The following is a 259,255-nucleotide window of genomic DNA, read 5'->3' on the forward strand; positions in this document are numbered from 1 at the left end:
TTCATACACTCATCTCCCACTTCCAATGCAGTTAAAATTTTTTGTTAAATCAGTATTCAACATTTGCATTTTTATGCCTTTACAAATATTGTTCACTGCTGAGAGTGATAGTATATTTAATCGTGATTTTCTTCCTTTTTTAAAAATAAACTTTATTTTTAGAACAATATTAAATTTACAGAAATATTGTGAAGGTAGCACATACAGAGTTACCATATACTCTATACCTGGTTTCCCTTATTATTAACATATTAGTGTAGTACATTTGTTATAATTAATGAACCAATATGGATACATTATGAATTAACTAGAGTCCATAGTTAATTCAGATTTCCTTTGTTTTTGCCTAATGTCCTTTTTCTCTTCCAAGATTCCATCCAAGAGACCACATTACATTTAGTTGTCATGTCTCCTTCTACTCTTCTTGGTTGTAACAGTTTCTCAGAGTTTCCTTTTTTTCAATGTCTTTCCTATTTTTTTCCCCTGAGGTAGAACATGCCTTGATTTTTTTCATTTGGTTGGTGTTTTTTTTTTTTTTTAAATCTGTTGCTAATTTTTTCCATGTCTTCCTACAGTCTCTTAGTACATTTCCCACAAGATCACTCAGATCAGGTAATTTAACCATTCCAATTGCTTTCCTTAGGGCTCTCTCTACTGAGGACTTCTGTTTTCTCTGAACTGGTGCTCTCTGGGCCTGTTGTGTCTCTGGATTTGCCTTGCTCTCAACTGTGGAATTGATTTACATTTCTCCTGGGATCCATTCCCTATATCCTGGGTTTCATGCCTTCCTCCTTCTTGGTTTATTCTCTTGTGTTGGAATAGTATATTCTCCAGTAGTTTCGTAGGTTAAAAAGAAGATATGGCAGAAAGCATTGTGAAAGTAGCCCTCAGAATGTCTGCCTCTTGAGTCAGTTTGCTCCGGTCTGGACTGGTTACCTTTTTATGCCTGTTGCACAGACAATCCTGAAGATTCCCTTTGCTTCTCCCCTGGGTTGTATTTCCTGTTCTGTATACCCCACATTTTCCTCCTTCTTGATTTATTCTTTCATTTTGGTACATATACAGAGTAGGTTCCTGAAAATGATGCATAGAAACTATACTCGAGACTTAATTTTCCTTAATCCTTGATAGATAATTTAACACATTATATGTTAGAAATCATTTTCTCTAGAATTTTGAAGACATTGCTCCATTGTCTTGTACCTTCCAGTGTTGCTGTTGAGAATTCCAAAGCCATTCTGTTTTCTGATCTTTTGTATATGAATTGTCCCCTCACCGCCACCCCTTTCCAGAATATAGGATCTCTTTTATCTCCAGTGTTCTAAATCTCCTATGGATTTGCTATAGTATATATCTGTTTTCATCCTGTGTGGGTGCTTTCAATCTGCAAACATGATATTAAGTTCTGGACGTTTTCTTGAGTTATTTCACTCATGATTTCCTCCCTTCTATATTCTCTCTTCTCATTCTGGAAGACTCATTATTTGGAAATTGGATGTCCTCGACTAATGATGTTATTTTTCTTTCTTATTTTGCATCTCTTATTTTGTTCTACTCTCTGAACTTTGTTCTACTCTCTGAGTGTACTCTTATTTTCTGATTGTTCCTATTTTTAAGTAGCTTCCTGTTCTTGTTTCATAGATGCAATGTCTTCCTGTATCTCTCTGAGGATATTAGTGATAGTTTACTTTTTTAAAGTTTTTTACACCTTGTTTCTGTTTCCTCAAAATTATTTTTCTATTTTTATCTCTCTCCCATGTTAGATGCTTTCCTCAGCTATTTGTTAATCCTTGGATATCTTCTCAAGATTAGCACTGGGAACTGAAAGCTGACTGGAAGCTCTGTCAAACTAAAAAAAAAGTTTTTCCAGCTTTATTGAGGTCTAATTGACAAAAATTGTATACAATAAAGGTGAATGTGATGGTTTCATATAAATATACATTGTGAAATGATCACCACAATCAAACTAATTAGCATTTATTACCTCATATAGTTACCTTTTTTTTTCTTCTCCACATCCCCATCCCCTCTGGTAACCATGAGTTTGTTCTCTGTACCTGTGAGTCTTTTATTGTATTGTTATGTTTGTTCATTTGTTTTCTTTATTAGATTCCACATATAAATGATATCATACAGTGTTTGTCTTTCTCTGTCTTATTTCACTTAGCATAATGCCCACCAGGGTCATACATGTTGTCACAAATGTCAAGATTTCATTCTTTTTTATGGCTATTATTGCATCATATGTATGTACATGTATATGTATACATATATACACACACACATATATATATACATATATGACATCTTTATTCATTAATCTATTGATAGACACTTAGGTTGCTTCCATACCTTGACTATTGTAATAATGCTACAATGAACATAGGGATGCATGTATCTTTTCAACTTAGTGGGGTTTTAAAATTTTTTCTTCAGATATATACCCAGACGTGGGATTGCTGGGTCATATGGCAGTTCTGTTTTTCGTTTTTTAAGGAACCTCCATACTGTTCTCCATAGTGGCTGTATCAATTTACATTCCCACCAAGAGTGCAAGAGGGTTCCCTTTTCTCCACACCCTCTCCAGCATTTATTGTTTGTAGATTTTTTGATGATGGCCATTCTGACTGGTGTGAGGTGATACCTCATTGTAGTTTTGATTTGCATTTCTCTAATGATTAGTGATGTTGAGCATTCTTTCATGTGTTTGTTGGCAATCTGTGTATCTTCTTTGGAGAAGTGTCTGTTTAGGTTTTCTGCCCATTTTTGGATTGGGTTGTTTGTGTTTTTGATATTGAGCTGCATGAGCTGTTGATATATTTTGGAGATTAATCTTTTGTTAGTTGCTTCATTTGCAAATGTTTTCTCCCGTTCTGAGGGTTGTCTTTTCGTCTTGTTTATGGTTTCCTTTGCTGTGCAAAAGCTTTTAAGTTTCATTAGGTTCCATTTCTTTATTTTTGTTTTTATTTCCATTTCTCTAGGAGGTGGGTCAAAAAGGATCTTGCTGTGATTTATGTCATAGAGTGTTCTGCCTATGTTTTCCTCTAAGAGTTTTATAGTGTCTCATCTTACGTTTAGGTCTTTAATCCATTTTAAGTTTATTTTTGTGTATGGTGTTAGGGAGTGTTCTAATTTCATTCTTTTACATGTAGCTGTCCAGTTTTCCCAGCACCACTTATTGAAGAAGCTGTCTTTTCTCCATTGTATATTCTTGCCTCCTTTATCAAAGATAAGGTGACCATAGGTACGTGGGTTTATCTCTGGGCTTTCTATCTTGTTCCATTGATCTCTATTTCTGTTTTAGTGCCAGTACCATACTGTCTTGATTACTGTAGCTTTGTAGTAGAGTCTGAAGTCCGGGAGCCTGATTCCTCCAGCTCCGTTTTTCTTTCTCAAGATTGCTTTGGCTATGCAGGGTCTTTTGTGTTTCCATACAAATTGTGAAATTTTTTGTTCTAGTTGTGTGAAAAATGCCATTGATAGTTTGATAGGGATTGCACTGAATCTGTAGATTGCTGTGGGTAGTATACTCATTTTCACAATGTTGATTCTTCCAATCCAAGAACATGGTATATCTCTCCATCTGTTTGTATCATCTTTAATTTCTTTCATCAGTGTCTTATAGTTTTCTGCATACAGGTCTTTTGTCTCCTTAGGTAGGTTTATTCCTAGGTATTTTATTCTTTTTGTTGAAATGGTAAATGGGAGTGTTTCCTTAATTTCTCTTTCAGATTTTTCATCATTAGTGTATAGAAATGCAAGAGATTTCTGTGCATTAATTTTGTATCCTGCTACTTTACCAAATTCATTGATTAGCTCTAGAAGTTTTCTGGTAGCATCTTTAGGATTCTCTCTGTATAGAATCATGTCATCTGGAAACAGTGACAGCTTTACTTCTTCTTTTCTGATTTGGATTCCTTTTATTTCTTTTTCTTCTCTGATTGCTGTGGCTAACACTTCCAAAACTATGTTGAATAACAGCTGTGAGAGTGGACAACCTTGTCTTGTTCCTGATTTTAGAAGAAATGGTTTCAGTTTTTCACCATTGAGAACGATGTTGGCTGTGGGTTTGTCATATATGACCTTTATTATGTTGAGGTAAGTTCCCTCTATACCTACTTTCTGGAGGGTTTTTATCATAAATGGATGTTGAATTTTGTCAAAAGTTTTTCTGCGTCTATTGAGATGATCATATGATTTTTCTCCTTAAGTTTGTCAATATGGTTTATCACATTGATTGATTTGTGTATATGGAAGAATCCTTGCATTCCTGGGAGAAACCCCACTTGATCATGGTGTATGATCCTTTAATGTGCGGTTGGACTCTGTTTGCTAGTATTTTGTTGAGGATATCTGGATCTATGGTCATCAGTGATATTGGCCTGTAGTTTCCTTTCTTTGTGACATCTTTGGTTTTGGTATCAGGGTGATGGTGGCCTCGTAGAATGAGTTTGGGAGTGCTCCTCCCTCTGCAATATTTTGGAAGAGTTTGAGAAGGATAGGGGTTAGCTCTTCTCTAAATATTTGATAGAATTCGCCTGTGAAGCCATCTGGTCCTGGGCTTTTGTTTGTTGGAAGATTTTTACTCACAGTATCATTTTCAGTGCTTGTGATTGGTCTGTTTATATTTTCCATTTCTTCCTGGTTCAGTCTCGGAAGGTTGTGCATTTCTAAGAATCTGTCCATTTCTTCCAGGTTGTCCATTTTATTGGCATATAGTTGCTTGTAGTAATCTGTCATGATCCTTTGTATTTCTGCAGTGTCAGTGGTTACTTCTTCTTTTTCATTTCTAATTCTATTGATTTGAGTTTTCTCCCTTTTTTTCTTGATGAGTCTGGCTAATGGTTTATCAATTTTGTTTATCTTCTCAAAGAACAAACTTTTAGTTTTATTGATCTTTGCTATTGTTTCCTTCATTTCTTTTTCATTTATTTCTTATTTGATCTTTATAATTTCTTTCCTTCTGCTAACTTTGGGGGTATTTTTGTTCTTCTTTCTCTAATGGCTTTAGGTGTAAGGTTAGGTTGTTTATTTGAGATGTTTCTTGTTTCTTGAGGTAGTATTGTATTGCTATAAACTTCCCTTTTAGAACTGCTTTTGCTGCATTCCATAGGTTTTGGGTCGTCATGTTTTCATTGTAATTGTTTCTAGGTATTTTTTGATTTCCTCTTTGACTTCCTCAGTGATCTCTTGGTTATTTAGTAGTGTATTGTTTAGCCTTCATGTGTTTGTATTTTTTACGGTTTTTTTCCTGTAATTGATATCTAGTCTCATAGCATTGTGGTTGGAAAAGCTACTTGATATAGTTTCAATTTTCTTAAATTTACCAAGGCTTGATTTGTGAACCAAGATATGATCTATCCTGGAGAATGTTCCATGAGTGCTTGAGAAGAAAGTGTATTCTGTTGTTTTTGGATGGAATGTCCTATAAATATCAGTTAAGTCCATCTTGTTTAATGTATCATTTAATTCTTGTGTTTCCTTTTTTATTTTCATTTTGGATGATATGTCCATTGGTGAAAGTGGGGTGTTAAAGTCCCCTACTATGTTTGTGTTACTGTCAGTTTCCCCTTTTGTGGCTGTTAGCATTTGTCTTATGTATTGAGGTGCTCCTATGTTGAGTGCATAAATATTTACAATTGTTATATCTTCTTCTTGGATTGATCCCATGATCATTATGTAGTGTCCTTCTTTGTCTCTTGTAAGAGTCTTGATTTTATAGTCTATTTTGTCTGATATGAGAATTGCTACTCCAGATTTCTTTTGATTTCCATTTGCATGGAATATCTTTTTCCATTCCTTCACTTTCAGTCTGTATGTGTCCCTAAGTCTGAAGTGGGTCTCTTGTAGACAACATATATACGGGTCCTGTTTTTGTATCCATTCAGCCAGTCTATGTCTTTTGGTTGGAGCATTTAATCCATTTACATTCAAGGTTCTTATTGATATATATGTTCCTATTACCATTTTCTTAATTGTTTTGGGTTTGTTATTGCAGGTCTTTTCCTTCCCTTGTGTTTCCTGCCTAGAGAAGTTCCTTTAGCATTTGTTGTAAAGCTAGTTTGGTGGTGCTGAATTCTCTTAGCTTTTGCTTGTCTGTAAAGGTTTTAATTTCTCCATCACATCTGAATGAGATCCTTGCTGGGTAGAGTAATCTTGGTTGTAGGTTTTTCCCTTTCATCACTTTAATTATGTCCTACCACTCCCTTCTGACTTGCAGAGTTTCTGCTGAAAGATCAGCTGTTAACCTCATGGTGATTCCCTTGTATGTTATTTGTTGTTTTTCCCTTGCTGCTTTTAATATGTTTTCTTTATATTTAATTTTTGATAGCTTGATTAATATGTGTCTTAGCGTGTTTCTCCTTGGATTTATCCTGGATGGGACTCTCTGTGCTTCCTGGAGTTGATTGACTGTTTCCTTTCCCATATTAGGGAAGTTTTCAGCTATAATCTCTTCAAATATTTTCTCAGCCCCTTTGTTTTTCTCTTCTTCTTCTGGGACCCCTATAATTTGAATGTTGGTGTGTTTAATGTTGTCCCAGAGGTCTCTGAGACTGTCCTCAATTCTTTTCATTCTTTTTTCTTTATTCTGCTCTGCAGTAGTTATTTCCACTATTTTATCTTTCAGGTCACTTATCCGTTTTTCTGCCTCAGTTATTCTGCTATTGATTCCTTCTAGAGAATTTTTCATTTCATTTACTGTGTGTTCATCATTGTTTGTTTGCTCTTTAGTTCTTCTATGTCCTTATTAAACATTTCTTGTGTTTTCTCCATTCCATTTCCAAGATTTTGGATCATCTTTACTCTCATTACTCTGAATTCTTTTTCAGGTAGACTGCCTATTTCCTCTTCATTTGTTTGGTCTGGTGGGTTTTTACCTTACTCCTTCATCTGCTGTGTGTTTCTCTGTCTTCTCATTTTGCTTAACTTACTGTGTTTGGTGTTTCCTTTTCGCAGGCTGCAGGTTCGTAGTTTCTGTTGTTTCTGGCATCTGCCCCCAGTGGCTAAGGTTGGTTCAGTGGGTTGTGTAGGCTTCCTGGTGGAGGGGACTGGTGCCTGTGTTCTGGTGGATTAGGCTGGATCTTGTCTTTCTGGTGGGCAGAACCACATCCGGTGGCACGTTTTGGGGTGTCTGTGACCTTATTATGTTTTTAGGCAGCCTCTCTGCTAATGGGTGGGGTTGTGTTCCTGTCCTGCTCGTTGTTTGGCATAGGGTGTCCAGCACTGTAGCTTGCTGGTCGTTGAGTGGATCTGGGTCTTAGCATTGAGATGGAGATCTCTGGGAGATCTTTCGCCGTTTGATATTACCTGGAGCTGGGAGGTCCCTGGTGTACCAATATCTTGAACTCAGCTCTTCCACCTCAGAGGCACAGGCCTGACACCCGGCTGGAGCACCAAGACCCTGTCAGCCACATGGCTTTCTCTTTTTTGTTCACACAGCTCCTGGGGTTCAGCTTTGGATTTGGCCCCGCCTCTGCATGTAGGTCACCTGAGGGTGTCTGTTCTTCACTCAGACGGGATAGGATTAAAGTAGCAGGTGATTAGGGGTCTCTGGCTCACTCAGGCCATGGGGAGGGAGGGGTACAGAGTGCGGGACAAGCCTGCGGTGGCAGAGGCCAGCATGACATTGCAACAGCCTGAGGCATGCTGTGTGTTCTCCCGAGGAAGTTGTCCCTGGATCACGAGACCCTGGCAGTGGCAGGATGCACAGGCTCTCGGGAGGGGAGGTGTGGATAGTGACTTGTGCTTGCACAGAGGGTTCTTGATGGCTGCAGCAGTAGCCTTAGCGTCTCATGCACATCTCTGGTGTCCGTGCTGGTAGCCGTGGCTCCTGCCCATCTCTGGAGCTTCTTTAGGCGGTGCTCTGAATCCCCTCTTCTCGTGCACCCAGAAACAATGGTCTCTTGCCTCTTAGGCAGGTCCAGACTTTTTCCCGGACTCCCTCCTGGCTAGCTGTGGCACACTAGCCCCCTTCAGGCTGTGTTCACTCAGCCAACCCCAGTCCTCTCTCTGGGATCTGACCTCCGACGCCCGAGCCTCAGCTCCCAGCCCCCACCCGCCCTGGCGGGTGAGCAGACAAGCCTCTTGGGCTGGTGAGTGCTGGTCAGCACTGATCCTCTGTGCGGGAATCCCTCCGCTTTGCCCTCTGTACCCCTGTTGCTGCACTCTCCTCTGTGGCTCTGAAGCTTCCCCGCTGCCATCCCTGTCTCCACCAGTGAAGGGGCTTCCTAGTGTGTGGAAACTTTTCCTCCTTCACAGCTCCCTCCCAGAAGTGCGGGTCTCATCCCTAATCTTTTGTCTCTGTTATTTCTTTTTTCTTTTGCCCTACGTGGTGAGTTTCTTGCCTTTTGGGAAGTCTGAGTTCTTCTGCCGACGTTCAGTATGTGTTCTGTAGGAGTTGTTCCACATGTAGATGTATTTCTGATGTATTTGTAGGGAGGAAGGTGATCTCCATGTCTTACTCCTCTGCCATCTTCAAGGTCTCTCCCCTTTTTGTTTCTTGTTACAGTCTTTGTTTTAAAGTCTATTTTGTCTGATGTAAGTATTGCTACCCCAGTTTTCTTTTGGTTTTCATTTGCATGTAATGCCTTTTTCCATCCCCTCACTTTCAGTCTGTATGTGTCTTTAGATCTGAAATGAGTCTCTTGTAGGCAGCATATATATGGATCTTGTTTTTGTATCCATTCAGCCACTCTACATCTTTTGATTGGAGCATTTAGTCCATTTACATTTAAAATAATTATTGATAGGTATGTACTTATTGCAATTTTGTTAATTGTTTTCTGGTTGTTTTTGTAGTTTTTTTTTTTCCTTTCTTCTTCTTTGGCTCTCTTCCCTTGTGATTTGATGATTATCTTTCATGTTTTGTTTGGATTTTGTTCTCTTTTTGTGTGTGTTATCTATTATACATTTTTGGTTTGTGGTTACCAGGAGGTTTATATATAACCATGTATATAATTATCTTAAGTTGATGATCTTTTAAGTTCCAACACATTCTATCAACCCTATATCTTTACCCTCCCCCACAAATAATGCTTTTGACATCTTTTTGTGTTGTGTATACCTTAATTACTTATTATGGATATAGATGATTTTACTACTTTTGTCTTAACCTTCCTACTAGCTTTATAAGTGGTTGATCTACCTTTACTGTACTATATGTTTGCCTTTGCTAACGAGATTTTCCTTTTGTAATTTTCATATTTCTTGTTGTGTTTCTTTTCTGCTTAGAGAAGTCCCTTTATCATTTCCTGTAAAGCTGGTTTGGTGGTGCTGAACTCTTTTAGCTTTTGCCTGCCTGTAAAACTCTTTATCTCTTTTTCAAATCTGAATGTTAGCCTTGCTGTGTAGAGTATTCTTTGTTGTAAGTTTTTTCCTTTCACCACTTCAAATATATCATGCCATTCCCTTCTGGCCTGGAGAGTTTCTGCTGAAAAGTCAGGTTACAGTCTTATGGGAGTTCCCTTGTATATAACTAGTTGCTTTTCCCTTGCTGCTTCTAAGATTCTGTCTTTATCTTTAATCTTGCCATTTTAATTACAATGTGTGTTGGTGTTGTTCTGTTTGGGTTCATCTTGTTTTAGACTCTGTGTTTCTTGGACTTGGATGTCTGTTTCCTTTCCCAGGTTAGGGAATTTTTCAGCTATTATTTCTTTAAATAAATTTCTGCCCTTTTCTCTCTCTCTTCTCTTTCTGGGACCCCTATAATGTGAATGTTAGTATTCTTGATGTTTTCTAAGACGTCTCTTAAACTATCTTTATTTTTTAAAATCCTTTTTTCTTGGCTTAAAAAAAATAAATCTTGGGTGATTTCCACTACTCTGTCTTCCAGGTTACCAATCCATTCCTCTATATCATCTAACCTACTATCAGTTTCCTTCTGTTGTATTTTTTAATTTCAGTTATTATATTCTTCTGCTCTGTTTGGTTCTTCTTTATATGTTCTAATTCTTTGTTAACATTCTCAGTGTGTTCATCTATTTTTCTCCCGAGTTCATTGAACATCTTTATGATCATCACATTGAACTCTTTTTTTTTTTTTTTTTCAATTAGGGTATAGTTGCTTTACAATGTTGCTTTAGTTTCTGCTGTACAACGAAGTGAATCAGCTATGTGTATACATATATCCCCTCCCTCCCACCCCCACCCCCATCTTTATTGGATAGATTGCTTATCTCCATTTGGCTTCGTTCTTCTGGGGTTTCATCTCGTTGCTTCGTTTGGAACATATTCCTCTGTTGCCTCATTTTGTCTCATTCATTGCTTTTATTTCTATGTATTAGGTAAATTGATTACATTTTCCGATCTAGAAGAAGTGGCCTTATGTGGGAGACATCCTATGGGGCTCAGGAGCATACTCCTTTTTGGTCACTTGAGCTATATACGCTAGAGGTGCCCCCTACATGGGCTGTGTGGGCATTTCTCTTGTGGTGGGCTCACTACTAGGTGGGGCTGGCCCCCAACTTATTTGGCTATCAGATCCTGCCTCATATGGAGGCTGTCAGCCTGCTGATGGGCAGGGCTGGGTCCCAGTGGGGCTGACTGCTTAGGACTGCTGTTGACCTGCTCCTGGGTGCATAAGCCCCTGGTGCTGATAGGCTAGAGGGAGGACTCCAAAATGGTGCTTGCCAGCATCAGTCTCCTTGTGGAAGAATGAGCTCCCCAAAATGGATACTGCCAGTGTCTGTGTTCTCAGGGAGAGTATCAGTTGCCTCCTGCCTCTCAAGCAGGCCTTCCAAGATCAGCAGGTGTGTCTAACTAAGGCTCCTTTCAGATTACTGCCCCTGTACTGGGACTTGGAGTATGTGAGATTTTGCATGTGCCCTTTAAGCAGTGTCTCTGTTTCCCACAGCCCTCTGGCTCTCCTGTACACAAGCCCCATTGGCCTTCACAGCCACATGTTCTGGGGGCCTGTCTTCTCAGTGCAGGACCTCCGGGCTGGGGAGCCCAATGTGGAGTTTGAACCCCTCACTCCTTGGGGAGAACCTCTCCAGTTGTGATTATCCTTTTGTTTGTGTCATTGCCTACCCCAGGAATGTGGGTCTTGACTATACTGATCTCTACCCCTCCTACCAGGTCTTGTTGTGGTTCTTTCTTTATATCTTTAGCTGTGGAAAATCTTTTCTGCTAGTCTTCAGATCATTCCTATCAATAGTTTCTGTGTAAATAGTTGTAGTTTTGGTGTGCCTGTGGGAGGAGCTGAGCTCGGGGTCTTCCTGCTCTGCCATCTTGGCCACACCCAAGGCCTATCAAATTTGAATATCACTAAAGAGTAGTTTCATTGTGCTGTTTGTAGGGAATTTCCAATGTTGGTATTTCTAGCTTTTTTTCTCTTGGGCTTGTCAGATTTCCCGGAGAATATCTTCATGTTTTTTGCATGGAAGGTAAAGGTGTAGCTACCAGCCTCTATAAGGTTTCAGCATTCATCATTCAATATGTATATGATTATTTACCCCAGACCCCAACTATTTTTTGATAAGAGTTTCCATGCCCTCAGCTGGGCAAGTCAACTTCCGATGCAAAGACTCTCTTTTTTACTCTCTCTTGAGGAAATATCCTCTGGAATTGTGCAAAGGTGGAAGAGGGGATTAAGGGATTTTTCCCAATTCTCAGCTTTCATTCAATCTTCCTTCTTTTAGCCAACTACCTCCTATTCTAGAGGTATTTTCTGTTTCCTCTCACTGATCTTTTTGGATATTGTCCTGTGTGAATCAGGTTGATTTTCAGCTTTCCCACTGCTGGCTTTAATTTGGCTTTTTCTTGTTTGCTGAAAGTTACTTCTCATCTATCTGCTTTCTAGCTTATAAAAATCTTTTTGCTATTCTCTCTTCTCCTGCTTTTCCTATCTTTATGCGCTAAAAAAAAAAAAAAGAGAAATTCCTTGTTGCAGTTTTACTGGGGCTAGATGGAGTGAAATTATGTATGTTCAATTTGTTATCTTAACTCAGAAATCCTAACATTAGTTTTTTGGGTTTTTTTTAAGTGCAACATAATATTCATAGTGTAGGTACACCAAAATATTTTACCCATAATATGGTAGAATTTGTTTTTCTGCTCATGGTTATGTGTTAGCTAACCTCCACAATAGTCCCGATTAATTCTTGCCTCCTGAGACTCAAGCCATTGTATAGTGGCTCCCACACTAAATAGGCTAACCTTTGTAACCAGCAGGATTATTGCAGAAATGATGGAGTGTGAATTCTTAGGGTAGGTGTACTTTCTGCCCTGAGCTCTTTTGGATTTTTTTGCTTTGGAGGAAGCCTCAATGTCTCTATGGAGAGGTCCAAGTGGCCAGGAACTGAAGCTTCCTGCCAACAATCAACATTAACTTGCCAGGCATGTGAGTAAACCACTTTGTGAGTGGATCCTGCAGTCCAGTAGAGTCTTGAGATGTGGCCTTGGTGTACATCTTGTCCGCAACTTAAACTGCTCCCAGATTCCTGACCAACAGAAACTGTATAATAAGTACGTATTGCTTTAAGCAGCTAAAATTTGGGGGTAATTTGTTACTTGATAATAGATAATTCATACAGATTTTTTTTCTTTTTCTTTTTCTTTTTTTGTCCACTTGCATGCTCCTGGGAATTGCGTGTTCACACTGTGTCCATTTTTGATTGTGCCATTAAGAAAAATTATGTATTCTTTACATATAAAATATACATTAATCCTTTGTCATATGTGTTGCATTTATTTTTTCAGTTTATTGAACGTTTTTTAAACTTTACGGCCTTTGGTTTACATTAATTTTAAATCTTTATCTACTCTAATATAGTATAATCTTTCCCCTAATGTCTTTGACATTTGTTTTTTGTAATAAGACTTTGTCTGCTTTAAGGTTTTGTAGCTCTGTTTTTTCCTAGAGCTTTTTACTATATGTGGAATTCACTTTAAAAATGAATTTTACTTTTCTTTCAGATGGAGAGCCAGTTATCCATAAACTATTCATTACACCATTTATTTACACTATTTTTAACATTTATTAAAACTTTACTACTTAAATACTGATTAAAACTATTTAAACATTCAACTATTTATTGAATAGCTTATTTTTTTACCCTCACAGCTTTGAAATACCTTTGTTGTTTCATATTATGTTCCCATCTATTAAGGGATTTATTTCTGAGCTATTTGATTCCCTTCGTCATTTGTCTAATTTTGCTCCAGGATTATACTGGTTTAAATACTATGGCTTTATAGTATGTTTTAACATCCTGTAGATTAACTTATCTCCTCTTTTTTTTTTTTTTTTTTTTGTTCAAACCTGCCCTGGCTATTCATTTTTCAAACAATCTTGTCACGTTTCTTAGCTGGTTGGGCATTTGATTGTATTAACTTTATAACTTGTTTTGGTGAAAACTTACCCAAGAAAATCAAAAAAATATTGATCCTTCCCATTCAGAAACATGGTAAAACTATTTTCAGATTTTCTTTTGTGTCCTTTAATTTTTTTTTAGTTTTCTTCATATGGGTCTTGCACATTTGTTAAGTTTATCTTTAGAAATTATATAAGTTTTTAATATGTCATTAATGAAATCTTTTGGTTTTCCCTGTTATTTTCTAATTGGTTAATGTTGTTGTGTAAGCAAGCTATTGAATATGAAATCTATTGATTTGTATATGATGATTTAATATCTGGCATCTTATGAAACTCTTTTATTAGTTCTAATAAGTTTTTAGTTGATTCTGTTCTATGTAGATCAATTCATCTACAAGTAACCTTAGTTTTATACCTTCCTATCCAATATCTATACCTCTTATTTATTTTACTTGTCTTTTTGCATTGGCTAGGGCCTCCAGCAGAATGTCAAACAATACTTGTGATAAAGTTATTGACACTATCCTTATGCTTCCTTGTATGATGTTGAATAGGATATTTGCTATAGGGTTGTGGTAACCTTTATCAGGTTAAAGATGGTTCTTGTTATTTCCAGCCTGTTAAGAATTATTAGGAAGAGGTGTACTGATTTATTAATGTTGTTTCAAAATTTATTTTCATACTCATTTATTTTGGTTCTTTTCTAATCTGACAATGTTGAGAAATATGGCAACAGATTTCCTAATGTTTAACTATCTTTATATTACTGGGATAAATCTTGTTTGGTCATGGTATGTTAGTCTTATAACTGAATGTTGAATATATAATATATTCTAGATAGATTTTGGTCAAGACTTCTAATACAAGTTGGTATTTAAAGCAGTTTATCATTAAGTTTGCTGAAATATACTTCTGCCCAATACTAGGTAAATGTGGTATTTTTAGTGTAGGGATTTCATACCCAGATTCCAGCAGAATTTTGTTATTTTTCTTATGTAATTTTCTGGCCTTTATTAACAGATTCTAACTGTTCAACTTCTTACATGTGTGCTTGCTATGTATTTTTATTAATGTTCTGAGAAGATATTTAGTTCACCTGTCACAGATTGTAGAGTCATACTAAAAGATATGTAAGAACATCACAATAATACATTTGTCATGTTCTCTTACTTTAGTGCTATTCTCTTCTTTCCTTTACAGTGGTTACCCACAGAACTTGATTAGAAATTTAGCTCTTCTAATTATTAGCTAGTAATTTCATAGCTATTTATCCTTTCTGAGCTTTAATTATGCCATCTGAAATAACAAATTATAACAATTATAGCTGCACTGATAGACCCTCAAGAACACACCCACATATTGAGAGCTTGTATATATTTTCAGCAAGGCAAAATTAAATTATACTCAGCTATTAGTAGAAGACAGCAAAAAAGGAAGGAAAAAAAATGGATTCATTTGGACCACCTGTCACATCTTCTTGGACCCATACATTTCTGACTCTTAAATCCAATGGGTAAATAGGTGAGCCAAGCCAGACAAAAATATATATGGCAGGCTACTAGCAGGCTGTTGTGGAAGGATCGTATAAAAAGCATATTAAAAGCTTGATCAGCAATCTGTAGCTCAAGGATTTTATGATTACATAATCCTGGTTTACATTACACACTGAGATCTTAATAACCTGTTTCAACCAATCCTGAAATTGTCTGGGGGGTCTTCTGCCACAGGAACACTACTTCTTAGTCCTTGAAAGCCCTACTGTACATAACACTTCCTCATGGGGTTGTTATGAAGCTTAAATGAGACATGGGATGTAATAACATCTGGCATGGTACCTGCTGGTTTTGTAAAGATGAGTATTAAAATGCTTATATAAAGCTTTAACGAAAAATGTACCTGGCAATATGCCAAGAAGAGGATAAAAATTAATTTTTTTAAAGTACTTTCTCTAGAATCTACGGGTGAGGCAGATAAATACATGGCACAATACCGTGTGATAGTCACCAGAGGCTTAAGGGAACTTACAAGCCAGGCTCGGAACTGAGACAGCATGGAGCCCACAGAGCTGTTTGGTTACATCTGGAGGTGCTGGCCAGTGGAAGAAAAGAGGAAGGCTGCTCTGGTTATAGGGCACAGCCTATTCTGAGGCATGGAGTTCTGACAGGCAGACACATCCTGGAGCTGCAAATGTGTGGTGAGGAGGTGGGGTCTTCACCTGAGACTACTGTAGAGGGCTTTGCAGGGTCCAAGTTCTTAAAGCAAAGGGCCTGATTATTCCTCTTTTGCATGACTAAGGTCTCATCATAAACTTCAGAGTTTCAAGTTGAAATGCCCCCTGGCCTCAAGGGCAAACTGAAGTAGGCACAGCTGTTTACTTGCAGCCCAAGAAGCTTGCTATACAAGTCACCTTCAAGTTTCTATTCTGCCCTGTGCTCTAACCTAAGGAAGAAACTCGGAGTTTGCAAATGTAACCTGATAACCAAATTTCCTCATTGGAACACTTCATCTTTTAGGTATTTTCAGGTTATTATGTTCTGGCCTGAGGGGCAGATTCCAGCCCTCACCTTTCTTTTTTCTTTCTTTCTTCCCCCCCATCCCAACCCCGTCTTCTATTTTTCTCTTATAGTTAAAAAGCCCTATACAGGCAGGATTTTAGAACTGGAGCACCGGAATGTTTGTCTCAGTGAGCAGCCGGCTTTCGGGCTCTGTATTATATTATAGCATCATTCCCAGGTTCGACGGCTAACTCAGAAGGAGACGCTGACCCTGGAATCGAAGGGAAACAGTTAAGTCTTAGTAGAAGTAGGGCAGGGTTCGCTGCTGTTCTTGCCAGCCGAGTGTTAAGGCGAAAATTCAACCAACCAAAAGCAAAATGAAGAGGCTCCATGCTTTTCTACTCCTTGCTGTCTGGCGATCTGTCAAGGGTGGTGTCTTGCAAATTGCAAGCCCAGCGCACCCTCGAGCCTCAAGGGCAGGGAGCGTCGGGGTGCGGCCCTGTACCCGGCGCGGTGGCGCGCACACCCCTTTTCTGCAGACTCACAGGTTTCCAGGCCCCGCCTCCTCCGGGCCCAGCTGATCTCTGCCGCCCTTTGGGCCTGAAACCCAGGAGCCCAGAGCCCCACGACCTCGGCTCCCGGTCCCCGACTCCGGCCCCGCCCAGAGAGCGGCGGACGACAGGGTCCCCACGCCCTCGGCTCCCGGCCCTCGGCTCCCGCCCCGGGCCCGCTCCGCGCACTCTCTGGGTCCCGCAGGCTCCGGGAAGGAAGGTGGGGCGGCTGGGCCGGGGGCGGGGCGGCGGCCGCGGCCGTGAGCCCGCCCCCCGCTCGCTCTGCGCTGGCCGGCTGGCGCGACCATGGAGGTCTACATCCCGTCCTTTCGCTACGAGGAGAGTGACCTGGAGCGGGGATACACGGTAGGCGCCGGCCGCGGCGGGACAGGGCCCCGCGAGCCGAGCCTGCGGCTGCTGAGTCCGGAAGGTTCCTCCGGCAGCCGCCGCCCCTGCGTGGGGTTGAGGGGTGGGGTCCCTTCGCTCCCCTCCCTTTCCCTCCCCTCCCCGGGCCCACTGGGAAGGCTGCGCCCCGGCGCGGTTGTCAAGGAAACAGGAGCCCCCTCCCTGGCGCGGCGGCGGCGGCGGCGGGCGCTCGGGGTGCCCAGGTTTGGTCCCTTCCCCCTCCCCGCCCCGCTCCCGGCCTCCGGGTAGGAGCGCCGGGAGTCGTGTCCTCGGACGCGGCGCTCGCCATTCTCCCCGCCGCCAGTCCTCTGGAGCCCGGGATGGGCTGCGTTCGTTTCTGGCACAGCTGCTCCTGTGTCCAGACAGAAGTGGCTTTGCGGGCGGGTTGATGTTGGTTTCCAAGTTCCGTAGGGATTCATTCAGATGGAAAATATGCTAATTAAAAAAAATCATCATTTGTAGAATTTATTAGCCAAAGCAAACACATGTGTTGCTTTTAGATGATTCCCAAAGTTTTGTTTCTTCTAGTTCTGCAGTGCCATGAAATGGCAAAAATCGGGTACTCACTGAGCACCTGTTCCATGCCTAGGACTGTGGTCTCTGAAGAATGAGAAACATTCTTGCTTTCAAGAATCCCTTGCTTTCAAGGATCCCTGCTTTCAAGAGTGGAGGAGTGGCAGGGAGGGCAGAGACCAGGGCCTGGAACCTTTGGGTAATAAGTTTAGCAAATGAACTGTAGGTAGTTGATTTCCCAGTGAACTTAGACAGCTTCATCTAGACAGTCATTGCTAGAGGGAGAAATGCCTCAGCCTGGGATAGACCTTGGAAAATTTTATTTCCATTTAAAGAACAGGTAGGCTTTGGGGAAAATTGCACAGGGCACTCTAAAGGATTGTTATTTTATTCACTTATTCACTTGTTATTTTATTTAATTCACCCACTTGCTAAACTCCAGTTACATTAGTTTGGCAGAGAAGTATTTTAATCTCTCTCTTCTCTAAAGATTATTGGGTTTTGGTGACAATTTATTTGGAACCTTGTGTTTTCGTAGTGAGGATTAAATCACCCTCTCAAAGGAATTTTTAGAATTAAGAGTAGTGATTGAAAAAAAAAAAATCCAAGGAGTATGTGGGTTTCTAGAATTAAGTAGACTACTGGGTCCACGTATGCCAAAACAAGTTCTCAAAGTGCCTTCCCTTGGGGGAAGGGGAGGACTTCAACCAAGGAAGAGCTGAGCTCCCTGGCCGTTATTTATATAAATAAATGAATTATGAAATTGATTAAATATACTGTATCTTACTTCAGAAAAAGGGGTGGAGGAATGAACTTAAATTTGAACCTATTCAGGTCTTTTTCATTAAGCCCAAAACCTTGGTTGTCTTTCCTTCTTTCAGGTGTCTCACCTCTCCCATCAGCATCAACAGTCATGGAGGGCTTTCCATCTTTAGGGCATTCTTTTAGGACCTGGAGATAAACAGGCTGCTTGTCAGGGGCCTTGGTCTGAGTAGTCCAAGCTAAAAGTTAATTACCTCCCCAAATAAGCACTTAGGTGCATCAAAATGATTGGTTTTTTTCTATTAGAGTATCTGTGTTTTAACCCAAGTTTTCCTGTTTCTTTGTATTACTTGTGTTATGGCCAGCCATATGCCACACTCCAGGTTTTGAATTAAACTGATTTGGAAGGAGCCTTTTTCTTGGTAGACTTGGTAGGTAGAAGATTGCTTATGTGAGGAGAGTTTGTGTGCTTTTTGAAAATTTACTTAAAAAAAAAATCCTAATTTATGTAGGTTGGTAACCATTTGTTAAGATACTTCTGTGAGTGCTTTTTTTCCTTTGTGAGTTTGTGAAGCAGATACTTTCTACCCTTGGCCAGCAGTTTTGGAATTGTACAGCAGTTTATTCATTCAGCAAACATTAACCGAGTGCCTGCTATATGTCTCTATTCTGGGTGCTGGGAAGGTAGCATCGAATAATATTTCATCTTTTTAGAAAAACACAGAATTTAAAAATATCATCTCAGTTCCCTAAACAAGAAACTGGTAAAATAATGTATACTTTAGTGTAAAAAGTACCTTTTTACTTTAGTGATTGTGTTTCAAATTTAAGAAATATTAAACTGCATTCTAACAAATTCAGTGATAGGAAATTTAAAGTAGAGGATGATTTTTTCCTCCTTCTTGTCCCACGCCCTTAGGGATAACGCAGAGGGGTGCTTTCTTAGAGACTTTCCCCCCTATGCTATGAAAACATGTTTTTTTTTTCTTTTTTAGAATAAATAGCAGGATTTCACTATAACTGTCATTGTACAGCTTATGGATACCTTTCTGTGCCAATACGGATAGGTCTGTCTCCTTCTTACTGGTAGCAAAGGGATCTTCCGCAGAAGGAATGCACCATAATTTGTTTACACAGATCTCTGTTGGTGGCCATTGACATTTGCTTCTAGTTTTTGGTAACTATGCCAAATGTTGAAATAAGATATCCCTGTACGTGCTTTTTTATGCCTACTACTAGGATTTCTGTAGAACATTAACTAGAAGTGGTACTTCTGGGCCTTCTAAGTTTTTATCAGTATTGCTCAATTGTTATTCAAAAAGCTTATACGAAGTTATGCTTTATGTATGAAGTAATTTACCTTTAAAGAGTGAATGTTTGCCCTTTGAACATTTAAACATTTACTGTGGGCCTGCACTGTGTTAGGTGGGGAATTGAAAGGTGGAAGGACGTTGTTGCTGTCCTTAGGGACTCTCAGCCCATGCAGCAGGGGTCAGGTGGGGAAGGGTTAGAGCGCTCTGATGTCAGCTGGAGTCCTGAGGAGGAACAGGGCAGTTCAGCTCTGCCTAGCGTGGTGTGCTCTGGGTGGGGGAGGGGTGCTCAGGAATGCTGACATGTGAAATCTGATGAGAATTTTGCTGGGATTGTGAATTCCAAAAAGAGGAAGCGTGGGGCAAAATTTCATCTCAGGAAAAAGGCATGTTAAACTCCCAGATTCACCAAAAAACAAACCACACCAAACAAAAAAAGGGCCACTTCTAAATCATTTTAGTTTACAAAGAAGCAGGAAAGGATACTGTAACAAAATGCAGGTGAACCCTTCCCACCCTACCCCTACCCTCCATAGTGTGTTTAATATCTGTTTCCCTGCTAGGCTGTAAGCTCCTTGAGGCTAGGACAGTGTCACTCTCCACTGCTGTATCCTTGTACAGGGCTTATCACATAGTGAAAATTCACTACATGTGTGCTGAATAAATAATGAGTCTTCTAATAGGAGAAGAAAGTCAGAAGCTCAGTGATCCTGAGGCGTGAAGCAGCTCAGTGAGTTGGAGTGGGGTTGTGCAGTGATTCCTGACAGAGAGAGGTGTGTAGAGACCAGATGGCTAGACTTGAGAGCTATAAAGGGGTATGGACTTCAGCTTCAGAGAGTGGGAAGTCGCTGGAGTTTTAAGGAAGGAAGTAACATGATTAGCTTTGCATTTAGAAAGATGACCCTGGAGCATTAATCATGTAGGAGATGCAAAATGACCAGAAAGGAGAGGATGAGGGCTGAACTAAGGCAACTGGGAAAGGAAAGGGGAGGACTTAACAGGAATCTCCAGGGTCTGGTGACCAGATGTAAGGCAGCAGGGCGACTCCCGCGAATATGGGTGCCAGTGACCAAAAAAGAACTGACATGTGGGCAGTTTCATTTGGGGGCCTGCTGAGTTTTTTGTGGCAGATGAGGCTATTTCATTTTGGAGTTCAGGATACATAGAGAGGTCTGGGTGAGGGGTGTGAGGCAGGAAGAGAAAGAACAGTAGGTGCTTTATAAGAAGGAAAGTGCTAGATATGGCTCACTGGCCTTGTCAGGTGAGGATGGAGAACAGCCCATTGGACATGAAAGGAAGCAGGTTCTGGGTGCCAATATAGGCTAGTATTGATATTTTCCATTTTCAGATAACATGGTTGGTAAAAACAAAACAAAACAAAACTAGAATTACCATTCATGTAACAACATAAAAGTTTGAAGGTATTAGATTTCATTTTCCATAGTTGTAAAAATCGAGGCATTCAATTAGATAGATTTTCAAGTCCATTTTAACTGTATGTGTGTGACTGAGTGTGTTGTGTTTATACAAATACGTCTTTTTCTTGAGATCTGGACTCTTCACTGATTTACTTTATATCATGCTTTTCAATAGATAAGGCAGCTCCATATATACACGATCATAATATTGAGATATATGCAGGGATAATTATCAGTTTAATATTTTCTAGATTAAAATACACAAATAGAACAATATAATGAACCACCATTTACCCATTACTCACCTTCAATATTTTACAATACTTATTTCGTTCACCACCCTTCATTCTTCCATTAAAAAAATAATTCTGGAGTGTTTTAAAGCAAATCCAAAATAAAATTTCACCTGTAAATATTTTACTGTGAATATCTGACAGGCAAAGACTTTTTTTTTAAAATTTATTTATTTATTTATTTTTGGCTGTGTTGGGTCTTCGTTTCTGTGCGAGGGCTTTCTCTAGTCGTGGCAAGCGGGGGCCACTCTTCATCACAGCGCGCGGGCCTCTCACTATCGCGGCCTCTCTTGTTGCGGAGCACAGGCTCCAGACGCGCAGGCTCAGTAATTGTGGCTCACGGGCCCAGTTGCTCCGCGGCATGTGGGATCTTCCCAGACCAGGGCCCCGAACCCGCACCCCCTGCTTTGGCAGGCAGATTCCCAACCACTGCGCCACCAGGGAAGCCCCGCAAAGACTTTTTAAAGAAACATAACCAAAATGTAAATACTACCACAAGGTTAGCAAAACCTTAATATCATCCCAATTCTTAGTTGTTTTTAACATAGCCATAGTGCACATATTGCCTTGGAATTAACAGTGGTCTGTGGGAAATATTATTATTGCCATTTTATATTTGTGAGAATGACACTGGTACGATCAAGGGGGCCTGGCCACGTCCACTCTCTGTTTACTTTCATCCTCAGAGTAGCTTCCACCTGGTGACAAAATGGTAACATATTGCAGATTAAAAAAAAAAAAAAAATCGTATTCTACAAAATCCAGAGGAAGAGAGGGTGTTTCTTCAGAGCAAGGGCACTTTCCTTCCTTCATATCTCATTATCCCTAGTTAGTTCCTCAACCCATGCAGTTGCCAGAGGAATTCTGTGTGCTGATTGGCTGCCTTCACCATGATTCATGTAATCACTATGGCAAGGATAAGTTAACCAGATGGAGTGAAAATAGTTAGGGGGCATCCCTGGAGCTAGGAATGAGGTCAGGCCATTCCTGCCACCTAACCCTGTAGACACCGCAGTGGGAGAAGTTCAGAAGGGTAGCAAGACCACAGTGCCCACAACGATTATCTTCCAGTCACCCTTTATAAGCATCTATGATGCAGGAGGCCTTTGTGTAACAAGGACATAGCTGGCACAGTGCCTCACACGTGGTAAACTCACAGCATAGGCGAACATTAAACGTGTGTTGAGTGATTAAGTCAAGCATGTGTAAGATATGTTCCTTACCCTTGAAGACAAGAAATACAGTTTGAAAATATTCTTGAACGTTAAGAAACAGAATGCTACATTCACTTGAAAATCAAAAATTTTACAAGAGGATTGAATTTTGCAGATATGGTGCTTAGAAATTGATCTATTCTTTTAAAATAAACTTTTTTTTTTTTTTTTTTAAAGATGATTTTTTTTTTTAAAGTTGTTTTTTTTTTTAAAATTAATTTACTTATTTATATTTGGCTGTGTTGGGTCCTCCTTTCTGTGAGGGCCTTCTCCAGTTGCGGCAAGCGGGGGCCACTCTTCATCGCGGTGCGCGGACCTCTCACTATCGTGGCCTCTCTTGTTGTGGAGCACAGGCTCCAGACGCGCAGGCTCAGTAGTTGTGGCTCACGGGCCTAGTTGCTCCGCGGCATGTGGGATCTTCCCAGACCAGGGCTCGAACCCGTGTCCCCTGCATTAGCAGGCAGATTCTCAACCACTGCGCCACCAGGGAAGCCCTAAAATAAACTTTTGATTTTGAAATAATTTTAGATTTGCAGGAAGGTTGCAAAATTAGTACCGACAGTTCCATATACCCCTCACCCAGTTCTGCTGTTACCATCATCCATTACCATGGTAACATCAAAATAAGGAAACTAGCATTGGTAACTTGTTATTAACTAAGCTCCAGACTTTTTGGATTTCACCAATTTTTCCACTAACGTGCTTCTTCTGTTCCAGGATCTCATCCAGGATACCACATTGTATTTAGTTTCATCTGCTTTGATGTGATACTAAGTAGTCCAAGTTGTAGTACACTGTCTCTCAAAAATGAGACAGGCATGTTATTAGATATGAACCTGTACCGATTAAATCAAATTTTGATTATTTCAGATGCTTCCTTGGAAAGTTTTGCCATTTGGCAAAACCCTATTTATAATATTCTACCAGTTTATGACAGAAGCTGACACAGCCTCACAATGAAAAGCACAGGCTGTGGATGGACTCATGCTGTCTGCCTCAGATCTTGCCTGCAGCATTTAGCCTGAAGCCAGACTTTGGGCAAGCTGCTGAATCTTCCTGTGTCTTATTTTCCTCATCTGTAAAAGAGCATGCTAGTACAGACATATCTCAGAGATATTTCGAGTTCAGTTCCAGACCACTGCTTATTGCAATAAAGCGAGTCACACAAACTTTTTGGTTTTCCAGAGCTATAAAAGTTATGTTTACGCTATACTGTAGTCTATTAAGTGAGCAGTTGCATTATGTCTAAAAAAAAAAAATTTACATAGCTTAATTAAAAAATACCTTATTGCGAAAAGATGCTAACCTTCATCAGAGCCTTCAGTGAGTCATAACCTTTATGCTGGCGGAGGGTCTTGCCTTGACGTTGATGTCTGCTGACTGATCAGGGTGATAGTTGCCGAAGGTTGTGGTGCTGTGGCTATTTCTTAAAATAAGACAACAGTGAAGTTTGCTGCACTGATGGACTCTTCCTTTCATGAATGGTTTCTCTGCAGCTTGCAATGCTGTTTGATAGCATTTTACGCACAGAACTCTTTTCAAAATTGGAGTCAGTCCTCTCACACCCTGTTGCTGCTTTATCATCTCAGTTTATGTTATATTCTAAATCCGTTGTTGTCATTCCAACAGTCTTCACCAGTAGATTCCATCTCAAGAAACCACTTTCTTTGCTGATAAGAAGCAACTCCTCATCCATTGACGTTTCATTATGAGATTGCAGCAATTGAGTCACATCTTCAGGCTCTACTTCTAGTTCTAGTTCTCTTGCTGTTTCTAACACATCTGCAGTGAACTCCTGCATTGAAGTCTTGGACCTCTCAAAGTCATCCATGAAGGGTTGGAATCAACTTCTTCTAAACATCTGGTAATGTTGATATTTTGACCTCTTCCCATGAATCATGAATATCCTTAATGGCATGTAGAATGGTGAATCCTTTCCAGAAGGTTTTCAATTTACTTTGCCCTGATCCATCAGAGGAATCACTATCTGTGGCAGCTATAGCCTTCTGAAATGTATTTCTTAAGAAATAAGACTTGAAATTTGACACTACTCCTTAATCCATGGCACAGGCTATGGACAGATGTTGTCTTAGCAGGCATGAAAACAATATGAATCTCGTTGTACATCTTCATCAGAGCTTTTGGGTGACCAGGTGCATTGTCAATGTCTAGTCATATTTTGAAAGGAATTTTTTTTTCTGAGCAGTAGTTCTCAACAGTGGGCTTAAAATATTCAGTAAGCCATGTTGTCAACAGATGTGCTGTCATCTAGGCTTTGATATTCCATTTAGAGAGCACAGGCAGAGTAGATTTAGCATAATTCTTAAGGGCCCTAGGATTTTTGGAATGGTGAATGAGCATTGGCTTTAGCGTCAGTCACCAGCTGCATTAGCCCCTAACAGGAGGGTCAACCTGTCCTTTGAAGCTTTGAAGCCAGGCATTGACTTCTCTTCTCTAGCTATGAAAAGTCCTAGATGACATCTTCCAAGAAAAGGCTGTTGCATCAACATTGAAAATCTGTTGTGTAGTGTAGCCACCTTCATTCATTATCTTAGCTAGATCTTCTGGATAACTTGCTGCAGCTTCTACATCAGCACTTGCTGCTTCACCTTGCACTTTGATGTTGTGGAGACAGCTTCTGTCCTTAAACCTCATGAACCAACCTCTGCTAGCTTCAGACTTTTCTTCTGCAGCTTCCTCACCTCTCTCAGCCTTCACAGAATTGAAGAGAGTTAGGGACTTCTTTGAATTAGGCTTTGGCTTAAGGGAATGTTGTGGCTGGTTTGATCTTCTATCCAGACCACTAAATCTTTCTCCGTATCAGCAATAAGGCTGTTTCACTTTTTACCATTCATGTGTTCACTGCAGTAGCACTTTTAATTTCCTTCAAGAACTTGTCCATTCACAACTTGGTTAACTGTTTGGTGCAAGAGGTCTAGCTTTTAGCTTATCTTGGCTTTCAGCATGCCTTCCTCACTAAGCTTAATCATTTCTAGTTTTTGATTTAAAGTGAGAGATGTGCGACTCTTCCTTTCATTTGAACACTTAGAGGCCAGTGTAGTGTTATTAATTGGCCTAATTTCAAATATTGTTGTGTCTCAGGGAATAGGAAGGCACAAGGAGAAGGAGAGAGATGGTGAGTGGTCAGTTTGTGGAGCAGTCAGAACACACACAACATTTATCGATTAAATTTGCTGTCTTATATGGACACAGTTTCTGGTGCCCCAAAACAATTACGATAGTAACATCAAAGATCAGTAATCACAAGATCACCATAACAAACATAATAATAATGGAAAAGTTGGAAATATTGCAAGAATTACCAAAATGTTACACAGAGACATGAGGTGAACAAATGCTGTTGGAAAAATGGTGCTAATAGACTTGTTCCACGTAGGGTTGCCACAAACCTTCAATTTGTAAGAAATGTAGTATCTGCAAAGTGTAATAAAGTGAAGTGCAATAAAATGAGATCTGCCTGTAACTACCTTATAGGATGGTTTAAGGATGAAGTGAGAGAATCCTTACAAAGTGCAAGGAATGGTGTCTAGTTATGTTCGTGATTTATTCATATTATTTCAAGTAGGGACTGCCTTGAAGTTTACTTTTTTTTTTTAAGTTCTGTAATGTGAATTAATAGTGTAAACCAAAGTCTAGGATAAATATTTGTGCTATGTAAGATAAACTCTTTGCAGAGACTTTGAAGTACTACAGAAGCAACAATTACATTTAACCAACTTGTATTCTTATTACAACTTTTGTCAGTTCAATTCAGGTTTAGTTTTCTAGCCCTATTTACTACATATTTTTTTCCTTCAAAATCACAGAGACTAGTACGTTTATATAAATGATTGGGATGTATTATAGCGGGCATGGAGATACATATTTCCCACCTTCTCCGTTCTCTTCCATCCCCCACTGCATCTCTCCAAAACAAGCAAACCACTGGGCTCATACCTTGTATTCTTCTGCTAGTTTTCCAGGTACTCATTCAGGTTTTTAATGCAATTTCCTGTTATTTTGCTTTGTATTTGTCAGTTCTGTTTTAATTTTCAATTGTTGTCTTGCTCACCCTCTCTTTTAAAAGTAACCACTTATTATGGAAAATTTCAACATCTCCAGCAGTGGAGAGAATAGTGACCTCTTTACTCATCTTTTTTTTTTTTTTTAATTTTTAAAAATTTATTTATTTTATTTATTTTTGGCTGCATTGGGTCTTTGCTGATGCGCTGGCTTTCTCTAGTTGCGGCGAGCAGGGGCTACTCTTTGTTGCTGTGTGCGGGCTTCTCATTGCGGTGGCTTCTCTTGCTTCAGAGCATGGGCTCTAGGTGTGCGAACTTAGTAGCTGTGGCGAGTGGGCTCAGTAGTTGTGGCTTGCGGGCTCTAGAGCGCAGGCTCAGTAGTTGTGGCGCACGGGCTTAGTTGCTCCGAGGCATGTGGGATCTTCCTGGACCAGGGATCGAACCTGTGTCCCCTGCATTGGCAGGCGGATTCTTAACCACTGCACCACTGGGGTGGTCCTTTACTCAGCTTTAAAAATGATAAACTCATGGCCAGTTTTGTCTCCTACTCTTTTCCACTGCTCCTTGCACAGCCTCCCCAAGATTTCATTTTGAAGGAAATCTCAGACCTGTCAGTGAATATTTTCAGTTTGTATGTCTAAAAAATAAAGATTCCCCTTTTAAAATATAATCACAATATCATTATCAGATTATTTAAAAATAAGCCATAATTCATCAATATTGTAAATATCAATCCATTTTTACATTTCCTTAATTTTCCCATTCATGTTCTTTTTTTTTTTTTTTAATGCAGCTTGTTTGAATTGGGATTGAAACTAGGTCTATAGAATGTGATTGCTTAATATATCTTTTTTAATCTATAGGTTCTTTTTCTACCTCTCTCCCTTGCTTTTTTTTTAACAATTAGTTTGTTGTATAAACTGTGACATTTGTCTCATAGAGTTTCCCACATTGGATTTTGCTGATTACATCCTTGCCATTACATCCTTGTCATGTGTAATATAAAAATATTAACACATTTTTCTGTTCCTTACGTGGTAAAAAGGTAGAGGCTTGGTCATTTTCAGATTTGATTTGTGATGCTAGCAGCCCTCGAAGAACATTGCCTATTAATATTAATCAATATTAATTAATTAATTAGTATTAATTAATGTTAATTAATAAGGAATCTATTAATTCATTAGCGGTTGCTTAGCATTGATATACTAATTTTATCATTCTCTCTTCATTTATTGGCTTGAATACATGTATAAAGAAGGAACTTTGCCTCATAAATTAGTTACTCTGAAGCTTAGTTTTTATAGGAAAGGCAGGATAAATGCTTGATTCTTTCTCTTATTATTTATTTGTCAACATTATGGGTTGGTTGCCTCCAAAGATCACAAACTAAAAGTGATCATAGAGGCTTTCTTTTAAAAATTAGCATTGTTATGAATTTATGTATATTAGCATGTTTGATGTAGTTCAGTCCACTGCCTTTGTCATTCTTATATGCTTTTTGTCCCGTCTTTGGTCATTTTCAAGTTTGGCTTTTTCACGTTGGCTGCTGTGTCTTTGACACAACCTCAGTAGTCTTTGATAACTTCCTTGCTTTCTAGTATAACAAGATATTCCCAGTAAATCGTTTACCTTTATTGCCCCAGATCTGGAAAAGCCCCTTTAGCTTTTTCTCTAAAGATTCCTGGTTACCTTTAGTGGGAAATGATTTAGAGACCACGATCTGGGCATGGGGTATATACAGTCGGCTTTCTGGATCTGTGGGTTTCACACCCATTCAACCAACCTAAACTAAACCTTTTTGCAGTTCATGGAATCGGCAGATGCCGAGCACACGGATATGGAGAGCGGACTGTATTTACTGTACAGTGTCCTTTGTTGTAAAGGACTTGAGCATCCACAGAGTTTGGGGCTCCTGGAACTCATCCCCCACAGATTCCAAGGGATGACCGCATTTGTGGAGGTCTCTAGATCTTTTCTGTGGTCAAGGAAGGAATTTATTTTCTTAGTCTCTTGTGTCTTCAACTGTGTCTCCTTTCTCCCACACTGAAAATCTCAGTACAGTTGTCCCTCGTTATCTGTGGCCCATTGATTGGTTCCAGGATCCGCTCTGCATACCAAAATCCCAGGATGCTCAAGTCCCGTGATCGGCCCTCCACATCCGCGGGATCTGCATCTCTGATAACACCAACTAGCTACCTGGTCTCATTTTATTTTGTATTCTTAGGGATTTTTAAAAAATTAATTTTGTTTTGTACTTGTGTAAAGTATCTACTGCATCAGGTTTATCTGCAGAAATCTAACTTCCGTTTATGTCCTATTCACCGTTTCCTTCCTCTGCCATTAATGCCCATTAAGAAAAACAGTTATGGTTTATCCTTATATTACAAATATATATACACAAATACAAATATGCTTGTTCCTCTACTCCTTTTCTTAGATTAAACAGTAATACATTAAAACATTTTCTTCCACGTGCTTTTTTTTACATAACAGTATATCCTGGAGATGACTACACGGGCATACGCAGAGATGCTGCATTCTTTTCTATAGCTCTTCGCTCTCCATTGTTGGCTGCAGTCAATAGCCTTGTCCATATGTCTTTTTGTATTTTTGTCAGTGTATCTTTAAAATAGATTCCTAGCAGTGGGTTACGAGATCAAAAGGTAAATGCATATTTAATTTTGCCAGGCATTGTCAAATTCCCTTCCTTGAATTGTGCAATTTTGCACTCCCATAGCAGTTTATGAGAGTACTTGTTTCCTCACAAGCTTGCCAATTGAGCATGTTGTCAGGCTTTTGGATTTTTGCCAATCTGATAGGTGAATGGTGGTATCTGAATGTAGATTCCATGTAGTTTGCTGGCTAAATTCTGATGACTGGATTGGGCATATTTGAAACATTCTTGTGTCCCCTTCTAGTTGCGCCCCCCTTTTTTGAAGGGAGTGTGGTGGGTATTTTAAATATGCTACTGTCCTCTTGTTGATTTTTATTAAAAATGCAGATTACTCAGGTTTTCACTTAAAAATTTTTATTCTAAGGAAGAACCAATATGTGGGTTGAGTCTCACCATCTGCCTTTTCTTAGTTCTTTGAGTTTAGATAAATTTAGGAATTTAGAAATTGTTTTAGAAACCATGAGCTTCTCTCTCTTATACACCCTCCCCGTTCTCTTCACCTTGCCAGTGGAACTTAATCTTATTTTCAAAATTACACAAGCCCAGTAGAGCAACAATTCATTCTCGTGATTATTATGTGCCTCCTTTCTCGCAGGCATTGCACTGGTATTGTGGGTGCAGGGTAGCTGACATGAGAGCTTGTTCTGGAAGGATGAGTGGCAGTTTGCCAGTTTGAGAAAGGGAAGAAGGTCATTTCAGGTTCAAGGAAGGGCCTGGGGAAGGGTGAGAAGTCTGGGTAGTGGGTAGGTGGTGGGGTGGGACTGGAGTTTGAAGGTTGGGTTGAGTGGTTTAGTGGGACTGTAGATCCCCAGGTAAAATTCTGTCCTGGAAGCTCTACAAGTAATGAGAGTGTTTGTGTGTTTGTTTGTTTGTTTTTAAGAGGAGAGAAATATCAGAGGTACAAATGACCAAAAACATATGACAAGATAGTTAGTCTCACTAGTAATTAAGGAAGGGCAAAGTTGAAACCAAGTTTTTAAAAAATTCGATAGGCAAAGTGAAAAAGATTGATAAAAACCAGTACTGATGAAAATAGGGGTGAGGGGAGACGGTTCTTTACTGTCTGTTGCTGAGACTTTCCTACTGTTGGTGAGACTATAACTTGGAGACTCTGTTTTGGAGGTCAGTTTGACAGTATTTACTAAATAAAATATTTATATAACCCTTTGACCCAGGCTTCCCACTTTTTGGTCTGTATCCATGAATGCACAAGGATATACATGTAAAGTTATTCGTTGTAGCGTTGTTGATAATACCAAGAGAAAATGGAAACAGATCACTCATTTGTTAAATAAATATTTAACAAATATTTACTGACTACCTACTGAGTGGCAGGCAGTAATCCACCTGTTTGGGATATAGCAATGAACAAAACAGGCAAAGGTCTCTCTTCAAGGAGAGTCAGTCGACAGTTTCTATCCTCAAGAAGCTTACATTCTAATTGGATGGGTGGAGAAGGGCAGAAATAAACATGATAATTAAATTATATAGTATCTCAGATAGTGATAAGTGCTGAGTAAAATAAACAAGGGAAGGGGGATAAAGAGTGCCGGGGGGAGCATCAGAGAAGCCCTCCCTGGGAAAGTGACATTGGAACAGAGACCTGAAGGAGGTGAGGGGGTGAGTCATGAGGTTATCTAGGAAACATTGTCTAGGCAACAGGAACAGTGTGTGCAAAGGGCATGAGATAGGAATGTGCCCAGTGTGTTTTAGATGTAGGAAGGAGTCCAGTGAGGTTGGACTGGAGTCAGAGAATAGGGGGTAATAGGGGATGAGGTCGCAGGTAGTGTGATGGGGGCGGATAATGTGAGGTGGGGTGATGGTTTGGGCAGTGCATAGCCAGTAGGTCTGGGAAGGAGGGATAAGGCTTTTACTCTGAGAGAAGGGAAGCAGAGGAATGATTTGATTCACCAAGTATGTTTTGATTACTAACCACATGATCAGTGTAGTGGCACTCTTCTAGATGCTGAGGACACAGTAGCAGAGAAAACAGATGGAAATCCCCGTCCTTACATGTTAGTTACGTGAGTTAACTTTGAAAAGAATCAGTCTTATTTCAGTGTGGAAAATAAACTATAGGAGGGTCAGGTACAGGCTGGAAGCTCAGTTAGGAAGCTATTGTAGTATCCTACATAAAAGATGATGATGGCTTAGAACAGTTCTGTAGATGAAAGTGGTGGAAGATGGATGGATTCTGGACAGATTTTGATGATGGAGCCAACAGGATTCACTGATGGATTTGATATGGAGTGTGAGAAAAAATGAGGAACAGGATGACTTCAAGATATTTAGCTTGAGCAAATGGAAGAATGGTGGCACTGTTTACTGAAATGTGGATGAATTTGGGTAGAGCACATTTCGGGGGAAAGATCAGAAGTCCTATTTTTGGACCTGCTTAATTTGAAATGTTTCACCAAATATCTAGGCATCTTGTGGGTCAGTCAAATTGACATATAAAATTAACCATTCCAAGTCCACCCCTTACCAACTTGACACCCACGTGCATCTCCTTAAACCATACTTAATCTCCAAATAAAGATGACAATAAGGTCATAATTCTACCTCACATGATACAACTATCCTATATACAACTGAAAACACTCTAACCCCTTACCCAGAAGAGGAGTTAAGGTCCTTGAGTCAGGACATCCTGAAACTTAAATACTATGATGTGAAGTTAACAATACTTAAATACTCCTGTATAAAGTCAGTACATCTTATGTTACACAATAAGGAGATAAAAGAGGGAAGAAAACAAAGATATTTGCTTTCTGTATATTAATATATGTATGTACACATTTATATATGCACACAAACATATTCATAACACAGAAGGAAATACTCATGACAATTACAGGCCTCATTTCTGTAACTGGTCACAAGTTTGCAGCTGATGTTTATAACTACCTTCTTTCACTGCCCAGTCCATATTCTCCTTGCCTTCAGTAAGTACATTAGCTGCTCTTGGTTCTTTACCTAGTGAAGTGACCCAAACCTTCATTCCCAAAGGGTCTGAGATGTTAGTAGTTCTGCTTGAATTGGATTGTTATAGTTTTCTGTTGACTTTTATCACAGGGCATCGTAATATTAAGAGACATCCTAAGGGATCTCCTGTGTTGCAGATACACTCTTCCTTACCTCCATTGTGGAGTAGTGGTCCAGTTTCCCCTTGGCAATTAGGATCAGTCGCCCCAGCCGGCACAGTAACTCCCTCTGCACTTACTTAGAGACACGAGGAGATCAGAGTGGCCAGGTGATAGTCTTAAATTTTAGTTCAGTGGAATCATTGTTGTGTCCCTTGGTAGAAGCATAGAAGCATTTTTTCCCCTTTGGAACTAAGACTTCTGGGCCAGCCGAGCATAAATTCATGGGGACAGAAAGCAAGATTTTTGCCAGTGGGTCCCTAGGGGTAATAGTGAATTGTGTCACTCCCATTTCCACTTCTCTGTTCCTGGGTCTGTGAATCCTGGCTTTGGGAGAAACAGCACCTTATATTGGATGCTGATTCAGAGCATATCCACCTTCCTAGAGAACCTTGTCCCAGCCTGCAAGGTATTGCCATGTGGCTGAGACTGTAACTGAGTCTGCAAAAGGCCATTCCACCTTCTGTCAAACCAGTTGCTTCAGGATGGTGGGGAACATGGTAATACCAGTAATTCCACGATCATGGGCCCATTGCATCACTTTATTTGCTGTGAAATGAGTTATTTGAGCAGAATCAATGCTGTGCTGCGGAATGCCTTGATGGTGGATAAGGTATTCATTCCATAAGTCCATGGATGGTAGTCGTGGCAAAAGCATTGCATGTATGGAAGGCAGATCTGTATCCAGAGTAAGGGTCTGTTTCAGGAAGGACAAAATATTGTCCCTTCCATTATGGAAGTGGTCCAACGTAATCAACTTACTACCAGGAAGCTGGCTGATCACCCTGGGGAATGGCGCCGTATTAAGAGCTCAGCGTTGGTCTCTGCTGCTGGCACTCAGCAGTGGCCGTAGCCAGGTCAGCCTTGGTGAGTGGAAGGCCATGTTGCTGAGCCCGTGCATAACCTCCATCCCTGCCACCTTGACCACTTCGTTCATGAGCTCATTGATGACAGGGGTGGCTGGGGAAAGAGGCTGACTGGTATCCACAGAACAGGTCATCGTATTCACTTGATTATTAAAATCCTCCTCTGCTGAGGTCGCCCTTTGGTGAGCATTCACATGGGACACAAATATCTTCATGTTTTTTGCCCATTCGGAGAGGTCTGTCCACATACCTCTTCCTCAGATTTCCTTGTCACCGTTTTCCAATCATGTTCTTTCCAGTTCCCTGATCATCCGGCCAAATCATTGCTCACAACCTATGAATTGGTATGTGGTAGCACATCTGCCCATTTCTCCTTCCAAGCAAAGTGAGCAACCAGGTGCATTGCTCACAATTTGCCCACAGGGAGGATTTCCTTTCACCATTGTTTTCCAAGGGTGTCCCTGAAAGGGGCCCGTATTGACGGGGTGTCCACTTTCAGGTGGTGCCTGCCTATGGAACAGAACCATCTGTAGACCAGGCAGAGGTCTTTTCTTCCTCTATCACCTGATCATAGGGAATTCCCCAAGTGGCCATAGGTTAGGCTAGGAGAGAAGGTAATGTAGCAGAAGTGGGAACCATGGGCATTTGGGCCACTTCTTCAAGTAACTTACTTGTGCCTTCACAGCCTTCTTGGGCCCAATCACATACGTACCACTCCTGTTTAATGATGAAATATTGCTGTGCATGCCCAACTTTTAGCCTGGTGAGCCAAATAGCACCCAGTTCCTGATGGACAGTTCAGGTTGCATCATAACTTGGTCCTGGCTAAGTGTTCAGTCTCTACTCAAGCCCATTAGTAGGCCAAGAGCTGTTCCTCAAAAGGAGAGTAGGTATCCACAGAGGATGGCAGAGCTTTGCTCCAGAATCCTAAAGACCTGCGCTGTGATGCATCTGCAAGGTCCTGCCGGAGGCTCCAAACACCATCCCCATGTGCTACTGCCCTTCTAGCACCATTGGATCTGCTGGATCATCATGGCCCAAGTGGCAGAGCAGCTTGAACCACAGCAGGACCTATTACAGAGCCTCCTCTTGTTCTGGGGTGCACTCAAAACTAGCAGCTTTTTAGGTCACTTGGTAAAGGGACCAGAATATGTTGCATCCAAAATTCAAAGAGGCCCACCACGTTATGGAGGGCAACCTGCTTTACTTAGTCTACCGGTTTAAATATTAATCTCATCTCAAAACTCTCACAGCAACACCCAGAATAATGTTTAACCAAATATCCGGGCACCTCATGGTAAAATTAACCATCACACTTCCTCCTAAAAGTAAAATTAGACATTTCATTCATATATAAACATTGTAGTGTTTTTCTCCTTTTTGTTTTTGTTCAGATGAATATAACATGAGAAAACAAGCTTTTATATTTTATTATCTGATATTTATTTTACACTATGGTTTAGTTCTCCCCGCAGTTGGAAAGTTTTCTCTTCAAATACATACCTGTAGAAGGGTTTTGTACCTCCATTTTTAAAAAGTGATCATAGTGCAGGGAATAAAAGTTTATAGAAATGATCTGTTTTCCTTGTTTATTATTAGTGAACAATTAGATCTCACTGTCAGTAAAAATTGATGGCTGCAGCTTCCTAACTATTGAACTTGTGCTAATAAATGCAACAGTTGTTCATAATTTGGTGGTAAATGACCTTTAAATGTAGATGTTTACAGAGGCTGTCCTTGGGGAACAATTTAACTTCCAAATGACACCCATGAGTACTTGTTATCATTTAAATATGCTTCCTTTTGTCAATAGCAGAATAACAAATACTGGTTAGATTTCTAATGTTGATTCAGATACCAGGAAACCTGCTGAATAAATTAGTGTACATTTGATTTATATTGACCAAAATTTTTTACATTGCTGTGTTACAGGTCAAGGTGACATGCATTTAAATGCATTGTAGAGCAGAGGTCATGCTTGACTGACGTGAATGCTTACACTGTTTTTAATTAACTTTTAAATATTATCCTAAAATTCCTTCTCAAGTACCAATTGTTAGGTAGAGGATTGAAATTAACTTAGGACGTTAGTTGAGACCTTATTTTGAAAGTCAATAATCTTAATCTTTCCCATAAAAATTATTGGAGTAAATTACTGCTACATTTTATCTTATAATTTGTTGGGAAATCAGATCTGTTTTTTCCATCATAGACTCTGAATTCATTGTGGGTTTTCCATTGTCAGTTTTGCAGAAAAAATCTGAGATAGCACTGAAAACATTTTTCGAAGTAATGAACAAAGTCTTACCTAGTACAGGAAGTACTTTATCAAGCAAACGCATTTTTTTTAGTGCTAGGAACTTTTTCACTGATGTTGTTGTGTGTGCCTGGAGGGAGGATGGTTTTCACGGTGAAAATGTAGATTAATCTTGTCAGCCATTCATTAGTAGTCCAAAATAGTATATGTTTTAGGGAAGCTTTAATCAACACCTTACTTGCCCTTTGAGAGAATATCTTCACAGTGAATGCTGCTTCTTTTGCATATAAATATTGTTGGATAAAAAGCAGTTTGTTTTCACTGTAGAATTTTTTTCACTTATGTCCCATGTAAGAAGGTTTACATAATTCAAAAGTTTAGAACTGAAACGTGCAAAGGTTTTTATTCTTCTCAACCATGCAGATTTGTTATTAATCAAAAAATGTGCATTGGGAATTTCAGGGTAACCTTCTGAGCTTTGCTTCTCAAGGAAAGGCAGCACAAAGCTCTTCTCTTTTAAAACTTCTCATGTCAACTTCTACAGCTACCCTCTAGAGCAAACAGGATAGCAGCTCTGCCCACCTCCAATGAATGGCAGAGTCCTGGGATGTCAGGTTAGTTTCAGCCACACTGTAGCTTTCTGCCCAGGTTGCAATGCCCAGAACAGCATCAACCCCGTATGGTCCACGAGGTCAAAAAAAGTGACAGTGTTGAAAATGCCAGTGAGTGAGAAAAGGAAGTGGAGATAATAAAATTGAAAGTGGTGAGAGAATGACCCATGTTGTATGTGTGTATGAGATGAATCATTCAGTAGTAGAAACCATTCTGAAGGACTGAGGGGAGAGTCAGGTGGCATTTCCCATAAGTGGAAAGGCAATTGTGACTGACGAACGGAAAGACTTTTAGGTGTCATCACCAACCTCGGGAGAAGGCAGGGAGTCTGAGAAAAAGGCTAATCGTCGATGTGATGGTGCTGCTGGTGGATGACCCGTTGGGATGCCATCCAAATGAGGGATTGAACTTCTAGTGCAAATAATTAGCTGCTAACGCTGTGGTGCTCAGCTCTTGCTGCAGCTTGGAGTCACCTGGAGATCTTTATAAACTAGAGATGCCTGGGTCCTACCCTCAGAGCATCTAATCTAATGGTTCTGGAGTATGGGTTGAGCATTGGAACTTTTTAAAAGTCCCTGGGTGATTCTGATGAGCAGTAAAAGTTAAGAACTGCACTAAAAATATCCCCACGATGCTTGTGGAGATCATTAAGGGAGGTTACTTGCCCCAGCACATCTTAATAGGGTAAGTCAGTGGTTCTTAAGAGCTCCTTCAGGCTCCATCCCCAGAGATTCTCAGGTGATTGGAGCCCAGGCTTTGGTAGGTTGAGCTCTTCAGGTGATTTTAATTTGTAGCTAAGCCTGCAAACTAAGGAGGTGGCTTACCCTGTTTTGAAAAAGATGGCCTGTAGAGTGTATATTTAGCATGAAGGAGATATGTCAGCTTTGTTTTAAAGCTTTAAAGGACTGATTTACATTCTGATTCAGCCAAAGTGCACCTAAGACTGAGCCCTTAAAACACTCTTAAGTCTTTGGATCCATAAACAAATGAACTTAGAAAAAGCTTTCCTGATGTCAGATAGTTTGAGGAACTTCTACGGAGTGTCACTGGTAAGCTTTGGAGCCAGACAGACTTGGTACCACATTCTGGCTTGTAACTTCCCAGCGAGGCAACTTGTGCAAGTCATCACCCTCCCTCTGTTCCCTAAAGTGCTGACCTCGGTTTTCTCTCAAGGATCTCAAATTAAGTATCAGCCTCATAGCAAGAACGCTCTGACCGGGGCAGCTGTTGTTATTTCTAATCCTTCTAATTAAATTTTTGCCAATAGAGGTTAATATTTCATCATATATTTTACCTTTCTTTCATCTAGTGTTAAATTTTTTTTCCTTTGAGTAGTTTCATATTTAATTCACTGCTTTAAATAAATTATTGTTTTTTTATGCTCTTAGATTTTTATTTATTTTATTGAAGTATAGTTGATTTACAATGTTGTGTTAGTTTCAGGTGTTACAGCACAGTGATTCAGATATATGTATGTATATTCTTTTTCAGATTCTTTTCCCTTATAGATTATTACAAAATATTGAGTATATCTATTTTATATATAGTAGTGTGTATATTTTAATCACAAACTCCTAATTTATCCCCCTCCCCTTTCCCCCTTGGTAACCATGTTTGTTTTCTATGTCTGTGGATCTATTTCTGTTTTGTAAATAAGTTCATTTGTATCTTTTTAAATGAATTTTTTTTTGTTTGTTTTTGGGTTTTTTTTTAAATGAATTATTTTTAAAAAGCATTATAGCTGATTCACTTTGTTATAAAGCAGAAACTAACACACCATTGTAAAGCAGTTATACTCCAATAAAGATGTAAAAAATTATACTGCAAAAAAAACTGTAAAAAAAAAAAATTATCAAAAGACCCTTGCAGTGCTTTCAGATTAGAGAATGACATCTAAAGTGTGCTTATCACCTCATATGTAAAAACAAATGAAGAATGTTGATTATGTGGTTAAACAACCGATTGTTGACAACTGCTATTTATTTATTGATCACTGAGTGCTTAGATGAAATTCCAGCCACTGTTCTTCACTGTAGACTCCTAATAGTGTTCGCAGGTAAAACTTTGAATTGTTTTCCTCCTTTCTCCTGATATAAGAAGGTCTTTTTAGAAGAAGCCAGACAACCAAACCGAAATCTGTAAGTGTGTTAGCATATGGCTCTGGCCTGGCAGTGGGGCTGGGCCAGTCCCCACCCAGACCCATTCTTGTGTGCTTTTATCTGAGCAGAAGTAGAACTTTTGACTTCTGACTCATCAGTGTTCAGGTTTAGCCAGGTTCAGATGACGCCAGTTTGAACGAATGTCACTGTAACCTGGAGTTTTGTGTTAGAAGCTCTTTCTGCAGTCAGGGTTTGTTCCTTCAGTGAGTCGCGGTTTTAGAAAAGTTCTGTGGAGTTCATCTTTCTGTGACCTAGAGGATCCTAAATGCCTGGCTGCGGAGGCTGACAGTCTGCTTTATTGGAAGTTTAGCTCAGAGTTCACGTGATTAGGGTGAGTAAGTTCGTGTACCGGGTGCTGTGTAGGGCCCCAAGCGGGGCTGGCAGGGAGAGCCGGCACAAGTACCAGGCACAGGCCGGAGCCATGAGAGGTGGCGGTGGGTGAGGGCTGGGTGAAGGCATGGAGGTGTGGAGTGTGAGGCACAATTTCAGCAGCCCCAATATTTACTTACATTCATTTATTCAGCCAGTGGTTCTTTTTTTTTTCCTTGTGTTTGGCCACGTGGCTTGGGAGATCTTAGTTCCCAGGCCAGCGATTGAACCCAGGCCCTCAGCAGTGAAAGCACAGAGTCCTAACCACTGGACAGTCAGGGAATTAGCCAACCAATGGTTCTTTTTTTTTTTTTTTAATACATTTATTTATTTATTTATTTTTGGCTGCGTTGGGTCTTCATTGCTGCACGCGGGCTTTCTCTAGTTGCAGCGAGCGGGGGCTACTCTTCGTTGCGGTGCACGGGCTTCTCATTGCAGTGGCTTCTCTTGTTGCGGAGCACGGGCTCTAGGCACGTGGGCTTCAGTAGTTGTGGCTTGTGGGCCCTAGAGCGCAGGCTCAGTAGTTGTGGCGCACGGGCTTAGTTGCTCTGCGGCATGTGGGTCTTCCCGGATCAGGGCTCAAACCCGTGTCCCCTGCACTGGCAGGCGGATTCTTGACCACTGTGCCACCAGGGAAGTACCCAGCCAATGGTTCTTGAAGGCCTACAGTACACCAGGTGCTGTACTGGGCCCTAAGGTTGCCATCACTTTCAGCAGTTTCTTTCCAAGACCCTCAAGAAATCCCAGAACTCTCTTTCAGAAAGGTTCTTCCTGTTTGTGAACACTGTGTACACTTGAGCTATAGTTAAATCAACTAATCCTGTATTGCTCCATGGAGAGCTGAATGTATAAATACAGTTACGTTAACAAGCTTCAATATGAGCAAACTGTTAACTTCAGTTTTCTTATCTTTAAAACAGGTGAACAATAATACCTAACCATAAAGTCATTGCCAATATTAAATGGCATGAGGCATGTGAACTACCTGGCAACGGTCTGCCTCAGATTACGTTTAGTGCAAAAAGAATTACCGTTGTAATCAGGCCTCTCTCTGCCTTCACAACCTTGGCTCAGTCCTTCTCTGAAGGCCAGGTACCAGAACACAGTCTAGAAGCCTGTGTGAAAGACAGCTGGGAGCGGGGTCTCCCAACACGTTTCCTTGTTGTCTAACACGTGGAGGAAACAGGGAGCATTAAATGGGTGCGATGGTCCAAGTAGAGGGGAAAATTGATGTGCGTCCTTGGGTGCTGACAAGTGTCAGCGTGTTGTACTTGTTCTGATACTGGCCCATGCAGCATTAGAGCCAGCCTTTGTGAATCAGGCAGTTGCTTATGTTTACTTTGTAACCTTGACCTCCTTGAGAGAACTTTCTATGAGAAGGGAAGTAGCAACACTGTTGAAGAGTGGACCTTGGATGACACCCAGCCACTTCCTAACCATGTGTTTAGCAGTACCCAGTTGTTTAAATGCTTTGAGCCTTGGTTCCCATAAATAGGCATACTAGGAATGCTTTATATCCATTTGGGATTGTTTTCATCAAGTGAAATAATAGGTGTAAAGCCCTTAACATGTGGTTGGTTCTGTAGTAGTTAGTGTTGGCATTTGTTTCTAAGAATTTAAATCTTTATGTTGGATTTCTATAGAGAGTTCCCTAAGTTAGGCTTGTGTGGGATTCCTGATTTGAGTACATTGGATACTGTAAACCCCTCTCCTGTTCCTTCACTTTACCACCAAAGCAAAACAAAAACAACAAAAATAATGCCTTTCAAGTAAACATTTCATAGAAATTCCAGTATGGCAAAGGGATTTGGGGTTCATGAAGTTGAATTAGAGTTTGACCTGTGTTTATTTTATTCATGAACTATTTAGGATTTTCTCATGTCCAGTGGACACACTCTGTCAAAACCAATTAATGATAAAGTTTTACCAAATGCAAAATACAGTGCCATGAAAAAAGTTTACTTAGAACTCCAGAGAGCTTGAATATTATGACTTCATTTATTTTTTTTTATACACATCAGTGTATACATGTCAATTCCAATCTCCCAATTCATCCCACCACCACCCCCATTCCCCCACTGCTTTCCCCCCTTGGTGTCCATACGTTTGTTCTCTACATCTGTGTATGACTTCATTTTTATGGGGAAAAAGTAGATGAGTCTTATGGATTGCCCATGCAAATATGCACTTCTAAAGAAGTCTTCTTTTAATATTTTGCCATCATTTGCTTGAGGCATATGCAGTCTAGCGGTCTAGCGGGAGTGCAGCAGGGCAGAAAGTGTCTGGGCTTGAAGGTAAGCCAGACCTGGCTTCTCACCTGGACAGGTGTCCTAATGACTCAGTCTCTTCATTTGTAAGGCTGGGGGAATGCTGGCACTGAGAGTTGTGAAGATAAAAATGTAACTGAGATAACAAATGAAAAGCACATACTATGGTGTTGGACGTACACTAAAAAATAGTTGCTGTTACTATCCTGGATCTAAAAAACAGGAGGAGAATGATAGATTTCTTTATTGCAGCAGCACGTGAGAAGCACGCGTTTTACCTTTTCTCGTGTCTTCTCTACCTCTGGCCTGGGCATCCCTGCTCTCCTGCTCAGTGCCACCTGCCCAGGGGTCCGAAGTCTCTTGGAGTCGACACTGCATAGGAGGAAGCTGTTTAGCCTGCCAGGTAGATTGCATGTCGTAAGCCTTCTGTCCGGAGATTGTAATGAAGCCTGCTGTGATTCTGGTGCGGTGAGAGGTGCGGTGTGCAGAGTTATACTTGATGGGACCAAAGTGCCAGCAGCTCCAGTGACCAGGATTCCCCCTGAACCAGTTGGATCCGAAGGGCTCTGGTCTTGTTGCTGCCCAAGTGGTCGTGGTGGAGAGGCATCATGCTAGTACCTTTGGGGATGTTCCTGGGATTTGGAGGTCAGAGTTGGAAGCCATGCACCCAGTTCATTGGGGGTTGATTTAGGAACCCAAAAAGAGTTTTCCAGTATCGTTATTAAACCCTGGAGAGAAACTTGAAACAGAAACTCAGTACAAAGGATAGCCCATGGGAGAGTGAGTTTTGGTAATTGAAGGAAGTGTTTTGTAAGCTTGAATGTCCAGTAATGTGCAGAGTTAAAATACAGGAAACACTTTCATATTGAAAATGGGTACAGAACCAAAAGTTCCAGGAACTGGCTTATTAAATAATAATGGTGAAAAATGATTTAAAATCTTGTGTGTGTGTTTTAACGTTAGATATGCAAAAGCTAGACTAAGTACTTCTTTTGTTTGATTTATCCAGTTTTTGCTTCCTTTGGCTGCCCTGGGTCTATGCAGGAGCGCCTCCTGGCATGATGGAGAACTGTCGAGTTGTGATCTTTCCTTCTGAATTTCTTGTGCATGATTTTATATTTAAACCTTTATAAGCAGTTCCATCGATGTTCTTCAGGTGCTATACAGATTGTTCTTAAATGAATGTGGGTAGGCCCTGGATTCTTAAGTTGACTACAGTACTGTCATTTTCAAAGTATATGTTTATTTTCCAGTTTTTTAGATTTGGAGAGTTTTTAAAAAACAACACTTGCTTTATGTTAGTAATGTATTCATTTTCATTGGCCATTTATCATAGTGTCAGTTTATAAAAATAAAGATATATTAGTCTTTGAAAGCCCCTTAACATATTTTGAACTGATCAACTGCTTAGTTAATATATTTGTAACATTGTAAGATAGTTAACTTTCAGGGATAGTTCCATGAAGGACAGATGGAGATTATTAAAGATCACTGCCATTTAACCTCTTGTGCTCTTAGTCTTAGCATACAAAGGAAGGAAAGCATTCATCTGTTATAAAGTAGCATAATTAATCTGTATAATTTAGTAAATCTAGTCTTCGAATCCCTGCTTGTTGCCAGCTACGGGCAATTGACAACGATAATGCATGATTCCAGCCCTCAAGGAGTTTGCAGTTTAGTTCTACACAAATGACACGGCACCCGCGAAGCAATAATGAATGCTTTATGGTAATACGTAGAAAAGTAGCAAGTTGTATTGAATGGAGATTTTGAGAATGACGTCAGTGAGGAGTAAAGTACCAGGAAGACTTCCTACAAGAAATGGCTTAAGCTGTGTGCTGAAGCATAGGTAGGATCTAGATAAGCAGATGGAAAGGATAAGGCTTCTGTGAAGGAACCCCTACCCCCCAAAAGGTAAAAACATGTAAATGAACATTATGTGATGGGGGATGGGAAGAGAGCGGTGTCCAGTGTGCAGGAGGTAGTGGAAGGTGGAGGGTGCAGTATTCTGGGTACACGGGGCAGAGCCAGGTGGCAGAGGTCCCTGGGGAGGACTGCCTTTTCTCTGTTTCTCCTGGACGGTGGCAGCCACCATTGTTGAAGTGTCAGAGTTCATTCCACTTTTGACGGGGATTGGGGAGAGGAGGGCACGTTCTAGAAGGTGGGATGTCTGAGTTGCTTTGGGGGGGTGGTGGTGGAGAGGAGAGAATGCCTGTCACCAGCATCAGGTAAGGATGGGATCGGAAACTTTGAAATCTGATAACTTTGTGCAGAAGTAAACAGGGCTGCAGAGCGTATTTCTGAACAGCCAAGTGACATGAAAATGAGGACATCATGTTGATTAAACTTACCTTGATGTACAGAATGTTTCCAAAGGGGGTTGATTGGAGTCCTCTATGAGACTATTGCCGTGGACCAGGCTAGGGTAGGGGGATGGAGAAGTGACAGGATGAAGGGACAGTGCCATAGGGTGGACATGAGGGATTCCAGAACAGTGGGCTTCAGAAACTGTCTAGAATTGGTAGCTAAAAAAGGTAAATAAAAAATTGGCATTGACATATATACACTACCAAATGTAAAATAGATAACTAGTGGGAAGCAGCTGCATAGCACAGGGAGATCAGCTCGGTGCTTTGTGACCTCCTAGAGGGGTGGGATAGGGAGGGTGGGAGGGAGACGCAAGAGGGAGGGGATATGGGGATATATGTATATGTATAGCTGATTTACTTTGTTATACAGCAGCAACTAACACAACAATGTAAAGCAATGATACTCCAATAAAGATGTTAAAATAAATTAATTAATTAATTTTAAAAAAATTTAGTCCTCCACCTCTGATTGCTTCACTTGGCACTTTCTGCCCTACATGCCTGAACTGCTCCCCCCATCGCTCAGTTGCTGGAGGCCCTGGGCTTCTCATGCCTCCGAATCTCACGTTCTTCTGCCTGCAGGAAACCTATCCTGCTCTCCCACCCCCAGTTGCTTAGCTTGTGTTTTCCGTTTCTGAACCAATTCCAGTTTCACTTCCTCCTAGTAGCCAATGACAAGATTTTCACCTTTGCCCAAGAGTTTGCTTCTTATTCCTTTGACTGTGTCTTCATGTTCACTGCTCAGATGATGCTTGAGACTCAGTGTGATTCTGGACAGGAGAGGCAAGGGGAGGGGGCTGTTACCTGAAAACTGGGTTTGCCTCTTGGTGGGTGTTGAGCCAGAAGATACATCCAAACCAAGGATCGGGAGAAGGAAGGATGAATATTTGCAGCAAGTAAGGAGAACACCGGGGATCTTTCCCAAAGCAGTGTCTCCCCTAACATCAAAACTGGGGAAGTTTTAAACTAAGGGTTCATGCACATTCATGAAGGGGCTGCAGCAGAGAATTCAGCATAGAATTGGGGCAAAGGTCGACAGAGTCCAACAGACGGGTCGACAGAACTCGATACATAGGTTTTGTCCCTGTCTTCCAAGTGCCTGGTTGGTCATCAGTCCAGTTGAAGCACGTGGGTAGGCGAGGCCCACTGTGTGGTTAGGGGCCCAGCAGCTGTTCTAGAGAGAACAGAGAGGTCAGGAGGAAGAGGTGAGGAACCTTTGAGGAGCAGTTTCAGTGGGGGGGATGGAAGTTAGATTGCAGTGAATTAGGCAAGTTGGAGGGAGTGAGGAAAATGGAGTGTGGACCCTTTCAGGTGCTTTGACAGCGAAAGGAGGAAAAGAAAGCACAGCAGCAAGAAGGAAGGCAGGGTCAGGTAAAGGCTCTTTCTAAACCAGAACACTGACAGTGAGTATTTCAAGGTCAAGGGGAGAGGACAGGGGTGTGAGAGCCTGAGGATTCTGAAGGGAGAAGGAGTGTAAGTGGAAAAGAGGCTTCCTGCAAGGCTGACTGCTGTTCTTGGAGTTGCTTTTCTTGTCAGGTAACCAGCTTGTGCCAATGACTCAGCCTACAAAGTTTGGGATTAAGGGGTGAGTTTAGAGCACATCATCTAATGGAAATATAAAGCGAGCCACATATTTCTAGTAGCCATATTTAAAAAGGTAAAAAGAAACAAGTGAGGGCTTCCCTGGTGGCGCAGTGGTTGAGAGTCTGCCTGCCAATGCAGGGGACGCAGGTTCGAGCCCTGGTCTGGGAAGATCCCACATGCCGCGGAGCAACTGGGCCCATGAGCCACAATTACTGAGCCTGCGCGTTTGGAGCCTGTGCTCCGCAACAAGAGAGGCCGCGATAGTGAGAGGCCCGCGCATCGCGATGAGGAGTGGCCCCCGCTCACCGCAACTGGAGAAAGCCCTCACACAGAAATGAAGACCCAACACAGCCATAAATAAATAAATTAATTAATTAATTAAAAAAAAGAATAACCTGATGACATTTAAAAAAAAGGAAAAATTTATTAAAAAAAGAAACAGGTGAAATGAATTGTAATAATATATTTTATTTAGCCCAATAAATCCAACATATTATTTAACTTGTCATCCATATAAAATGATGAATATTTTATATTTTTTGTAGTAGCTTTTTAAAGTGGGTGTGTTTTACATGTAGAGGACGCCTCCCTTCGGACTAGCCGCATTTCAAATGCCCAATAGCGGTTTGTGGTAAGTGCTGCTATATTAGACAAGCCAGATTTGGAGAGTAGGAGGGGTCCAGTTTACAGCAAGACATGTACTGAGGCAGGAATCAAGGTATCCACTTTGGGGAGCTGAAATTTTATGTTTTAGATCCTTTAGCTACTGATGAGAATTTAATCTCACTATTCTTTGTCTCTACTGTCAACCTGAATACTCTCCAGGCTCTTGGTTTCTGCTTAGATGAGATATGTTGGGCTTGTGTTCCACCTGGCCTTAGGTAGATGGAGTTGTGGAACTAGGAAGCCGTATTCAAGGCAGCTCAAGTCACTCTTCGGGCTCAGTTCCCAGTTGCTACCACTTAGTAGCTGTGACTCACTGAGCAAGTTACTTTACTTTTCCATGCCTCAGTTTCCTGATCTCTAAAATGGGGATAGTAATGACAGTTTTTATTATATGAAATTCTATATGCGTATCATAGCGTTGTTGCAAAAATTAAGTGTGGAGGGTTGACCTATACTCAAGGCTTAACAGATTTTAAAAGGGGATGTTTAGATTACTTTATTTGAGTCAATGTTAATCATCATTATAGATTTTTTAAAAAACTTTTCTGGAGACTAGAACTTTATGAAATGTTACTTGACATTGGAGTTTAAACAAAAAATCTTGTGTTTTTCTTTGGAAAAGTATGAAAGCATAAAGCTTCACATTTACTTAATTAAAATACATGGAGCAATAATCAATCTATTATCCTTAGGAGCCACCTGAAGTTGGGTGATATGCTCTTTAAAATCTTCCACAAGTTGCTTTCTTCAATAGCAAACTTGAATTTGGAGTCTCTGGTGTTTCTGAGCAGTGCACTGACATAAGGCAGCTTGGTTCTAATTGCATTCCAAGTTGGGAAAACTTTTTCATTATGAATATCTGAATGAGAGCTGTTAGGATGGAGCTGGAGATGAGAGGAAGGGGAACAAGGGAAGTAGAAACCTTGTAAGAGCCACTGCCCATGTGCCCGTTATCTGTCAGTCAATATCCCATTTTTCAAATGAGTTTTTGCAATAACCAGATAGCGAGAGCACATCCTTAAGCGAGGATTGCAGGAACCTGCCTGCCTGCTTTGTCCAGCTCACCCTTTCTAACTGAGCTCAAAGTTGACTTTTGCCTATAAAAGTGGAAAATGGGCCTGATAAAAATGTTTAGTCTGCAGGGCCTTGTTTTATTTATCATATCAGAAAAGAACAATGTTTTGTTGTGTTGTGGTCAAAATAGAAGCCGACCTTGCTTGTTCACAAAAGCTCAAATCCTGGAGATAAGGGGGGCAAAATAATAGAGTACAATGGAAAGAGTAGAGTGTAATTATTTGTAGCTTGTCAAGTGAAGCCCTTTCAAGCCCCAAGTGATTCAAATCTGGGAACTCTGCACCATTCTGTAAACTAACCACAACCAGCATCAGAGAAATCTCCCCTGGCCCGCAGACAGCACTGAAATTGCATCAGTTTGTCATGCACTGAGCGTGCCAGCCTCACACAATATCATTTGGTTGCAAATGGGCCTGCCCCCAAAGCCCTGAAATACATTCTGTGGTATCTGACTCTTGGCCTGCGATTTGTCATGTCCCCGCTGCTATCAGCGTACAGTAATTTTAATAGATTCTGATGGCTTCCTGGTAGAAACGCGGGATGCATCTGGTTTGGGCATAGGACTCTGAAGAGATTCTTCTGGCTGTAAACAACAGGATTGCATGCAGAAAAAATTGGAGGTGCATTTTATTTCATTAAAAATTGGTTTTAGGTTACAAGCTTGTGTTTTCTGAATTATTAAAAAAAAATTCCCTGCACAGTTTAATAGCTGTAAAACATATTGCTTGTTTTTAATCTTTAAAGTAGTTAACTCTTTAGAAATGTATCGCTGGCAGCAGTGTCCAATTTTAGCAGTCCCAGCTGTAAGTGTGGAATGAGTGTAGTAAATGTAACAGTTTATTTAGCCCCTTGCTACTCAGTATGTGGTCCACGGAGAAGCAGCCCTGGTGGGAGTTTGTTAGAAATGCAGACTCTCAGGGCCCACCCCCGACCTGCAGGAGTCACTCTGCATTGTCACAAGATCCCCAGGAGATGCCCCTGCACAGGAAAGTTTGAGAAGCTGAGAAATTCAGGCTTAGAGCACAGGCTTCCGAGTCAGAGAGGGAGAGCTGTATTCAGATTCCATCTTCTGACTTAGTGTGTTTGACTTTGGGTGATTTGTGCTAGGCTTCAGATTTCTCATCTTCAGAGTGGGGCTTATATAACTACATCATATGGTTATTTTGAGGATGACATTAAGTTATGAATACGTAGAAATATAAGTATCTCTACCTATACCTCTGTATGGTGCCTGACATGGAGGGAACATACAATAAAGGAAAGATGGATAGTGGTGCCTCTGTGTGTGGACTTTGCCTTAAGAGCGTGAGAAATCTGTCTAATTGTGGAATAACTCACCTGCAAATAATTTCCACAGTAGAGGGATGATGAATGTTGTCGACGAACTGTGGCTGAACTTAAGTCTCCCTCCTCACCTCACATAATCCCCTGTCGGTTCGCCTTTGTCCCAGAGTGTCATCCTGTCATGATTTAGAGTATATGGCAGAGCCATGGACAGTGCTAGCTACCTGGAAAGGTGTATAAAATGCACCTGCCGATTCCTGGAGGCTGGGCTCAGTCCCATGTCAGCATCTGCCAGGTCCTGGTTCGAGAGCCCGCCCCTCGGCGCCTGGCCTCCTGGCCCTGACCCTGGCCCAGTGTGGAAGAGTCTCCTGCCCTCATCTGTAGGCCCTGTGTTCTGGTCCCACTGTGGGTGCTCAGGGCTCTCTGTGTTCCCAAACCCTCCTGATTGTCACAGGCGGGGGCGGGGGGCGGCACTCTTTCCTAGTATGGACCTGTGGGGAAAAAATACAAAGACAAAAAGTAACAGCCCGATATAAAACAACTTTTTTTTTTTTCTTGGAAAACACTATTTTTCCCTCCCTTCATCTCTTTCTCTTTTTTCCCCCTCCCAATCTCTCAATCTCTGTCTGTAAATGTAAAATTTTCAGCTCACTGGCTTTTAAAATTATGAATAATAACATAAAACTTTAGTTGAATCACTCAAAAGTATAATTTATTTCCATATCTGGACCAGTTAAGGCAATGGGGATGGGAAGGATACGGGAGAAATGGGAATGGGTGAGGAAGTGGGGCCGGCTGGGCACAGAGACAGAGGGGTGGAGTGTAGGAATGGATGGGGCAGAGCAAAGGACAGGGGAGCAGAGAAGGAGAGATGGAGTACAGAGCAAGGAGTGTAGAGGCAAGAGGGGGCGTCAGCTGGGCTGCCAGTGTTTGTTCAGTGTCAGTTAACTGGCTCGTCTGTGTTTCAGAAGGTAGGTGGTAACTGCCCCTCGACACAATTTCCTCGTCTTGAAACTGCCTGTAAAATCTTGCCTGTTATGTGTATGTATGTTTCCAGGGAGGTCTGCAGATTTTCACATCTGTGACCTCAAGAAAGGCTGAGAAATCACTTATTCCAAATCACAATTCCAGACTACCTTCTCGCCAAAGATGAAACCTCTCTTTAAGTTGTATTTCTGTGTATATGATTTCCTTTTTTGTTAAGCAGTCTTATTCATGTAGCATCTTTCTTTTTTTTTTTTTTTAAACTGATTTTTTTTCCATGAATTTATTTGTTTATTTATTTATTTATGGCTGCGTTGGGTCTTCGTTGCTGTGCGTGGGCTTTCTGTAGTTGCTGCGAGCAGGGGATATTCTTCGTTGCGGTGCACAAGCTTCTCATTGTGGTGGCTTCTCTTGTTGGGGAGCACGGGCTCTAGGCGCGTGGGCTTCAGTAGTTGTGGCACACGGGCTTAGTTGCTCCGCGGCATGTGGGATCTTCCCGGACTAGGGCTCGAACCCGTGTCCCCTGCATTGGCAGGCGGATTCTCAGCCACTGCGCCACCAGGGAAGTCCTCGTGTAGCATCTTTCTGTATTTGTTCATATATAGTTTGTATCTAGCTAAATCTCTTGATGTGTCTTGAAATGAACAAATGGCATATCTTCCTGAATATTGTATTTTTTTTCTTTTCAAGTTTTAAACTAATGTGATGAATTGGTTGCTTTAGAGATGGTTCACTTTTGTCCTAACTCTCTGAACTTCTATTAATGTTTGTGCATTACGTTAAAGAGTTAGTGCATCCAGTAGGCTTTCAGAACTGTCAGAAATGTATTACCCAAGATTGTCACATCACTGATTCTTATGTTAGAACTTTGCTTGGATAGACTCATAAATATTTTTGTGGTAATCTCATTGGTTGTATAGAGGAAGCAGACTTAGTGTCAGAGTGTTAATGACACTTATTTGATTTATTCAGTTGAATATGTGTGTCCATTTTAACTTATGAAATTAGAATTTGGAAGTCTCAGATGTGAAACACACTTTCTAACTTTTCCTTGGGTTCCTATAGGAATAAGTTGGTCTGATACGAATTATGGATCGTCTCTCTCTACTTATTATTGTTATATTGAATGACCCTCAGTTGTTTCTTTATCTGACAAAACATATGTCAGACAATCCATTTCTCTCAGTAAAGTCTGCACTCAATAATTATAGCCCCAACTGCACTTGACTCATCTTAAATTTTAATAACGCAGAATAAGCAAGAGAGACTGTGAAGTACGTCAGGTGAGGATTAAGAGAAAGGTTCTGACAGAAGAGTCGGCAGGTGCGATTGAACACAGACCCCTGAGCAGAGATGCTCTCCACTCTTGGTACCCCCACAGCCCTACCCCCTGCTCCTTGATACCTGTTATTCAATATCAGACCAGCTTATTAAACAGAGAGAGGGCAGGTCGTAGAGGTAATGGGGCCAGAGGGAATATATTTTAAACTTTATTTTGAAGTAATTTCAAATGTACAAAGACGTTGCAAGAATAGTACAAAGAATTCTCATTTCTTTCTAACCAGATTCATCAATTTTTAAAGCTTTACCACTTTTGCTTTATCATTCTCTTCCCTACATCCCTCTTTTTGTATATGTAATCTTTTTCTGAACCATTTGAGAGTAGGTTGTGTATATTATACCTCTTTACTGCTCATTATTTCAATCTGTGTGTCCTAAAATAGGAATATTCTCTTCACCTAACCACAGTGAAATTGTCAAATCAGGAAATTTGACATTGACCCAGGATTATTTTGTAGTCTGTATCACAAATTTGTCAGTTGTCTCAATAATATCCTTTAGAGCATTTTTTTTTTTCTCCTGGTACAGTATCCAGATAAGCATTACGTTTAGTTGTCATGTCTTTTTAGTCCCCTTTAATCTGGAACTCTCTCTCAGTCTTTCTTTGTCTTCCATGACATTGTCATTTTTATAAAAGACAGGTCAAAATAGACTGTCCTTCAATTTAGCTTTGTCTGATAGCTCCTGATGGGTAGACTCAGGTCATGGATTTGGAGCTGGAAATCTCCATTAATGTTACTATGTCCTTGTTAGGGTATCCTATCCAGAGGCACATGGTATTTGTTTGCCCCTAATTGGTGATGCTAGTTTTGAGCACTTGGTTAGGTTTTGTTGGTTTTTACTGTTGTATATTTACTATTTTTCCTTTTGTAATTAATAAGTAACATTTGGAGAGACATTTTACAATTATATAAATGTTCTCTTCCTTATCAAATGGTTCCTCCCTGATTCAGCATCCATTGATGATTCCTGCCTGAATAAGTTTTTACTGTATTGTTGGCAAAATGGAAATTTTCTAACGCCATCATTCCTTCTCTTATAAGGAAGAGGTTTCCCTTTAGAGCGGCTTTTAAAAGCATGGACTTACAGCCCTGTCTGGACCATTAAGTCCCCAATGTTATCCTTTCTTTGACTATAATTGATTATTTTTAAGGAAATGAGCCCTAGATATGCAGTAAGTTTAATCATAATCTTTTCTTATACCTATTCAAAAACAATTATTAGTTAAAACTTTCATCCCTTCAATAACTTCCTGCAAGAATTTAAAATAAAATTTAAACAATGCAGAAGGGTGTGAAATAAAAACTAAAAGCCTCTTTTCTTCCCTTTCTCTGATCTCTCCTGGGTAATAGTTTGGTATATCCCCTTCAGACAGAAGTGAAATCATAACATACTTATTATTTTGCAAATTGCTTTTCCAAATTGAGGATTTATGTATCAAATCTTTTTGACCTTATAAAACTTTACCCAACATTTTTTACCTGAGGATATTTTTTTTTCTGGTTGGAATTGTTCAGGAGTGTTAACTTTAAACTACTTATTTTATTTATTTGAATATTAACATATTCTATTTTTAAAAATACTGATTGGTAGGTAACTTTAAGAACTCTCTAAAGCAAAGTGTTAAATAAAAAAAGCAAGTTACCAAAGCGTTAAATAAAAAAAGCAAGTTAAATTAAAAAAGCAAGTTACCAAAAAGCTATGTACAGTGTGAGACTGTGGGGAAAAATACCAAATCAACTTTATTTCTGCAGGTACATATACACCAACTTGATAATCATAGTTACCTCTAGGGAAGATACTGTTTTAGAGGAGGGAAAATGTGGGAGTTTTAACTTTGTTTTGTTTGCATTTTTACAGTGACAGTATATCCATATTAAAAAAAAAATACAATCTACTTTTTAAAAGTGTAAGTTTTGCATTACCTCAAATTTTCATTTGTCTCCTCCCACACTTATTGGTATTTCAGCAATAATGCATCCTCCCAAAAAAGGCCTCTCATTATTCTGGAGAAATATTACTAGATCTTCAAGTCTTATTAAAAATTAAATTGGCTTTGGTCTGATTTATTTACATATAGACTGATTTTTTTTTCAAACTCTTGTTATTATATTCAGCTATATTATTCTTTGAATATATTTTTGGGGCTGGCCAGGAAAATTAATGTTTCTGTGAAGAAATGTGTTGTCAGTAGTAGATATTGACTTATAAGCAAACACATAAGAACAAAGTATGTGTGTAAGTTGGAGACCATCTGGTGACCAAAACGATGCTTCTGTCAGTGAAATAGGAATTGTAAGTTTAAGAATATGAGTGTTGTGAGGTCAAAGGCATACGTCTTTATAACATAGTTAGCACCTACAAACAATGGGGTAGTCCTTGTAGCAAACCTATTTCTTTTTATTTTTTTCCCCCAATGTTTAATTTTGAAAAAATATTGATAGCACAGTACAAAGAGTACTTATATTCACTCAGATTCACCAGTTGTTAACGTTTTGCCACCTTTGCTTTGTTCTTTCTCTCTGTCTCGCACACACTCACACAGAAACACACACACACTTATATTTATTTTTTTATTTTGGGTGAATCCTTTGAAAATAAGTTGCACACTTACTTTCACCCCTAAATTACAGCATTTCACTCCTTTGACCCAGTGGTTAACTGTAATAATGATCTTTGGCCTGGTTAAGCTATTAAATTGATAGTTGCAAAATGATGATGTTTCTAATTCCATCATTTCTTCCACACTTATTAACTGGAATTCTTCTGTGAAGAGGAGCTTCTCCCCTTCCTAGTTCTCCCCTCATATCTCTATAGACTCATGGATATTTTTTTTAAGTAGAAGTTTTTTCTAATGTTGTCATTATTCTTTGTAATGCCCAAATTGTGTCAAATTTGTCCCATGGGATCTCATTCAATTTGACTCTTGTGTCCTTTTGACATGACCTCATGTGTCTTTGATCACTGTTTCTTGCTTTCTGTCCAACAAGATATGAAGGTTCACTGTGGACTTTCCCAATTTGAAACTTTTCCCGTGGATACCTGCTTCTTTTTAGTGGGGAATAGCATCTAGAAACTAAGATATGGATGCTAAGTGTCCTATGGTTTATCATTGCTACCAGACCCTCTCAGTTGCTAGAACTATGAAATATATTACATATATACTTATTATATAGGCATATATATGTGTATATATCGGCATATATATGTGTATATATCTGAATATATACTATATATCATACTCATATGAGTATATACACATTTTAAATTATGACTACATTTGATGTATCTCTTTCTTCTTCATACATAAAAATTCCAGCATTTCAAGCCCCAAATTATTCTAACATGAAGACTACCAAATAAAATTTAAGACCTTTATGCAATCCTTTTTGTATTAAAATATGTCCCATTATGTTTGTGTAGTTAGAATACTATGTTCAAAATTTACCTGCATTATTTACTCTATATTGTTATGTAAAAAAATTTAATGTACAGTTAGGTTATTTTCTCTGTTTATATTCAATTTGTGGGTTTTTCTATCTTTTTTGTTTAAATTTATTAATATATAGAACAATTTATTTGGTTCGAAACTATATAAAAAGGTATTTTTGGAAAAGTCTCGCTCCCCTTGCCTTCTATGCACATGTCTATAAGTAACCAGTGTTATTCGGTTTTGGTTTATACTTCTTGTGTTTCTTTTTTGTACACACACTCTTAACCTAATATATCTCCATCTCTTATTATATCTTCATTCCTTATTTTCCCTTTCATAACAATTAACATACTATATGTAATCTTTCTTCCTTGATGTTTTTTTTCAGTCAGTATATCCTAGAAAACGCTCCGTACGAGTTCATAAGAATCCTCCTCATTTGTAATGGCTACAGGGTACTTCATTGTGTGGCTAGTCTCCTAAGGATGGGCATTTGGGTTTTCATTATTTTGCTCTTACAAATAATACTTTTGCAGCAATTTTTTAATGAGCAACTGCTATGGACACAGCATTGTCTTAGTGCTGCTTTGTGATACAGTGAAAAATAAGGTTTGTTTTCTGCCCTTGAAGTGTTATAGTCCAGTGGAGGGATGTTTTTAGAAGTGGGCTAGGAAGAGAAATGGCCCGGTATCTAGTAGTTTAATATAATCTAGATATTCTCAGTAATTTTTAGTTATCTGACTGCACATTCTCATAGAAACAACATGAGACAAATATATGGGGGCACATATTATTCTGTTGTCTAGCTTCCAAGTAAAAATAAAAGGAAACCTTTTAAGGTAAGGTAAATACTCTTCAGTAAATCAACATTAAGTAATTTTATTGAGCTACAAGTGCTAGGTTTCATGAAATCGTTTTAGTTTAGCCACACTTTCTAAAAGTAAAATATAGTTAGGGAAATTTTTCTCTTATTGGTATTATTCAGCCAAAATGGGAAGTCTCTTATTTATTTTATCTTTTTTTAAAAACTTATATCTAACTTTCATTCCTGCATAGTAAAAATACATATGGTTGCACAAACCATTCATGGTTTGGGGGGACTTGTTGCCTTAGTTTTCAGAGAATTTGTTTGACTTTAAAATACTGTTTTTAGGGGGGCTTCCCTGGTGGCACAGTGGTTGAGAGTCTGCCTGCCAATGCAGGGGACATGGGTTCAGGCCCTGGTCTGGGAAGATCCCACGTGCCGCGGAGCGACTGAGCCCGTGAGCCACAATTACTGAGCCTGCGCGTCTGGAGCCTGTGCTCCACAACAAGAGAGGCCATCATAGTGAGAGGCCCATGCACCGCGACGAAGAGTGGCCCCCGCTTGTCGCAACTGGAGACAGCCCTCGCGCAGAAATGAAGACCCAACACAGCCAAAAATAAATAAATTTATAAAAAAAAAAAAATACTGTTTTTAGAATCACGTATTTAATCCAAATTCATGGATCCAAATTCCTTTTTAGTCTCATGTGGTAATTGCATGGTATTACAGAATATTTAATGTACATGTAGACGTGTACTCTGAATGTGTTGGCATTGCTACATTCGTTGTAAATTACATGCAGTGAGTTATCCATATGTGATGATTACCATTTTGGTTGTTGGTTTGTGGTTATACCTGGACTATACATCTTGGCTCAGGGAACCTAGGAGTTTAGCACATGGACATGGTTACAGTTTTCTAGTCGACTATGAGCAGTATTTGGCCTCTCTCTTTCTGAGTTCTCCTTCCTTATTGTGTAGATTTGTCCTACCCTTGTAACTGCCCATTGCCTCTTCCCACCTTGACATTCATTCTGCCATGGTCAAACCCTAAAACCTATAGGAATTAATTTTTAGAGAGAGTTTCAAATAAATATTCCCTATATTTAAAGGACAGTTTTGTAAGTTTTGTTAATTTGTTTCAGAGATAGTTTCCATTTTATTTTAATTAGGCCAACACCCCCGCTTCCCAAACTTACGAAAAGCTTAGAGATACACAGTTTTTAACAGTTGTAGAAGAAATGGAGATCTTTTGTTTTTAAAATACTTTAAAAGAAAGTAATATGTATCTGTAATAGAAAAGTTATAAGACAGAAAAGTATAGAGGAGGAAATAAACCTAGGGGATGGGTCTAGCCATTAACTTGTTCATGATAAAGTTATTCCATTTGTATTAATTTTAGGTAAAACACATCTAATTTTAACATGATACCATCTCTAACTAATGTAATACATGATAGGCTGGTTTAAAGGTCACATAATTTACTGGTGGAGAAGAGAGTTCATTGTTGTTTGGATTTAGGCGTCAGCCCCCCTGAGATAATTCACACCCTATTGCATCCCACATCTTGGGCCAAGGGTGTAGGCACCCTGGTGTCCTGGTGCCTTGACACAGAGCCTGGGCTGTGTTCTTTGTGTTAAAGACCCTCAGCTGGGGGATCAGCTGTCACCCCTGTCAGGGGAGACCTCTGCATAGTGTGTTCCATGAGTGCCAGCAGTTACGCCCTTTCCAGGTCAGTGCTCTGCTTCACCAATTGTCCCTGCCACCTTCCCCATGTCTTTTCCAGCTAGCCAAAGAAAACCTCCTCTTCTCCTCATTTGAGCCAAGATAGGGCTGTTTTCAAAATAAATTACACTTGGAAACAAAGGCAAAGACCAAATATACAAGCAAAAAAATGCAGCAGGATAGAAATGGATGAAGTTATGAAGCAGAGTTTTTTGAAATCTTAGGATAACGAGGTAGCAGATCTTTGGCACATGCGTTGTAATTTTCCTCCTCCTTTTCCATGGCAGACATTGCTAATCGATCCCAGTGCTCTTTTCTGTTGACTCAGCCTTGGAAACCTTAGCACTACAGTGTAGCCATCCTCAGTGATCTGATTTGGTATGTGAGATGCATATCCTTTTCTTAAGATGCATTGTGTCAACAAGTTGACTTCATAGTCAGAATTTACCAGGCACATATTCGTGGCATTCTGTCTGGTTCTGCCTGACTGATGCTATTTCAGTTGCGGCTGGCAAGGGCTCGTCTGCTCTCATACTTTGGTGGCCTCCATGGCAACCAGCCACCATTCCTATCATCTCGGAAACCTCCTGTCCTGTACCAGCCCTTCCGTTTCGATTTTAAAGTTAGACCACCTGTAGTTTACCAGATTTCTCATGGATGCTCTATTCACTTGCCCATATTTTTCCTACCTGCTTCGTCTAGAGTTTATTTCTCTCCCTATGGCCAGATTCAACATTAGCACATATACAATCGGAAAAAAAAAAAGTCTTATAAGTCTTGCCTTGTTTCTGTGATAGACCACAGCTTATTTATAATAGGACACAGTTTATTTATAATAGCCCACAGCTTGTTTATAAAGCAGCTAAATCTCCCAACTACTATTTTCTTGGTTTATATAGTTTTAAAAAATTATCATGTTATGTGACTGCCCTCAACCAAACATATTGACTTTATGAGGTCTGAGGTTTAACTCCAGCCACCAAAAATAAATGCTTATGGCTTTTGGAAAATGTGAACTGAACGCTTAAGTCTCCAGAACCCCGTTGTGTGTCATTCTCACAGCACTCAGTAACTTAAAATTGAAAGCCAGAAATGGGGGCTTTCCTCTAGCTTATTTCTAACGTTAGATCAATACAGAGTTTTAGAATATCGTACTTAACTGAAGTGTCATTTAACATGAGGGGCATGAACATATGTATTTCAGAGGTCTCTGCTTATGCGTCAATTTCAGATCTTGTCTTCTTTGCCTCATCAGTAATGCCAGTAGGTGTCACTGTGTGCATTAAATGGAAATCAAAGCTGTCATTAAGCGAATTTCCAAAATTAAGTGTCATTACAGTTTTTTTCAAAAAGAGAGCGCCTAAGGGTAAGCAAGAATATTGTTACCCTTTCCTATTTTTATTAAAAATGAATTACCTTCTTAGGCTATTTTAGAAAACATGATCCCATTGTTTCTTTTCCCATCCTATCTTACTACATTCTATGAGCTCTTAGGTACATGTACAAATATTTGTTTGGGGTGCATTCACAAGAGGCAGAAGACAGTATATAACTTAACATATTAAATGGAGAAGGTGGGTCATTTTGCACTCTCCTGATGTACGTCACTCTCCTGATACAGAACTTCACTGCTGTTTGTTGGAAGGGGTAGGATTTTGTCACTCCAAATATTTAGTTGTAACAACATAAGAGTATTTTTTAAAAATCTCCTAACAAGAGGCAGTGAATAAATCTGTGTGGGTACAAGTACATACACGTTTGCACCTGAAGATTTTTTTAAACAAGTATTTTTAGATACTATCCATATTTATTAGGCTGCTTTTCAGATTTCTAAATTTTTCTGTAACAGGAAAATCTGTTCACTGATCATGTTTCTTATAATATTAGTAGGACTTAATTCTTTAAATATCTGAAACTTTCTGTGGGTTCACTCTTCTGCTGAGCCCTTCAGAAAAAGTGAAAGTATTTGACTTTTTGTCTTCTGTTGCTTTGGGGGGAAAATAAAATGCTCACCTATTCATTTACAAGACTTTGATGTTAAGATCAGCAGTATCATAGAATCTTCTCTTCAGTTTAGTAATTACAAATCGAGACTATACAAATGTTCTGGAAAGCTCTGTGTGTGTGTGTATTGTGATCTGTTGGGTGAAGTACTTATGTGATTTTTTTCTGTTCAGAAGAGAGTTGATGTTACCTTCATATAGAGTGACTTAGAGAAGATTCACAGTGAGTGTGCCTGTGTGAAACTTTAGGGCATAGATGTGCTCCTACAGAGTCAGTGTTAAATTGCCTTCAACCTTATTTTCCCTGATACACATCGTAAAAATGGAGGTATATTCTATCTGATGGCAAGGGGAAAATTGGCTGCAAGACATAATACACATGCAATTAAAATGCAGTGGGGCTTACTCAGAATCCCTTTCCATTTATAACTTTATAAATAATAATCAAAACCCAACTTCCTACAGGCAAGGTGGTGTAGTGCAGCTAGCCATGTGCCTGGGGTCAGAGGGTCAGGCTCTGGCCAGTCCATCAGCACTCCCGGTTGTGTATTTATGGGCAGAGCTCAGACCAGGGAAAGAAGAGGGCGGTGGTGGTGTGAAGGTTAACTGTGGGTTTAGCTGAATCAATAACATTTTATTTCTTAAAAGTAAAGTGAAATCAAAGTCAATATGGAAAAATGTAAACATCTGTCAAATCTTGATGATCGTGGATGTGTCTGTTTATACTGTTTTCTGCCCAGAAACTTGGGGCTAATTGGTCAGGTTGGAGGCCTGGACATTAATAATTTCAAACCATCCTGCAGATCACTAATTTACAGCCAGGTTTGAGAACCATTGGTCTACAGGGGTTTTTGTTAACAAGCAGGTGGGCCAAATGTGGTGATGATCAGGGCAGTTTCCAAATCAAGAGTCCAGGAGTTGGAGGCAAAGAACCTTGTAAGTGGTTCCCATCCTTTGGTGGATGTGTACGTGTTATTTGGTGGCTAGAGGCTTACTGTGTGTATGCATTATTGGTGGCGGCTGTCCTGGCCATTTTTGAGAACTCTTTCTTGATGTGAAAACTTTGCTCTTTGCCATTCCTGGTGGCATAACTTTCACCACCTCCTGCCAACCTCCACCATGAGATCTCTGCTTCATCTGAAAGAGCCCGGTCTTCTCTGCTCTTTCCCTGCTGTAGTCGTCAGCGTCCACCTGGAAGGGGTCATGATGACTTTGGAGCTAGTGTGGTACATCCCCTGCTGTTGGTAGGGTTCTGGCATCAGATGCTCTAAGGGGAGGGTTGGTGCTGGCTGTAGTGTCAGTAGCTTCAGTGGACTTACTTCTTCAACTATCGTGAAGTCAATGGAAATCTACTACTGCACCAGGAAAAAAGTCTTAGCATATAGTCTATTAGTTATGCTTCTGTTGAATAATATAAAATTCCTTCAACAGTTACTTGAGCTTCACTGTTTGCTGGGTGCTTCCTACAATGATGAAGGAATTCAGTGAGATCTTAATCTTCAGGACAGCATATGCACTTGTGAGGATAATTCTCATAGCAGAGGAAGGGGAAACTTTTGAAAGAATGATTAACTCACAGGTAGAAAAAAACCAAGGGCCTTAGTAGAAGCAGTTTTTAAAATGTGAAATATAAAACCTTTTAAAAATTAGGAGCAGGGAAAACGCAATTCTATGCATTAGAAAGTAATATGTTTAAATTTCGGGTCTGTAAGGCCATGTGGAAATGGGTATCGTGTGGTATCAGTGTAACTGGAAGAAGATAAAATCTTACCTGTCAAAGACCTGAGGGCCATAATTTTTTTCCTTTACTAATATAAGCATTTTTTTTTGAGTGGGAAAAAGAATCTAGATATTTTAAAAAGACAAAACATTGCTAGTATTTATTATGAGGAACTATTCCATATGACCTAAGTGTTGGAAGTCTTGAAATATAGCTTGTTTTCTTTTCATTTAGCTAGTATTTATTATTTTCCTACTTTATGCCTTGTACTGTGGGTGACAGTAAGGAGAATGTAGAAGATATATAAAATATAAAAGTTTCTTTCCTTTTGGAATATAGCCTATTTGAAGAGATTACAGTTACAACAATGAACACCAATATATGGTTAAGGGCAAGGTACAAAGAGATAATAAGTGGTCTTAAAATTTGGGGAAGATTGGCCTGGTCCAGAGGGGCTGGTATGCAGTAGATATTTGGGCATTCCAGCCTCATTTACTGCCCACGTCCTGGGCCTTGTTGCTCCTCTGATGTCTTTGTTCCCTACTGACTCCAATGGAAGGTTTACCTGGCTTCCAACTTTTTTGCCTTTGTCTCCTGTCATTGCCCCATGGACTCCACAAATTTATCTTTCAGGATCTTGACCCTCCATCCTCTCCCTTAGAGTGTCTCGCATACTTGTTCCTTTTCTGTCTGACCCTGGCCTCTGGAGGTAAACACAGTGCCCTCCTCCACTGTGGCCTATTTGGAATCACTCTGCCCTGTCTTACTTCTTACTGGGTGTCTACATCTCAATATCCTGTAGGTACCTAGGTTCAAGATGCCCCAAACTGATTTCATTATCTCCATTCTTTCTCTCTTCCAAAGACAAACAATATTTTTTTGCCCTCTGTATCTTTGAGTCTGGGTACCACCATCCACCCAGGTTTCCAATGTAAAGCATAAGGATAATCATTGTCTCTCCCTCGACTGGGCATTCAACGATTTACCAGAAGTGTCTATGGCCCCGGGTCCCTACTCCCGGTCTCCTACACCTCCCCTGTGTTCTCAGTGGTGACAGTGCCACCTCACTCTTCTAGGGGAGCCTCTCCCTCACTGTGTCCCTCCACGCCTCTTTTGAGTTTGCCTTTCTGCTGCCTCTTGGCTCTCTACAGTCCAAAGCTCAGACTTATGGGTATGAAAAGGGGTAAGAAAAGCCCCTTCCTGATCTTGTCCCAATCTGCCTCTTAACCTCCTCTCAGCAGTACCCTCTCCCCTTACCTCCCCTCCCCCAAGACTCAGCCAAGCTTCACCTCACACCAGTTTATTAATGTCGTGCAGATCTATCATATCAATTCTGGATCTCTGTCTTTGTCCTTGTTGTTCCCTAGTCCTAGGGCTGTGTCTGCCCTGTAGACAGAGAACCCAGTCAACACCCAGCTCAGACATTTGCTTCTCTGCAGATCATTGCCTAACTGCCCCAGGTAGAGTTGTTTGTACTCTCCTCTTGGCCTCTACTGTATCCTGTTTATGTTTCTTTTTTTTTTTTTTTTTTTTTTTTTTTTTTTTTTTTTTTTTAATAAATTTATTTATTCATTTTTGGCTGTGTTGGGTCTTCGTTTCTGTGCGAGGGCTTTCTCTAGTTGCGGCGAGCGGGGGCCACTCTTCATCGCGGTGCGCGGGCCTTTCACTATCGCGGCCTCTCTCGTTGCGGGGCACAGGCTCCAGACGCGCAGGCTCAGTAGTTGTGGCTCACGGGCCCAGTTGCTCCGCGGCATGTGGGATCCTCCCAGATCAGGGCCAGAACCCGTGTCCCCTGCATTGGCAGGCAGATTCTCAACCACTGCGCCACCAGGGAAGCCCCTATGTTTCTTTTATACCAGTTTTTGCACTGTGTTATAATCAGTGAGCAGGTGTGTCCCCCCACTGGTCTATGAACTCTGACCTGCAGATTATGTTTTATGCATCCACTTATGTCCCATGTGCTGGGCACCTACACGGTGTTCAGTTCATCTTTGTTGGATGAAAGAAGGGCCACATTGAATGGATTTTTAAAACCTGAGAAGTTTTTGGCTATATATTTAATGTTGGGTCTTGTTTCCTAATTATCCTTAAATCTTGGTTTACTGTAGTGTATCTGCCCCGTGCTCCTGTAATTTAAAGCACAAGTACTTTTTTTAAAATAAATTTATTTATATTTTTATTTATTTTTGGCTGCGTTGGGTCTTCGTTGCTGCGTGGGCTTTCTCTAGTTGCGGCGAGCAGGGTCTACTCTTCATTGCAGTGTGCGGGCTTCTCATTGCCGTGGCTTCTCTTGTTGTGGAGCACAGGCTTTAGGCGTGCAGGCTTCAGTAGTTGTGGCACGCGGGCTCAGCAGTTGTGGCTCTTGGGCTCTAGAGCATAGTCTCAGTAGTTGTGGTGCACGGGCTTAGTTGCTCCACGGCATGTGGGATCTTCCCGGACCAGGGCTTGAACCCGTGTCCCCTGCATTGGCAGTCGGACTCTTAACCACTGAGCCACCAGGGAAGCCCTAAAGCACAAGTACTTTGTGAGTCTGTTTGAGAAGGGTATGTTTCTACATTTTCCTACTTTTGATAACCTGCTTTGTTCCATTTGTGATGTGGTTCCATCTGGTGGACTACTGTTCTTGATTGAAATACTCCATTTACTGTACAGATGCATCTGGTTCTCTTCTTTTCCTAGTTATACAATATTTTCCAATAGCTACATTAAGAGATGTCCAAAAATAATGCATATTAAAATAAAAACCATAAATTTATGAGTATTGTGTCTGGTTGTGGCACAGTAGGGACAGGAGACCTCATTTTGGTTTTTGCAGCCCTTGTAAAGTCTTGAGTTATGTGGGTTTAGTTTAACATAGTTTTGAAACTAGAGCAAGAGAAGCTTGAGAATAACCGGTTCTTGAAGTCACCCAATGGAATGCTTAGTCTTTAAAAAAAATTATAATATCTATTTCTTAATTATTTTGAGGTCATTAAATGTCTAAATGCCTTTTTTACAAATCCAAAATTATATGCTCCTAGGTTTAAAAAAGTGTCTTATCGTTACAGCTTTGTCTATATTTTATAAACTCTTAAATTATTAGTAATTTACATAGTCATCAGTAATTTGGCTTCATGTGTTTAATCCTGTTCAACATGCTGTTTAAAATGAACTTTGTGACCAAGGAAACACAGTTACGAATGCCTAATGTTTCTTGATAATAAATCTGAGATTAGGTTTTCTTTTGATTTTGAGTTAAACTCCATGGAGTTTAACTGGAAAAAAATGCCACTGTGTTAGGTCATGGGCCGTGTGGAAGAAGACAACCTTGGTCTCTGGGCATCTGCCCACCCCTGAGCTGTCTCACCATCAGCTTCTGGGGCCCTGGTGAGGGTCTTAGCTCCAGGAGTCATTTTAAGTGAAACATAGATATTTCAGTTCAGAAAAGTTCTTCGAAGTCCTTAACTTCCTCAGTGGAAGTATATGTTAGAATATAGTGTATATTTATCACCCACATTCCAGCCGTATAGATGTGAAACAGGACTCCAGTAGGCATGTTTGATTTCAAGGGTCTTTTTGTGGGTAAGTATCCTGATTTCACTCAGAGGTTATCAGCAAGGGGTGAAGGGAGATGGGAGGCAGGAGACTGGGAGGTGGGAAGGGTGTGTGGGAGGGTTAGTTCCTGACAGTTGGGTTCATTCTGCCGGTGCACCTGAGAGGTGCCACCCCCCGTGAGAAGAAGCCTGTGATTCTATGTCTTCACTGTATTGATTAGGGGTGGCCTGTCTCAGCCAGTCATTCTAGAGGTTCAGCAAATACAGGTAATACTGGTTAACTGCATCCAGAAATCTTGATCGTAAAGCATTGCAGCTTGCCCCGGGGAACACTTATTTGAAGATCTGCCAACATTTTCCAAGCACTAGTTTAAGGTCCTTCTCACTTTCCAGCTCAGATATTACTCCTGTCTGTAAGACAAAGTTTGTAATTTTGGTTTTCATATTCACAGACATTACTTAAGAATTTAAGTTTAAATGAATTTCACCTGACCATTCACTAGCTTCCTTGGTTAAGTTCCATCCCATCAGTTATGTTCTGGTCCATTGAGTTGTGGATGTCTCGGGTTTAATCATTCAACCACAATTAAGTACCTGCTATATGTCAAGGTCTCAGTTAGGCACTAGAGACAGAGTTAGAATAACAGCTAAGAGTCAGGGGGGAAGCTATGTATATAAAAACAAATACATATAGAACAATGAACCACAAAGACATCAGGTGTATATAAAGAGCTTTAAGACCACAAAATCTGCACGTGGTGAGATGTTCCTCTGCATTCTTAGGGTGACCACAGAATTTATCATCCAAACTAACATGCTTTTGAAAGTAAAAGGGCAGTGTCGATCATTGTGCTGCAATACGGGCATTAAACCTGGGCTGTCTGGGGCTGGCGGGGTGCATGCTCGCTCTCTCCCCTTACCACCTGCACTGGCTCGCTCTGGGTTCCACCATTGCTGCCATGTCTATTTCCTGTCATCATGCACCTTACGAGATTATATGTAACGGCTGTCGTGTGCCTTATTAATTGTAAGTACAGCAGAGTGGCTCTGATTTGAGTCAGTTTTTTGCTTCCATTTAGGAAGCATTTAGTGCATGAAGCAAAAGTATTTGGAAAATAACATATGGTCTGTGGTTCACAAGCAGCAATGAGTTAGTTACAAATGCCCTGAGGCATACATTTGGTTCAGGTGATTAAAAAAGATTTTATTCTAGTGATCTCAAAATACAGAACAATGAAGCAGAAACATTTTATATGGTGCGATTTTTGAAAAGTCCAAACTTAACAGTATTTCTTGAAATACCTGACATGTTTGAAATAAAGGCACTTAATACCTTTCTGCTTTTCTGTTACATGTTTTCATTATGCAAGCCGGTGTTATAAGTAAAAAGTCAGAAGGTACGCCAGAAAAGCCCTTGTTCAGACCTACATAAATCTCCCCCCACAAGGCCTGGGTAGTGCTGGCGTTGCCTTCCGAAGGGAGAGTGATCTGTGTGCGTTCATTTCAGCCACTCCACGTCATGCTTGTAGTTGGCCTGGTGCTCTGCTGGGCCCTGAGGATGCCAGAGTGGGGGGTGGACATTTTGGGGGGAGACAAGGCCTCTGTCTTCAAGGAGCCTCAGATCTGAGGGTGAGGCCCACCATAAAGCAGGCAGCTGAGTCTGAGCAAAGTGTTACTGGAGGCCAGAGGAGAGCAGTGATCTTTGCCAGAAAGAAAGAATCAGAACCTGGGTGAGGTGGGGAAGGAGAGCTTTGCCAGCAAGGAAGCTGCAAAACTGAGTTCGAAAACCCCCTTCTTTTTCAGGTTTCATTTTTTCTTTGTTAATCTATGTACTTCTCGTTCCCCTTTATTCCATTTCTTTCTTTTCTTAAAATTTATTTATTTTATTTTTATTTTTTGGCTGCGTTGGGTCTTCGTTGCTGTGCGCAGGCTTTCTCTAGTTGTGGCGAGCGGGGTCTACTCTTCGTTGCGGTGCATGAGCTTCTCATTGCGGTGGCTTCTCTTGTTGCGGAGCATGGGCTCTAGCCATGCGGGCTTCGGTAGTTGTGGCACGAGGGCTCAGTAGTTGTGGCTCGTGGGCTCTAGAGTGCAGGCTCAGTAGCTGTGGTGCACAGGCTTAGTTGCTCCACGGCATGTGGGATCTTCCCAGACCAGGGCTCGAACCCGTGTCCCCTGCATTGGCAGGCAGATTCTTAACCACTGCACCACCAGGGAAGTCTCTCCATTTCTTTCTTTTCTTCATGAACCCTCTGCCTTGATTGTCTTCTGTCCTCCATCCTTTTATTTTATTTTTAAACTGAAGGTGCTCACAAGGAGGTGGGAAGAAAGGAGTAATAACATTTATTAACCAATATTCTTAGTATTGCGTACTATGCTATGTAGTTTACACGCATGATCTCATTTACTCCTCAGAGCAGTTCTCTAAGGTTTATATGTGGTCTGTATCTTCTTTTATAGGTGAGAGGAAAATGAGGCTTGCAGAGGTTAAATAATTTGATGGGGGCCATACAGGAGGTGGGAGGGATGGGATTCGAGCCCATCTCCTGCTCATTCAGTGTACTGTGCCTGTGATCCCTGGGTTTGGATACAGGCCACCAGTGCTACAAGGCATGATTTCAGTGGTGCCCACACCTTCAGTAATGCTGATAGATAGGGAAGAAAGTCATTCCCATTCCCTTACCTTTTCATCCTACACCATTGGCCCCACCCCCCCTAAAATTTTTCCAAAACCTTTAACTTGGCTTTACTTTGCTAATCTCTTTTTCTAAGGACTGGAGAGCAGGCTTCAGGCTCAGAAGCTTCAGCAGGAAACATGATTTTAAAACAAGTGTTTCTTTTCATACTCACCTTAAAGTTCTTTTTAACTTTTATTGAAGTAAAAAGGCTATTTAAAGAAAAATACTGAGACCAGATAGGATGCAGATGTGGACGGGTTGTGCAGGTGCTGTGGCAATGTGTAATTTGGGAGAACATGCCTGCCTCAAGGGAGGAATTAAAGACAGAAGATGAAAGCCAGACAACCCTCAGGGTAAAGTTTTAGCATTTTTTCATCTAGGAGTCAGGGAGGGCTGGTGATTCTGTTCCATTTGCTGCCTTTTCTTTTTCTTGTATGTTGGTGGCAAAATGTTTGGAGTCTACTTGGCTTAATGATCCTTCTTTCAGACATGTACTGTTTATAACTTTATAGTCATCTCTCTGCCTGCATTCAAAGAAATGCCCATTTAAATTTCTTTACCCAGTGGTATAAAAGTTGTAAACTACATAGTTATGGCTCACTAAGTGGTAATTCTATTTTTCTTTTTTTAAAGGACTGCACAATTAGATTTTAGTAAGATTGAGATTTCAGTGTCTCTTGGTATATTTGTCAGGACAGACTCACAAGCAGTTTGCAAGCGTCCATGAACAAATCAGGTTAGCAATACATTGAAACCAGTGCAGATAGATTATCCTCATCACCACGGAGACAAAACAGTCAGGAGATGAGTTTGGTGCAGTAAGCACAAGTGGCATGATATAATGAAGTTGTATTCCATTAAGCTCTTGTGTACGGGGAGCAAAATGTCATCACCTGAAGGTGGCTGCATTTCTGTGATACAACCTCATCTGTTCCGTCAACTAGTTTTGCTCTGATCAATAAGCAGTTTTCTGTGGCCTTTCACTGCTGTCAGATGTCATTGAGTGATGTAAATGCACGTCAGAAACTAGAAACTTGACAGCTCACCCAGAGTGGGAAGGGAGAGAGAAGAGGGAAATCACTGCAAAAGACATGGTTGACAGCTGACATCTCCTCGGGGTAACTGATTGGATACTGTAGCAGCCAGCACTTTCCCCATATAAACACGAAGGAAAATGATCCCAGAACGTGCAAAATACAGAACAGATGTCTTAAAATAATTTAAGGGGAAAAGTATTATTGTGAACTGTAGCATAATGATTGTGTAAATTGTTTAGGTAAAATACATCAAAAAAAATTAGTTGCTGTTCGTTTTTGACTAAGAAAACTTTAGCCAAATGAAAATATAATATTTCTAACCATTATCTCCATCGCCCACTGCCAGAACTACAGTTAGGAAAGTTTGTGTCAGTGCAGAAAGAGATGTAGCCAAAAAGACATTTATTATAACAGTATCCATGTAAGAGAATATTATGTAGTGATAAAAGGAGGGAAAGGACAGTCTATATCCTCATATGGGAAGGTGCCAGGGTCCATTGCTAAGTGAAAAAACAAGAGGTAGAACAGTGTGTGATGTGCTGCCTTTTGTGTAGAAGGGAAGGACTTAAGGCTGACACAGTTCAGACGTGAACATAGCAAGGCTGAAAGGACCTGTTCACAGCATCTGGTGCGGGACGTGGGATGCGGGGTGTGACCTAGTCAAAGTGTGTCAGAGTTTCAAGGGAGGCTTTACTGTATATGTTTTCATATCTTTAAAAAAAACCTTAAAATCATATGAATGTGTTACCTATTCAAAATGTTGAATTATAAAGAGATGTTTCTTTATTTCACATATGAAATTGTCTTAAATGTGCAAAAAGAAATATAGTAGTTACCATATTTAACAAAGGACACATATTCCAAGAGCAGTCTGATTAGACTCTTCATTACCAAAGCGACTAAAAGGCATTCAGATGTATTAAATGAGGGTCATTAAATACTAGTTCAAATGATTTTAGTAGCATTGACTAAAATTCAGGGACACTTAGGTCATGAAAATAAAAAAAACCTGTTATTTGTTGAGTGCTTACTATATGCCAGACGCCATGCAATGCACTTTATAAATGTTAACTTATTTAAATCCTCACAGAGAAGCTATTATTTCTACTTAACAGATGAAAAAGTTGATGCCCAGTGAGTTTAAATAACTGTAGACACACAGCCAGTAAAGCTGGAGTTTGAACCTGGGTTTTTGGTCTCCAGAGTTAGTAAGTCCAGGGTCTGAGTCGCAGAGTGCAGAAAGCTGAAAGCAACATGGGCATGTGTAAACGTGAGGACAGTTGCCTTAGCCTGTCCATGTCGTCGGGAGTAGAGTGCAGTGTTAAATATTGGGGATGTCCTCCATTGCCCAGATTTCCCTGTTAAGATGCCTTCTGCACCATTTCCATGTCCTTCCAGGTCCCATTTCAGTCATCATCACGTGCTTACAATTAGTTAATCTGTAGGTCTTCTCTGAGTTCCAAGGCGGAGAGACTGTGTCTTTTACGCTGCCCTGCTGTATGCCAGCTCAGAGCCTGATCCATGGAAGTACTTAATAAATACTTGCTGAGGGAATGACTTAGTTTAAGAGGCAGGCCCTGTAGTAATGACTAGATTACATTACATTGGTGTGGTTATCTTGTGCAAACTACCTAATGGAATAATCCTTTCTAGTACATGCTTTTCGCTAATGAGGAATGCAGCTTTGAGGCCAGAGTGGACTGAGGGCTTGTAGGTTCAAGGCAGAAAGATATCAGTTTATTCTATAAATAGTGAACCATCACTTTACTATTAGGAGTAACAACTGTAAAGGGAGAAGATTAGGAAGTTAAAATCACCAGAGATAAAGTTTACTTTGACAATGGGAAATGTAATTAAAAGAATCCAGTAGAACAAAGTTGCATCAGAACTTCCACCTTACCACTGTGATGTTCAGCATTTGAGGAACTCTTTGCCTTGTGTCTGGGTGTCTTGAGACTCCCCCCCTCCTAGACTCATCCCCTGGGAAACAGCCCCGGCTGCTGCTCTGTTCGTGGCCACCACATCATTACCACTCTCTTTTACTTTTGAGGTTCTTTTCCTCTTCATTTCAGGACCAAGATTATAAGAATATAGCAAGGGGTTCAAAATAGGCCCATCCCCACTGCTCCTCCAAGGCCCAGCCTGAGGGAAGACAGGTTTTGATGGGTGAGTGCGGATAGGGTAGGGGAAGGATACTAGGTGGGAAGTGGCCCTGCTGAGCATGGAGACAGAGCGGGTGGTTCCTGGCCACCTCTCCCTTTAATCAGATCAGGTGGAGAGCAGGGTGGGGGAATGCTGCTAAGGGATACATGGAAAACTCTGCTTTGGATATTATCAGTCCCTTCCCCACCCATCCCCTTTTTAAGACTGGCTTTGGGTACCTTGCCTGTCCTCAAGTACTTCCCACAGTGCATGAATAGGCTACACATACATGTGCCCTTGTCCTCTTCTCTCAGTCATGTGCTGGGTAGGAACCAGACCCTTGGTTAGTACTTCTTTCTTACACTTCAGAATTGTGTCACCAGCCGAATCGTTACATAGTTTTGACGGAACCCAGAGTTGATCATTGTAACATGGAATCCCAGTCATAAATGGAAGCACTGTTTCATGCTGATGAACAAGAGCCTAGAGCTTGTAGATCATAACCTGTCTTTACCTGCATCCCTATCTTCAGATACTGAGCATGTGGAGTTAATCTGGGGACCTCAAAGTTTTCCCCCTGCAGTATCCTTTGTAGGACAAGTGAAATAGTCCTAATTCTCTTTCAAAATTCTGTTCGCTCAGTGGTCATACCCCAGTGGTGATTCTGGTATTCCTGTATCCTTTGACTTTCTTCTCTTTTCCATTTCACCTAAGCAGGCAACTGACTTCACTCTTTTTTTTTTTTTTTTTAAACATCCTTATTGGAGTATCATTGCTTTACAATGGTGTGTTACTTTCTGCTTTATAACAAAGTGAATCAGCTATACATATACATATATCCCCATATCTCCTCCCTCTTGCATCTCCCTCCCACCCTCCCTATTCCACCCCTCTATGTGGTCACAGACCACCAAGCTGATCTCCCTGTGCTATGCGGCTGCTTCCCACTAGCTATTTTACATTTGATAGATTATATAAGTCCATGGCCACTCTCTCACTTTGTCCCAGCTTACCCTTCCCCCTCCCCGTGTCCTCAAGTCCATTCTCTATGTCTGTGTCTTTATTCCTGTCCTGCCCCTAGGTTCTTCAGAACCATTGGTTTTTTTTAAGATTCCATATATATATGTGTTAGCATACAGTATTTGTTTTTCTCTTTCTGACTTACTTCACTCTGTATGACAGACTCTAGGTCCATCCACCTCACTACAAATAACTCAATTTAGTTTATTTTTATGGCTGAGTAATATTCCATTGTATATATGTGCCACATCTTCTTTATCCATTCATCTGTTGATGAACACTTAGGTTGCTTCCATGTCCTGGCTATTGTAAATAGAGCTGCAATGAACATTGTGGTACATGACTCTTTTTGAATTATGGTTTTCTCAGGGTATATGCCCAGTAGTGGGATTCCTGGGTCGTAGGGTAGTTCTATTTTTAGTTTTTTAAGGAACCTCCATACTGTTCTCCATAGTGGCTGTATCAATTTACATTCCCACCAACAGTGCAAGAGGGTTCCCTTTTCTCCACACCCTCTCCAACATTTACTGTTTGTAGATTTTTTGATGATGGCCATTCTGACTAGTGTGAAGTGATACCTCATTGCAGTTTTGATTTGCATTTCTCTAATGACTAGTAATGCTGAGCATCCTTTCATGTGTCTGTAGGCCATCTGTGTATCTTCTTTGGAGAAATGTCTATTTAGGTCTTCTGCCCATTTGTGGATTGGGTTGTTTGTTTTTTTGATATTGAGCTGCATGAGCTGCTTGTAAATTTTGGAGATTAATCCTTTGTCAGTTCCTTCATTTGCACATATTTTCTCCCATTCTGAGGGTTGTCTTTTGGTCTTGTTTATGGTTTCCTTTGCTGTGCAAAAGCTTTTAAGTTTCATTAGGTCCCATTTGTTTATTTTTGTTTTTATTTCCATTTCTCTAGGAGGTGGGTCAAAAAGGATCTTGCTGTGATTTATGTCATAGAGTGTTCTGCCTATGCTTTCCTCTAAGAGTTTGATAGTGTCTGGTTTTACGTTTAGGTCTTTAATCCATTTTCAGTTTATTTTTGTATATGGTGTTAAGGAGTGTTCTAATTTCATTCTTTTACATGTAGCTGTCCAGTTTTCCCAGCACCACTTATTGAAGAGGCTGTCTTTTCTCCATTGCATGTTCTTGCCTCCTTAATCAAAAATAAGGTGACCATATGTGCGTGGGTTTATCTCTGGGCTTTCTATCTTGTTCCATTAATCTATATTTCTGTTTTTGTGCCACTACCATACTGTCTGATTACTGTAGCTTTGTAGTATAGTGTGAAGTCAGGGAGCCTGATTACTCCAGCTCCGTTTTACTTTCTCAAGATTGCTTTGGTTATTTGGGGTCTTTTGTCTTTCCATACAAATTGTGAAATTTTTTGTTCTAGTTCTGTGAAAAATGCCAGTGGTAGTTTGATAGGGATTGCATTGAATCTGTAGATTGCTTTGGGTAGTATAGTCATTTTCACAATGTTGATTCTTCCAATCCAAGAACATGGTATATCTCTCCATCTGTTTGTATCATCTTTAATTTCTTTCATCAGTGTTTTATAGTTTTCTGCATATAGGTCTTTTGCCTGCTTAGGTAGGTTTATTCCTAGGTATTTTATTCATTTTGTTGTAGTGGTAAATGGGAGTAGTTCCTTAATTTCTCTTTCAGATTTTTCATCATTAGTGTATAGGAATGCAAGAGATTTCTGTGCATTAATTTTGTATCCTGCTACTTTACCACATGCGTTGATTAGCTCTAGTAGTTTTCTGGTAGCATCTTTAGGATTCTCTATGTATAATATCATGTCATCTCCAAGAGTGACAGCTTTACTTCTGTTCCAATTTAGATTCCTTTTATTTCTTTTTCTTCTCTGATTCCTGTGTAACTTCCAAAACTATGTTGAATAATAGTGGTGAGAGTGGACAACCTTGTCTTGTTCCTGATCTTAGAGGCAATGGTTTCAGTTTTTCACCATTGAGAATGATGTTGGCTGTGGGTTTGTCATATATGGCCTTTATTATGTTGAGGTAAGTTCCCTCTGTGCCTACTTTCTGGAGGGTTTTCATCATAAATGGATGTTGAATTTTGTCAAAAGCTTTTTCTGCATCTATTGAGGTGATCTTACGGTTTTCCTCCTTCAGTTTGTTAATATGGTTTATCACATTGATTGATTTGCATACATTGAAGAATACTTGCATTCCTAGGAGAAACCCTACTTGATCATGGTGTTTGATCCTTTTAATGTGCTGTTGGATTCTGTTTGCTAGTATTTTTGCATCTATTTTCATCAGTGATATTGGCCTGTAGTTTTCTTTCTTTGTGACGTCTTTGTCTGGTTTTGGTATCAGGGTGATGGTGGTCTCGTACAAAGAGTTTGGGAGTGTTCTTCCTTCTGCTATATTTTGGAAGAGTGTGAGAAGGATAAGTGTTAGCTCTTCTCTAAATGTTTGATAGAATTCACCTTTGAAGCCATCGGGTCCTGGGCTTTTCTTTGTTGGAAGATTTTTAATCACAGTCTCAGTTTCAGTGCTTGTGATTGTTCTGTTCATATTTTCTATTTCTTCCTGGTTCAGTCTCGGAAGGTTGTGCTTTTCTAAGAATTTGTCCATTTCTTCCAGGTTGTCCATTTTATTGGCATAGAGTTGCCTGTAGTAATCTCTCAGGATCCTTTGTATTTCTGCAGTGTCAGTTGTTACTTCTCCTTTTTCATTTCCAGTTCTATTGATTTGAGTCTTCTCCCTTTTTTTCTTGATAAGTCTGGCTAATGGTTTATCAATTTTGTTTATCTTCTCAAAAAATCAGCTTTTAGTTTTATTGATCTTTGCTATTGTGTCCTTCATTTCTTTTTCATTTATTTCTGATCTTATCTTTATGATTTCTTTCCTTCTGCTAACTTTGGGGTTTTTTTTTCTTCTTTCTCTAATTGCTTTAGGTGTAAGGTTAGGTTGTTTATTTGAGATGTTTCTTGTTTTTTGAGATAGGATTGTATTGCTATAAACTTGCCTCTTAGAACTGCTTTTGCTGCATCCCATAGGGTTTGGGTCATTGTGTTTTCACTGTCATTTGTTTCTAGGTATTTTGTGATTTCCTCTTTGACTTCTTCAGTGATCTCTTGGTTATTTAGTAGTGTATTGTTTAGCCTCCAAGTGTTTGTATTTTTTACAATTTTTTTCCTGATATCTAGTCTCATAGTGTTTTGTTCAGAAAAGATACTTGATACGATTTCAATTTTCTTAAATTTACCAAGGTTTGATTTCTGACCCAAGATATGATCTATCCTGGAATATGTTCCATGAGCACTTGAGAAGAAAGTGTATTCTGTTGTTTTTGGATGGAATGTCCTATAAATATCAATTAAGTCTACCTTGTTTAATGTATCATTTAAACCTTGTGTTTCCTTATTTATTTTCATTTTAGATGATATGTCCATTGGTGACAGTGGGGTGTTAAAGTTCCCTTCTATGATTGTGTTACTGTTGATTTCCCCTTTTTTGGCTGTTAGCATTGGCCTTATGTATTGAGGTGCTCCTATGTTGGGTGCATAAATATTTACAATTGTTATATCTTCTTCTTGGATTGATCCCTTGATCATTATGTAGTGTCCTTCCTTGTCTCTTGTAATAGTCTTGATTTTAAAGTCTATTTTGTCTGATATGAGAATTGCTATTCCAGCTTTCTTTTGATTTCTATTTGCATGGAATATCTTTTTCCATCCCCTCACTTTCAGTCTGTATGTGTCTTTAGGTCTTAAGTGGGTCTCTTGTAGACAGCATATATATGGGTCTTCTTTTTGTATCCATTCAGCCAGTCTGTGTCTTTTGGTTGGAGCATTTAATCCATTTACATTTAAGGTAGTTATTGATATGTATGTTCCTATTACCATTTTCTTAATTGATTTGGGTTTGTTATTGTAGGCCTTTTCCTTCTCTTGTGTTTCCTGCCTAGAGAAATTCCTTTAGCATTTGTTGTAAAGCTGGTGGCAGTGCTGAATTCTCTTAGCTTTTGCTTATCTGTAAAGGTTTTAATATCTCTGTCAAATCTGAATGAGATCCTTGCTGGGTAGAGTAATCTTGGTTGTAGCTTTTCCCTTTCATCACTTTAAATATGTCCTGCCACTCCCTTCTGGTCTGCAGAGTTTCTGCTGAAAGATCAGCTGTTAACCTTATGGAGATTCCCTTGTATGTTATTTGTTGCTTTTCCCTTGCTGCTTTTAATATGTTTTCTTTGTATTTAATTTTTGATAGTTTGATTAATATGTGTCTTGGTGTGTTTCTCCTTGGATTTATCCTGTATGGGACTCTCTGTGCTTCCTGGACTTGACTGACTGTTTCCTTTCCCATATTAGGGAAGTTTTCAGCTATAATCTCTTCAAATATTTTCTCAGCCCCTTTGTTTTTCTCTTCTTCTGGGACCCCTATAATTCAAATGTTGGTGCATTTAATGTTGTCCCAGAGGTCTCTGAGACTGTCCTCAATTCTTCTTATTCTTTTTTCTTTATTCTGCTCTGTGGTAGTTATTTCCACTATTTTACCTTCCAGCTCACTTATCCGTTCTTCAGCCTCAGTTATTCTGCTATTGATTCCTTCTAGAGAATTTTTAATTTCATTTATTGTGTTTTCATCATTGTTTGTTTGCTTCTTAGTTCTTCTAGGTCCTTGTTAAACGTTTCTTGTATTTTCTCCATTCTATTTACAAGATTTTGGATCATCTTTACTATCATTACCCTGAATTCTTTTTCAGGTAGACTGCCTATTTCCTCTTTTTTTGTTCGGTTTGGTGGGTTTTTACCTTGCTCCTTCATCTGCTGTGTGTTTCTCTGTCTTCTAATTTTGCTTAACTTACTGTTTTGGGGGTTTCCTTTTCACAGGCTGCAGGTTCGTAGTTCCCATTGTTTTTGGTGTCTGCCCCCAGTGGCTAAGGTTGGTTCAGTGGGTTGTGTAGGCTTGCTGGTGGAGGGGACTGGTGCCTGTGTTCTGGTGGATGAGGCTGGATCTTGTCTTTTTGGTGGGGAGGACCACATCCAGTGGTGTGTTTTGGGGTATCTGTGACCTTTTTATGATTTTAGGCAGCCTCTGTGCTAATGGGTGGGTTTGTGTTCCTTTCTTGCCCGTTGTTTGGCATAGTGTGTCCAGCACTGTAGATTGCTGGTCGTTGAGTGGAGCTGGGTCTTAGTGTTGAGATGGAGATCTCTGGGAGAGCTTTCGCCATTTGATATTACATGGACCGGTAGGTCTCTGGTGGACCAACGTCCTGAACTCGGCTCTCCCATCTCAGAGGCACAGACCTGACACCTGGCCGGGGCACCAAACCCCTGTCTGCCACTCAGCCAGGTACATGGGGAGTTTCTTGCCTTTTGGGATGTCTGAGGTCTTCTGCCAGCGTTCAGTAGGTGTTCTCTAGGCGTTGTTCCACATGTAGATGTATTTCTAATGTATTTGTGGGGAGGAAGGTGATCTCTACTTCTTACTCCTCCACCATCTTGCAGGTCTCTGACTTCACTTTTTTTTTTTTCAATTTATTTATTTTATTTTTTTGGCTGCATTGGGTCTTCGTTGCTGCATGCAGGTTTTCTCTAGTTGTGGTGAGTGGGGGCTACTCTTCATTGCTGTGCACAGGCTTCTCATTGCAGTGGCTTCTCTTGTTGCGGGGCACGGGCTCTAGGCACTCGGGCTTCAGTAGTTGCGGCACATGGGTTCAGTAGTTGTGGCGCACGGCCTTAGTTGCTCCGCGGCATGTGAGATCTTCCTGGGCCAGGGCTCGAACCTGTGTCCCCTGCTTTGGCAGGCAGATTCTTAACCACTGTGCCACCAGCGAAGCCCTGACTTCACTCTTGATCCAGCATTGATAGAGCCCTGAGGATGCCTTGTGCTTTTGCATTCTCCTTCGGCCAGCCTTTGTAGTGTCCCCATCCCCCCACCACCTCTCCCCTCACTTGCCCCACACTCCCACCCCTACTTTTTCTTGATTGGTTTTGTTTCTTCTGGGAACACCTGCAAACTGCCTTCATTGCCCGGGAGGGGGCTCCACACATTCCAGGTGAGGTGGAGGACGACCAGCCCTCTCTTTCCCTCCTTAGATGAGTGCCCACACACCTACAGTGGTTTTCTCTGTTGTCTTAGCCGGCAGAGCAGCCTTCTCTTGGTCTTGCATGGATGAGGAAGGGAGAATAGCCTTTGATGAGAGGGTTCTTAAAAGATCCTAGTGACTTCATTTTTAAAAGGCCAACTATCCAACTTTTAAAGGCTGAGTTTTGTAATTTTTATATGACTAAGTTCATTTTTAAATTGACATATTGTAATTATAAAATGCTTAAATGAAAAGGTAAGGAACATAAAATTTTCAGTGTGAAACAGAACTTTGGAGAAGACTTAATAACTTCCTACTCAGTCTTCCCCATCCACTCCAGACTCTTTGGAATCCATAGTTTTGCAGTCAGCAGGATTCTTCTGCACATCTGATCAAGTCGGCTCCTGCTTCAATCACTGAGCAGCTCCTCATTGCTCATTTGGTAAAGGCCAGTCAATCTCTAGTGTGGCTTAAGGGGCCCGGTGTGGTCTGGCCCCTCTCTACCTAAGGACTATTCTTGATACTCCTTCCCCCCTCACTGCCCCCCACCCCTCGAGCTCCAGTCTCATAGTCTGGCTGCTCAAGTGAATCTGCTTTAGTTAAGTAACCTTCCCCCTTGGCCCTGTCCACCTCCACTCTCACCTCTCTCTGAGGTGTCAGGTCTCAGTTTCTGCACCACTTTCTCAGGGACTTAGCCCTGACTGGGATGTCCTATTTCAGGCTCTCAGTAGTCTGTCCTTTCCCACAGAGCATTTATAAGACTATGCATTGTGCTGTTAGTTCACTGTATGCCCAGTGTCTAGCACATGTTTACACGTAGTAGTGATCAGTACATTTTCACTAAATAAATAAATAAAGCAACTAAAGCCAAAGTGAGAGTAAATGACCTATCCAGGAGAGCATGGCTACCTAGTATCAGAATTAAGACAAAACCCACAGCACTTTTCACTGTGTCTGGTTTTTGTTTCTTTATTAGGAGTCTGTGTCCACACATGTGACTTGCTCATTCTGATTGCGTGAGGAAAATGTGCTCCTGACTCTGTTTCCAGGGATCTCTGCTTTTTGTTTCCAGCTCCTCTGTGGAGTTGGATCCTTCTGGTACATTTTCTGTGGCCTCTCTTAAGGTTCATCACCAGAGCCCTGCTTTGTTCTCTTGGTGTTTTAAAGCTAGAAGTTGTATGTTTACCCACTTTTCTTAATTCTTTCAAGTGACTATTTTAGATTTAGTGTTTATAATTATTTGTGCTTTTGTGTTTTAGAGGCTTTTACTCTGAGTCTCTATCTTGGTGCTTCCTTGTAAAATGCTTTTCTTTGAGTAGTAGATCTGGGGTCTTTAACATTCTGCAACTCAGATTTTATGTTAGCTACTTCTCTGGCTTAATGACACCCCTGCCCTTATTGACTCACTTTAAAGACAGGGGCTGTTTGCTTAACAGTGGCATGTAGTCTGTTTTCCCAAAATACAATCACTGACCAGAAAGTGGGTTGAATAGTAATCCTTCTTCACATAAGCTGCCTGGAAACTGTCAGTTCAGCCTTATCTGGTGGGTGATTTGGGATGTGGGCTCGTCATGCTTGCATGGCAAACTCTAAGTCATGATCCTTTTCCTCAGCTTTAGACTATACAGAAAATTTACTAGCTGGCCTTAATTTTGTTATTGAGATTGACAAAACTTCATTGTGATCCCTTTACTCACTTGCTCTGCAAGTACTTAAAGACTGCATTTGCTCCCCCTGGGTAAACATCTTTCCTTGCTCCTCAAATGCCATAGGGAAAGACCTCTGGTCCTGCCGTGGCTTCTCCATGGAAAAGACTATCTCATGTGACAGTGATGTTCTTCAAATGTAGCATCCAGAGTGATGGGTGCTTCAGTATGGACGTAGTATACAGGTTTTCAACTTAGAATTAAAGGAATAAGTGTATCGTTTGCTTGCCTGATTGTTTCTGTTCTTCATTTTTTCCCTTGACTTCAAATTTGGTTCTTAGGCCTTCAATGAAGGAGGATTTGAAGAAAGCACTGCAGTGTGGTTTTGAGTTTGCAGATGTTCCTTCAGATAATGGTGGTAGTGATGATGCTGAGTATAAATTTTAAGGCCTTGTGTAAGGACCCTGTCCAAAATCCATTAGCACAGATTTCCAGAAGTCATGAAGGTAAGTTCTTCACTTATCAACTAAATTCATATAAGGTAGAATTAGAGTTGTTGCTGTAGCTTTCTGGTAAATTGCAGGCACCATTTTGAATGGTGCTGACAAACCAAGGAACATCATTAAGAGAAATGAAGATCTTTCTGGAGAGTGAAAAAGTCACAGGGACAGGGCTCCTATGGCCTATTCACTAATTAATTTTGTGGAAAGGCTGCCCATGATCGTATTCTGGAAGGCAGACCGCTGATTAGCTATGAAACTTTTGAAAAGTCATTTACTTTTCTCATTTGCAGTCTTCTCGTGTGTAAAACAGTGATAGTAACCTGCTCCTTCTGCCTCTCATGAGTTAATAAATAATATCACAGTACTGAGATAAGTATGTTCAGTGAGCGCTACATGACTACGAAATGTTTCAGAGGCGTTTTGGTTTGGGGACAGTGGCTCCATTCAGAGTTTGTTGTTTGCCCAAGGCCAGTGTTAAGTGACCGAATAATGAATGTTCCACTGTTTGCCTATAGATAGAAAGCCAAATTATATAGTTTGGATGACTGTCAAAGAAGCTGTATCCTCCATTCACATGTGCAGCTTATTCCTTAGGACATTTCGGAAAATTAATTTGGTTTATGTCACTGGAATAGCACTTTTACATATTGCTTTATATTATTAATATTAATTATATTGTCCTTCTTTACTAAATTTTAAGCTTTGGAAGCTCTGTGTGTGTGTAATACTGAGCCTAGCAGAGATTAAGAATTTAATAAATAGTTCATAGAACTTCAGAGCTCAGAGAGCACTTAGTAGCCATCTAGTTTAACATTCTCACATATTTACAGATGTTGGGAAAAAGGAGATCCAGGAGAGTTAAGTGGTTTACCAAAGTCACAGAGTCCTGGAGAAAGATCAGAACGTAGTCTTTCTGAAATGTCCTTTCCTACTCTTTCCAGCATAGATCACTGCCTTTGAATAAAGTTTCAATGCAGGTTAAAACTTGTGTTTAAAGAGAGCATGCTTTATATACTGTTTTAAATATGTCTCTCCATATACAGATTCAAGGGTGTATATATCTAATCCATAGAAAATTTTATTTTATACTCTTAGTGCAATTACAGCTTTTTGCCACTTATTAAGACTTCAGAAGTACAAACCCGTAGCTCAGTAATTGCTTTCTTGAATCTGCCTTTAATAATTACATTTAGTAAAGCTGTATCGAAAATTAGAAAGGCAGAGACTAATGGAAAACTAGATTTTTCACTGAATTAGAAAGCAAGACAATCCATATATTGACAACACTTCAAGTTGAAACAGATCAGGAAAACTATTTTGGACTGTTTGTGCAAAGAGGCAAACCTGGGCCTGATGCGCAGTGGCACCCGCATTTTATGGAAGCAGAGAAACTCTAAGAGATTTCAGGTAAATTGGATGTTGAGAGGAGAGAGTCCAGGTCTGATTTAGATGTAAGTCATTTGAATCTTTTAAAGCCAGGAATTTCTCCTTGGTACTAACGAAGAAGTCAAAAATGAAGAATTGTGTTAACGAAGTAGGAATACCTTTGAATTAAAAAAAGCACAAAACTCAGTTGGAGGTCATATCTTGCACACAGAAGAAAACCTGAACAGGAAAGTAGTGGAGGGCTTGTTTTGACTTACTTTTGTGGGGTTTGGTGCAGTGTTTTGACTTTGTGGCCAGAAAAATTAGTCATTTTAGTTATATTTATGTCAGAAAGCATATTAAAGAGATCCCAACAGTAGATTAACTCAGGGTGGTTCAGATATTAGGAAAATAATTAAAATGAGATATAATGATGTTAACTAAAAAAGCAAAACAAAACCGGTACCTCTTCTTCACCTGTCAGATGGGCAGTGTGCTTTTTGCACAGTAACAGGAGAGGGGCCAGCTGTAGCCGGCTGATGGACTAGCTCCCCACTGGCACCAGACTGGCTACAGACTTCACACACATTGGGACCCAATGAACCCTTCTCATACTGTGGAGGCCCAAGGTTATAACAACTTTAGAAAAATGCCTTCAGAAGGACCTGATTTTATGTTCACTTTATCATGGATATCCTAGCTGAATCTTTTTAACAGTGAACTGTTGGCCACATCCATCCCTTCCTGAGAGTGAGTGCAAGTGTTTGCTCACAACCTCTGACAGTGGGATGTTGTATGTTCCCCTCCAAGGCAAGGGGACACGTCTAGAAACTAGAGAGCTCAGGTAGATAGTTCTATACAGGTTCTACTGCATTCGCTTGCAGGCTGAGGAAGAAAGAGGGGTGAGCATTTTGTAAAAGAAAAAGAAGCGGTGGGATGAGAAGACATGAGAAGTGAGCAGAGGGCATGTGGTCCAGTCTTTTTGAAAGCCACTGTCTGCCCCAGACGAACCTGGGGCTTACATTTGATACAGCCCTCTGATTTCACAGCCAGAAATTACACACAGGGACTTCTCTGGTGGTGCAGTGGTTAAGAATCTGCCTGCCAATGTAGGGTACTCCCACGGGTTCGAACCCTGGTCCGGGAAGATCCCACATGCCACAGAGCAACTAAGCCCGTGCGCCACAACTACTGAGCCTGCACTCTAGAGCCCATGAGCCACAACTACAGAGCTCTCGTGCCACAACTACTGAAGCCTGTGCGCCTAGAGCCCATGCTCCAAAACAAGAGAAGCCACCACAATGAGAGGCCCGTGCACCACAACGAAGACCCAAAGCAACTAATAAATAAATAAATTAATTAATTAAAAGAAAGAAATTATACACAGGGTAGAAGAGTAGGGGAGGGTGGGTGGGATAAAGAGCAGGGTTGTCTGCCTTGAGAACTGAATTTGCTGTTTGGTAAGAGAGAGAGAGTGTAAGACAACTAACTAAATAGAATCTGACCCTGAAGGTAATGATTTTTGAACAGTAGGGGTTAGCATGCAAGGTTAGTTGTGAATGAGTTAACATGTGTTTGCCCTGATCAGTGTGTAAAACAAAGCACAAGAATATGTGCATGTGGCACAGTCTCTGCCTTAGAGTGGATGTGGAGAGAAATATATGTGACAAAGCAATACCCAGTCATTACGATATACATAAGTAAAATAGTAAGATGTTAGAAAGCATCTGGTCAACCCCTGCATGTTATAGATGATGAACAGGCATAATGCTGAGAAGTGTTTTTTCTGTCTGTATCGCTAAGTGTCAAAGAGGGACCTGGAACCCAGGATATCTGATTCACAGCTTATTTTTCTCATTAGAGAATATTTTCACTCAAAACTTCAGAAAATGGTTTGAGATATAAATCTTCAATGCAGAAAAAAATTGGAGAAAAAAATCTTGACAAGTGAAAAGAAGAAAAAACATTATCCATCCCTTCAAAACATTTTGGTGTGTTTTTTTTTCTTCCAGCTTTTTTGGTACATACACATATCCGTACACTCTCATGATAATATATTTCCTTAAACATGAAAATGTACTCTCTCTATAGCCTGCTCTTATTTTTAAAAATTTTAACAAGATTAACCATCTCATTTCATGTTAATACATCTTCTGGGACATGATGTGCTATGATTTATTAATCATTTTTCTACTAAATATTAGGTCGTTTACATTTTTATTATTATGAAAATACTTTTTCACTTTTAAAAGTCATATTTCAATTTCAGTTTGGTGCCACTGTGTTGAACAAATAATTCATATCCACCTATGTTCACATATTAGTTAAGAAATAATTATACGTTTTTTGTTCTATGTCTATTCTTCACATGTATCTTTGCAGATTAATTTACTTTTGCAATATATCCCATGAAAAGTTGCATAATGAAATGAATATAACTCTTCTACTCTCAACTATGTTTAAATTGGATATACTATTTATCTCTGAGGGCGAAGCAGCTCTTCTGTCTGGAAACGCTTTCATGTGTCCATATTACACTGATCTTGTACATTTTAGTTTGTAAAATTTAGGATGGCCTTGGCAAAGCCGTGGTGAGGAGTAGAATGCTCAAACACTCACAGAGCAAATGTTTGGAAAAGGAATGAACGAGTGGTGGCTGGAGGTGTTAGTTCCCTATCTTGTGAACCATTTTTTTTGGTCTGGGAAAGGACTTCACCAGAGAGTTTCCTTCAAATCTGTGTGTTGTGCTCTGAAGGGGAATGCCTGGCACGAGGTTCACAGTTACACTGGCTCTGCCTGTGCAGAAACACTGTGGAGAGAAAGAAGAAAATGATCATGTCCAGTTGATGGAGGTAATTTAATTGTGAGTGTCTAGCACATTAAATCTAGAGATAAGGCTTGGAGAAGAAGCTTTATCCTTCCTGCCCTCAGGAGCAGTTTTAGAGTTTTCACACTTTGGCTGCTTTAGATTTAGCTCAGGCTCTTGGGAATGACAGGAATTAGACTTAACGCATTTTCCGATTCTCTGTAGAGACCACCTATATCACTAAGGGAAAGTGACCCATACAAACAACAGAATCTTGCAAAATGATTATATTTTTACAAGTCAACACCTTTTCTTGAATCCATTGTTCTTTCTTTAAAGGAGTCAGGCAAATTAAGTGATTATGACATATCTTGTTACTAGGAGAATCTCTTTGTTTGGGATAAAAGAAATCAATACAAGAAACTCTTGGAATGTCCTTTTTTTTCCCCTCCTCAGCAGTTCCTAATATATGGGCTAGAAATGCTGATTCTACGTGAAGAATGACAGTGATACATGCTGAGGCCTGGCCTCTTTAGATTCCAGACTTCTCTCTGAGAGTCTTTGGCATTGGTGTGTGTTATATAGATTTAGAAAAGTTGGTACTTGGTTAAACACAGAAGTTTAGTTATAAATTTTTCATTAGGTAAACTTAGTTTTTAAACAATCATGTATCAGTGCATTTTTAAAAGTAGGTTAACTTAAATGTTTTTTTAACTTAAGTATAGTTGATTTACAATGTTTTGTTAGTTTCAGGTGTACAGCACAGTGATTCAGTTATGTATATATATATATTCTTTTTAGATTCTTTTCCGTTATAGGTTAGTATAAGACATTGGATATAGTTCCTTGTGCTGTACAGTAGGTCCTTGTTGATTATTTTATATATAGTAGTGTATATATATTAATCCCAACCCCCTAATTTATTCCTCTACCCCCTTTCCCCTTTGGTAACCATAAGTTTGTTTTCTATGTCTGTGAGCCTATTTCTGTTATGTAAATAAGTTCATTTGTATCTTTCTTTTTTTTTTTTTTTGATTCCACATATAAGTGACATCATATTTGTCTCTCTTTGGCTGACTTAACTTCACTTCATATGATAATCTCTAAGTCCATCCATGTTGCTACAAATGGCATTATTTCATTCTTTTTTTATGGTTGAGTAATAGGTTAACTTAAAGTTAGGATGATAAATAAAAGCTCTTACTAAGTTAAGTTCTGTGATGCAACTTTATCATCTGCATATGCCATCTTCTCAGTGCTGCCCACTCTGACCATTCTATTTAAAATTACAGCTTTCCCCCCAGCACTCCCAGTTCCTTTTACTTGGCTCTGTTTTTCCCCTCATACCAGGTAATCACTTTCTAAAACATACCGTATAATTTACTTATTTTTAAAATATATCTATTGTTATCTGTCTCCCCTGCTAGAATGTAAATTTCATGAGGGCAGTGCTCTTTGCCACTTTACTTCACTGATAGATATCAGACACCTTGAATGGGAATTAGCACATAGTAAGTGCTCAATAAATATTTGGATAAAGCAATGTCATCATCATCATCTTTTTTTTTTTTTACAGTGTAACAGTTTTAAACCAAACATATATTGGGAGAGTAAAATACCTGATAAATGCTTTTGTTTTTTAGGAAGAGTTAAAATATGGAGTTTTGAAAGAAGGTTGAGAACTCTACAGTCTTTAAGAGCTTCCTTTCTTTGCGTAGATGGGCATTTTAAAACTGTGGATGTGTGCCCTCTAACAGCTGTTTGTAGAATAGAACCCCTTCTTTCCCCTCAGCAGGAACAACAGGGTTCCTCTTCAGGATCCTTGATTGTAGAGCCTATAAAATGGTCTGCATTTTTTTAGGGCACAGATTTTGATCCTCTCCACCTGCTCTCTGCCCATGTTTCAGGGCTGAGCAGCAGAGCTTTGAAACTGGCAGGCATATTGCAAACTGCCTGTGCCCAAGTAACCTTCCTCTGTGGGGTCCAGTGAGTACCATAAGTTCAGTATTGAGAGAACACAGGAGGATCTTGAATCTCATCTCCTTGATGCCTATAGAAAGGATCCGACTCGTCATGGATGACCAGTAATTCTCCACCACCCAAGCTTACCTTTGCACCTTTTTGGGTTAAAAAAGTAATTATCTGCCTATTTCTGTTTATCTATCTGCATATATATATTTATGTGTATATGTATGTATATCTATATAGAGGGAATACTTTAACTTTTGAATTACATGATTTTTTTGGTGAGAATATGTTTTTTAAGAAATAAGCATAGCGCATCATAGGACTTCATGGTGTGTTAGAGAAGTGAAGGCTATTAATAACCTCAAATTCCATTTAGATTTGGGAGAAACCCAGTGATATTTGGGAAGAGACTAGAATGTGTTGAGCGCCAGTCATGTGCCAGGCTGGGTGCTAAGTGCTTTATATACCTCGTCTTATTTATTTACTCTATCACCAGTCCTAAGAAATAGGTATTATCATCCCTACTTTCCATATGAGGAAATTAAGGCTCCAAGTGGATAAGCGATATCTGTAAGGAATCACAGCCGGCAAGTGCCAGATCTGGGTGTCGGGGGTGTCTGACTCTGGAGTGGCATTCTTTCCACCATATCGTGTAGCTTCTCCCAAATGGTACTAATTATTAAGACTGATAGCTTCTTTTTAATAAAAGGGCTGTATTTCAAAGCTATTTTCATAGCTCTCGGGCCCTCATGAACAGTATTCTTTTGATCAGCTGCAACAGACTTTCTACAAGAAGCCATCTTGTTCCGCACTGTCTGCCTCTGTCATGTCTAACTGACTGATTGTTCTCTCTAAGAAAAGTAACTCATCTTACCCTTTTCACTGTCAGACTGCTGAGCTGGACTAAGGTGTAGACATGTTCTTCCCAGTGTGTTGTCCTGCCCTTTGTTACTTGCTCACTTTCCTTCCTCATTTATTTCCTGTATTCACCTGCTTTGTCGCCAGGTGCTCTTCAAGGCAGTGGGGCTACGACAGTGAACAAAATAGATGAGGTTCCTGTCCTTATGGAGCTTATAACTTAGTGGGGGAACAGACAGTAAACCAACAAGCTGACCAGCCAACAAATTGTGTGTGTGTGTGTGTGTGTGTGTGTGTGTGTGTGTGTTAATGCCAGACCATGGTAAATGCAAAGAAGAAAAATAAAGCCAGGTCTGGGGGGTAGAGAAGGGTGGGGGGCTAGAGTCACTGTTTTAGATGGAGTGCCTAGATAATACCTCTCTGAGAAGGTGACCCGGAACAGCAGTTGAACAAAATGAGGGGAAAGCTTTCTAGGTAGAAAAAAAGCACTGCAAAACTTAGAGTTGGCCTTCCCAGAACAATGTTTTTAAATATAATAAAATCACATTAAACTATTTTTAACTACAAAAAAACCCAAAAAAAACAAAAACCAAGAAAACGTAGAGTTGGGTATGTGCTTGATACGTTTGATGGTCAGTAAGGAGGCTGGTGCAGATAGATCAGGGTGAGTAAGAGGGGTGTGTTAGGAGCTGAAGAAAAGAAGGGGGCTCTGAAGCTGGCTGGTATAGGGCCTTGTGGGCTGGAGCAGGGACTGGAATTTTGTTCCAGGAGTGATGGAAATCCATCGGAAGGAGTTCAGCAGGGGAGTCACATGATCTGATGCCTGAAAAGGGCCGCTGTGGCTGCTGTGAAACGCAGATTGTTACAGGACAGGAGTGGAGCAGGGAGACAAGCTGGGAGGCTGTAGAGAGAGCTCTCGGGCCCGGATGAAAGAAGGACTTCAGATTCGCAGATGACACACGTCTTGGCAAAAACACTGGCTCCTGATTTGGATGACAGCATCAATTTTCAGAAATGTTACAACATCCTTGTATGATGGGTTGAAATGGACATGATCCTATTTAACAGGTCATTTGTAAGCCTGACCTCAGTTCTCACAATCACTTGTTCCAGAACTCTTGGGAAAGACCTGAAGTTTTATTTGACCTCCAGGGCCCTGTGATCCAACAGTGAGATATGGCTTCCAGAAACATTCAGAAAAATACGGGTCGAAGATATGGAATCTTAAACTAAGGTGGAGGGAAGTCAGGGTTCCTCTAAGTCTTAGTGGTCAGGCCTCATCAGGAATGCAGGGTTCTGAGTGGGCGCTGACAGAGGTGAGTGCAGAGGCTACCACGTGTGTGCATTGCAGGCTCAACTAGCTCTGGGACGGGGAGAAAAGTACCTTCTCCCTTGTAGAGATGGATGGGTGTGGTGAGTAGGTCACACTCCTGAGGAATCATCTCTTTCCCTCTCTATCCACCAAGTCTCCCTCCCCCGTGCTGATAAAGAAACAGATGTAACAATGACTAGATGTTAATAACGATATTAATAGATAACATTCTTGTTTGAATTCTTGCTAAATGCCAGACAATATGGTAAATTATTGACACTGATAATCACATTTAATCCTGACAACAAACCTATTTGAAAGGTACCATTATAAACTTCATGTTATAGGTGGGGAAACTGAGGTTTGTAAAGCTTAAATAACTTGCCCCAAATCATGGAGTGTTAGCCGAGCCCAGAGGAGAGCAATAGAAGACACAGGATTCAAACCCAGGCAGTTTGATTCAAGAGCCAGAACTCTTAGCCGCTGTGTTATACTGCAAAGCTGCTGGGTGAAATAAAAATATTATTATTGTAATTTATGCATATTATGGGCTAAACAGGGTTTTTTATGAGTTGAAATCTATCTTTTATACTGATTCTATGAGAAAATCTGTGCTGAGTTTTAAACTACCTCAACTATGGATTTGGGAGACACAGTCCATTCACTAATTGGGAAATGGCTATATATCCCCTCAAGTCCTGGATTCTACAGTTTAGGGTGAATAGTGACAAACTGTATTTTAACTGGAAGGTGGTCAGTAGTGCAAGACCTGAAGACCAGGTCTTCTGAAGGACAGCTAGAGGAGCTAGAGAAGTGTAATTTGGAAGGGGGAGACTTTTAAGAAGTAGCAAAGGTTTCTCATGCTAGAATGGAAAACCATAAGCCCTGATAGGATCTCAAGACCTCAAACTAAACTCTTCCTAGGTGGTCAGATCCAGTCTTCTGATTTTAGATCACATTCACACTTTGATGATTCCCAAATTTATATTTCTGGCCAAGACCTCTCCCTAAGCCCCAGACGTGTTAATTCAGTCCTACTGAACATCTCCACTTAATGTCTATCTAACACGCATCTCAGACTTAACGCGGCCAGTGCAGGGCTCCTGTTTGCCCCGACAGACTGTCTTCCCAGCTCAGTTACTGGCACCACCATCCTTCTGGTTGCTCAGGCCCCAAACGTCACCATTATATTTGATTCCTTCTTTTTTTTCTTTTTTTTTTTTAAGAAACTCCACATCCAGTTATCCGCCTGTCCTGTTTCTACTTCCACTCACCTCTCCCCACCACCGCTCAGACCTTCCCTCTAACTCTTCTCCCTCCTCATCACTCTCGGCATATAAACATGTCAAGCATTTAATCTTCCACGTGCCTGGACCACCCTGCTCCCACAACCAGATATTCTCACTTCCTTCAGGTCTGTGGTAAAGGGAGGGATGGGCCTCCCAAAATGTTTACACCCTAATGCCCAGAACCTGTGAATATGTTTCCTGACATGCAAAAGGGACTTAATGGATGTGATGAAGGTTAAGGACGCTGAGATCACAGAGACAATTTAGATTATCTGGGTGGGGCCAATATAATCCCATGAGTCTTCCACTTAAAAGTGGAAGAGGAAGCAGAAAAGTAGATCACAGAAATGTGACATGAGAAAGTCTTGATCTTCTGCTGCTGGCTTTGAAGATTGAGAAAGGAGACCATGAGCTGAGGAATACAGGTGCTTTCTAGAAGCTGGAAATTTTGCCCTTAGCTGATAACCGGCAAGAAAATGGGACCACAGTCCTACAACCACAAGGAGACAGAAACTGGTTTTCTCCCAGTGAACCACCAAAAGGAACCCAGCCATGCCAATACCTTGTTATTAGCCCAGTGAGACTTGAAGTGGAGAAACCAGTCAAGTGCACTGGACTTCTGACCTATGGGACTGTGAGATAATGAATGGATGTTGTGTTTGTTACAGCAGTAATAGAAAACTAATACAAGGTCTCTGCTCAAATACACCTTTATCAGTAAGACCTTCCCTGACCAGCCCATATACTAGCCATACACACGCTCATCCAGCTCCTCTCTGTCCTTATTAACTCTGATTTATTTTTCTCCGTAGCACTTATCATCAGCTAGTGTGCATTTATTTGTGTGATTGTCTTTGTCCTCCTTCTGTTAAAATATAAGTAAGCTTTGTTAGGGATCTCTGTTTGTATTGTTCACTGTTTTATCTGCAGTGACTAGAACTGAGCCTGGCACGTCCTAGAATTAATCCTTGTTGAGCAATTGATGAAGCTAGCCTTTTGTTTCCTCTCCAGCCTCTTGCAGAGATGCTCTTCTTACAGGCTGGCTGTACTGCCCTCAGCTTCTTCCATCCTCTTACCTTCTGCTTCAGGGCCTTTGCACATGTTCTGCCTATAATGCTTGTGCCTCCTTTTTGCCTACTTTTACTGTAGATCTATTCAGAAACAGCTCCTGAGAGAAAGCTCCCCTGATCCCTGAGAGCAAATCTTGCCCTCTCTTGTACACTCACCTTTTTTTAAAGTAAGCGTTTCATATTGAGTATAGCTCAGATACCTTTTTATACTTTTCCTTTACAATAATATAAAGGCTACGACTATGAGTTTGCTCACCATTGTTTCTAGTGATAGAATTCTAGGGCTTAAGATTGTGGAGTTTGGAACCAGACTGTCTGGATTTATGAATCAACTCCTAGCTCAGCTCCTAACTCTGAAGTTACGTAACTCACTCTGACTTGGCTTCCTCACATATGGGGTGGGAATAATAACAGTACCTACGTTATAGGATCTTGTGTGGACTAAATCAGTTAATAAATGAACGTGCTTTGAGCACTGCATAGTCCATAGTAAGCACTCAAAAATGGTAGCTGCTGCTGCTGTTGTATAGAGCATAGCAGAGTGCTTGGCACATAGCAGATGCTCAATGAATATATATGGAAATACAAAAATGAATTTCATAAGAACTTGATAGTTGTATTAAAAATGAATAATTATCATTTATTAGATTTACTCCAGTGTAACTTTAGAAGGCAGAAATTTGATTAAACTTTCTCCTAATTACAAGAATGATATATGCTCTAGTGAAAACTCTAGATTATAGAGAAAATTATAATAATTTGTAATAAATTTATAATAAATTATAATAATTCTACCACTCAGACATCATTTTGACCTATTTCCTTTGTTATCTTTTATGTATATTTTATATAGGCAACAGCATAGTATGCATAAAGTATTTTATACTGCTCTTTCAATTAGTATTATATTACAAATGCTTTCTCAAAACATCCTTGTAGGTTCTTCTTGAGGATTATTGTCCCCTAAAAAACTTCCATTGGCGCACATAATACATATTTATATGAAATAGTCAAGAGGAATACATTTGTTGAAAATTAGAGAGTGTGACTGTATTTTAAATAATACGATTGTGCCACTTAGATGATCTGTTTAAGGGGAAGGTATGGAATACAGTGATGCCTGACGTTCCAGAAGGCTCTGGGATGGAGGTGGAATTTCACTTGACTGATGAAGTGAGGCTAGGAGGACTCCTTGGCAGAGGGAGACTTCTGCGTGAACAGAAGCCCTAGGGTAGTCAGTGCCTAGAGTGGGGAAAATATAGGAAGGACTTGGCTGATTGGCTCCTGCAGGAGAGCTATGGGAAATAAGATTGAATTGATGTGTTGGGGCTGGTTCTGGAGGATTTGGGAGGGAGGTGAAGAGTTGCTCCTTTTTGCAGAAGCCAAGAGCTTGTGATAAGGAGACACAGTCTATAACTAAGTAGTTTGAGAGAAGAATGATGGATTGTTTTGCTCCTCTGTATGAAAGTTATTTCAACCACAAATCCATTCCTTAAGAAGCCTGTCAGGAAGGCTGTCCTCAAATACCCATGGAAGCCCTTCTGTTCTTCCTGCTGGCATCTTTGTCGACCACTTCACAGTTAGCAATTCTTCATTCCATTTCAGAGCATCTTACAAAGCGCCAAGACATTTATTATCTGACAAACTAATACAGTAGACATCATTTTATCATTCTTATTTTATTAATGAAGATACTGTGGCTCAAAGATACTTAGAGATTTGCCCAAGTTAGTAAGTAGTACAGATAAAACTTATCTATTTTCCTTCTTTCAAAGTAGGTCATAAAATAGAATAATAAAGCTCATAAAGCATCTATCTTCCATAACGCTTGTTTAGCATAGTATGCGATTTATTGCCATAACAATTCAGGTAAGCAAAGAACTAGCAGCATTCACATTTTATAGAAAATCTAAGTCAAAGATTTTGACTAATAATGATATTGAAACTAATGAAAAACTGTGTTAACAAATCAATATGTATGACCTGATATATTTGAGTGCATTGTTTCCCTCACCCTGAATTGATTGATTGGTTTTGTGTCATAGATATGGCTGAAGAGGAAAAGAAAAATGAAGACTTTTCATAATCAAGTAATCAGTTGGGGAGCTAAAATTAGTCGGTAGTAGGGATTAGACTGAAAACCTGTAATTCTATAAATATCAATAAACTCAACAAAATATTTCCTTTATAACCAGAGAGATTTAAAACAAAAACATTTAGCAGAGGTTATGTCATTTTAGGCTATCTAAAAGTACTTCATATACGTGCAAAACATTTCAGCATAAACATGTAAAAGGAAAAATAAAATGTCTAGTACCTTCCAGAACCAGAAGTTAGTTGAAAAGTTGCTAATTTATTTTAAGCACTGTTACTCTAAGTAATATATCTGAATCTCTATTTCTTGGTGTCTTAGAAAATCTCTATGTCCCTCCAGTTAGAAATATGAATTGAATTCACTCTGCTCCTGTATTTCACTCCCCTCCACTCCATTTTCACTATGTATATGATTTTAATTTCATCATTAAAATTATAACTTTATATTTGTTACTCTGTAATTTGAACCACTTTCTTCATCCACCAATTTTTAAGCAGTGTCCTTTGACTGCCAATTATGTAAGATGAAAAGATTTGGACCCCATTTACTTCCTTTACACCCAATTCCTCCCCCATTCATCTCCTATTTTCTGCTCGTTATGCCATTATTTTTTACACTGACAAAAAACGTTTACAGTCTGTTCTGTAAAAATAATTGTCTTCTGTGTTGTATAGATTGATTTTAAAAGCTGAGTTCAATAATTAATGTTCCCAATATTATAATTATATATGTGTGTGTACAGATATTTATATTTTCACTGTGTAATCAAGTTTTTGGAACTGTAAGGAAGGAAATGTAGCCGTATAAATTACTAAACCTGTACTGCTCAGTGGAGAATGTTTCAAGCATTACTTCAAATGGACACTCTTATTCTCTAAACTGTACCAGGTCATGTTACATTTATTTTGCTTTATATTTGGAACTGTACCTTGTATACAGTTTTGTTTAGTTGGTTTTCTTGGAATTCCTAAGCACTTTTTTTTTTTTTTCTTGGCAGAGAAAGGTGAATGCTTTGATGCTGTCACTAAAACCTTTTTAATGATAATAGGTGTTAATCATACCCATTTTCTTCTTGAAAGCATTCTTCTTGGAACCCTTTGGCTTCTTAATCTAATTTGAATACTTTTTAGGTTGCATAGCTGGCATTTTAGTATTCCCCCCACACCCCCATATTGTTTGTAGATTAGGTCCACAGTTTCTTGGCTTCTTTTTTGAATTCCATTTAAAAAAAATCTTCAAAGAGAATTTCCTGAATGTGTACATAGTACATAAAATACTCTCCCTCTTGCATGTCTGAAAAGAGCACTTTCCTGGCTTCCTGGTAGAAAATTTGCCTGGATATGGAATTCTAGGTTAAAGATCATTCACCATCAACCTTTGAAGGCATGTAAAGCCAAAATTTGGAACCAGGTTTCCGATGGATTTCTGTGGATTCTTTTGTTACTCTATAAAGCAGGCTACTTCAACTACAAGCCTTTCAGTTGTAGAGGAGAGCCTCGGGGCAACCTGTGAGGAGGCCAGCTCCAAATGGCCATGAAACCACTGTGTGCTTTCTGCCGGAGTTGTCCTCAGCTTCTTAGAGTAGCAGCCACTTTATAAAGTTGTCTTTCTTTGTACTCATTTACTCCTTCCCTGGATCAGAGTCTTTGATGATAACAAAAACAATGGCTGGCCTTTTCTATTACTGTATTTTGAGTGCTTAATTTTGGTTAATCTTTCCATTGGCAGTGCTATGTCTTCAGTAATTTTTTTTCGAAAGGCTGTGTGGGTTATTTGTTTTCTGAGTTTGCCCACAACTGAGATTGACTTTTTGTTGCCTTCGCATGTGAATAATAATTTGCATGATTATAAAATAATATTCTCATAAAATTCTGCAGACATTGCTCTACTTTTCGGGGAGCGGGGAGGCATTTAGTGTAGCATAGAAAAAGTTTGGTCATCCTGATCTCTGTTCCTACTTTATTCCATCAGTATATTGGCAGTACTTTTTTTTCATTGTTGTAATTTTAAAAGATCCAGAATATTAGGTATATTATTTTCCCTGGGAGATGGTAAACCCTTTTGATCTTTCCAGCTTAGGAAACAGGTTTCTTTTGTCTTTGATGTTTGTTCTTGCTCTAATTTTGTTTTTGTTTTTATTATTTTTGTTCTTTTATCAGTGATTTTAATCATTTTGAGTCCTTTTTGGTATCATGAATTTTCTTTGCAAAGAAGAATCATATTAAAAAATGTATATGTACACACAAATTTAATCAGGCCCAACTCTTACACAGCTGTTCTCTAGTGGCAATTATTTAGAGAACTGTTCTTCTTTAAGCAGTGGTTTATTTGAAGCAATATGTTTTTCTCTTAAAAACATTTTAAAATTTCTGAAATTTAGGTGTTTTCAAAGATACGGAAAAAAAAGTTGTTGGCAGCTTCTCCACAACCGAAAATAGTATAATTAAATTAATAATATCTCGCAGTTTGGCATCTTAGAACAGAGGAAATTTGATTTAAGGCTGAGTAGGAACAAATTAAAATTTTACACTAGTTTTATTGAATTTTAAATTTAGTCATCAAATATCATAAAAATTTATGATTACAGGGTCTCTTATCATCTTTGCCTTATTTAAAAAAAAAAAAACTTTGTGTGATGTGAATTAATACCTTTGAGAGCTTGGCCCTCAATAGGCACACATTAAATCACTTTTAGAGATACAACTTTTTATAGCATCTAAATAACAGCCTTTTAAATTTTATCTTTCTTGCTTATTCCTACTCAAGAAGGAGAATATGTTGATTTCAAGCCCAGAGTTAATATTTGGTACATCTTGTTCTAACTGAACAAATACTAAACAAACAAACAAGCAAACAAAAAAAATATATATATGAAAGGTCACTAAAACTTAGTTTTATATAGAATCCCCATCTGTATTTGGAAGGCACTTAAAAGTTATTTATTAGACATTTTTATTTAGGAAAACTTTTTTTTTTTTTTTGCTTTTGTTGAAAGTAAATAACTTTGTAAGGTATGAGCTTCTGAAGACAGAGATCATTCAACCTGGAATATGGGTTAAGTCCATCTTTAGCTTAAGTTTATTTTGTTTTTTAGATACATTCCTGAAAAAAGTAGGTGTAAACCAAATTATGAAATATTTTGTCATTGATTTACAGTTTATTTTCAGAAATGTTACTGAAAAGGAAAGAAAAATTGGCTCTAACATGTAGTCAAAACCACACTTACAAATTGAAATCTTCTCTTTAAAGTCGTATTTATTTTTCTTTTCAGTTTGAAGACTAAGGACTTAATGTTCTTAGAGCTGTGGCTAGAATTTAGTCACAGGAACAATATAATTTCTGTTTTTTTAAACAAATCTAAATGAAAACCTTAATATGTTTATTTAGTTACACGAAGCTTCCTTAGCTTTACACTGAGGAATTTCTGGAAATCTCTGAGGGCAAGGATGTCTACAAGAGTAGAGGCCTAGACAGGTACATCAGGTCTCTGTGATTTTATGTGAGATAGTTGGAATGGAAACCTATGCCACTATAAACACTGGTCAAAATATACCCAGTTAGTTCTCACTTCCTAATCATATTGTCAAAGTGATGAATGGGCAGTGTTGATCAGGATGGGCCAGGCGTTCCATATCCTCTTGGTGGCAGGGTGATTTCGTACATTTGAGGGGATAAATTTGGCAAAATTTTTGATAATTTATCTTATATATGTATGTGTGTAAGTACATGTACAGGAACAAGGATGAGATATATCTCTCTCTCTATAGATACATTAATCATTAATATATGTAAATAAAATATAAGTATATATAGAGACATATAAACATATGTTTTATATATATTTATATATAAGTAAACATATATAAACATATTAAAAAATATACAGTGCAAAATACTACAGTAATTTAATATCCATCTTAGGGTCCAAATTAAACAAAGTATGGTAGCAATCGTACATGGTAGTACTATGTATCCAGTAAAGAATGAGGTATGTCAAAATGTGCTGATTAATGAAGATGTCTGATATGCATTAAATAAAGTAAAAAATAAAAGTAGTAGAAAAAATAAAGTAGTAGAACTATATGCTATAGCTCTAGTTGTGTAAGAAAATAAAATAACTTCTATTACATGTACACATACAGAGCTTATATGAGTATAGACAATTTCTGAAAGGATATTTAAGATACTTCTTAAATTGGCAAGGACCTATACAAGTCTCTTATGTAAGAAACATACTTTTCAGTTTATATCCTTTGGACTTTTTGAAAATTCTTTTGCATAAGCACATATTATTATTATTATTTTTTAATAGATCTTTATTGGAGTATAATTGCTTCACAATACCATGTTAGTTTCTGTTGCACAACAAAGCGAATCAGCCATATGCATACACGTCCCCATATCCCCTGCCTCTTGAGCCTCCCTCCCATCCTCTCTATCCCACCCCTCTAGGTCATCTCAAAGCACTGAGCCGATCTCTCTGTGCTATGCTGCTACTTCCCACCAGCCAACTGTTTTACGTTTGGTAGTATGTATATGTCAATGCTACTCCCACCCCCTGTCCTCAAGTCCATTCTCTATGCCTGCCTCTTTATTCCTGCCCTGCAACTAGGTTCATCAGTACCGGTTTTTTGTTTTTTTTTTTTAGATTCTATGTATATGCGTTAGCATACGGTATTTATTTTTCTCTTTCTGACTTACTTCATCCTGTATGACAGACTCTAGGTCCATCCACCTCACGACAAATTACTCAATTTTGTTTTTTTTATGGCTGAGTAATATTCCATTGTATATATGTGCCACATCTCCTTTATCCATTCATCTGTCGATGGACACTTAGGTTGCTTCCATGTCCTGGCTATTGTAAATAGTGCTGCAATGAACATTGTGGTGCATGTCTCTTTTTGAATTATGGTTTTCTCAGGGTATATGCCCAGTAGTGGGATTGCTGGGTCATATGGTAGTTCTATTTTTAGTTTTTTAAGGAACCTCCATACTGTTCTCCATAGTGGCTGTATCAATTTACATTCCCACCAACAGTGCAGGAGGGTTCCCTTTTCACCACACCCTTTCCAGCATTTATTGTTTCTAGCTTTTTTTTTTTTTTTTTTAATTTTTTTTTATAGCTACTTTTATTTTTATTTATTTATTTAGTTTTGGCTGTGCTGGGTCTTCGGTTCGTGCGAGGGCTTTCTCTAGTTGCGGCAAGTGGGGGCCACTCTTCATCGCGGTGCGGGGACCGCTCTTCATCGCGGTGCGCGGGCCTTTCACTATCGCGGCCCCTCCCGTTGCGGGGCACAGGCTCCAGACGCGCAGCCTCAGTAGTTGTGGCTCACGGGCCCAGCTGCTCCGCGGCATGTGGGATCTTCCCAGACCAGGGCTCGAACCCGTGTCCCCTGCATTAGCAGGCAGATTCTCAACCACTGCGCCACCAGGGAAGCCCTGTTTCTAGCTTTTTTGATGATGGCCATTCTGACCGGCATGAGGTGATACCTCATTGTGGTTTTGATTTGCATTTCGCTAATAATTAGTGATGTTGAGCATCTTTTCATGTGCCTCTTGGCCATATGTATGTCTTCCTTGGTGAAATGTCTATTTAGGTCTTCCGCCCATTTTTTAATTGGATTGTGTTTTTGATATTGAGCTTCATGAGCTGTTTGTATATTTTGGAGGTTAATCCTTTGTCTGTTGTTTCATTTGCAAATATTTTCTCCCATTTTGAGGGTTGTCTTTTTGTCTTGTTTATGGTTTCCTTTGCGGTGCAAAAGCTTTTAAGTTTAATTAGCAAAAGCCATACAAGCTGAGATTTGGAACCACAGTGTAAGGAGATTGAGGGGGTGGTATGGATACAGATCCTGACAAGAAAAGGTAATATAAAAAGTATTTTTCTACTCTGTAGAATTGTATGCTTTTTATATAGATCAGTGTTTACTTGAGAGGAGCACAGGCTCCAAATAGTTAGGGGTAAGGAACTCATGCCAAGACCGCCACCACCCCTCTGCCCAGGGTCCTCTGTTCCTGCAAAGGCCCTCCAGAGGACAGAACCGTGGGAGGAGACTGGATGGAAGGCATTGTCCTCACTCCAGAATGTTTCTCCCACTTGCACGTGTTTCGTTTCCCCCAGTGAACAGGACTATATAAGGGATTCGGTTCATTGGGAATCAGTATTGTGCAGTGATTAAGAAGCAGATTCAGGAACCAAATTGCTGAGTTCAAAATGTATCAGTAGCTACCATGGGCAAGATACTTAATCCATGCCTCAGTTTCCTCACCTGTAAAATGGAGATAATAGTACCTATCCCATGTGGGGTTGTTGTGACAATTAAATGAGTGATTTTCATGGTAAAGGAGCTTGGAGCAGTGCCTTTATATAAGTGTTATAAAAGTCTTTGTTGTTATTGTTGTTGTTGTTATTATTGGTGTTACCATTTGGGAAAAATTACCTAAATACTTTAAAAATAATAATTAAAAATTTAACTGACATTGAATTGTACATTGATTTTGTACATGCTACTTTACATAGAACATATTTACATAACTGAAGTATATATGCATTGACTCACTCTTATAGGGTTGGTTATTTATAGAAATATTTGAAAAATTGGTTCTCAAACTTATTTTTCTTCCTTTTCTATGTATTGTCTCTGTTTTCTGGCTGCTTTTTCAGATTTTTCTCTTTCTGAATGGTTTTAAACAATCTGATTCTGATTTGCCTTGGATTTTTGTTTTTTATTTTATGTTTCTTGAGCTTGGGTCCATTGGTCTTCCTGGATCTGTGGGTTTATAGTTTCTATCAAATCGAGAAAATTTTGGTCAAGATTTCTTCAAATATATTTGTCTTTCTCCCCAGCCCCTCTCCCCCGTCTCACCTCTACCGTGAGGACTCCAATTACACGTGCATTTTGATGTGTAAAGTCATCCCATAGTTCACAGATGCTCTGTTGATTTACCTTTTAGTTTTTTCCTCCTCTATTTTGTTTTGTACAGTTTCTCTTGCCAGGTCTTTAAGTTTACTTACCTTTTCTACTGTGGTGTCTCACCCACTATTAATCCCATCCAGCGTTTGGTTTTTTTTTTTTAAATCACAGACATTTTTTATCTCCTCAATAGGACCCAGACCTGTTGTCTAAGTCTTTTTTACAGCTTCCATACCTCCACTTAACATAGTCAACCTTTCTTCTAGATTCTTTTTTTTTTTAATTTATTTATTTTATTTATTTATTTTTGTCTGTGTCGGGTCTTAGTTGCTGTACGCGGGCTTTCTCTAGTTGCCGTGAGTGGGGGCTACTCTTTGTTGTGGTGCACGGGCTTCTCATTGTGGTGGCTTCTCTTGTTGCGGAGCACAGGCTCTAGGCACACGGGCTTCAGTAGTTGCAGCATGTGGGCTCAATAGTTGTGACTCGAGCACAGGCTCAGTACCTGTAGCGAACAGGGCTTAGTTGCTCTGCAGCATGTGGGATCCTCCCGGACCAGGGATTGAACCCGTGTGCCCTGCACTGGCAGGCGGACTCTCAACCACCGTGCCACCAGTGAAGCCCTCTTCTAGGTTCTTGAACGTAAGATATTTTCTTATAACGATTTTAATGCTTTTGTCTACTAATTTCATCATCTGTGTCATTTCTGGATTAGTTTCTATTGATTGTTTTTTCTTTTCATTATGAGTTGCATTTTCTTGCTTCTTTCTGCTTAGATGCTAGACTTTGTACATTTTATCTTGTTTGGGTGCTGAATATTTTTATATTCCTAAAAATATTCTTGAGCTTCGCTCTGGCATGTGGTTACGTTACTCAGAAATAATTTGCTCTCTTCAGGTCTTGCTTTTAAGCTTTGTTGCTCTGGACTAAAAGAGCTTTTAGTCTACGTTACTTTAGCTCCACTCCTGAGACAAGACCCTTCTGAATTCTCTAACGAACACTTCATGAATTAAGAGGTTTTCTACCCTGGCTTTTGGGAACAGGCACTGTGCCCAGGTGTCTAAGCTCTGAGCGCTGCTCTCTCTAATCTCTTCTTGTCCTTGGGTAGTTTCCCCAGTCTCATGTGCTGCTGAGGATTCAGCTGAATGCTGGAGGGAGACCTCTGACAGGTCTCAGGAGTTCCCTCTGTGTGCAGCTCACTCCTCTCCAAAACTCTCCCCTGGGAACTCGAATCGCTATGGCTTTCCCTCACTCTCCCCTCCCTGTCCTTGACTCAGGGGGCCTCATGGCTCTGCCTGGGGTAACCTTAGGGCTCACTCCGCTTGTCTCCCATCTCTCACTGTCATTCATTTCCTCATGTCCAATGTCTTAAGAGTCACTTTCCCCACATATTTGTCCAGTTTTTTAGTTGTTTCAAGTGGGAGGGTTACTGCTCCCTGTTACTCTATCTTGTCCAGAAGTGGAAATCACCCTGCTCTAAGCTCTACCTTAAATTTAAAAAAAAAAATTAAAAAAAGAATAAAAACAAATAGTCCTTGTCTACCCACCCCCAGTCTGAAATTCCAGAGGCAGCCACATTCGACTCTCATTACACGTTTTCCTGGTGTCGCTCTAGATTTTGTACCTCTCACTGCCCCTCTGTTCAGAGAGGCCTCCTCTTACCACACCGTCTAAAACAGCACCCTTGTCTAGCTCTGTCTCATCACTCTGCTGTATTCTTCACTGCACTTTATGTGTTTCGACTTTACCATATTTGTTTATATGTTTATGATTGGCCTTCCTCACTAGAAAGGATGTATGCTCCAGGAAGACACGAAGACTAGGCTCTTCTCTGTTTTCTTCTCTGCTGAATGAATCCTCAGAGCCTAGAACAACTCCTGGGCACATTGTAGTCCCTCAGTAAATATCTGTTAAATAATTAAATGAATGAATGCCAGATACTGTGCTGCGTGTTTTCCAAACATCATCCTTTGCTGCCCCCACCTTAGAGGTAGATAACAACTACTAGGAGCTTGCCAGGAAAGCCAAGAAAGAAGAGGGTTTTCCTGGCAGCAGGGAAAACATGTATCAGAAACTATTAAAAAAAAAAAAAGTCTGGTATGGAATTTAGGAACATAAGATTTGTTAAACTGATTCCATTTCTTGCTTCATTCATATTGTCATGGAAATTCTGATTAAGCAACTTCCTTTCCAAGGTGTTTCCCCAGAATTTAAAAGAAAAAAGTCTTAACAGTATTAGGTGTATTGTGCATTTTAAAAATGGCAACATAATAAAAATATTAGAATTAAAATTTATCACATACTTTTCCCTATGTGTGCACGTGTGTGTATGTATAATACTTCCCCCGCCCTGCACCCAAAGTGAACTTAGCGATTGTGAACAGTAACTGTGGACCTTGGTAATGGAGCCATCTGGTCGATAGAAGGGATGACATTCCATGAGACAGCTGCTGTGTAATGTGTCTTATCCGTGGCTTTCAGGAGGGGGCACCTGAGGGGCAACCTAGTAGGTTGAACCTTACCGAGTCTTCAACTTTCTCCTCCTTCTGTGGATTCTTCAGCAAACGTGCCAATTAAAGTGATGGTTTTTGTGATGGAGCCTCAAGTAACTGGGCTCGAAACATAACTTCATTTATTTCATGTAGCTCAGCAGATGGAAACTACTTTCATTGCTCCCACATTGTCCTGATTTAAATCTGGGACCTGACACTAAAAAGAGGGCTCTGTATGCTATTAACCAAGCCCCCAAGTTGAAGCTGTGCTTCTTTTGTTGGTGTTTCTCAGGGTGCTTTCCTCATTGTATTCCTGGCTTTGAACGGTCTTTGCAGAAGAATAATTTTCTTTAGTGAACTAGTAAACAAATTTTTTTCTAAAAAATAATGTATGTATATCCGAGAGTTTGAAGCATATGCATATGTTTTTAGAAGAAAATATTTTCACTAATTCGCCAAAGAAAAGTATTTTTTAGGGGGATTTCTTGGGGAAAAAAACAGTTGATTAAATTGATAAAAATTTACCACTTTAATAAAAGCAGGTTTCTTAAACTGAGTCATGGAACAGAAGATTTTGTTTCTAATTGGAAGGAGTGCAAAAATATGAACACATTTTATGTTTGATAATATAGTTTCTGGCTTTCCAAAAAAGTCATATTTACATATAAGGCAGAAATATAGAGCCATAGAGATCTATTTTCATAATGAAGGTGTGTGACCTCATATCTCATATTCTAACTTTAAGTAGCTCTTTTTAGGGCTAAAGTAAGCCTGCTTTCAACACTCTTCAGTGTCACATGACCTCAACTTTAGTTTCATTTTCTTCAGAAGGGCAATTGAAATGGGAACCCAGGCTTACTAAGTCATGGAACAATTCCGCTTCATCTTGGTGATGACAAACTCTCGCTCAGCAAAGCAGGAGTCAAAGACAAACTCTAGGAAATAACAGAGTGACTTCTCTTCAGCTCCTGTCAAGCAGCCTTCCCCCACCCACTTTAACATCGTGTTCTCATGAGCATTTCATAATATTCCTCATCCCTTGTTCCCCGTCTTGACCCACTGACCTAAGAATCAAGGAAGTGTCATGTTAGTGCCTACTAATTAGTGCACCCAGAGAGCCTTTTCATCTGGCCTTTCAACCTCCTGGAGGTGGGAGCACAAGCTGTCACTCGTATCACGCAGGGAAAATGAACCTTTACTACATTTTCCCTGTTTTGCAAACAGCAGAATTAGCCAGCTGAGACTGGAGATGAATATGCAGGTTAGGAAGAAATTAACCTAAAAGGCACTACTGTTTGCATTCTTGTCTTAGAGACGACACAGCACTGCCGGCATTGAAATACCCATAACTCAATGCCGTGGGCCTGCGATTTTTGCCCGACTGTCGCTGTGGCATCACACTTGTATTTCAGCGCCATCATATGCATTTGGTGAAGTAATTTTAAGAGAGAAGGATTCTCTGATTAAAAAGTTAAGGAGCATTTTAAGGCATTTAAGTTGCCACTGTTTTTAGACACGTTTGTGGGGATACTGCCATTTGTTAGTGAGCATTTGGCTCCAGGGCTCATTAATCAGTGCTGTTGGGCCAGGGTCTCCTGAGCCTTCTGGGTTTTGGGAGATCAGCTACTGTAATTAAAGGGATGAAATATATCATGGTCACAAACTTACCACATCAGACAATCGAGGGTTTGGAACTGGTGGAATTAACCTTTTTTATTTTTTTCTTAGGTGTTTAAGATAGAAGTGCTAATGAATGGAAGAAAACATTTTGTTGAAAAAAGGTACAGCGAATTTCATGCCCTGCACAAAAAGGTAACTTCCCCCCACCCACCCTTTTCTCTATAAGGCAGATGGTGTAACACTAAGCCTGCTTTCTGTAGTTCCTAAGAGCTTTAATAGTTCTTGGAACAGGTTGACTTCTTTTATCATGAAGTAAATTTCCTTTTAAAATAAATTGTTCCATCCTTTCAAGGTGTGCTTTCAGAGTAGGTGGTTTTTCTGTTAAGATCTTTTGCATAAATAGATGTGTGACAGCAAGCTGTTTGTATTATACTGTGCTGGGTATTGTAGGTTCAGAAAGAATAAGACCCAGACCCTATTTTATCCATAAAATACACTTAATGTGTTTTACAAAAAGGAAAAAAAAAAAAAAGAAATGATCATTTTACAGGAAGAAATTTATTAAAATCAACTTATACTTACATATACATGGAAAAAAATATACATGTCACATGTATTCAAGGACTGCTTGGGGATCATGTAAAGGGGGATCATAGCTTCTTTTGAATTATAAAGGCCGCTCTATAAGACTGGTGTTTCATTTCTCAGATCCCTTTCATTAAAAGCCTTTGATAAGGGGGGAGGGGCGAAAAAAAAAAAAGCCTTTGATAAAAGAAACAAAAATGCAAAAGGAATAGCTGAGTTTTGGGAGACATGGTCAGTAAAGAGTAGAAGAGGTAATAATTTTTATTTTCTACCAAAATTTAATGTTTTGAAGGTTATAAATTAGTATTGAGGTGATGAAATTACCTTAATAACTAGAAATACCTCATGAAATTGCTCAGAAAATCACCACATATGAGTTAATACAGTTTTACCATTTTTTCTTTTGTATACATATATATTCACATCTGTGTATATATAATGTGTATGTGTATGTATATATATACTTCCTATATACGAATATATATATTTATACACACACATATACAAAATGTATGGCACAGTTCAGTTTCTTCACTTTTGTTACTTTGTTAGGTAAGAAGTTAGTGGAAAGATACTGAGTAAGTATGTTCAGAAAGAATCTATTCTTTTAACTTCCTTAAGGACCGCTTAAATTTTCTGGAAAATGTCAGTGCATAAATGATGTGATAGTGTGCTTACTCTGTATTAAAAGCTCTGTAGCATTTCCTAAAATTAAAATTTCTTACTTTTTGGTAGTCAGGAGAATAGAGTATTGAGTAAAAACTTTACTGTAAAAACTGTAAAGTAAAAACTCACTTTATTGAGAAGTGAGTGAGCCTCCTTCCCTCTGTTTTCTTTTAAAGAGGAGCCGTCAGTTATCTGTACACTTTTCCATTGGGATGGCAAGGGATAATTTACCTTGAATTTTCCAGTTAAAATTGTGTCACATCCAGGTTTACTTCCGAAAGAAGCAACACAGGTGAAATACAGGTTTAGGCTGGGTGTTGCCAGCTGACTTTACAAAAGCCCTACCCCTCAACCCGGGGCCTCAAAGAGAAACAAACATGGAGTCTGGGTCTCACGTCCTTCTCAAGGATTTCTGGCTTTGTTCCCTTGTTTATCGAGGAAACAGATTCTAAAGAGATTTCTGCTGGGTACCTCATGAAATAAGTCTGTACAATGGGATTAAAACCAGAACTCCTCCCCCTCCCCAGCCTCTGATGCTAGAGTCTGGACCAGGCAGCCTGTCGCATGCAAGCCTCCTTCCTAACCTGCCAGGTCTCCATTACCCCGACACAGCCCAGCTGTCCCCACCAGATACTTGGGGACCAACTCCACACGAGGCACAGCTGGGTGACTGCCAATTAGGCCCGCCCTGGGCAAGAGGCTGCCCATGCTTCTTACGAGTGGAGGGTGACTCACTCTGCTCTCTTCTCTAATACAATTTATTTTCTCCTGCAGAAGAGGACCCTTTCCCCAGTGATGACAGGCAGTTCTTAGATTCTCACAGTCAAAAAAAATTTCTAGATTTTCTAGGACTCTTCTCCCAACTTCTGCAATTCTGTTAATAATTTTAGCTATTCTTAAAATTATATCATCAAGTCTATTAGAATTAAGAGAGTAGAAATTCTCAGATCTCTCAATTTTGCATGTTTTTGGCAGCCTCATTAAAACATCCTTACAGGGACTTAGAGAAAAACATAACATTGTGGGGCAGAGTTTTAGCTGGCAGACACTAAATCTTGTGTGTTATAGAGCAGAAAGGGGCTGCTAGAAGTCTCCTTTATTTGTCCCATTTTATAATTGTATTAGATTTGGTGAAAAGGTAACTTATTATAAAAGACAATTAAGTACAAATAATGGCAGGGTGTAAAAATAAACATAAATCTATAATCTTGACTGTAAAGTTGTGTGTTAAGGAGGATTGAAATGGGCAAAAAAATTGATCAGAATACACAAGCTTTAGTGATTACTGCTGCCACCTTGTACAACTTTATCCTTTTATTAGAATTTTGGTACCCCAGTTTCCATATTTGAATTTTGTGACGTGCTTTGAATGTCCTGTTTTTACATGAAATATCTTCCCTTTAAATTCAAGTTAAATCTATTCCTGTTTAATATTTTTGAATATTCAGTTATTTCTGCAGTGGATGCTATTTGCTCTGTTGCCAGTGTCCTGATTTCTCTTACACTTTACATTACACTTGTTAAAGTTTTTAGCCAATGTCCCCAAGTTAATTCTAAAATCATATAGGAACTATTAATAAGTGCTTTGTACCTTTAGAATAGTAGTTGCATGGCTCATCTCCATATACCACAAACACACAAAAATGCCTCCTGGCTTATTGTCAGGCTCATTTTGAGGCAGAAACTAAAACCATTACCCATTTGACAGTTCATCTGGTTGTTTGAAGTTCTTGATGATTACTACTTCTCCCAAACTTTTACAATTTTTGATATTAAAGTATGAAAACAATATTCTCATCCTCTACACTTTTCTTAGGATTTCTTTCTAATTTTTGGAAAAGTTCAAGAGTTTTATTTTTTTTTTTCCTATATGCTTTATTTTCGTCCCCTCAAGTAAGCTTAGTTTTTTAGATTATAAAGCTAAATCTTGCAGAAAGTTTGGGGACAGGAGAAATAACTCCTTGTTACCAACATATATTTCTGCTATGCTAATACAATTGCTATTTTCCTTCTTTTCTTGCATTTTTTTAATGGAACAAATGCTACTGTGCTAGAGGGGTTCCTTCATGGTGGTAATTATGGTGTAGAAGTTAAGTGTGGAAACTCTGGCAGCAGAATGTTCCTGAGCCTGCCTTTACCTCTTAAGTCCGTGGAGCAAGTTGAGTGATCTTTCTGTGCCTCCGGTTCCCCCGTTTTAATATGGGAACAGTGAATGTGCTAACTTCACAAGACTGTTTTCCAGACTAAATGAAATCGTGTGCATTGCATGGTCAACTTCTAATGATTGATAGCCTTCATTACATATAACTTTTATTTCCATTTTCAAGACTCTTTCCTTTAAGCTAGATTACAAAAGAAGCATTCTCTGTTAAAGAGTATAGATATTTTTACAGCTCCAGTTATATATTACCAAATTACTTTTTTCCAAAATGGTTATAGCAGATCTGTAATGCAACCAGCAAGCATGAAAGTATCTCACCAGCTTTGCATATTACCCCCCCCCAATGATATGTATTTAGCAAGCAATATATGTTGCCTTTTTGCTGTTTTAATTGGTATTTCTTAAGTTTATGATTGTAGTCCCTCTTTTTGGAATTCTCTTTATGTGCTTTCCCATTTTTCTGCTAGGGTCTTTGTTGTTTTTGATCATTAGTTTGCATGGCCTATTAATAAAATATTAGCCACTTGATGAAACTATTTTTCACCATGGTCTTTTTAATTTTGGCTGTGATATTTATTTTAATTTGCAAAAGTTTTACATTTTTATGGTCTCTAATATGTCAGTTTCACCCTTTCAGACTTTATTTAAGATTAGTTTTTCTTCCAGAGCTCTGGAAGTATTTGATTTCACTTTCTTTTAGTTTTTCTAGATTGGTACTTTCTGAAGTGTGAACTTTGGGTCACCTGAAGCCGAACAGTATTTATTAAATTGCAGATTCCTGGGCACCACCAGGCATGCTGAATCAGAATCTTTGTGATAGAGCCCAGTAATCTGCATGTTAAACCAGCATCCCAGGTGATCTTAATGCCTGTTGAAGTTTGAGAATTCCTGTTGTGTCATTATATTTTTAAAGGCATCTCTTAGACACAACCCTCCCTACCTCCCCCTTCATCACACACTGAAGACACAAGGTGTGAAACCTTGGAAGTCTTTCCTACCTTTCTCTTATCTTTCACTTCCAGGGTGTCAGCAAGTCCTGTTGATTCATTCTTCCAAACTTCTATAATAAGCACCATTTAATTTTTCATTTTGTACTCCTACCATCTCAGTCCAGAGTCTTGCTACTTTATGTAAGTATTTCTTTAACTGTTTCTCATCCTTGTCTTCTTATTCATCCTCTGCTGCAGGCAATTTTCCTAGAGCACTATTTTCATCTTCATTTTATTGCTCAAAAACCTTGAAATGTGTCTGTATTATCTACCAAATCATGGACATTGACTTTTGAGACCAGTAATCTTAAACTGTGCATTAGTTTTCTATTACTGTTGTAACAAATCATCACAAACTTAGTGGCTTAAGACAACACACATTTGTAATCTTACTCTAAATGTGTCGGCAGGACTATGTTCCTTCTGGGGGGCTTTAGGAGAGAATCACTTTCCTTGCCTCTTCCAGCTTCTAGAGGCTGCCACTTTTCTAGGCTCATCGCCTTCTTTTGTCTTCAGAGCCAGCAATCGCAACACTCCAGCTTCTATTTCCATCGTCACATCTGCTGTCATCACATCTCCTCTCTCTGACTCGGTCACCTCTGCCTCCCCCTTGAGATTACATCGGGCCTACCTGGATAATCCAGGATAATCTTCCCATCTCAAGATACTTGATTTAATCACACCTATAAGGCAGTGCGTTCACAGGTTCCAAGGATTACGATGTTGACACCTTTGGGAGGACCATGATTTTGTCCACCACAAACCCCTTTACTGGCCAGCCTTATTTCTCACTGCTTCTCCCAAGAAAAAGTTAGTGGCAGCCAAGCCAGTCTTCCCGGTCACCCCAGTATATGAAAATCACTGCCTCTCTGTCTTTGCCATGCTGAATGTCCTTCCCTCTGTGTTCTCATCTATTCAAACAAAACTAAAATGTTTCAGTTTCTTCTTCTTTCATGTGAGTTGCTTTTATTCCTTCATCTCTTTGTTCTTGGAACTCCTTTTCCATTTAGGAGATTTCTACTTAAATTTAAAACATCTGAGATAATTTAAGCTTAGTTATCCCTAAGCTTTGTCTAACTAGAAGATATATTTAAAAAAACTAGGGACCATGTCCTTAACTAGACTTATCCTGGTGATCATTTTGTATTGTATAGAAATATCAAGTCACTGCCAGGAACTAACATAGTGTTGTAGGTCAATTACACTTCAAAAACAAACTAACAAACTCATAGAAAAAGAGATCAAATTTGTGGTTACCAGAGTCGGGAGGTAGAGGGAGGTGGAATTGAATAAAGGCAGTCAAAAGACACAAACTTACAGTTATAAGATAAATAAGTCCTAGGGATGTAATGTACAACATGATAAATATAATCAACAATGCCGTACATTATATATGAAATTTAAGAGAGTAAATCCTAAGAGTTCTCATCACAAGGAAAAAGAGTTTTTTCTTTTTCTTTAATTTTGTATCTATAGATGAGACAATGGATATTCACTAAACTTACTGTGCTAGTTTCATGATCTATGTAAGTAAAATCATTATGCTGTACATAACGATTCATGTACATGATCGTTTCATGATCTATGTAAGCAAAATCGTTACGCTGTACACCTTAAACTTATGCAGTGCTGTATGTCACTTATATCTCAATAAAACTAGAAGGAAATAAATAAGTAAAAGTAGGGACCATGTCTTATTTTTTGTACCTTCCTCACTGTCTGTTAGTGTTGGGCACTTGTTAGGCATTAAATAAGTATTTGGCAAATGGGATATTTAGAGAATATTATGCACTTTTATGAATTGCTGGAGGAATGCTTTGGTCAACAAGAACAGTTTCTACTGTAGGAGTTTAGTTCACTGTGAGTCTAACCCCAGGTTACACTTGCCCCTGTTTCGTAGCTCTGCCAGTACCAGGTGGGCAAACACCAGCACCACACTGAAACCAGAACAGATCCCCACCCTGTTCTTCTCTGGTCACTCTCAGCAGAATATTTTCAAAAAAAAAAATAAAGTTATAGGGTGCTCTCCTCACGGCTCAGGCCCAGGCTGTGACAGGGCAAGAGCTTTCTCTGTGACCCCCTGCCCTGCACCACAGGCTGCGCGCCGCTACAGCCAGGTAACTTGCACCGTCAATGGGGGTCCTGGAAAGAAGCTTCCCTCCCAAGGCCCCATTCCCCGGTGTGGAGAGGAAAGCCTTCCCTGCATGGCAGACTGCTGAGCCCGGTTTGCATTGCCTTGCCAGCTGTCAGTTCCAGCCCAGCCTTTTATTCACAAAAGTTTCAAGGAAATATGGTGCTGGTTCATTCCTAAATGAATGAGTTCTTGTGACTGCCTACTTTTGGCTTGAGTAGAATATTGCATTCTCATATTTAATTTAACGAAGTCCACATTTCAGAAGAACCATAAAACTGCCGTTATGGGGCTAAACCAGGGGTACGGCACCTCGTGAAGTGTCTCTAAAGGGAACCCTGAGGAGGTAGGGCGACAACATGGACTAAAAGATTGAATGCTACCCCAAGTGTCCCCCACGTCTTTCCTTAACCTTTTTTCCCTTTTTCATCTTTTTATTCACGTGCTTGGGAAAAGTATTTCTGTTCCTTTCGGTGGAAAATGGTTGCTATCACCAATGTATATGCAGCAGGTCTTTACGGAGTAAGTTCTGTGTCAGCTCCTCTAACAGTATGAGAAGGGAAGGGAGTGGTCATGCCAGGCAGAGGGGATTGTGTTTGTGGTATCGTGGAATCTGGTCACTATCTGCGGGGATCAGAAAGGCCGTTTGGCTGGATGCAGTTAATCATCGGATGGAGTGGCAGAGGGGTATTTATCTTGTAAGCAGCTGAGCCCTCCTGCAGACATATTGTCTTGGGTTTGTCTCTCCTCATCTAGAGCCCTTCATTACTCACCTACGAACGCTGTCACCGAGCCCAGCAGCTATGACGATCGGCTCCCTCAGTACTCCTGACATAAATAAAAAGGAAACATCTTTTCAGTACTATATCTTCAAGATTTTTTATAAGAAGGAGAGAGAGACAGATAATGGAGTTGATTTTCTATTCTGAAATGTAAGAAATGTTGTGGTTCAGTAGTGTTCAAGAAGTTTCTTTTTGTTTAAAGTGAAACTTAATAAGCTTTTTACCTCCAAGTAATTAGCATTTTCTGGCTTTGTTCTTGTTTGAGAAATACCTCAAATAGTGTGGAGATGAGATATGTATTTATTCCCTTACAGATAATCATAAATTACTCCTCTCTCTCTCTCTCTCTCCCCTCCCCCAATACTGAATCAGTCTCATCAATAAATTAATATATTATAGTATTTCCCATTGAAGGAAATAGAACTCACCTTTGACCCCATGCTTCCCTCCCATGTTCACCCCCTTGCTCTCCTCTCAGTATAATTCCTGGGAAGAGGAGCCTCTGCCTTCCCGCTTCCCGCTCTTCTTTACCCAGTGTCTTTGACTTTGCAGTATCGCTCTGCACAGTCTGATCATGCCCCTTCTAGAAACGCTTCCCTGACTCAACTTACCATTTCACCGCCTCCTCACTGTTTGCCCTGCCTCTCTTCCCTGCCCCTCAGAGTTGGATGTCTCAGACCGTGGACTTTGTATTCGTTTTCTCCTGCAGCGTAATAGATTGCCACAAATTTAGCAGCTTTAACAACACAAATGTGTTACCTCAGTGTTCCCGTGGGTCAGGAGTCAGGGCACAGGTTAGCTGGGTTCTCTGCTCAGGGTCTCATCGGGCTGAAGTCAGGTGTTGCCAAGACTGTGATCTCATCTGAGGCTTGGGGTCCTCTTCACGTTGTCATGTCCTCATCTGGGTAGAATTCAGTTCCTTGCAGTCATAGGACTGAGGTCCATTGTTTTCTTGGTGACGGTTAGCCAGGGGTGGTTCTCCCCTCCTCGAGGCCACCCTCAGTTCCTAGCCATGTGGCTTTGTCATAACGCACAGCTCACTTCTTCAAAGCCAGCAGTCTGCCGGGACTGGGTTTCATAAAGTGGGACCTGATCAAGGGATTGCCTGTCTCCTTGTGTAATGTAACCCAACCAAAGGAGTGACTATCTCACCACATTCACAGGTCCTATCCAGACCCAAGGGAAGGAATTTTATAGGCATGTGCACCACGAGGCAGCATCTTGAGAGCTTCTCAGGATTCTGCCCCTCACAGACCTTTTCCTCCATCTGTACCGAACTCCCAATGTCATGGCATCTAGTTCCATGGCTCTCAATACCACTTAGATATTCTCACTCCCAGTTTACAGACTCATATACAACTGCCTGCAAATTATCTCCACTTGGATGCCTGTTGGGCATCTCTGACTTGAAATCACCAAAACAGAACAATTGATTCCTTTGTGTCAGGATTATCTTTGGTTGGATATAATAGAAACTTGACTAGGTCCCTTAAACAAGTGAGAGATTAATAATTCTCACATTGCAAGAAAACTAAAAGCAGGCAGTCCAAGTTGGTGTATCGATTCTGTAATATCTATGTTCCAAGCTCCTTTTATCTTTCCGCTTCACCATCTTTACTTTAGCATGTGACTTTCACCCTCTGGTTACAAGATGGCTGCTGTCCCTCCAGGCATTGTTTCCACATTTCTGGCAGAAAGAAGAGCCAGTTTCTCTTTTTGAGGAAAACAGAAGCCCTACCCAGTGGACTTAAACTACATTTCATTAACAACTCTGTCACATTATAAAGGAACCTGGGAAATCAAGATTTTTTGCTTAGCATATTGGCCCTCTGAATGACACTGGTGTTTTTTTGCTTGTTTTGTTTTGTTTTATTTTACAAGAAGAAGGAGGGAGTGAATATTGGATAGGCAGCTTGCAGTATCAGCCATATCCCCACTGTGGTATTCGATTTTGCTGCAAGTGACGCTAGAACTAAAATAATGGTCCTTAACAGTGAGATACACCTTTATTTCTCTCTCACATAAATATCTAAGTCTGGTGTGGCAGTTTCATGGTCCTCAGGGACCCAGGCTTTCCTCTTGTGGTTTCCCTCTTCTCCACACAAGGCTTCCATCTCATGGTGGAAGGTGACTGCTCCAGGTCTAGCCGTTACATGGGCAAGTCAGCCAGCAGGAAGGAGGAAAGGAAAGAAGGAACAGTCCTTCCCTTTAAGAACACTTCCTGAAAGTTGCATAGACATGTCTGTTTACTTGCCTTTTGTCCAGAATTCAGTCATACGGCCACACCTAGCTTCCAGGGAGATTGGGAGATGTGTTCTTTATTCTGGGCGGTCATGTACTTAGCTCAAAATCAGGAGTTCTGTTCTACAGAAGACAGGGACGGTGGATGTGGGGAGATAAATAGTGTCCTCTGCCACCTAGTCTAAACCTGGCATTCTACCACCTTTCAGTAAACAGGGCGCTGCCAGCTGAGGTCAAAGACCTAAAACAGTCAAAGCCTTGGAGTCATTCCGATCACCTCCACTTTCCACATACTCTGCAGCCTCTGCTTCTCCCCACCTCCACTGCCACGGCCGTAGTCCACGCCACCATCCTCTTTTGCCTGGACTCCTGCAGGAGCTGCTGACCGGTCTCCTCCACCCGCTTACAGCCCATCTTGTTCATAGAATCTAGCACGAGCTCTTTAAAGTAAAAATTTTATCAGATCATTCCCTTGCTTAAGACATTCACTTTGCTTCCCATGTAAAATGATAGGCAAATTCCCTCTGCGGCCTGCAAGGCCCTACTGTGTGTCTGATGCTGCACCTTTCTGAACCGTCTCCTCCTTGCTGAGTTTGGAACACCAGGCTCGGCCCTCCCTTTCCATTGCTGCCTCTGCTGCAGTGTCCCTTCTCCAGCTCCTAACCTGGCTCCCTCCCAGCATGATTCAGGTGACTCCTGAGACATTCTCACCTCACACAGGCACTTCCCCAGCTGCCCCCCAGCACACACCCCCGTCTGTTACTCTCTGCCCTCACCCTGTTTCATTAACATGTTTATTGTTTTTTTGTCCATTTCCCGGTATGCACTCCCCATGAAGGCAGGAGTGTTCCTAACACATAGGAGGAGCTTGGTGTCTTCTGTTCCATGACCTTCTTCAGGGGCTCTTTGTTTACCCTAGAACTTATTTTTTCTGATAGACAAAAGAATAATGTACTTTAACAAATTCTAAATTTAATCCATCTTCTCCATACTGTCTGCTACATGGACTCAACCTTCTTCCTGGAGGTTTTTGTTTTAACCTAGACTGATAGTTCTCTAGGCCTGCTGTGCTCAGCTGCCCTCGGGTTTCCCTTCCCCACGCTGATGGGGTAGAGCTATGAGCCCTGATCCTATTTTTCCTCTTCCTTGGTTTAATCTCTCAGTTTTCCGGAACTACATGCTCAAATTTGGGTAAAAGAAGGCATGGGAGGTAAACTTTCTCTCACACTTAATTGATGATATTCTGGTTATAAAAATCCATGTCAAATTGGATCTTTGGAGCATTGATCTTCTAGCAACCACTGTTGCTGGTGACAAGTCATTTGCCAATGCAGTTCTGCTTCCTTTGTTTGCCAACTAATGTTTTTCCCTCTGTCTTCTCTCTGTCCTTAATATTCTGAAATCTTAACAGATAAATGTCAGTAAATGGTGGATCCTTTTTTATACATTATGCTGGTACTCAGTAGGTCCTTAATCTGAAGACATATATTAGGTCCTATAAAAATTGCTTTTCTTTGAAAATGTCTTCTATTCTTTATGAAAGGCTTATTACTTTCATATTAAATCTCCTAGATTAATCCTATATGTGTTTTATCTTTTCACCTACGCTTTCTCTCATTTTGTTTATTCTACACTTTGAGAGACTTCCATCATTTTATATTCTACCTCTTTTAACTTATTTCTCTGTCATTTTTTTAAAATTTCTGTAATCTCTTTCTTCTTCTCTGATGGTTTCTTTTTCATAGCAACCTGTTCTTGGTTTTTTTTAAAACCTGTTCTTGTTTTATAGAAGCGATATCTTCTCAAATCTCCCTGCAGATATTAAAGATCTCTTCTGGTATTTGATTTCTCTGTTTCCTTTGGGATTAGTTGTTCCATTTGTTTTTCTTGTCCTTTCTCTTTCACAGTGCTGGCTTTCCTATGAAAGTGATCTTTGATTGCCCATCCAGTTATTCTGGGTATTTGTCACTGGTTCCTCTGCTTTGGGTACATAAGTCTGGTCCCTCTGTAGGGTGTGTCAACTTAAGGGCTTCATTATAGGGAATGAGGGTAGAGAGGCAGATATTAGGCTGGGGACCCCATGAAAACCAGAATGACTAGAATGGCAAATACCCTTCTTCAACCCAGACACTTCATTCAGTTTCTTTAGGAACACTGACCCTTTTTTACTGGGTGAGGGTGTGCGTGCTTAGGGATGACACCGGGCTGCTAGTCATTGCTGTGGTCTTTGGCACAGGCTAGGGCACAGACTGGTCCCTCTTCCCACTCCCTCCTCCTCTTATGCCCGTCCTGAGCACAGAGCCTCTCAGGCTGCTGAGAAGATTGATGTCCAGACCCTTTGTAGTCCCTTCCTGAGGAGGTCTGGGCTGGGGCTTCCTCTGCTCCAGTGTTTTCTTTAGATCGTGCTCCTGCTTTCCATCTTTTAGAAAGCTGTTAATCTCTTGCTTGGTGATTGCCCCTTCCTCCCTGCCCTGTTCTCTGTGTTATTCTGAGACCTATTCCCTTTGGCCTTTTTCTTTTTTTAATATCTACTAAGACTGAATTCAGGTATATGAAACAAGAAGTCCAAATACCAGTAACCTTAAAAAAAGAGGGAGGGGGGCTATTTTTTTCCTCTTAAAAAGCAAGTCTGGAGGCGGGCAGTCTGGGGTGTTGTGGCAGCTCCAGGCGATGTGCAGGCACCGACTCCTTTTTTCTGCTTGGTCATCTGGGCACCTGTCTTCCATCCTAAGAGTTGCCTCATGGTGGCAAATGGTCACAGCAACTCCAGCCATCATAGTCGCATTCTAGGCAGGAAGGGGTGAAAGGGGAGTAGTATAGAAGGTACCAGCTAGCTGAGTCTGTTCCACTTTAAAAGAGATTTTATGGAACGCTTTTCTCAGTGACTTCTGATTACCTTTGTCCTCCACTCTCTGCAAGGGGGTGTGGGAAATTTAGCTTTTTAAGCTGAATTTAGCTGAATGCAGTATTGTTTCCAATAATTTAGGAGTTTGGTGAGGAAGAAAAGGAGGATAGTTTTGGGCTTTCAGCTAATACTTTCACAGTGTTCTGTTAGTGGTGCTTCAGGTGTGGAGGAAGAAGGCAAGCACGGGCTCAGCCTAATGTCTTGAGCTACAAGTGCTCATCTCTGAAGTGCACAAAGACCCCTTTTTCATGGTGCGCAACAAATTTCAGCTTACAATGGTTAATGAAGATATGCTTATGTATGCGAACTTCTTTTATTACAGTTTTAGATGCTGGGGTTTAGCTGTGTGCATTTTCTTAGAGGTCATTATGCCATTTCTTTGCACGTGTAGTAAAAGAGCAGTCTCAGTTAAGTTTTCCAACTTTTTACTCAGAGCATTAAAAGTCTTTCCATTTTAGAGGTAGTGTGTTAGCTTCGTCTGTGTTGCCACTGTAACAAGTTAGCATAAACTTAGTGGCTTAAAACAACAGAAATTTATTATCTTATACCTCTCAAGGTCAGAAATCCAAATTGAGTTTCACTGGGCTAAAGTTAAGGTATCAATGGGCTGTAGGAGACAATTCATTCCTTTCCCTTTTCCGGCTTCCATAGGTCAGCGGGGCTCATGACCCTTCCTCCATCACCTAAGCCAGTCATGTAGCATCTTCCAGTCTCTCCCTGACCCTGGTCCTCGTGCCTCCCTCCCGATAAATGAGGATCCTTACGGTTACATTGAGCCCACCTGGATAATGTAGGGTACTCTCTCCGTTGTAAGACACTTAATTTAATCAGATATATAAAGTACTTGGCCCTGTAAGGTAATATTCACAGATTTAGGATGCGGATGTGGTAGGATGCACCTGTGACAGGCAGCTCTAACTCAACGTCCGATAGAATTTTCCTTTATCTATATAGTCCCTTAAGACTGCTGCCCAGAAAGGCTTAACTGAGAACATGAACAAAATTTAGACCTAATGCTTAGGAATTTTGGAAGGATCAGTCTTTTCTTTTTAGAACTTTTTTTAATAGAACTTTTTTTAATAGAACTTTTAAGAAACTCTCCATATGATGTGGTCTAGTTCATATGGCATTTCCAGGGATGATGGATATAAACAATTGCATTCTGTTTTCCTTTTTTATGTGAAAAATATGTGAAAAGACTTTTCATCAGAAAAGTACTTCTTCCAACTAAAATTTTGTTGTATTAATTGATTTTGGAAATTATAAACTTCTATACTTCCTTTGTAATTCATTTACTGAACTCTTAATTCTTCAGGAAAAATAATTCCCATCTGAAATGCCAGATGACGTATAACAATAACAACAACTACCAAAACACAGAACTCTTGTCCTGAAACCTGAACATTTAGGACAGCTAAAGAAAGAATTTTTGATGAAATTTCAGTGTATATATATTTTCCTCTATCTTTTTATTGGAGATAGCAGTGGTTCACTTCCTTTTATTGGCTTTTCCCTCAAATAATGTCGTTATAATTAAAAGAGATTTTCTATGTTTTTTTCTGTCTTTATAGCTTAAGAAATGTATTAAAACTCCAGAAATCCCTTCCAAACATGTTCGGAACTGGGTTCCAAAAGTCTTGGAACAACGACGACAAGGTTTGGAAACATATTTACAGGTAAGATGTGTTTAGATCCTCAATTAATGTATTGGAGCTTAAAGAATCATATATCTCAATATTTTTTTCTCAGAACTTATGGGTGAGCTACGGAATATATCAAGCAACCAAACATTCTGAGTGACAAGAAAGTTTAAAATTATTAATATGTTGTTGGTTGGTTCTTTTAGCTTTAGTTAAGTTCTATTTAAAATTGGTTATATGGATTCAGGAAGTGAAAAATTAGTACAAAAGTAAAAACCGATGCAGAGGGGTCTGTTTGTTTTTTTGTTCAGCCCGACAAATTACTTTCTGTTTTTTGTTTTCCCCTCCAAGATTTGCTGCTTCTTCGTAGCATTCCCAGCCTTTAGGTGTTGAATGTTGGGGAGATAATGAGAGAAACTGCATTTTCAGTGGGCCTGGCTGGTACACCTATGGAATCAAATTGAGAACGAGTATATAAAAATTACTTCTGTTGAAGTGCCAACTTCTCTGAAAATTAAAATGTATGTTTTTAAAAGAATGCAGAGGATGCTCTTTTCTGTAGCTAAGAGGAGCAAACAGAACTACCTAAGTAAGATAAGACAAAGCAGTCTCTCTGCCAAGTGACAGAAAAAGCAAAAGGAAAGCGTGAGGTGGTGTCAGCTTCTCTGCGTTTTAAAACAAAAAGGGCTAGTGGCCTCAGGTGAATATTCAGTGTAGTCATCAGTAATCCAAAGAGCACTGCGTGAGGCAAGTGCTGAGAGAAGGATTGGGGGGCTGTGGGAGCCTTGTGTTCACCAGGACACCTGAGTCCACTTGAGGGGCTGACGCATGAGACTGACTGAGGTGAGCATGGCCAGGAGGGAAGGGGTGGGGAATCTTGGCTCTCAAAAAATGAAGAGCTGGACATCACCTCGGAGTTCTGAGTTTACCGCGATGATCTATCCAAGACATGTTGCATCAAAGAAGTTGGCAGCCATGACTGTGTTCATCCATTGCTATCTTCATCACCCCCTTCAGCGTTAACCCTTGGTGGATTTTATTTGGGCGGACAACTGTGGACTGTGTGAAGCCATATGCTATGTCCTCTACAGAGCTTTTCTGGTTGGTTGTGCCTGAATGACTAGTAACTAGAAGCTGAGGAGAGGCTATCGCCACAGGCTTGTACTTAGCAATCAGTTCACAGGACTGTCTCCCAGTAGAAAGATGCCAAGAGTCCATCCCTGGTCTCCTGCAGTTTTCTTGGTCTTTACAGTGTTCAAATAGGAAAGCTGACATGTGGAGGCCCTCTGAACCACAGAGGAGGGCTCTCTTCACTGCCTTTGTTCTTCTGCTTTGGGGTGTGGTGGGTGGATCCTTCACTGCCTCTCCCTGGCAGTGAGAGATTAAAGGAAGTGGAGACCACAAATGACAGGAAACTGTGTGGCCATGTGCCTTGAGACTCTGTATATGGAGCTATGAGACTTCCGGAGCCTCGGGCTACACTGCAGAGCAAAACCAAACCAAAAGACGAGACATTAGATGTTGTATGCAAAGGGTAAAAATGCATGTTCTCTATAATTAAATGGGATAGGTAAACAATGCATTCTAATTTGTAAGTCAGATTTTCCACAGATATTATATATCTTCAAGCTTTAGTTCTGAAGAAAGCTTTGCTCTTTCTCCTGCCATTGTATTTGACACATGACTCCCATTACTACTCAGTGTAAACATTTTAAGTTGTTTGTACTTTGGATATAAATATATGGGTAAAATCATCTGGCATAGAGAGGAGTTTACAGTGACACTCAAATTGAGCTTAGAATTTTCTATTCTCAGAAACAGAGCTTGAAAGATGTGGTTGAAGGACTGAGAGGGCTTGTTTGGTCTTGTGCATTTAATATTCAGTTTGTTGTCAGTTAAGTCCTGAAGGAGTTCAAGGGCACTTTTTCTCTTCTCCCTCCTCCCCCTCTTCCCCCTGATTCTATTTGCATGCCCTGGGAGCCGAATGGAAGTTAAAAAGATGAGTGTGGATGCTTGATCGACCCCCAGTGAAATGAAAACCCTGGCTTAGGTGTCATTTCTTGATAGCGTTTGGTGTTTAAGTCTCTTTGGAAGTAAGACAGTTATCACTGTTCCTTCTACTCACCTTTGTAACTCCAGTTAGAATCCCACTCACCCTCAGCACCAGTCTGAACCCCTGAGTTTAAGTGCCACTAGCACTTCTCAGCAGGCACTATCGTGCAGCGAATCCGTCTCAGCTTGAGGTACGTAGGCTGGCCCTGTTCAGGCCCGTAAACCTAAGAAAGTATTAATACCCTCAAGCCATAACATCTTAAGCTCACAGGGAACTTAGACCTTATCTAGTCCCGCTTGTCTCCTGCCCTTCAATTAAGTTCATGATCATCCCTCTGGTCTCAGTTTACCACCCATAAAACAGGCAGATTAGCTCTTGGAAAGGCCAGAGAAAACTCTTCCTTTTGTTCAAGAAGCAACTAGTACACTCTAGACCATGGATGAATTCAACACACATTTCCTAAGTTAGCCCACACCGCTCTTTTATTTTAGAGATGGAGAAACTGAAGTCCGGTGGAATTAAGAAACTTGCCTCACTTCCTAAGTATATTAGTTAAAGAGATGGGACTGGAATTTTAGTTTCTTAACTCCTAGTATAGGCTCTTTTTGTTATGCATTGTAGATTTTCTAAATCAGGAGAAAACTTTCAGCCTTGAGGTAGAGTTTTTCTTAAGGATATAATAATAAAAGTAAAGGAAAATATAATCATAAACCATCACAATTTAATCGGCTATCCCCAACTTCCTTGATCAATAGATTTTTTTTAAAAATCTTTGATTTGAATATTTAGAATCCTTTGAAAATTGTGAGTATGCATCTGTTTTCTGTGTTAAGTCATCTGCATAGAAACAAAAATCTTAAGAATAAATTAATTTGGTTTTCCCAAACTGATGTGACCATCAGACATGGTTTATATAATAGTTTTATCTCCTGGTTTGAAGTGACTTTCCACCTTCCCGAGACCCCACTGAAACAAAAGTATAAACACTTAAAAATGAGGGACTTCCCTGGTGGTGCAGTGGTTAAGGATCCACCTGCCAATGCAGGGGACACGGGTTCGAGCCCTGGTCCGGGAAGATCCCACATGCCACGGAGCAACTAAGCCCGTGCGTCACAACTACTGAACCCACGTGCCGCAACTACTGAAGCCCGCGTGCCTAGAGCCCGTGCTGCGCAACAAGAGAAGCCACCACAATGAGAAGCCGGCACACCGCAACGAAGAGTAGCCCCCACTCTCTGCAACTAGAGAAAGCCCGCATGCAGCAACAAAGACCCAACGCAGCCAAAAATAAATAAATAAATTTATTTAAAAAAAAGAAGTCATTAAAAAAAAAAAACACTTAAAAAGGAATAAACCCCAACAGTTAGGTGGTGGATGGGCAAGGAAAAGAGGGCATCATCGAAGGAAGAAAACAGTTTAACAGTTTCCTGGAAGATGGAATGTTCTGGGAGCATGTGAATAGATGCAACAAAGCAAAAAGCAGGGCCCAAGCTCAGCCATGAGAGCTGCGGTGGGTGCAGGAGATGGCCTGCCCACAGCTGTGCTGGAGAGGGAGCTTCTGGACCTAGAGCTGCCAGGTGAGGCCGAGGCTGAGGTGAGCAGTGAAACTGAACACATGTGGGTCATTCAAGGTGTACACATGGGACAGGTGCTCAGGCCACTTATTCTGATATTTATGACCACACCAAAAAATTCGTAAGACTATTTTTTTGAAACTGAAACAATATAACAAAATAGTAAACAGAATGGCTGAGAAAGCTAAAGCTTCTAATGTGGATATTAGGGCCCCCAAGTTGACAACCCCCTCCCCATCCCCTTACCTCAAGGAAAAGCCCACCATGTCTTTCCCACACTCAGAAGGAAGCCTGTGGCGAGCACTCCTACTGACCTACGAGCAGAGGAAACCCACCGAAGCTGCTTTCTGCAGTGAGATCTGATAACCAGGGATCACCAGGCATTGAAGAAAAAGACCAAGATGAACGAAAGCACTGACTCTTCAGGAAGGAGATAATTCAGAACACAACATACATCTTAAAAATTGATTTAATATATCTAGAGAGCTTCTCAAAGGTATTACATCCAAAAGATGACACTAGGATACTATGTAAAAGGAACAATCGGAGAGCACATGAGAATTCTTAGAATTAGTTGTTTTCTCCAATTGAAAACATTCAGGAGTTGCTCTCTCTAGTTGGGAAACTGTTCCATGGAGTACAGAGACAAAAGCTGCAGCAGAAGACAAGAGACACAGAGGACCAATTCAAGTCTAATGTCCTCTTTCATTCTGGAGGCCCAGAGAGAAGGAAGAGGGCAAAATACAAAATTAGGGAAGAGAGTAATCAAAAGAAAAAACATTCGAAAATTTCCCCAAACTGGAGGATATGGGACTTTACACAGACAAGGTTCCATAAGGACAGAGCACAACGATTGAAGAAACCCTCTAATGCCAGACATAACCTGGCAACATTTCAGTACATCAGAGATGAAGCCCACAATCTTACAGACAGAAAAAACAAATGGTCAGCAAGGTTGAGGTTTAGCTGTGGCTTCATTTATTTATTTGAGGCTGGTTTAATGGTCAGGTCCCTTGCCATTCTTCAGTAGTAGCTTTAAATTGCAAGCTCGTATAATTTTTAGACAAAGATTTTTCACGGAAATTTTGTGTACATCACTTGTGCTGTTTGTTGAAATAATGTGAAATTTATCTTTCTGAGAAAGGGACCCACATCTTAGGTCACTTAGGAAAAACAGTTATGTTTTCATCCTTTTCATAAGGAGTGAAAAATAATTAAATGTACAGTGAGTTTTGGGAGCTGAACAGAAATAGCTCATAGCAACTCATGACTAAAGATAATCGAAGCTAATATTAATCCCTAAAAAAAAGTTCATTCAAAGAAAACATTGCCACAGCTGGGGTTAAGCTGTTTTGTTAGACAGCAGACGCAGAGTGCTGTCTTCAGAAGACCCTATTGACCTGACTAGCCTGCCCCTCATTCGTTATTTAAATTATACTATGCAGTATAATGTTCCGTTTGGTCAGAAGTCTGCACTGGATTAAACAGTATTGTATTTTTAACTTCTCCAGTAGTGCATGAAACATCTGTTAAAACTGACCTTGTGTGCTTGCAATATGTGTATCCTTGAATTCTTGAGTACAATGAACTGTATAAAATCAAATGAAGTTTTTAAAGCAAATCTCTTACATCTTAACTTGGCTGCTTACTCTATAAGGAGAAAGGTATATTAAAAATTCCCACATGTTTTTATGATAACTGATATAGTTGGGCTTAGTTCAAGCATCCATCTGTTTTTTTTTTAAATAGATCTTTATTGGAGTATAATTGCTTTGCAATACTTTGTTAGTTTCTACTGTACAACAAAGTGAATCAGCCATATGCATACATACATCCCCACATTCCCTCCCTCTTGCATCTCCCTCCCACCCACCCTATCCCACCCCACTAGGTCGTTGCAAAGCACTGAGCTGATCTCCCTGTGCTATGCGGCTGCTGCCCACTAGCTATCTGTTTTATATTTGGTAGTGTATATATGTCCATGCCACTCTCTCACTTCGTCCCAGCTTACCCTTCCCCCTCCCCGTGTCCTCAAGTCCATTCTCTATATCTAAGTCTTTATTCCTGCCCTGCCACTAGGTTCATCAGTACCACTTTTTTTTTTTAAAGATTCCATATATATGCATTAGCATATGGTATTTGTTTTTCTCTTTCTGACTTACTTCATCCTGTATGACAGACTCTAGGTCCATCCACCTCACGACAAATAACTCAATTTTGTTTATTTTTATGGCTGAGTAATATTCCATTGTATGTATGTGCCACATCTTCTTTATCCATTCATCTGTCAATGAACACTTAGGTTGCTTCCATGTCCTGGCTATTGTAAATAGTGCTGCAATGAACATTGTGGTGCATGTCTCTTTTTGAATTATGGTTTTCTCCTGGTATATGCCCAGTAGTGGGATTGCTGGGTCATATGGTAGTTCTATTTTTAGTTTTTAAGGAGCCTCCATACTGTTCTCCATAGTGGCTGTATCAATTTACATTCCCACCAGCAGTGCAAGAGGGTTCCCTTTTCACCACACCCTTTCAGCATTTATTGTTTCTAGATTTTTGGATGATGGCCATTCTGACCAGTGTGAGGTAATACCTCATTGTAGTTTTGACTTGCATTTCTCTAATAATCAGTGATGTTGAGCATCTTTTCACGTGCCTCTTGGCCATCTGTATGTCTTCTTTGGTGAAATGTCCATTTAGGTCTTCCACCCATTTTTTTTTTTTCATACACACACACTGTATTTTAGTTTTACAAGAAATAAATAGACTGACACCAAGCATTGTACATGGATGACCACAACAAAAGCAACAATGATTGCAATTACCAAACATGAAACACACTCATACTATGTCATAATATTGACATTCAGTCCAGTAATCCTCCACTGTAACAGCTCCTTTACTTTGCAGTGAAAATTGATTTGTATATTCTTTGCCTCTGAGTCCTTGTGGGATTTTTTTTTTTTTTAAATTCAGACAGAAAGTCACAAAAATTACACTCATCCTCATCAGTTCACTCAGTCCCATGTAATTAATTTTTTTTTTCATCTTGATCTTTTGTTAGCACTTTTATGAGTTCATCAGTTTTTCATTAGAGTTCTAAAAATGCTTATTCATTCAGTTCAGCAGTATAGTCAGTTACCAGAAACCTGTACTTGTCAGAGTCTTTTCCATGAATTTCTTGAAGATGAAACCCTTTTGTAGGAATATATTTGCAAAAGCATCAGAATACACCCAGAACTGTCTGTAAATGACAAAAGACTTAAAAATGACCACAGTTAAAGATTTGATGAAAGTTCATAATAATGCAGTTGACAAGAAAATTAGTTATTTCTGAGATATACATTTTAAAGTAATAACTAGGATTATGACTTATAACATTATACCAGAACATATAAGATTTTTAGAAATTTCATGTAATGTCTGAAACATTTATATTAACGTATTTCCATACAAATAACCCAATGAAAGTTTAGTATTGTTTTGTTTGTTTGTTTTTTTATACTGCAGGTTCTTATTAGGCATCAATTTTATACACATCAGTGTATACATGTCAATCCCAATCGCCCAGTTCAGCACACCACCATCCCCACCCCACCGCAGTTTTCCCCCCTTGGTGTCCATATGTCCGTTCTCTACATCTGTGTCTCAACTTCTGCCCTGCAAACTGGCTCATCTGTACCATTTTTCTAGGTTCCACATACATGCATTAATATACGATATTTGTTTTTCTCTTTCTGACTTACTTCACTCTGTATGACAGTCTCTAGATCCATCCACGTCTCAACAAATGACTCAGTTTCATTCCTTTTTAGGGCTGAGTAATATTCCATTGTATATATTTACCACAACTTCTTTATCCATTCGTCTGTTGAAGGGCATTTAGGTTGCTTCCATGACCTGGCTATTGTAAATAGTGCTGCAATGAACATTCGGGTGCATGTGTCTTTTTGAATTACGGTTTTCTCTGGGTATATGCCCAGTAGTGGGATTGCTGGGTCATATGGTAATTCTGTTTTTAGTTTTTTAAGGAACCTCCATATTGTTCTCCATAGTGGCTGTATCAATTTACATTTCCACCAATAGTGCAAGAGGGTTCCCTTTTCTCCACACCCTTTCCAGCATTTGTTGTTTGTAGATTTTCTGATGATGCCCATTCTACCTGGTGTGAGGTGATACCTCATTGTAGTTTTGATTTGCATTTCTCTAATAATTAGTGATGTTGAGCATCTTTTCATGTGCTTCGTGGCCGTCTGTATGTCTTCTTTGGAGAAATGTCTATTTAGGTCTTCTGCCCATTTTTGGATTGGGGTGTTTGTTTCTTTAATATTGAGCTGAATGAGCTGTTTATATATTTTGGAGATTAATCCTTTGTCCGTTGATTCGTTTGCAAATATTTTCTCCCATTCTGAGGGTTGTCTTTTGGTCTTGTTTATGGTTTCCTTTACTGTGCAAAAGCTTTGAAGTTTCATTAGGTCCCATTTGTTTATTTTTGTTTTTATTTCCATTACTGTAAGAGGTGGATCAAAAAAGATCTTGCTGTGATTTATGTCAAAGAGTGTTCTTCCTATGTTTTCCTCTAAGAGTTTTATAGTGTCCAGTCTTACATTTAGGTCTCTAATCCATTTTGAGTTTATTTTTGTGTAGGGTGTTAGGGAGTGTTGTAATTTCATTCTTTTACATGTAGCTGTCCAGTTTTCCAGCACCACTTATTGAAGAGACTATCTTTTCTCCATTGTATATCTTTGCCTCCTTTGTCATAGATTAGTTGACCATAGGTGCGTGGGTTTATCTCTGGGCTTTCTATCTTGTTCCATTGATCTATATTTCTGTTTTTGTGCCAGTACCATATTGTCTTGATTACTGTAGCTTTGTAGTATAGTCTGAAATCAGGGAGTCTGATTCCTCCAGCTCCATTTTTTTCCCTCAAGACTGCTTTGCCTATTCGGGGTCTTTTGTGTCTCCATACAAATTTTAAGATGATTTGTTCTAGCTCCGTAAAAAATGCCATTGGTAATTTGATAGGGATTGCATTGAATCTGTAGATTGCTTTGGGTAGTATAGTCATTTTCACAATGTTGATTCTTCCAATCCAAGAACATGGTATATCTCCCCATCTGTTGGTATCATCTTTAATTTCTTGCATCAGTGTCTTATAGTTTTCTACATACAGGTCTTTTGTCTCCCTAGGTAGGTTTATTCCTAGGTATTTTATTCTTTTTGTTGCAATGGTAAATGGGAGTGTTTCCATAATTTCTCTTTCAGATTTTTCATCATTAGTGTATAGGAATGCAAGAGATTTCTGTGTATTAATTTTGTATCCTGCAACTTTACCATATTCATTAATTAGCTCTAGCAGTTTTCTGGTGGCAGTTTTAGGATTCTCTATGTATAGTATCATGTCATCTGCAAACAGTGACAGTTTTACTTCTTCTTTTCCAATTTGTATTCCTTTTATTTCTTTTTCTTCTCTGATTGCCATGGCTAGGACTTCCAGAACTATGTTGAATAATAGTGGTGAGAGTGGACATCCTTGTCTCGTTCCTGATCTTAGAGGAAATGCTTTTAGTTTTTCACCATTGAGAATGATGTTTGCTGTGGGTTTGTCATATATGGCCTTTATTATGTTGAGATAGGTTCCCTCTATGCTGACTTTCTGGAGAGTTTTTATCATAAATGGATGTTGAATTTTGTCAAAAGCTTTTTCTGCATCTATTGAGATGATCATATGGTTTTTCTTCTTCAATTTGTTAATATGGTGTGTCACATTGACTGATTTGCGTATATTGAAGAATCCTTGCATCCCTGGGATAAATCCCACTTGATCGTGGTGTATGATCCTTTTAATATGTTGTTGGATTCTGTTTGCTAGTATTTTGTTGAGGATTTTTGCATCTATATTCATCAGTGATATTGGTCTGTAACTTTCTTTTTTTGTAGTGTCTTTGTCCGGTTTTGGTATCAGGGTGATGGTGGCCTCATAGAATGAGTTTGGGAGTGTTCCTTCCTCTGCAATTTTTTGGAAGAATTTGAGAAGGATAGGTGTTAGCTCTTCTCTAAATGTTTGATAGAATTCACCTGTGAAGCCATCTGGTCGTGGACTTTTGTTTGTTGGAAGATTTTTAATCACAGTTTCAAATTCATTACTTGTGATTGGTCTGTTCATATTCTCTATTTCTTCCCGGTTCAGTCTTGGAAGGTTATACCTTTCTAAGAATTTGTCCATTTCTTCCAGGTTGTCCATTTTATTGGCATAAACTTGCTTGTAGTAGTCTCTTAGGATGCTTTGTATTTCTACGGTGTCTATTGTAACTTCTCCTTTTTCATTTCTGATTTTATTGATTTGAGTCCTCTCGCTCTTTTTCTTGATGAGTCTGGCTAATGGCTTATCAATTTTGTTTATCTTCTCAAAGAACCAACTTTTAGTTTTATTGGTCTTTGCTATTGTTTTCTTTGTTTCTATTTCATTTATTTCTGCTCTGATCTTTATGATTTCTTTCCTTCTGCTAACTTTGGGTTTTGTTTGTTCTTTCTCTAGTTTCTTTAGGTGTAAGGTTAGATTATTTACTTGAGGTTTTTCTTGTTTCTTTAGGTAGGCTTGTATAGCTATAAACTTCCCTCTTAGAACTGCTTTTGCTGCATCCCATAGGTTTTGGGTCATCGTGTTTTCATTGTCATTTGTCTCTAGGTATTTTTTGATTTCCTCTTTGATTTCTTCAGTGATCTCTTGGTTATTTAGTAACGTATTGTTTAGCCTCCATGTGTTTGTCTTTTTTACGTTTTTTTCCCTGTAATTCATTTCTAATCTCATAGCATTGTGGTCAGAAAAGATGCATGATATGATTTCAATTTTCTTAAATTTACTGAGGCTTGATTTGTGACCCAAGTTGTGATCTATCCTGGAGAATGTTCCGTGCGCACTTGAGAAGAATGTGTAATCTGTTGTTTTTGGATGGAATGTCCTATAAATATCAATTAAATCTGTCTGGTCTATTGTGTCATTTAAAGCTTCTGTTTCCTTATTTATTTTCATTTTGGATGATCTGTCCATTGGTGTAAGTGAGGTGTTAAAGTCCCCCACTATGATTGTGTTACTGTCAATTTCCTCTTTTATAGCTGTTAGCAGTTGCCTTATGTATTGAGGTGCTCCTATGTTGGGTGCATATATATTTATAATTGTTATGTCTTCTTCTTGGATTGATCCCTTGATCATTATGTAGTGTCCTTCCTTGTCTCTTGTATCATTCTTTATTTTAAAGTCTATTTTATCTGATATGAGTATAGCTACTCCAGCTTTCTTTTGATTTCCATTTGCATGGAATATCTTTTTCCATCCCCTCACTTTCAGTCTGTATGTGTCCCTAGGTCTAAAGTGGGTCTCTTGTAGACAGCATATATATGGGTCTTGTTTTTGTATCCATTCAGCCAGTCTGTGTCTTTTGGTTGGGGCATTTAATCCATTTACATTCAAGGTTCTTATCGATATATATGTCCTATTACCATTTTCTTAAATGTTTTGGGTTTGTTTTTGTGGGTCTTTTTCTTCTCTTGTGTTTCCTGCCTAGAGAAGTTTCTTTAGCATTTGTTGTAAAACTGGTTCGGTGGTGCTGAATTCTCTTAGCTTTTGTTTGTCTGAAAAGCCTTTGATTTCTCTGTTGAATCTGAATGAGATCCTTGCTGGGTAGAGTAATCTTGGCTGTAGGTTTTTCCCTTTTATCACTTTAAGTATATCCTGCCACTCCCTTCTGGCCTGCAGAGTTTCTGCTGAAAAAATCAGCTGATAACATTATGGGGATTCCTTTGTATGTTATTTTTTGTTTTTCCCTTGCTGCTTTTAATATTTTTCTTTGAATTTAATTTTTATTAGTTTGGTTAATATGTGTCTGGTGTGTTTTTCCTAGGGTTTACCCTGTATGGACTCTCTGTGCTTCCTGGACTTGGGTGACTATTTCCTTTCCCGTGTTAGAGAAGTTTTCAACTATAATCTATTTAAATATTTTTTCAGACCCTTTCTTTTTCTCTTCTTCTTCTGGGACCCCTATAATTCGAATGTTGGTGCATTTAGTGTTGTCCCAGAAGTCTCTGAGATTGTCTTCAATTCTTTTCATTCCTTTTTCTTTATTCTGCTCCTCGGCAGGTATTTCCACCGTTTTGTCTTCCAGCTCACTTATTCGTTCTTCTGCCTCAGTTATTCTGTTATTGATTCCTTTAGTGTATTTTTCATTTCATTTACTGTGTTGTCCATCACTGTTTGTTTGTTTTTTAGTTCTTCTAGATCTTTGTTAAACATTTCTTGTATTTTCTCAATCCATGCCTCCATTCTATTTCTGAGATTCTGGATCATCTTTACTCTCATTACTCTGAATTCTTTTTCAAGTAGATCACCTATTTCCTGTTCATTTATTTGGTCTTGTAGATTTTTACCTTGCTCCTTCATCTGTGACATATTTTTTTGCTGTATTTATTTTTTTTTTTTTTTGTCATGAGTGGGATTGTGTTCCTGTCTTACGGGTTGTCTGGCCTGAGGCTTCCAACACTGGAGTTTGTAGGCTCTTGGGTAGAGCTGGGTCTTGGTGCCGAGATGAGGACCTCCAGGAGACCTCACTCTGATAGATATTCCCTGGGGTCTGAGGTTCTCTGTTAGTCCAGTGGTTCAGACTCAGAGCTCCCACTTGAGGAGCTTCGACCCAACCCCCAGCTCCTGACCAAGTTCCCGCAAGCCACTTGGGGCCTAAGCAGGGACAGGGTTTGGGTGGGCGTGCAGAGCCTATGCTTAGGACCCCCAGGGCTGGAAAAGGCCCTGGGGCATGTGGGGGTGGGGCTTAGGCTCAAAGGAACAGAAGGGGCCCAGGCATGCCTCCCGCCTCTGGTCTCAGAGGGTGGGAGACCCCACCTGGGAGCCCAGCAGGCTTCCTGGGCTCAAGTGGGCAGGTCAGACACCCTCCACTCCTCTCCTGCTCCTCAGTCCTGGAGGGCCCCTCCCACCTGCCTATCTGCTTTTACCCCAGCCTCCTTCCTATGCCTCCAGGACCAACATGGCCCGGATAGGGCCTCTGAGGGAATAGGACCCAGCCCGAGAGCCGGGCAGACTTCCCTGGCTGATCGGGCAGGGGATACGCTGGGTGTGCTTCCGCCTGATCCAAGCCCCCAAGAGTCCCTCCAGGCATGGGAACCCCTTCTGCCTCTCAGCCACCCCTCAGGGGCGCTGGTCCTGTCTGGCCTCCACTTCTCCTCCCCCCTCAGTCCCCCCACATCCTACCGTTTCACTTGGGGGTTCCTCCTGTCTCCTTGGGCATTGAGGTCCCCCACCAGTGTCCTGCAGGTGCCCTAGTTGTGGGGAGACGCGAACTCTGAGTCTTTGCACACTGCCATCTTGACTCCTTCCTCTCCATGCTTTTTTATTAGTCCCTTTTTTTCTAAATGTTTTCTTTCCTTGCCTGCTTTTGGAATGATGGCAGATTTTTTTCCCTTTTTCTCTTTCCATTTTCCCCCCTGTTAGTATGTATCTGTTCTTTTAGTGGTTACCTATTATCTTTAGTTTCCTCCTGAACATTACAAGGACCTTAGAATGTTTTAAGTCTGATCACCCTGGATGTAGGATTCTGGGTTGACAGTTCAATTTTTTTTCAGCACTTGGAAAATATTGTGACACTTCATTTTGGCTCCTGTGGTTTCTGATAAAAAATCCACTGTCATATTAATTGTTTTTCCTCTATATGTAAGATGTTATTTTAAACTGGCTGTTTTCATAGTCTTTGTGCCTAGCTCAACCTCTGGCATGTTGAAGGCAGGGTATTTTGTTTATTTTGTTTACTGAAACAGTATTATTGTTCAAATACTGTCCATGCATTTAAACAGCTCTGGGCACAGAATAGGTACTCCATAAATGTTAGTTAAAGGAAGGAAGAAATATAGAAAGATTTTGTGCTTGAAAAATAAAAATAAAATGGCAGTTTTCAAGATTTTATCTTTGTCATTGGTTTTCAGAAGTTTAATTATGATGTGTCTTGGTTTGCATTTCTTTTAAGTTTTTCCTGTTTGGAGTTCTCCCAACTTCTTGAATCAGTAGGTTTATCTCTTTTGCTACATTTGGAAGTTTTTAGCCATTATTTCTTTGGGTATTTTTTCAACCCCTTTCTCTTTCTCCTTTCCTTCCAGGACTCCAATAACGGAAATGTTAGATTTTTTATTATGGTTGCACAAGGGCCTAAGGCCTTTTTTATTTATTTTTACTGTTTCTCTCCATTGGTCAGATTAGATAATTTCTGTTGTTCTATCTTCCAGTTCACTGATTCTTTCCTCTGTTCCTTCCATTCTGGCATTGAACCCTTTTACTGAGCCTTTTCTTTATGCTACTGTATTTTTCAGTTCTAAAATCCTTATTTGATTCTTCTTTATAGCTTTTATTTTTTTGCTGAGACTTTATATTTCTTTTTTTTTTTTTGGCCACACCATGCAGCTTGTGGGATCTCAGTCCCCTGACCAGGGATTGAACCGCCATGGCAGTGAAAGTGCCAAATCCTAACCACTAGACCACCAGGGAACTGAGACTTTTTATTTCTTTGTTGAATTTTTCTATTTTTTCCTTTTGTTTCAAATATGTTTATGATTACTCATTGAAACATTTTTATCATGGCTACCTTAAAACCATTATCAGATAATTTTAACGTATCTCTGTCATCTCAGTATTGGCATGATTGACTTTTTCATTCAGTTTGAGATCTTCCAGATTTTTGATATGATGAATGATTCTGATTGAATTCTAGACATTTTTGTATTATGTTATGAGACTCTGGAAATTATTTAAACCTTCTGTTTTAGCTGGCTTTCTCTGACACTGCTCAGTCAAGGCAGGGGATTCCACCTTGTTTCAACCACGTGAAGATGGAAGACCAGGTTCCCTACTTAACATCACTGACAGCTGGGTTGGGAGGGGTGCTACTCATCACTGCTGTAAGGATGGGAGTTCCAGCTCCCCACGTGGCGGGGGCACATTACTGGCAGGTGGGGATGAAAGTCCTGGCTGCTTTCGTGGCTTTCTCTGACACCACACCAGTGCTGGGTTCTTCATTACCAGCCTCAGAAGGGTTGAAGTCTAGGCTTCCCACAGGACTTTGCTGGCATGAGTAGAGGTGGGCCACAGTTTCTCCTGTGGTGTTTGGCTGGAATAGAGTGGTTTAGGGTCGGAGAGTTTTCTGTCTTGCTAGGCTATCTCTTTTATGGTCCTTTTGCTAAAGGAAACAGGATTTTATTGGGACCTTATTTGTCTGCATATGTTGGTATTTCCTGGTTGCTAGCTTTTGCTTCTCCAAGTCAAGATATATGAGGCAAAAATGAAAACCCAGGAAAGATAAAGCTCACCACTGTGTCATTCCTCAGGTCCTGGAAAGTCTACTTTCTTCCTTCAACCTTTCATAATCTTTTTATGTTTACTTTATATACAATGTCCAGTGGTTTAATTGTATTGGGTTGGCCAAAAAGATGTTACGGAAAAACCCGAACGAACTTTTTGGCCAACCCAATACTTAGCAGGAAGAACGGGGAAAAGTATATCCACTCCACCTTATTGGAAGTAGCAGTCCATCCATTGATTTTTGAATTTAATATTATGGTTTTTTGTTTCTGTGAGTTCTGTTTGCTTTAGTTTTTTTCCTAATCTGACTGGGTTTTAGGTTTTTTTTTTTTTAAATAGTCCTTCTATTTTTGCTCATATTTTCAAACCTCTATTTTATCTCTTTAGACACATTAACTCTCATTTTCTCAGGAAAAATGGTCATCACCACCTATCATCTGAATTCATTGGACCATGTTTAGTTTTATCTAATTATAAGATATTTTATGAATAATTTACAGCAATTCATATTAAGAGAAAGGCAACTTCATTAGAATTTTTATCAGAATTTCAACATAGCAAATCCAAATTCTTAGCCCATATTTTCCTGATTTTTAAAGGGCAGCATCCATTGACAGGACACCTAACTGCTCATCAACTTCTATGCATGAACATGAAACATAAACCATCTTGTAGGTACTGATTCCAGATTTTAAATTCATCTCTAATAGGTTCTAGTGTATCATTGTTTCTGGTTCTTTTCTTTGGACATGCATTGTTAAAGTCCAAAACCTGAATGGTTAATAGTTTTGTTGAGGAGACAGTGGCTAATATCTTTGCTACATAATTGCAAAATATTTTCATTTTTAGATTTACAAATATCAACTAGAATGACTAAATCAATAAAATTTAAAAAAAATTTCTGTATTATCTGTTTCCTTCTAGTCATTTTTGTATACCCTTTTGTCAAGTAAAGTAAAGCATTTGTCAAATAAATCTTGGCACAGAAACATCAGGATAAGTGAAAGAATACTGTTCCACGTTGTTTTAGTGAAATGAGGTGTTCCAGGTTCTTGATGCAAAGTATTGTATGGTAAAACAATTCTTATACATAGTTAGAACTACCTCTCTGCCTTTTGAAAGTAATCTGTCACTTTTCTCTGATTCATTTAGAATCTTCTTTTTATCTTTGGTGTTATTTCATTTCACTGTAGAACTTTATTACTATAGTTATTCTGTATCTAGGTGTATTTTTTGTAGATATTTTTAATTAATATTTTTGAGGATTTTTTTGAGTGATGATAACTGATATCTTCATAGATCTAAGTTCACTGTTGTTTCTGCTGGTTCTTGCTCATGGTGCTTTGTTTCCTCATAGTATATGTGTGTAGTTTTAAAATTTTTTGTGGGGTTTTTTTGTTTGTTTGTTTCTTTGGTTTTTGTATTTTTGGCTGAGTATCTTTATCTTTGGGATTTTTTTTTCTTTTTTAATGACCAGGACTTAACTGAATTTACACATAGAGTTTTGTGGAGATTTTTTTGTGTCTTTTGTTTGTTTGTTTGTTTGTTTTTTGCTTTGCTGGTTACCTAGGAGCATTGTCAACTGAGACTTCATAGCTGAGGGGGGTTTTTTTGACCGCCAGAAGGCATTAATTTAGATGCAAACTTGTGAAGGGGCCAAACTGTGGTTATAAGTTCTCAAAGGACATTTCTTCTCCTTCCCTTTACTCCACAGGACCATTCTTCACAGTGGATTTGTTTCTCATTCTCCCCTTCCCTGGGGAGAAAGCAGCTTTACTTGGAGCTCATCTTTTAGATCCTCCACACCCACCTACCTTGAGCAAACCTTAGGCTTTATCTTCATTTCCTTTGTCCATACACTCCCAAACCAGATGCTCAAAGTTACAGAGTTCACAGCATGTCCACAGGACAGAGATATGTGATTTTAGGATCTTAATGATTCCTTTCCAGGATAATTTGAGCCTTAGTAAGTATTAAACGCTAAATTACTCTTCACAGTTAGCCAGGATCTACATTGGAGACTACATACTTTCCTATAACACATTCTTCAAACATACATGGAGAGGTTTGGAAAACAAGTTGAATTATTTTACTGACTATAAGATTTTATTTGATGGTGTTTGCTTCCCAAATCAAAATGGATTTTATATTCTGTTCATTTAGGGGTGAGATTGTGGTTATGCAGGAGCCTCTGGTAGGGTCCACCTGTGGTAGAAAGTGACTAGTGGTACAGATAGTGCATTTCAACTCAGGCCAAGCTGGAACATGCACCTTTATAAAATGCAGCTGTTATACTTGTACACACGTGGTGTAGAATAGACCTTCAATGTTCCCACAAGATAATCCCCAAAGAGGATGCATCATGACCTAAACATTTTTTTTTTAATTTTATAGCCTGTATGTAGGCTTAATGTTACGGAGTTCACAGAATAATAGTCTCTTCAGTTTGCCTTTGACCCTTTTTAACCACCCCCCAGTGCCTCAGAAGACATTTTCTTGCACAGTAGGCTGCCTTCCGACTTCCACTGGGCATGTTTTCCAGCCCGTTACCTTTCATTTCCACGAGCTTCTTTACTGAAGACAAGATTCTGTGGTAACTTGGTCCTCTTCCCTATTATGCAGCAGAAACTGCTTCTAAAATGCTGGAATAGTGTTTTCTTTTGAAAAAAGTTGGGTTAACAGCTGCTTTGCTGTTTCATCACCTGTTGCTACATGCCAGTGCTTGACAAGGTCTCAGTTACCTCCAGAATCAGGTGGTCCTGAAGCATCAGGCCAGCGTGTCCGATACCACCGTGATGTCTTCTGAGAAGTGCTCTCTTTCACTTGATGAGCAGTTTCTGTACTAGTTGCCCTTAAACATTTTGTGGACCACATTTTCTTACTTCCACACTAGAGTATGTTTGTGAACTTAATTTTCACAACTGTAAACCACTTATGAATTTGACATTTTACTCTTAAATTACTAAAAGTATCTGTTTTATGGCCAAGAGCCATTTTATCATTATATATTTTCACCTTGTCTTCACTTCTTTAGAAAGTACCGGCAGTTAGTATTCTTTTGGGGGGACTTTTATTCTTTTGGGGAGTCCTATATAGACCCCCAAAGTTTTTTGGTTTTTGTTTTGGAATCTCTCCATGAGAATTGTAGAGTAGGCATAATTGAGCAGAGAACAACAGACTAAATTATACTGAACTGAGATTCCGTTTTTAATGTTTTCATTGTCCACTTACCAGAGAAGGAGCTTCCTCTTGTTCGTGTCAGCAGAATTGCAAACCACCACTTATCAAACTGCTGGGATTGTGAGCAGCCAGGACTGCAAAGATTAAGTTTAGAACAGGTTTCTAATCAAGATGTCAGATTTATAATAATCTCTAAGTTAGTTTTACTTCTTAAAAGAGTTTTCTCATTATTATTATTCATGTAATCATAGGTAGCTATAAAGATAAAAAAAATCTCTTATGTAAAATAATTTTATTCTTTCTTTTTCTCCACCTTTTATTTTTGTGGTTTTTAAGTCATACGTCTGCATATCTGGTCCTAGCCATTCAACTCTGGCTGAGGACTAATTGAACATTTCTCTTTTAATCCAGAGTTGGCACGGAAAAGGCCTTAACGAAGCTGAGTAAACTCAGAGTACAGCAGAGAAGCCCTGTACCAACTGATGGCCACCCTATCCCTTATAGCCCAGGTCCTTAGAATTTTGAGTTTAATTCACAGATTAAGAAATGATATAATGGCAGCTTCGCTTCTTATAAATGACTCTCTTAAACTGCAGCTGAAGAACAGGACCTTATGTATTTTTAAAAAATAAATAATGAGCTTTTATTATCCTCGACAACTGAAGAAAATCAAGCCTGAGATCTATGGCGTTAAGTAGCCCCACTATGGATGGTGGAAGACCTTATGTATTTTTTTGAAGGATGTACAGTTTGAATTTCATAAAACCCCTGTAGAAGCCTATAGAAGTAAGAGTATCTGTGAAAGTCCTGCTTGTAACATGAGACAAACTGTTCTTTGTTCTCGTTAAAGATTGTGAACAGTGCGTTAAATAATATTAATGGCTGGGACTGTCAGTACTTAACAGTACTTTCCTTGTACAAGTGATTTTATTGATTGATACAGACTCAATGTAACGGGAGCAGATTATTTTTACTGATTTTATCGAAACCTTAACCAAGTTTGTTAGTGCACCACTTATCTTTAAATAGATCTAGATGATGATGTAGATTAAGAAAAGCAAACCACCATCCATCTCTTTTTGATCTGTTAATAACTTAAATCCATCATTGCTAGCAAGTGTTTTCAGATTCTGTTGTGCATACATGTTTCTCTTGTCCTCGGTTAGAAATCCTATAACTTTGTTTCAGTGGTTGGTTTTTCATGCAGGAAAACCCTAACCACTTATCCAGAATTTGGCAGACAAGTTTGTCATCATAATTGGTGAAGTAATTGACAAAATGTGAAGGAAAAAAAAAACTTTAGAAGTCTCTGTTATTAAATTTCATTTTTGTAGGCAGTAAGCTATAGATTTTTAGGTTTTATGGTAGTTATGTAAGAGTTTTTTGTGCTAAGTTGAAAACACTCTATGAAGCCTAATTACACTCTAATTACTTAGGACAATGTATGCTATTTCTTCTCATTATACTATATTTTAAAGGTTTTGCAGCTTAATTATAAAGAGTTGTGCTGCTTAATTTCAAATGCCTTTTTTCCCCAGTGATTTGCCTGCTTCCCATTGATCTCAAAATAATACTTTGTTTAAAATAATTTTTAGTGCAGAAAAATGTAAGTTTCTGAAACCAGTCATACATGTTATTTCTTTAAAGATCACAGTATACTTTCCTTTCAAAAAAATAAACCAATATTTAAAAATTTCTGATGATGTATTCTTGCTCACCTTCCATGGATAAGCCGAGTGGAAGCCTGTCCTACATAACTATGGATAATGAGCCTTCATAGGTCAGATGGGTCAGTGGAGGTGAGATCAGTAATGGCAAATTGAGAAGTTTTAGGAGCCTCAGAAACGTTTATGATTTCATGGAGAGGAACCTGTGTGAAAGAAGGAGATGGAAAGAAAATATGCATTCCAGTGCTCTGTGGCCCCAAAGCTTTGATCAGGCTTAAAACTGAAAACTTTGTGAGTTATAAATCTATGAATTATCAGATGTTGACCACCTGGTTTGGCAGTCTGTACTGATTTAAAAAATACTCTCAGTAGTCATTAACTAAGGTTCAATGCCCTAAACTAGAGCACCGGGTTAATAAGATGAGCGTTTTGGGTTGAGTCTTCCTCTCGAGCCTGCTGTTCTTTGGCAGGGCTCAGGGCTGATGCTGTTTCTAGAAAGAGAATGGGTGAGAACACACAGACCTGCCCTCATTTCTGGGAAGCCAGCTCAAAGCCCCTTCTAGAAACAGGTATTCAGTAGTTGGTGATGCCATTTCATGCACATGGAGAGAAAGACAGACAACCTATTACTTTTTCTTCACATTCAAACTTCTCTTAAAAAGTAGATGGTTTTATCTGACAAAAACTTAACACCTTGAGCTAGCATTATATTTCTGTGACTATCAGTTTCTTTAAGGTAGCTACAGTGGTCTTGAGTCTCTCTTTAATACTGCAGTTTTCTATTCAGAGAAGATTTTAGGAAGCCCGACATTATTCTTGAGATATTTTTGTATTTTATCAGATTTGTATATGATGGATTCATGAATTTTTAAAAGAATTGGCTTTTGTAGTGAGGTTCACTTTTAGTTTGATGACTGTAGTTTAATCAAAGGAAGATCATAACGTATCTATTCTATGGTCATTTATTTTCTGATCTTAGTCTATTTCTTCACAGACATCAAGAGTTCTCTCCTTGCAGGTTAATATATTTTTGGTATTACAGTATTTTTTGTTATTGTTCTGATTTACACGTATGTTCATATTCAACAACTTTGAAAAACACAAACGAATAAAAATAATTGTCTGTAATTCTTCCACATAGACCACTGGTTCTGAACCAGGGGCAATTTTACCTCACAGTGGACATCTGGTGATGCACAGAGACATTTTTGGTTACCGCAGCTGAGGATGCGGGTGCTGCTAGCATCTAGTGGGTAGTTCAGGGAAGCTATCCGTCCTACAGTGCACAGGACAGCCCCAAACAAACAGGCATTTGGCCCACAATGTTAGCATTGGCAAGGATGAGAAGCCCTGATTTAGACATCTCAAAATTATAGTGTGCTTCCTTTGTCCTTTTCCTATGCATATTTTTAATCTTATATTTTAAAATACTTGTTACATCATCTATAATGCTTTATAAACTCTTTTAAAAATATATCACAAACATTTATCATGTGTTAAATATTCCTCTAAGAGAAGGGTGGTTTTTTTTTTTCATGTTTTAACTTTTATTATGGAAATTTTCAGCATGTAAAGACCAGACAGAATAACGTAATAAAATCTCAGATACTCATCACCCAGCATCATGGTTGATAATCAACCATTATCAGCTCAGGGGCAGTCTTACCTCATCTATATTTTATCCTACTCTCCCATGTTATTTTGAAAAAACTCCAAGATATCTTATTTTCATCTATAAATATTTCAGTATGTATCTCTAATAGATAAAGATTCTTTTTAAAAACAATTTTAACAAAGGCTTCATAATATTTTACCCTATCCTGTGGATACATTATAATTTATTTAACCAAGAGTCTACTGTTGAGTTTTGGGATTGTTTCTAGTTTCCCCCTAAAAAAATTTTTTTTTAATCTTTATATGGCATATTTTCCTTGTTCTACAGGTGAAATAGAAAGTGTACAAACTAAGCAAGGCAAGAATGAGCACAAGACCCTTAATTTCATTAAGCAGTGTGTAACTGGTAAAGATTAATGTACATATCTCTTGCTAATTCTTTCCAATTACTTAGTTCATATAAATTCCCAAGCCTGGTTAATTATGCTGAAGTCAGGTAGTAATTTTGAGCAGTGTTCCAATGACAAGGGAATTTTCCTGGTAAAACCTTGCCCTCTCACACAGACTCTCAGCAGATTAGGCCCTCAGCCTGGAGTCCATTCATTTTCTGCTCAGGCCTAATTGCTGCCGACTGGCTGCCACAGGTACCTGGATAGCCTGTGTTTAAGGAGGCAGGGACTTCTGAGAACAAATCAGGAAAGATTAATTGTTTGTTTTGTTCCCTCCCAAGAGAAATGTGGGTGCTTAATCAAGAAAAATAATTTCTTCTGTTGATTTAGCTTATTTGGAGAAAAGATAATCGTGTAAAGCTAGGTGCAAAATGATGCCTTTTATAAGAGGTATTGCCACTTACCTACACAAGAGACAAGGATACAGGGAAATAAATGTGAGACACTGATGAAATGGATGAGGATGGCTCACATTTCTCATAGTAAGTAATCTGGCTGTTGGGCTTTTATTTATACCAGTAGTGCTAGCTAGTATTGTCAGTCATTTGTTTTGTCTGGGTCTTCGGAAATCTAATCAAGGAGACAATAGTGTAAAAAAAAATCAACAACACTTTTCCAAATTGTTCTTAATTGCTGGAGTATAAAGTGAGCTAAATGCTGTGATGTTTCCAATTAAGGGACCTGTTTTAAGCAAGCAGTATTAAATCTATCTTTCCCGATCTGATAAATAAGCAGTCAAAGAGCAGAGCAGATTAATTTAGAGCCATGAGTTCCAGATTCCTTATAACAGGTAGTGTGAGCCAACATTTATTAATGATTTTGGGCAATTTTTGGCATGGTAACTGTGTCACTTGTATCTTCTGGTCAATCGAAAAAGGAAATTGATTAAATGTTATCATATTGCTTATGATTTTTTGTACCCCAAACCACTTGCTTTCCAAAATCTCAAGTTATATGAAAAGGACTTTTGATATGTTCTAAATCAAAGTTTACCTTTGACTCTGGAAGGTGAAAGGGAGTGAATTAGAAGAGAAATGTGTATTGTCCCTCTGACAGGAAGGGATAGAGCTATAAACACAAGAGTGTCTACACTAGGCAAGAGTTGGCACAATTTTTTCTGTAAAAGAACAGCTAGTAAATATTTTAGACAATGCACACTGCACGGGCTGTCACAGCCTTCACCTCTGCCACTGTAGTGTGAAAGCTGCCATAGATGATATATAAAACAAGGAAGGGGCTGTGTTCCAATAAAACTTTATTTGTAAAAGCAGGCAGCAGGCCAGATTTGGCCCTCGGGCTATAGTTGACCCCTGGACTTAGAGGCTGGTAGCAGATTGGGGTGGATGGGTAACCGCAGAGGGCTGGAATGAAGAGCATGGCCTGGCATCAGGTGGATGTGGGTTCAGAGTCCTGAATCTCTACTTGCTGCCGTGTAAGCTAGGGTAGGCAATCAACTTCTCTGGGCACTAGTCACCTTTTCTGTAAAGAGGGATAAAAAGATATACCTCATAGAGTTGTTAATGAGGATTACATGAGCTAATATACATGAAGCATTATCCAGTTCCTGAAATAGAATAGCATACAATAAAAAATACCTATCATTTTTTTTCCCTCAGATCCAGGTTATATGTGACACATTTGTTTGCCCTCATTTTTCTGAAATCCCAGAATATTCCTGGGACTCCAAGGAGCCACAGGGATTAATGCCTAATCTTAATTATTTAGCCATGAAAATTAAATTAGAAAATATTCTTTCAGGAACCCATCTAACCAATTCAGCTAAAACCATGACTAATTCAAAATGCTTTTGGAGGCCATACAAGGCAGAAATTTTGAAAATGATGCAGAATGTTGTCACTAGGAAGTGTTGGTGAAATCTTTTATCCATTCACTCCCTTATTCATTACAGTAATTCATAAAAATAAACACTTTTTCAAGACCTATTCAGGATCAGATACTCTGCATCGCACTTTACATTTATTATTTCACGGTCCTCACCACCGTCCTTGCTCAGTAGGATCGTCTGGTATTTGAAGTCAGTCTGCTTAAATACAGACCGTTTTGTATAGGATGACGTGTGTAAGCCTCTTTGTAAAGTACCCCCGTTTTCCTCAGTAGACAAAAGAGTAGCAACCAGCAGGCAATTTGGTTTGAACTTTTTAAAGAATCTGCTGGTCAAGGGAGAGATCTGAGGAGTGCTGGGGTGGGACTCCTGTCCCTAGGGGAGCGGTGCATGTAGCACTCTCGGAAGCAGGTCTCCACGGTGGAGTGTACCTGATGACCCGCTGCGGTGCAGGAAGCAGTCATGCAACTTGCAATTATATTGATTTTTAAAAATCTGATAAAGAAGTAAGTTAAGCTTTATTAATATTGCTGTACAGGGAATTCCCTGGTGGTCCAGTGGTTAGGACTCAGTGCTCTCACTGCCTGGGCCCAGGTTCAATCCCTAGTTAGGGAACTAAGATCCTGCAAGCCATGCAGCACAGCCAAGAAAAAAAAAAAAAAAGTGCTGTACAGACCGATAACTGGCCCTCTTGTGAGTCCAAACATCAGTCAGCCTGGGGTCCACAACCAGACGCCTGACTCTGGTGCCCTCGCTGGCTTGAACATTCTAGTCTGTTGCAGTTTGCAGTGCCCGATTAGGTGGACTTATGGGGTATATTACCTACTTTCAGCTAAATCTCACAGAAGACTCAAGTAGCTTAATGAGAGCCCTGGAAAGAAACCACAGATTGAAGACAAAGCTAGAAAATGCTAGCCCAGGTGCATGGCGAACAGCAGGAAGATGGCAGCACGGGTGCCAGCGCTGCTTCTGTTGCTGCAAGCTCTGCAGCCCTCCCTTAACCTGGCCCTTCAGACAGCAGGCCCTTGGAGGACCAGGTGGGAAGGAGGGTGGCTTTTGAAAGAACACAAGCCTGGGAGGGAACACAATAAAATTGGATGTTTGAAAACTTTTCTATCATTGTGGGATTTTGTTGCCAGAATTAATGTGTATAACCTGAAATTCTCTCTAGCTCCCTTAAAACTTGGAAACGGCATTTTCTAACCTGTTCAAAATCTTTCACAAGAAGAGTTTCAGTGGGTCTTGGACCCAGATTTTTTCTAAACGCAACATTTTCCAGTTGTTCTGTAAGAACAACTGTGTGACATCAGGAAAGATTTCCTGGCCACATTTCATTGAAAAATCTTTGTGTTATTGGAGAATGGAATTGGAAAAATTAGTGTTAGGATTCAGTAAGTACAGCTGTTGGATCTATTTGTCTTTCTGAGATACTGTTTTCTACAATAGCAGTCATTAAAACCAAATATTATGAAATAGAATTTTCAGTCACTCTTGAACACAACGGAGAAAAATCACTGTGTTCCAACCTAAGAGAGCTGCTAGTCAATCACATTACTCTCATGTTGAAATACCATTATCTGGAATTTTTAATAAGAACAGAAATGTTCTTTGCATCATTAATAAATACAACAAAGGAAAATCTGTTTTAAATATTAGTTCATCTTTATATTACTTTAAAATTTCCTTTGTGTATGTTTTAAATAGTACATAATTAATACTGTAGCACCTTTACATCATGTATAATTAAATAAGTATTTTTTAGGGTGGGGCCTCAGCCCTTTATCCTTTGAGACGTGTACGATGAAAAATGTTCGGGAGGCATTGCCCTAAGGCACTGCTCCATGTCACTGGAAGCCCCTGTTCCATTCATGCCAGTGTGTTTTAAGTACGTAAAATGTGTTTAGAACTTTTTTAAAAATATTCTTCCTGCGGTACTTCCTTCTGGTGTATTAGATAAAGCGCTCTATTTCTAAAATTATTTATTTTAAAAGGCCTTTCTCAATGCAGAATTTGGCAAACTCCCATTTTGCTTGTGGGGTGTAAATGGTGGGCGGTTTTCAGGCTGGATGAAGAGGCTCACCTCCACACACCTGAAGCCGAGGGAATTGTGGTTCTGATGGTTGGAATTAAGGTCTAAAGAAAGTCTGAAAGTTTTTAAAACATTCTGTGGCTTTGCGTTCTCTACTTTATCTTGTTCTGATTTACAGAATGAGTTTTTCCACAGGGGATGCTTTCTTCCTCGGTGGGGAATTGTGGCTTTTATCCCGTTTCCTGTGTTCCCCACCCCTCGTAGTGATTCGAGAAGGCTAGTCGTGGCCTCTTGTCCCAGAGTGCCTTTTAGGCAGCAGGCACACCAATAAATTGAATTCTCCCCGTTTTCTCCCTCATCCACCTGGGTAGGAGGATAGGGTCACAACATCTGAACAGAGGATAGGATGTTGGAGCTCTGATCATCTGTCTCTGTTATGATTTCAAACCATTCGTGATAGGAGACTCACCTCCTTCCTTACATTCCGCACGCACAACCGAATTCAGCAACATCATGCCCAGGATGCTCTTGAGCTTATTTCAGGTGTTATGTTCTTTGCCTTGTCATCCCGCTGTTGGAGACTTTCTCCACAGAGCCTCTCATACTGTGTTGGAAAAATCTGGGCCATTCTTAGGTTCCTTTATGAAATCACCCTTTCACTAAAAACAGTCCCAGGACTGTGTCCTGGAAGCTATTCGTGATCAGTCAGAGGTGTGATTTGCTCCTTTTCTCCAAGATCGTCACGGTAGTTTCCTCAGGAGCTCTGGCTACTCTGCGTAGTTTCTGGGTCAATATTTCTTCTCAGCTTCATCTCTGATCATGATACCCACCTACCAAGAAATTATTTCATGGCTCCTTGTCAGCTACTCAATTGTGATGTTCTTACGCCAGGTGTTCAGAATTGCAGCCTTACTCTGCATGGAGCTTACGTGCCAGCCACACTAGCCTACTAACTGCCCCTTGTCTTGGCTCTTGTGTTTACCGTACCCTGCACCTGGTACACCCCCTTTTCTCATCTCTGTTTACCGACACATCCCACAAAGCTCATTTCCAGTACCTCCTGTTTATGGGTCCTTTCTCAGTTCTCCACACCCAGATGTAATATTCTCAAACCCTAATGCACTTTAGTTGACCGTTATCCCATCCCATTTTACCTTCCATTACAGCTCTTAGGGTACTAACTTTATTTCTCCATACCCGGTTATCAGTCCTGCATGCCACCCATCTGGCCTCCCCCAGCAACTCCTAACTTTAGCTCAGCCCACCCTGAATGCTACTTCAGGACTGCCAGGTAGATAGTTTGGTTTTAATGGTATTTGATGTTATTCTCATTCTTCCTTTTGTTATTTTTGTCCCTCTCTGATAGTTTGGGATAGAATATTAGATTCAAATATAAGGAATACTGACTTTGATTATGCAGTATTTCATTGCATGATATTCTCTGAGTTGATAGTGGTATTTTTGTATTATTTGTTATGTGCAACATTTAAAATTTGGCTACATGAAATTTAAAAATTCTATTCAGCAAAAAGTCAGCACAAATTCAAATCATAAGACAAATAGACTAAAAAAATGTACAATATATACGACAAAGGTCTAATTCCCACCATATGCAAAGTGCTTTTATAAGTCACTAGGGCGAAAACAATCAAATAGGAAAATGGGCAGAATTCATTCATTAAAAGATAATTACAGATGGTCAGTAAAAAAGAGAAAAATACTTTATCATTAATCAGAGAATAGTATATTAAAATGAGATAACATATTTACTTATAGATCTGCAAAGATCTATAAGTTAAACAAACATTTAAAGCAAACATTTAAAACAAACATTTATACTGTTAAAACAAACGTTTATACTCATTGTTGGTAAGGAGTAAACATTCTCACATACCTTTAAGGCATCTACCAATTGTGGCAACATTTTGGAAAAACAATTTGGCAATTTCGTTTCTGAATTTATCCAACAATTATTCTTGCATAATTGGGCTATGCTGTATGTAAGGCATTTATTTCATTTCAATATAATTACAAAAGTTTCCCAATAAGAGTAGAATTGGTTAAAAGTATTAGAATATCCATACAGTAGAAGGCTATACAAAATACTCAATAGCAGTTCAAAAGAATACTGTAATTCTATATATACAGATAGGAAAAGATGTCCAGGACCTATGGACTGATACAGAAAGAAAGAGAGAAAGGGAGAAAGAGAGAAAGAGGGAGGGAGGGAGAAAGGAAGGGAGAGGGGAAGTTCTCCAGAGACAAAAAAATTTTCAAGTAATGCTTTTTCTTATGATCAGTAACATTCACAATTTAGAGCTCTGTGAAGACCAGAATACTGGAAAATCTTATAATCAGAGTTATAGAAAACAAGCAAATAAAAGACCTTTTTTTTTTATGGTTGAAGTTTTTAAAAGCCTTTTTAAAGTATAAGAAATCTGTGTTATTTATTCTCATAACCACAATTTTTTATTGTTATTCTTTTTTTTGGCAAGACAAATCACATGAGTTTAGTAATCCTGCAGTATTATCACCAGCCAAATAAGAAAATTTGCTGTAGAAGTGTAAGGATGACAGTCACTTTTCCAGATTGATGCTATTTATTTTTCATTGGCACACGAAAGGTTGCTAAGAATCTCCTGGTCGGTTTCTGCCAGCCCTTTATGCCGGTAATTGCATTGTTCCGTGTCTTTATCGAGGAATCCCTTGCCAGTAAATTTTTGGGAGGGACAAGTGTCAAGGATGAGAAGCCACAATGAAGTACCCAGGACTGAGCAAAGATTACACTACTCAGGTCATTCTACAAAACTTGTCAGTTTGCTGCCCAAATAAATGCCTCGAGTGCGTAAAAAACGGAGCATAGTGACCCCAGGAAGAAAAATCAATTGCAATTCATATTTCATATGTCTGTAATTGCTTGTGAAAGCATGGCAGCGGTTTGTTTGCAGGGCAGCTTTTCCTCTCCTGTTGTTTCCTTTCTTTTCTCGGTTCTAATGGTCACGTCTTTCATGTGCTCAGATTTACAGTGAAGCAAAATTTGGGGCTTTTTTTTTTTCCACATCACTATTCTTATTACTGGTGCCCTGTACTGGATTTGATCCGTGCATTGAACTGTAGACAGACTAAGACCATGCACTAGAAATGGCTAGTTTGCTTTGTGATTCTTGAAGGTTTGGGTGTTTTCTTATTTGTTCATGCGTTTTGCTTTGAGGTGAGAAGCGGGGTTGTGGAAGGAATCATCTTTCATCAGGAGAGTTATTCATTTATTAGGATTGTAAACAACAAAAGTGAATTTTGTGTGTGTGTGGAGGTGATCTTAAATGCTTTTTTTTTTTTAATCAGAAGAGGGGATTCATAATACCTGCTAATTTTGAAAATCACCCATTCCGTCTACCCTATCAACCCTCTTTTGCTCCAATACGCCCACCGCAGTTCTTTCTCACGTGAAGCTACTTTTGGATTCGTAAACCTTCTGCGGACTGAGATGTCATAGGGATGGAGAAAATGCTGCTCACTTTATGGATTACTGTTAAGTCAACAAAACTTTGGCAGCATTGATTAACTTGACAGTGAGTACAGCAGTACATTTATCACTTATGGCTGTGCTGTAGAAAATCTAATAAGAGGCAAACAATTCCCTTTAGAGCAGTAACAGGTTCACTGTGGCTAACGGTGCATGCACTGGAAATTTCTGCCTTTAAATTATACCCTTGCCGCTGGTTGGGTCATTGACTCAAAGCTACTGCACTTCTGTAGTCATGCTGTTGTTATTAATTTTATCACAGTTATTTGATTTAAATACATATTTAAATTTTTATGTATATGTAGTGTTTTAAAAAAGCTGAGTAGATGAATTAAATACAGTTCTAGAATGATGATCTTAAATAGCTAGAAATAGAGAGTTCTGTTGTATGAAGCTAGGAATATCACAAGGAAATTACTTCCCACAGTCAATGCTATGTAATTTAGCTTGTTTCATAAAGGAGAACTTTGAGAAAATTTTAGTCTCAGCTAAATACTTTGTAAAGAAAAGTACTTATGATAGTGTTTGATGTGAAATTACTACAAACATATACTGATAGAAATTTGGTAGGATTTTTCTTTTTTTTTCTTCATACTGAAGATATCCCATTAAGACTTTAAAATTTATTTTCTTTCCTTCTATGTATTAAATAGCATTACTCATTTCCCCCATATATCATTAAGATCTTTAACAGTGCACTTAGGTAAATATGAGAAAATAGGACAAAATATGTTTATTGGATAACACTAATTATATCTAATGACCGGAGAGGTATGTATAAGTGTGAGGAATTTAGTAGATCAGGGTAAGGAGCAAAAAGGTTAGGGTTTTAAACTTGTAATAGTTATCTAGAAAACTAAAACTATTTGATTAATAGGTAACTGTTGTCACTTTTATAGTAATCTGAAAATATGCTTAAAAAAAAAAAAAACACCTTGTTGGGGCACTTCTTATTTCACAGGGCAAGGTTTTTCTTTCTATTAAACTGTATTTTAGACTTTCTAGAAAGGTATCTAATTTATCTTTAAAAAAAAATTCTTGTGCTGTGCTTAAATTCACAATTCAGCTGAAGAGAGCTGGTCAGAATGGAAAAAAATCCATTTTTTTAGTGCTTTGTATTTTGCTAGGAAACAGTCTTGAATTGAGGGCTTTTTTATACAGTAGCATCTGTGAGATGATATAGTTTTCTTTGTTGGGAGAAAAGTATTCTGCCTGAATCAATTGTCAAGAGGTTTACTATAATAAGGCAGCTTGTGGTATGACTAAAAGAAACACTGTGCACAAGAAATTCCCACAGCAGTTTGTTTTTAGAAGAAAAACTGAGTTCACCTGAAACATGAATACATTGAAAACCAGGACTTAATAAGACAGAGCTTAGAAAGGGTTGCTGTCCAAAGGTCCGTGTCAGGGATCTCATCCAATATCTGTCTGTGAGATTCTAGAAGGCATATAAACCAAAATTACTTCTTCTTGAGCTTTGAGAAGTACTGGCCTGAATCAGTAACATTCAAGCCTGTTGATGTTAGTGTTTGGATTTAATTCAGTGAGAATGTGTTCTCCTTTTTAACCTGCAGGGTAAACGTAAGGTACCTCCCTTCTAAAAACAGTCTTTTCTGCCACGTCGGCCACTCTGGATTTCACAGGTTACAATAAGAGTGCGCTCACACTTGCCCTGGGGAACAGAGGCCGGGTATTGATTAACCATCACGCTGGCATCAGAACTACTCTTAGGATTCCATTTTTTTGTTGTTTTGCATATTTTATTGATCAAAGTGGTAAATGAGCATCAAGCGTGCAAGAAGACGATGAATTGTTTACTTGCATAAAATAACCTTTCAATAAGGGAAGATGCATGGCTTACACTTTGGTTCTGTTCTGCGGCCCGAAGCAGATGGCATTCAGCTGCTATTGATTTGCTTCCATAGTTAAGGAGCAGCCTGCAATCCTGCATGCCCACTGCATTGTGAGAAGGGGTATAGATTTGGGGACCAGAATGGCAGCCAAGAAGGACTGACTAACCTTCCCTAAAATCCTAAGGAAAAAAATCTTATTTGGAAACCATGAATATCTACTAAAATGGAAACTTGAATTAATGTAATCAGATGTGTGCTGATGCTTTTAAAGAAAGAACATTTGTGGTCATCACTTATGTAGATGTCTCCAATGAATAACAAATAGAGTAATAATCACAGAATACTAATTTTAAACATATTATATTTAAAGAAAGCTAGATAAAAATTTTCCTCCTACCTTTAGGGTAGAATTATATAATCTTCGGATGTATATGTAATGTCCACTGCTGAGCCTTCTGGCCTTAACATAAATGTACACAAAAGTTGTGCTGACAGCCTCCTTATTTACAAGTTGTGTGATCTCCATTTATACAACAGTCCACCCATATCCTTTGTCAGCAATCACATTTGGTTTTAAAATGTCTTTCCATAATAGGTGGTTACAGATGTTGAATTTATAAATATTTTCCTTGAAGCTGTGTCCAACAATGATTTTACATCTCAAAAACGAAGGATAGGCTGACCTACCAATTGTGGCTTTTTTTTTTTTTCCCTTCCAGACTCATGAAATACTGAAAACCACTTGTCAAAAACAATATGAACAAATAGTAGATATATTTACATAATAAAACATGTATTTATTATTCAGTAATACACATATTAGTCAAGCTTAGCTAAATAACTTAATATTTCTTGCAATTTATAATTTTAAATATGAGTAAAATATTCTTAACAAGAATTTATAATGAATCTGCTTGCCCGTAATAGCAGAACTTTGCAGACTTTACTGGGTTCTTTCTCGTAAATAAACAGTTATTACAAATGATTGTTCTGAAAGCATTTTCATATGCTTTTCAATAACTGTTATTCTTTATAATGGAAATGTTTTATTATAAGCTATGTTCCTTCTTTGTGGGGAGAGGGGCAAGTTCACTTCTATTGGTCCTGAGTAAATGTTAGCTCTCTCTCTTCCCTCCTTCTACTCCTACCCTGGTGATAAAAGTTTGGGAGGTAAATTTAACAAAAAGCAGTTGCCTTCACATTTCTTTTTCTTCTCTTCTTCTAATACCAGAAAACCCAACTAATTTCTCAAACCTTTCACACAAGGGACAAGCTTGGAGGGCAGAGGGCTTTAAGGTGAAAGAAGGCATGCTGGAAATGCTGGCGTGTTGAGTGGCTTTTGTGCCCTTATTGGTCACCACCACGTTTTACGTTCTCTGTGTCGCTTCCGATGTCTAGTGTGATGCAGAGAATACCTACTCCGTGCTTCTTCTGTGAAATACGAGATCTCATTTCCAAGGTAGGGAGAGAAGACTAGATGGCATCAGGGTTGTCAAACTCAAAAGAAAGTTGAAAAGAGAGTGTGGCGGGGAGCAGGACACGTCTGGGAAAGGAGAGCCAGGCCAGGGCCTCTGATTTTGGCAGTGCTCATGCCTTGTCTCAAACAAACGAGAACTGTGTTTGTGAAGCCAAAAGGTAATCAGCAAGCTGAAGGTGTAGATGATACTGTAGGAGAGATACTAGAATGCTTCAAAACCAAGTTACCAGCACAACATTTGCGTGGCAATGTGTCCATGGTGAAAAAAATTTAAGCAAGATGGTTAGGATCATCTTGCTTAAATCCTAACCCAAGGTTAGGATTGATGGGCTCAGTTAGTTAGTTGTAGTTATTGAAATCAACTTAAAATGCCTCATTTTGAACTTGTCCTGATTCAGGCAAGGCATGTAATCTGGGCCAATTTAATATGTTTTTAGCAGGTAATTACTATTTCTACCTGACATAAAATTGTGTATACAAAAAGTGGTATGTTTAATTAGTTTTTCATTAGAAAAAAAAAAAATCCCCCTATTCCATTCTCTTGGCAACATCTAACACCAAGTATCAGCCGTATTTAACAATCTTTTTGCTGACCCAGGACAAACTTCGTCAGCATCTTACAGTATTTATTTAGCCAAATCAACTGACAGATTCTTGAAGGTCAACTACAGGAGAGTGAAAAGACAGAAGAGATACGCTTTTTAATAGCTTTACTGAGGTATAAACTACATACCATGAAATACCATAAGTGTACAATCATTTTTATTAAATTTATAGAGTTATAATAGCACAATCCAGTTTTAGAACATTTAGCACAATCCAGTTTTAGAACATTTCTATCACCCCCAAAATTTTCCTCATGCCCACAGAATCTACTTTTTTGCCTACACATTTTGAGCAACTCTTATTATAAACTTGAGAAAGCAAATACATGTTAACAATTGGTGGTACCTCCCTTCTCTTATTCATTAGTCTTTGAATCTCATTAGTGTGCTTCAGGTTTAGAAGGTGACTCATCCTTGCAATGTAGATCATCTTGAAAGGTGATAACTCTATCTTTTTTTTTTTAACATCTTTATTGGAGTATAATTGCTTTACAATGGTGTGTTAGTTTCTGCTTTATAACAAAGTGAATCAGCTATATGTATACATATATCCCCATATCCCCTCCCTTTTGCATCTCCCTCCCACCCTCCCTATCCCACCCCTCTAGGTGTTCACAAAGCACCGAGCTGATCTCCCTGTGCTATGCGGCTGCTTCCCACTAGCTATCTATTTTACATTTGGTAGTGTATATGTATCAGTGCCACTCTCTCACTTTGTCCCAGCTTACCCTTCCCCCTCCCCGTGTCCTCAAGTCCATTCTCTACGTCTGCATCTTTATTCCTGTCTTGCTCCTAGGTTCTTCAGAACCTTTTTTTTTTTTTTTTTAGATTCCATATATATGCGTTAGCATACGGTATTTGTTTTTCTCTTCCCGACTTACTTCACTCTGTATGACAGACTCTAGGTCCATCCACCTCACTACAAATAACTCAATTTCGCTTCTTTTTATGGCTGAGTAATATTCCATTGTATATATGTGCCACATCTTCTTTATCCATTCATCTGTTGATGGACACTTGGGTTGCTTCCAGATAACTGTGTCTTAAAATGTGGCTTTTGGACCCCCAGACAGTCAAAAGAACAAAAATAGAAGGTAGGAAGTGGGCAAAAGGAGAGGCAGGAAGGCAGTAATTAAACTCATTCTCTTTGGTGCACACATTTGTTTTCCAGGGAAGAATGGCTGGTAGATAATAGAAACCTCTTCTGTACTAATTTCATCCCTGACTCCCCAATAGGAGCGAATGCTACTGGAAAGAGAGGGGGAACTTACTCTGTCAAGCACCTGCTGCATTTCAAGCCCCTCCAGTGCTCCTACATGTGATAGAATTGAACTGAAGGAGGTGTTGTGTAGATCCCACTGCTACTTATTCACCTGCGGAAGACTGCAGTCTCCTTTCTTTTGAACAGTTCTTTTAGCACGTTTGATCGTATTCCATTTAGCATGTAAAAAGTAGTATTTTGCAGCAAATTAAACTGCTTTATGTATTACAAAACTTTACATTTATAGGCAACTTAATTATTTTGCTACTGGAAAAAAAGACCTATGGGTCATCTAAAATGATAACTGATAACAAAAGCATTTCTCATGGAATGGGTTTTGTAGTTATCAGAATACATAGCGTACTGTCAACAGCTGAGAAAAAGATGTCAATGTTCAGTAGATATTTATTGAGCATCTACTGTGTGAGCTGCCTAGCACAGAGCAAATTATTTACACCTAACCCTTGCCTTTGAGGAATTTGGTTTGGCCATTCAGTATCTAAACAAATAACTACAAAGTAGTATTTGTGTTTAGAAGAAATGTATACAAAATACACAAATACTAAAGGGATCAATTTGGTTTGTTATGTGGATAGTTCAGAGAAGTTACTTAACTTTCAACAAGGATTTTAGTAGAATAAAAACTGACATTAAATTTGAAAGTAAGAATAACAAAATTTAAATTTTTCCACAGGGGAGTTTCCTGTATTATCTACAATGGACAATATGTTAAGTATATACCTATTCATTAGGTATATCCATTTTGAAAACTATTAACTCTTTTTTTAAAGCACATTTAGTAATAGTAGTAGTAGTGCTAATAATGATACAAGATATCACTAGTTATTGATAAAATAAAATAAAATTTTGAATATTTACTTCCAAATTTTGCCTGTCAGCTTTACTAAAAAATTGAGGAAATTAGAATAAAAGAAGGTTCTATTTTCAGTGAGTAATATTTTCTTCTCAATACTTAAAAGAATAATTATTCAGTTAGTCCCAGAGATGGGAGTAAATGAAATTCACGTCTACTCTTTTTTATTTATTTATTTATTTATTTTATTTTGGCTGCATTGGTTCTTCGTTGCTGCCCGCGGGCTTTCCTTAGTTGCGGTGAGCGGGGGCTACTCTCCGTTGCGGTGCGCGGGCTTCTCATTGTGGTGGCTTCTCTTGTTGCGGAGCACGGGCTCTAGGCGCGCGGGCTTCAGTAGTTGTGGCACACGGGCTTAGTTGCTCCGCGGCATGTCGGATCTTCCCAGGACCAGGACCCGTGTTCCCTGCATTGGCAGGTGGATTCTTAACCACCGTGCCACCAGGGAAGCCCACATGTCTACTCATAATAAGGAATTCAAGTGAACTTTCCTGACGTTGTTTGCAAGTGCAATAATTTAGGTTGTATTTTGATTGTTCTTTAAATTCCATTCCTTTATTTTTTTTCTCTTAAATATTACTTAAATTTTGCATGTCTTATTGACTTCTATGTAACTAAAGGGCATCTTACAGTTTTTCTTCTCTTTTGTTCTTTGCCTGCCTTAAGGCAATTAGAACCTGTGATTTTTAAGCACTGTTGAATGTTTGGCTCTACCCTATACCATATACATAAAATATAAACAATTTTCCTTAGAGTCTGTTCATCTCAAAGTCAAATTCATTTGAGTCATTGATCAGAACAGACTTTCAGGCCAAGATCAGGAGTTAGCTTACAGCATTAGCATGACTGGTCACTCAGACTTCATCAAGATCCTTCAAATACAAGCAGCAAAGTAATGCGCAATTATTTTAAAACTATGATTGTATTGCTTCTGTTTTTACTTATAGTGAAGTAGGTATACTTGAAAAGGTATACTTTGGGGTTTGCTAGAATTTCTTATTAATTGTGGTGGTCATTCATCAAATTAATAACAGAAGGCCACTGAAAAATCATTGAGATCCATTGGTTTGGTATAGCATCAGCATCAGTGTTTTTTCCAGAGTATCCCTCTTTGCATTAATTAGTGAAGAAATGCCTATTCTATCAAAACTGGGTTTACTGGTGGAAAGTTCAGTTCAAACACAGATACAGATCCATCACCCTTCTCTCTGCAGCCTGTTCCCGCCTTACACGTGTATGATCATTGCAGCAATCTGTTGAAAGTCTCAACTAGAAAGGGAGTTTTTCCCTGAAAATATAATTAGTCAATTAGTTTTTAAGCACTTAAACATTTCAGAGTGTATTCTAAGATCAGCTACCGTACAGCAAAAAAATTGCATTTTTTTTTCATTTTTCCCCCCCCGATTTATCAGATTGATCCTTCTTTTATCTCTGCACAAATGACACTGTTGGTGGAGCTGGGGATATCTAAGCTTAAAGAAGCTCCTAAAAGATGAGAACATTAACCTCAAGTGCACTGGATTCCCTGAATGTCTTGCATTCTCCTGCTCAGTCTTGAAGTGGGCACCTGCTGTTTAATGTAATTAGTTTCACAGGGAATGTCAGATCAGTCCTCAGGAGTTTACTCTGACCCAAAAACCCTCGTAAGAAAATATCAGTGAGACGAAACAAGAAAAGTTCTCACAGTTGGGACGCTCCTTCTCACTGCGTCATTCGTTATTCAAGGGCATGTTTTAAAAGTCCTCTTTGCTGTCTCGCTCAGTTATTTTCTGGTTGCAAAATTGTGCTCAAGACGAAATTGCTGTAGCAGGTAGCTATTTTCCTCTTCTCAAAATGAAGACATGATGGGCTGAGTACAAAAAAAATTAGAAAACATTTGAAATTTTAACAGTAGTTTTTAGTATTTCTTATGATAATAAGATTTAAAAATTAAAGACAAATTAAGCTTGTTAATTTTCAACTTACATTTTCCCATTAAAAAGTGTACTGAGGGCTTCCCTGGTGGCACAGTGGTTGGGAGTCCGCCTGCCAATGCAGGGGACACGGGTTCAAGCCCTGGTCCCGGAAGATCCCACATGCCGCGGAGCAGCTGGGCCCATGAGCCACAATTACTGAGCCTGCGCGTCTGGAGCCTGTGCTCCGCAACAAGAGAGGCCGCGATAGTGAGAGGCCCGCGCACTGCGATGAAGAGTCGCCCCCACTTGCCACACCTGGAGAAAGCCCTCGCACAGAAACGAAGACCCAACACAGCCATAAATTTAAAAAAAAAAAAAAAAAAAGTGTACTGAACAAGGCTATTTCCAGTTTCTCTTTTTATCCTTATTGATGTTCAGCTTTATGAGCTGTAATAAAGAGGTTGAAAAGGGTCTCATTTGAGTAGCAGGATAAGTCTGACAACAAATGGCAGCATCACGATTCCATTTGGTTTATTTTCCCTAAGACTTAGGTGAGCAATTGCTTAATTTGTTGGTGATTTGTAAGCCACTAGTCTCATGACCCTCTTTGTTTATTTCCCTCTGTCATCCACCTTAGTTGAGTCTTGCTGATACATTCAGCCACACCCTGGCTGAGCTCCAGAACTTAAGGGAGGGGCTGTGGGCCCCCTTCTTACCCAGAGGGTGAGAGGGGAGCAGCTCACCCTTGAAGGACCAGAAGGTTATTAAAGAAGAAACTGCAAGTACCCTTTAGGGAGATAGTGCAACTTGGAACCAGTACAAGGCCTGGAGGCTCAACTCACCTACCTCAAGGGACAGACTCTCCACCTTAGAGGATCTGGGCTTGGTGTTATTAACAGCTAGTCATTTAACATCACAGAATTAGTTTTCCCATAAAATGCTCTTGATCTTATCTACCTCAAAGGTGGTGATGAGAATTAAGTGACCCAGTGTACGTGGGGCCATTTAGCAAGCCATAAAATATTATGCTGATATCAGATATTACTGTGTTTTTAAATATTAATTAATTAATTAATTTTTATTTTTGGCTGTGTTGGGTCTTCGTTGCTGCACACGGGCTTTCTCTAGTTGCGGCGAGCGGAGGCTACTCTTCGTTGCGGTGCGCGGGCTTCTCATTGCGATGGCTTCTCTTGTTGCAGAGCACGGGCTCTAGGTGCGCGGGCTCAGTAGTTGTGGCTCACAGGCACTAGAGCACAGGCTCAGTAGTTGTGGCGCACGGGCTTAGTTGCTCCACGACATGTGGGATCTTCCCGGACCAGGGCTCGAACCCGCATCCCCTGCATTGGCAGGCGGATTCTTCACTGCGCCACCAGGGAAGCCCCAATATTACTGCTTTTCTTAGCAAATACCTTGCTTAATTTCCTGACTGTCTATAAATTCTTGCTACAACATTCTGTAGCAGCTGGGCCTCAACTACTTTTGGTAAAGTATTTGCTGAGGTGGTACTTGTTATCTCCCAAAGTATAACCTTCCATCAGAGACTTCAGTTACAAAGTTTCTCTTTATATTAAGCCAAAATTTGCCTCCTCAGTATTTGCCTGTGTTGGGTTCTGCCTCTGGAATAACCCTCATGCATTCAAAACACTGTTTTGTATGCAGAGGTAAAGGGTGAATAAAGCAGGCTCAGTCCTGCCATCTTGGAGCTGGAGTTGAGGGGACAAAAACCAATAAACTTATAAGTAAAATAATTGCAAGCGCTATAAGGGAAACAAAAAATAAGGGAGCAAGAAAAAGATGATCTGGGAGTGAGAGCAAGTGCTTGAGTTTGAGTGGTCAGGGAAGGCACCTCTGAGGTAACATTTAGACCAAGACCTAAGACTGAGGAAAGTTAACCATGTCGAGTATGAGAAGAAGACTAAGGGAACAGCAGATGTAGAGGCTGTGGCAAGGGGCATAGGCCCACCGGTGGCTCTGAAGACCGCTCCGGCTGTAGCTTTATGAGCGAGTGGGAGAGGAGCTCCAGGTGACGCGGATGATAGGCTGAATGTGGAAGGTGAAGAGAAGGAAGTTTCCGCTTTGGCAGCTGGGTGGCTGGTGCTCTCATTTGCTGAGGTGAAGAAGGTGGTGGAGAAGGGGATGGCAGGTTTGTTTTTGTTTTTTTTTTAAGGAAACAGCAATTTCTGCTTTGCACATTTTGAATTGAAGATATCTTTAAGAAGCTCAAGTGGAGATGTTAAATAGGTATTTAGTTCTATGAGTCTGGAACCCAGAAGAAAGTTCCAGCCTGGAGATATGAATATGCATCTCATTAGCATAAAGATTTTAAAATCCATGGCGGTTGGTACATTCAGATAAGACTGGGGAGACAAGAGGGCACTGGCTAAGCCTTGAAAAATCCCAACATTTTGAGGTCAGGTGGAAAAGGAAGAGGTAACAAAGGAGAGTGAAAACAAGATAGGAGGAAACCAGAGAGTTGCAAAAACAAAGAAAAGAGTCTTTCAGGAAGTGGGAGAGGGGTTGTTTGGCTGAGTGCTGGCTACTCAGAAGTTGAGTATGTTAAGGACAAAAGTGGCCATTGAATTTAGCAACACAGAAGAGATCTGCTACCTTGACAGGCTGAAAATGGTGGAAACCAAAGCCATTTTTGTAGAGGGTTGAGTAATGGATGAACTGGAGATAAGAAAAGGAAACAGCATCTGTAGAACAGTCATGAGAACGTATGCCATGAAAAGAAGCAGAGAAGTAAGCTGTGTTCTCTGAGAGGTGTTTTCGATTTGTTTATTTTGTTCTGTGAGATACTAGAGCATATTTGTAAGCTGATAGGAATGATTCAGCAGAGATGATAGAAAGATGGATGGAAGGAAGGAAGGACGGAAGGAATTAGTGAATAGGCAGAGGAGATAAGGGTTATAACTAAAGAAATATTTGAGAAAGTCAAGAGGTGGGCTGAGAGCCAGAGTATAACTAGAGGAGTTGGCCTCTGAGAGAAGGAGTGGCACTTCCTCCACTATAGCAGAAGAAGGAAGAGAGGATGATGGAAGGGTAATGTAGATAGAGTAGGGGTGAAGATGAGGGACATCAAGTCTGGTGGCTTCTGTATTCTCACTGAAGTGTGAAGACTGTTTCTCAGCTTAGGGGGAGGGTGGAGGAAGGGGTAAGGGAGATTCAGAGAGAAGAGGAGGAGGTATGAAATGGATGATGGTGGTTCCTCTAGAGCAGTGGTTCTCAAAGAGTGGTTCCTGGACCAGCAGCGTCAGTATCACCTGGGAACCTGGGAATTTTTCAGAAATGCAATTTCTAAGGTCGCATACCAGACCTACTGGATCAGACACTTGGGAGGCAGAACCCAGCAATCTGTGTTTTAACAGGCCCTCTAGGTGATTCTGCTGCTGGCTAAAGTTGGAGAACCATTGTTCTAGAGAAGAGTAGCAAGACAGTACTTTGTAGATAAGACCTTGAATTTAATGTGAAACCAGTTTCTTTGTACTGTGTGGTTTTCTTGTGGTGTTTAACAGCTGGGGTTGAGGCATGGATAAGGGATGCCAGGACTCAGCCGGAACTGAGGGATTCTGAGCACACAGAGAGGGGGGCCTGATGGGGTTGGAGGCATTTCAGGGAACTGATTATGATGGTCGATCATGGAATCTGAAGCTGGACAAGGAGCACTGAAAAGTCAGAGGGGGCTGATGGAAATGAGAAATCTCCAGATCAATGGTTTGGAGGTTTCACTGATAGGGGGGCAGCACCCTTGCAAAGAAGGGCTCTGTATAGCACAGCTAGGTCATGTCTGACCTCATTGGTCCACAGAGATAGTGCTTTAAAGATCTGACTAAAGGAGTTCTGTGTAAAAATTCCATAAAACTGATACTTTGGCCTGTGTGCATGCATTAGTGTATGCATTACGAGGCCAGGAAGTTACAAGAGTTGGATCTTATGCAAAGCATAAACTTTTTTAAAAAAATTAACAATGACACAAGTAAAACCATATAAGAAAATGTTTACTTTCCTTAAATCAGCTCTTTAAATTATTCAGCTTCTGTGATAGATTATTTTTATTCATCTTAAACTACTGCTACTACTAAGAATCATAATAATAAATAATATGTATTAGGTACTTACAGTACAGTAGGCACTGTAGCAGTTTCTTTATAGGCATGAGTCTTATTTCATCATGACTACAACCTCTGAGGTAGATAATATTATTGACCTTGTTGAAGCACAGAGGACCTAAGAAACTTACCTATGATTAATTTTAAACAATTTAAATGAATAAATGTTCAAAAGTGCATAAAATTCTTGTAAACAGAAACAACCTATTTACCATTTCTCCATAACTATAAAATAATAAGGTATAGTGGGGCTTCCCTGGTGGCGCAGTGGTTGGGAGTCTGCCTGCTGGTACAGGGGACACGGGTTCGAGCCCTGGTCTGGGAGGATCCCACATGCCGCGGAGCAACTGGGCCGGTGGGCCACAACTGCTGAGCCTGCGCGTCTGGAGCCTGTGCTCCACAACAAGAGAGGCCGCGATAGTGAGAGGCCCGCGCACCGCGATGAAGAGTGGCCCCCGCTTGCTGCAACTAGAGAAAGCCCTCGCACGAAACGAAGACCCAAGACAGCCAAAAATAAAATAAATAAATAAAGTAGCTATTAAAAAAAAATAATAATAAGGTGTAGTGTTCACTTGATCAGTGGCCAACCCCAGGTGATGACACCCAGCTGAGCCTTGGGGAAACATACACGAAAAAGATTTGCTGGCAGAAAATAGGAGCTTGCCTGTCAGGTGCTCCCTGGTGCCTCCCTGGATCCCTCCCTGGGGCATAGCTGGGCCAGGCTGGGGGTAAGCGTGGTTGAGTAGACCACGACCTGGGATGGTTGGTCTGGTAGACTAGTATGGTTAGTGTGTAGGCCTGACAAGGTGTCCAGGTTGTGCATTGGTCCCTCTGTTGTATTTGTACCCTTGTGTTTCTCCTGTATCTCTGCCTAGCCCCAGTGATGTCTGGCTTCTCAGCAGGCTGTGTACCAGGGACAGCCATGGGCAGGGAGCAGAAGTGAATCCAAAAATGTTATCTTCAGACACCAGAGGCACATCTTCCAGCTTTTTCGTCTTCTTCTTTTTTAATAAATTAGTGTTTTACCCTCAGACTGCCAAGATCTTCAAAATATAAAACTTCTGCTTGAAAATGTATATAGTCATTTTAACTTGCTAGAGTATCAGTGTAAATCTTTGCTATCTCCCTTTAATTGCTCTTAATAGAAAACTGTTAAAAGATCATAAAATTTGTGATTAAAAAGTTAAAGTAGAATTGTATTTTCTTCCACCAGCCAATGCTAAATTATTCCCTCTGGGTCACTTTACAGTGATTTGGACAATCCTTTGTAAAATAAGTTTAATGAAACACTTTCCATTTCCGTAGGGATACTGTCTGTGATTTGGTAGGATATTTTTCTGGATAATCAGCATACATTTTTATTTGTTTAGTCTCATCTCATTACCTATATGCTTGATTTCTTTACTATTTGGTAATGTGTGTTCTTGGCACCTGCTGTGTTAGGCAGACAAGTTTTTCATGTATTTGTCCTTTTCTTGCTTTTTATAGACAATGCAATGTATGTGTGAATCTAATGGCTTTTTGATTTTTCATAGACTATTCTTTATGTTGTGGACTTTTTTAGAGTAGTAAGTTAAAAATAAAAATATCAGGGTTGGTTCTTTCCTCCCTTCCTTCCCCCCTTCCTTCTCCCCTTCTTTCCCCCCTTCCTTCTTTCCTTCCTTCCTTCCTTCCTTCCTTCCTTCCCTCCTTCCTCCCTCCCTCCCTCCCTTCCTCCCTTCATTCCTTCATTCCTTCTTAAAGTATTCTACCCAGTATTAAAGTAGTGAATTAAAAGTAAAATAGCAGAGTTGGGTTTTTCCTTTTCTTCTCTCTATTTGTTAAAATATTCTACCCAGTACTCTGCTCTTTGGGCCAAAAATTGGACTTTGTGATCTGCGGAGGCAAGAAGTCTGTATCATCAGGGGTTTGTGTTCTACCACAGGTAACAGTCCAAATAAAAGGACTTAACTAAAAGTGGGGTTTCTCTTTCTCAGGCATATTATTTCCTCAAGCGTTACTAGTGGTGGGTAATTGTGGGTTTTGTTTCCGTAGCTCAAGATCGTCAGGGATTGGATCTCTTTGATTCTTTTGGCCTTTCCCTTATGATCACAAGGTAACATATGAACTCAGAAACTACGCTCATGTTCCAGGAAAGAGGGGAGGGGAAAGGGGTGAAAAGATGAGGAAAAAGATGAGGGCCAGCGGAGCCTGACCGTTCACTTTTAGGGAACTTTTTGGGTCTTTTGCATCCGGTGACTTCCACTGACATCTTAGTGGCCAGGTCTGCAACACGTGGCAGGGGAATCCGGGAAATGTGGGAGGGGTGTTATTGTCATTGTTTTTTGTTATTCCCGTTTGCTTTCTTTAGCTTGGCAATTTGTCAATCCCCCCCCCCCCAAAAAAATTGGTGCTCCATTAATAAGGAAGAAGAGGAGCATGGATTTGGGGTAGGCAACCAACAGTCTGCGCCACAGCGCCCAGTGGCAGAAGGCAGGCAGAGAATTCAAGCTCAAGTGTAGAGTAGCTTTCCCTGCTGTCATTCTCTGCCTACTTCCTGGGAAACCTGGGAGCCTATCAGAAGAAGGCTGGTATAATCTGGAACCTCTCAGAAAAGGGTCCATGTTCATTGTTGAGTGTAAATCCCTAAATAGACATCGATAATTTAACTCCAAGTTATGGGAGGACTTATTTCAGCATCAGATTTGGGGGAAGGACCAGAGTAGATGTGTTCTTCTTTCCATGGACTGAGAGCACAGGCTCCTGCTTGGACGTGATGCGGTGACTAGCAGCCAGGTACATACAGACCCACTCTCTCTTCTTTCATGCTGTCATATTCCATCTCCCTTGGTGTAGTCCTTCTGGGCTACTGTTAACCCACCTGTGTATTTTATGTGAACAATTTCATTAACTGCATTTTTTGTTGCAGCCAAGAGGTCAAGGACCTCTTCCCCACTTCCTTTATTATTTCCTATATAGACTTGTTTTTAACTTTAGACCTATGAACCATCTCCACAAGGGCCACTTTTCATTTTTGGTACATTTCTCTGAGGACTTGCTACTGCTTCTCAGAATAAATCTCTGTCTCACTCTCTAGCTGCTTCCCACTAAGTGTTCCCACTGAGTACCATGCACTATGAACTTTCAAGTTCAGCCTCATTCAAGGTTCTTAAATTCATGTAAAACATTAGTTGCATAACTTTAGCATATAAACAGGAGACTCAATGCAGTACTTATACCTGGACAAATATAAAATACTGTTGGTGGTCTTCATTAAAAATTTTAAAAAGATATTTTCCCAGTACACTATGTCTTTAGCTATAGTGCAGTGAGAATGTGTATACCTCGGAAGGCCTAATTGATCTAAACTACACCTCTTGAAACTCAGCTGTGCTGGAACTGTGTCAAAGTGCACAGTATGTGAAGAAAGAGAATGCTAAATAAATCAGAGGAATAAAGTAGATAGTTGGAGCATGTTTAAGGGACTTGAGAGCAAATTGTTTTCAAGCACTTTAAACACTTTAAAAACATCAATTTCTCAACACACATAGGCTATGCTAATTGTAAATCTTTCATTAAAAACCAATCTCCAGAGGCTTTCTCCAGGCAACATCTTACAAGCCTAGTTCTGATTTCTATTTCTTCTTTAAAGTAAAAAGATAGCGCTTCCATAAGCGTATTCTATAATTTGCATTTCAGTTGGTGTCTTACCATATTCTTTGAATAACTAAATCAGTTTTGGTTTGCTTTGTAATACATGATTTTATTCAAATGTATTAGTCCCCTGATTTTAGTTTTGACTTATAGGTAAGTAACTAGTTTATTATTGCTTTTAGAATTTTTTTTTCTCTATTTGAAGATCAAGAAAATGCCTCATAAATCTGGTGTTATCTATAATGTGTAATTGAGCCACGTTGTTCTTCAACATATAGTTAGGTAATTTAATGGATCGAAAGTATGTAAAATATGGCTTTAAAGCATTTTACCCAGTCAAAGAAGAATTGAGCAGGTCAGAAGTTGCCAAATAGGTTTTGAAATGTTGTGAGGCCAGATAATTTTGGTCTTTGCTTTTGCTTTATCCTCAGTTTTTTTTTTTTTTAATATAGGACAGAGATTAATGGAATTTATTGTTCTTCTTGGAGTCTTTATATACTTATAAGAATTAGTTGCGATGTTAAGCAAAAATTTAAATCCAAAGAAAATTAGAAATGTATTTTAAGGGAGCTAAATTTCAGTGGTTCCATTAAATTTATCTGTGGGTTCCATTAAATTGATAAATACAGTAGAAAAATATATATTGGAAAAGATAAAGGATTCCAATAAAATTTACTAAGAAAAGAATTAAACTATGTAGCCCAGTGCTGTTGTGCATGCAGTAAACATCAGTAAATATTTATGGAATGAATGAATGACTCAGTGAATAGGTACATCTGTAGATCAGTAGTTTTAGAGCTAGGGAGACCTAGGTTCCAGTCCTGCCTGACCCCTTACCCTTTAAGAAACCTTGTACAGGTGATTTAGACTTTCTGAGTCCCAAATTCTTCATAGGTAGAATGTGGATAATGAAAGTATGTCATTGTTTTGTGAAAATTAAATAAGATAAAGAGCCCAGCACAGACCAGGAGTTAAATAAATATTGTTGTTATAAACTATATGAAAACTGCCTTATGTGGTAGGTTAAAATTGTTGAAAGTTAATATGACTCAATCCAGTATTAATCATCACATCACATAAAATGATTCTTTTATTTCACACATAAAAAATGATAACTTAGCCCAACCTGAGGGTCTCAGGAATGTTTTCTAAGGGAGGTAACACTTGAGCTGAGACTTGAAGGAGAAGTAGGAGTTGGCCTGTTGAGAAGAGGTGGGAAGGGCATTTCTAATAATAGAGCTATACCCTAGTAAAAGGATAACCAAGACTAAGGTAGACTATTTCAGTAGTGTTGTTTGGATAGATTGGGCCTTACTGGCTCTTATAAACTCTTTATGCACTGTAGTCAGAGTAATAGTCTATTGACCTAGGACTATATATCCTTATCAAAAAAAAGTTTGAGCATAATACTTCAATATAGGCATATTTAATAATGTTTTTTACATGTACTGCTATAAATCCATTAAAAATTAGAAATGATAGTTTTTTTATTTTTTCACTATTTTTTATTTTAAATCTTTTTTTAATATATTTTCAGTCTTTTTTAATATTTGTTTTTCTGAATCACAATTAATTATCTTGTTTAACTCTCCACATTTCTGTAACCCACTTTGGAGACCATTGGCCTATGAAAATCTGTTGAATATGGACAAAAGTTTTCCTAACAAAGTTTCTCAACCATGTTTCATGATAGTTTAGGGTTTATAGTTTCTGTATCTTCATGATCTCATGCCTCTAATCTAGAAAATTAATATATCATTTCATAAAGCTGACTACATCTCAGTCAGGGCTGTACTTCCTCAGAGCAGAAGCAAAACCACTCTGGGGGGGGGGGAGGGGCATTCCCTGAACCTGGCCTAGCCTTTCTCACAGATAAAGACCTGCAGAAGATGAGCTCATGAACCTAAACTACAAAACAGAAGAAAATGAACAGCCATGAGTGAGAGACACAAAAACAGGATTAAATCCCAAGAAGTTCAAGTAAAAGGACAATTGAATGGAAACCGAATATTAAAATGTCTAAAATAATTGAAAGCATAAGAAAAGATCATGAACCTAAGAAAAGCAGAACAGGCAGATTTGAAAAGGAACCAAATATGAAGTGAAAATCTAATGGTTAAAATTAACTCAGTAGATTAAGAAGCTGTTTAGAGACAGCCAAAGAGAGGCTATAATGCACAGTCACTGGATCCGAGGAACACCACTGCTGTTCCAGTTGTAGTCAAAATACAAATCATCCTTCACGTGACGCGGAAGCCCTGCCCCACCTCTCCAGCTCAGGCTCTCCTACTTTATTGCTCAGCTTCATTGTTTCCTCAGGCACAGCCTCACTGGCCTTTCAGTTTTCCTAATGCCATGCTTCCACCTTCCACAAGTCTTTGAACACATTGTGTTTTGAACAGTGTGCTGTGCTTTGCATCTGAAATACCCCACTCCCTTTATCCTATTAGCTCATTCAACTCCCAGCCCAAGGGTCACTTTCCCAGGGAAGCTTTGTTAGTACTTCACAGGTTAATAGGGTGCTTTTTTTTCACTGTTGCTTAAAGAAGGGATTTACTTCCCTTTAAGGTACTTATTTCAGTTTGTAATCTCACATTCATCACTGTGATTATTTGAAAACCATCCATCTCCCCCACTAGATTGTAAGTCCTGGGAGGACAAGACCATGTTTGTTTGGTTACCCATTGTGCCAGTGGTTGTACTTAGTACCTGGTAAACAAATATCTTTTTTATGAATAGATATTCCAGAAACACAGAGGACATAAATTTTGGTATTAAAATAGTTCAAAAGATGGTTGGTTTTCCAGTTGCTATTGTTCCATGGTTAGTTTTATCTTTTTAGCCATATTATCAGAAATTAGATTTCTTCTGTCAAATCTTTCTGAAGCCAAATGACTTTGTTTCTTTGCACAGATTCTTTACCGTTTTAAATGGGCCCTTGTCAGCAGCCTTCAGCTTTTAGTGCAAGTCCTCAGATTTCTTGCAAGACAGTCTGTAAAGCCCTGTGAAACGATAGCAGGTGTCTATTTGGGTCTATGAATAGTGCAGTTTTCACCAGACACCGAGGAGACGTGTCTTGGGAAGGGTGGCACACACAAAGAATGATGCGCGGCACACTGGGTTCTTCCAAAGCACATCTGATTTTTATTTTTTAGGTGGTCATGAGCCTTCGTTAGATCCATTTACCGGCTGACTTTTTTTAAAAGTGTTCCTTTGGTAACCTTACTGTGGTTCGTTTTGTGAAATTGTGAGCAAGTGCTGGGGAGGGGTAAGTGGAGGACTGAGGGCGGCAAAGCCTCTGTGAGCTGGTAGGTTTTGTTCCCAGAGGACAGGGACACGGCAGCCCACTTACTGCCGTGAGGAGGTATTGATTTTTCTCCCTCCCTGTTCTTAGCTGCACCTCTGAAGCAGGTGTGGTGTGAAGCATCTTTCCTGGTGAAGAGAGGAAAAACTGTCATGAACTTTGTCACCTCAACCGTCGGGCATTTCAAACCAAACAAGGTGGAATAGGAAAAGAGCTTTCAGGACTCTTGGAAACCTCCCGACTTAGTTCAATACCCTAGCTTTTGAGACTGAGAGGTTCCTTGCAGTTGATAAAAAACCTTGATAGACAATGGGAAGAAATGTGGTGGGTTTTTTTTTTTTTTAATGTTTTGAAAAGAGAATAAAAAGATCAAATCGGTGAAAACAGCGCAGCTTTGTGCAGTGATCGTGGAAGGTTAGCAAAGTGGTCTTGTCCAAGTTTTCAGCAAGATGTTCCGTTCCTGTTATAATTGGCTGCTGGGTAGGTTTGGACCTAACTAGAATGCCAGCGTTCGATTTCACCGTGTCCTCGGTGGAGATATGTCACCGTTTATGCTCGCCTTAGTGACAATTTTCTAAAATGGAAACTCATGGGAAATCATTACAGTGTTTATATGTCTCCCTTGTCGGACGGCGTTATCCTGTGATATTTTACCAGTGTTTTCCACTGCATGACGGCATCTAGCGAAGGTTAAGGCAGAACAGGTCCCTCTGTAATTTTGTGACTACATTTTACTTACTGAAGAAGAAAAGATAACTGACAATTAAGTATTTGGGATGTCACAGAAAGAACATGTGCAACTAATCAATGGTATCCTTTGGGAACATGATTTTATAAAGCTGATAGTGTAGAAAAATCGGGATTTTGTGATTTGTGTTACATGATGATAATTGCACCTTTTCAATAAAAGAGACATTTCTCCTGGAGTAAACATTGAGCTGGAGGAGGGTGCTGCTACCAATGCTATTGTTTTTCTGCTCCCTTTAGGCAATTTTTTAGTAAATATTTTCATAGAGTTTTTTTTCCATTCTTTTTTTAGAGTGATATTTCTGGTCTATAATAAGGAAAGTTATTTATTCTTCTGTAACTGAGTAACATGGTTGTAAAGAATAATAATTATTTTTTTCTTCTTACAAGGTACACTCAATTGCCCATTTTAATATTTATCAGAGTTGGATATCGTCTTAGCAAAGTCTATTACATAATATATCACACACTTGTTACAGTTCTTTGATTTAGCCCCATTTCCTTTGTGCATCTTAATAACAACCTGATTTTTAGCCTGTGTACTTCCTAAGTGGTAAATTGGCCGGAAATTACTGTGGTTTTCTGTTAATTCTGTAGCATCTCCAGTCTGCATGTGTATGAAAGAGCAACTAAAAGATGTTCAGAACCCAGATATTTAGAAGCTCTTATGATTCCTACTCTTCCCATGCCTGTGCCACTTTTCCTAGCTTTATGGCACAGGCTTCAGCCAGAGATAGATTCCTTCTCTGCTGGTTTGGACAGTAGTTTCTTCTTGTTCCAGCAGCTTTGGAAACTGCCACCTTCCTTAACAGAATGGTTAGTTAACTTAAAGACCACATTATCTCCTTGGTCCTCCACCACCTCATTCCATGCTTGGTACCCACTGTTGAGTGACCTCTTCATATGGACACTATTTTAATCTTTTAGTCATTTTCATTGCTTGCCTCTAGCTCTTCCTGAGTTTATTCTTATTTCCCTTTCCTTGGGGATTAAATAATATTGCATTTAGTGGAGTGAGAGGGTTGCTCAGCTCCTTTTACACCTTTGTGGAAGCAGGACTTTCTTGCTGACCTACCACTTGTGACCAACAGCACTTGTGACCTACTCTCCAACTTGCATCCGGAGATTAATTAATTCTGCCTCTTACAGTATTTGACTCAGTACTTTAACCTGTAAGATTTAATGGGATTATTTCCAACTTTTTCTCCAACTTGTTATGCTCATTTTGAATTCTGACGTTTTTCTGTGTAAATTAGCTACCCAGCCATGCATTCCAACTTGCATGCAGTGTCAGGACTCTACCATCAGAGTAATTAGTTAATCAGTTAGAAAGCACCAGGCCTGGGACCTATCACTGCCCAGTGGTTCAAAATGCCCATCTCATAACAGTTGTGGCTTACTAGTGCTTCATCAGCTGTACTCTGTAGAAATAGAGTTTAAATCTTACTTCCCCTCCTTTTTTGCTAACTTTGGGAACCTTCAACACCACAGCTTATTGAATTCTAGAGTTATATTTAGAAGACGTAGAAGCCATAAATATGAACTGCTTTCTAAATCCGGTACAGCAGTAGATTTTGGGCTTTCAGAAAAAAATCCTTCACCAGACACGGCCAGACAATATTTTCAGCCACAGCCTAAAGCTGAAAGCACTCATGAATTCTAATAGCAAGGCAGCACACACTCCAGCGGGGTTCTAATTGACAAAGAGGTAGAAAACTGAAACAAGAAGGCTAGCGTGTCCTTTGGGGAGCTGGCATCCAGCACGGGCCCAGCAGTGCTTCAGGCTCCAGGCCAGGTGAAAAGTGTGCCCAGCAGCGTTGCTGCCACATCAGAGCTACAAGCAGGCATCTTTGGCTGGTCTGTCAGGGACCTACTGGACCCCCTACCACTGGCAGCACAATTATATATATGTATGTATTTTTCAGCAAGCAAGATTCTCAGCTTTCATCATTTTCAAAGGGATCCATGAATCGTAGAGGACTAAGAAGCTCTGTTTGTTAGATAGACAATAATCCAAACCTCCAAAACCAATAAAATAGATGCTTGAGAATTGATACAACAAAAAAATTCAAAGGAAACAGAATTAACATTTATCGAATGCTAATTGCATGCCAGAGACTCTTGGAGACATCACCTAATCCTCACGATGACCTTTAAGGTAGACAGAGGAGATACTCAAACCCAGGTCTTGCTCTAAAGCTACATATTCCCGCTACACCACTTGCCTCTGTAAAGAATGAAAATGACCATTCAATTTACCATTGAAGATAAATCAAAAATAAAGATAAGCAAGCTAAAACAACAGGGAAATATTATTTGATATTTAAAATGTTTATATATATTTATATATATATATATATATATATATATTTTTTTTTTTTTTTTTTTTTTAATCAAAAGCTTATCTAGTGAATAGGTCCGGTGATTTAGACCAGACTGGTGTCCCAAGCATGTGGGATGGCCCAGGGTGCAGCGTCAAGAAGGAGTGGTTCTTCTTGAGCAGAAGCTTTTCAAGAAACTGAAGAGGATTTAAATGAAACAGTTGTGAGGCCCCACTTCACTGATGGGTCACTCATGGAATGTGGTCATGTGTTTCTGAACCAAAAGATTTGGTTGACCTAATACATTTTCTCTGTTGCATCTCTGTACTAACTAATGACAGTCATTTCACTTATACATATGTATTAAATTAGGTAAATTCTACTCTATTGTACTCTGTCTCTGGGCTTAAGTATTAATTATTTTCTTACAAGCCTTCTTAGCACAGTTTAGGAGACATTCCCTCCGCAAAACCGAAAGCTTGACTAACACCCTCCCCGCGCCAGTGCTGCTTTCTTACAACTGTAAATCCTGAAATCCACATTGGTCATTGTTTTCTAGAAAATATTATTTGAGAATATTCAGTGAACATTTAACAAAAATGCTCACAAATTTTTGAAGTTTTCGATATTCTTTTTTTCTAGTATATCTGACCTAAAACAACATGATCATCTATTTGGAGTACTCTGGGGAGGCTGAGCCGGATTAATTCCCATCCCGGTGTTGCAGTGTAAACAGCTTTTTGCTTGTCTTTTGTCATTAATGATCACGCTGTAGATGTAGTCAGTGCATTGTAAGCCAATCTGTCAAGGCAAATAAACAATTCACCTTGTTAAAATTCCCTAAATCTTGCATTAATAAAACGAAAGTAACCCCCCCGAACACTCAAGAGATGTCTTCCTCCATACTGCAGTGATGGATGACATGTCTAAAGATCCTGGAAATTAAGTAGTTCAGGTCATTAAAAGTGTCCCACACTTGTTATTGATTTAATTTATTTTAAAAGATGGGGGTGGAGATAATAATGGTTACCCCCTCCCCTGTTTTTTTTTAATCTGAAAGCTACCACTTGTTCACGTAATTAAAACTATTGCCAGGGTGAACAGCTCTGTATTTGTTACAACATTAAGCTTTATTATTCAAATAGGTATTATCCTCTTAAATAGATATCTACAAGTACAAGCCAATAATCATTGCAACTTGTACTATGGCAAAAAAAATTCCTTGGAACTTCATATGTATCATGGTTCCTAGAACCTTTGATTTTGGGCACTGAAATAATGACCTTCTGGGCACTCCAAAAATATTCTCGGATAGATAAAAATTTAGATGAAAGCCAAATGAATTGAAGGAAAGAAACAGAAATAGTAATGGAAGAATGCCCCTAGATAGGGGTTTTTTTTCCTCTCCATTTTATGAATTTTTCATTTTTCTACTTTATAATCAAGAAAAAAGTAAACATTTTAGAAAGATGAGGGATGGATGCGAAGGCATTTAGAGAGTGCAGATTCTGTGTCACTGTATTCTAAGGCAAGTTTAACTTATGTGTGTGTTTACTTGTCTATCACTAATTTTCTCCACCAGCCCACATTCTATTGACCTGTAGTATTCACTGCCATATCCCAGTGCCTAACATAATAGGTGCTCCGTAAATATTTGTTTAATGAATAAAGTATTACCCCAAATATCTTTATTTTCCTCTTTTTTATTTCTTAAACTTCAGTGGGTACAATGACCATGTAAGGAATAGTAAGAGCCCCAGACAAGGCTGGATCTCCAGATTACCCCTCTCCAGGGCCTGAACAGCAGGACAGTTGAGCACTAGTGTAGTACAGAGGTCAGTGTGCTAGCACTGGTGATCTCTGTAGTAGCTTATTCCATTTATATGTCCTGAACTGGGTAACAGAATTCCAAAACATGGTGAGAAATGGGGCAGCTCCAGAAGTAAATTATGGCTAAAAACAATACATTATATAGAATTATGTGTATACAAGAAACACACAATTTGACCTTTTTCATGTGTTATGTATCTTTTGCATCACCTTGCATAGCTGTTCCTGATCAGCTGTGTGAATGACATTTCAGCATCAATTCTCATTGGGTTTTTTTTTGTTTTTCTTTGGTTTTTTTTAAACATTTTTATTGGAGTATAATTGCTTTACAATGGTGTGTTAGTTTCTGCTTTATAACAAAGTGAATCAGTTATACATATACCTATATCCCCATATCTCTTCCCTCTTGCGTCTCCCTCCCTCCCACCCTCCCTATCCCACCCTTCTAGCTGGTCACAAAGCACCTTGCTGATCTCCCTGTGCTATGTGGCTGCTTCCCAATAGCTATCTATTTTACATTTGGTAGTGTATATATGTCTATCAATTCTAATTGTTTTTTAAACAATATGTACTTACTGGGGGGGAAAAAAAGTCATGGTAAATTATAAAAATGACCATTAAGAATAGTTACATTAATTTTAGAGATTATTGCACAATGTCTGATGCTTTTCCCATGGTCTTTGTAAAAAAAAGGGGGGGGGGCAGCAAATATGCAATCATTTCTCTGGCAGACTCTTTCAAATATAAATATATATGAAAATGCACTCTTATAGTTCTCTATTAGATTTCTCCTTGAAATTGCATAATTTGGATATCTGAGAACTGACATGGTTATGCCATTATGGCAGCTATTTAGCAGAGCTCCCTAAATGGCAGAACTCTATAGATTTTTTTTTTTTCATCATATACACTGATTTACACTTAGTGGCAAAACTGTTACTGACCCTTTAAGTGGAGCTGTCCAAATAGCAATAAATGTCAGTTGATCCTATTGCTGAAACAGATGTTAGCTGAAGGATCTTGACTAAATCTTCCAGTTAAAAAAGCCATGTATAGTATTTCCTGAACAGTAGTGGTTTCTTGTAGGTAGACACACACACACACACACACACACACACACACACACACACAATTTCAGATCACTTTACACTAAATAAGGAAAACTTGATGTAACTATCTTAGCAGTATTATTGATGTTCCCAGGTTTTTAAAATACTAATTCTGGATTAGAACCTCCATGAAGGCAGGAACTGTGTCTACCTGGTGCTTGGCTGTCTTGCCCCCCGTCAGCATCTGAAGTATATATAGTAGATGCTCCGTAAATGCTGCTTGGGTGAAAGAATAGATAAAATGGAGCATTTGCTGACACTGAATAACGTGTGTGTTGGCCTAAATTCTTGGTGGGTGAGATGGGTAATTTTGCTTTTGGGTAATAATGCTGGTAAGAACTTTGATGGATGATTATGACTTTTCAAAATAGTTTATTTGATTGATTGCCTAGCAGACTTCACTTTCTAATTGTTTTCTGCTTTCACAGGCTGTCATTCTAGAAAATGAAGAACTTCCCAAACTGTTCCTTGATTTCCTAAATGTGCGACATTTGCCCTCTCTACCAAAGGCAGAGAGCTGTGGGTAAGAGTTGTTTACCTTTTGGACATGTATCTTAAGTACTTTTCAATCACTTATTGGCCTAACAAATAACACGGGTGGTGTGGAGGGCCGACCTGGCCACACCCATTCCTTTGGCTTGGGACAGCACTCGCTCGCCCCCTGCTTGTAGGCAAAGGAATTGCTCCTGAGTCTTGTGGCCAAGCGACCAACACTCATTAATTCAGGTTTAAACTTGAAGAATTGACTTTTTAAATTATACTTTTATATGGAATGATGTTACATGATGGGAATTATAAATCTAGATAGCTTGTTTAGAGACTAATGTTTATTTGTGAATACTTGTGCAAAGTCTATATCCCCTTGGCACATTTATTCATATAATTTTAAAGCTGTAAATGATCTTAGAAGTGATTTTATCCAACTCGCTTCATTTTAGAGTTGAGCGAACTGAGACACAGGAATAAAGTGCCTTTCCTAAGATCTCTTGCCTTGTAGCTGGCAGAGCCCAGGCCTTTGGCGTAAGCTCTTTCCCCACTGTCCTGCTGCCTCTCCCTCAGGAACTTCTAAATGGGGGGCTGCAGATGCTAATCCCTCTCTACCAAGAAACCAGACATCTGATATCAGCAGCAACTGGGAAAAGTTCTTCTGAATAATTAACTCTGAAACAAGCCAGTCGCCCAGCTCTGGGCACCTGTGTTGATCTGGCCTCCGAAGGCAGTCGGCAACATCTCTTACATGTTAAATCTATTTACAAAGAACCACGTCACCACAAACTCTCTGCAGATCCAAGTTGGGGAGAGGGTTCTATCCATTTTCTTGCTGCCTCCAGACCTGCCTGAATGACCCACACTAACTACAAGATGTTCAAGCCAACCACACCCAAAGTTGTGTTAAAACCCAGCCATCCACTGGATGAGAGGCTAACACCTGTCACGGCTCCCTCGCCAGCAGTGTGTACTCGGGGCCACTTTTCAGTCACCCCAGAACAAGAATCGTACACCGCACGCGCCAAGTCATATGCCTAGTCAGTGCTTCCTGTTCCAACTTGGTGCATTCGCTGGGAGGTTGGGCTTCATATGTGGTTGTGTATTTTTTAAGAAGAGATAGTGGGAATGAAATGAGTGAAATCTTTTCTCCGTTATATAAGTCCAAAAGCAAAACCATAGGATTTCCGAGTGATCTCCAGGAAAATTGAAATTCAAGAATATTGCAGCCTTAGGGTTCCTTAGAATGAGGCATCAGACACGCTGTGACTCTGTGAAGATACTGTGACTCTGTGAAGATACCTAAGTCTCTTTTCAAAATGTCTCCCAATTCAGAGCTCTAAGAATACTGGCTGTTACTTCCTTTGTTGACATAAATACTGACCCAACTTTTATGGTCTTCTTTCCTTTTTTAAAAAAAAAATTTAGATCTTTTGATGAGACAGAATCTGAAGAGTCAAGGTAAGAACAAACACCAGTCAGGAGTTATACAAGCCAAGAATAGGACTAAGGTTTTGTTAAACATTTAATTACCATCATCTAATTGTTTCAAGTCAAGATTTTCTTGAAAACCTTTGCTAGAAAATTGATTTTAAGATGATAAATATTTGATGGGAAGTCACAGAAGTAACCATTCTATTTAAGGCTAGAGGAATAAAGTCCTACATTATTTCATACAAGTAATAAGAATACATTTCATCAATAATCGTACTACAAGATTTAAAAAAAAATCACTTTGCAGCAGTGATTTATGGTATAAATTGTATATCTGCTTCGAATTCCACAAAGACATGTTTAGAAGATGAGCGCACTGCTGGTTTGTTCCTCCAGCTCTGCTTGCTATTATTCACCCCCACCGTTAGATACATAAACCTTGAGATGTCCCCGCACAGCAGTTTGATCCCCTCAAAGCTAGTTTGTAGTGTTTTCTGTTTACCGTCGTCCCCTGGTGCTGACATGCCTGTTCTTGACCTTTCCAGCAAACTGTCCCACCAGCCGGTGCTGCTGTTCCTCAGGGATCCATACGTCTTGCCTGCAGCCAGCGGTAATCAAACCTGTCATCTGCTAACAGCTCTTTACTGATCTGACCCTGCACCACATAAACCACGTTTTTAATACAGGTCTAACAGAGTGACATTGGTCCAGGGCTTAATAATCTGCCAATAAACCAGTGCTCTTGGTGTAAGAGACATTCAGAATTTTAATTGGGGCAGGCCTTTCAGGAGGAAATGTAATTTTTCTTTCTCTCTTGCCAGGCTGTTTTGAATTAGAGTCATAAGAGGGAAAGGTATTTATTGTCCTTAATTTTGGAGGTGGTGTTATTTTGGCCTCTGCTGGTTTTTATCTAGGGTTTGAATCCAAGGTTCTGCTCCTTTTTTAAAATGCTTCTTTCCAAAAGCTGTGTATATACATTGCATGCGTATCTCCATTTCCATTTAGATTACAGCATCTTTGACAGTCAGATACACATTTTTAAAAGTTGTATCTTTAAGTATAATGAATTAATTTAAGCGTAAATGTAATTCGGTATTTTAGCCCGAGTCCTTTCTTTGTGCCAAGAAATTTAAATTATTCAGAGTCCCTCTCAAAGTGTTCTGATACGCAGCTCTTCATGAGTACATTCTCAGACACTAGCTCATTTAATTTCCTTAAAAACCTTATGAAATAGGCAGGGCAGGTATCATCATTCGCTCCTGAGCAAACTGGGGCTCAGGGAGGTCCCTGATTTGCCCAGTCTCACGGGTCTGGTGGGTGGATCCCTTTTTGCCTAATCTCTCCTTCTGTGCTCTTTGCATGTAGTGAATTTTCAGCCTTTGTTTCTGAGAGTAACTAAATAGCATAGCAGCTAAATAGCAATAGATAAATTATCTGTGGACACCATTCCTACATTCTGACAATAAAACCTTATCACCAGCAAGAGAGAGGGGACTGCTCTCTGTGGCAGGGATGCTTGTGTGCTCAGATCACCCACTTAGCTATCAGTTTAAAGAAGGCCGACTAGGACACAGCCCCGCTCTGTTGAGGGACCATTCTAGAAGAAAGCTGCCTTTGCTATACGACCACACACGAGTATGGTCTCGTAGTATTTTCTCTATAAAATCCCTTCAGTGAGGAATAATCCCCTTTCTTTAACATTTGCTTCCCATGTGTAACAAATATGCCTGGTGTGTTAGTTGATATTATGTTAACAAGATGTTACATTTAACAAATATTCATGATGTAACCTAGTCTAGATTAAGTGGGCAGTGGTTTTTTTTTTTTCAACCAAATGAACTTCTTTTTTTTTTTTAATACAGCAGGTTCTTATTAGTCATCAATTTTATACACATCAGTGTATACATGTCAATCCCAATCTCCCAATTCATCACACCACCACCTCCACCCACCGCCGCTTTCCCCCCTTGGTGTCCATACGTTTGTTCTCTACATCTGTGTCTCAATTTCTGCTCTGCAAACCGGTTCATCTGTACCATTTTTCTAGGTTCCACATATATGCGTTAATATATGATATTTGTTTTTCTCTTTCTGACTTACTTCACTCTGTATGGGGCAGTGTTTTATGAAGTATTCTTACTAGCTTTTAAAAATGGTTCCACAAGTACTTTCTCCAGGTATTGTTTCTACTCAGATATTTTAAGCATTTGACTGAAATTCCTATAAAAGTGTAGAGAGTAGAACGATCACTGTGGACTGGAGTAGCCAGGGTGCTTTCTGGAAGAGGGCAGATATTTTATGATCCTTAAATCTGATTCATCCAGCTTCTTAAGCAGCATGTGCTATGCACTTGGCTTGACCATGAAGAACGGGAAGAACTTTCTGGGAAAGAGCCTCAGGGGCGAATGTCTGGTGTTAGAAAGAATAAGAAGTATGGATCATTGGTAGAATATTGATGTAGCTGAACAACTTGTACAGAAAGGGGATTCCTCCTTGAGAGTAAAGGTCAATCATGAATTTGATGTAAAGGACGGGACGAGGTATGAGAGAGCCAGCCGCTACATCTCCTTTCGTGGAACTTTGGCTGAGCCCATCTCATAAATCAGATTCCTATTGACTTAGAAGTATTATACTAGTGATACATTCTTGCAACTCTTTAGCATTTAATTTAAAGATAAATTTTACTTGCATCACATGTTCGTGTTATAAGGCCTCTTAACAAAATGTTGAGGTTTCTGTTCCAGGTACAGAATCTGGAAGTACCTTCACAGATACACTGACACCCATAAAAATCAGAGGAGTGTCTGTCTTTAAAATTCTGACAGTTAAACACTATCCTCTTACAAAATGCTAAAAATAAAACATTATTCTCTTAGCATATGCTTTTTGGCCTCCGTTTTGAGTTTTCTGGGGAATTCAAAATAACTTTGGCTCAGGTCCCCAGCGACTGCAAGGTGGCTAAACTCCGTGGACTTTTGTCATTCCTCCTCCTTGACCTCTCATTAACTTTAGCCACTGGTGACCACTTTCCCCTCCTTCAAACACCATCTCCCCTTGGCTTTCCCACCTTTCTGCTTTTCTTCCAGGCTCTGGCAACTCTCCTGAAGGCTGACCTAGACCCTCTGCTCTTCTCATTTTACTTTCTTTGGAACAGTCTCCTTGCTGTGGCCTTGATGGCCTTGAGTATACAGCTGAGTCACAACACTATTTTTCCATCCCAACCCTCTCTGTGAGCCGCAGACTCTCACCGTGGTTGACAAGGTCCCCCGTGGGCTGGCCCTGGCCCACGTGTCTGCCGGGACCCCCTCACACACTCTGGTGCAGTCACACTGCAGTTCTTTCTGGGCCTCAGATGCGCTGAACTCTTTCCCCGCAGGGCACTTGCTGTTTCCTCCTCCTCGAACCCTCTTGTCCTCACACATTGTTGGCCCTCTCCTCTTTCAGGTGCAGCTTCAGGGAGCCTTTGCTGGCTCTCCTTTCAAGTAGCCTCCAAGAGCCCCTCCACCCCCTTACTTTTTTTTTTAAGCTTCACAATAAATGTTTATAAAAATAAATGAAAACCAACAAAAATAACAACAAAACTTTTCCCAAATCACATTCCTTCTCATCACCTCTCAAAGGGAAGCAAAGGCAAGGGCAGTTTTCTGAGTAATTTAAGCAGTGATGGACATTATATCAAATGATACACGTAATGAAGCCAAAATCCAGTTTAGAGTGGAGTAAACTGTAACAGATGAGAAAAAAAAAAAAAGACCTCTGATTATCTCATCAGTTACTAGTTGGTGGACCTCATTATAAAATATCTCTATTCCATTCACTTTTCTCAGAGCGCCCTATTTGCTTCCTTTAGAACAATGATCACAAATTGTGTTGCCTCCTCTCTCTCTCTCTTCCTGTCGCCTTCACCCTCTTAATCTCCAGCATCTAGCGTATGCTTAGCGCTTGTTGGACAGTGGGCACAGGGCCTGGGCATGCTCTGTTCCCTCTGTGGGACTGCTCTTCCTCCAGACACCCTCACAGCTGGCTGCTACAGCACTTCACTCAAATGGCATCTTTGCACAGCGGTCCTCCTTCACCTTCCCGTCCCCTGTCACTCTCTGGACCCGTGCCCTGCTTTATTTTTTCTCCTTGCCTTTAAACCACTGCTTGACCTATTAGAGTGCTGTAGAATTACCCAAAGTATTGTGTTATTTTCCTTTTTGTCCTTTTTGCTGAACTTACTGATTTGAATCAAAATGTTTACACTAAATAAGCTTATGATATAATTTCACTAACCTTAAGCAGACTCTTATATTTTGAGTGGTAAAGGATAAATGCATATATGCTGATGCATGTAATATGTCTAATTTGAGCATTTTATTGAAAATTAATCAACAGCTTCATTTATGGCTATTGGTATCAATACACGTCTGCGTGTGAGAAACGTGTTTAGAATTAAAATTAACTTAGCTGAGTCATTGCTTTTGATCGGGATCTAAGTATGTAGGTATAAGTCCACTGCAAACTTTTAAAGATATGATTTATTAAAAATTACGTGACTTCATGTTGGGTAGAAGCAAACATTAAGAAATCAAGTGAGTGTCATCAACCAAAAGTAATTGAGTACTTGCGTATTGGAGATATTTTAAAAACACATTTTGTTTGTTTATTCACTTGTCTCCCTGACTAGCATATAAGTTCCATGGCAGACACTGTTACTTACTTACATTCCCAGTAATTAGGCAGTGCTTGGTATGTGATAATAGCTGGTACTTACCATGTGCCAAGTTCAGGTCCAAGCACTTTGTTTCATTCATCAATTTTTACAGCAGCCTGCTAAGTAGGTAGTGTTATGAAATCCCTCACTAGTACCATCGAATCCATCACCACTCTGAACTCGCTCCAGTCGCTCTCTGAATGGCAGCCACAGTCATCTTTTCAAAGCAATTCATTGCTGTCTCACTCTGCTTGAAATCCCTCAGTAGCTTCTCATTGCTTTCCAGATAAAGCCAGAATTCCTGTCCATTCTTACCAGGCTTGAATTGCCCCCCTGCCCTTACGGCCACTCCTCTTGCTACACTTAGCCTCAGGCTCCCGCCTGCCACAGACTTTCCACCTGGTCAGCTCCCTCTCCTGAGCCCTCTCCTCCAAGAGCCTGATGAGGTCCAATCCCCTTGTAAGTGGTTTTATGTAGTAGGTACTCTGTAGAGGTTGAATCAATCAGTGAACATATTATTTGGAAGCTCAAAGTATTGGGCCACTTAATTTCCTTATATAATAACTATACTTATTTAAATCCTAGATATAATTATGTGCAGACTGAAGTTTATAAATGAAAATTCTGAACCATGTGGTAGATTGGTTCTCCTGTTCAAGTTATCTGTTCCTATTTTACCTGCTGTGATAACTAAACTGAGATACAACGTAACATACACCTCTGAATTTCCTTTGCATTTCCTATAAAAATGTAGCTGATCTTTTCAAGTTTGGCAAGTGTGGCTTTTGTCAGGAATCGGCCCTTTTACGTTAGGAAGGCAGGCCCCTGTCCTCCTGCTCTCTAGAAGCTAGTATAATAGAACAAGCATACACAAGACAACTTGGACTAAACGCCACTGTAAACCACAACGGAAAAACTGCAGCAACGTATTCCCAGTAGAAATCTTGGAATTCCTTCAAGTATATTGAGATTTTGTTAGAAATTGAATTGCCAGTGTAATCCATCTTCCTTGGGAGAAAACATTCAGATAAAGAGCTGGGGCCTAGCAGCAGTAACCATTAGAACATCCCTTAAATCAATAAGCTACAAATCTGGCCGTGCATTCCTGCAGCGCCTCGTGGTACACTCAAGTGGCTCGAGGCCGAAGCAGCGTGACTGATGGCACATCCGAAACAAGGGCAAACTGTATGGTGATGCAGATCCCTGAGTTATGCCTAGGCCTTACCTTGTTACGTTCTACGAGATGCACGTATGTTTTATTGATGTACATAAGAAAAGCAGTTTTACTTTTGTTTTTCAGATTTTCCAAATGTGGTTATTGAAGGAGTTCTCCATGGGATATTTTACCCTCATCTACAGCCCAGGTAGAAATCCTCCATGGCTAGAAGAAGCTGAAGCAAGTTTCGAAGTCGTAGTCAAGGAAATCGATACCTACCAAATTAACCTAAACTCTATGACATAATGGCTCTCGCTAGTGGTAAAATTCACAGCCGCAGCTTAATTCAGAGCAGGGACATTTCCATTAGAATGGTGCTTTTAAAAATAGAAACTGAACCAGGGCGGTGCTGAGGTTAAGGCCAAGTGTTTAAGAAGTAGAATGTAGCTGCCAATTTAGAAACCCAGGAAAAGAAAGCTAAAGAAGATCTTTGGGAGCTCCGAGTGTAGCAAAACAGTTACTCTCTGCTTCAGTCACACCATTTGCTAATTGAAAATCTTATCCCGAATCATAGTGAGACTGATCAACTTTGGTAGCTTTTTTGTTCAGATTTTATGACACACTAATCTTTTCATCATGAGATTTTTCTCAGCCAGTGATGGATAACATTCTGAAGTGCTGGCACCAGGAGAGCATCACAGAAACACACTGTGCTAAATGTGAGGAAGGCACTAAACTGGAAATGAAATTATACTGACAAAATTAGGGCACTTTTAAAATCATGGTATTTTAATTTACATTACAGTGGAGCTGCGTCATATCCAGGGGTTAGCTTCTAATGTCGGCACATAAGATAAAATGGGGTCTCCAGATTATCCTTGAAAGCCCTTTAGAATGGTGCCATATTGGAAATCTCCATCCACGACAGCCAGTTTTTCCTCCGGTGTTGGAAGAGGTAACTGTTTCTTCCGTTGAAGTTGTTGGTGTTTAGGGGCTATTTTGTAGAAAAAAACACATAACTTTGAACACTAGAATGATACTTAGCCTTGCAAGATAACTGAGGGAACACCAGATTGACAACACTCATCTTGGTTTACTCGAGGGCATCCATTCATTGAATAGGTGGTATAATTGCCAGATTGATTGTTATTTTCCTTATTCCTTATCATTTCCTTTTCACTGATCTCATGTACTGAATTAAATTAAATGTGTTTATGATATAACTCCACTGTATATCTTACAGACATTCAGATTTTGAGTAGTAAAGGATAAAAGCATATATGCAGCCTGTATATATGTGCCATATTTGGACATTTCCTTGAAAACCAGTTAATAGCTAGCCTATTTATGGTTATTAGTTAATAAGCTTCTGTGTGGGAGAAAAATATTTAGATATAAAACTAATAATTAAATCATGGTTGTTGATTAGGATCTAAATATACAGGTTTAAAGCTTGCTGCAGACTCTTAGAGATTTATTTATGATAGATGTGTTACTACATGCTGGAAATAAGCAAGAACTAAATAATCAAGTGTCATCAACCAAAAATGACTGAATAGTCAAGTGTTGGAGATTTTTTTTAAATGTTTTTGTTATTAGCTATTTTGAGTTAAATAAAAACGAAGAACAAGAAATGTTTGGATATGTCTTCTACTGCCAGGATTTTATTGGAAACACAAATTGTGTCTTGTCTCTTTATACACACACACACACAAACCTTCTCACATATTCATATAGACATTTATTTCTAATCTGACAAGGTAACTGTTAAATTACCTCATCTATTAAGCCAATAGGTACTCATTAAGTAGTTGATTTACCAAGATAGTAAGGGTTTTTAAAAAAGATAAAGCCCAAGAATCTTTGGTAGCACACTACTCAAGAACTTTGGTGGCACTACTACTCTTTTTTGAGAATTGATTTTTTTTTTTTAGTGATGACTTTCATTTCTAATTTTTATTTAAATGTTTAATATTCCATTTCAATTCCATTGCAGGAAATAGAAACCACAATAGGTATTTTAAGCAGAATGGAATAATAAGAAGCAGTGCTTACAGAATCTTTTGGAAGGATGAGGGGAATGAACTCCTGGTGGGTCTCTAGGCACGACTTCCAGAATGCTCCAGCAATTTTCCAATACCCGCCTGCCAGGGGAGCTACAGCCTCTGCCTTTAGCAGGAATTCAGGTAGCTGGGAGGCTGCTACTGAAGGTATTGAAGTCAAAAACAGCACATGTAGCTTCGATCCAGGGATCAGCACGTAGGATCAGGAGGTAACTTACCACCCTGACTACTTCATGGCAGCACCCAGGAAACTGGCGACTGGGCACTAGAACAAAGTGTTCAGCTGTCACCACCTACACCACAGTTGCCTCTCAACGCCCATGACTTTGCTTGTCAACAACCGCAGCCTAAAGCAGCAGGAAGATGGTATTCACCCACTTCCATCTTTTACTCTTACAGCTCATGAAAGCACATGCAATTGGCAGAACCTTATTCTTGATCCCCAGCTTCAAGGGAGTCTGGGAAGGAGTTGGAACTTTCTGGTCTCAGCACCTCAGAAATGCACATTGGAAAGAGGTTGGAATGTATTTCCACAGTCAAAATTTTAATAAAAACATATGAAAGGATATATAAAAAGAAAAGTCTTCTCCCATCCTGTCTCCTAGATTCCCAGTTCCCCTCCCAGAGACAACCACTGTTCTTGGTTTACATGTATACTTCCAGAGATATTTCATCCACATGCAAGCAAATAATGTATATTTAGTGTACATATATTCCGTTCCCCCTTTTTTATGAAACATGGATATTTCAAAGCATGGATTCATAGACAATAAAGAAGTAAAGAGTAGAGGGAAGAAAACAGAATAAAAAAGAGGAAAAGAAATCCTCTTACCGCTTAAGCCAGGATATGGGGACAGCCCTCACACTCCCTTATCCCCCAGTTCTTGGATTTGATGGTTTGCCTGGGGCTGATCTCAGAATGTCCCCCAGTTGCTGTTGTATGCAGAGTCTTTCTCAGGCCTAACCTCCATCACCTGGCCAATTTGCATATGGCAGCCCTGGTGTCCTTTCTCCTGGTGTCTTCCTCCTCTCCCCCATTTCAAACGGCGGGCCATGTATACAAATGGCACCAATAACACTGTGACTATCCCCACATGGTAAATTCTTCGGTCATTTCACTTTGAAAAGTATAGAAATCTCATGATCACAGTTTAGGAATAACAAGTGGCTTTCATCTCATTTGTCAACTCTGATCAATTGATAATGGCTCATAAAGCACTCAGGTAAGGATTCTGACACACGGATTTGAGTGGATACTATCCAAAGAAAGCAGAAAATAACAAGTGTTGACAAGGATGTGAAGACTTTGAAACCTTTATACATTGCTGGGAGGAAGTAAAATAGTGCAGCCTCTGTGGAAAATGGTATGGCAGTTCTTAAAAAAATTAAACGTAAAATTGCCACATGATTTAGCAATTCCACTTCTGGATATATACCCAAAAGAAGTGAAAGCAGGGACTCGAACAGTTATTTCTACACCCAAGTTTTTGACAGCATTATTCACAACCAAAAGGTGGAAGCAATCCAAGTGTCCACTGATGGATGAATGGTTAAAATGTGGTCTATACATACAGTGGATTATTCAGCCTTAAAAAGGAAGGAAATTCTGACACCTGCTACAACATGGATAAATCTTGAAGACATGCCAAGTGAAATAAGCCAGTCACAAAAGGATGACTACTGTATGATTCCAATTATTTGAGGTACCTAGAATAGTCAAACTAATGGAAACGGAAAATAGAGTGGTGGTTGCCAGGGGCTTGGGGGAGGGGAAAATGGGGATTAGCGTTCAGTGGGTTTCAGCTGGGGAAGATGCGAAAGTTCTGAAGATGGATGATGATGGTTGCACAACAGTGTGAGTGTACTTAATGCCTCTGAACTATACACGTAAAAAATGGTAAATTTTATGTCGTGTAATTTTACTGCAATTTTTTAAAAAAGCTTTTTAAAGAAAAGGATTTTGAGTGAATACAGGCTCAGTGAGTAAGAGTATAGCAACCAATTAGTGATATTTGTCTAGGATGCAGGAGGAGTTTGGGCAAACATACCAGGTGCTATTCTCGTATCCCTGGCAACCTCTGAGATTCTAAAACAATAGTTCTAAACCAGAGATGTGCATCAGAATCACCTAAAACTCTGAATCAATAAATCTGGGCTGGGGTCTGTCCTTGGGTACTTAGAGAAACTTCTCAGTTGATTCTGATACACACATAGGTTAGGAACCACTGTTTGAGGGATGTGAGAGATGGTTTATGAACTCCCCTTCTTTGGTGATTATTGGCTTTCCTACCTCCTGCAGAGTCTACTATGAAAAGAAGAGCAATTCAACTCTCAGAGTATTGCATGTGGCCATGGGGAAGAGGGACTTGTCTTAGTCCATTCTGGCTGCTGTAGCAAAAATACCATAGATTGGGTGGCTTATAAACAACAAACATTTATTTCTCACAGTTCTGGAGTCTGGGAATTGCAAGATCAGGGCACTGGCACATTTGGTGTCTGGTAAGGGGCTCTCTTTTTCACTGTGTCCTGACATGGCGGGAAAGGCACCAGGGATCTCTATGGGGCCTCTGTCATAAGGACACTAATCCCTAATCACCTCCCAAAAGCCCCACCCCCAAACATCATCACATAGGAGGTTAGTTTTCACTATATGAATTAGGAGGGGGTGGGGGGAGCAGACACAAACAGTCTATAGCAGGACTCTTTGAAGAAGCAGCAAGGATGACAGACAAGTTTGGGTAGTGGTTTCAATAGACACCCTATGTGAATATATATTCATTTACTCATCCACTCATTCAGTGAAATGCATTTGAGATTTCTCGCTGCACTAAGGCATGGTATTAGTTATCTAAAAATAGAGGGCTTCCCTGGTGGTGCAGTGGTTAAGAATCTGCCTGCCAATGCAGGGGACACAGGTTCGAGCCCTGGTCCCGGAAGATCCCACATGCCGCGGAGCAACTAAGCCCGTGCGCCACAACTACTGAGCCTGCGCTCTAGAGCCCGCGAGCCACAACGACTGAAGCCCACGTGCCACAACTACTGAAGCCTGTGCACCTAGAGCCTGTGCTCTGCAACAAGAGAAGCCACCGCAATGAGAAGCCCTCACACTGCAACAGAGCAGCCCCCACTTGCAACTAGAGAAAGCTCATGCGCAGCAACGAAGACCCCATGCAGCCAAAAATAATAAATAATTTTTTTTTTAAACAAATAAAGAATAGAGACAAAATCCTTGTTTTCTGAAATTTTTGGCCATTTACTAGGGAATGTCTTTCCATTTAACTGAATTGGATGTAGAGTTCAGTGATTAGGACTATCTTCTCCAGTCTCTCTACTCAGCTTCAAAGCAATCACTTTCATCTTGGCTTTGTTTTGGTTTTCATCCTTGATGATAATTATAGATTTTGAATTCAGCAGCAGAAACCCAGGGAAGTAGCAGACACTAACTCAAAACAGAAAATTCTGCAACATTTATGTTTTCTGTCCATACAGATGCAGAGTGACGGTCTGGATTGGTGATGAGGGTGAAGAGGTATTTACTTTTGTGTGAGGGGGAGGAGGGTACATGGAAATGTTAAGCCTTTGGAGTACATGTAATTGACTGTAGAAAATTTTGTTTTATATTCTCGGAGTATAATTGTAAATCTGACCCATAAAATGTGAAACACTTTCTGTCTTCTTCTACTCTAACATCAGCCATGGTGCCATCAACAGTGTCTCCAGCCCTGATAGTCTCTTCACTTAGAGGCTCTTACGTAGTGAACTCCTCTGGGCGCCACATGTTGTGAGACTAAGGCTTTTCATACTTCATCCCACTATAACTGGACAAAGCTTTTACAAACCTTTATAGAAGAAGAAAGCAAAGATTGGAGTGACTAATAAGTAGCTAACATGATAAAGCACTCATTTGGGCTAAGTTCTATCCACAGATTATCCCATTGAAGCCTCACAACATCTTTCTGAGGTATGTATTCTTATTTTTCCACTCTACAGTGAAAAAAATGAAAGTAGAAAGGCAAGATAGCTTGACTAAGGCCACCAGTTAATAAAGGGGATCAGGATTTGCACTGTTGATCCCACAGTTCAGGCTAATCCACCCACCCCCTGTCAGCCTCACGTTAGAACTGTTTGTATTTATGTGCATTTTTGAACAACACATGAATACTCAGGTCGGAAAGAACTAGTATCGTGACAGTTGCTCATCTTTCTACACTACATTACAAATCAGAGTGCTTTCGCGTCTCCCTTGGTTAAACCAAGCTCTGTGCTCTCAGCTGCAGCCTCCTCCCAGGTCTCTCTGCTTCCACTTTTACTCTAATCCATCCTCCACATGAGAGCCAGAGCCATCTTTTTAACATGTCCGTCAGATCATGTCACTCTTGCTCAAAATTATCCAGTAGCTTCCAGCCCCACTTAAAATTGAAACCCCTGCCACCCTCTCCCAAGTTCCTCGCCCTCCTCTTCCTGGTACTTATCTCACTGGCGACATTGGTCTTTCTCTTCCCAGGACTTGCCAACCTTGGTTCTCACTTAAGTCCTTTGAACCTGCTGGTATCTGCCTGAAATACCCTTCTCACCTCTCATCAGAAGACTGGCCCACTCTCACATCAACTTAGATGTCCCCTCCTCCAAGAGCCCCTCCACGTCACCCAATCTTATGTGGCACCCCAACTCTCACCCTGCCCCATTATTCTATCATAGCACGCTCGTATTCTCTCATAGCTGTTACCACTGTGTGTAATATTCTGTTGATTTGTTCAAGGTCTTTCTCCCCCTCCAAAGAGCATGAGCTCCCTGAGGGCAGGGGCAGCGAGCGACTTGTTTACCCTGTTTCTCAGTGGGGGTGGGGAGGTGTGGGAGTAGATCCCAGAATTGCTGCTGAAGGAGTGGGTGGCCTGCAGCCTGTGTTCCCATCAGGCCCCTCAGAGCTGGCCACACACTTCACAGCAGGGCCTTCAGAAACGTTTGCGGAGCCAACGACCTTGCAATCAGGATGTGCTAACATCTTTCCAGATTTGCGTAATGATTCATTAGCTCCTGATTGTTCTGAAACAGTGGTTTTCTAAAGTTTGCTCACCAGTTTGATACATAGAATGGTGATGGCTTGAATGATTTCTTAAACGTCTGTCCTTTACAAATGAGTTACTAAGCTAATTCAGTGATTAAAAACCATGCTTTTGTGACATCTCAGGGCAGTGGTTTTCAAAGTTGGAACCTTGGACCAAGGTGATGCATGAGCATCACCCAAGAACTTGTTAGAAGCACACATTCTCAGGCCCTGCCCCAGACACTCGGAGAATGGGACCCAGAAATCTAACAAGCCTTCCAGGTGATTCTGATGCACAATAAAGTTTGAGAACCGCAACCCTTCATGTTGCACATTTTAAAAATATTTTAACTTTTTTTAATTAAAAAAAACCCTCACTACTTCTAGGAGGAGCGGGCAGAAAATCAAACAATGCCAGATGGTTACTGCAGAAGGCTGATAATACCTTTAAGACACCAGCCCATCAGAAACTCAACAAAACCAGTAAGGTATTTTAAATGAAGTAAAAGATAAGAGGTATCTTACCCATAGAAATTATCTTCTTTTACATAAGCTTTTATATCTGGTATCATGGTAATTTTTTTTCATCACAGAAGGCATCATGGTGTCATTCTAAATCATTGATATCTTTAAATGTGAATCTGAGTAAACTAGAATCCTTGACTTCATGGAACTTACAGAATAATGTGATATTAGATGGGTAAATATGCCCCAAAATGTGTCATTATAAAGTGTGTTACATGCTATAAAGGAAAAATAAGGAGGTTTACTTATGTGCAGGGAAGATACCTAACTTAGGCTTGGGCAGGTCGAGAACCTTCTCTGAGGTAGTGACATTGAAGTAGAGACAAAGGATGTTGGAGGAATTAACTGGCAAGAATGGGGGAAGGGAGAGGGTGTCACAGAGACATCAGAAGGTTCCAAAGCCCAACCAAGGAGAGAGCTTCAGTCAGGGTCCCCAAGGAAAGGGGTGAGTGTAGAGGATAGTGGAGGGCTGGGACTGGATCCCACAGGGCCCTCCTTGGGACATGGCATTCAAGAGTCTGGCTTATAGCCTATGTGCAATGGGAAACAATTGACTGGTTTTACACAGGAGGGATTTGATCTATTTTTTTATTTTATTTAGCTTTATTGAGGTATAATTGACAAATAATGATTTATTTTGTTTGTTTATACCCATTTATATTTATCAGGCATGAAATTTTAAAAAACATGAATTAAAAAGAATCCTCCAAACAGTTCCCCGTGTCTGCAGCTGCACGGAAGCAGAACCAGGTGCAACACTGACTGACCAGCAGAAGGAAACTAAGCTAGATTTTTCTCATTGCGGTGATGGACAGATTTATGCTGCTGAACTATTTCTAACTTCGTGCCTTGTCCACGAGGGTCAGGAATATGCTCTGTAGCCAGGAACAAAGCCAAGCACAGAGAGCAAACCTGTGACTTTGATCACCAAGGGCATCATGCTATTACCTAACTGGGTTTACACGTGGCGGAGCCATGTGATGGTGCAGTTTTCTCACTGAACCACATAAATCGCCCAACAAATGAGGATTCAAGTGTAAAGGTTTCCAAAGTGGATACCATGACTTCCACAGTACTTACGACTCGAGAGAGAGTGGTTTCTCATCACTTCTCGGGTCAAATCCACACTGCTCAGCTCAGGCCTGGGCCTCGCCAACTGCCAGCAGCTTGGCACGCTCATGACCATGGTGTGTCACCCAAGCCAGCTGCCACTCACCACGGACACTGCCACTGAAGGCGCACCACCACTTGGGGCTTTCCTTTTCCGGTTTGGCACCCACATCATTTTTGCCAGTCTACTTCTATCATGCCCTTCTAACCTCAACTCAGAAAATAAAGAGGAAAAGTTTATTTTTTTTGAAAAAGGTAACAGTCTTTGAAAAAGAGTAGAAACAGTCAAAAGGCAAAGGCCAATGTTTAACAATATTTCTAGTCCTGAGAGAGTTTAAATACCTCATAGTATAATTGTAGGTGGATTATTTTTGGTTACCGATTCTGAACATACTTGTTGAGCATCAGTTATGCGTGAAACACTGTCTCGGGGGGAGATGAGGAGTGTGATCTAATCCCTGGCCGAGAGCAACTTCCAGTCCGAGGAGGAGATAGGAGACACCCAGGAAGTAAGCAGTTAGAACACGGTGTGAGGAAGTTTCCAGTGAAGGCTCGTCGAGGGAGGGATCCCAGGTACTGAGTCCTGAAGAATGGCAGGGAGCAGATAGCCCGGCGGAGGCTCACTAGGCAGAGAGAGCAGCTTGTACAGGCTTGGAGGCAATTCAAAAGTCCTTAGGTCTTTATAAGAGAGCTGTACTTCCAGGATAAATCAAGTCTTGACTTTCTCTGCTCCAGGCTGACCAGTTCTTACTCCTCTCTTCAAGACATTCTGTCCCAGTGTAGGTCTTGGTGTCCAGAAGAGGCACAGGAAGGAGATCTGTGTTTTGTGTCCAGGTTGGAAGAAAAAGATTCAGGTTTTCAAATTGAGATATCTATCGAAGTGACAGGACATAATATTTACCACCTAGGACAGATGGTGACCATAGTTTTAATAGCACTTTAAAGGCCCAGTGTGCTTCAGGAAGAAAGTCCTTCACACCCTCTGAAAAAAGTAATGGATGTGGAAACTTACAAGGCTTCTAATAAAACTTTAGAAGTAGGCAATAGAAGGGATATTGGCCTGTTGAGTCCCTTCCAAATCCTCCAAATTTGTGACTCCCGAGCATTCTGATGAAACTAGTGATGGGCTTACAATTCCATTTATGGATTTTGTAATGTATTTTATTTTGACTCTTACTATGTGTCAGATGGACTTTTTTTCCCCCCCGATGGGACTTCTGTGACTAGTCACTCTAATTCTGCATCAGTGCCAGTTGTTTTTCCATCACTCTAGAATATCAGTAACACTAGCAAATCTCCAAGCAGGTGATGCTGTATCACACTTAACACTTAGACTTGGCCAAAATCAAGTCCATGAGATGAACTGCAGACAAGTAAAAGCCGTTATGTACTTAACAGCACCAAAATTTTCCATTACAAATACTGTTTTTACTTTTTCTTACTTAAAAAAAAAAAAAAGTGCCTTGAGGGGGCTTTGAATTTCTAAGCCTTCGAGATCAAAGATTTCTTCAGCTGCCTGAATTATAGAAATGTTGAAAAACAAAAACAAATCCTTTTCCTGCTATAAAATCCTTGCCATATTTTTGTCTTTATGTAATTCAAAACAGCTGAACTAAAAAATGAGGTTGAGTTCTAAAAACTCATCAGAAATGGAGTAGCCAATAATTTTGCAAGTGTCATTCTAATTAATCTGACCCAAGAATAAATCTTACTAAATTCTTATCTGATATTCCAGAAAATTGCTAAATAGCACTTAGAATTAAACAACTTGTGGCTAAGGATACCAAAATGTTTAAATTGTTTATTAAAGTGATTCAAGACTGAATTATAATAATGTGGGCATGGCGGTGGTAGCAGCCAGTGTAATTTTCCTGTGATTCCACACACACCCTTGGCTACGTATGTGTCCTTTTAGCAGCATGATTGGCAAAATAGTGAGCTGTTTATTTCAAAAGCCTTTGCAGAACACATAGACCTTTTTATAAAGCAATGGTTTATATGTAGTTATCAGTTTGCTGATGTTTTTAGTATACAGCCTGACCCTCAGGATAAACTGCTTTTAGTAGGGGGGTGACGTTAGCTCATTGATCATCTGGGATAACAGACACCCTGACAGTTTGCTATACCTGTGCACTAGTGGTCTCAGAATTTCAGCACTTCCAAAATGAACCAATTTTTGCTTTATCACTAGAGAGATCTCATTATGCTCATACTAATGAAAAAGCTTGATGGCAAATATGGTAAAAAGTACATGTCCTTATGCATGGGGGCGTAGCAATGGCTTATGTGCTTTCTGACATTTGAAACTTAAGGCACTTTATATGTATGAGTACATTTGTTTCCAATTTCCTCCTGTGTTACCTTTAAAAAAATTTTTAATAAGTTTTTTCCTAAGTATTGTATTATAAAGCAATACACTCTAGAAAAAAAATTAGAAGACAAAAAAGTAAAGAAAATATAAACATAAGTTTTAAAAATCCCACCATTTGCATTTGTTTTTACATCAATCTACATTTTGTTGATTTTGCTTTATGAGAATGTATTTACATAATTGAGATCGTGCTGCAAACAGAATTTCTACTTTTTTCTTTAAAACACGTTACTCTTAAGTTTTGTAGCATCAGTCTTAATGAATGCATACTACTCCATTATAACCATTTTGGGACATTCAAGTTGCTTCCAGTATTTTTCAATCATAAACAATTCTGCAATTCACATCTTTATACATAAAACTTTTCCAATATTGCTGTATTAGACAAAGACTTTAGGTTGTAAGTCACAAGAAATCAATTCACCCTGGCTTAAGCAAAAGAGGAACTGTATTAGCTTGGGTAATTAAAAAGCTCGGGGTAGAGATTGGCTTCAGGCATGGCTGGACTTAGGGGCTCAGCAGTGTCTTCAGGAATCCATCTTCCATCTCCTGGACCAGCTTCCCTTTGTGCTGATTTCATTCTCACGCCTGCTCCTTTACCTCTTCCCATAAGAAACAGCAGCTCTGTCCTAGCATTTCCAGCAGAACTCCCACAGTTGAAGCTCACTGATATGACTGGGGTCAAACATGTAACTCTGAGCCTGTCACTGGGGCCAGGACAACGGAATGTTCCGATTGGCCTATAGGACCCCCTGCTCCCTTTCCCACCTCTCCCATCTGACTCCTCCACCACCCTCACTCTGCACACCTGGACCCTTTGCTGTTTCTTGAACCCACCAGTCTGCCTTTCATCCAGGGCCACTGCTCTTGTCCCCTCTGCCTTGCTCACTCTTCCCCCAATGTCCCCATGGCTTGCTGCCCTCTCACTCCCTTCAGGCTCTACTCAGGGACTGCCCTGATCACCTCTTCACTCTCTAGTCTCTCTCCCTGTTTCTCTTTGTAGACTTATGACTACCTGATGCTCTGTTATATATTCACGTGGTATATGTGTGAATTGTTTGTCTCCTTCCATGGGAACCACGAGGGCTGGCAGTTTCGTTTGCAGCTCTCTCCAGCATCTAATATTTATCAAGTGAGTTAATGAATGAGTTTGCCAGGCCAGGTATGTACCCATCTGTAGGGTCAGCCCACCCTAAGGATAAGAAATGACTGAAAGGATGGTGTGATTCCTCAAAGAAAACAGGTGGCCATCTCCGGACCAAGGGGGACTGGTTGCCAGACTGTCCAAAACATTGTCACGCTTTCAAGTTCAGATCACTGTCTACGGCAAAGTCCCAGGAGTGGGATTCCAAAGGATACGAATGTTCTGAGTTTCCTGGTAAGTACTTTAACCCCCTATAAAAGTCCTCCTCATAGTAGACAAAATAGTCTTAAATGCAGATCACAACATGCCCCCCCCCAACTTAAACCCGATAGCTCCCCACTGTACTGGGAATAAAAGAAGAGCTCTGCCCTGGCACCCCAGGCCCCAAATGCTCCATTATCAGCCTTACTCTCTGACCTCTCAAGCTGCAGCACACTGGCTTTCTCTTCTGCCCTGGAATCCACGCATTCCACCTCAGGACCCTCGTGTTATCTCTCCCCTCTCTGCCCGGAAGGCCTGGATCACAGATCTGGCCTGACAGCCGCCGCTTCTCTCTCCTCAGAGCTCAGCTCAGATGTCCCCGCATGAGACCACCCAAACAGCACCCCTTTCCCTCACCTGGGCCTTTCCAGCAAACCTGGTGTGGTTTCTTTACAGTGTCAACACCCTTTTATTTGTTACCTCATTTATTCTGTCTTCATCACTAGAATGTAAGTTCCATGATGCCTTTTTCTCGCTGTCCACTGTTGTATTCCCCAAACTCAAAACTGGTACCTGGCATATCAAAGGCCTTTAATAAAGTTTTTTTGGAAAAAAATAACAAAATGCTCTTCAGAAGGATTGTAGCAATTAACACCCCTATCAGCAGTAAGAATGCTCATTTCATCTCATCTCTCATTGAAGCAGTTTTCTTAGAATACAGCTCAAGAGATGTAATTTTGGGGAGAAGCAATGGGGCCGTTTCACAACTACCATTCCCATTTGAACAGAGATCAGGCACACTCTGGTATGTTACAACAAGGCCCCACCAATAAGATTTTACTTTCCCATCTAGTTTAAGTACAGCCCGAATCTTCATCCCCACTATGTAAGTGAAGAAAGACTCCTTTTTGTTGCAACTGGACTCAAGGGAACTTCCTAAACATGTTACACTGAGTAAAAATTAGTGAATAATCAGCTCAAGTATTTGGGATATGGATGGGCGTCATTTCTGTGCATTCCCATCCCAAATGATCCAGTTGTGCTAATATTTTGATTTACAGAACCCTCGCTAATCTTTCATTATTAACATTAAAATGCATATATTTTGTACATTACTTTTTGTTTTAAAGCACTTCAGGTTAAAAAAAAAGTCTTGCAAAAATAATTGATCTACATAAAAAGTATTTAATATAGAGAATACCAGAGCACCTTTCATCAGGTAAAAGTCCCTGTGACATATATCAGATAATACTAATCAAATCTCCCTTTACCTGAAAAGAATTTCTGTTTGAATACAAAGTAATAAACTTCTTGTTCCCATCTTTTTTCAGACAAATCTTCAGCATCATTCAATTTGGGGGGTCACAATTAATCCAGCAAAGAAATGATTGTGTTCTTCAAAAGAAAATAGCCAATACAAAGTTTTCTAGTTTAAAAACAGCACCACTGGAGGAAAGGGATGTGTCTTTTAAGTGCAAAGTCCCTAAACAAGTGATTTACCAAAATTCATGCTAACTAAACTTTGAGTGGTTGCTTTCTATAACCTTCCTGTGATCCGGGGTAGAAAATAGAATAAAGTTAAAAAACAAAGCAAAAGAGTAACTTTTAAGAATCAACACACACACACACACACACACACACACACACACACACCACCCTGGCAGAGCGTGTTCTTCTTTGTTTTCTGCCAATTGTATCACCAGTCAGCGACCTCTACCACAAAGGGTGTTTTCACATCTATCTTGCCACTGTTGATGATGGAGCAGTCGGTGAGTGGACGGTCACGCCCATCGGTGGCCTGCAGTTCTATGGAGTGGACCACTGTCTGGTGAGAGAAAAGTAGACCCATGGATCACTTCTGACCAGCAACTGTGGTGATCAAGAGGTAAAATCAATGTGAAGTCTGAAAGCCCTAGTGGGAAATAAGTTGTTTTTGCTTTTTCTATAATTACAAAAACCATACAAGATAACTATGGAAAATTTAGTCAGGAAATTTCTATATAACAGAATAAAATTTACCCACGAGCTTGCTAATCAGAGAGCATATTTGTGTATTTCCTCTCTTCTTTTTATTAGCATTTTATATTCTAAAAAAATTAGATATTTTTGCAAACATCTAGCTCTAATGCAAAGTATTTCTATTCACTTCTTACAACCCAGCTTAACAGTTAACATGGAGTTTGAGACAATTTCAGCTCCACTCTATCAGAGGTCTAGGCATAAGAAAATGAGCCAGAAAGCAGATTTAGTAGTGGAGCTAGTTCTGGGTTTGCCCATTTTAAAGCTGACCCCAGCCAGTAATCTACAGGTTGAGTCTGGTACTAATGTAACCCCAACGCCACAGTGGTGTAAAAGGCCCCTTTCTCTACTCCGGAAGCCTTCACAAGCTCATGGACTAATTTATGTCACATAGTGGGCAAGGACTAGGCAAGTGGACTTCTGATGAGTTTCCCAAACAGGGTTGAAACAAAAAGAGCAACAAAGTCTCTGAGCGCTTTGGACATGGTGTCAGCTAATCCAGTCTCTGGCTGACTTAGGTTAATTTAAGATAATAGACCAGCACTCTTCTAATAATATCAATAATATATATTTCTAAATAGATTGTGTGTGTGGGTTCATATGTGCACATGTGTACCTAAAGCATGCAGCTACACATCCGAATTACCTGTGGCACTTTAAAAACTGCTTATTTAATGGTTAAAATGGAAATTTCTATGTTGTGTATATTTTACAATAATTTTTTAACACGCTTATTCGCGGGCCCACCTCTGGAGGTTCTGATTCTGTAAGTCTGGGGTGAGGTCCAGTGTTAATAAAGCTACCCAGACAATCTCTGGAGGGTCAGGGGATGGAAGTCAGGAGATCCTGAAAATTCCTTGAAACTATATGAAACACCACACTTTTTTTTTTCTTATGGAGAGAAAGTTTATAGTTTTCACTAGTTTCTCAAAGTAGTTTATGACTCATAAAATGTTAAGGACTGTTTGTCTAAGACCAGGCAGCAGATCCCCCAGGATGCATACCAGTGGTGGAAGGAGGTTGGTACACCAGGGCACCAAGACATAAGATCCAGAAGACTAGAAGAGAAACCACGACCAGAAGAAGAAAGCCCCAAATGCATACTCTTCATTTTTCTTACAGCCTAGCATTATGTTGTATTCAAAAATACTCATTGAACGAATGTTTGAATCAGTTTACATTTAAACTACTTAGAAACTGGTTAGACCCATTGGTCAAAGCTCCAAACTGGTTTAACGCATGCATGTCTACGTTTAGCGCATTTAAAAAGCAAAGTTCAATAAGAGACTTGAGGAGTGCTAGGATTCGTTACTATTTAAGAATAGATTCTTTTGAGGACATTGCGGCTTATGAAAATATAGGCACGTCCTTCACTGTGATGGGACCTAAAGTGATATATTAAGTGATAGGTATCTACCCCGTTTGCCTTTCATCCCTCTTGCTAATGAGAATTATTTGACAGCTCTGGTTGAACACCTCCTTGCCTTGTAACGGAGGTTCTGAGTCAGCCGGCTCAGTTCCTGGCCTTTTGTCGAGTAGAATCAGAATAACAGGTAGAAGTTGTGGAAGAACTGCAACGAGCATGATTGGTTTGTTTACACTTGAATGAGTTCACATGAAAACAAACAATGAAATGTGGAAGAGGGAAGGGAACCGAGGATTGTCCAGGGTTGTGTCGGGCAGACCTTATAGTTGCCAGTTGAAGAGCTGGAAGAGCATCTTTGGGCAGTTGCTAAGGAGGAGAAATGCTGGGAGTGGAAAAGAATGAGGATTTTAAGAAGTCTTTCTATGGATTATGAATTGGACCCCTTTGATATTCTTTAAGACACAGCAGCATAAACTTGAACTCTCTTTAGGAATTTTGGTTGTTATACCGTGTGTCATTGAAGGTGACTGTGTCTGTACTAAACCACATGGGGCTCAGGGTTTTAAAAATATTTTATTTTGAATTGTGGTAAGAAACACATAACATAAAATTTGCCATCTCATCCATTTCTAAGTGTACAGTTCATTAGTTTAAGCATATTCACACTATTGTGCAACTAAACTCCAGAACTTTTTCATCTTATAAAACTGAAGATCTACAGAGATACCCACTGAAACTAGCTCCCCATTTCCTCATCCCCCCAGCCCCTGGCAACCACCATTCTGCTTTATGTTCCCGTGTATTTGACTACTTTAGATACCTCATTTGAATGGAATCATACAGCCTTTTTGTGACTGGCTTATTTTCTTTAACATTCCAAAGGTTTATTCATGTTGTAGCATGTGACAGGATCTCCTTCCTTTTTAAGGCTGAATAATATTTCATTGTATGTACATATGGGATTTTATTTGAGTTTCCACTTATTTCAAGTGTGAGATGAATTAAGTACTCAACTTCTCCCTGTCAAGTCCCCAGCTTCTGCCCCAATGCTCCTAACAATTAAAAATACCACACCATATATAATTTATTCACCTTTGAAGAGGCCAGTCAGCATATAATTATGGCTCTCTAACAAGCACATTTGGAGATTAAATCACTAAGAGTACTCTCATTATAAATCTTTGAATGAGAAAAAATAATACATCAAGTTACCATTCCATCAATGACTTTTCCAAATACCACATGTTTGCCATCCAACCAGGTGGGCTTGGTCAAGGTGATAAAGAACTGAGAGCCATTGGTGTCAGGCCCAGCATTGGCCATGCTGACCCACCCAATGCCGTAATGCTTCAGTTTGAAGTTCTCATCTGGGAATGTCTCACCATAAATGCTTATACCTGAGTGAGACAAAACAAAAAGGGGAGAGACAACAGATGTTCTATGAAAGTAAATTCTTCAAAGGGGAATACAAGGTTTGAGTAGATTGGTTAATAGAACCCTGTAGGAGGTGGGGATGGGGAAAAGATGGTCAAATATAAGGAGATATAAAGCAGAGGATAAAATTAACTCCTTAACGGGGACTTCCCTGGAGGTCCAGTGGTTAAGATCCCACGCTTCCGCTGCAGGGGGCGCGGGTTAGATCCCTGGCTGGGGAACTAGGATCCTGCATGCTGCGCAGCGCGGCCAAAAAAATTAAAAAAAAAAAAAATTAACTCCTTAAGGAAACAGGGCATCAGGGACCAAAACAAATAGACAAAAGCCTTAAGTATGACACAAGATGGGAGGATGCCCTCTGGCCTCCAACCAAGACCCAAACCCTGAACGAGCAAGTCAGTGATTTCACTCCGAAATGAGAAGGAACTGAAGGTCAGGATGACATCGTGAAGCCCAATGGAAAGGTGGATAAGCCAACCTAGTGGCTCCACCTCTGTCCTGAGGTTCAGGTCACTTGTCCTGGATCACTCCTACCTCTGCAGCCAACCAGAGTACAAAACGCACTTAATCTACACCCTTAGTTAATTCTCACAACAATCCTATAGAATAGGTTTTCTCATTCCCATTTTGAATGGGAAACAGAGGTTATCAAACTTGAAAACAGCAGAGTAGAACTTGAACTTCTGGCTGTAACTCTGGTTCTCTAAGCACGAGGAGCCTCAGCACTGAGAACAACAGAGCAAGCCTGGAAGTCATCAGGCTTGATGACTTCAGGGCTCGTCAGGATACAGAGGGTCACAGCAACTGGCAGCACCCAGGGAGCCAAACTTGAACGGAAGAACCAAAGGCAGGCATGGGGGCTGGAGATCAAGCACAGCAGCAGGGAGAGCAGAACACGTTTTTCCTATAGAACAACAGTACAGGCCATGGAAAGTATCTGCTCCATCCTCCAACACCCTGAGTGCCTGTCACACCCACCTCCTCCACTGCAGGGCTCCTTATCCATTGGTGGCCAACCTTAAAGTCCTGGCTCAGTTAGCTCTTGTGTTATCTCCTTCTTACTATGCAGTACTTGTGAAGGACCAGGCAAAAATTCTACTTCCTTAAGCCTTGGGTCTCACATAGGCGTTTTTCTTTATTTATATACAACCAAAACTTCTTCATAGCTAATGTAGTTAACTTTTAAAACACGATATCTAGAAAGTGTTGCAGTAGAGGAATTAGTAAGGACATTTTGTGAATCCTAATTATCTTCCTTCTTAAGGTGTTTACATCTTGCAATATATGGCTTTTGAATGAATAACTAGATATTTTAACAACTTCACTCCTTTGTAATTGTCTTATATTTATCTGAGTAATTAATACAATATTTAATAATTTAAGGAAACCTGACTGTTGCTTTTTTTTCTTTGTAGACTAGATCAAATATAATTCATCTTACCAAGAAAAAAAAAATCCTGGCTCAGTTAGAAGGACCAGAAGTGGATACCAAAGGCAAGCCATTTATAGCTGGTTGGTAAGTGACATATGAGGTGGCCTGGCAGGAAAGTTTTGCCTATAGAGAGGTCTAGGCTAAATTTAAATGATCCAAAAGGTCCTATCTACAAAACTCATGGGAGCCCATACACACACACAGAGCAGGGAAAGCAGAGAGAGAGAGGGGCACAGGAAAGAGGACACAGTAGAGCTCCATCACCACTCTTTGCTGGGCCCCAGGCAGGGCGGTGGGGTGCCAGTCCTGAGGGGACCCGTACTGGAGCTGCAGGCTTTTCCACCGAGACCCAGCTCTGCAGCAGCTGGGCTTGCTACCCTCAGCATCCTCACCAGCCCCATGAAACCAAGTAACCTGAACATGTTCCTGTGCTCCCTTCTACATCCCCATACCCGGCAGCATTTCTGCAGGGACTCAAAGTAATCCTCCTGAAGTGTCTGGCAAATCCAAACATTGAATGGCACCCATTTTGTTATTAAAAAGATGGCAATAAACATAAAATTAACAATAGTGCTTGAAAATGGCTTGTTTCTTTAAAAAGTTAGCAATTTAATATCCACCAAAACCAGTATTTGCTGAATTAAAAATCTTAAACCTGAAGTAAATTTAAATTCTGTGTGGTTATATACTGTGTGTGTGTTCAGGAACTCACTACATTTCTGAGGAAAAACAGTCCAGGGAGCTGGGTAGCTGGGATCCTCAATGAGAAACAATAAGCTCAGAGATACCTGAAACTCTATAAATTGAATTATTTGTACTTTACAGAATTCTAACTTTGTTGATAAAAATTAATGTATACTGTAATTTTGACAAGTTGTCTATTACTTAATTTTTTTATTATTGAAAAAGCTGACAATAAGAATGAAAGAATTTTGAAAGAAGGAGGTAAATTCACCTATAATCCTGCCACCTAAGTACCAGCCTCATCATTCTGGCATGATGTCCCCAGACCCCCTCCACCAACATGCACGTCTGCAGCTGGCTGCCACCCCAGGGTACACAGTTTTTCAGTCTACCTTTCCTTGCTATGACAGACATCTTTCTGTATTACTACATACCAGAAGTCTAGGATTTTAAGCACTGTAAAACAGCCTACTAAATGAATATATCTCCACTATGGAAAGATAATGAACACCAAAGCAATACTGTTAAAAATTAGGAGGCCTCACTCATTCACACCTACCAAGATTTTGTTAGATAAGGCCCCCTACCCCAACTCAATCCTTCTTGAAAAATTAGTCTGGTTGTCTTTATGACTTTGTTCCTTAAATCTGGGAATTCAATATGCTGGGTAAATACATCATCTTAACCTTAGGTTTCACCTGGGTAAGCAGGAAAGGAAAAATATTAGAGACAACTTTACCGCCAGTGCCATCTCCACTGGTGAAGTCTCCTCCTTGAATCATGAAATCTTTGATGACGCGATGAAATTTGCTTCCTCTATATCCATATCCTTTCTAAAGAGATTACGTCAATTGAATACACAAGTAGATATAACCCATACTGTAAGATAAACCCCAGTGTTTATCTGGAAATGACAAAATGAGAAAATTACACGAAATATCTACAGAACTAGATGAGGTGCCTGCAATAATTTACTGATAGAAATTTATCATTAGCTGACTGAAAAGTAAATACATAAACTATAGAGGTAAAGTATTAACATGCACAAGTAAAAAGAGAGAAGTCTGCATTTTCACTTGATGACTGTTTCCTGTCAGTTTCTAGAACCCTGAGGAAACTGAGGGCTTGAAGAATAGCGATTTTCTAGGAAAATAAAGTAAAATATTGTTAAATGTCTCAAGTTCATCTCATCTACTAATTTAATACTTATTTTCCCAGAATACATCTTTACGTTTGGCTTAAAAGAAGGAAGATCTACTTCTGTGCAGTTAAAGGGAATAAAACTGAGACATACCTCTCCTGTTGCCAGAGCGACAAAATTTTCCACAGTCTTGGGCACAACTTTTCCAAAGAGGCCAATCACAATTCTGCCAACATCTTTATCTCCAATCCTCACATCAAAGAAGACCTGCGTGTGGTTGAAAGGCAGAGCAGAAGGTTATAATGAGAAAAAGCCACAATACAAGGTAAGGGAGCATGATAATCTGCGAACTGATCCAGATGCAAGGGCCCTGCCCACCAGTATTTAATAAAGGAGCATGAAGGAGCTATTTTATGAAGGAGCATGATATAAATTAAAGGAGTTCTGAAACCATCTTGTGGGTGCATTTCACTCACATATTCATTCACCAAACAGTTACGGAGCACCACCTCTAGGCCAGGCACTGTACTAGGAACTGGGTTTAAAGTTGGACTCAATACTGTCAGAGTCAGCCAGTAATGTCTTCAAGAATTCCTCTCCCCTCCACAACCCAGACCAGCACTGCTCTGGCCTCCTGTTTCCTAGCTCTGTGGACACAGGTTAGAGTGGAGACTGTTGGTCTTCTGAGAGGTAATGCTCTCCAGTCTTGGCAGGAGGAAAAAAAATGGTGAGGAGAGAAACAGTCTAACCATCCAGATTTATTTTTTTGTAACTTCGAGCAGTGCTAAATTCCCAATGAGTTCTGAGTAGACATCTGCTGTCAAGGGGACTGTGAAAGATTATCACAACACACAACACTCCTCCAGAAGGCCTGCCACTCACGTGCAGACACACTAAGGCACCAGGGCCACAGCTGCACCCAAAGTACAACAAACATTACACTCAGGTCCTGACAGAACCATTTACCCTGTAAACTCAGACACCAAATTCAGTCATCATGTCCCCAAAGTTGCACATATACAACAGTTTAGAACAGAAAAGAGCAAGCACACATCTGGAAGTGAGTCACTTTTTTTTGCAGATAAACTTTAAAAGCTCTCTTGGACTGTTTTTTTACTGTTTCATCTGAAATGAAATTACAAACGTCTTGCTTCACAAATCACTGTGTTGAGATGATTTTGAGATAGAATGCTTGAAAAGGCCATGGAGTCAAAGGGCATTCTATTAGTGAGTTTAGATTATACGAACCAATTTACTGTTTGAATGGGTAAAAAAGACATTCAAGAGATGGCTTTAAAAAATATAAGAAGGGTTGTCAAAGAGGAAAGATGTCATACAGTTTAGAAAAATCACGAAGTAAAGACTGTCAAGCTTTAGTTCAAGACAAGAGCTTCTGTCAATACATCAGGACGTCTGTCACAGGATGATGTGGTATTTTGCAATTTTACATGGCCAAAGCAGCAAAGACTGTATTATTATTTATATGGTAAAACTTCATAGAATGCACAAAAGACGGTGCCCTTGAGATTGGGCAGTGCAGTGGAGTAGGACAATTCAGGAAGCTGCATTAACACCCACAGGAGCCCAGCGTGCAGAGCTGGGGTCAAAGAGAAGCAGGTTCTCCAAAGGGATTTCTGAACCAAGGAGTAAATTCAATAACAGGCAATAATGAAGCAGCACCGGGACAAGAATTGGGTATGCAATCATAAAGAAGCACCGTATAAGACACTAGAAAAGTCTATCAGACTTTTAAAATAAAGAAGAGGAAATAAAGCCTGTGAACATTTCAACAGCAAAGAGAATCAAATGTGGGAGGGCAGCATAAGAAGATGAAGAAAAAGTGTCTGTCACCCAGTGTAACTCTTCAGTAAAAATCTTATTTTCTTACACGCAGCCTAGCACACATATTAATGTGATTTTTTTCCAAACCACAACATCCTTCAACTTCATGCGTGATGGCAAGAAAATATAGCAGAGTTTCCCTAACTCTAATGGAAATGATGAAATCAAATCTTATTGTCAACAAGTACTTGTCAAAGATCCATGCAGAAGGCAGCGTGAGGGTACAAGCTACTGGAGGGAGCCCCTGTCCTAAGGGAGCTTATGTAAACAGGCCAAGTAAATGAACAACCATAGCACAAGGCCCCAGGTTACAAATGCCCCAAGAACACTGTACACCCACTGTTGTGGAGGAACGTTAAGGCTGAAGGAAGGCATCCTGGCGAAGGTGTGATGGGAGGCAGGCCTGGAAGGAGGGGAGCAGCCTCCAGGGACAGGGATGGGCAGTTCTTTCTGGGACCAAAGTACTGAGGCAGGAAAAATGATCCATGTGCAGAGAAGCAACACAGCCCTTCTGACCGCAACCGGCTGGCAAGGGAGACTCTCACCAGTTCCAGAGGCAAAGGAAGGATGCCAGCTAAGAGATCCAGCTTTTGTTAGGCAACACTAGGAGCATGAAAGACAAAATTTCAATTTGAGGCTGTGTTCACTTGGACTGCGATTTATGATGAATATGGCTCTGTCTAGGCAGGGAACCCTTAAGGGGTAGAAACGGTATTTTTAGATTCCCAGTGTCAGCTCATGCAGGTACTCAAAAAATGCTAAATAGTTCAATGCCAGTTGATACGAAATGAGGACCAGGGCGCACACACACCTAGACAGAGGGTGAAGGTGGGCCCAGGGTGGCTGCCAGGCAAACCTTCTCACCCTGAGATCGTCTGTGACTTTGCTGCGTGTCCTTGGGAACAGACCCCGTGCTAGACAAGGGGTGGGGCTGCAAAGTCCCTACCCTCCTGGAGCTTACCCTCCCACAGAAGAGAAAGCACATAGATACTCGCTATAATATAATGGGAAGTCAGGTTTTACGAGAAGATATGTACAGATAAAATGTCACGGTTAGAGGTGATGATTATCTGTGGAGATCAGGGCAGGCTTCCTGGAAAAGGTGGCACTTGAATTCCATGTTGCACTTCAGGAGCTGGCCCCTCAGTCACTCCGTTTTTCCCTTGAGGCTGCCCTTGAAAGTCATTTGAAAATTACGGGGGGACTTCCCTGGTGGTGCAGTGGTTAAGAATCTGCCTGCCAATGCAGGGGACACGGGTTCGAGCCCTGGTCCGGGAAGATGCCACATGCCGCGGAGCAACTAAGTCCGTGCGCCACTGAGCCTGTGCTCTAGAGCCCGCGAGCCACAACTACTGAAGCCCACATGCCTAGAGTCTGTGCTCCACAACAAGAGAAGCCACTGCAATGAGAAGCCCGCACACTGTAACGAAGAGTAGACCCTGCTCGCTGCAACTAGAGAAAGCCCACACACAGAAATGAAGACCCAACGCAGCCAAAAATAAATAAGTAAATAAATTTATTTTTAAAAAAATTACAGGGCACTGGAGGTGGGGAGAGACAGGGGAAGAGGCAAGAGGCACTCACATAGCTCTGCCCCAAACCCTTGTAGGGTTAATCCTGCTTCCATTTCCAAAGTAACTGGGGAAGACACCAAGTACACGAGCTGTGAGGTCCAGGAAACTGTTCTCAAACCGGCTCCACCACTAACTGGCCATGGGACCTTGGGCAACTCTGAGCTCCTGTTCCTCATTGTACCCAGATGATGATTCCTCTCAGGGCTGCACTGCTACAGGAGGACTAATAAGATAACACAAATAACACTAACAATTGACCTCCTAAATCAGGAACTTCAATCAGGGCTAAGCATTTTACATGCTTTAGCACATCTAATATGCAAAACCCTGCAGGTAGGTATTATTTCCCTTTCCACTTACAGAGGAAATAGAAATGGAATAGAGGAGGAGCCTCAGACATTAGGTAACTTGCTGTTACCCCAGCTGAAGCCTCCTGGCCACTCCAAGAGCTGCAGAAAGTGCCAGCAAGTTGTGACATGAGTGCAGCTGGAAAGATGGCAGCATTATTTTCTACAGTCTCGGGGCCTGACCCTGCACAGAGCCCATGGCATCTGCTGGAAAGTGCGGGGCTGCAAACACTAACTCGGTGGATTTTGAGACCAGTGAGCTGGAGCCCCAACCTGAGGCTCCACGGCTGGGCAGCAGGCTGAGGTGGCAGCTGGCAGCCGGATTCATGGACAAGGTGAGTGCCATTAAAGGGCCCTGGGGGGAATAGCACTTCACACCTCTCATTTACAGATTCCTGTTTTTAAACAAAATCAGAGGAAAAGGTAAAGACTGCTGGGGAAAACAATACACTAGAGTGATGGCCAATTAATCTACTTTTCCACACTCAGAGAAATCATTTTTTAATGTTTCCACTTTCCAATAGATTAGTTGTTTTAAAATGTCCACTGAAAAAGTAATTCAACAGAGTTGAAACTGTGGAAGGACATGCCTACACAGTTTTTAGAACGTAATGACAAATGGGCTGGGAAAAAAGGAGATACATTGAGTGACTATTCCAAAAGTAGAGTGCGTGAAAACTCCCTCAGTGACAGCACCCTGGTCTTGGGGCGAAGATGCCCCAACTCTTCCCCTCTTGCAGCCACCAGCTTCCTTCCCTCTCCTCGAGGTTCCCAACTGCAGCTCCACACTCCCAGAGACTGTGATTACTGATTACTTGCTCTGGGGTGGTCTCTGCACTGGTAGGTCTAAAAGCTTCCCAGGTAAGCCTGTTCCCAGATACTATAGGTGACGTTCTCACACTAACAAATTATTCGTTGCATATCTGAAATTCACATCTCACTGGGCATCCTGTATTTCATCTGACAGTCCTACCCCCTTTCTCCCACCCTTATCTAAACAGTCAGCAAGTCCTGTTAGTTACACTTCAAAAGTCGATTTCTAGTCCCTCCCTGGCTCCCCATTTCCACCATTACCCCCGCTAATCCAAGCCACCACCATCCAGATTCTGACCTGGAGCCCTGAAGACCTCCCAGTTCACTCTCCACTGAACAACCACAGTAATTGTTTAAAAGCATATATGAGATCATGTCAATTCCATGCGTACAACCCTTCAGCAGCTATAACTGCACTTAGAATAAGACTTCAAATTATGAGAATAATTGCCTTAAAACCCATACTCCGAACTGTGGCCCGGAAGGCACTACCTGATCTTGCTGCTGCTCACCCCCTAACCTCATCTCAAGCCACTCCCCCTCTCATCCCTGGGCTGAAGCCACACCGTCCCTTCTCCATCCTCTGAACATACAATGGCTTTTCTGTCTGGAGGCCTTGCATATGCAGTTCCCTTTGCCTCCTAAGTCTTTGCCAGGCTGTTTTTTTTTTTTTACCCTTCAGGTATTTTTAAATGTCACCCAATCTATTTCCGGGTGTATTTCCTTCATCATTTCATCACTTTATGAATTTTATGTTTAAGGCTTATCCCATGAGACCCAAATAGTATCTGCAGATTGGAAGAACCCCCCCACTTCCCCCCTTCAGCTATGTGGCCTTCTATAAGCCGTTTCCCAAAGCTAGATAAGCCCCAAAGATCAAGGGGCTGGGAGGAGAATCAGTGATCAAAGCCAGCAAGGTCAGTTTATCACCACACGTACCCCGCAGCACGGCCTTTCTGTTCACTCTTAGGCTACATCAGATGTTGGGCTGAACCTCCCCCGCCCCTTGTCCTCCCCCCTCCTCGGTGGGGTGTGTGGTAGAGGATTTAAGCATCCAACATTATCATTTCTACTGGCAGACACCGGACCGATTGTTAGGGCCACCTGCAGCTGCCCCTCCTTCCAGATTCCAAGACACTCCTGCCAGTGGGTTTTCTAGAAGTGGTCATCAAGGGCCGCAAATCATCCCCTCCCTCCTTCCCTCCCTCTATCTCTCCCTGTACCCTCCCATTATCCTCTAACCTTGGCTAAATATGGTGGGGAAAGACCTGAAGCTGTAAAGACCAGTCTATGGCAGATGTCCCCCCACCCCACCCCCCAATCGTGATCAAAAGGCTGGCCTCAGTTATACAGGAGCCGCCTGTGCCGTGCTAGCACCGTCCCCACCAGCCGCCAGAGTCTGAAAAGCGCACCTCTCCCTCCCCGGGGAGGACGGTCGTTCCTAAGTACAGGAAAAGGAGGCTAGCCCTTGGTTTCAGCAAGGCCACGTAAGGCCTGCCCCGACCCCACCGCGACAGGGGCTGGACCTGGTATCTACCAGGTCAGGTGACACCCGCGGCGGGCGGCCCAGCTGCAACCCCTCCGCTCGCAACGCGTCTCCTCCGCCCGTCCCCGTCCCTCCCGCGTTCTTCCTGCTTCTATTCCCTAGTCCCCGCCAAGGCGAAGGAAGTACTCAGCGGTCTCCTTCCTGAAGAAAGGGCCCGCCGGTTCCGGAAGCTTCTCCCAACTCCCAGGCAAAGTTCAGACAGCCGGCGGCGGGGGCGGACTCGGCCCAGCGCCCCCAAAGTCTCCCGGGAGAGCGCGGCCCCCCCGCGCGCGGGCAGCCTCCTGCCACCTAACCCCCCGGCCGCCTCCCGTCCTCTGCGCCCGGGAAGCCCCCTCCTCGCCGCCCCTGACCCTGAGGTTCCAGTCCCCAAAGCTCTCCCATCCCCTCGGCCAGCACGAGGGGAAGCTGCTGCCCGCCGCCCGGTCACCTTGGCCGTCACCGAGGGGCCTCGCTTGCGGACGCCTGACGCTCCCGCAGAAGGTACAAGAGCGCTGAGCCCCACGCAAAGCACGAGAGGTACCAGCAGCCGGGGACCCGGGCCCATCGTGAGCGGTGGCAGCGGGGGCAGCGCCTCGGGCGCAACCGCAGGTTCCGGGACCGCTGGTGGGACTCTCGGCCGGCTGCGCCTGCGCGCTCCCGGTTCGGGGCGGGGGGGCGCGGGGGTGATGGGGATGGGGCAGTCGGGGCAGGCCCGGAACCTAGGGCGCCTCCTCCCAAGTTCAGCCCAGCGACCCGAGCTAGGGACTCGGAGAGGCGCACCACGGAGGGCGCAGCCGAATCCAACCACCCAGAGGCTGCTCTGGGCGCCGGGATCCGGAGCGAGCCAGCGCTGCTCGGGTGCGGCGGGCTCGGCCCGGACCCGGGAGCTGAGGGGTGCGCGCTGGGGTATCGCCAGGAACTTACAGCGTAGACGCGTATTAAACCTGATGGAAAGCCGAGGACTCTCCGGGCCCCGGGTCCTCCTGGCAACTTGCGCGCCGCAGGGCTGGGGACTCTGCGGACGGGTCCCGGTCTGTGACCGCAGCTGCCCTTGGAGCAGCCTCCGCCGCGCCTGCCAGGTTCCAATGTTCCATCAGAGGCTTTAGCTAAGTTTTGGACGCCTCTCAGAACTCTGGGACCCCGGATGTTTAGACTCGATTACACATGATGAATGACCTCTCATTGAGATGATTCAAGTTGGGGATATAATTTTTACAAACTTAAGAATTATGTTTAGGAAAGTTATTTAATGACATGGGGAAATGCTCATATTTTTAAATGGAAAACTCAGTTTGCAAAATCACATAGAAATTCGGATGTCAACTGTGAAAATAAATGTATAAAGGCATTTTAAAAATGGAAAGAAATGTACCAAAACATTTACAGTAGCTATGGTGATGGAATAATGGATTTTTGTTTTCTTTGTAATTTTCTGATTTCCCAGATGTTCTACATTGAGCATGTAAGTATTTTATAATCAGGACAATGTTGTTTTAAAACTCAATGCTTTTTGCATTAGAACTTCAAAGAACTTTTTTATTTTAGTGTAATAGCTCCAAAATTAACTGCAAATTAATAATAGTATTCTCTTGGTTTTCTTAGGGGCTAGTGCCATGACTTTCGAGACAAGATTTTACTTGGGTAAGCAGATAGGATTCCTATATATAACTAAGTGTAGATCTCAAATTACCCTGGAACCTTCCAGTGTATACAAAGAGTAACCACCACTTTTGAGGGTTGGGCAGAACACTTCTGAACTATTTTGATGTTTCAGCCCAGTGAAGGATCTAATGGCTTTCCTTATCACCTCCACCCCACATAAAGAGGGAGTCCCCCTTTCGTAGCAAGCTAAGGGTATCAGAGGGCTTATGCCTGTATTTATTCCTTTTGATTCAGATCTAGTACAATGTCTGGTGTATAGTGATTTCTCAATAAATATTTGTTGAGTGAGTGAATGTGTCTACTTTCTTAAAATTTTATTGGGAAGATTAATACAAATAAAGAAAAGTGCACAAAATGTAAATGTACAAATCAACGAATTATCACAAAGCAAATGCAGCTAGAACCCCACCCATCTAAAGAAATGAAATATTCACCAGCTCTCTAGAAACTCCTCTTGTACCCACTCCCAACTACTAACACTTTCTTCTCCCTAAATTAACCACAATCCTGACTTCTTCCAATATGGTTTAGTTTTGTTTTAACTTTGTGTGAATGGAATCTTATGTATTCTTTTGCTCAAATTTGTTTGTGAAATTCATCCACGTTTTTGGGTGCAGCTCTTTTGGTTCATAGCACAAGCGAGGGGTCGAATTTTTTTTTCCATATGAATTCCACTTGTCTCAGCATAATTTATTGAAAAGTGTCTTCTTTACTTACTGCTCTGTAATGCTACTTCTGTCATGGAACAAGTGTCTCTACATGCATGCGTCTGTTTGTGGGCCCTCTTTTCTGTCCCATTGGTATATTTGTCTATCTTTGTGCCAATACCACATTGTCTTAATGAAAATAGCCTTATAGTAAGTCTTCATATTTAGTAGTACAAGTCTCAGCACTTTGTTCAACAGATTTTTGGCTATTCTTGACCCTTTCTGTGTTCATATAAACTTGAGAATCAGCTTGTCAGTTTCCATAAACTGGGATTTTGATTGGAATTGCATGGCGTGTATACATCATTTTGGAAAGACTTGGCATATTTGTAATATTGAGTCTTCCAGTTTATGAATGTGTCATATTCCTCCATTTATTTAGATCTTCTTTAATTTCTCTCAGTAAGATTTCATAAGGTCTTATACATATTATGTTAGATTGATTTCAAGGTGTTTGGTTTTTGTTTTTGTTTTGTTTTTTGCTATTATAAATTATATCTTTTTAAACACATATTTTCCTGTTTTTTGGTATTACATCATAGTAAAATAAATTTTGTTTATTAATCTTGAATAGACCAGTTTGTTAAACTTATTAATTCTAATATTTTATCTGTGAATTATTTAGGATTTTCTACAGAGACAACTATATTATTCATGAATAATGACAGTTTTACTTCTTCCTTTCTAATCTTTATACCTTTTATTTCTTTTTCTTGCCTTATTGCACGGCCAGGACCTTCAGTACAAAAAGAAGTGACAATAGGGTGAGTCCTTGTTTTCTGGATTAAATTTTGCCCCCAAAAGGGTACGTTGAAGTCCTAAACCCCAGTATCTATGAATGTGACCCTATTTCCAAATAGAGTTTTTTGCAGATGTAATCAAGTTAAGATGAGATAGTGCTGGAGTAGGTTGGCCCTACTGCAATATGACTGGTGTCCTTGTAAAAAGAGGAGTGACAAAGACACACAGAGGAAGACACCATGTGAAGACCCTAGGAAACAAATAATAAACTTGTCCGTCCTAATGCCAGAAGGAAAGCTTTCAATATTTTATCATTAAGTCTGATAGTTGCTGAATGTTCTTTTGGGTGGGGATATTCTTTTTTGACTTAAGAAAATTCCTTTTTTGGTCCTAGTTTGTTAAGAGGTTTTATCATGAATTTAATCAACATCATGTATTGAAATCAATGAAAATAATCAGATGATATTCCCTTAATCTGTTAATGTGGTGAATTGCATTGATTTTTAAATCTTAACCTATCCTTGCTTTCTGGAATATGCCCAACATGTATTGACCTTTTTTCTATTGCTGTATATATATATAAAACAAACTTAACAAGAACTGAAAAAAGACATTGCTTCTGAAATGAAGTTCAGGAAAAAAGAAAACAGTAAATAAATTGATTCTGGCTTTCCAGTTCAGACCAAGCAAATCACCAACATTCCATTTTTATGTTAATGGGTAAGTTTGTTATTCTTAAGTTCAGAATATTTGCATCTATATTCACAAATCAGACCAGTTTAAAAATTTCTTTTTTGGAATTTCCTGTCAGTACTTTTTTTTTTTAAATCAGGGTTATTCTAGCACCTTAACATGAATCGGCAAATGGTAGGTGTTTTTCCTGTGCTCTGAAAAGACTTGTGAAAGATTGCCATTATTTCTTCCTTGAATGTTTCTTACAAGCCATCTGTGCCCAGAGTTTTCTTTAAAACTTTAAATTTTAAATTATAGGTTTTATAGTTTAAATTATAGGTTTAATTTTTTAAATGGTGGAAGGATTATTTAAATTTTCTATTCTTCTGTCAGTTTTTACATGTATATTTTGAGGAATTTGCTTCATTTATATTTTAAAATTTACTTACATAAAGTTATTTAATATATCTTTTTATAATTTTGTAGGTCTGCAGGACTTATAGTCAGGTCTTCTTTTTTCATTCCTGACATTGGCTATTTATTTTTCTTTTTTCTTCAACAGCTCCATCAATGGAGCTGATGATTATATGTTTGGTTTGATTTTATTTCATTAGTTTATGTTCTTAATTTTATTTCCTTCCTTCTCTTTCTTTGAGTTTAATTTCCTATTATTTTCTATGTCCTTGAAGTAGACTCTTTTTTTTTGTACTTAGCAGTATGCATTTATATTTCCTCCATGTCATTTAATGGCTTAATAACTCATTTGTTTTTATTGCTGAATAACACTCCATGGTATGGTGTACCACTGTTTATCCATTCACCTACTGCTTCCAAGTTATGGAATTATGAAGTTGATTGCTTCCAAGTTATGGAATTATGAATAAAGATGCTATTAACTCTGTGTACAGGTTTTTGTATAGGTATAAGTTTTCAACTCCTTTGGGTAAATACCTCTTAGAGTGATACCTGGATCGTATGGTAAGAGTATGTTTCATTTTGTAAGAAACTGCCAAACTGTCTTCCATAGTGGCTGTACCATTTTGCATTTCCACCAGCAATAAGTGAGTGTTCCCGTTCTTCCACATCCTTGTCAGCATTTGGTGTTGTCAGTGTTTTGGATTTTAGCCATTCTAATAGGTGTGTGTGTCGGGGGCAAGTATTTTAGCTCTCAGTGTTGTGTAAGCCAAATTCTTCTTTTTATTAATCCATGAATAACAACATTCCTGAGAAGAAAGAATCCTGAAAACTAAGACACAAAGAACTTAGGTTATTATTTCAATTTATTTAAACTAAAAACAAAACCAAAAAAATAGATGCCCATTTCTCCCATCCCTAACTGCCACCTCTGGCAGTCACCATCTGTTCTCTGTATGAGCTTAGTTGTTTTTTTTTTGTTTGTTTGCTTGCTTTTTTTTTTTTTTTTTAAGATACCACCTATAAGAGATCATGTGGTACTTGTCTTTGTCTGACTTACTTTCCTCAATTCATCAATTTTTTTAGCCTTTCTTCTTTTATTGCTCTATGTGCAATTAAAATGATAAAATTCCCCATAAGAAGCACAACTTTAGATGCTTTCCACATCTAAAGTTTTGATATGTAGTATTTTCATTATCATTCAGTTAAAAATATTTTCTAATTTACACTTTAGAAAAAGCCCGTGTTACTTAGAAGTGTAGTACTTTATTTCCACAACATAACATTTTAAAAATCTTTTTGTTAGTGATTTCTAGCTTAGTTGTATTGTGGTGAGAAAATATACTTTTTATTATCTCATTCTTTTAAAACATATGGAGAGTTGGTTTATGACATTGAATCTGGTCGATTTTGGGGGGGAAACTGTTTCCCGTGTATTAAGTGCATTCTGTCCTTGCTGGATTCAATATTCTATGTATTAGATCAAGTTTGTCAATCCTGCATTTCATATCTCTATCCTTACTGACTTTTTATCTGCGTGTTATAAGGGTTATAAAAGTTACTATAGGAGTGCATTAAAATCTCTCATTATGACTGCAGATAGTCTATTTCTCCTCATAGATCTGTAAATTTTTCTTTATGTGTTTTAAGGCAACTTTATTGAGTGCAAAAAAATCCAATATTATTTTTCAATAAATTGAATTTTTTTGTAATTATGAAGTGTTGCTGTTTACTTCTAGTAATGTTTTTTGCCTTAAAGTCTGATAGTGCTATAACTCACCATCTTTCTTTTGGCTACTGAATGCCTGGTTTATCTTTTCCTATGATTCTACTTTCAATCTATCTGTCCTTATAGTTTAATATATTTCTTGTAAATAGCATAAATTGTTTTTCTAATGAAGTTTGGTCATCTTTACCTTACATAGAATAGGTAGCCTGTTTACACTTAATGTATTTACTTAACATGTTTGTATTTAAATCTAATGTCTTCATATTTTACTTCTATTGGTACCCTGTTTTATGTTCCTCTTTCTCTCTCTTCTTGGCTTACTCTGAGCTGATGGAACAGATATTAGTATTTTGTATTCCTCCTCTACTAGTCTGACATTTACTCATCCTTTTAATACTGTTTCAGTAGTTTTACTAGAGATTACAACATGCAGTCTTGATTTTTCAAAGCCTAGTGTTACCTGTTAGTCTTACTCTCTTTCTGGATAATGTAAACCCTCAGGACACTTTACTTCTATTTGCCTTCTCTGCAGTTGTATGCAGTTCTTGTCATGTATTGTATTCTTACCCCCACAACACATAAAAATCAGTATTGCCTAATAAAATCTTATACATTCAGATTTATCCGCACATTTACATTACCTTTGCTCTTCATTACTTCCTGTATATCTAACTTTATACACTGACCATTTTTCTCCTGCCTGAAGAACTCCATTTGGTATTTCCTGAAGTGCTAGTCTGCTGAGGAGAAGTTATTTTATTTTTATCTGGAAATGTCATTCCTGAAGGATATTTTTGTTCAGTATAAAATTACTTCCTTTCAGCAGTATGCATATGCCATTTCTTTTGACTTCTAGTTTCCATTATCTCTACTGAGAAATCTGCTATTACTCCTTTGGAAGTAATCTATCTTTTCAAAATCTGGATAATTTTAATATCTTTCTCTCTATATTAGATTTTTAAAGCAGTTACACTAGAATTTGCTTAAGCGTAGATTTCTTTCTATTTATCCTGCTTGGGATTCATAAGGCTTCTTAATTCTGTGACTTGATGTCTCTTACCAGCTTTAGAAAACTCTCAGTCATTAACTATGCAAAAGTCACTTACAATCAGTGTTACTACAAAATACAGTTACTTTCATTTGTGTGCATTCTTTATGGTCTTTTTCACATGTTTCAAAAGCACTTGTGTGATATAATCATAGTGTAAATTGTATAATTAAAATTACTGATAAAATGTAAGATTAATATAAAATGTATACATTATGTATTGCATGTATGTATTATAAAAGGGATTAGCCAGTCTGTTGGCAGTTATCTTTTGTAGTGTCAAAATAAACAGTGGAGGTATATATTTATAGCTTGCCACTTTTGTTGTAGTTTTGATTCATCACAAAGAAAGAGTGCTTTTGAGTGTGAAATTTCACAATTATCTAACTTAAAGAGTGCTTACTAACGATTTATGAGTACCAGAGACTACAGTTTTATCATATTTAGGTTTTTTTCTAGTATATCATAAGGAAGTTTTACATTTCTGCTGCTTTTAACATAAATGTGGCTCTCAAAGCTACATTTCAGTGTCATTCAACCCTTTATGTTTTGTCCACTGTGTTAACTTTTTTCCTCATTTATAAATAATGCCTTAGTTGAGTCAAATATTACCTTCCCTCAAACTACAATGAAACTTTGCTAAATTAAATTCATGTTTAGCAAATAAATGCCTAAGGCTTTTGTTGATTATAGCATTTGAATGGTGAGTTTTTGCCTGGAAAATTTCTTTCAAGTGTTAAGATGAGGGTGCAGTCACCTTAGATCACAGAGAGGCACTGGGGTCTGGCTAGGACTCAGTATTGGAATGAAATTACTGGGGCTCTCTCCATCTTTAATGTGCATAGCACGTTTTTTTCTAGAGCTACTTATTTACTCAAAGGTTCTCCCTTCGTGGACTGCCCATGCCAAACTTCAGTGAAAAAGTCTTAAAGGAGTTAAAAAGTGATCTTGCCTTTATTTGCTAACCAGGATGCCCCCATTCGCACCCTTCCAGACCTCCTTCGCCAGCCAGAAGAGAAGCAGTAGCACTGACTCTTGTTGACCCTTACGCACGCTAGGCACTGGGGTACAAAAACGAAGATTCGAAGATGCATGGTTCCTGCTCTCAAGGATCTTCAAAGGTAGGATGAGTATATGAAATGGGTTTAAACTATGTAAAGTGACTTTTTTTCATGCCAATCAATGTCCCTGAGAGTATGAGGTGGAGATTCAACCCACTGAGAAAGACTGCAGAAGGGAAATCTCACCTTCATTGAGTTCCTACTATGTGCAAGACACTTGCTTACAATATCCCCTTTAACCCTGTGAGCTAGGGTTGTTAGGAACAGATAAAACTGAGGAATTGAAGTTCATCTGAAACTTTAATATGCCTGTTTCTATGAATTTCGAGTGTGAAATTTCACAATTATCTAACTTAAAGTCAGTGGTCAAAAATGGTTACTTTAGGGAACATAGAAGCATAGTTGAGTTTGAGTATGATGACTGGGAAGGGAGGAGAAGTGGAGAGCCAGTGAATATGGTTCTTGCAACTTAAAGTGAAATAGGAGGTTGATTGAACACTGATTATATTCCAAAAATTAGGGAAAATCTATTTACTTGAGAGAACTAAAGTTGAATGCTATGAAACCCTAATGATTCCTACTTCATCCTGCATTGACCTGAGTGCTGGAGGTGTCTACGTCGACAGGCAACCTTTTAAAAAATTCTTTGGAGGCAATCTGTTATTTAATTGATCTGCATATTTATGTTCGCTCCTATTCACAGTTATTTACTATTCACCAAGGCTGCCAACTTTTACAGTTTGTTCCTAAACCTTTGCAGATAGATGTGTTTTATGTAACAGTTATGGAGTCCATTAACATGAAGCACTAAAGCCCAAAAAAGAAATGAAAGAGATTTATAAGCATATGAAATGCCCTCACCAGAGACAGTTGAAATAATAAATCCAAAGTCAAAGGAACATTTGTGAAGTTACTACAAGCACATTTATCTACTTCAAAACATGTTTTGTGGGACTGAATCATACCATCTATTATGCTTAATTTAAAAGGTAAAATATACAAATTGACTCTCATTTATTGGTTTAACGATATCTCACTGTATTTAAGGAAACCTTACTATTGTAGAAGAGAGAAATCTCACTTTAAATACTTCTCTGTCATTTGCATTCTTGGTGGTAGAATTTGCCTTAATGATTTTTCTTTAAAAATTGGAAATTTGGGAAAGCTTAAAATATTTGTATTTTTAAGTGACATTAAAAGACTTCCAGCACTACTGTTTCACAAAAATACCCAGTTATGAGCCCAAGTGCTAGTAGCAACAGTAGTCTAGAGGGCAACTTTTCCTTGGCTGCAACTTGAGATATAATTAGTATCTTCAGAAACAACATCATCCCCCCCACCAAAAAAAAAGTTGGCAAAGTAAAATGGTGGCATCTATTTCCTCGTTAAAACATCAGATTGACAAAGTCCATGTACTACTCTGTTTCAAAAAGTTCCAGCTCTTTTAAACACTGGCATTCTTATCATTTTGTGCGTTCAGTGCTGGCCACTGGCTAACAGTGTCTGCATGGATTTCTCCTTGAATATCTTTCTTCCATCAACTGATAAGCCAGTCTCTCCTAGGATTTCTGGTCAAGAGCACTGCTCAAGAAAGAAAGCTGGTAGTACATATTTGAAATTGTTGCAGGCAACGTTCCTTCTCTTCTCGTTCAGTTTGTTTGTTTCTATTTGAAGGTAAGTCTAAAGGCTACTTACTGAGCTTTCAGGTTGAGATGGCCCCGGCACCAGAGTGGGAGTTTAATATGCTTTCCTTGGAGAAGAAAGACACTGACATTGTAAATCTAGCCTGTATTTGCTGTCGTAGGGCTAATCCCTGGCCATAAAATTAGAGTCAAATATAAAATAAACGGCAAGCCACTGTTTTCACATCAATCTATACAAACAAGCTAATGTATTATTTTAGGAGTGAAAACAAAATTCTTAATTGCTCCTTAACCATGTGGTAAAATTCCTGTATGTACAAATTTATTTTTACAATAAAAATGTTAAAATTCAAGAAAAGAGAAGGAAAAAATCGTCAAAGTCCTAATCTCCCCAAATAAATACCTTTAATGCTTTGTTGTTTTTCCTTTCAGTCTTTTGGTTATTCTGCTCATCCAACTTTGCATTTTATTTTTTCATTGAGTTCAATTAATACAATGGTCTCTGGGATGTCTTTTATGATGATCTGTAAGTTATGAGTTTAAAACACGTTTTTGGAAGACATAAGATGGTTTACAGAAATGAAAAACTGTTAAGTATTGTCTCTCCTGCCACAGCAAAATTGTTCAAAAGAAAAGATTTTTGAATCTTGTAACCACGGCACAGTCATTTTCAAAAGTAGCAACTGAGGGCTTCCCTGGTGGCGCAGTGGTTGAGAATCTGCCTGCCAATGCAGGGGACACGGGTTCAAGCCCTGGTCTGGGAAGATCCCACATGCCGCGGAGCAACTAGGCCCGTGAGCCACAAATACTGAGCCTGCGCGTCTGGAGCCTGTGCTCCGCCACAAGAGAGGCCGTGATAGTGAGAGGCCCGCGCACTGCAATGAAGAGTGGCCCCCGCTCGCCGCAACGAAGACCCAACACAGCCAAAAATAAATAAATTAATTAATTAATTAATTAAAAAAAAAATAGAAACACTCCTTTAATTTAAAAAAAAAAAAAAAAGTAGCAACTGAAAATCGAATTTGAAAAGGAAGTGGGAAGAAGGAAAAAGAATCCCCAGCCCAGGCAGGCACAGGTGTGGAGAGTCGCGCACTTCTCAGGTAAGCCCTGCACGCTTACCTGCTCTCCGGATGATACCAGCTCCTTGCAAACCTCAGCGCTCCCTCTGTGCTGCTGCCACCGACCAGGCCCAGCTTTAATCCAGCGCCTCTCAACTGGACAGATAAGAATGGTGATGGCTGGGGAAGGGAAACAACTCCGTGCAGGGCTGGCTCTGTCACCAGCAACCTGAAGGGGAGCGGCCCCTCAGGGCTGCCAGGAGGGCACTTCCCCGTAGGGGTGGCCACACTCAGTCTGTTCTCAAGCATAAGCCAGGTGAAAGTTTTGAAATAAGGGAGAAGGGAGGATTTTTACCTCTCTTTCTATGAAGGGCCCATCATAAACTGATTTGAATGATCTGAAAAGCCCCTAAGATTTCCATTCAATGAGGGAGCATGCCAGAGACACTTGAAAACTATGACGTTTTCAGTAACAGGAGCCAATAGAGTCCTTTGAGGCTTAATGTAGGTCCTGGAATTCTAGACTCTTGTGGCTTGGTGGGGCTTTTTGAAGGTAATATTTCTGTTATGAGTGGATGACTTTTAAACTACAATTTAAAAAAACTGAGGAGCTTATTCATTTCATTATGAAGTGGTTACTGAAAAGTCCTGCCTTCAACTACAGTAGTGCAAAAATCGTTTTTCAATTTTTCTGAATTCCAAGAAAAACAGCGGGAAATTATTAATCACAATGATGGTTGTGTTTGCCTTGTTAAGAAGATTGGTATTGAACTTGGAATTTCTGTATAATCACTGAATCCTTAATTATTGTGTCAGTTCTGAATTTACCTCCTGTGTGTGATGGATTGTTTAGTGACAACAGATACTGTCCCCCTGCCCCTCCCCCACACCCACATCCCAGGAGGCACTCCCTTTTTTAGTGTGACTTTGGGGCTCATCTCATCCAGAGGTAGTGTCCATTTCTCCACTCCCTTGAATTTGGACTGGCCTTGTTTGCTTTGACCAATAGAATGTGGTGAAAGTGAGGTGGTTTGAGTTCCTACATGGCCTTGCAGTGCTGCCCACACTTTCCAGAGCACTGGGAGAGATGGGTCTCTCTCAACCCGAGGCAATGAATCTAGCCTACAGGAGACTGAGAGACCAATGGAGCAGAATTAGGCAACCACAGCCAGTACCAACTACCAGACACATGAGGGAGGCCAACTTAGACTGCCCGCCCAGCCAACCAGCCAGCTGCATGCAGCTGTGTGGGTGAACAAAAACAAGACCAGCAGAGGAACTGCCCAGCCAACTCACAGAAGAATGAGAGATAATAAGTTGTTGTTTGAAGGCACTAAGTTTTGGGGGTGATTTGTTACACAGTAATAGATAACTAATACAACCCATCAAACCTTTTAATCTGCAATTATGATATAGGAGCTCATTTGCTTAAGGGAATCCTTTGTAATTCCTCTGCAATTTTCTGTTGTTCCTCAGGTAGAGAGACAGGCTCCCTGTGTAAGGAAAGCTATTTACTTTCTTCCTCTTCGTCTTTTTTTTTTTTTTTACTATTTTAAAAATTGAAGTATAGTTCATTTACAATGTTGTTTTAGTTTCAGGTGTACAGCAAAGTGATTCAGATATATGTATATATATTATTTTTCAGATTCTTTTCCATTATACATTATTATAAGATATTGAATATAGTTCCCTGTACTATACAGTAGGTCCTTGTTGTTTATCATTTTATATATAGTAGTGTGTAAGTCCAAACTCCTAATTTGTCCTTCTTAATAAAAGAATACTCCAATCTTCCAAGGTTAGTAATAGAGAGAGAATGTCATGTAGGAAGGGCTACTCCTCCCCTTCTCTCTCATCACTGTCACCACCTTAGCATGGATACAGACCCATTGCCAGGGAAAGCTGGACCTACACACACACACACACACACACAAACACACACACATGCACACACACATACACATGCATGACACACATATATACATATATAAAACCCAAGGTCACAGAGCTAATGAGGGTGGATCTTGCATTCAGGCCCAGCAGACTGGCTCCGGAGTCTGTACTGTTAACAACTGTACTCCACTGTCACAGAGAGTCATGTATGGTGTCTCCTAGATGTGGCTATCTTAGGAGCCCCTCAGGTACCAAACCATTCTAGCAGATTCCCTGCTGCATTAACTCCTTATCTATCTCCCAGCCTGCCTCCCTGGCCAGACACTGTTTTCCCTCCACCATCCAGGAACATCCTCCTGTCTAGACTCCCAGAACCCAGGCCCAAAGGTGGGAACTCCTTCATCCCAGATGAGTAATGTGGGGAGTTCCCATTCCCTTTAGGGTGGGGTGGATATTGCAGATGCCTCACTCAACACCCTTTCTAACTTCCCTCTAGTGTTCCTTCTTGTTCTGGGAGGCTGGAATGCTAAAACTACATTCCCCAAGACTCCCTTGTAGGTAGTCTCAGCATGTGACCTGTCTTTCACCAAGAAGACACACTGCTTAGGATTAGGAGACAGAGATGACCAGTGTGAGTAACGGCTCTGCAAAGAGAGATCAAATCTGACAAGTGTCATGAGTGAGGCACCTGGACTTCCTGGTTCAGCTTTGCTGGCGGTTTTGGAATCCATCCCTGGTGTCCAGGGTGTGGCAAATGGCAGTGGCAGGGAAGTTTCACGAACAGTCCAGTGCAGTGATTGGCCATTTCTCACGGTTGCTTAGGCACTCGCTAACAACCAAGCCCAGTTCTCTAGCCTCTCCAGAAATTCTATAAAATACCTAATACCTGGTTCAAATAGCAAATGTTGGGTCAGGGCTAGGCTGAGCCAGCAACAAAAAGTCGACCCACAGAGACCTCAGGTCTTACCAAAAATGAGGGAAAGAATCCACATCTGGAGAGCAAGATCAAGTTGGTTGAAGAAGAAAAGAAGCCAGGATACCAGGTCCAAATCGAGCTATCTAGACAGCATTTAACTGAGTCAGGAACCCTGGCCTCCTACCACAGGCTTGCCATATACTCATTTTAGTGGCACAATATATAGGACATGTCTTAAATATAATCGGTGACCTTTTCCCCCTGCGGCATGAGGAAATGAGGAATGATATCTCCTACCCAGATATCAGAGAGGTTTTTAGAGATTATTCTTTGGATCTCTCACCTTAAGAATGAAATAACTTTCACTCTGAATAAGCTAACGTCAGATCAAGAATTCATTTTGGTTTAAGATATAAAATGAGTCAAAGGTAATTTGTTTCAGTCAGCCAGTATATCATTAAAAAATGTTTCCATTCCATGTGTTACTTTATAAGTAAGATAAAGTAGAGCCAATGGGAAGAAACAAAAGCAAACCAAAGTTAAGTTATTGCTTCTGATGAGGTAAACCCTGTCCAGAGGAATTGTCAAGGACCAGCTTTTCTCTGATTGACAGGTGGGGGTGGGGTTTTGGGAGGGGAGGGAACCTTATGGGGTGAAGGAGTGTACTGCTGCAAAACACAGCTTGTTTGTCTAGGTGTAGCACTGAACCACAACTCAATCCCCATGGCATCCACCTTGGGAGAAGCCCAGGCACTTGACCAGCAGTGAGGGATCTTTTTACATCATGCCTGGCATTGGCTGCATCTCCCTGAAGGGAGAATGCCCAGACTTTGAGAATGTCATTCCTTAGGGCTTCCCCTTTATCCTCTTTGCCCATAACAGTGCAACAAATATGCTTTAAAAAAACAATATATTTGACTGAAGATTTTTCATAAACTCTTTCCTCTTGCCCAAATTCTTCTAGCTAATTCTGAGATGCCATTTGCAATGCCCAGTGGCCCAGGTATCTGACACTGACTCTTTTAACAGGTCTCTTTGTGAAACTTAGAGGGGGGAGACCTAAGAGGAAGTGCAGGGTGTTACAGATGACAGTCGTTTGGCACTTTCCACATTTTAATTCCTACTTCTTTAATGAACAGGCACTGAAAAAGTCATTGCTTTGAGGGACCATCTTCTTTCAGTTGTTCACACGAGGAGCCATACATGTTAACTGCATGACTGTAGATTGCAGTGGCTTTCAGCTGTCCTACAGAAATCTACAGATTAATGTGCATCTAAAATATTATAATATAGACTTTGATTGTTTATGTAAAATATAAAAGGGGACTGATCAGGGTTTGTTTGTATCAAACACTCAAAAAAATGTCATTGATTGATTATTTTCAACTTTTATTACTACATATATCAGTGTCAGGGTTTTTTCCTGGAACCGTCTCTCCCGTTATTTGTTTGGTTGCCCTTTAAGGGGGATTTAGTCTACATTTATCCTTTTTCCACCTAGTCGTTTCTATTTTCTCTGTTGGAAGTTGAAACGTATAATATCACGTACAGTAAATTAAAGTTTTTCTGTTCTCTCCTCCATTTTTAAACATTCCTTCCCTTTAAAATTTGGTGCCTCTGGTTATTACCTCATGGTTTTATCTGATATGGCTACTTTAGCTGATTAGAGTGGTTATTTATATTAAAAGTATCATAGTTATCTTTATCATATAATCTTGAATTATATACTTTACAAAATTTGTGCAATGTTTTTAATGGAGTAGAAAAAAATCACAATAGAGCTTCCTAGATGATATAACAGATTGAACACATTTGCTTAATTTTGCTCCCTCCTGAAACCCTGTGAAAACTACAGTAAAGTGATTTAAAATAAAAGACAAACTCATCAGGGCCAGGTGGATGCAACAGGAGATAACAACAACAATTTTGCAAATTGGAAAGCAGGTGTACAGCAGGCATCTTTAAAAATGCAGGAAACTAAATTCTAAACCTGGACTGGAGAAAGCGGAGAACCAACCTGATTTCTATGCACAGTCGGTCCTCAGAAGGCAGTGCAGGGACTTCTGGAAGAGCCAGCCCCCTCCCAGCCCCGCAGTGCACTGGAGGGTTCTTCCCTGCAGAGAGGAAACTGAGGCTATCTGGATTGGCCGGTGCCAGGCAGTGCTAAGGGCAGGGCTACCATATCAAAACAGGGAAATTAAGCAAATGTTTGTGCTCTGAATGATGATTCAGCTTTTTTTCATATTTAACTCTCAGAATACAGGAAGCCAGATGTTGACCTTCTAGACAGGAGAAAGAGAAAAGTATTCCAGCTGGAAACTGCCCAGCCTTAGGGGGAAGACCTAAACCTACTGACATCCAAAGTTCTCCAACAAACAACCTCAGCCAGATCATTTTACAGTGAAGTGCAATATGGATAAGCCCAAACCAAACATCTCAAAACTTCCAATCAGGTTCCCCATATTAAACATAAGTAGACAGTCAAGGATTGCCAGATATCTGCGGGATGTCATGAACCTTGAAGGTAGAAGCTAAAATGAACCAACAGGGAAAAAGGCAATTTGGAGAAATCGGAAGCAGTGCAGAGAAAAGAAAACAACAAAACAAAACACTAAAAAGATCATTAATATCCTCAGAGAGTTAAGAAGATACTGCATTTAGGAAACAAATGCTATTAGGCAAAACAAACAAACAAACAAACAAACCAAAACCCCTGAAAACCCAAGCACTTTTAAAGAACAAAAACCAGTTTTTAGCAATTAAAAGCATAATAGCAGAAATGGTATTAGGGTTGGAATTAGAAATATTGAAGAGAAAGTTGAATAAATTTTCTGGAAAATAAAGAAAAAAAGACAAAGAAGGGGAAGAAAGCATCAAAAAAAAGTTCAAAAAAATTTCCCAGAATTGAAGAACATGAATCTTGACTTAATGGGCTCACTAGATGTCCAGCATCACAAATCACAGTGATCCACATCAAAGGACGTCATGCAAAAATTTCAAAATAGGAGTAAGATTCTACAAGTTTCAAAAAAGGAAAAACAAGTCGTGTGCAAAGGATCAGGGATCAGAATTATTTCAGACTTCTCACCTGCATCACTGGAAGCTAAAAGACAATGGAGGAATGACTCCAAACTCTGCAGGAAAATTATTTCCAGCCTGGAATGCATTGTCAGCCAAAATATCAACCAAGTGTAGAATAAAGACATTTTCAGACATGAAAGTTCTAAAGAATTTTACCTCCCATGCACTGTTTCTCAGGAAACTCCTGGAGACTGTGTTCCACCAAAGCAAGGGAGTAAATAAGCCAAGAAAGAGGAAGACATGGTACACAGTGCTCGGAGCTGGATCACAGGAGCTGGTGACGGGAGTCCTCAGGATAAATGGAAACAGGAGGACATCTGCACACCAGGTGAGTAGTGAAAACAGTCCTGACTGGAGCAGCGTGACTCAAGAAATAGAAGTGGTCCTTTATGCTTTCCATTTTTCCTCATGAGCCTGTTAGAGGCTCTGTCGCATCAAGACAAGGGAGTACATCAAGCATGAGACCAGGAGACCCGGAATCTAGACTTGGAGATCGGCAAAGGCAGGTCAAGGATGACAGCCAAGGGAGAGTGGAGAGTTCCAGGAGGGAGGTCTAAAGACAAAAACCAAAACCAAATCTATAGATAGATAGATATATTATAGCTATAAATATGTCAGTAAAATGTTTTAAAAGGCTTTTGGAAGATGTCGAAGGAATGAATAAGAAACTAAGCGAAGAAAGTAAGCAAATGAAAAATAAAGGCAATTATTAATTTCAGGAAAAAGAAAGATTATACAATGTTGAATATATTTAAACAAAAAGTGTACTATAATGACACAGAGTGGATGTGAGCTGTGAAACAGTTGGATGGTGGTGTAAGAAAACTAAACCCTCAACAACCGTAAGAGAAAGTCAGGTGATAATGTCTAAAACAAGGGAAGCAAAGATAGCATAATTTTATATTTAGTATTGCTACATAGTATTTAGGAGTGAAGTGTCATGATGCTTCCAACTTTTTAAATAATTTATCTAAAGTGTATGTATAGTTTTATATGTATATATTTATTTGACATTTTTTTCATAATGATAAATTAGGGATAAAAGTCTATGATATAGAAAATGACGATGTATAAACACTGGAAGCAACAGATCAGAGAGGAGCTCCCGGAATACGGAGACTAGGGCTATGGTGAGAGGCAGGTCAAGGGCTGGTGTTTTTTGGTGAGAAGGCTTTTATTTGTTACTTTTTGACACTCTAAGCTATGAGCCTGCCTCACTTAGAAAAAATTTAAAATTTGTTTAAAAAGGAAAGGAAAAAAGGACTCACAGTCCAATTACATTCTACCCCTACTAGTTTCATAACCACGGGCAAGTCCTTATCCATAGAAGACCGTGGGGTTCTGAACTATTATATGAAAAAAGTTCAACTACACCCTCTACTTCAAGTCAAAACTGCGATTCTTTTATCAGACACAAGCTTATTTGTTTATTTAAACTTTGTCTTTCTTCATTACTTTAAATTTTTTACGTCTAAAACTTTTTCCAGATTATCAAATTTTGTTGAATAGAAAAATAATTCTTAATAAACATTACAAAAAGGATTTAGCTGTTTGTCACAAAAATGTGCACTTAGACTTGAGTTTATCCTCTTCACTGTCAACAAGAAACCTGGTCTTCCTAGATTCCTGGTCTCTGACATGGAAAAAAATATGGAGCATGTGTAACAAAAATAGCTCAAATGTAGAATCACTTGGGGAATAATTTGGACTTACATAGTTAAACGAAAAATCTCCAAAGTCATATTTGCCAGAATTACATCCAAGAACAACGTTTTATTTAGCAACTAACTGAGATGAATAGCAGCTTCAGTAGCTCTAAGCAAAGGCGCTATTCATCAAATTTAAGGACACAGGCAAAGGAAATTGATTCATTTCTGGACCTGATTGAGTTTCCACAGTTAGATGCATTGGAGGGAGACAGGGCCTGAATGCTTCAATTCTGTGGTCATTGCCTGCATGTAATCTGGTCTGGAACACCCCACCCTTGTGTCCTCAAGTCCAACCAGGCTCCCCCCATGGAAGAGGCTCTTATCTCCATGCCACTTTTAGAATAATCAATGAGATCTTTAATAAATATCTGAGATCTTTCAACGGAAGTACAGCTTTCTCTCAGGAGATGCCGGTGTGCCTGAAACAGCAGAAGCATGAAATATTGGAATACCTTGTGAAAGGGAGGGCCTTGCGCTTAGTCGGTGCTCTATCAATGCTTGTTAAATCAATCGAAGGTCTCATGTTAAACTTATTATGTTTGACACAGTTGTAAGACTTATTTTCACCTCCTCCCTGTCATCCTGAGAGTCTGCTTGGGAGCCAGAAGAGCTTACTGCTGTGGCATGTTATCACTGCCACTTCCATAGTTCTTTTGAGTATTTGAGTCATATTGGCTCAGTGTCTCAGCTCACATCTGGAGGGTAAAGCTCTGTGGAGGGAGGCACCACATCTGTCTCCTTCACCCTCACAAGGCACATGGGAGGCGCTTGGAAATACTTGGTAGAGGAGCAGGCTTGGTTCTGCTTTTTCTATTTTCACCACCTAGGAGGTTTGTTTGATGTCAGGATGCTAGGTTCCTTAGTTAACACATTAACTTGGGTTTGTAAGCTTTGCCCTTGGAGTGAAAAGACCTGGGTTTGAGCCCCAATTTGGCTTATTAACTGTGGGACCTCAGACAGTTAAACTCTCTGAGCTTCTGTGTCTTAATCTCTGTAAAGGAGGTGATAATAACCTCCTTTACAGGTGAGAGTTAAATGAAATTATATATACATGTATATGTATATAAAAATGTATATGTATGTAAAATCTAGTACAGCATAAGTACACAAGAATGTTAAATCTCTTCTGTGCACGGATCAAGCTACTGATGTGTGGTGTAGAACTCCTTGGAAGTAGTAATAAGGGGCTGCAAACTATTTGTGATAGTTCAAAAAGACTAAGGATTGTTATATTTACTTATTATAATAGCAATGAAAATGTTAAGCTTTTTGGGTATCAACTTGCTGACTCATGCTAGTCAGCGATCTCTCTTGGTACATACATGTCTCAGCTTAATTAAAAATGGGAAAATGAACTATTCAGGTATGTAACTGAGTATAAAAACTCAAAATATGGAGTTTATGAGGTGTCCTTGGTTACTTGCAACTACAATGGAAGTTACTCAGAAGCATGTGTTTTGGATCTGGCCCTCAACTCAAGAATTTATGATGAGCTTACAGAATTTGGGGAGCTGAAGTGTTTGCTGCTGAGCACTCCAAGTGTGTTTAGCAATAAAACGAAACCAGTTTCACCACAATAAGAACACACGTGCTGGCTAGACTGAGCTGTTGTAACTTTTCTTGAAACTCATAACAACTACATATGTATAGTTCATGTGAGAGGATTTTATTGCAAATTACTAAATAGCGGATAATGAATAATTTTACCACAGGCTTTTATTACTAGATGGCCAGAATCTCACATTGACATGAAATGACTATGGCATTCTAAAGCAAAATAGAGTTATATTTATATAGTCCAGATTATTTGTGAAATCCTATAAACTGTCAACTCTCTTGTATTTTATCCTTTAAAATGTTTCAAGAAATTATCAGCTAGTATACTTTGGGGAGATAGTGTAGAGATATAAAATCAGAGAAAAGAGACTATTTACTAGCCTCATAAGTATGTTATAAAAATCCTAATGATTTCATCATACTTCCTTTGTTTATTACCACATTCTTACCAAATTCCTATGGGACTGCTGATGGTATGAGAGAAAGAAAGAAAAAGAGAGGAAGAGATCTTTTGATCTTTGGGTAGTATTTCCTAACTCCTTTAGCATGCGGATGATTTTATGTTATTTTGTGTTGTTAAGTCAAATTTCCCATTTTCCTTATCTGAACTAGACTGAAGCCAGATTGAAATTTGGGAGGGTATTTTTTACTAAGAGGGAAATTAAACGTTAAGCCATTGCAACCATAAATCCTGTTTACGTTTCCTTAAACTAAAGATGTTTTTACTCCTCCAATCCATATTTTTATCATTACTCTGTTGAATATATTGTGAAAATCTGCTCCACGGAAGATAGATATACCACAGGTAACCATGTATCATTTGTGCCTGTTGGGCATTTAAAATACTCACATTTCTGTCACCTGTCCATTAAGAATTTGTGAGATGTATTTTATCTTCCTCTCCATGGGTCAATTATCTAATGAGACTTGATACCCTAAATAAAATTTTAAGATGTTGCCTACTTATTTGGATAAGAATTATCTATTTTAATTCTTTGCTTGCAAAATGTGAAATAATTAAAAATAGAACTTTGTGAGTACATTTATGGCAACTTGGATCTTATAAAAGTATGAAAGGAAGCTTTCAGTTTTCTTACTGAGTGTACATTTTAAGGACTGTTGCCTCAATAGCAATTATAGCTAGCATTTTATCACTGTTACATAATATAAATATGTAATAAACAATATCTGACTTTGTTTCTACAATAACCCTGTGAAATAGATGGTACAAATATTATCAGCCTTATTTTACAGATAAATAAGCCTCAGGAAACTGTGGCAAGAGGGATTTTAAGTTACTTGCCCATAGTGAAATGGCTAATAAGTACTAAAATCAGGACTCAATCTCTGGTCCTCTTCCTCCTAGTTCTGTATTTCTTTTTCCCTTTTTAAAAAAATGAGGTGAAATTCACATAACATGAAATTAACTATTTTAATGTATGTGATTAAATAACATTTAGTCCATTCACAATACTGTGCAATTATTACCTCTTTCTAGTTTCAAAACATTTTCATCACCCCAAAAGGAAACTCTGTACCCATTAAGCTGGCAACCACCAGCCCCTGGCAACCACTAATATAGTTTCTGTCTCTATGGATTTACCTAAACTGGGTATTTCATATAAATGAAATCATATAATATGTGACCTTTTGTGTCTGGCTTCTTTCACTTACTATAATGTTTTTGAGGTGCATCCACATTGTACTTCATTCCTTTTTATGGATGAGTAATAGTCCATGTTTTGAATGCACTACAATTTCTGTACTCATTGATGGGTGTTTGAATTGTTTCCACTTTTTGGTTTTTGTTAACAGTGGTGCTGAGAATATTTGGACATCTGTTCAAATAATGCTAATTATTGTTAATGACTATTTGGATTGTTTCCATTTTGGGGCCATTATGAATAATGCTGCTATGAACATTCATGTTCAGGTTTTTGTGTGAGCATATGTTTGAATTCTCTTGTGTACATACCTAGGAGTGGAAATGCTGGGTCATATGATAATTCTATATTCAACTTTTTGAGGAACTGCCAAAGTGTGTTCCACAGCAGCTGTACCATTTTATATTCCCACCAGAAATGTATGAAGGTTCTAATTTATCCACATCCTCGCTGACACTTTTTATTTTCTGTTTTTGTTTTTTTTTTTAAATAATAGCCATCCTAGTGAGTGTGAAGTGGTATCTCATTGTAGTTTTGACTTGCGTTTCACTAATGACTAATAATGTTGAACATCTTTTCATATGCTTATTGGCCCTTTACATATCTTCTTTGTAGAAATTTGTTGAGTCCTTTGCCCATTTTTAATTTGGGTTGCTTCTGTATTTAAAAATAATAATAAATCATTCTTTTCCCCCCAAAATTCCACTTTTACGCCCTTGGAAAATTTACCTTCCTGCTCCATTAGTGTGTCCTTACGCAGGGAAAAAATAGTTAAAGCGTTCTTGAGATATTTTCCTGTGTGTGTATGTGATCGGGGTCATTCCTTCCTATGAATAAGATATAAAGTTCTCCACAGGTGATGGAGTTGATAACCTAACATGAAGACTGAGACCATCCATTTGTCAGTCACCATGGTGCTGTCCTCAGACTGGGGTGCCCTTCAGAGGGTGAACCAGGGTGGATGGCAGACTTGGGAACATGGGCTTCTATTTAACTTGGATCAGGAAGAGGAGAAGTTGCCTGGCTTGCTGCCCTGTGTCAGGGGATAATGGGGCGCCCGCTTTGGAGTGAAAGGTCAGGATGGGGTGGCAGTGGGGGTGAAGGGAGAAAGCCAGACATTCTTCATATGTGGCTGGACCTCTTGGCTGCTACAAGGGTATTTTCATGGTCAGACAGTTGCCCGAGGGAGTCATGATACTTTTTATGCTGTTTGCATTTTGTGTGCTTTTTTGTCTGTCTTGGTACTGAGTGCAGCTCTTTGTAGAAGTGCCAGCCTGTCTCAGGTGTGCTAAGGAGAACATGGGCAGAGGCTCTGGGCAGATTTGGGCCAATGTTTTGAAGGGGAAGCAGCTCAAAGAGCCAAGTGAGGTGGTGACTGCAGTAGAAATAAGGGTGAGAAGACACCAGAGGGAGGGAGAGGCTTGGGAGCCAGACTTCTGGCAGGTTTTCTCTGGGGCCCCTCCCTGACACTCCTCAGTGTTTACTCCTCACAGGAGCCTCTGTTCTTCTGCAAATGTGACTGGATAATACTTTGAGATATTAATTTACAGACTTTTCTCATATTTCCCCCTTTTACCTCCCCCCTTTTAATCAAATGGTTGACTCTGCTCCCTAATCTCAGGAGAAGGAGGTGACTGGCCAAAAAGCAGACACACACTATAAGTTACTTTTTGTATGTGCTCTGAAAGCCCAAATAGTTAAGGGAGCATAGGAGATTCTGGGTTTGAACAAAATGGTTGGGTGAGGGAGGGGCTTTCCTTTTACCCCCAAACTTGAAGAAAGATCCTCCTGGGCTGGCGTGGGGATGAGGAGAGCTAGGGTGGGTACATGGGCACGAACACAGAGAGGAGTATGGGTCCCAGACCAGAGGGGCCCATCCCCTGCTTTCCAGGAGAGCCTGGGAGGCCCCAAGGAGGGAACAATCATGTTGGATGTGCTAGGTTGAATAACGGCCCCCCCAAATGTCCACATTCTAATCCCAGTACCTGTGAATATGTTACCTTACATAGCAAAAAGGGACATTGCAGGTAAGATTAAGTTAAGGACCTTGAGATGGGGAAAATTATCCTGGTGGGTGCAATGTAATCACAAGATCCTTACGAGAGGGAGGCAGGTGAGCAGAATCAGTGAAGATGTTGTGATGATCTTGCACTGCCGGCTTTGAAGATGGAGGTAAAGGCTGCAAGTCGAGGAGTGCCCACGGCCTCCAGAGGTTGGCAAAAGCGAGAAAACGGATTCTCCCCTAGAGCTTCTAGGAAGAACCAACCCTGCTGACACCTTGATTTTGCTCATCAGACCCATTGTGGACTTCTGACCTCCAGGAACTGTAAGGTAATACTTTCTCATTGTTTTAAGCCAGAGTTTGTGGTCATTTGTTGCAGCAGCACTTGGGAACTAACAGTGGGGGTGGAGGCGGGGATGACGGAAGGCCATGCCCTGCATTTCCTGCACCCCAAGTGGGCCCAGCACCAGCAGGACACCGGCAAGAGAGGTTAAAGAGCCACATGCAGGCGCAAGAAAAGCTCCAGCTGACTGTGTGGACCCGGTGGGCTCCCAACCCCGTGCCCTGGCATGACAGGAGCACCCCAGAACTTCCTGTTGTAGTCCTAGGGAAGGCTGGAAGCTCCCTCCAAGTGACATTAAATTTCTGTCACCCAGCCTAAGTGAGCACTTAAAATATAAATAAAGGAAGTGATTATTCTTGCCCTGAGCTTGGTAGCTGAAATTCCTAGTCTCTATGTAAGGTTCGTTTTCACAACCCAATGAGGTAAGTATGCCTCATTATCAATTTAATTTGCTCCTGAAAATGTGCCAGATAGAGGAATTTTGGAATGAGCGAAACTATATTTTCTTAAATCTAAAAAAATAATGAATTCCAGGCTTACCCAAAAATGCAATTAGTTTGCTCCAAATATCACAGAACATCTTAAACATCTAGATAACAATCCATCAAGGATTTCTGCCTCATATAAAGCCTAAAGAACACCAATGATCTAATTATTAAACACATCAGTGGGTGTTTTGTGTTTGATACAAAATACTGTCCAGTATTACATACCGACTATATTTTCATTCTACACTGAAATGAACTCTAATGAAGATAAACAATACACATATATGTTAAAGATACAAAATGAATGCAAATATCACAAAATGCAACCCTTTAGGCAAAAGGCTGAGATTATGACTGTGGCTCAGGTGTACAACTTAACTTTTTCTCCATGAGAATTCCTCAAAACTTGGGTGATCATATAATTCAGGGTCAAGTTTTTGTGAGTAAAAGAAGAACTGTTAATAACTATGTTGGGTTAATAGCTGAAACTAGAACTATCTGGAACTATCAAGTGAGATATATAATCATTCTACTTAAAGCAGTTTTGCAATTTGGAGAGTGAATTTTGCAAGCTTTATGGGAAATATTTGGATAGTAAGAGTTCAATGTTTTCTTAGGCCTGTTTTTCAGACAAGAGAAACTAGTACTCAAAGACTGTAAGCACTTGCCCAAAGTGCCACAGTAGCTTCACCCATTGTGTAGGAATTCAAACCCAGGTCTGTATGCTTCACACTGTGGTTTTTGTGAGTGGGTTCAAAGACTTTAGACTTGGACCTCTTTTCTGAGACCCCAGAGAACTTGTTCCACCCCCAAAACAGGCATGGAGGGCCCAGGGAACTCCTCCTTCCCGCCCCCTAACTCACAACCTCTGGTGCGGGCGGGAGCCACTTGGAGTGGTCCTTCATCTTAAGTGCCTGGGTCTGCTTCAGGGGCTTTCCTGCAGCAGGGGAGATGGGACACAGTCATCCCACTGTCATTCATTCATTCTTTTTTTAAAATTTTTTTATTGAAGTACAGTTGATTTACAATGTTTCAGGTGTACAGCAAAGCGATTCACTATATATATACATATATGTTCTTTTTCAGTCTCTTTTCCATTATAGGTCATTACAACATATTGAATAGAGTTCCCTGTGCTATATAGTAGGACCTTGTTATTTATCTATTTTATATTTATCTATTTTATATATAGTAGTGTGTATCTTGTTAATCTTGTTAATGCCAAATTCCCAATTTATCCCTCCCCCCACTTTCCCCTTTGGTCACCATAAGTTTGTTTTCAATGTCTGTGAGTCTTATTTCTGTTTTGTAACTAAGTTCATTTGTATCTTTTTTTTAGATTCCACATATAAGTGATATCAAATGGTATTTGTTTTCATCTGTCTGACTTATTCACTTAGTGTGATAATCTCTAGGTCCATCCATGTTGCTGCAAATGGCATTATTTCATTCTTTTTTACGGCTGAGTAATATTGCATTTTATATATGTACCACATCTTCTTTATCCATTCATCTGTCAATGGCCATTTAAGTTGCTTCCATGTCTTGGCTGTTGTAAATAGTGCTGCAATGGATATTGGGGTGCATGTATCTTTTCTTTACTTTTTTTTTTAACATCTTTATTGGAGTATAATTGCTTTACAATGGTGTGTTAGTTTCTGCTGTATAACAAAGTGAATCAGCTATACATGTACATATATCGCCATATCCCCTCCCTCTTGCTTTTCCCTCCCACCCTCTCTATCCCACCCCTCTAGGTGGTCACAAAGCACTGAGCTGATCTCCCTGTGCTATGTGGCTGCTTCCCACTAGCTATCTATTTTACATTTGGTAGTGTATATATGTCCATGCCACTCTCTCACTTCGTCCCAGCTTACCCTTCCCCCTCCCCGTGTCCCCACGTCCATTCTCTACATCTGTGTCTTTATTCCTGTCCTGTCCGTAGGTTCTTCAGAACCATTTTTTTTTTTAGATTCCATATATATGTGTTAGCATACGGTATTTGTTTTTCTTTTTCTGTGGGGTGCATGTATCTTTTCGAATTAGAGTTTTCTCTGGATATATGCCCAGGAATGGGATTGCATGATAGTATGGTAGTTCTATTTTTAGTTTTGTAAGGAACCTCCATACTGTTTTCCATAGTGGCTGCACCAATTTACATTCCCCCCAACGGTGTAAGAAGGTTCCCTTTTCTCCATACCCTCTCGTTCATTCTTTCAACTGATACCTATTGCTTTTAACCATGATTCTTTTCATGACCCCTGTATTAGTTTCCTCAGGTTGCTCTGACAAAGTACCACAAACTGGATGGCTTAAAACCATAGAAATGTATCCTTTCATGGTTCAGGACCCAGAAATCTGAAATCAAGGTGTCAGCTGGGTCATGCTCCCTTCAAGGGCTCTAGGGGAGAATCCTTCCTGCTTCTTCCAGCTTCTGGTGGCTCCTGGTGTTTCTTGACTTCTGGCAGCATAACTCCAATCTCTGGCTCCATCTTCCTATGGCCGTCTTTCTGTGCGTCATCGTCTCCACATGGCCTTCTTATAGGGACACCAGTCATTGGATTTAGGACCCACTCTAATCCAATATGACCTTATCTTAACTTAAATACTTACATCTGCAAAGACCTCCTTTACAAATAAGATCACATTGTGAGCTTTCAAGTGGACATGAATTTCGTGGGACACTATTCAACCCAGCACAACTCCCCCTTTGACTTCTCACAGAATCACTACTTCTGTGCTCTTGCCAAGGCATGATCAAGAGTTAAACATCACTGGAATATCCATATGGGAAGAGTAATGAGTGCCACAGTCTGGTGGTAAAAAATGGGGTGGGGGGCAGGTCTAGGGGCCTTGTGTTGAAGCTCTGTTTGCACAGCTCTTTTTATGAGATTGGAGAAAAGTCCATTTCCTTTTCAAAGCCACATGGAATTACACATTCGTTCCTGTTATTGTCTTGTAGCCTCTGCTGGTACCTCTGCTAATATGTTAGCCTGTGATTCATCCCTCCATCTAATAGCTATTGCTGCTCTGTGAACCTTATAACAAAGAGCGTGTGAGCTGCCAGTTAATCATAATCTGAATCTTCTAGAACCCAGGTACATATTCAGATGTACAGCACCTCATAAATGTGTAGAGGAGCTGCCTTGACACACGGCAGACGAGATTACTGCTCAGATTCCGTGCCGGACGGGCACACTGCCCTGCTGTCTTGTAAAATTGCCCTGGTTCTTATAGAAAGAAAATAGTCTAATGAAGTTCACACTCCATGAAGAGTACAGATGTGCTCCATGAAGAGAAATTACGGGTAATTTGTGAACCAATTCTAGGACAAAATATGGGTCATTAAAACCAGCTTGCCTCAGTCTAAGCTTTCAATACTCACAACTTTGGACTTTTCAAGCAGGCACACTTCAACCATTTCAAATTCTAGTTTTGGGGGGTAATTGTTCCTAGAAAACTGTCTCCTAACTTAGCTAGTTGTCTAGAGAATACTAACAATTATTTTTCTTTCTTAAATCTCTCTCCTTTTGCCCACCATAAATTTTGGTGATAAAGGGATATCCTGAACATTATATAATGTATATTGCATTTCAATCCAGACAAAGAGGTGAAGATGAAGTATTTCAGTCCGTAGAAAATCAAATAAGTTATCTAACTTCCTTCCTCTCATTTTCCTCATGGTAAGCAAGATGGTGACATTGAAGTGGTGGGGTTCACTTTTGGTCTTTCATCTGTCTAGCTTCTCTCCTTGATCCTGTGAGACTTCATGAGGATTCAAACACCAAATGATGATGTCTTCTGTCATTGCTACCACTTACCTCTCTGCCACATTTTACAAAATCTGTATGGAATGGTATTGCTAAGCCTTTGGAACGTAGCTGATCACTTAACCTAAGTGGACAAACTCTCCACTCAGTTTTGATCTCATTTCAGTGGTACAGATGCAGTCACTTGCACTGGGTCACTCGAGGTCCTGCATGTGGCCCTCGACACTGTGTAGCCATCCTGTGATTACCCAGTGGCACCTGCTGTTCCCACCTGGTGGTGGGCTGAGTGGTGCCTGAGTGCAGAGTCGCTCGCTGGGGACATGGCAGGGCATAATGGGAGATGAAGCTCTGGGACGCCTGCACCTCACGACGTTGCACATCCATTCAAAATTCCACAAGTGTTTCTTGAGAGAAGGCACTGTTCTTGGTGCTGGGTAAGAATAGGAAACAAAACAGGTAGAGATTCTGGCCCTCAAGAAGCTTACATTCAATTATGGGAGACAGACACTAAACAGGATAAATAAATTAAACACACTCTATCCAAAATGAAGATACACCCCATGGAGAAAAATGGAGCAAGGAAGGAAGAAATCAAGGCAGGCCTCACTGTGAAGGTGACATTTTCATAAAGGCCTGAAAGGGAAGAAGTGTTGTACCATGAGACTATCTAGGGAAAAAAGCATTCCAGGCAGGGGAAAGAGCAAGTGCAAAGGCCCTGAGTTGGGAGGATGCCTGTTTGAGGAACAGTGAAGAGGCTGGTGTGGCCAGAGGACAGGTGACAAGGAGGAGAGGAGAAGGGGATGAGGTCTTTTAAAGACTTTGGCAGGCATTTAGGATTTCCCAAGGAAAGTCTTATTTCCAGAATTTAAAAAGAAGAGTTGTAAGGTATCTGATGGAATGGAGAGTAGATGTGACTTTGTCTTTGATGAGATCAAGTTTCCTTTTCTTGGCTCAAGAGCAAGAATGTTAGAAGAAGAAGGAGAGGGGGCAAGAGTAAGAGGGAAGTGGAGAGAGGGAAGAGAGGAAAAGGAGGAAGCTTGTCCAGTCCAACCTGGCCTTTCCCCCGAACCTGACCCCAGATCTCTGTGTCTGGATCTGTGCAGGACATTTAAAAACCTCAGACAACTGACCTGTCCGGGGTGGAACTCAGCAGCTTCTCTGAGACACATCTTCTGTCTGCCCTGCTTGCAGACTTACCTTTCACAGCTCAACATCTAGCAAGACAGCAGGACTGAGTTACATTTTCTTGACCCTAATAGAGAGAAAGAGAGAGGGATTATAGGGGAGTTTATTTATCCAACATTTGTTCATTGAACAAACATCTGTTGAAGTCCTACTATGTGCCAGCCACTGCTACCTGGGATCAGACACTCTTACTCTTTTGCCCAAGGAACTTAGATGCCCAACACAAGTACAGGACACACTGTTTAGGTGGTGGGGCTGCATCTTTTCATCTGAAGGCAAAATAAGCACAAGAAATGCTTGAACAGCCTCTGTGCACCCCAAAGACCCCAGGCAGGGAATAATTCTGAATATGTGTGTTGGTACTTCAGGTGTAAAAGAAGGAAACTCACTCAGAATGCCTTAAAGAGTCCAGCCCCACTACAGCTGTGCTGTCCTTCAAGAAACAACCCAACTTTAGAGAAGGGATCACATTGTTCCTTCATCGGCTGACATCTTTCTATTCCTCACTTCTGTACTTTGCTGCTGTGGAAAGACTTAGCTTCTTTCTGTCTTCTTCCAAAGAACCTGCTCTTGGAGACCCAAGATTCTAATTGAAATTCACGCTACCCAAGAGAAATGATCTGATTGGTCAGCCAATCCCCCTCTAACACAGAATGTGCCTCTGGGCAGAGACTGTGATGAGGCTACCTTAGTCATGTATAAATAGCTGTGATGGCGTCAGTCTTCCATTCCTGGTCAAATTAGCAGTGGCCAGTGCACTGGTTTCAGATGATAACACCTCTATGTTACATCTACTTCTTAAGGGGAAGCGATTGAAATGGCAGGTACAATGAAGTTTCCCAGAAGACCCCTAACTTAATTTCCCCACCCTGGCATGCTATTCTTTCAGAGAAATGAGAAGAGTTCTCTGTTCTTTGTCCCCACTGTTTTATTTCCTCATTAGACCTCCATTTACCCTGACCTACCATATTGCTCACTCCACCCCAGTACCATAACATTCAACTGTCCAGGGTTTCTCTCCTGAGTGTGTGTATTTGCTCAGTTTTGACTCAGAAATCTGTGAATTTGGTGTGTTTAATAAATGAAAATTTCTCCCATTGTTCCAGGAATTGATGGAGCTTAGGTTAATTCCAAACTCTATATTTCATGTGGAATTCATGAAAGCCACAGAGTTCAAAATTCATTTGTTTGTTCTTTCAGATTATTTGGGGCTTTGCTAGGACTGGCCAAGTTTCTGCTTCTTTCCTCTGGGTTGATTAGATCACATAATGTTTTATACTTAGATTTCTCCACACCATTATTACACTCAACGGACTTCATTTAGAATGTCGTGGCGTCACTCTGGTGTGAGATATGAGTGCATTCCGCCAGTCCACAGATGTGTGCTGGCATTTCCTATTAAAAAGAACATGGACCGCACACTTCTTGCTGTGCTTATGAGGTCTTAATGGGAATTATTAGACCAGAGGGAAGATGTGATCATTTTATCGGTCATTCTATTTGAAGGAAGGAATCCCTTAATTTTCCTTCCTTCATTGGAAGAACTGTTTATGAAGATATAGTTCATCGAGTCTAGAGGGCTGTGTGAGGGCCATGTGGGAATCTCAGACAAAGACCCTCTTCTTCAGGAAGGATATAGGAGTATAAACAGATACTAATGGGGAAATAATTCAGTTTGTACTTACTCTTGCCTGGCATTGTTGTAGAGAGTGAGCTCTGTATACCTAGGGCATCAGACAGCACTCTCCTGACACAGGGAAAGGAGCTGGACTCAGACTCTCTCTCCAAGTGTTCCAGCCCCATCTTCTACCCCTGCCGTGGGCTTTGAACATCATGAGTCACTTCCTGGCTTTGACCTTTCTGGTTTTGTCTCTGACAAGCCTCCACGTGGTGGGGCCTTGGGGATAATTCCTTCATTCACTTGTACATGTATTTATGTGTACCCTTGTTCATTCGTTCATTCACTCACTAAGGCACTCATTTGACAATGATTCAACAGTATTTAAAAAAAATTTTTTTTTAATATTGTTAAATTTTATTTATTTATTTTTCGCTGTGTCAGGTCTTAGTTGCGACATGCTGGATCTTCCTTGTGGGTTCTTTTGTTGTAGCACACAGGCGTAGTTGCCCCGCATCATGTGGGATCTTAGTTCCCCAACCAGGGATTGAACCCGTGTCCCCTTGTTGGAAGGCAGATTCTTTACCACTGGACCACCAGGGAATTCCTGATTTAACCATATTTTATGAGAGCCTCTATGTGCCTTGTGGCATGTCAGGTACTGAGCAGTATATCCCTATTCTCCAGAAATTCATTGTCTTATTTGAGAGACGAATCTAGCACATATTTTAGAGTTTAGTACAATACATTGCAGTTCAGAGTATCAGTACCAAAAATGTGACCCAGACAGTAAGAGCTGGGGGAGTTCCTGGGAAGGTGAGCATGAGCAGTGGAGGCTACCTGGATAAAGTAGGACTTGAGCAAGACCCTAAAATAAGGGCATTTGGCACGTATGGAATAAGGAGAAGGAAACTCAAAGCAGAAAACACAGAATAAGCTAAGGCAGAAAGTCATAAATGACAATGGTTCTTATGGGGGAGAGTGGAGAGACCACTCTGGCCAGAGGAAAGGGGCCATGTCTGGAGTTATAGGAGGTGAATGTCAAATTAGATCAGGGCCAGACTGATGAAAGAATTTGAATGAAAGAAACAGCACATTTGGACTTTATTCAGTACAGGTCTGAGAACCATTGGCACTCCTGAATATAAATGTGATGCTGTTGCAACAAACTTAAAATAGTTTAGGATTTCACTGTTACCCAATAGTCAGTTGGTGTGCCTGGGAGTGCAGGGTGGAGGTGAACCCTGATAAAGATGACCTCCTTGATAGGCAATGAGAAGGGGACAGGAAAAAAGAACAAGGAGAGTTAATGTCTAATTTTCCTAACCTTGTGTGATACGCTGAAGAACTTTCTGATATACGTTTACATGGGTAAACTTGAATCAAACAGGGTTTGCCAGTGAGAGAAAGCCTTGTGTGCAGTGGCTCATTTAGAAAGGAGTATGTACTGGCTCATATGACTAAACTGTAGGAAGGGCTAAGGATGTGGCTCAGGGCAAAGAGGGAGGATTTTATTTATAACTCCAGTAATTTTACATAAAGTTGAAGACAATCACTTTTATTTGTTTTTGATTAATGCCCCAATAATTCATGTATTTAACCAATTATATTTCTCTTAAACATTTAGCACCAGTTACATATCCAAATTCCCACAGACAACTTTAAACAAGAACATACTTACTATATACAGATATAATAATGCAATAATAAACACTTATATAGCACTTACTATATGCCAGGCACTGTTGTAAGCACTTTATATATATTGTTCATATAATCCTCAAAACAACCTTATCAGATAGGTTATTGTCAACCCAATTTTTGAAATGAAAAAAATTGATGCCCATTGTGTTTATACATTTAACAAGTTATATAGATTGGATACCAACCTTGTCATCCAGACTTCAGAGTTCATGTTCTTAACCATTACACTTTTACTACCTCTCAATATAAAATGTTAGTATCATTATTTAACAATATTCTGTGATATTAAACAATGCAACTACATATGAGAAAGAAATTATAAATGTGAAACATTGAAAAGCAGGAGGTAAAATAATTATTTGTGGATACTATGATTCTACACCTGGAAAACAATAAGGGAAGCAATAGAAAAGCTACTGCAAATAATCAATAAGATAATTCAGTCTATCAACTTGTTATAAAATGAAATATAAAATTTAGTCATATTCATATGTAAAAACCACCTAGATAGAAGATATAATTTTAAAAAAGCCCCATTTGCAATAGTAAGAAGAAAGCTAAAACTCTTCAAGATAAACCAAACAAAATTTATGCAAGATGCACCTAAAGAAAACTTTAAAACACTTAAGGACACAGAAAAAGACATGAAGAAATAGAAAGGCATACCATGTTCTTGGATAGGTTGTTTCAATATCAAAAAGGTGTCAATTCAAGTGTCTTAATTTAAGGATTAACTGGAACTTAGTAAAATTTCAAAAGCTAGCTTTATATTTCATGTAGGAAAACTATGTATATATAAGCAAATATAGCTAGGATAATTTTTCAAAGGAAGAATAATGAGCCTTGCCAGATGTGAAAATTTGTTATAAAGCTATGATAGTTAAGGCAACATGATATGACAAGTCAGACATGAATGTGGAACAGAATGTAAAGTCTAGCAATGGACAAAAATAAATCAAGGATTCAGGATATGATAAAGCCCACATTTGATTATTTGGTAAATGGTGTTAGGATGACTACATAGCTATCTGAAGAAAAATAAAATTATATCCCCACCATATAATTTGTACCAAAATAAATTCTAGATGAACTAAATATTTAAATATAGGAAATGAAAACATAAAAATACTAAAAGAAATGGGAGACTATTTAGTACTCTCAGAGTAAGGAAGGCTTTTACAATGCAAAAACCATAAGAGCACCACTACAGATCTCATAGGAATAAAAAGGATTATAAGAGAATACTGTGTACAACTATATGCCAAAAAATTGCATTAACTAGATGAAACTGGACAATTCCTAGAAAGACACAAACTACGAAAACTGACTCGAGAAGCAACAGAAAATCTCAATAGACCTATAACAAGTGAAAAGATTGAATTGGTAATTTTAAAATTTCCCACAAATAATCCCAGGCCCAGATAGCTTTACTGATGAATTCTATCAAACATTCAAAGAAGAAATAATATTAATCCATTATAGACTCTTCCAAAAATAGGAGGACTACTTCTTCACTTATATCAAAATTTGACAGACATTACACGAAAAGAAAACTACAAATGAATATCCCTTTAGAATATAGATGTAAAAATCCTCAACAAAATACTAGCAAACAAAATTCAGCCATATGTGAAAAGGATTATTCACCATGACAAATCTGGATTTATCACACTGTTAAGATTGGCTTAACATCTAAAATCAATCAATGTAACACACTGTATTAATAGAAGAAAGGACAAAATCCCATGTTCATCTCAATAAACCAGAAAAAGCATTGACAAAATCCAATACCTTTTCATGGTAAACAAACAAACAAACAAAAAAAACCTGAGAAACTCGGAAAAGAAAGGAACTTAATCAAACTGATAAAGGTCATCTATGAAAAATTCACGCTAACCTAGTGAAAGACTGATTGCTTTCCCCCTAAGATCAGAAAAAAGTCAAGGATGTTCACTCTCACTGCTTCTATTCAATATTGTACTGGAGGTTCTAGCCAAGTCAGCTAGACAAGAGAAAGAAATATAAGGCATCCAGACTGGAAGGTAAGGAGTAAAACTGTCTCTATTAGCAGATGACATGATCTAGTATAAAAAATCCTAAGGAATCATAATAACTATTAGAACTAATAATAAAAAATAACTATTAGAATTAACTAAGCTCAGCAAGGTAGCAGGATACCAGATCAACATAAAAAATCAACACAGCAATGAATAATGCAAAAGTGAAATTAAGAAAACAACTCCACTTGTAATTGCACCAAAAAGAATAAAATACTTAGAAATAAATTTAACAAAAGAAGTGCAAGACTTGTAACTGAAAACTATAAGACGTTGAAAGAAGTTAAAGACAAATAAATGGCAAAACATCTCATGTTCCTACATCAGATGACTTAATATTTTTAAATTACAATATTCCCTAAATTGATCTACAGATTCGACGCAGTCCTTATCAAAATTTCAGGTGGCTTTTTTGCAGGATTTGACAAGCTGATCTTAAAACACATATGGAAATTCAAGAGGCCCAGAATAGCAAAGAAAAAAAAAATCTTGAAAAAGAATAGCAAAGTTTGAAGACTCACACTTCCTTACTTCAAAACTTAAAACCCAGGTGCAGTAATTAAGACAGTGTAATACAAGCATAAGGATAGATATATAATTCAGTGGAATAAAACTGAGAGTACAGAAATAAACATTTATGGTCAGTTGATTTTCCACAAGGATGCCAAGACCATTCAATGGTGAAAGAATAGTCTTTTCAACATATAGTGCTCAGAAACTGGATTTCTACATACAAAAGAATGAAGTTGGACCCCCCTACCTCACATCAAATACAGAATAATTCAAAATAGATCAGTGACTTAAATGTAAGAGCTAACTAGAAAACTCTTAGAAGAAAAAAATGAGAGTATCTTTGTGACCTTGATAGCAAAATGACACCAAAAGCCCAGTGACAAAAGAATAAATTGGACCTCATCAAAGTTAACAACTTTTGTGCTTCAAAGGTCACCATCAAGAGAGTGAAAAGCCAACCCACAGCATGAGAGAGAATATTTGTACACTATGTATCTGATAAGGACTTGTATCCAGAATATACAAAGAATTCTTAGAGTGCAACAGTAAAAACGTAAATAACCTAAATTGAAAATGGGCAAAGGATTTAAAAAGCCATATCTACAAAGAAGATGTACAAGTGGCCCATAAACTCATAAAAAGTTGCTTAGCATCATAAGCTGTCTGGGAAATGCAAATCAAAACCACAACAAGAAATCCATATCAAAAAGAATGGGTTTCTTTTGAGGTGATGAAAATGTTCCGGAATTAGATAGTGATGATTGTTGCACAACTCTGTGAATATGCTACGGACTGTTGAATTGTTCACTGTAAAAAGATGAATTTCATGATTTGTAAATTATTTTTCAATAAAGCTATTATAAAAAAAAAGCCATAAAAGAAAATGTTGATTAATTTAGTTATGTAAAACATTTAGATTAATCTGCATTGCAAAAACTACCATAACAAATTTAAATAGCACATAATGTTCTGGAGAAAAGACAGGAATGACTCATATCCCAGAATAGGGCTAATCTCCTTAAAATAATAGGAGGCTTTGTAAAAAAAAACCCAAAAAACCCACAATCTGAAGTGGAAAATAGGCAAAGGATATGAATAGAGATTTTTTATTTAAAAAATTTAAAACTCAACATACAAAAAGATGTTAATTTTCAATAATAAGTGATATATTACAACCTCATTGAGAAACCAATTACACCCATCAAATTGGCAAAAATCAATAATTTTGATAACACTGTTGATGAGATTCTAGGAATACGTTGCTAGTAAAAATGTTTGAAGGGCAATTTGGCTATATATATCAAGATTGCGAATGCACATACCCTTTGATCCAGCAATTCCACTATTGGGAATGAATTCAGTGGAAGCTGACCAACTCTCCGCCCCCACCCCTGCCCCAGCCAAAAGGAAATGGGATCCTTTTACTTGTAGACTTTGCCAATTTTAATGGTGTGAATACTTCCACCATGGTCAATTTCAAGCTATTCTCCTGACGTTAATCAGCTCTTGAAATTCCTGAAATTTTAATAATTGGCTCTTGCAAGCCCAGATGAGCCTGCCCCAGCATATCACTGAATATTCAGTAGAATTTTCAAAAGGATATATGTATGAAATTGCATCATTATGTATAATGACAAAAGAGTTGAAACATTTTAAGTGGCCAACAATAGAGAACTGCTTAAATTAATGATTAGATAATAAAGTTGTTTAAAAAATTGAGAAAGCTCTTTATTTACAGATATGGAACATTTCTAAGCTATATTTTAAGTTAAAAAAACTAAGGTGCATAACAGCGCATATCATATAACACTTGAGGAAAAGGGGGGATATATATGCGTGGAATATCTCTGAAAGGGTATGTAAGAAACTAGAATCATTGATTTCCTCGGGGGAGGAGAAATGGGGGTGATTCACACACATATACTGAGCAGCACTGTGCTGAAAACTCTAGGGGCCTCTGCAAATCTCTGGAGTTCTTTCTCTATTTAGCTCTCTCTTGAGTCCCCTGTTCTGCAAACTTTAGCTGCCTTGGACTCCCCAGAATCTTGGCTCTATCTCCTCAATTCCGGGAGTCTGCTGGTCTCCATGTGGTTTCCTCCTCCTTGTGCTGTGTCCTGGAAGCTGCCTCACGGCAGTAGGCTAGAATAGTTAAAGAGTTCATCTCATTTGCTTTTGACCTCTTGGGAATCACTGTCCTTCATGGCCTGATGTTAATATTTTGACAGTGATTGTTTTATATATTTTGTTCAGTTTCTCTGTTCTTTTGGACAGGAGGGTAAATCCATTCCCTGTTATCCCATTTTGGCTGGAAATGGAAGCAAAATACAATTTTTAGAAAAAAATAGAATACCTTCATGACCTCAGGATAGGGAAAGATTTCTTAAACATTGAACATTGCTCACACAAAATTAAGATTTTATTTTAAAATTAAGACCTCATAAAGAGAGTGAATATATAAGTCACAGAAGAGGAGAAGATATTTGCAATGCATATAATTGACAAACAACTCATAAATAGACTATATGAGATGAAAAAAAAAAAACCTCTGCAGATTAAGATCTAAAAAATATAACCCAAGATAAAATAATGCAAAAGCCATTGATAGGCACCACACAAAAGAGAAACTCTAAATAGCCAATGACCATATAGAGTGGTGTTCAACTCATTAGTAATCAGGGAAATGCAATTTCATATCAAAATGTCAAACATTGCCACCAGGTAGACAAACATTTTAAATACTAACAACTCCAAATGTTAATAAAGTGTGGTATGCCAAGAACTCTCTACCTTTGCTTGTGGGAGTAAAAATTAATGTAACTATTTTGGAAAACAGTTTGGTACTTTCTAGTAAAGTTTAAAATATACAAACCCTATGATCCAGCAAATTCACTCATGGGTCTACACCATACAGAACCTCATGCATACATGTAAAAGCATACAGGTTCAAGAATGTTCATAGGGACATAATAACCAAATAATGAAGACAATTCAAATGTTCATCAGCAGTAAATGGATAAAGTAAGGTATATTCTTAAAATATGCAACATTAAAAATGGATGAGCTGTGTCATACAACAATGTGGATAAAACTTACACATATAATTTTGACCAAAGGAGTAAAATTCTAAAGAAAGCATTCATTATAATTCTATTCATCAAGTTCAAAAACAGGTGAAATGAAGTATATTATTTAGAGATGCACTCTTAGGAAGTAAAACTATAAAAAAAAAACACTAAATGTTTCCCTTAAAAAAATAACTCATATCAGGGCGGAGTCAAGACGTCAGTGAGGGAAGACACTGAGTTAGCATCTCCCCACAACTAGGGCACCTGCCGGCTGCTGATGGGGGACCCTGACACCCAAGGAGATGAGAGGAACCCCCAAGTGAGCTGATGGGGGTCAGGCCGAAGCTCCTGCTGTGGGAGCTCCATGGTGGAACCACTGGACTAACAGAGAACCTCAGACCCCAGGGAATATTCATCAGAGTGAGGTCTCATGGAGTTCCTCATCTCAGCACCAAGACCCAGCTCTACCCAACAGCCTACAAACTCCAGTGTTGGAAGCCTCAGGCCAGACAACCAGTAAGACAGGAACACAATCCTACTCATCAAAAAAAAAAAAAAAAAAAAGGGAAAAAATTTGTCACAGATGAAGGAGCAAGGTAAAAACCTACAGACCAAATAAATGAAGAGGAAATAGGCGATCTACCTGAAAAAGAATTCAGAGTAATGATAGTAAAGATGATCCAGAATTTTGGAAATAGAATGGAGGCATGAATTGAGAAAGTACAAGAAATGTTTAACAAAGATCTAGAAGAACTAAAGAACAAACAAACAAAGAACAAACAAACAGACATGAACGACACAATAACTGAAATGAAAAATACACTAGAAGGAATCCATAACAGAATAACTGAGGCAGAAGAACGAATAAGTGAGCTGGAAGACAAAATGGTGGAAATAACTGCCGAGGAGCAGAATAAAGAAAAAAGAATGAAAAGAATTGAAGACAATCTCAGAGACTTCTGGGATAACACTAAATGCACCAACATTTGAATTATAGAGGTCACAGAAGAAGAAGAGAAAAAGAAAGGGTGTGAGAAAATATTTGAAGAGATTATAGTCGAAAACTTCCCTAACATGGGCAAGGAAATAGTCACCCAAGTCCAGGAAGCACACAGAGTCCATACAGGATAAACCCTAGGAAAAACACACCAGACACATATTAATCAAATGAACAAAAATTAAATTCAAAGAAAAAATATTAAAAGCAGCAAGGGAAAAACAAAAAATAACATACAAAGGAATCCCCATAATGTTATCAGCTGATTTTTCAGCAGAAACTGCAGGCCAGAAGGGAGTGGCAGGATACACTTAAAACCTATGGCCAAGATTACTCTACCCAGCAAGGATCTCATTCAGGTTCGACAGAGAAATCAAAAGCTTTTCAGACAAGCAAAAGCTAAGAGAATTCAGCACCACCGAACCAGCTTTACAACGAATGCTAAAGAAAGTTCTCTAGGTGGGAAACACAAGAGAAGAAAAGGACCTACAAAAACAAACCCAAAACAATTAAGAAAATGGTCATAGGAACATACATATTGATAATAACCTTGAATGTAAATGGATTAAATGCCCCAACCAAAAGACACAGACTGGCTGAATGGGTACAAAAACAAGACACATATATATGCTGTCTACAAGAGACCCATTTCAGACCTAGGGACATATACAGAATGAAGGTGAAGGGATGGAAAAAGATATTCCATGCAAATGGAAATCAAAAGAAAGCTGGAGCAGCAATACTTGTATCCAATAAAATAAACTTTAAAATAAAGACTATTACAAGAGACAAAGAAGGACACTACATAATGATCAAAGGATCAATCCAAGAAGAAGATATAACAATTTTAAATGTTTATGCACCCAACATAGGAGCACCTCAATACATAAGGCAAATGCTAACAACCATGAAAGGAGAAATTGACAGTAACACAATAATAGTAGGGGACTTTAACACACCACTTACATCAATGGACAGATCATCCAAACAGAAAATAAATAAGGAAACACAAGCTTTAAATGACACAATAGACCAGATAGATTTAATGGATATTTATAGAATATTCCACCCAAAAGTGGCAGAATACACTTTCTTCTCAAGTGCACATGGAACATTCTCCAGGATAGATCACATCCTGGGTCACAAAGCAAGCCTTGGAAAATTTAAGGAAACTGAAATTGTATCAAGAATCTTTTCTGACCACAACGCTCTGAGACTGGAAATCAATTACAGGAAAAAAAACTGTAAAAAACACAAATACATGGAGACTAAAGAGTGTGCTACTAAATAACCAAGAGATCACTGAAGAAATCAAAGAAGAAATTAAAAAATACATAGAAACAAATGACAACGAAAACATGACAACCCAAAACCTATGGGATGCAGCAAAAGCGGTTCCAAGAGGCAAGTTTATAGCATTTCAATCTCACATCAAGAAACAAGAAAAATCTCAAATAAACAATCTAACCCTACACTTAAAACAACTAGTGAAAGAAGAACAAAGAAAACCCAAAGTCAGTAGAAGGAAAGAAATCATAAAAATCAGAGCAGAAATAAATGAAATAGAAACAAAGATAACAACTGCAAAGATCAATAAAACTAAAAGCTGGTTCTTTGAGAAGATAAACAAAATTGATAAACCCTTAGCTAGACTCATTAAGAAAAAAAGGGAGAGGATGCAAATTAATAAAATTAGAAATGAAAAAGGAGAAATCACAACTGACACCGCAGAAATACTAAGTATTATAAAAGACTACTAAAAACAACTATATGCCAATAAAATGGACAGCCACGAAGAAATGGACAAATTCTTGGAAAGGTACAATTTTCCAAGACTGAACCAGGAAGAATTAGAAAATATAAACAGACCTATCACAAGTAATGAAATTGAAACCATAATTAAAAATCTTCCAACAAACAGAAGTCCAGGACCAGATGGCTTCACAGGTGAATTCTATCGAACATTTAGAGAAGAGCTAGCACTGATCCTTCTCAAACTCTTCCAAAAAATTGGAGAGGGAGAAACACTCCCAAATTCATTCTATGAAGCCACCATCACCCTGATACCAAAACCAGAAAAGAATCACAAAAAAAGAAAATTAGAGACAAATATCACGGATGAACATAGATGCAAAAATCCTGAACAAAATACTAGCAAACAGGCTCCAACAACACACTAAAAGGATCATACACCATGATCAAGTGGGATTTATCCCAGGTATACAAGGATTCTTCAATATACGCAAATCAATCAATGTGATACACCACATTAACAAATTAAGGAATAAAAACAATATGATCGTCTCAGTAGATGCAGAAAAAGCTTTTGACAAAATTCAACACCCTTTCTTGATAAAAACTCTCCAGAAAATGGTCATAGAGGGAACCTACCTCAACATAATAAAGGCCATATATGACAAATCCACAGCAAACATCATACTCAATGGTGAAAAACTGAAAGCATTTCCACCAAGATCAGGAACAAGACAAGGATGTCCACTCTCGCCACTCTTTTTCAACATAGTTTTGGAAGTCCTAGCCACAACAATCAGAGAAGAAAAAGAAATAAAAGGAATACAAATTGGAAAAGAAGTAAAACTGTCACTGTTTGCAGATGACATGATACTACACATAGAAAATCCTAAAGATGCGACCAGAAAACTACTAGATCTAATCAATGAATTTGGTAAGGTTGCAAGATACAAAATTAATGCACAGAAATCTCTGGCATTCCTATACATCAACAATGAAAAATCAGAAAGAGAAATTAAGGAAACACTCCCATTTACCATTGTAACAAAAAGAATAAAATACCTAGGAATAAACCTGCCTAAAGAGGCAAAAGACTTGTACTCAGAAAAGTATAAAACACTGATGAAAGAAATCAAAGATGACATAAACAGATGGAGAAATATACCATGTTCTTGGATTGGAAGAATCAATATTGTGAAAATGACTATACTACCCAAAGCAATCTACAGATTCAGTGCAATCCCTATCAAACTACCAATGGCATTCTTCACAGAATTAAAACAAAAAATTTTACAATTTGTATGGAAACATAAAAGACCCCGAATAGCCAAAGTAATCTTGAGAAAGAAAAACGGAGTTGGAGGAATCAGGCTTCCTGACTTCAAACTATACCACAAAGCTACAGTAATCAAGACAGTATGGTACTGGCAGGAAAACAGAAATATAGATCAATGGTACAGGATAGAATGCCCAGAGATAAACCCATGCACATATGGTCACCTAATTTACGACAAGGGAGGCAAGAACATACAATGGAGAAAGGACAGCCTCTTCAATAAGTGGTGCTGGGAAAACTGGATGGCTACATGTAAAAGAATGAAATTAGAACACTCCCTAACACCACACACAAAAATAAACTCAAAACTCAAAAAGACCTATATGTAAGGCCAGACACTATAAAACTCTTAGAGGAAAACAGGAAAAACACTCTTTGACATAAACCACAGCAAGATCTTTTTTGACCCACCTCCTAGAGTAACAGAAATAAAAACAAAAATAAACAAATGGAACTTAAGCTTTTGCACAGCAAAGGAAACCATAAACAAGACAAAAAGACAACCCTCAGAATGGGAGAAAATATTTGCAAATGAAACAACAGACAAAGGATTAATCTGCAAAATATACAAACAGCTCATGGAGCTCAATATCAAAAAAACAAACAATCCAATTTAAAAATGGGTGGAAGACCTAAATAGGCATTTCACCAAGGAAGACATACAGATGGCCAAGAGTCACATGAAAATATGCTCAACATCACTAATTATTAGACAAATGCAAATCAAAACTACAATGAGGTATTGCCTCACACCGGTCAGAATGGCTATCATCAAGAAATCTAGAAACAATAAATGCTGAACAGGGTGTGGTGAAAAGGGGACCCTCCTGCACTGTTGGTGGGAATGTAAATTGATACAACCACTATGGAAAACAGTATGGAGGTTCCTTAAAAGACTAAAAATAAAACTACCATATGACCCAGCAATCCCACTACTGGGCATATACCCTGAGAAAACCATAATTCAAAAAGAGACATGTACCACAATGTTCATTGCAGCACTATTTACAATAGCCAGGACATGGTACCAACCTAAATGTCCATCGACAGATGAATGGATAAAGAAGATGTGGCATATATATACAATGGAATATTACTCCGCCATAAAAAGAAACGAAATTGAATTATTTGTAATGAGGTGGATGGACCTAGAGTCTGTCTGTCATACAGAGTGAAGTAAGTCAGAAAGAGAAAAACAAATACTGTATTCTAACACATATATATGGAATCTAAAAAAAAAAAAAGGTACTGATGAACCTAGTTGCAGGGCAGGAATAAAGATGTAGACATAGAGAATGGACTTGAGGACATGGTGTGGGAGGGGGAAGCTGGGTAGAAGTGAGAGTAGCATCAACATATATACACTATAGAATGTAAAATAGCTAGTGGGAAGCAGCAGCATAGCACAGGGAGATCAGCTTGGTGCTTTGCAATGACCTAGAGGGGTGGGATAGGGAGGGTGGGAGGGAGGCTCAAGAGGGAGGGGTTATGGGACATATGTATGCATATGGCTGATTCACTTTGGTGTACAACAGAAACTAACACAGTATCATGAAGCGATTATACTCCAATAAAGATCTACTTTTTAAAAAGTAACTCATATCAAAGTGAACATTACATGAAATAATACATGAAAAACACTTAGTCCATGAATGGGCACACGGTCTATGCTCAATAAATTTTAGCTGAAAGTATTTATCTTTATCCTGAAACCCAGTTCTTTTCCTGGCAAACAGCATGTACTTGGGTTGTGGGTCTGAGGTGGTAAGTTAACCAGTTAACTACAAGATGAGTGTCCTAATGATCAAGAAAGTGACCAGCTACTTAGCCTACTTCTTATGGACTCTAAATGGCATATATTTCTCCTGAGGCATTTCTTTTTGTGTGAAATATGTATGTTCTCAATCATAATTATTGATCTCATATCCAGCTTTTTCTTACAGTCAAAGAGAGAATATATTCAGCCAAAGCAAGTAAATGTGCATTTAAGAGATCAGCCCAAACATCAGACTAAATATCTTGAAAGTGACTGGAATCAAGTTGCAGGAGAAAGGATGTGGTATATGGTAAAGATGGCACACAGACTGTCCTGACACACAGTCTCTATAGAAAGGGCTGTGATTCAAAAACATTTAGAGGTAAATATATAATTAGCCTTGGTTTTTAGCAGGAGTTGAATGAGCAAACTGGTGGCATGATTTTGGAACTGCCAACTGTCCTTGGAGCCAACCGTCTCCAAACTATGGAAGTGGGAAGACAAGAAGACAAGGAACTGAATAATTAACCGTCTCTGTCTACATGCTGTGTGTCCATTGCCAAGCCATACATGTTAGCTGGAGTTACCTCCATGATACCAAAATGTAGTGGACATAAATCTTAAAAAAATTTTAAAAAGACAATGTACGTTATAAGATATAACATATAGAGAGTGCTATGCTCTATTTTTTCAAGGACTAGCACATTGAATGCTCAGAATAACACTAGGGATTTATAGATGAGGTCTGTGGGGTGCATAAAAAAGTTAAGTAACTTATCTAAGGTCACATAGCTGCTAATTTAAGTATGGAACTAGGTTTGAATTTAAATGCTTTGATTTAGTGTTATATCCACTAACTATACTGTCTATGCCTATGTTGACAGGATACATCTTTCTAAAGCATAGAAACTATGAGCTTAGCACCTAGTTAGCAAGAATAATGAATAAAAATAGGGAGACACCAGGTGTTGTCCTAATTAATAAAACCTTTTGGTAAACCACGTCATGAATTACATGGATGATTTGGAGGTTTGTGTATTGATTTTTGCATTTGGCTGCGTGTAAAGTGTTTTTCGTCTTGCTCAAAGAGAAGTTTAGGAATAGATAGTCCCAGGCTAGGATTGTAGCTCAGTGATTCCACAAGGGCTCCTTCTATATTCTGGCTCTTCTGTCTTTAGCCTGTAGCCTTCTTCCTGAGCATTGTAAGATAATTTTTACCTCCACTCATTGTGTTTGTGTTCCAGGATGGAAGAAATAGGAAGAAGCAAAAGACAAAAGTCAAAAATCTAAAGGGCATGGCAGCTAAGGCTATATCTTCTTAAAAGATTCCTTAGAAGTTTCACTCAAGGACTTCTACTTATATTTCATTGGTTACTTCTAAATCAATCCTAGAAAGTGAGTAGGGAGAAGAGAGTTGCGAATGGGAGCTGAGTCAGGCAACTGTTGTGTGTCACAGAATGACTTGCTCTTGGAGCCAAAATTGTTAGTTAAGGCTCTGCTCCTAGGAGACAATCATGGTGGCTTTGGTAGGGAAGGCTAAGGACTGCTGCCCATTGTCCAGTGAATGAATAGAGATTTGCTATGAGCAGCCTAGGGCTTGTCAATGGTAATACTCCTTACCAAAAGGGACCTGAAAGTATTAGCAGGCAGAACCTTCCTAGTGGAGAGGACATCTGCTATTGACTTGTCAGCATTCACTCCCCCTTTTCTAGGAGTAGCACCCTGGTTTTCCTTCGGAAAACTATTCCTGCCCAACTTCAGTCTATGTGGTTTGGTCAGGGCTAATGTCCAGGCCTGGGCAGTCAATATACTGCACTTCTTTGGTTACAATGATTAGTTCAGGGGTAGTTGGGTGACTCAAATTAGCCTGTTAAGACTCAACTCCAGAATTTTTGTTGAAACAATTGGGAAATAAGTGATCTTTTCCCTTGGATTGCTGTTTAGAAGAATAAGGTAAGTTTGGAGCTTCTGGGGGTAACCACATGGCTGCCTGAGATTCAAGTTAGAACAGAGGAAGGCAGACCAAGAAATGAAGAGAAAGACTGAGACTTCATGCAGTTGTTTGAACCTCTGAATCTATTTATAGCCGAAATCCCGTAACCTGGATTTTCATAAGTCATCGAATAGTTCCTTTATAAAGCTGCTATCAGTTTAATTTAATTTCTGTCACCTGAAGTTGAAAGAGTCCTCAGTAATATAGCCAGATATGTCAGCCCTGATTCTTCTTAACATCCGTCTCAGACTCGGGACAAATCACAGTGGTTCTCTTTCTTCGTATTCACATATACAGTCACTCAGAGACTCACACCAACTTGATCCTCTCTCCTTTTTATCAGGGAGAAGGGAGTGGAGGGGCCTGGGTTGCCCACTTTCACAACTCTGTATCTGGAAATGAGAAGACAGATGGTACCAATAATCAAATCACAAATAAAATGGCATCTACGCAGATGAAATGAAACATTGCCAAATGTGCACGTGCTTCTGATCCATTTCTACCAAGAACAAATCATTTTGAAAATGCTTGACCTTTTCTTACAAAGCATTTTGGGGGGTAGCCTTGTAAAGCAACCCATGGAAATCTGTAAGGGAATGTGACCAATAGAAAATCTTGAAGGTGACAGAATAGTAGTGATGGATATATGCAAGAAGTTTTCTGGAATGTTTGGCTGGCTCCAAGACAAACATTTATTTTAAGGAAACAATTGTGAGAAATGCTGCTGTTTGAAAACATTTGCATACAGAGCAAACATTTGATTTTGAAATCTATACTTAAAGTATTAAGTATTAACGGTACTTAAACTATTAAGTACTATTAAGTTTTAATCTATACTTAAACTATTAGGTTGCTGCCAAATACAATACTTGTCTGCCTAAACATACGTTTCAATTAAAAATGCTTACCAATGTAGACAGACAAGAAGGAAATGTCTGAAACACGGTCAAACTTAACAGTATTTTAAAAAGCCGAAGTGTTAATTACTGAATTTTTAGAATGTTAATTTTCCGATCAAGATTTCAGTGTCACTTATCAATTGCTGTATTATAAAAATGAACTAAGAATGTATAGCTTTTTTTTTTAAATAAATTTATTTATTTATTTTTGGCTGTGTTGGGTCTTCGTTGCCACGTGTGGGCTTTCTCTAGTTGTGGCGAGTTGGGACTACTCTTCGTTGCAGTGCATGGACTTCTTATCGTGGTGGCTTCTCTTGTTGCAGAGCACGGGCTCTAGGCAGGCGGGCTTCAGTAGTTGCGGCACGTGGGCTCAGTAGTTGTAGCTCGCGAGCTCTAGAGCGCAGGCTCAGTAGTTGTGGTGCACGGGCTTAGTTGCTCCACGGCATGTGGGATCTTCCCGGACCAGGGCTAGAACCCGTGTCCCCTGCACTGGCAGGCGGATTCTTAACCATTGCACCACCAGGGAAGCCCTATAGCCTTTTTTAAAAAGTTCTATTTAAGAATCCAGCAGTCTTGTCAATGAAAAAAAAGATTTTTTTTCTTTGAGACTCAAGAATCTTGTTGTTTTTCTGTAATTCCTTTTTTTTCTTTTAAAGAGGGATTAACCATAGTAACGATCCTTGGAAAACAAATCTGCTTATTCTAAAACACTTTCCTATACAGTTTTTACTTCAGAAGGATCTAGATCACTCTCTTATATATATAAATATATATATGATAAATGTATATTATATATGTATTTTTGCATAGTTCTTTACAGTTTAAAAAGAGCAGTTCAGAGAATCATAGCTTGTATCATCCAGAGTCAGGAAATGGCATTGTCAAGCTTACCAAATCATGGTCCAGTGTAATTTCTGCTGTGTTGATGGCTTTATCTTGGACCCCTCTACTGTTTTTCAGTTATCTGAATTGTGAGTTGATTTCAGACTTGAACTTGAACATATTGGGTCAGGACACTTCTCATAACAACATCTTTCTGAATCTATGGAATATGACTGCAGGATCCCCCAGGGAAATGGAGCTCTGGCCCTTGGAGATGGGGCAGCCAGCCAGCCAATCATTATTCTCATGAATGGAGGAAAAAGTCACCTGGCCTCCCAGTTTATCTGTACAGACAGTTTATTTGCTCAGGCAGCTCCCCTGTACTAGGATGCCTTTTCTCAGTTCCTCTCTACCTGCCTGAATGCAGAAAAATTTTATGGCCCATCTCATTTGTGAAGCTCTGCTTGATCATCTCCTCACCTAAAGTGATGGCTTCCTCTTCTGAAATATTATGCCACTCACTGGGCCCAGGTCCTAGGAACTAGAGAGGGGAAGCTGAGTCTCTGAAAGATTTCCCCAGTATAAGATTATTGAGGACAGGGGCACTGCAATTTACACTCTTTTGGTTTTCCCCACAGTAACCTCCATAGTGTCTTTATTTATTTTGATTTAAAGACAAGTTTTCCGGTTCCAAAAAGGAAACTGAAAATAGGTGGTTGTTGTTCTTGTTCTTGTTGTTTTAACTGAGAGGCTCTTACACAGAGAACATAGACTCACCAGAAATAATACAATAAAAACAAGACTTCGTGTCATCCTCTGACACACTAACTCAGAGGAGGGAAAGGGCAGGCACCAATCCAGGCAGGAGAGTGTAGGCTGGAGGGGCAGACGGGCTTCCAGGGTTCCCAGTAAGAGCCTCTGTGGGAGTATGGGTCTTGTTTCCTCAGGCTGCCTTGCGGGGAAGGCCTCAGGGCTCCCTCACTTTTTAGGCTACCTGTAGGCCATCCTGGCTCTTAGAGACTTGGAGCACTCAGGGGAACTCAACATGCACTAGGACCCGCCAACCCTCAGAATGTGAATCAACTATAGCATATGTTCCTAATTTCAAACAGATGCACTGAAATATGCTTGCCTCATCCTGATTATAACTTAAGGCCTACAGGCTTCAACTAAGTTAGGCGACAAACTGGTGACCAAAGGAAGACGGTGTTAGAATCAGGTGGCATTTGCTAGAAGAGTTTCAAAGGAGATTGTCCCAAAGATCCCTACCAAGAGTCACTGGCACACAGTAGGTGCTCATTAGATATTATGTATAGCTGTTAATTTGTAGGTAGGTAACTTCGATTGGGCTTGTCTATTCTTACAGATTCTTGGAAAAATGGAAGAGTGAATTTTGGGGGGAAGGGTGGATGTGATGGAGATAACGAAGGGAACATATGAGTTTCTGAAGGGCCAGTTCCCCTTGTCTAATTATTACTCTTTTCCTTTACTTATTAAGACTTAAAGAAAAAAGAGCAGTTGTTTTTCACTCAATGGCTATTCATTAAATCTTTATGGGATTGAACTGCCCCAGCATGTTTTAAATGCATGGGGCCTTTTAAAATAATAATAGCTGATTTCCCTGCAAAAAGAAAGGATATATTTAGAGGCTTTTCTGGGAGAATGAACTGGCCCCGGGGATTTGTAATGGACTGTTGAGCCTTTCACCTCGAGGTCAGTAGGTCAAATCCAAATCAGGCCTGGGGTGGCTGAGAAGCATTGTTTGAGTGACAGCTGTCCGGTGACCAGGGTGAGAGGAGCTGGAGGGTTGGGCTGCATTTCAAGTGCAGTGAACAGGTGCTGTCTGCGGTGATCTTGGTGGAGCTTGAGAGACTGTGGTCAGAAATAGGCTGAGCTTGGTCCCTCGGCCCCAGAGGCCATCTTCGACTTGGCAAAGTGAGGAGCTTGCCTTTCCAGTACTGTTGTGACAGGAGGAAAGCTGAGGAGACTACACGTACAAAACTGCCAAGGCCTCAGAAGCACAGCGAGGCTCAGGAAGCATCATCAGAGGAAGGGCTGACTTCTCCCGGCTAAGCTCTAAAGTGGCTTCCCCGCCTGTTTCTTATTTCTCACACTCTTGCTTTCCGAAGGTAGCTGGCACTGTTTTCTAAAACGGAGTAAGGACAAACGAGTGAAGATGCAAAGGGATCAATGGGAAGAAGGCAGTGATTCAAGTAAATGGTGTGGGTTTTCTTGTTTTCAGTTTCTCAAATACATTTTACATACCACTCGCCTTAGACTCATGGCGTCTGGGAGGTGGGGTAGAAAACGGGTGGTGGAGAGGGAGGGCAGAATTTGGTAGTTGCTTCAGAAAGAGCTTTGAGTAGAAAGCTGCATTAGTCCCATCCTTTTGTTTGGCCATGGAAGAAACTGAGGCTCAGACAGTTTGGAACAGATCACTGCGTAAAGTTTAAGTCACCAGCAGCACAGGTGACTTCAGCTGATGTAAACAGCGAACAGATGTATTTGAAAGGATATCGAGTAGCTCACAGCATCTTGTGGGAACCACGTGGGAACAGGTAGGAGCGGGAGCCAAGGGTGGCCAGAGGCTGAGGACGCAGGAGCCTTCCCCAGTGCCTTGGGGGTTCTTCAGGGGAAGCCCCTTTCACTGTGTTTGCCCCTGAGCCACAGGTTAGGGCAGGGACTGTCTCCACTCCAGGCACAAAACTGGCATTCTTTTGCTTTAAGTCTCTACCCAAATTTCACCTTATGAGAGAAGCCTTCTCTGGCCACTATATTTAAAATAGTAACACACTCCAACTGCTGCTCTCATCTTTCCCCTCTGCTCTCCATAGCACTTACTACCACCTGACAATTACTTGTTTATTGTTTACTCTCTGTCTCTACGCCCCACAGTGTAAGCTTCATGGGGATCTGGACATTTGGTTTGGTTTTGTTCTGCTTTAAAGCCCCTACAGCCCCTTTCTGAAGAGACAGAGTGGCCACCAGAAGCTGCTTGTCCCCTTAGGAGGGCAACCTCCTTGAGATCCCAGGTCTGGGCAAGTGGCAAACCTCCTCCGTTGGGAACGTCATAGGGATGGGGAGTAGGGTAATCTTTTTTCAGGGGTTTCCCCCTTTTGCCTGCATTCCAAAGTTCTCAGTTAGGTGGCTCTCCCCGATCCTAAAGAATGGAGGGGTGGAGCTGTCAGAACAAGCGTGAATGAACAGATGTGGAAATAGGGAAAGGAGTACCGGAGGCAGAGCCCTGTGCTGTTTGGATGCCACGTTTTCAGCCACGTTTTTAATGGCAGGCTAGAGGGATCTGTCCACTAATCTGGCTAAACAAAGATTCTTCCTGTGTCCAACCTCCCTTTTCATTTTCCTTTTTCTCCTCCCCTTCTTTCACCTGCAGTCCCCCCACCCCACCCCGTCCCGTCCCATCCATTTCCCAGGAAAATAAATCTCTGGGAGGAGATCAGGAGAGTGGATCTCAGAGAATGCTTCTGAATAAACGTCTATATTAATGAATTATTAACTCAGCCACCCATGACCTTAAACCTAGAAGAGGGAGCGCCGAGGGCAGAGAGGAGAGCTGCTGAATTCTTTATTGGAGTCCTGTCAAAGGCAACCGGCCATTTGTTCCCCTCCTCCATCAGGAAAAAATAATTAATATGAAAGGTAAACTTTAAAAATGTATGTCAAACGAAATCAGATAGAGAGTCTCCCAGACAGAAGCCTCTTCTTTCTTTCCTGCCCCTTCTGGCCTCTCCCTCTCTGCCCTGCCCCCTACTCCCACCCACCACTTCCCCTCCGAGCTAAGGGTACAGTGCTTCCTAAGGATAATTTTCTGGAAAAAAAATTGCTCGAGAAAATGATGAATTTGGGTAGTTAATTTATCGATCCTGGCTCCTCTTCCCACATGTTTTATTTTAGAGGTCATTAATCAATGAAGAAAAACACCACCGTGTCCCCCCGTTTGCATTTAATACACTCTCGCTCCTTATTTATTCCTCTGGAACAAATTCCCAGCAAATATTCACCCATCGATTTGGGAGCGATGGATTTTTAGAAAGATTGGATCGCTTCCTAAGTGGTCGAAGTGATTTGTTTCATTGGTCTTCTAAATAATGCAGAGGAGGGGCACGGATTTGAGGGAGCGCAGGTCGGCGGGCTCACTTGGAGAATTTCCGAGGCATGGCAGTGTGGTTGTGACCAAGCCGTCCGGGATCAGCTGCGTAAGCGGAAAGCGGCCCGGGGCGCCGGCTGTCCCGCCTAGGCAGCGGTGATGCGCCCCGGGGTGGACTGCGCGGACCTCTGCCCCAACCAAGCCCCGCCGGCCTCCTGCAGATCGCGGTCGGAGCAAAGGCCCCGCCCCGCCTTGTGAGCCTGCAGGGTAGGCTCTGGGGATGCTCGGACCCCCGCGACACTCCCCTTGAGAGCTTTTCGTGCGCTCCTGGACTCCCGGGCCCTCTGAGCGCCCCCTCTAACGTTAACCCACCTCCTGTATGCGAGTCCCCTAAGGCCTTTGGGCACTGGGGGTCCTGTCTCCTCCAGACCCGCGTACCCTGGGGCCGCTGGGGGCGGACGGTGGTCCTCGAACCTGGCGGGTCAGGGATACCGCACAAGGGCATAGAGGGAGAGGTGGGCTCCGCTGCAATTCTGCTTCTCCCCTTGGCAAAGCGAGCCAAATCCCCCCCATGGTGTCCCTATACCAGTCCTTCCGGACTGGGGTGGGCAGGAAAATGCACTTCGTGCCTCACTGACCCGGGTTTGAATCTGCCTCCATCACTCATTAATGGCGTGACCTCAGGCAACCTACCTAACCTGAGCCTCAGTGTCCCCATCTGTAATATGGGGTTTAATGATAATGCTTTCTCCGCATGGTTGCTGGGCGGACTTGAAGCTTTTACCCGCACCTGGCCTGCCGAAAGCTCTCACAAACGGTCAGCTAGTTCTATTAGGAAGGGAACTCCCGGGCTTCCCAGAGTGTGGGCGGCAAGAGGCCTCGGGAGCAGTTGCTGCAGCTAGCATCTCAAAATCCCGAGATTTTCAAGTGTGTTTGGGGGGCAGTTCAGGGAGGAGTTCTTCGGGACGGCCAGTTCTGGGGACCGAGCACTTGCAAGTAGCAGGTTTGCGCAAAAACAAGAAGGCGGTGGGGCCGCTGCCGCAGTGTCCGGTCTCCGAGCCTCGGTGCTGTCTTTCCGGGAGAACAGAGAAAGAGTGTGAGAAAGAGAGTATGCCTCTTCTACTGTGGCCCGACAGCTACGCTTCGGCAGTTCTGCGAGCAGCTTAATTGAAAGGGGCCTAGAACTTCACCCTGTCCTCCCATGGAGTTGTTCAAAGCCCGAGGAGACTGCGTAGTTAGCCTCGGGGTCCAAAGCACCGTGGGTTTTCCCTCGCGGTGTTTGCCTTAAACTTGGGTACTATCAATCTGTCCAGGGATGACTGATGACCTTGTCACAGCGACGCCAGTCAAAATATTTTCGGTCCAACTCTGTTCCAACCAGCACCGCGAATCATCCTGAGTGAGACCCGGACAAAGTCTAAACAGTGCGTTTCCCAGGCTCAGACGAAATGAGTGGAGGGAAGACAAAAAGAAACAAGCAGAAATCAGGAAAGAATGGCTATTAATTGTTCGGAGTGGTAGGTGCTAAATGAATTGGTTTATTTGGGGAAAGACAAATGTTATTTCTTCTCTTTGAGGTGTGGACAGAACTCCGGCGTTGGGAAAGCGCCCGAGCCGGTCAATTTCACACAGCGGGTCGGTGCCCTCCGCCCACCGACTTGTGAACGCCTTGAAGAACTGGGGGCGGGTGTCTAATTCCTTGATGTGAGACCACGCCTGGAAGGGCTGCCACGGTCCAAGGCGCCAGGAGTAGGTAAGGTGGGTGTGGGGCTGCGCTCGCACCCTGCACCTCGGACGCCAGGTTTTGGGGAGAGAGACCTATACATGACCCTTCGGGGCAGCCCCGGGCAGCCAAAGGCAAATAAGCCTCGTCTGTGTCCGGGAGCAGTTGTACCACCAGACGTAGCTCTGGATATTTGCCTTGTATGTCAAAAGGGAGAAGGAGCCAGCCCCCCAGGAAGACAACTCGAGAGTGGGTGGGCTCAGCGCTGGGCGGTGTGAGACTCCATTGCAGCCGCCTTCCAGCCCCGAGGCCAGGCCTGAGTCCCGCCAGGACCAGCGCCCTTTAGAGACCCTCGGTCTCACGCCTCCCAGCTCGCAAAGCCTGCCTCCTCCGCCGCCGACTGAGGGTTTCATTCCAGAGCGCGCCCCGCCCCGCCCCCGACTCCCCCTTCACCCCCACCTCCGCCAGGATTTATGTGAGAGATTGCGTGGAGGGCTAGTCGACTCTGGCACCCAGCAGTACTCCTGGAAAAACGGAGCCCGGGAAAAGCGCAAACCCGCTGCGGGGACTCGGTCCTCTCGCCTGGCCGCGCGCGCCCGCCCGGATGCGGACACCCGAGCGCGTGCCGAGATGCGTTCCGGTTTCCGCGTTTCCACTGCTTTCAGGACCAGGGCGGTGAGCCGGCACCTAGAAAAGACATATCATGGGCAGAAAGAGACAACAGGC

General features: G+C 39.9%; 2 protein-coding genes and 1 long non-coding RNA gene across 12 annotated transcripts; 2 read left to right on the forward strand and 1 right to left on the reverse strand.

The window, feature by feature from the left end:
- The first annotated feature begins 16,226 nt into the window (after positions 1–16,226).
- Positions 16,227–192,267, forward strand: SNX24 (sorting nexin 24). 8 transcript variants are annotated; one of them, XM_082380732.1, is made up of 10 exons: positions 16,348–16,727; positions 23,906–24,140; positions 102,148–102,231; positions 116,071–116,175; positions 170,868–170,962; positions 172,354–172,386; positions 172,905–172,969; positions 178,356–178,419; positions 183,764–183,803; positions 185,706–192,267. In XM_082380732.1, exons 3-10 carry the CDS (start codon positions 102,169–102,171, stop codon positions 185,817–185,819), a joined length of 579 nt encoding a protein of 192 aa, XP_082236858.1. In that variant the 5' UTR covers positions 16,348–16,727; positions 23,906–24,140; positions 102,148–102,168; the 3' UTR covers positions 185,820–192,267. The 8 variants fall into 8 exon arrangements, with proteins under 8 accessions (XP_082236862.1, XP_082236859.1, XP_082236858.1 ...); XM_082380729.1 differs by lacking the exon at positions 23,906–24,140 and having other exon boundaries at positions 16,351–16,727; XM_082380731.1 differs by lacking the exon at positions 23,906–24,140 and having other exon boundaries at positions 16,354–16,727; positions 183,968–185,795.
- Positions 191,835–205,508, reverse strand: PPIC (peptidylprolyl isomerase C). Its single transcript, XM_082380737.1, has 5 exons — positions 205,295–205,508; positions 198,899–199,012; positions 198,344–198,437; positions 195,267–195,451; positions 191,835–192,494 (listed from the first exon to the last, which is right to left on the reverse strand). The coding sequence occupies exons 1-5, from the start codon at positions 205,409–205,411 to the stop codon at positions 192,366–192,368; spliced, it is 639 nt and encodes a 212-aa protein (XP_082236863.1). The 5' UTR covers positions 205,412–205,508; the 3' UTR covers positions 191,835–192,365.
- A 94-nt stretch (positions 205,509–205,602) lies between these two features.
- On the forward strand, positions 205,603–225,699 carry LOC309623672. 3 transcript variants are annotated; one of them, XR_014241450.1, is made up of 3 exons: positions 205,603–207,979; positions 212,789–212,940; positions 213,641–225,699. It is a non-coding gene; the product is annotated as an uncharacterized lncRNA (long non-coding RNA). The 3 variants fall into 3 exon arrangements; XR_014241449.1 differs by having other exon boundaries at positions 212,789–225,699; XR_014241451.1 differs by having other exon boundaries at positions 212,814–225,699.
- The last annotated feature ends 33,556 nt before the right edge of the window (positions 225,700–259,255 follow it).

Source organism: Balaenoptera borealis (assembly GCF_965194805.1).
Source record: "Balaenoptera borealis genome assembly, chromosome: 2".
NCBI classification, from domain to species: domain Eukaryota; kingdom Metazoa; phylum Chordata; class Mammalia; order Artiodactyla; family Balaenopteridae; genus Balaenoptera; species Balaenoptera borealis.

Coding starts and splice junctions, on each gene's coding strand:
- SNX24 (XM_082380729.1), top strand. CDS start 16,668: ATGGAGGTCTACATCCCGTCCTTTCGCTACGAGGAGAGTGACCTGGAG. Junction 16,728..102,147: donor ACCTGGAGCGGGGATACACG/GTAGGCGCCGGC, acceptor TTTTTTTCTTAG/GTGTTTAAGATAGAAGTGCT. Junction 178,420..183,763: donor TACCCTCATCTACAGCCCAG/GTAGAAATCCTC, acceptor CTGTCCATACAG/ATGCAGAGTGACGGTCTGGA.
- PPIC (XM_082380737.1), bottom strand. CDS start 205,411: ATGGGCCCGGGTCCCCGGCTGCTGGTACCTCTCGTGCTTTGCGTGGGG. Junction 199,013..205,294: donor GCCCCTCGGTGACGGCCAAG/GTGACCGGGCGG, acceptor AACCACACGCAG/GTCTTCTTTGATGTGAGGAT. Junction 198,438..198,898: donor TCGCTCTGGCAACAGGAGAG/GTATGTCTCAGT, acceptor TAATCTCTTTAG/AAAGGATATGGATATAGAGG.